This window comes from Artibeus jamaicensis, unplaced genomic scaffold, assembly GCF_021234435.1.
Source record: "Artibeus jamaicensis isolate MK-2021 breed Jamaican fruit bat unplaced genomic scaffold, CSHL_Jam_final contig_469, whole genome shotgun sequence".
Lineage (NCBI taxonomy): Eukaryota > Metazoa > Chordata > Mammalia > Chiroptera > Phyllostomidae > Artibeus > Artibeus jamaicensis.
Window position 1 is genome coordinate 1,344,216 of NW_026521847.1, and position 272,063 is coordinate 1,616,278.

The following is a 272,063-nucleotide window of genomic DNA, read 5'->3' on the forward strand; positions in this document are numbered from 1 at the left end:
AGCAGAGGGGTCGCCATTTCCCCGCTCTGACCACGCCCCCACATACAGCGTCACAACCCAGCGACCTGGGAGTCCAAGGCACAGCTTCTCACACTTAAAGGGCCAGAACAGACCAAAAATGTCGCAAGAAGATCTCAAATCCCCAGAGCCCATAGATCTAAGCGATGAAGAAATAGCAAAACTCTCAGACGCACAGTTTAAAACACTGGTCATCAGGATCCTTACAGAACTGGTTGATTATACCGACAAATTAGACAAATATATAAAGGCGAAACTAACTGAAATGAATGGAATTGCACAGGACACCAATAGCAATGAAAAGGAAACTGGGACTCAAATCAATGGAGTGGACCAGAAGAAAGCAAATAACGACCAAACAGAAAAGAGTCAAGAAGCAAGAATTCAAAGAAATGAGGAGATACCAGAAGGGGGAAAGGCACAGCCACCAGTGGAAAACTTATTTGAACAAATAATAAAGGAGAATTTCCCCAATCTGGCAAAGGAAATAGACTTCCAGGAGATCCAGGAAGCTCAGAGAGTACCAAAGAAGTTGGACCCAAGAAGGAACACACCAAGGCACATCATAATTACATTAGCCAAGATTCAAATGAAGGAGAGAATCCTAGAAGCAGCAAGAGCTAAGGGGACAGTCACCTAGAAAGGAGTCCCCATCAGACTGTCAGCAGATTTCTCAAAAGAGACCTTCCAGGCAAGAAGGGGCTGGAAAGAGGTATTCCAAGTCATGAAATCCAAAAACCTACAACCAAGATTGCTCTATCCAGCAAAACTTTCATTTAGAATGGAAGGACAGATAAGGTGCTTCTCAGATAAGGTCAAGTTCAAGGAGTTCATCATCACCAAGCCCTTATTATATGAAATGTTAAAGGGACTTATCTAAGAAAAAGAAGTTAAAGAAACATGAACAGTGAAAGGACAACAAACTCACAGTTATTAACAACCACACCTAAAACGAAAGCAAACTAAAAGGACAGCTAGATCAGGAGTAGAAACATAGAAATGAAGATCTCAAGGAGGGTTAGCAATAGGGGAGTGGGAGGAGGAGAAGGGGAGAGAAGGTACAGAAAATAAGTAGCATAGACAGTAGATAGAAAATAGATGGGGGGGCAAGAATAGCATGGGAAATATAGAATCTAAAGGAATTGAGACACATGGTCATAAACTAAAGGGGGGATAATGGTGGGGATGGGGGTTGGGTGGAGGGGAATGAAGGGGGGAATAGAACAACTGTAACAGCATAATCAATAAAAAATTTAAAATTAAAAAAAAGAAAAATTTTATTTATTTTTAGAGAGGGAAAGGGAGGAAGAAAGAGAGGGAGAGAAACATCAGTGTGTTGTTGCCTCCTGCACAACTCCTATTGGGCCCTGGCCTGCAATCCAGGCATGTGCCCTGACTAGGAATCAAGCAGGTGACCCTTTGGTTCACAGGCCAGCATTCAATCCACTAAGCCACACTAGCCAGAGCTAGACTCTCTATTCTGTTCCATTGGTCTATGTGTCTGTTTGATATCATACATTGTGATCCCTCCAAGTTTTTTCTTCTTTCTCAAGATTTCTGAGGCTATTCAGGGTCTTTTTTTGGTTCCATATAAATTTTTGAAATATTTCTTCTAAATCTGTAAAATATACCATTGGTATTTTAATAGGAATTGCATTAATCTATAGATTGCTTTGGGTAGTATTGCCATTTTTATTATGTTAATTCTTTCTATCCAGTAACATAGTATACACTGCCATTTATTTGTATCTTCCTTATTTTTTCTTCAGTGTTCTAGAGTTTTCTGCATATAGGTCTTTTACCTCCTTAATTACATTTATTCCTAAGTACTTTTTTTTTATTGCTGGAGTACATGGGATTTTGTAGGGAGCTGTTTGGCATGGTGTGGAAATATAGCTCAGTTCTCATGTGGAAAACCAGTGGGAAGTGAGTCAGCACACAGGACCATGCCCACAGAGAAGTTTTCCCATGGCAGGTCAGGCCTGCATTGTACCTAGGCTGCTATGAGACTTGCTTTTGCTGAAACTCCCTCACCCTGAATTGATGCAGAAAGTGCTTATCGTAACTTCCTAAAGTCTGTGCTAAACCTGCCAAATATGGAGTGTAACCAGTTCAACCACTTTTTCCCCTAATCTGCAACATCCTTCTCTTTGAAGTAATTAGTAACATTCTTTCCTTTGCTATCTGTAAAAGGTAATCACCTGCAGTGAACCTGTGCATAGTAAATGAGGACCATCCTCAATGTAATGTACCCAGAGAAGCAATGAAGCCTTTCCAGGCAGGGGTTGGGGCCCTCTCTCTCTTTCTCTCTCAGAGAGTGGCCATGCTGTACCTTTTCTCCACAGGACTTCTGTTGTCCATGTGTATTTGTTCATAACAACCACAACACACAGATCATGCAGGCCAGGATCCGCTTCATCTGGTGCTCAGGAACAGGGACCTAGAGGCTATAAACCACAGTTGTGGTCAACATACCAACTTGGTTGGAGTGCACGCATCAGCTCAGGTAAGGGCAGATGACACCGAGTGCTTTTTGGGAAGGTTGTAGGGTGTGTTGGATTTCAGAGGAAAAGGGATTTATTCCAAGGTTGCCCTCTCTGTGACCACTTTATATCTCTACCTTCTTTAGTAAGCAGGAGCCTTGCTCTCTATCCCAAACATCTGCTGCAATCTCATGGGCATGGGTTGAGCAGTTAAAAGCCACAGGGGCACATGACACTAGAGGTCATCTGTGGGAGGATTAGCTTATATGTGGACTGGGTCAGAATACTAGGTTTCTCGCCAGCCACAAGCAAAAGTCCATGCAATGAGACACACACTGTAAAAACACTCACAAGCCCATCCCTGCGGCACAACCCCCAATAAGTCTAGGCTTGGGAGAAAGAGCAAAGATTTTCCCTTTAATCAGCTTCAAAAATAGCACCTGGTTACAGGGATATTTTTAAAGCATTTTGGAAAATTCTTTCTTTCAAGCCATCTCTTGCAGTCCTTTCAATTTTGCCTTTTCCCTCTGTCCACCTGCAAAAGGAAAAGCAGATAGTGAATAAATGTTTTGGTTTCAACTGAACTCTGAAGATTGCTTTCTGGAAGAATTTAGTGTTAGTCACAGGTTTTATATGAGAGCGTTTGGCATTTGCCAAGCTCCGAAGACAAAAGGCACTTCCTCCCCTTGGTCCCAGAAATCGGGTGTTCCCATGTGAGTTGGAGCCTTGTGAGGGTGTCAGGAATCAATTCCTGAGGTGTGTAGGGGCCTTATAGGGACCTCCAACACCACTTAATCTAACTTCTGGCTCATCCAGGGAAGCGCAATATAAAGGTTGGTCACCTAGGACTTTGAGCTCCCCCCTCGCAGTCATAAATGCTTGGAGAGGACCCAAAACCCATAAGTGGGGTTAGAGTACTTGGAAAATCTGGTACCACTCTCCCTGACTATCTGTCACCAACAGCATTTTCTGACCCACTCACTATACTCTCCTCACCAGCAAGAAGTAGGATTTAAAGGTGCAGATGGAGAAAAAGCAAAATGAACTGGTTTTATAATTGCTATGCTTGCAGTGGGAGGAATTTCAGAAAAGGTTCTTTTATTTGTTAAAAAAATTCTGTAAAGGTTTCTACAAATCCTGTACCATGGGGAAGAGGCTCTCTAAGGAACAGGAGCAATGTTTTTAGCTAATTCAACAGCCTTTTTAGGGCTGCTGGATGTCAACCAGATCAGGGATCTTTATATTTAGAAGTATGGAAGAGAAGGGACTGATGCACACCAGCTAGGCCCTTCTTGCGGTTTGCGCCAGCTGTGGTGAGCCTCTTGGCTCTGCCTGATGAGCTCAGCCACTGCACAGGTATGCGTGCCCTCGCAGCAAGGTTGGGGCACTGGTGCATGTATGCTTGCAGCGAGTCAGGGTGGGTCTCTCTGCTGGGACAAGCAGTGGTGGAGGGGGGATTGGTCTCCCTTGCCTTCCCTCCTTTCTGGTGTGCGCTGAGAGCAACCTTTCCCCATGACCAGCCAGGTCCACCGTGGGGCCATGGTCCCATGACATTTCACCTCCGTGGGCACCCAGCAGCAGAGAACTGGTGCAGGCAGCAAGAAAAGGAATTCCAGCCAGACCTCCCTGAACTATTCTTCTCATGATATACTCCTTAAGTCAAATGTTTGGCCATCTAATCAGCCTTACGTTTTAAAAGACTTGTTATGTTTATTTTGGAATATTATGTGAATTATGTTTGTTGTAGAAAGTTCAAGTAAGTTGTAGATAGTCTGTAAGGAAGGAATTAAAAAAGTGAAAATGAAAAGGAAATAAGAGGAATAGTAAGCAACTAAGTCTTTGAAACATTACAAATCCTAGACCTAGGAACTATCAGGTCTTGATAATAATAGGGTAATTAACTTGCTGCTAATACTCATTGCAGCTTGCAGCAATGGAAGGGGGCCTATCTTTCCAAGCATACTCTAACTCAGGTGCTCTATAGGCCCCTCCCCTCCCTGGGGAATCAGCAAAGAATGTTAGAGCTTGAGGCCTTCAGCCACTGAGGCCATCCCTCACTGACTCTTCCTGACCTGTCCTGGGCTCCTTCCAACACCTCCTACTCTACCCCCAGCAGGTGGCCTGCCTCCTACATCACAGAGGAAAATAGCTTCTTGGCTTCCTGTATCAAGTTCCACTGGGCAGAAGTGGGCCTGGCCTCCCACTGCTTGTGCTCTGGCTCCTCTACTCCCTGCCCCCCCTTCAGTGCTTTGCACTGACCTCCATCCACTTTCCCCTGTTTACTTCCCTTCACCTCCCTCTCTGTTGATTCATCCTTTCACCAAATAAGAATGCTCAGGTTTTGTTACACCTAGCCCCTTCCTCACCCCTATAATCTACTTTGGGATCTGTGTCCATGTCGTCATCTTTCTCACTCCACTCCAGCGGTACAGCTTCTCCTCCACCCGCCCCCAGCACACTGTCACTGAACTCGCCTTTTCTCCTAATGCATCTGTGCCCAGTGGGTGTGTGCAGTGTAGTAGACTGCTCTGCCTAGTTTTAGGAATTGTATCTTTACCCCTTGTGGCTAAGGGCGAGAGACGACCTTTGGAATGCTAGCCACAGGAGACAAAGCCTGTCTCTGGTAGCAAATGCTGCCTCAGTTCCTCTCCCTGCCCCCAGAGCTTGGTCAGAAGTCAATGACAGGTAAGACCCCTCACAGTGGGGGGCAACCTAAACCAGACTCGATCACCTGGGAGGCCTTCATGGAAGGACTGGTGGGGGGGCTGCAACAAAGAGCAATGAACTCTCGCCCCCCCCCCGCCCCGCTTTGACAAAGCCCGAGTCCCCACGTCTCCTGGGAGAAGTGCTTCCTGGCTCTAATCCCCTTAAGCTTGAATACCCAATGGGAAGAGGTGCAACTCCTTGCCTTGCCAGAGTGTGCCCTGGGGAAACATCTGGCATCACAAAGACTTGCTGATATACCTGTGAAATCTTCTCTGCTAAGAGTGCTTTCATTCATATGATAGGGTCTGAGAGGAAATGAGTATGTCTCCCAAAGTTTCTGCAACTCTTTTCCTGACAGACACTGATTCAGACTCTGAAGCCCTCAGATTTCTTTGTAATGTTCTTTACTGTTTGATCCTTGCCACCCTGTATTCCTGTGTATTACAACCCAATAAAAGGCTATGGAAGAGGGTGCTTGGGGCCTTTTCTCCTCAGAGAAACTGGCCGCTGCTGGCCTTTGTCTCCCTGGAGAAACTGGCCACAGCCCACTCCTCCTCCCCAAATGGATCCAGCATGTCTCGGCTATATGTACTCATTCACGCATAAGAAGGTAATAGAAGCAGGACTCTCATCCCTGGCGGTCAGGGGGACTCACAGAATAGTTGCTCCCACAGTGCAGGTCTGGTCTTGCAATTCCTTAGTCATTTGACTTTATTGACTGCTGTCTTCTAGAAGGTCTGTCCTCTGTTGTTTTTTTTTTTAATTAAAAATATTTCTGTTACAGTTGACATCCAATATTATATTAAGTTCAGGTGAACCGCATAATGTTAGACATTTATGTAACTTATGAAGTGACCATCCTCCAGTAAGTCTTGCACCCACCTGGCATGACACAGTTATCACAATATTATAGACTGTGTTCCCTATGCTGTCCTTTACATCCTTGGGACTTTCTATAGCTGCGAGTTTGTACTTCTTAATCCCTTCACTTTTTTCACTCAGGCTCTCAACTCTACCCACCCCAGCAAAATCTGGCAAACATCAGTTTGTTCTCTGTATCTATAAGTTTCCCTCTTGTTTGTTCACTTGTTTTTTGTTTAGATTCTACATATAAGTAAAATAATATGGTATGTCTTTTTGTCTGACTTGCTGTTGCAGATGGTAAGATTTCATTCTTTTTTTATCACTGAGTAATATTCCACTGCATTTTTTATGTACATTTTCTCTTTGTCTATTTGTGTCTTGGTTGGAGCATTCAATTCATTTACATTTCATAGATATGTAGTTATTGCCATTTTCTTGAATGTTTTCTTTATTTTAGATTATTTATTTATTTTTAGAGAGAAAGGGAGGGAGAAAAAGGGAGAGAAAGATCAATGTGTGGTTGCCTCTTGGCTGCCCCCAGGGGACCTCACCTGCAACCCAGACATGTGCTCTGACTGGGAATCGAACCAGCGACCCTTTGGTTCACAGGCCGGCACTCAAACCACTGAACCACATCAGCCAGAGCTTGAATGTTTTCTGATTGTAGTTCTCTTCAGTTTCTTTCTATGCTCTTGCTCTCTTCTCTTGCCTGTTAATGAGTTTCTGTAGTGTTGTGTTTGAATTCCTTTCCCTTTATTTCCTGTATATCTCTTGCAGATTTTTGGTTTGTGATTACCATGTGTTTCATACATACCAAGCTATGTTTATAATAGTCTATTTTAAGCTGATGGTTGCTTAAGTGCAAACACATTCTCAAATCACTACCATTTTCACTCACCCCCTTCACATTTATGTTTTTGTCATTGTTTTTTAGTTTCTGTGTGTTTGTATATCCCTTAACTGTTGTAATTACACATCATCTTTCTACTTGTGCCTTTCAGTCTTTGCCATAGCTTTAGTGTTGGTTGATCTACTGCTTTTATTATGTGTTTGTCAGTGAGAATTTTTTTGTACAATATTTTCATATTCTTTAAATTTTTTCCCCTTATTCTTAAAGAAGTCCTTTTAACATTTCCTGTAATACTGGTTTGGTGATGGTAAACTACTTTAGCTTTTTCTTGTCTGGGAAACTCTTTATCTGTCCTTCCATTCTAAATGATAGCAATGCTGAGTAGAGTAATCTTAGTTGTAGGTCTTTGATTTTCATTTCTTTGAATATTTCTTGCCAGTACCTTCAGGTCAGCAAAGTTTCTGTTGAGAAACAGCTGACAAATTTCATGGGACCTCCCTTGTAGGTAACTAACTGCTTTTCTCTTCCTGCTTTTAAGATTCTCTCTGTCTTTAAACTTTGCCATTTTAAATATGATGTGCCTTGGAGTGGGCCTCTTTGGGTTTATCTTGTCAGGGACTCTGTGCTTCCTGAACTTCTATGTTTATTTCATTTGCCACGTTAGGGGAATTTTTTTTGGTCACTGTTTCTTCAAAGAGGTTTTCAATCTTTTGTTGCCTCACTTCTCCTTCTGGTCCCCCTACAATGTGAATGTTGTTACACTTAATGTTATCCTAGAGGCCCCTTAAACTATCCTAAATTTTTAAAAGATTTTATTTATTTATCTTTAGAGGGGAGGGAAGGAGAGAGGGAGAGCAGTATCAATGTATGGTTGCCTCTCATGGGTTCCCTGCTAGGACCTGGCCTGCAACCTAGGCATGTGCCCTGACTGGGAATTGAACCATGATCCTCTGGCAAACAGGCCCATGCTCAATCCACTGAGCTACACCAGCCAGGTGTACATGTTTACTGAATAGCAAATATTGTACCATCCTTGCCTCCTCAGGGTAAATTCCACTTGATCATTGTGTATGATCTTTTGAATATATTGCTGGATCCAGATTGCCAATATTTTGTTGAGGATCTTAGCATCTATATTCATCAGACATATTGGCCCATAATTTTCTTCCTTTGTTGTGTCTTTACCTGCTCTTGGCAATAAAATAATACTGGCCTAATAAAAAAAGTTTGGGAACTTTTTGCAATAGTTTGAGAAGGATAGGAATTAGTTCTTTTTTTTTGGATGTTTTGTAAGAGTATATGGTTTGTAATGTGTTTGAAAGAGTAATGACAGAAAACTTTCCTAAGTTGATGAGAGAAAAAGTCACATAAGGTCAATAAGCACAGAGGGTCCCAATCAATGAGTGCAAGGAGGCCCACTACAAGACACATCATAGGAAAAATTCAACGACGAAGAGAGAATCTTAAAGGCATCAAGGGAGAAAAGTAAGTAACATACAAGGGCGCTCTGATAAGGCTATCAGTGATTACTCAACAGAAACACTACAAACCAGAAGTGAATGGCAACAAATATTCCAAGTAATGAAAAGCAAAGGCCTACAACCAAGACTACTCCACCTAGCAAGGCTGTCATTTAAAATGGAAGGTGAAGTAAGGAGTTCCCCAGACAAAAGAAGACTCAAAGTATACACCTCTACCAAAACAGCACTGCACAATATGCTAAAGAGATTGCTTTAAGAAGATGATGAAAAAGAGTGAGAGAGAGAGGAACACAGGTACAAGAGGGAAAACGAAATGAATAAATACCTATAAAAAATAACCTTAAATAGAAAGAAATTAGTTTTGGAAGATGGGGGCATAGGTAGATACACTCTGCTTCTTTGCACAACCAAAAAAAGGACAATAACAAATTTTAAAACAAAAAATAACTAGAACTGCCAGAATATTAAACTGTATGCAAGTTGAACAGTCAAGAAATTAAAGAAGAAACATTCATCTAGACCAGTACGAGGAGCAGAGATGGGCAGCCAGGCAGAGAGGACTTGCAGCAAGGCAGCAGCTGGTGGCTGGAAGACTGGGTGGTCCTACATTTGTGTGTGGATAAGTTAGGAGGAACAACTGGGCAGTGAAACAGATCATGCAACCCAGGGTTCTAGTGCAGTGCAATAAAGCCTCAAAAACTTGAACTGAAAAAACCTGTGGGGGTTGCAGCAGTGGGAGAAACTCCCAGCCTCAAAGGAGAGTTCATTGGAGAGACCCACAGTGTCCTAGAATGTACACAAAACTACCCACCTGGGAATCAGGACCAGAAGGGCCCAATTTGCTTGTGGATAGCAAGGTTAGTAACTGAAAGCTGGCTGAGAGCCTAGCAAGGGGCACTGTTCCCTCTCTGAATTCTCCCTTACATATTGCACCACAACGCAGCAATATGGGTTGCCCCACCCTGGCCAATATCTCTGCCCTTACTACATAAAAGGTGGGATGAGACAAAAAATATGGACCAAATGAAAAACAGATCAAAGCTCCAGAAAAAAATACAACTAAGCAATGAAGAGATAGCCAAACTACAAGATGCACAGTTCAAAACACTAATAATCAGGATGCTCACAGAAATGATTGAGTATGGTCACAAAATAGAGGAAGAAGTGAAGGCTATGAAAAGTGAAATAAAGAAAAATATACAGGAACCAATAGTAAAGGGAAGGAAATCAGTACTCAAATCAATGGTGTGGAGCAGAAGGAAGAAATAAACATTCAATCACAACAGAATGAAGAAACAAGAATTCAAAAAAATGAAGAGAGGTTAGGAACCTGTGGGACAACTTTAAATGTTTCAACATGAGAACCATAAGGGTGCCATAAGGAGAAGAAGAGCAAGAAATTGAAAGCTTATTTGAAAAAATAATGAAGAAAAACTTCCCCAATCTGGCAAAGGAACTAGACACGTAAGTCCAGGACGCTCAGACAGCCAAAGAATTTGGATCCAAGAAGAAACACCCCAAGATACAACATAATTAAATTACCCAAGATTAAAGATAATGAGAGAATCTTAGAAGCAGCAGGAGGAAAGGAGAAAGTTACCTACAAAGGAGTTCCTATAAGACTTCCAGCTGATTTCTCAAAAGAAACCTTACAGGCAAGAAGGGGCTGGAAAGAACTATTCCAAGTCATGAAAGGCAAAGTCCTACACCCAAGATTGCTCTATCCAACAAAGCTTTCATTTAGAATGGAAGGGCAGATAAAGTGCTTCTCAGATAAGGTGAAGTTAAAGGAGTTCATCATCACGAAGCCATTATTATATGAAATGTTAAAGAGACTTATCTAAGAAAAAGAAGATAAAAAAATTGAACAGTAAAAGGACAACAAACTCACAACTATCAGCTGAACCTAAAAAACAAGAACAAACTAAGCAAACAACTAGAGCAGGAACAGAATCACAGAAATAGAGATCACATGGAGAGTTATCAGTTGGGAGGGGATGTGGGGAGAATGGTGGTAAAGGCACAGGGAATAAGAATCATAATTTGTAGGTACAAAACATACAAGGGGAGGTTAAGAATAGTATAGGAAATGGAGAAGCCAAAGAAATTACATGAACAACCCATGGACATAAACTAAGGGTAGGGAGGATGTTGGAGGGGGATACTGGGCAGAGGAGGGCACTGGGTGGAGGGGAATAAAGGGAGAAAATGAGACAACTGTAATAGCATAATCAATAAAATATACTAAAAAATAAAGCATTTAAAATGCAAAAAAGAAAGAAATACAGGGAATTAGAACTTTTTTGAAATTATAATTTTCCTGTAAATGCTTCTATTTTTATTAATGACAAGTACTGTAGGTTATTTTCCCTGGAGACAGGCTCACTTCATTAATTTTTAAAAGTAAATGTCTGTCAAAAAATCAAGCCAGAATAACCATAGTTTATGGTTATTCTGCTCATTCTTTGAAGTATGAAGAGTTTTCATAAACAAAACCACTAGTTTAGTTTGAAGCTCTGACAGTTGTACAGTGCCTTCCATGTAGACCACTCAGGCTTGCTGCACAGGTGCTTTATGCATACTTCTGCATGTGTCACACAAAATGTGAAAATGTACAAGGGTAAAGGCTTAATTCAATTCAGAATTTTAGCTGCTTCATGGAGGACATTCTTAAGTGGATCTTGCTCCCTCACCCTGGCCCTACCCTGTGTGTGGCAGTGAGGAATACAGATTGGTGCCACTGTCTTGATTCATCTTAAGGCACCGGTTTACCCACCAATGTGCAGGTCAGTACAGGGAAAATGTCAAAAAAATAACTTAGTGTAAGTGTGAAAATAAGATTTGGCACAACCTAGTAGTTCACCATTAACACTTCAAGAACTGCTGGTATAGCATATATGAAGTGATTCGTAGCTAACCAGTATCTACATTAGCCCTCTTATTTGTGGGGATTCCCCATATTATGAGTCCTATCCCAGTTTCTCCAAGAGAAGCCAGAATTTGCTTTTATAACCTTCCTGACACTAGAGTTCTAAATGATCTGAGGTCTGCCCAGGTCTACCCATGCTGGGCCTTGATTCCACAACTGTACTTAGGAAGATCTACCAGAATCTGCATTTGCTTCCCTTTTTTAAAAATTTAAATTAGGAACTTCCGCCAAGATGGAGGCATAGGTGGAGACTCTGTGCCTTCTCACACAACGAAGTTTAGAGACAATAAAATTTTAGCAACAGAAAAAACAGTAAAAACACAGAAAATTGAACTTTTTGGAAGTCTGATAACAATGAATTCTTCAGTTTGACCGGTAGGAGGGGCAAAGCCAGAAGCTGGCGGAGCAGGGTTGCACAGGAAAACTTGGTTAGTCGAACTCAGGCGCATGGATCCCAGGTGTAGGGTTGCAACGGGTGGACCCAGTGAGCCACAGGTGGACCCAGCGAGGGCACAAGGTGGCAGGCTGAACATGGTCACACATTCGCGCACAGATAGACCCACAAAAAAGTGAGCATTGAGACGGACTGAACAGGCCTCAGCAGCGGGAAGCAGCAGAGAGGACCACTATTGTCCCCCTCTGACCCCGCCCCCACATACATTGTCACAACCCAGAGACCTGGATGGCCCCTGCCCTAGTGAACATCTAAGGCTCCACTCCTCACCCAGAGGGAAGTAGCAGAGGGGACTGCTACTGCCCCGTTCTGACTCCGCTCCCATATACAGAATCACAACCCAGCGACCTGGGTGGCCCCGCCCTGGTGAACAACTAAGGCTCTGCTCCTCATACTTACAGGTGCGAACAGACCAAAAATGGCTCAAGAAGATCTCAAAGCCCCACAGCCCATAACTCTAAGTGACAAAGAAATAGCAAAACTTCGAGATGCACAGCTCAAAACACTGGTGATCAGGATGCTCACAGAACTGGTTGATTTTAGTCACAAATTAGAGGAACATATGAAGGATAAACTAATTGCAATGAGGGGAAATGCACAGGAAACCAATAGTGATGGAAAGGAAACTGGGACTCAAATCAAAGGAGTGGACCAGAAGGAGGAAAAAAATGACCAAACAGAAAAGAATGAAGAAACAAGAATTCAAAAAAAATCAGGAGAGGCTTAGGAACCTTCAGGACATCTTTAAACATTCCAACATCCGAATTATAGGGGTACCAGAAGGGGAAGAGGAACAGCCACCAGTGGAAAACTTATTTGAACAAATAATAAAGGAGAACTTCCCCCATCTTGCAAAGGAAATAGACTTCCAGGAAATCCAGGAAGCTCAGAGAGTACCAAAGAAGTTGGACCCAAGAAGGAACACACCAAGGCACATCATAATTATATTAGCCAAGATTAAAATGAAGGAGAGAATCCTAGAAGCAGCAAGAGATCAGGGGACTGTCACCTACAAAGGAGTTCCCATCAGACTGTCAGCAGATTTCTCAAAAGAGAACTTACAGGCAAGAAGGGGCTGGAAAGAACTATTCCAAGTCATGAAAGGCAAAGTCCTACACCCAAGATTGCTCTATCCAGCAAAGCTTTCATTTAGAATGGAAGGGCAGACAAAGTGTTTCTCAGATAAGATCAAATTTAAGGAGTTCATCATCACCAAGCCCTTATTATATGAAATGTTAAAGGGACTTACCTAAGAAAAAGAAGATAAAAAAGATGAACAGTGAAAGGACAGCAAACTCACAGTTATTAACAACCACACCTAAAACAAAAGGAAACTAAAAGGCCAGCTAGATTAGAAGTTGAAACATAGAAATGAAGATCTCATGGAGGGTTAGCAACAAGGGGGTGGGAGGAGGAGAAGGGGGGAGAAGGTACAGAAAATAAGTAGCATAGATGGTAGGTAAAAAATAGATAGGGGGGCCAGAATAGTATGGGAAATATAGAATCTAAAGAACTTGAGACACATGGTCATAAACTAAAGGGGGGAATGGTGGGGGCAAGGGGGTGCAGGGTGAAGGGGAATGAAGGGGGGAATAGAACAACTGTAATGGCATAATCAATAAAATAAAAAAATTAAATTATATTGTATTATTTATGCTATTACATTTGCCTCAATTTTTCCCCTTTCCACTCTAGCCAGATACCCCTCACTTCCTCAGGCAATTTCCACACTGCTGTCCATGTCCATGGGTCATGCATATATATATTCTTTGGCTAGTATATTCCCCATGCTGTAATATACATTTCCATTACTATTCTGTAACAACCAATTTGTATTCTTGATTCCTTCACCATTTTCACCCATCCCCCAGACCCCCCTCCCATACAGCAATCATCAAAATGTTCTCTGTTATCTATGACTCTGTTTCTGTTCTGCTAATTCATTTATTTATTTTTTTAGGTTTAATTTTTTAAAAGAGATTATTTATCCATTTTTAGATAGAGGGGAAGGGAGGAAGAAAGAGATGGAGAGAAACATTGGTGTGTGGTTGCCTCTCACGCACCCCCCACTGGAGAGACCTGGCCAGTAACCCAGGCATGTGCCCTGTCCACGAATTGAAATGGAAACCCCTTGGTTAGCAGGCCAGCACTCAGTCACTGAGCTACACCAGCTAGGGCTCAATTGTTGATTGATATGTATTTACTGCCATTTTATTGTTTATAATTTTGATAGACTTAAGAAGACCCTTTAACATTTTATATAATGGTTTGGTATTGATGAACTCCTTTGGCTTTCTTCTTGTCTGGGAAGTTCTTTATTTGACTTTTGATTATAAATGATAACTTCACTGGTTAGAGTAATCTTTGTTTTAGGTCCATGCCTTTCATTACTTTGAATATTTCTTGCCAATCCATTCTAGCCTGCAAAACTTCTTTTGAGAAATCAGCCTACAGTCTTATGGGAGCTCTCTTGTAGGTAACTCTTTTTCTCTTGCTTTTTTTTAAGATTCTTTCTTTGTCTTTAACGTTTGGCATTTTAATTATGATGTGTCTTGGAGTGGGCCTCTTTGCATCCATCTTGTTAGGGCTCTGGATTTCACCAACTTAGGGATGTTTTCTTTCATTATTTTTTCAAATAGGTTTTCAACTTCTTGCTCTCTCTTCTCCTTCTGGCACCCCTATGACATGAATGTTTGTATACTTGTAGTCCTGGGGACTCCTTACACTATCCTCAGTTTTGGGGGATTCTTTTTTCTTCTTGTTGTTCTGATTGGGTGCTTTTGCTTCCTTGTATTCTAAATAGCTGATCTGATTTTCAGCTTCATTTACTCTACTGTTGATTTCCTGTAAATTGTTCTTTATTTCAGTTAGTGTATCTGATGGAGGACTCAAGAGTTGGAAAATTTTAGTTTAATGTAATAGTTAATAAGCCTAGTAGTTAACGCATGTAAAAAAACTATTGTTTTAGGAACTGAAGGTATGACACTCCCTGAGTCCAGGAGACCACAAGTGATTCACCTTCGTGCTCCAGAAGAGACCATAAGCAATCAATGTGGTATCCAAGCCATTGTTTCAGGAAGACACAGTTCACCACCCAGGACACACATAAAGAAAATCACCAGTTAGTGGATGAAGGGATGTCAGGGAAATTGCCAGACTGCAGATTTTATCTGATTAACCTTTTTCCTGAATCCCAAATCCCTCACCTATATTTTTTACCCTTAAAAAAAAAAGCTGACTTGAAAGGAAATGTAAGACAGTTTGTTAGGGTATATACCCTCCATCTTCTCAGAAATCTGGCCATCTGAATAAAGCACCCATCAAGATTAAATCCTTGTCTCTGCTTATCGGGTCTGGTAGGTGACAGGCAGCATGAACACTGGCTTTTTTGGTTTCACATCTTTCATTTCTGACTCATTCTTTCTTATGGGTTCCATGTCTTTTTAAAAATGCTGTTGAAGTTGTAAGTTCACCGAGCTTAGAACTTCATCCTTATAATCAGTCACCCTTATTTGTAACCAGTATAAATACTGATCATCCTTATAACCAGTATTTTGAACTCTGCATCTGGTAGATTGCTTGTCTCCATTTCATTTCGTTCTTTTTCTGGAGTTTTGTTTTTCTTTATAATTTGGGCCATGCTTCTTTGTCTTTGTGTTTGTTTCTTTGTATTAGGCAGAGCTGCTACTACTCCCTGGCTTGGAAAAGTGGCCTAATGTAGTAAGTGTCCTGTAGGATCCAGTGGCACAGCCTCCCCTAACACCCAAGCTGGGCACTCAAGGTGAACCCATGCTGTAGGATGTGAAACCTTCCTCTCGTAGTTGAGCCTTGGTTGCTGTTGGCAGGTCAATGGGAGGGAATTACTCAAGCTGATCAGCTGCTAGGACTGGCTGTGATCACTGACCACCAACCTCTGAACACTGTAGAGAATCAGTTGTGCATGGATCCACTCCACAGAACAGGGCTTACTTCAATAGGGCTCTAGTGCCCCTTGAGTGTGTCTCTTGTGGAGACAGTTGAGTGGTGGTGCTCCTATGTGGTCTGTAGCTGTTCAATGGGTGTGCAGGCTCTGGGGCCTCCTGGAAGGTGCAGGCCAAAGTCAGCTACTGCCTGTGTTCATTCTGGGGCCACCAAGCATAAGCTACAAATGCAGTTGGCTGCTATTTGTGCTGGCTTAGATGTGCTCAAGCAGGTCCAAGCTTGAGCTGTGAACCAAGGCCAGCTTCTTCTTGTGCCAGGCCTCATGCACTTAAAAATGGGCACAGGGCATGCTCAGGCAAGATGCTGCTTGTATGAGAGAATTTAGCAAAATTTGAAGCATGCATCATGACAAGCCATCCATATGGAAAAGCCACTGGGAACACTTGGGTGGGCCTAAAGTTTGGGTGGGCAACAGGCTCAGGGAACCACCAGGGTGGGGTAAAATGTGTGAGCCAGGTTGATGAAGTCTTAGATACACTGTGAGCCTGCCTGCTTTGTTGGGGGAGGCTGAGGAAAGGAACACTGGCCTCTGCCAGCACTTCTGTTTGGGAGAAAGCTGTCTCCCAAGCTTTTGCCTTGATGCCAGACACTTCAGTTCCTTCCTGTATGCCTCTGGTGCCTTTCAATCTGTTGCTCCCATGCTGGAGCTTAGAGGCAATGAGTCTGAGTAAACCTGTGCACAGGCCCTTTAAGAGGAACTGCCTTAGCAGTTTGTCTTCCACAGCCTCATTCCCCACTAGTTTTTACAGCCAGAAGTTATGGGGACTTAACTTCTTGGTACTGGGACCCTTGGTCCTGGAACCCAGGATACCCCTCCCAATTTTTATCTGCCACATGTGGGTGTGGGACCAGCCCATTCTGGGTCTCCACACCTCCAACCAGTCTTGATGTGTTTTCTCCTTTAATTCTATCATAGGCCATCCCATTCAACTCTATTTCAGCATTGCTGAATAACAGTTGTCTGTCATTCAGTTGTAATTTCGATGTGGTCATGTGAGAATGTGAGCTGTATTTACATACACTACCATCTTGAATAAAAATTCACAACTTGCATTTGACAAAGGATTCAGCACTCATGTCCAGCATAGCAGCAGCCTGCTGTGTCTAGCCCCACAGAGATGACAGGGAAGGTGTCTCAGAGCTTCTCTGAGGTGCCTATCATTGTGTATATTACTTCTGTTTCAAGTCTCTATCAGAAGCCTTGCTATTTTCAGTGAGGAGTCTGGGGTATCTAGGTGACTATGGACCATGATGGGCAGGGGATTCTGATGCTCTGATTGCATGGGCCTGGATCACTTGTCCACTTCTAGAATCAAATTTGGAGTAAATCCAAGTAAAACACATTTCCCTCAAATGAGGGATAAGAAAAATAAAGATCATACATATTACCAATAGGTGGGGTATGATGCTGGGAACAAGAAGACATTAAATTTTACTGTGGGTAATTACTCTGAAAGTAAATCAGAAAAGAGTATGGATTATGTTGTCTTGCTTTAAACAAACATTTTCTTCTGCAGGTGGTTACTTCCCCTGTTGAACCTTAGTTTTTAGTTCTTTTTTAAAAATATATTTTATTAATTATGCCATTACAGTTGTTCTATTTGCCCCCTTCATTCCCCCCTCCACCACCCTGCACAACCCCTCCACCACCATTCCCCCTTTAGTTTATGACCACGTGTCTCAAGTTCTTTAGATTCTATATTTCCTATACTATTCTTGCCCTCCCCCCTATTTTCTACCTACCCTCTATGCTACTTATTTTCTGTACCTTCTCCCCACTTCTCCTTCTCCCACTCCCCTGTTGCTAACCCTCCATATTATCTTCATTTCTATGGTTTTGCCCATAGTTTAGCTGTCCTGTTAGTTTGCTTTTGTTTTAGGTGTCGTTCTTAATAACTGTGAGTTTGCTGTCCTTTCACTGTTCATCTTTTTTATCTTCTTTTTCTTAGGTAAGTCCCTTTAACATTTCATATAATAAGGGCTTGGTGATGATGAACTCCTTAAATTTGATCTTATCTGAGAAGCACTTTGTCTGCCCTTCCATTCTAAATGAAAGCTTTGCTGGATAGAGCAATCTTGGATGTAGGTCCTTGCCTTTAACAAGATGGATGCAAAGAGGCCCACTCCAAGACACATCATAATTAAAATGCCAAACGTTAAAGACAAAGAAAGAATCTTTAAAAAAGCAAGAGAAAAAGAGTTACCTACAAGAGAGCTCCCATAAGACTGTAGGCTGATTTCTCAAAAGAAGTTTTGCAGGCTAGAATGGATTGGCAAGAAATATTCAAAGTAATGAAAGGCATGGACCTAAAACAAAGATTACTCTAACCAGTGAAGTTATCATTTATAATCAAAAGTCAAATAAAGAACTTCCCAGACAAGAAGAAAGCCAAAGGAGTTCATCAATACCAAACCATTATATAAAATGTTAAAGGGTCTTCTTAAGTCTATCAAAATTATAAACAATAAAATGGCAGTAAATACATATCAATCAACAATTGAGCCCTAGCTGGTGTAGCTCAGTGACTGAGTGCTGGCCTGCTAACCAAGGGGTTTCCAGTTCAATTCCTGGTCAGGGCACATGCCTGGGTTACTGGCCAGGTCTCTCCAGTGGGGGGGGGGGGTGTGAGAGGCAACCACACACCAATGTTTCTCTCCATCTCTTTCTTCCTCCCTTCCCCTCTATCTAAAAATGGATAAATAATCTCTTTTAAAAAATTAAACCTAAAAAAATAAATAAATGAATTAGCAGAACAGAAACAGAGTCATAGATAACAGAGAACATTTTGATGATTGCTCTATGGGAGGGGGGTCTGTGGGATGGGTGAAAATGGTGAAGGAATCAAGAATACAAATTGGTTGTTACAGAATTGTAATGGAAATGTATATTACAGCATGGGGAATATACTAGCCAAAGAATATATATATGCATGACCTATGGACATGGACAGCAGTGTAGAAATTGCCTGAGGAAGTGAGGGGTATCTGGCTAGAGTGGAAAGGGGAAAAATTGAGGCAAATGTAATAGCATAAATAATACAATATAATTTTTTTTATTTTATTGATTATGCCATTACAGTTGTTCTATTCCCCCCCTTCATTCCCCTTCACCCTGCACCCCCTTGCCCCCACCATTCCCCCCTTTAGTTTATGACCATGTGTCTCAAGTTCTTTAGATTCTATATTTCCCATACTATTCTGGCCCCCCTATCTATTTTTTACCTACCATCTATGCTACTTATTTTCTGTACCTTCTCCCCCCTTCTCCTCCTCCCACTCCCCTGTTGTTAACCCTCCATGAGATCTTCATTTCTATGGTTCTGCTCCTGATCTTGCTGTACTTTAGTTTGCTTTTGTTTTAGATGTGGTTGTTAATAACTGTGAGTTTGCTGTCCTTTCACTGTTCATCTTTTTTATCTTCTTTTTCTTAGGTAAGTCCCTTTAACATTTCATATAATAAGGGCTTGGTGATGATGAACTCCTTAAATTTGATCTTATCTGAGAAACACTTTGTCTGCCCTTCCATTCTAAATGAAAGCTTTGCTGGATAGAGCAATCTTGGATGTAGGTCCTTGCCTTTCATGACTTGGAATAGTTCTTTCCAGCCCCTTCTTGCCTGGAAGGTCTCTTTTGAGAAATCTGCTGACAGTCTGATGGGAACTCCTTTGTAGGTGACTGTCCCCTGATCTCTTGCTGCTTCTAGGATTCTCTCCTTCATTTTAATCTTGGCTAATGTAATGATGATGTGCCTTGGTGTGTTCCTTCTTGGGTCCAACTTCTTTGGGACTCTCTGAGCTTCCTGGATTTCCTGGAAGTCTATTTCCTTTGCAAGATGGGGGAAGTTCTCCTTTATTATTTGTTCAAATAAGTTTTCCACTGGTGGCTGTTCCTCTTCCCCTTCTGGTACCCCTATAATTCGGATGTTGGAATGTTTAAAGATGTCCTGAAGGTTCCTAAGCCTCTCCTGATTTTTTTGAATTCTTGTTTCTTCATTCTTTTCTGTTTGGTCATTTTTTCCCTCCTTCTGGTCCACTCCATTGATTTGAGTCCCAGTTTCCTTTCCATCACTATTGGTTTCCTGTGCATTTCCCCTCATTTCAATTAGTTTATCCTTCATATGTTCCTCTAATTTGTGACTAAAATCAACCAGTTCTGTGAGCATCCTGATCACCAGTGTTTTGAACTGTGCATCTGAAAGCTTGGCTACTTCTTCATTGCTTAGATTTATCGGCTCTGGGGCTTTGAGTTGTTTCTGAGCCATATTTTGATCTGTTCATGCCTGTTACATATGAGGAGGGGAGCCTTAGTTGTTCACTAGGGCGGGCCCCCCAGTTGCTGGTTTGTGAGGCTTTATGTGGGGGCGGGGTCAGAGAGGGACAATGGCGGTTCTCTCTGCCGCTTTCCACTGCTGGGGTCTGCACGGTCCGTCTCCCCACCGCTAGCTTTTTCGCAGGTTTATCTGCACGTGAATGTGTGACCACAGTCTGCCCTCAGTCAGTCTGCAGCCTTGCACCCTCAGTGGGTCTGCCTGTTTCTCTACACCTGGGTTCCGCCCACAGCTGCTGGCACACCTGGGTCACGGGCCCGGGCAGGTCCGGTGGATCTTTCCTGCCTGACCCCGCTCTGCTGCTGGCTCTGCCCCTCTTACCGGTTTGGCTGAAGTTTTCGTTATTGTCAGACTTCCGTGTAGTTCAATTTTCTGTGGTTTGGCTGTGTTTTTGTTGCTAAAACTTTGTTGTTTTTAAGCTTGATTGTGTGAGAAGGGGAAGTGCTTCCAACTATGCCTCCATCTTGGTGGAAGTCCCTAGTTTTTAGTTCTTACTCAAGGGCATAGTCCTCATTCAAAGGTGGGGGGCTCTCTAGTGTCTCAGCTGAAGACTGCAGGTTTTCAGCTAGGTCTGTACTCTGCTGAGCTGTCTCTCAGAAGCATGGACCCTGACAACTCTGGTATTCTCAGTCCTGTAGCAGCACTCTCTGCTGGGCCCTGGGATCCAGGGTTAACTCCTACACAGCCTCTGTCAGCCCTGCCCCTTCACTGCTCTCATTTCTATATCCTGAATGTCCCAGCTACTTCCAAGTCCCCAAATCTGGTCTTGGCCTACTCAGTGCAGCAGAACCAGCTTGCACACTGCTCTCCCACCACCTGCCTTAGGTAGGAAATTGTCCCAAGGCAGATGGCTAGGGCACAGGTGGGACCCATCATATATTCTTTTTTTTTTTTAAATAAATTTATTTTTTTTGAATTGTTTATGCTGTTACAGTTGTTCTATTCCCCCCTTCATTCCCCTCCACCCTGCCCCCCAACCCCACCATCACCCCCCCTTTAGCTTATGACCATGTGTCTCAAGTTCTTTAGATTCTATATTTCCCATACTATTCTTGCCCCCCCATCTATTTTCTATCTACTGTCTATGCTACTTATTTTCTGTACCTTCTCTCCCCGTCTCCTCCTCCCACTCCCCTGTTGCTAACCCTCCTTGAGATCTTCATTTCTATGTTTCCACTCCTGATCTAGCTGTCCTTTTAGTTTGCTTTCGTTTTAGGTGTGGTTGTTAATAACTGTGAGTTTGTTGTCCTTTCACTGTTCATGTTTCTTTAACTTCTTTTTCTTAGATAAGTCCCTTTAACATTTCATATAATAAGGGCTTGGTGATGATGAACTCCTTGAATTTGGTCTTATCTGAGAAGCACCTTATCTGTCCTTCCGTTCCAAATGAAAGTTTTGCTGGATAGAGCAATCTTGGTTGTAGGTCTTCAGATTTCATGACTTGGAATATCTCTTTCCAGCCCCTTCTTGCCTGTAAGGTCTCTTTTGAGAAATCCGCTGACAGTCTGATGGGGACTCCTTTGTAGGTGACTGTCCCCTCAGCTCTTGCTGCTTCTAGGATTCTCTCCTTCATTTTAATCTTGGCTAATGTAATTATGATATGCCTTGGTGTGTTCCTTCTTGAGTCCAACTTTTTTGGGACTCTCTGGGCTTCCTGGATTTCCTGGAAGTCTATTTCCTTTGCCAGATTGGGGAAATTCTCTTTTATTATTTGTTCAAATAGTTTTTCCACTGGTGGCTGTGTCCTTTCCCCCTTCTGGTACCCCTATAATTCGGATATTGGAGCGTTTAAAGATGTCCTGGAGGTTCCTAAGCTTCTCCTCATTTTTCTGAATTCTTATATCTTCATTCCTTTCTGATTGATCATTTTTTTCTTCCTTCTGGTTCACTCCATTGATTTGAGTCCCAGTTTCCTTTTCATTGCTATTGGTGTCCTGTGCAATTCCATTCATTTCAATTAGTTTCACCTTCATATATTTGTCTAATTTGTCGGTATAATCAACCAGTTCTGTGAGGATCCTGATCACCAATGTTTTAAACTGTGCGTCTGTGAGTTTTGCTATTTCTTCATCGCTTAGATTTATTGGCTCTGGGGCTCTGAGATCCTCCTGCGCCATTCTTGGTCTGTTCGTGCCCTTTAAGTGTGAGAAGCCGGCGCCTTGGATTCCCAGGTCGCTGGGTTGTGACGCTGTATGTGGGGGCGTGGCCAGAGCGGGAAATGGTGACCCCCTCTGCCGCTTCTCACAGCTGGGTGCGGAGGAGCAGCGCCTTAGGTGGTTCACCTGGGCCGGGCCACTCAGAGTCGCTGGGTTATGACGCTGTATGTGGAGGTGGGGTCAGAGCAGGGAAATGGCGGCGCCCTCCACTGCCGCTTGCCGTGGGGACCTGCCGGCCCAGTCCAACCGCCTACTCCCTCGCCTGTCCACCCTCGCACAAATGCGCGACCTCAGTCAACACGCAGCCCCGGGCCCGGCTGTCTCCCCCGCGGTCGCTCGCCTGGTTGCTCGCTGGGTCGCTCACTAGGTCTGACCCTGCGCCTGGATTCCGCCGGCCTGAGTGTGTCTGGCCGAGTCCTCCTGTGCAACCCTGCTCCGCCAGCCGCTGGTTTCGCCCCTTACCGGTCAGGCTGAAGAATTTGTTGTTAACGGACTTCCGAAAAGTTCAATTTTCCGTGTTCTGGCTGTGTTTTCTGTTGCTAATATTTAGTTTTCTCTAATCTTGGTTGTGTGAGAAGGCACGGCACATCCACCTATGCCTCCATCTTGGCGGAAGTCGCCACTATCATTTCTGACAGGGATGGCTGCCACAGCCTTCTGTTTTCCTCTCTTCCAATCTTGTTCTCCTAGCCTACTCTTAAAAGAACAGATTTGACAAAATCTAGCATCCATTTACAATACAACTCTCATCAGAGAGGGAATAGAGGGAACATACTTTATTTTTTTAAAAAAATTTATTGATTATGCTGTTACAGTTGTTTTATTCCCCCCTTCATTCCCCTCCACCCTACCCCCCGTCCCCACCATTACCTCCCCTTTAGTTTATGTCCATGTGTCTCAAGTACTTTAGATTCTGTATTTCCCATGCTATTCTTGCCCCCCCATCTATTTTCTATCTACTGTCTATGCTACTTATTTTCTGTACCTTCTCCCCCCTTCTCCTCCTCCCACTCCCTTGTTGCTAACCCTCCTTAAGATCTTCATTTCTATGTTTCCACTCCTGATCTAGCTGTCCTTTTAGTTTGCTTTCGTTTTAGGTGTGGTTGTTAATAACTGTGAGTTTGTTGTCCTCTCACTGTTCATGTTTCTTTAACTTCTTTTTCTTTGATAAGTCCCTGTAACATTTCATATAATACGGGCTTGGTGATGATGAACTTCTTCAACTCGACCTTATCTGAGTAGCAATTTATCTGTCCTTCCATTCTAAATGAAAGTTTTGCTGGATAGAGCAATCTTGGTTGTAGGTCTTTGGATTTCATGACTTGAAATACCTCTTTCCAGCCCCTTCTTGCCTGTAAGGTCTCTTTTGAGAAATCTGCTGACAGTCTGATGGGGACTCCTTTGTAGGTGACTGTCCCCTTAGCTCTTGCTGCTTCTAGGATTCTCTCCTTCATTTTAATTTTGGCTAATGTAATGATGATGTGCCTTGGTGTGTTCCTTCTTGGGTCCAACTTCTTTGGTATTCTCTGAGCTTCCTGGATTTCCTGGAAGTCTATTTCCTTTGCCAGATTGGGGAAATTCTTCTTTATTATTTGTTCAAATAAGTTTTCCACTGGTGGCTGTTCCCTTCCCCCTTCTGGTACCCCTATAATTCAGATGTTGGAGTGTTTAAAGATGTCCTGGAGGTTCCTAAGACTCTCCTCATTTCTTTGAATTCTTGCTTCTTGACTCTTTTCTGTTTGGCTATTATTTGCTTTCTCCTGGTCCACTCCATTGATTTGAGTCCCAGTTTCCTTTTCATTGCTATTGGTTTCCTGTGCAATTCCATTCATTTCAATTAGTTTCGCCTTCATATATTTGTCTAATCTGTGGCTATAATCAACCAGTTCTGTGAGGATCCTGATGACCAGTGTTTTAAACTGTGCGTCTGAGAGTTTTGCTATTTCTTCATCGCTTAGATTTATAGGCTCTGGGGCTTTGAGATCTTCTTGAGCCATTTTTGGTCTGTTCGTTCCCTTTAAGTGTGAGGAGCGGAGCCTTGGACTACCAGGTCGCTGAGTTGTGACTCTATATGTGGGGGCGTGGTCAGAGCAGGGAAATGGCGGCACCCTCTGCTGTTTTGTGCCACTGGGTGAGGAGCAGAGGCTTAGGCGGTTCACTTGGGCCGGGCCACTCAGAGTCGCTGGGTTATGACGCTGTATGTGGAGGTGGGGTCAGAGCAGGAAAATGGCAGTGCCCTCCCTGCCACTTGCCTAGGGGACCCGCTGGGTCCTGGTCCAATCGCCCACTCCCTTGCTTGTCTATCTGCGCACCAATGAGCGACAGCAGTCAACCCGCAGCCCTGCTCCCTCGCTGTTTCCCTGTTTCCCTGCAGTTGCTCGCTTGGTCGCTAGCTCGGTCGCTAGCTCGGTCGCTCACTAGGTCCAACCCTGCGCCTGGATTCTGCATACCTGAGTCCGTCTGACCGAGTTTTCCTGTGCAACCTCGCTCCACCAGCTGCTGGTTTCGACCCTTACCGGTCAGGCTGAAGAATTTGTTGTTAACGGACTTCCGAAAAGTTCAATTTTCTGTGTTCTGGCTGTGTTTTCTATTGCTAATATTTAGTTGTCTCTAAACTTGGTTGTGTGAGAAGGCACGGATATCCACCTATGCCTCCATCTTGGCAGAAGTCGAGGGAACATACTTTAACATAATAAACGCCACGTATGAAAAACCCACAGTTATCATACCCAGTAGGGAAAACCTAAAAGCATTTCCTTAGATCAGAAACAAGCCAGGGATTCCACTTTCACCACTCTAATTCAACATAGTACTGGAAGTCCTAGCCACAGCAACAAGACAAGAAAAATAAATTAGAAGCATCCAAATTGGAAAGGAAGAAGTAAAATTGTACTTATATACAGATGACATAGTACTACATAGAGAGAATCCTAAATATTTCACCAAAGTATTAGAAATAATAATTCACTAGAGTAGCAGGATACAAAATTAATATTCAGAAATAAAATGCATTTTCATACACCAATAATGAACTATCAGAAAAGGAAGCCAAAAAAATCCCACTTACAATTGCATCAAAGAAAATAAAATACCTAGGAATAAATTTTTTAAAAGATTTTATTTATTTATTTTTAGATAAAGAAGAACAGAGAGAAACATCAATGTGGTTTCCTCCCACATGCCCCCAACTGGAGACCTGGTCCACAACCCAGGCATGTGCCCTGACTGGGAATCCAACTAGTGACCCCTCAGTTTGAAAGCTGGCACTCAATCCACTGAGCCACACCAGCCAGAGCCTAAAAAATTTATCTTAGGGAAGGGAAGAAAAAAAATATATTCCTTTTCTTCCTAGGAATAAATTTAACCAAAGACCCGTACTATGAAAATTAGAAGACATTGGAGAAAGAAAATTAAGAAGATACAAATAAATGAAGTGGTGTACTGTGTTCATAGATAGGAAGAATAACATAGTTAAAATTCCCATACTACCCGAAACAATCTATAGAATCAATGCAATTCCTATCAACATACCAATGGTGAAAATGGCAGCATAAGTTAATATACTTGTATCCTCTAACAACCACATCAAAAACAACTAAACTACAGAACAATTATCATTCAGAACCACCTGAATTCTAGTTAAAGAGAAGTTCTACAACTAAGGATATACAGAAGAAGCCACATCAAGACTGCACTGGTCCTCCACCCATGTGTAGTGGATAAAAATTGGGAGCAATATCTCAACTGCAGAGATCTCCCCTGAGGAATGAGGGGTCCCAGCCCCATACCAGACTCCCTGCTCAGGGTTCCAGTGTCAGGAAGATCAGTCCCCATAAATTCTGGCTGTAAAACCAGTGGGGATTGTGGTTGACTGAGACAGAGGCCATTTGGAGTCCCAGGTGTTCCTCTTAAAGGGCTTGAGCACAAACGTAATTCGGATTCAATGGCTCTGGATCCAGCATTGGGCCAACAGCTCAAAAGACACCAAGGACATGTAAGGAGGTACAGAAGTAGGACATATGGGGAGGAATGGAAGTGTCTGGCAACAGGGCAGGGGCTGGGGAGGGTAGCTTTCTCCCAGACAGAAATATTGGCAGAGGCTATTGTTTCTTTTCTGAGCCCTTCCTCCCCAGCACCAGAAGGCAGGAGTCATATCTAAGTCTCCATCAACCTGGCTCACACTATTAACCCTTCCCTGGTGATGCCCGGAGAACTGCCCCCACCCAACTTTAAGGCCCATCCATGCTGTTACCAGTGGCTTTTCCATAAGAACAGACTGTCTTGGCTCATGCTTCAGACTTCCCTAAAATCTTTTAAACAAGCAGCACCTGGCTTCAGCAGGCACCATATCTTTTGCTCAGTGGGCCCAGGCCTGTCATTACCAGCAGCCAGATTTAGTTCTCAGCTTGTCCTATCCTCGAAACATCCAGGTTAGTATGGGTGACAGCCATCTGAAGATCACTTTGTAGATCATGCCAGGTGGTTCAACCAGTGGACACTTCAGACCACATCTAAGCACCACACAATTACCTCCACAAGTGACACACTCAAGTAGTAAACAAAGTTGGCACCAGAATACTGCTGAAGTATATCCTGCTTTGTGGGGTGGTCACCTGCATGGCTGATGCTCCATAGTGGTTGCAGCCAGTTATTCCAACTAATGGGCCTGGTGTTAAATCCCTCCCATTGACATACCAACAGCAATCAAGTCTCAACTACAAGAAAGGGATGTACACATCCCACATGGGGGGTGGGTGATGCATCTGGAGCACCCAGTGTGGGTGATTTGGAGAGGCTGTGCCACTGGACCCAATAGGACAAATACTACATAAGACTAATACACCAACTCTGGGTAATGTAGCAGCTCTACGTAATACATACATTCAAACACAAAAAGGCTGCTAAACTAATGAGACAGAGAAATATGTCCCAAATAGTTCTTTGAAACTCTAGGAATAAAGCTAAACAAAATGGAGATAAGAAATCTACTAAATGCAGAGTTCAAAACACTGATTATAAGGATGCTCAATGAACTTAGGGGAAGAGTAGATGAATTTAGTGAGAACTTCAACTATTAAAAAAGAAGGACATGGAAACCATGAAAAAGAAGCAGTCAAATTACCTAAATGTAAATGGGCTGAATTTACCAATAAAGAAGCACAGAGTAGCAGACTGGATCAAAAAGCAAAACCCAACTAATACATTACCTTCAGAAGACACATATAAGCTGTAAAGACAAAGATAAGATTCAAAGCAAAAAGGTGAAAAATTATTCTGCAAATGAATAACATGCACAGAAAAGCAGGAATAGCCATACTTGTATTTGACAAAATATATTTCAAGACAGCAAAGGTAACAAGAAACAATGTTAGACATTTTCTAATGATAAAAGGAATGCTACATCAAGAAGACACAACTCTTCTTAATATATATGCACCAAATGGGGAGCACCAAAATATATAAATCAACTACAAATAGAACTCAAGGGAGAAGCAGACCAAAACATAATCATAGTTGGGAAAGTTAATACTCCATTGACAGCTTTAGATATATCATACAAACAGAAAATTAATAAACGACACATTAAACCAGATGGACATAACTAACATTTACAGAGCTTTTCCTCCCAGAACATCAGATTATACTATACATGCGTCTTCAGTGTACATGGAACATTCTCAAGGATAGACCATATGTTGGGTCATAAAACTAGCCTTAACAAATTCAGGAAAACATAAATTATACCAACCATATTCTCTGACCACAGTGTCTTGAAATCAGAAATTAACTGTAAAAAGGAAGTAAAGAGATCCACAAATATGTGGAGATTAATCAAGATATAACTAAAAAATGACAGGGTTAAAGAAGACAAAAAAGGTGAGGAATGAGAATACAACATATCAAAACTTCTGGGATGCAAAACACTGAATTTAATAATCTAACAATAGCCAGAGAGGAGGGGGTAGGGGACACTGGGTGGAGGGTTTTTAGGAACTACTATAAAGGATATATGGACAAAACCAAGAGGGAGGGTGGAAGCAAGTGAGGGAGGTGGGATTGGCTGGGGTGCAGGGGAGTGGTGGGGAGAAAATGCAGACAACTATAATTGAACAACAATAAAGTAATGGAAAAAAAAACCTTCTGAGATGCAGTGCAAGCAGTAATAAGAGGGAAGTTTATATTATTACAGGCCCATCTAAAGAAATAAGAGAAATCCTAAGTGAACAACCTGACATTATATCTTAAAGAATTACAAAAAGAACAAAAGCAACTCAAAGTCAGCAGAAGAAAGGAAATAATAGAAATTAGAGCAGAATTGAATAAAATAGTGAACAAAAATACTATATGAAAAATTAATACAACAAAGAACTGATTCTTTGAAAAGGTTAATAAAATTGACAAACCCATAACTAGACTTACTGAGGCAAAAAAAGGAGAGCCATATAAACAAAATCAGAAATTAAAGAGAAGATATTACCACAGACAGCACAGTTATATAAAGAATAACACTAGAATACTATGAAAGACTATATACCATCAAATTCAATAACGTGGAAGAAATGGGTAAGTTCTTAAGAATATATACACTCCCTAGAATGAATCATGAGGAACTGGGGAATCTGAATACACTGATCGGCAGAGAGGAGATTACAGCAACCATCAAAAACCTCCCCCAAAATAAAAGGCCAGGTCTAAATGGCTTCACCAGTGAATTCTACCAAACATTCAAGGAAGATTTGAAACCTATCCTTCTCAAACTCTTCCAAAAACCTGAGAAAGGGGCACTACTTCCTAACACATTTATGAGGACCACATGACACTGATACCAAAACCTGACAAGAATAACACAGAAAAAAAGACCACTGACCACCATCTCTGATGATTACAGATGTAAAAATCCTTAACAAAATACTAGTAAATTGAATACAACAATACATTAAAAAATAGGTCATTATCAAGTGGGATTCATCCCAGGTGCACAGGATGGTTCAACATATATAAATCAATCAATGCAATATACCACATTAACAAAAATAGGACTTCTGGCCAAGATGGAGGTGTAGGTGGAAATACTGTGCCTCCTCGCACAACCAAAATTAAGGACAACAAAGACTTAGAAACAAAAACACAACAAGAACAGACAGAAAATTGAACTGTACCAAAGTCTGACAATAACGAACCATTCATCCAGACCAGTAAGAGGGGCGGAGTCAGCAGCCAGACTAGAGGGGTCTCGGCAGGAAGCGCTGGTTGGCAGACAAGGGTGGGTGGAGGAAACGAGCAAACCCAGTGAAGCACAAAGGTGGTTGGCTGACCACAGACACACATTCGTAGATAAACCAGGCAAAAAATGGGCAGTGAGACAGACCACGCAACCCAGGGCCCCAGTGATGAGAAATAAAGCCTAAAAGCACTGACTGAAAAAACTTGCGGGGGTTGAGGTGCTGGAAGAGACTCCCAGCCTCACAGGAGAGTTACCTGGAGAGACCCATAAGGTCATAGAACATACACAAGCCCACCCACCCAGCAACCAGCACCAGAAGGGCCCAATTTGCTTGTGGGAAGTGGCAGAGGGGACCAAAATCTGAGAAAGAGTGGATGGAGCGAGTGCCATTATTCCCTCTCTGACTCTGCCCCCACATACAGAATCACAACCCAGTGACTGGGTTGCCCGACCCTGATGACACCTAAGGCTCTGCCCCTCATATGTAACAGGTGCAAACAGACCAAAACATTATGGCTCAAATGGAAGAACAAATCAAAGCCCCAGAACCAATACTTTCAAGTGACAAAGAGATAGCCAACTATCAGATGCACAGTTCAAAACATTGGTGATCAGGATGCTCACAGAACTGGTTGATTTTAGTCACAAATTAGAGGAACATATGAAGGCTAAACTAAGTGAAATGAAGGGAAATGCATAGGGAACCAACAGTGATGGAAAGGAAACTGGGACTCAAATCAAGAGAGTGGACCAGAAGGAAGGAAAAAATTACCAAACAGAAAAGAATGAAGAAACAAGAATTCAAAAAAAATCAGGAGAGGCTTAGGAACCTCCGGGACATTTTTTTTTTAAATATTTTATTTATTTATCTTTAGAGGGGAAAGGAAGGAGAGAGGGAGAGAAACATCAATGTATGGTTGCCTTTCATGGGTCCCCTGCTGGGAACTGTCCTGCAGGGAACCAGCCTGCAACCCCGGTATGTGCCCTGACTGGGAATCGAACCGCGATTGTCTGGTTCACAGGCCCGCGCTCAATCCACTGAGCTATACCAGCCAGGGCCGGGACATCTTTAAACATTCCAACATCCGAATTATAGGGGTACCAGAAGGGGAAGAGGAACAGCCACCAGTGGAAAACCTATTTGAACAAATAATAAAGGAGAACTTCCCCAATCTGGCAAAGGAAATAGACTTCCAGGAAGTCCAGGAAGCTCAGAGAGTCCCAAAGAAGTTGGATCCAAGGAGGAACTCACCAAAGCACATCATAATTACATTAGCCAAGATTAAAATGAAGGAGAGAATCCTAGAAGCAGCAAGAGATAAGGGGACAGTCACCTACAAAGGAGTTCCCATCAGACTGTCAGCTGATTTCTCAAACTACACCTTACAGGCAAGAAGGGGCTGGAAAGAACTATTCCAAGTCATGAAATCCAAAGACCTACATCCACGGTTGCTCTATCCAGCAAAGCTTTCATTTAGAATGGAAGGGCAGATAAAGTACTTTTCAGATAAGGTCGAGTTGAAGAAGTTCATCATCACCAAGCCCTTATATGAAATGTTAAAGGGACTTATCTAAGAAAAAAAAGATAAAAAACAGGAATAGTGAAAGGACAGTAAACTCACAGTTATTAACAACCACACCTAAAACAAAAGCAAACTGAGGACAGCTAGATCAGGAGCAGAGCCACAGAAATGGAGATCACATGGAGGGTTAGCAACAGGGGAGTGGGAGGAGGAGAGAGGGGGAGAAGGTACAGAGAATAAGTAGCATAGACGGTGGGGAGAAAACAGACAGGGGGAGGGCAAGAATAGTATGGGAAATGTAGAAGCTAAAGAACTTAAGACACATGGACATGAACTAAAGGGGGGGAAATGTAGGTGGGAAGGGGTGTGCAGGGTGAAGGGGAATGAAGGGGAGGAATGGGACAACTGTAATGGGATAATCAATAAAATGTATTTAAAAAAACCAAAAATAATCATATGACCTTACCAATAAATGCAAAAAAAAATTTGAGAGCATAAAACATCCATCCATTTATGATTTAAAAACTCAAGAAGATAGGTATAGGAGGAAAGTACCTCAGCATAATAAGGGCCATAGATGACAAAACCTCAGCATATATCATACTATATGGTGAAAAATGAAAAGCTTTTCCTCTAAATTCAGGAGCAAAACAAGGATGCTCAGTTTCACCACTATTATTCAATATAGTTCTGAAAGTCCCAGCAGAGTAATCAGGCAAGAGAAATAAATAGAAGAGAGCTAAATTGGGAAGGAAGAAGTAAAAGTGTCACCTTTTGCAGAGGAAATGGTTCTGAATAAGAAAACAATTTCTTTCACAACTGCAACTGAAAGAATAAAATACCTAGGAATAAACATAAGGCATTATTAAAAAAGGTTGAAAAAACCACAATAAAATGCAAATATATTCCAGGTTCATGGATTGGAAGAATCACATAATTAAAATGGCCATGTTATTTTTTAAAAGCAATATACAGATTTAATGTAATCCCCATCAAAATCCCAATGTCATTTTTTAAAGACATAGAAAAAATTTTATCAGATCTGTATGGAACCACAACAGACCCCAAAGAGCAAAAGCAATCCTGAGAAAAAAGAACAAAGCCAGAGGTATCATAGTACCTGAGTCCAAATTATACTACTATGGGGGCCACTAGCCCCCCATGGCAAAGCCCGGGGGCCAGGACCAGCTGGCAAGGCCGCTGCCCGTGGCACAGTTCCTCTCCACCTTGCTTGGCTCCCTGCCTAGAACCTGCTGTGGGTAGACAATAGGTTTCCCAAGAACTTATTAGCATAAGCTAGACAGCCTGTTTCCCTGTAGAAGGGTAGGTCATGCACTGGTGCTTGAAAAACAGGGAAGTTTTGATAGCACCCTGTGTTCCCCTGTTGTTCCATGGAGTAGCTTTGCAGAAAGGACAAAGAAACTGGCTTGGGTGCGGCCCCCTCCTGCTTATTCCCCATAATTGTAATAAAAGCCTTGAATAAACGGAGTTCGGGGCTCAGCGGGATGCTGAGACCTCTCCAACCTGACTCCCTGCGTCCTTGACTCATTTCCGCCCCCTCCCCTCTCCTGACGAGGCTGGTCCGCGGCAGGTGGCGCCCAAACGTGGGGCCCGAAGAGGTACGAGGGATTTGGTGAGAAACCCCCGGGGGGCCCGTAGCAAAAAGCGGGGGGATTTAATAGGAAGTGCCGTTATGGGTACTTCAGAATCAAAGGAGCGGAACATGTACGTGCAATTGCTGAAGATGTTGCTCCGTGGACGAGGGACCAAGGTTGGAGAGAAACAGTTGGAAAGGTTTTTCAAATTTGTAGAGGAGATATGTCCCTGGTTTCCCGAGGAGGGGACAGTCTCCCTACATACCTGGGAGCGAATAGGAGAAAGGCTCCGCGACGCTTATCTAGCCCGCGGACCCGAGAGGATTCCCATTGATGCCTTTTCCCTTTGGAACTTGGTCCGTGACAGCCTTGATCCAGTACAAGAGATTGAGAGAATGACCCGTAGTCTAGCAGTATCCACCAGAGAAGATCGGCTAGATACCCAGTCAGTGAAGTCTGAGCATTCTTATACCAAGCCCCCAGTGGATGCCACGTTGCTGGCCCCTCCAGGGCCCCCGCCTCCTCTGAGCCCTTTTGCCTCTGCTCCTCCTATAGACGAGGAGATGTTATCCCCCTCCGATCAAGAAGACTCAGAGGAAGCAGCAACAGCGTATGAGGTAGAAAGAGACCCTCAAGTGTTCCCTGTCTTAGGTGACCAGGTGGAGGTACTGCAGAAGAGGAGGAGGGGGAAGATGAGGATGCTATCTTGGATCCTAGAGCTTTTGCTAGACTGGCGGATACTCTGCAGTTGCTGAGGCAGCTGGCAGGTACTAAAGGGTTACGCCGCCAGCATTGAACGGAAGAGAAAACCCGGCGCCAACTCCAGAAGTTAGGAGAAGGGTGTCGGCCTGCCGCTGCTCCGGCTGTGGCGGCGGCGTTACGAGCAGGTCCCCGGCCGACTGTAAGCCCCCGTAATCGGGGAGCCCTTACCCCCTTGCAATTATCTTTGAGACAGGAGGCTATTGCGGGGGGAGATGTGAGAGATTTTGGCCCGCTAGCCTTCCCCGTGTTGGCTGAGTTAGATGACCAGGGGCAAGAGATAGGGAGGCGATGGCAACCAGTTCCTTTCAAAACTATTAAGGAGCTTAAGGTAGCCACTACCCAGTACGGGCCGACGGCGCCCTTTACCTTGGCCCTGCTGGAAACGCTGGCCAGTGGCGCGCTACCTCCCTATGACTGGTCACAACTTGCCAAGGCCTGCCTTTCTGGAGGAGACTACCTGTTGTGGAAATCTGAGTACCAAGACCGAGCCGCAGAGCAGGCGAGGCGGAACGAGCGAGACCATGTTTTAATTAATTTAGATATGCTCATGGGCTCTGGAGATTACTCCACCATAGATGCCCAAAAAACCCTAGATCCTGTGGCTTTCGTACAAATTAGTGCTATCGCCACTGGTGCATGGAAAAAATTGCCTGCCGGGGGAAGAAAGGCGGAGGATTTATCAAAGATCCGACAGGGGCCTGATGAGCCATTTCAAGACTTTGTGTCTCGATTGTTACAGGCTGTTAACCGCTTGGTTTCGGATACTGAGGCGGCCACCCTGTTAACTAAGCAGTTAGCTTACAAGAATGCCAACGTGGCATGCCAGCAAGCTATTCGGCCATGGAGAAAGAAAGGAGGCCTAAATGATTATATAAAACTTTGTGCTGATATTGGACCCTCGTATATGCAGGGGGTGGCCATAGCAGCAGCCCTTAAGGGAGCCACTTCATATTGTCCTCCCCCTCCGAAAGGACCTAGTGCAACGATTGTTCCAGAATGATGAAGACTGGGGGACGGCTCTCGCAGGATTCCCCGGCCAACTCACATATCATCTCCCCAAACATCCCTTACCTTTTGGACGGCTCATCCCTTTGTTTTCCCTAAGGTGTGCTCTCCACGCCCTCTCACCAACGCTTCACTGGCATTTACGGATGGCTCCAGCAACGGCACAGCCGCCTGGGTTATTGATAACATCCCTTATGTTTTGCAGACAGGAGAATCTTCTGCTCAACGCGTTGAACTCGCTGCAGTCATCAATGTCTTTGAACAACTATCTAACCGCCGCTTTAATTTATATTCTGACGCTCAATATATTGTATCTCTCTTTCCTCACCTGGAGACTGCTGTGTTGCCTGGACCGGAGGCTTCTCCCGTTATGCCTTCTCTTTTGCTTCCTTTTTTGTTTTCCAGCCCTCCTCCAATACTCCTGCAAACAGTGGCAATCCCTGCGGCTCCAACAGTTCAGATACCATCTAGAGGAGATGCGGGCGCCACAAGCCCCCTTGCAACAACGGGGGGCCACCCCAAGCCGGGGGCCAGGACCAGCTGGCAAGGCCGCTGCCCGTGGCACAGTTCCTCTCCACCTTGCTTGGCTCCCTGCCTGGAACCTGCTGTGGGTAGACAATAGGTTTCCCAAGAACTTATTAGCATAAGCTAGACAGCCTGTTTCCCTGTAGAAGGGTAGGTCATGCACCGGTGCTTGAAAAACAGGGAAGTTTTGATAGCACCCTGTGTTCCCCTGTTGTTCCGTGGAGTAGCTTTGCAGAAAGGACAAAGAAACTGGCTTGGGTGCGGCCCCCTCCTGCTTATTCCCCATAATTGTAATAAAAGCCTTGAATAAACGGAGTTCGGGGCTCAGCGGGATGCTGAGACCTCTCCAACCTGACTCCCTGCATCCTTGACTCATTTCCACCCCCTCCCCTCTCCTGGCGAGGCTGGTCCGCGGCATACTACAGAGATAGAATAATCAAAACAGTATGGAATTGGCAGAAAAAAGACAGATCAGTGAAACAAAACAGAGCCCAGAAATAAAAACACATGTATACAGGCAGATAATTTTCAACAAAGGAGCCAAAACACACAACAGAGAATCTCTTCAATAAATGGTGCTGGGAAAATTGGAAAGCCACATGCAAAAAATGAAAGTAGATAATAGTTTGTCCCCATGAATGAAAATGAATTCAAAATAGATCAAAGACCTAAATATAAGATCTGATACAATAAATTACATAGAAGAAAACATAAGTACTAAAATTATGGACCTTGGTCAAAGAGAATATTTTATGAATTTGACTCCAGAGACAAGGGAAGTAAAGGCAAAAAAATAAATGAATGGGATATTGAATAAGCAATTGGGCTCCTAAGGGGGTCAGTGTATTGCAAACAGTTCTGCAGAGCACCCTCAGTGGCTCTAGGGAGAAGCAACATGTTAAGGATACCTGTAAGAAGGGCCTTAGTAGGCCTTGCTACATCTAAAGAATATGTTCAAACAATTGCCACAGCAGCAAGCAATTTGATTGAAGTATTTGTTAATGGTTAACCTGTCATGGTGGAACTGGGAACTACTGTCCTTCAAGCTTGTGAAAAGGCTAGCGTGCAGATCTTTCAATTCTGTTATCATGAAAGGCTGTCAATTGCTGGAAACTGCAGGATGTGCCTTGTTGAAATTGAGAAGGCTCCTAAGGTTGTAGCTGCTTGTGCCATGCCAGTAATGAAAGGCTGGAATATCCCGACAAACTCAAGAGAAAACTAAGAAAGCCAAAGAAGGTGTGATGGAGTTATTAGCAAATCACCCACTGGAAATCCTATTTGCAATGCGGGAGGTGAATGTGATCTGCGGGACCAGTCCATGATGTTTGGAAGTGACAGGAACCCATTATTAGAGGGGAAATATGCTGTAGAGGACAAGAATATTGGGCCAATATTGGTAAAGACCATTATGACTAGATGTATACAATGTACTCACTGAATCAGGTTTGCAAGTGAGATTGCAGGAGTAGCTGTTTTGGGAACAATAGGCAGAGGAAATGATATGCAAGTTGGTACATACACTGAAAAGATGTTTAGGTCTGAAGTGTCTGGGAATGTCATTGATATCTGTCCTGTAGGTGCCCTGACCTCTAAGCCCTATGCCTTTACTGCTCAGCCTTGGGAAACAAGAAAGACAGAATCCACTGATGTAATGGATGTGGTTGGAAGTAGTATTGTGGTAAGCATAAGAACTGGGGAGGTGAGGAGGATTTTGCCGAGAATGCATGAGGACATCATGCATGAAGAGTGGATCTCCGATAGGACCAGATTTGCCTATTGGGCTAAAACATCAAAGACTGAGCCGATGGTCACAAACAAAAAGGGGCTTTTAACCCACACCTCCTGAAAAAATGCACTCTCTTGTGTAGCTGGAATATTGCAGAGTTTTCAAGGAAAGGATGTGGCAGAAATTGCAGGTGGCTTGGAGGATGCTGAAGCCCTAGTAGTTCTCAAAGATTTGCTTAAGAAAGTGGACACTGACACCCTGTGTACTGAAGAGATCTTCCCCACTGCAGGAGCTGGCACAGATTTGTGTTCCAATTATCTTCTTAATACTACAATTGCTGGTGTGGAAGAGGCAAATGTTCTTCCTGGACAGTACAAATCCACGTCTTGAGGCATTACTGTTTAATGCTAGAATTCAAAAGAGCTGGCTTCATAATGACTTAAAAGTGACCCTTATAGCCAGACAAGTGGATCTCACTTACAGGTTCAACCATCTGGGAGATCCCCCCCAAATTCTTCAGGATATTGCTTCCAGTAGCCATCTATTCAGCCAGGTCATAAAGGAAGCTAAAAAAACCAATGGTGGTTTTAGGCAGTTCTGCACTCCAAAGAAAAGATGGGACAGCAATTCTTGCAGCTGTCTCCAGCATTGCTCAGAAGGTTTGGATGAACAATGGTGTTGCTGGTGATTGGAAAGTTATGGATATCCTTCACAGGATTGCAAGCCAAGGAGCTGCTTTAGATCTTGGCTCTGAACCTGAGGTGGAAGCAATTCGAAAGAACCCTCCCAAAGTGCTATTTCTCCTAGGAGTGGATAGAGGTTGTATCACTTGACAGGATTTGCCAAAGAATTGTTTCATTATTTATCAAGGACATCATGGTGATGTTGGAGCTCCTGTAGCTGATGTTATTCTCCCAGGTGCTGCTTACATGGAGAAATCTGCTACTTATGTCAATACCGTGGGCCAAGCTCAGAAGACTAAAGTAGCAGTGACACCTCCCAGCGGCTTGAGAAGAGATGACTGGAAAATTATAAGAGCCCTCTTGGAGACTGCAGGTATAACTCTTGCATTCAATACTCTGGATCAAGTAAGGAACAAACTGGAAGAAGTCTCTCCTAATCTTGTTTGATATGATGATGTTGAAGGAGCTAATTATTTCCAGCAGGCAAGTGAGCTCTCTAAGCTAGTGAACCAGCAACTTCTTGCTAATCTCCTTGTTCTACCTCAGCTAACAATAAAAGACTTCTACATGACAGACTCAATCAGCAGAGCCTCACAGACAATGGCCAAAAATGTGTTAAAGTTGTCACAGAGGGCGCCTAGGTAGTAGAGGAACCATCCATATGCTGAAACAGCTAGGAACCCAGTTTTGTTGGATACTTAATGGCCAATTATGCTGGAGTGATCTCTTAGAGGTGTAGCTCTTTAAAAAATAATTGGAATGATGTAATATTTAAGATTCTACCATGCTAATTTGAAAACAATATTGAAATCATCAAAGAACTTTGAAGTTTCAAAAAATTTATTATTGTATGTAAACATTAAATAGTTTAATAAAACATGTATACAGGTGCTCTTTCATGTAAAAATATAAATGAATGGGACTATATTAAACTAAAAATCAAAAGAAAACAGCAACAAAACAAAAAGACAACACACTGAATGGGAGATGATATTTACAAACAACAGTTCTAACATAAGGTTAATATAAAGAACTTATGAAACTCAGCACCAAAAACCTAATTAAAAAACGGGCAAAGGATCTGACAAACATCTCTCCCAAGAACATATACAAACAGCCAACAAATATATGAAAAGATGTTCAACTTCACTAGCTATTAGGGAAATGCAAAACAAAATTACAACATTTGTAACCTTACACTTAATTGAATGGCTATTATCAACAAGACAGGTAATAACAAGTGTTGGAATGGTAAAGAAAAGGAAACCCTCATTGCTGGAATGTAGACTGTTAGAGCCAGTATGTAGAACAGTCTGGCAGTTCCTTAAAAAATTAAGAATAGCATTAGTATATGGCCCAGCTATACCTACCCCCCAAACTTGAAGGCATCTATTTGTAAAGATGGATGTATCTCCCATGCATTGCAGTGTTATTCACAGTGGCTAAGACCAAAATGTCCTGTAATAGAGGATTGGATAAAGACGACATGGTACATGTAAACACTAGAATATTATTCGGCCATAAGAAAAGATGAAATGCTGCCATTTGCAACAACATGGATGGACCTAAGTATATTATTCAGTGAAATAAGTCAGTGAGAAAAAGCTAAGAACCATATGATTTCATTCATATGTGGAATATAAAACTGAAACTCATGGACACAGATAGCTGTGTGGAGGCTACCTGAAGGAAGGGAGGTAGTGGGGGCTTAACACATGGTGACAAAAGATGGTTTGATTTGGGGTGGTGGGTATACAGTGCAGTGTACAGATCTTGTTTCACAGATGTATACGCTTGAAACATGTACACAATGGCCCTATTGATCAGTGTCACTCCAATAATGTAATACATTTTTTTTAAAGGACCAGTCACTCTTGCTGGTGTAGCTCAGTGGATTGAGTGTGAGCTGTGAACCAAATGGTGGCTGGTTTGATTACCAGTTAGGGCACATACCTGGGTTGCAGGTAAGGTCCCTGGTTGGGGGCATGAGAGAGGCAACCACACATTGATGTTTCTCTCCCTCTCTTTCTCCTTCCCTTCCCCCCTCTCTAAAAAGAAATAAAGAAAGAAATAAAAAAGGACCAGTCATAAATGAAGAATACATTAATTAAAATGAAGAATATCTTACAGGAATCGACAGTAGAGTAGATGAAGCAGAGAATGAAAGCAGAGATTTGGAAGATGAAGAAGCAGAAAATCCCCATTGAGAACAGCAAAAAGAAAAAAGTATTCAAAAAGTGAGGGTAGTATAAGGAGCTTCTGAGAAAACTTCACACATATTTGCATCGTGGAGATGCTGGAATGAGAAAAGAAAGAGCAAGGGATTGAAAACCAGGGAGAAAAAGTGAGAGAAAACTTCCCTAACCTGGTGAAGGAAATAAAGACATACAAGCCTAGGAAGCACAGAGAGTCCCAAACAAGATGAACCCAAGAGGCATACAACAAGACACAACATAATTAAAATGTCAAAGTTCAAAGACAAAGAGAGAATATTAAAAGCAGCAAGGGAAAAGCAGTTAGTTACTTACAAGGGAGCTCCCATAAGAATGTCAGCTGATTTCTCTACAGAAACCTTGCAGGTCAGAATGGACTGGCAAGAAATATTTAAAATGATGAAAAGCAAGGAACTAAAATGATTACTACACAACAAGCTATCATTTAGAACTGAAGGACATCTAAAGAGCTTCTCAGATAAGAAGAAGCTAAAGGAGTTCATCACCACCAAACCAATATTATAATAAATGTTAAAAGGTTTTCTTGAAGAAGAGGGAGAAAAATAACACATATGAATAATAAAATGGCAATAAATACATATATATCAACAATTGAATCTAACAAGCAAAATTAATGAACAAACATAAAGAAACAGATTCATAGATACAGAAACCAGTTTCATGGCTGCCAGATGGGTGATGCATCAAGGCAAGCAGAGGCCACTGTCCCTTTCCTAAACCCTCCATCACAGAGCAGGCAAGCTGGTGCCATATCAGAGACTCCATCAAATTAGCTAACACTGTTTGACCTGTCTTAGAAATCCCCAGAGACTCTGCCCCACCCAACTGACAGGCCCGCCCAAGCTCCTTTACCATATGGATGGTGGGTCTTGGCTCATGATTCATAACTTCCTAAATCCTCTCAAACAAGCAACAGCTGGCCTCAGTAAGCCCCAGACCTGGCACTAACAGAAGCCAGCCTAGATTCACAGCTTGGTTTCACCTAGGAATCTCCAAGCCCAGCACAAATAACAGTCATCTCAGATTGATTTACAGCTCACTCAGGGTGGCCCCATGTGGGGGAGCTTTGCCTGAAGAGCCTCCCGTTTCCCACAGATGAGAATAAGTCTACCAAGACATGATCTGCTTGGGGAGGAAAGGTAGCTGATCTCTCAAAGGAGAAGGACCTAGAGCCTTTTTCTAAATGACGTTTTATTAGGTTCATTTTGCACAGGAATACAGGTAAAGCTCATTAATCATTGTCGGGCAGTAAGGATCAAACAATAGACAACATACAAAGAACTACTAAGGCTTATTCTGAGTCAGGGTCTGTTAGTTAAAGGGCTACAAAACTTTGTGAAACAAAGTCATTTTCTGCTCAGACCCTTATTATTTAATTGAGAGCTTTCTAAACAAAGCAGGTTTCACAGGATTTTATACATTCTTTCTTAGGCCTGATCACCCAGGGAACCCGCCCTTTCCAGCACAGGGCTGCACCACCCTCTGTCATTGTTTCAGGCTTAAGCCAGACAGGGGAAGTAAGGCAGCCAAGAGATTAGGAGACTTCGCCCAGACAGAATGAGGACTTAGGCTATGTCAAAGCCGAGGGGTGAGGGTCCATCACCCCCTTTTGCTGTAGCCCCTCAAGTCCTTCCCTGGGGCCTCCCCGTGATCATGTTTGTCTTGGGTCACTCCTCCCTTGAGTAATCTTACCCATCATTGGCTAACCAATCAAGCACTGGGGGTCAGGCAGGGTGAAGAAAAAGAAGTGGCACCCCTGCCAGGGAAATAAGCTTTGTCTCCTTAGTGGCTTATGATCTGAAGGTCGCTCGCTCGGCCTTAGCCATGGGGTGTTACAGCTTCTGAAACCAGGCAGGGCGGTTCCCAACAGCCCCAGACAAAACACAGGTGGAGGATGACCTTGGCCTGAAAAACTCAGGTCAGTGCACACAGTGGACTGCTACAGGCAGCATTGGAGCACCACCACCCTCCTCCCATGTAACAGGGTACAGCCAAGAGGGGGGCCTCAAATAGGGATTTGGAATGAGGTCCAGACCTCGAGATGTCCAGGAAATATTAGAAAAATATATAGGATGTCCTCACCTGCTCCCCCCACCAACAGGTGTGAGTTGGGGGAAGGGACACATGGAGCAGGAACATGCAGAGCTGTGTTGTACAACAGCTTTGCAGCTAACCTCTGGAATGGTAATTTAACATATCTATAACCCTTAACTGGTTGCATAGATATGTTAAATAGCTGTGGCCATGCTTTGAGCCAGGGGGATGGAAGGGACTTCCACCCAAGACTTAACTGGGAGGCAACTCCCCCTGGTTACAGTGCCTGTGTGAGAGCTTGGAGATGATTGGTTCCATGACATGGGGCCATACCAGCTTGGACTTGGCATGCAGTGGAGTTACTCTAGGTGGTGCTGTTTGGAACAGAAGAACCACCCAGCCAAGCCCTCAGACAGCCTAAAAAATCATTGTTGATTTAAGCCACAACATTACAGAGTTTTGATGAAGTTGTTGATTTTAATGCAGCATAAGTGAAACACAGGATTTATAAGAAAACAGGAAGAATACTGCATTCTGGAAATAGTAAATTTTGTTTGTATATTTTTGTGGTAAACTGATTAGTTGGCACATAGCAATTCCAGAAATGCTGAAAAATACTGTTTTTGTTGTTTACTGATTCTCAAGAAAACCTTGAGGGTATAATTATGGAGCTTACTTGAATAATGTTTGCCAGTGTCCTTTTGATACCATCTTTGATCTTGTTAGTTGGGTTTGTACAGTTTCCCTTATTAGAATTTTAAAGAAGAAAACCTGGAGATTGGAAAAGACGATCTTGAGGGGACTGAGAGGATCTGAAGTCCTCCCTCCACAAAATTTCCTCCTCATTTAAAAACAGCAGTCTGTCTAGCTCTTCAGTCAGGAATGCCCCAAATACGGAACGCCCAAAGCAGGCTCAGCTCCTTTGCAGACAATCCTAGAGCCTGGTTCCGTTCATGGCCCTGCACTAGGAAGCAGGTGTGAAGGGGCACAAGGATCCTGGATATGTGAGCTGCTCGGTGGGGCCAAGTTGTCTACGGAGATTGGATCTCTCTGAATGGTGGGAGTAGGAGGATGATAAAGACAAAGGAGAAATTAGCTGGTGACAGAGAATACAGACAGAAACAGAAGATAATGAAATTAAGAGTTGAAATACTCACAGACTCTCCAAAGTGAAACAGAATTAAACTTTATTTATTTGGAAGATAGGGTGAATCCATCACTGGTTATTGGAACTCTGAGGCTGCACTTTCTCCTCAATAAGGTGGCTTGTGTTTGGCACGGACTGTGGTGGTTTGGAATCTGGACAATGAGCAGAGTTAAAGTTTTCTAAGGTTGTGACATCTCTCATGTCAACCCAGAACTCACCTATGTGTCCTCTTCAGCCCTCTGTCCCCCATCATCCCTATCTGCCTGGCATATCCCACATTTTTGTCCACTTCTTACCTGCCTGGCTCCCTAGATGGGCCTCAGGCTGGTCTCCCCAGAGCACATGCCCAGGATCATTGAGGAACCGTTGGCTGCGCTGGCATGTTAAGCAGGTCTGTACTGTCCAGCGCTGTCCCCTGCAGCCTGGTATGAAAGTGGGAAAATGGAACAGAGTGCCTTGGTTTAGGAGAAGTAAAGGTGTCGTGCACCCAGTTTTGTCTCCACTGTTTTCTAGTACGAATTCCACCTCTCCCCTACTTTGAATGCAAATCTGATAGTGTGAGATCCCTGCACAAACTATCAATTTCTTGGTACTCTTTTAAGAAGTCCAAACTTCTTTACAAGATTCTACAAGACCTGCCATTTCCTTTTCCAGCTTCACGTCATATGCACTTCACACTCCAGCCTCCTAAACTCTCATTTTCTTCTCAGCACCACAACCTCTCATCTTAAGGTCAACACACAAGGCTAGAATTTCCATCTGCTACTATCTCTTATCATGAATCTCACCACCACTGGCATAAGTAAGAGCACTTTACTCCCCAAATTAAAGCATTTTTCTACACTATTTTGTTGCTGTCTTAGCCTGTCCCATCACACTACACCTTCAATGAGAATAATGAATCAATTACAATGTTTGGCACATCTTAGAAAAAAATAGTTGTTGCATGAATGGTAACGAATCGTTCTCCACGATGCCAAATAACATCTATTCTTACACACGGGCGAGGTTGCCTCATCTGGCAACATCTTTCCCGTCCTGAGCGAGTTAACAACTTAATTCAAGACTGGGACAAAGTCGACTCCTGCTCCTGCGAATCCCACAGCCAACGTCCATCCAAAGCGAGGAAGAGTCACTTGCCCTCCAGTGTTCCCTACTTATCTCACCCCGATATGCGCACTCACTTCTCTGGCGCTGTGTGCAGGTCACGCCCGGGAGGAGGAGGGAAAAGCAGCCTCGACAGACTGTCCTTTTTACCGAGGGGTCCCTGCGGGAGGAGGGGAAGGTGGTCTGCACACCGGCCCTTGCGTTCTCTCTCCCCACCCACCCGGCCCGCAGGCCGCTGTGCTCTGTGCGTCTCACCGCCTCAAGACGAGCCGCCTGGCGATTGTCCTCTCTGTACGGCAATAGAACCTCGACAGTGCCTGGTTCTCGGGGTCCTGCGAGAGGACGCAGTGGGCAGCCTAGGGGAGGGGCGATTACTTGGTGGCTGGCGGCACCAGGGCCCTCCCTGAGCTACCCCTTCACGGACTCACCTGGTACAGGAAGCTGAGCCTCTGGAAAGCCTCCCGGTCCTTCACTGGCCCCGCCATTCAGGCCAGCAGGAGAGCCCTCCCCGAAGACCTGCAGGCCCCACCCCTCAGACTGACGTGCACCAGCAACAGCGCAAAGCCTGCTGGGAAGGCGCTCCACTCTGGTCCTTACTCTGGCGCCACCTTGCGGCCTCACAGATCCATCTGTTTCTAAGCCAGGGTCCATGTATGAATTCTAGCTCCCTTTCTAGTCTTATTCAAGCCCACGATCCGTTATATTAGGTAGACTGGAGCCCATGATCAGTTATACTAGGTAAAGATTGGAGAGGCCAGTAGAACAGGAGAGGATCTCAAACTGCTATACATCTTCAGGACAGAAGACAGGTCCTTTGGCAGCTAGGGTGGGGAGATGGTTCTGTGCAATTTATACCCAGACAGACCTTCTGCCCTACTCTCTGCAGCCAAAGGTGGATATCTGGAAGATCTACAGGTAGAAGGAACAGCAGTTACACATAAAAAAAAAACAAACACTGGTGTCACTGGGAGTGAAATTCTAAAGGATCATGAGGGTGGTGGAGTGAAGGAAGAGGGCTCCAGGCCCTCAGAGAACACAGCTCTTTTCCACTTAACCAAACAAACACATTTCCTGTTATGCAGTCCTAAACACACAGCAGGTGATCCTCACTAACTCCTAGTAACAGGTACTGGGACACAGAAACTTGACAGCAGTATCTCCTGCCCCTGACACTATACCCTACCCCCGACACAGACAGACATGGATCACAATCCCTCCCTCTGACCTTGCTGTGTCCCATTTGTTCTTTTTGGCATCCTATTTGCTTCTGCTTCATAGTTAAGGGCCTCCAATTCCTAAGATCAGAGTAGAGGGATATGAGCTGGAGGAGCAGAACATGAATGAACCCTGAGACAGGAAGAGGGCAGTTTACATCAGGGGAGGGTGAGGTCTTTCTTCCCTCTCAAACCCCATCAGGCTGGGTAGGGGACCAGGACTCCAGCTCAGCAGTGTCTGAAACCTTTTCAGGGATGAGTTTCACAAGTATTCCCAGAATCAAATGAAAGAAGTATGCTTAAAATGTAGGTGGACCACAGACCTTGAACAACACTAAGGGTGAGCCCAGGAACATGCATTTTTAACAGTGATTCTTATACATCAAGAGAAACAGTCGTCAAATTACCACACAACACAGAGATCACTTCAGTGGATCCTTTGTTCCATATTGTTTTACCAACCAAAGCATCTTGCCACAAAGAACCACAGTCAAGGCACAAAGGTAAGAGGAGAGTCTGAACAGAGTCCTGTTGAGGTGGTGGGAGGAACTGAAATGTCCTAAGCTGCAGTTTCTTATCCCAACCTTCTGTGAACCCCATTACCCAAGTAGCAGATAGTCCAAGTCATTTTAGTTTGGTTTGGCATGTATTACTTTACCTTTTTTGACAACATATGTACCCTAGAGATTGTTTATTTTGGCCTAACATTAAATGATTTACATTCTCTGATAGAGGAAATGGCAAATGGCGGAAGATGGCAGCAAACAAGCAGAAGACCGGCTCCTGTGAACACTAGTTCCAGGCCAGATGCACACAAGCACAAGGAAGTTGCCCATCTCGCCCTTCCTTATACACGCCACCCTCCTCTACCCTGTCCTCAGAGTGAGGAAGACTCCATTTCCTTTCTCCATTTCTGGCTTGGACACCTTAGCCAGGTAATAAGGCTAACAACTTGGGACTAACTAGTAACATTCTTTAAGGCCAGAGCTTTGGATAGAAATCTGTTTCTCTTTCTCTAATACCTGACTCTCTCCTTTCCAAGTTCCCCTGGGAAAGCAGTTAAAGGGTAAACTGTCTTACCGGATCTCTGGCACCTCACCCCTGAAGAGGAAGGTACCTGACTTCTTGGAGACAATCAACTATAAGGAGGCAAGCAATAAGCCACTTCTGAAGACTGAGATAGGGACCTAGGTTCTCCTCTTCTTTCTCACCCTCTCCTCTGGCCAATCTACTGACAATGGCAACCTCACTCTGGGTATAGAAGACCAAAGAAATCCTCTCCATTAGTCTCTAGCAATTTGCTCCTTTGGCTGCCTTCCCTAACCTTCTAAATTTTTGATGCCCAATCTCTGCTCTTGGAAAAACTCAACTTCTAGACCCGTGAAAGCAACTGTCATTTATTTTCATTTCAATCTAGAGGTATACACACCTCTGTGCTCTTCCTCAAGAAACACAACTATTCTGGATTAAAGAATCCCCGATGTATAGGGGGTCCTGTTTCCTCCTCTGGTCTGAGCATGTCAGACTCTCCCAGAGATTTTTTTGTTTCTGGAAAAGCCTCTCCTTCCTTCCCAACCTGTCCTGTGTAATAGAAAACCTGATGAACTTCAGGGAAGATGATCCCCTGGGAACTAGCTCCTCACTCAGGGAGGAGACGTAGCTGTGCTCTCATCCTAGACCAGTCCTACCTACTCCTCCACATAAAGCATTCTAGAAACCAAGGTGTCTCTCCCAGATGGTCCAGGACTGGAACCAGGCAGACATGAAGACATTCCAGCAGGTCACAGGAAGGAAGGCCCATTGCTCTTGGTCCTGCCTCATTCCAGTTATTCCCATGTCCCTACCTGTCACTCCCAGTCTGTTGGGGGCCTGATGGTAAGTGGTGCAGCATTCTTCCTTCCAGCCCGGATGCCCGGGTAGAAGAGGGGCCACAGTTTCTCAGTAAAAGTATCAGTGAAGGTGTAGATATGAGAGCGGTCTGTGACATTGTAAAAAGACAGTGTGCCAGCCTCATAGTCTAGGAATATGCCCACCCGCTTGGGTTTCACCTTGATGTGCAAAGGAGTAAAAGGCGTGGTGGTGGCTGCATATTTGTCCCCATTCCACAGTCGCACCCGCCAGTAGCCAGTCTCAGGTAGTGGGGTCAGCTCGCCCTTTCGGCTCACAGAATCCCGGCACACACCCACTGCCCAGTGGGTCTTGTCTCCCACCTCTACTTCCCAGTAATGTCGACCTGAGGTGAAACCCTCAGTAGCCAGGACACAAGGATAGAAGGTGAAACGTCGTGGTGTGTCAGGTAGATCCCGGAGTCTTGTTTCCACAAACTTGACGCTTTTACGATCTTCTGACAGAACTAGGTTAGGATGAGCAGTCTCAGGGTCCAGGGTCACATCCGCTGGCGGGAGAAGCCAGAGTGGGGAGCTAGATGAGGATGGGAATAGCTCAACACCCCTGCCTCACTCTTCCAGCCTGCCTTTCAGAGCCTGTTCTTTTAGGGGTCCCCCAAATGCAGTGGTTTGGTTAACTTTCTCAATCCATGGTGTCACTTGAGGGAGGGGAAGAAACACCAGCCTCACATTTCACCCCAGCCCTAAAATAAGCAAATAATGTGCTCTCCATTTTGTAAGGGCTAGTGATTTAGGCTCCTTATGCCTGGTCTTCCCTCCACGGTCCCTGACATCATCATCTCACTGCAGAGAAGCACCAGGCACAGTACAAGGGCAAGAATGGAAAATGTACATTGAGAAGGATACAGAGAAGACACCATCAGGGTTTAGGGATAGTCCTAAATGACTGTTTAGGTTTATGGCCATTTTCTGTGAATAAATTATTGACATTCTCTTTCACTTTCAAGAGCGAACAAATTTCAGGCGAATTATTTAACCTTTCTCAGTCCCTATTAAGAAAATGTGGGCCTAAAAGTAGAGGACAACTCTGGCTTTTCAGTTGGATTCTGTGATTCTGAGCGATCTAAAGCCAGGTAAAGGGGTGGGTGTGGGTGTGGGCATGGGAAACAACAAACAGGACAACTGAAGCCCGTATGAAGTAGGACCTAAACACTTTCTTCTCTCTGTGAATTTCCTCTCTTCCTTTCTTTTGGGAACAACTCACCAATTAGCTGTTTAAGGATTTTCCTTAGGGCAAAGTACTGTCGGGGGAAATTGCTGAAGTTCTTTTCAAGTTGTATGGATACTGAAGTCACCTCCATGGTCTTCACCTTTTCACATCTAGGAGGGACAGGGAGATAGGGGAAGAAAGGGCAGGGTCAGGGGAAGCTCCATCCTCCCACTTTCTCCCTCCTACCTGAGGACAAACACTTGCGTATTGCTTTCTTTGGCCAATCTACGGAGAGCCATATGGTCCCTTGGACAAATCCTTATCTTAAGAATGAGTCTTGGAACTTTCTGGGGATATTGTTATATTTCATGCAAATGGGTAATTACCCTCCCTTCTCCCAACCCCTTTCTCCTTCCATCTAGTTTGGACACAATTCCACACACAGGCACAGGGAGAATCTGGTTCTACGTTACCTTGATATCTTCCTTAACAAGAAAGTCCTGATGCTCAGCGGGAAAAAGGTAAGGGGCTATTATTCCCTATGATCACTCTCTAACTGGCTTAATTGATGTAATAAACCTTTCCCATATTCTACCCAGAAGCTGCCTGGCTTTTCCATCCTTATTCCCCCAACTCCTCACTGTATTCTAAGTCTCTAAGCCAAGACCTAACTCACTCAGAGAGATGCAGGAATCACTTACTTTTCCAGGGTACTTTTGACATCCTAGAGGGAAGGAGAAAAGAAAGCAATATTGGTGCTGGTAATTAAGGAGGGGGATCCTTTTGCCTGTCCCTACAAGCAAAAGGATCCCCCTCCACCCAAAAGTTCTAGATCTCTAAAATAGGAATAGGGTAAACTGAGGGTCACAATGAAAGGAGAAGAGTTTCCGAGGGATCTGAGTAGTACATCTCTCCCAACCTCATTCCCACTTACAACTTCTGGTCATCACGAAGCTTGGAAATTTACATCACTTCCAAATGGTTTCTTGTGTTTGTCTTTGTTCCTCAAGGACCCTGGGAGCTCAATGCAAGTGCAGGGATTGTGTCTGCTCTTCCCTCTGTCCCCCAAGTACCAACCACACACCTGTCTCCTTGAGGATCATTACAGATAGTTCCAGACTAGCAGTATAGGAATGGATCATACTTCCCACTATCGTTTGGCATCCCCTGTCTGGTACTGGTTAATAAACATTAAGAACTATGTGCCAATCCTGATTTGCAAATACTTGGGGTCCAGAAGACAAAGAAGACAAATCTCTGCCCCCAGGATTTCCCAGTTTAATGTGGAAGGCAGAACACACATACATGAAAGGACATAAGAATAAACACCAAGGAGTACATTAGCATGCAGATCAATGTACAATGGCACCTCACTGATTCAAATGCTGGTAGTTTGATTTCTAAGGTAAGAAACATATTTCCTACAGCCTTGCTAACACGATGCATCTGCTTAAAAGAACAAATGATTTCAAACATTTTAGAGGCATTTACATATCAAAAACAATATATTTTTTATACATAATTTCAAGTGTCTTTCAAACTAGTTTCTATTCTTTTTTAGCAGTAGGTAAATCAAGTTCTAGGACTTAAAAGTAATGGTAACTGCATTTACACAATTTTTAATGCATAGCTTTTTTCATGAATTCAGACTAGACTTCCCTCCTTTCAAAAGAGTGGATTTTTTCCTTTGGCATAAGCACATAATTATTGACAAGACATAAGAACACAGAAATGATTAGAAGGGGTTGGGAGAAATCAGAGAAGCCTCTCTGTAGAAATAGATGCTTTGAGTATGTCTAGAAGAAAGAACTGGGTTTAAAGAAGCAAAGCAGATAAGTGAGCATCCCGGGCTGACAGAACAGCCTGTGCAAAGCTATACTGTGCTCGACCTGAGGGACTACGCAGGGGCAAAGGTCGAACCTTAAGCATCTCGAAGCCTGACTGTAAGCACTTGCCCTCCACCTCGGCAGCCAAGTGGGCCAGGTCCCGGCGTTTGTCTCCTAGGTGAGCAGCATTTTCTCTGAGGCGCTGTAGAATGTCCTGTTCCTCCTCCTCTAGTCGTGAAAGCAACACCTGCTGCTCTTCATCCAGCCGCCTATGAAGCTCTTCAAATTCCTTTAAGATCTGCTGTCGGCGACTCTCCACTAGTCTCTGAAAAAAGAGGGAGGGTGCTATGTTTAGCAGAGCCAGTGGGGAACAGAGTCCCTTTCCCCACCTGCCATGTGTGTGAATTAATACAGATTCCAGTGTTGTTAAAAACAGTTTAACAGGACACTCATGTTTCTCTCCATTGCAATTTCCTTCTGTAAAGAATAGCTCTATCTCCATTGTCACCCCCACTGATGTCCTGGGAGTGAAGACCTCTGGGGAGATAAAAATCAATGTTTAAGAAAGTTTTAATTGTCTTTAATTAACTTTTAAAAAGCTGTATTTTTATGTTTTAGTAAAAATAATTCAAGACTTAAGAACTCAATAATATAATGACAAACCATTTCAATCATCAGAAATATTGGATATGTCTGATGATAAAGTTCTAGCCATTATAATTTGTTAAGAAAAAGAAAGTACAAATACCAGAAAGTGATGAGCTAGGATTGTCATCATTTGTATGTTGAAAATACCACATATAATCAACTGCAAAAGTATCAGAATCAGTAAAATTTTAGTAGTGGACTGTTCTAGGGGACCATTTTGCGTGGTGTGGGGAATGTAGCCCAGCCTCTGATTCAGACTGATTCAGAAAACTGACCGGAAGGTTGGCACACAGGACCCACACCCACTGACAGGTTCTCTGGTGGGGAATCAGGCCTACATTGTATCTAAGCTTTTTTGAGTCTTGCTTTTGCTAAAACTCCCTCACCCTGAATTGAGGCAAGCAAATGTTTACTGCATATCTTTAAAGTAACTTCCTAAAATCTATGCTAAACCTCCCAAGGACAAGTGTAACCAGTTTAACCACTTTTCCCTTTGCATTTGCAAATATCCTTCTTCTGTGATGTAATTAGCAATATCCTCTCCTTTGTTTTCTGTAAAAGGTAACCACCTAAAGCAAACCTGTGCACAGTAAATGAGAGCCATCCTCCATGTAATGTGCCCAGAAAGCAATAAAAGCCTGTCCAGGCAGGGGTTGGAGCCTTCTCTTACTCAGTGGCCATGCCATCCCTTTTCCTCCACAGGACTTTTGCAGTCTGTGTGATTTTTTTCATTGTATCCACAACATACTGAAGCTGCGGGCCTGGTCTGTATCAGATTGTTACAAATATAAATGTAGATTTCAGGGCTGAACCTGTTAAACAGTTTCAAGTCACTTCAGAGAATTGATAGTTGCCATCCTAGAAACAAGTTCCTAAGTTTTTTAAAATTTTTTTCAGTGTGTGGTTGCCTCTTGCACTCCCTCCTACTGGAGACCTGGGCTGCAACCCAGGCTTGTGCCCTACTGGGAATTGAACCAGTGACCCTTTGTTTGGCAGGCCCGTGCTCAATCCACAAGGCCACACCAACCAGGGCTCAAAGTTTCTTAGTAAATGAGTTGCTTGAAATTTGAAACATGCTTTCTCTTAGCCAGAACATGTAGTTGAACTTCTAACACTCCTGAAATTTGATAAGGACTCAAACAGCAGTCAGAACTATTTCTGGGGGTTATCAGCAAACTCATCTTCCTTCTGTACTCATACTGCAACAAGAAATGATCTCCCCAAAGGAGGATTCTCCAAGTGTGATGTCACTGATGGGTAGGAAGCAACCCAAGAGGGGAGCAAAGTGAGACACAGAGACTGGGATTGTGGAAGGAGAAAGTGGATAGGCACTGAAAGGCAGGACTGAGAGTGAATAAGGAGTGGCACCCCAAAGCAAGGATGGGTTGTATACGCCTGCTATTTCTGGATTTCAAGCTAGTTTCCAGGAGAGGCTGACTAGCTCCAGCTCCAGTGCTAGAGCAGCCGCTGCTCCCATTTTACTGTTGTCGTCTCAGGCCCACATTAAAACCAAATACATTTCCATTACATTTACCCTTACATAAAGCACAGCAGCCTGTGTGTGTGTTTAGGGTTGATAAATGGGTGGAATTCAGGATTCATAAATGTGGTAAAAAGGAAGCAAAATGGCTCTCCCTCGTACAACTCTATAATTCCTTCTCTTTTTTCACTCTATTTGTAGGGCAGTGGTTCTTAAGGAGGGTATTTTACCTCCCTCTAGGTGTATTTTAGAAACAGGTTGTGGTGCATTTTTTATTTATCATGATTGGGAGCACTCCTGGAAAAAATGCTAGTTACTCCACCAATATGTGAGGCAATCCTGCCTCACATATTGTTCAACCCTGATGAACTGTCCTTCACCATCTTTGTTCTGCTGCACATTCAAAGACATAGGCCTGAACTTTGGTGCCGTTTTATATATAAACACAGAGTATTTCTTCTACACTTTTAATATATCTGAATTCTTCAGGAATGGCTGAATAAGACTGTATATATTTTTTAAACTTTACCAGAGGTTACTTATCTTTTTGAAAATTATGTTACCACGAGCTAAGATGCTTGCGGTATTTGAGTCAACATTACTTCATAATAACTTCAGTTGAAATTTGTATTTGCTGCATTGTTGATGATGTCATGTGTAGGTGCAAGGATAAAACTCTGTAGTGTCTTTCAGAGTAGTCATGTTCAAATATTACACAGCATATTTTGTTACAAATTACTTTTCTTTTCATTATATTACACTATATTTGGACATGAAAGTCTCTTTGTAAAATCATATAGATAGAATATTTTTATCTACATAAAAATAATTACAAATTATTTTTATTTTATTTTATTTTTTTAAAAGATTTTATTTATTTATCTTTAGAGGGGAAGGGAAGCAGAGAGGGAAACATCAATGTATGGTTGCCTTTCGTGCGTCCCCTGCTGGGAACTGGCCTGCAGGGAACCAGCCTGCAACCCGGGCAGGTGCCCTGACTGGGAATCGAACCGTGACTGTCTGGTTCGCAGGCCCGCGCACAAATTATTTTTAAAAAGGGCATTGGGTCTGATTTTGGAGGTGGAGATGAGTGAAAAGGAGGGAGAATTCAAATGGTCACAAAAAGAAGGTTGGTGGTAACTTACATTTTTAAAAACACCACATCTCTGTTTAAGTATTTAGAGGGTTTTAAACATTTTTATTCCCCTTTCTAGCCCTTACCTTTAAGAAGGTGATAAACAGGAAGAGTAAAGTTGATGACTGGGAAGAAACACATTTTCATATTTTTAAGTTTCTCAGGAGCCCTCCAAAAGATCAAAGAACTTTTTTTAAAGTTCACCTTTGCAATCAAAATTAGTTGAATTAAAAAAATTCAGACTTCCGCCAAGATGGAGGCATAGGTGGATGTGCCGTGCCTTCTCACACAACCAAGTTTAGAGACAACTAAATATTAGCAACAGAAAACACAGCCAGAACACGGAAAATTGAACTTTTCGGAAGTCCATTAACAACAAATTCTTCAGCCTGACCGGTAAGGGGCGAAACCAGCGGCTGGTGAAGCGGGATTGCACAGGAGGTCTCGGTCAGCCGGACTCAGGCGCGGAATCCAGACGCGCGGAATCCAGGTACAGGGTTGGACCTAGTGAGCGACCGAGTGAGCCACCAGGCGAGCGACTGTGGGGGAGACAGCGGGGGGAGCGGTGCTGCGTGTTGACTGTGGTCGCGCATTTGTGCGCGAGCGGACAGGCGAGGGAGTGGGCGGTTGGACCCGAGCCCGGCGGGTCCCCGCAGCAAGCGGCAGTGGAGGGCGCCGCCATTTCCCTGCTCTGACCCCACCTCCACATACAGCGTCATAACCCAGCGACTCTGAGTGGCCCGGCCCAGGTGAACCACCTAAGACGCTAATCCTCACCCAGCTGTGAGAAACAGCAGAGGGGGTCGCCATTTCCCCACCTGACCATGCCCCCACATACAGCGTCACAACCCAGCGACCTGGGAGTCCAAGGCACCGCTTCTCACACTTAAAGGGCCAGAACAGACCAAAAATGTCGCGAGATCTCAAAGCCCCAGCGCCCATAAATCTAAGCGATGAAGAAATAGCAAAACTCACAGACGCACAGTTTAAAACACTGGTCATCAGGATCCTCACAGAACTGGTTGATTATACCGACAAATTAGACAAATATATGAAGGCGAAACTCATTGAAATGAATGGAATTGCACAGGACACCAATAGCAATGAAAAGGAAACTGGGACTCAAATCAATGGAGTGGACCAGAAGAAAGCAAATAATGGCCAAACAGAAAAGAGTCAAGAAGCAAGAATTCAAAGAAATGAGGAGAGTCTTAGGAACCTCCAGGACATCTTTAAACACTCCAACATCTGAATTATAGGGGTACCAGAAGGGGGAAAGGCACAGCCACCAGTGGAAAACTTATTTGAACAAATAATAAAGGAGAATTTCCCCAATCTAGCAAAGGAAATAGACTTCCAAGAAATCCAGGAAGCTCAGAGAGTCCCAAAGAAGTTGGACCCAAGAAGGAACACACCAAGGCACATCATCATTACATTAGCCAAAATTAAAATGAAGGAGAGAATCCTAGAAGCAGCAAGAGCTAAGGGGACAGTCACCTACAAAGGAGTCCCCATCAGACTGTCAGCAGATTTCTCAAAAGAGACCTTACAGGCAAGAAGGGGCTGGAAAGAGGTATTCCAAGTCATGAAATCCAAAGACCTACAACCAAGATTGCTCTATCCAGCAAAACTTTCATTTCAAATGGAAGGACAGATAAAGTGCTACTCAGATAAGGTCGAGTTGAAGAAGTTCATCATCACCAAGCCCGTATTATATGAAATGTTACAGGGACTTATCAAAGAAAAAGAAGTTAAAGAAACATGAACAGTGAAAGGACAACAAACTCACAGTTATTAACAACCACACCTAAAACAAAAGCAAACTAAAAGGACAGCTAGATCAGGAGTGGAAACATAGAAATGAAGATCTCAAGGAGTGTTAGCAACAGGGGAGTGGGAGGAGGAGAAGGGGGGAGAAGGTACAGAAAATAAGTAGCATAGACAGTAGATAGAAAATAGATGGGGGGGCAAGAATAGCATGGGAAATATAGAATCTAAAGGAATTGAGACACATGGTCATAAACTAAAGGGGGGGTAATGATGGGGGGGTAGGGTGGAGGGGAATGAAGAGGGGAATAGAACGACTGTAACAGCATAATCAATAAAAAAATTAAAAAAAATTCAAATGTTTGCTTTGTTAAAATGTATACAGAACTAAGGTAAAGCCCTTGCTTTCTGTTGAAATGTCATTGGTAAATAATTAGTGTTTCTACTATTTTCAAATGTGTTTAATTTCTGGGGAGCCCGAAATCTCAACATCAAAAGCTCATATTTCTTCTGGAATCCTTTAATGAAGTCCAATTTCTACGTTGTCTTGTGAACTTGCAAGTATGCTTTTTACGCCACATTATTATTTATTTTGTCTACTTGACTGTAAGCTCAAGGAGGGCAGGGGCTGAACTAGTATCCCCGGTTTTGCCACAAACTGCTTGTATGATCTTGAACTAGACCTGGACTATCCAGGTTCTGCTTCCACCTGTGTAAATTGGGGATAATAATACCTACCTTATAAGGTATCTAAGTTGCCAAAGACAGGGACCACAACACTTGCCAAAGATGACCTTACGACTTCCTTCCCTTTGTTATCTGGCTTCTTGTTATCTAGCCTGAACTTGTAAGTTCAGCTGGAGCAGAGCCCTAAGTCCTAATACAATGCTGTAAGTTTTGAATGTCATGAACACTCAATGAATTAATGCCCAGAATTCAATAAATATTGGTTATTGTTACTGTTATTATTAATATTTTTTCACTGTCCAACAGAAGAAATAAGAGAGATACCAGAACATCATGCTACAAATATGGTAATGCTATGAAAAAGATGCAAAACCATATGAAATTAAGAGAGCTAATTTCTGAAGGGTCAGGAAAAGCTGCATAGGAAGTGGCTTTCAAGTTGCCTAAAGGACAGATAGGATCTTACAGGTAGAGGACGGGGAGGGAAAGAACATTCTAGGAATATCACCTGGCATTGTTGAGCTTACTTAAGATAATGTGGTCCTAATGTCATTAGGCAGTTCTGGAAACTCTTGGTCAGTTCCTTCTTCCTTCCTGCCCAGTGAACCTTCCAAATTCTCCTCCCTTCAGTTGCTCTAAGAAACTCCTATGTCTGCACTCCTAGTGGAGCCTCCTTCCCTGCCATACAAAGAAAAGGAGACCAAGAGGCATGAACTTTCTCAACTCGCCAGATGTAAGACATTCTGTCTGTCCTTCACTTCTTTGATCCTTCTCCTCAACACTTAATTCATGACAAGTAATTTTAAGTACAATGTTTAATGACAATCAAACCTAAGAAAATACTATCATTTTTGAGAGAACAGCGTTTTTTTAATTAATCAGAACTGGTGGATTAAATAACATGTAGTTAATGTTTGGTTAATTTCCTGTTGTGAAGCCCAAATGGGACCTCTTGCCTTTACCTTGAGCTCTGCAGGCTTCTTCTCTTCAGAGGACTTACAGCGGGTGATCTCCTGCAGCTTCTGCTCCAGGGGCTCCAGGCACTTCTGCAGTTTTTCCTGAGGGGTTGGAAGTGGGAACGGTGGCATCTGGGGTTGACTGGTACAGCCTACATTCAGATGTTAACCCATTTGTTTTAAACTGCATCCTACCCATCTCACCACCAACTGCATATAGGTTCCTTTTCCTGCCACCAGCCTGTCCCTATCGCCTTCCTTGCTCACCAAAAGTTTCCTCTCACTGAATCTCAGTAGTTCAGCTGTCACCAACCCTATCCATCTCCTAACTCAAATAACTGCCTATAACTGTCAGTGACCTTCTGTACCCTAATGTCCTTCTTTAAACTTGTATCCCCACCCAAATCTAACCATCTGCAAATAAAATCTTAATTACTTATACTGTAAACTACTTTAAATCTTATATCCAAGATTTTAACATAATTAAACAAAGTACATGATGAAGTGCTAAGACATTAAAATCTCTAGATTCTGTTACTTAAACATTTACACTGTGTCCCCAAAATAATTTAAACCAGATGCCATGTAATTCATTATCTGGGGAAGAAGCAAACAAGACTGATTCACCTTCCTCTGGTGGTGATCAGTCTAGTGAAATGATGTTATTCCCATTACCAATGGGAAGAGAAGGGGTACTATGAGCAGAGGGACACAAGAAACTAGACCACCTTTCAGTTCTTCCTAACTTAGATCTTCTCCATGTGGTCTCATTTATTTATGCAAAATATGATACAGTCCAAGACCACTCATACTCAAACATGTTAGAAAAGTCAGAGAGAAATTTTGGGTATTCCTCGCCATTGCTCTTCTTCATGCTTGAGTACAATTAATCAGATGTACTATGTGTCCCCTGCATATGCAGCTCTGAGGGGACTAGAGTGAGGATCAGATACAATCTTGTCCTCAGGAGCTTACGAGGGGGGACCCAAAAAGACCCGGAATTTATGTATAAAATATTGTGTATTTATTCTTACATGTTTAAACTTCAGTCACCTTCAAAGTACTCTCCATTTGATGCAATACACCTATTGAGACATTTTTTCCACTGCTCAAAACAGTTTTTGAACTCGTCGATTTTGATGTCTTTTAGTGCTTCTGCAGTTTCTTGTTTCACCTCTTCCACATTGGCAAAATGTTTCCGTTTGAGGATTTTTTCATTTGGGGAAAAAAAAAAAAGTTGCTTGAGGCAAGATCAGTGAATAGGAAGGGTAGGGCATGGGAGTCATGGTGTATTTGGTCAAAAACTGCTGAACAACTCAGTGAGGTATGGGCAGGTGCGCTCATAAATCACCCATCATGAAATAGGCAAATGTGTTGACAGTCCTAAAAAAAATTCACTGAAGCCAAACACAGCCTCTCACAACAAGCCAGTTGGTACACTGACAAAGATGGGTGCCTAGAACAGTCACCTAGTGGGGGAAGCCTGTACTACAAGGGGCCCACCCTGGAGAAAATAATTCCGGTTTTTTTTGGGTCCCCCCTCATATGATGCTCTCCTCAGGGAACCCTCCCACCTCTGTGTTCCTCCTTTATGCCCCACATTGACATCATGTACTCTAGTTCCCCACCTTGTACTCCTGTGTGGCATCATCCAGTGGTGCGACATTGTGGGCCCGGTGGGTGTGGGAAATTGCACATATCAAACATACAGCTTCTTGGTCCTCATAGCAGAAGAGGCTGAGGGCCTCATGGTGCTGGGGGCAGAGGCTCTCATCCCGGATCTTCCGCTTGACAGCCTGGAGCTGCTTGGCAATTTCCACCATACTGCCTAGTTGACGATTAGGGCGAAGACTGCGGTAGCGAGAGGTCTTGCGACAGACAGGACAAGGAAAGTCCCTCTCTAGGTCCTCCCACCAGCGGGTGATGCAAGCTTTGCAGAAGTTATGCCCACACTCAATGATAACAGGCTCCTTCAGATACTCCAGGCACACAGAACAACTTGCTTCCACCTGTAAGTTCTCCAGAGCAGCAGCTGTGGAGGATGCAGAGGCTCCAGCCTCTAACAGACTTGTCTCTGCCATTATTTAACTTGGAAATAGGAAGAGGGCAGACAAAAATGTTAGATGGAGGTTTAATTTTTTTTTTTTTCATCCCTGTCCTGACATTTACCCACATGTAAAATCCTAACTCCAGATTCAGCCCCATGTTGGTATTTTACATTTTCTCTGTCACTAGATTCAACCTTTCATTTCTCCATTTCCAAAACTTGTGATTCCTGGCCATACATTTTTTTTCAACAGCAAACTGACACATGACCCCCCAATATCTTTTGTCTTTCATCTCTGCTTTCCCTTGTTAGAAACAGGTTTCCTTCAACTCTAGCTCTGCCTATTTCTCCTGATCCAGGTTTATTCCACTTGTATCCTAAAACCAATAGTTCTAGATCAATGTATCCCTAGTTCTGCATATTTTTTATAAAGCATTTTTTAAGTTTAATTATTGTTCAAGTACAGTTTTTTGTCTTTTACTCCCATCCCAGCCTACGTCCCCAGTGCTCCCCACTTCCCTCCCATTTCCACCCCAGTTTTGCATATTTTTCTAATAGATGAGAAAGGAGTTTGGGACAGTGCAGAGTGTCATAAAAGTCAAAGTATTAAGATTTAGTAAATTAGGTATATAAAGTTTAATGTTACAGAATACTTTTATCACAACAGTCCATTGGAACCTGAGCCTGATTCTCTGCCACTGTTCTCTCACTTTTTCCGATGGAATTAGTTATGCAAGGGTAACAACCTCCTCTTTTCAGGAAAGTTTTGGTATTATTCTTCCTTTTGTCAGACTAGCCTAGAGGAAGTGTGTCCTCTTCTTGGAATGAAATGATGCACACATCCCATTTTCATTTGTGCATTTGGACCTTTGAAACTGCTGAAATGATAAATTCATGGCAACAATACTAAAGAGTGTATTACTGAGCCCAGGCCAATAACTTCTTTAAAAGAGGGCTGAAAAGTCTATTTGAAATATTCAGCAGTCTCATGAAACAGCTATTGATAACTAACTCATTAGATGTACAGTGCCTCCAGTTAATAGGTTTTGGAGTGGTTGGGAGAGAAAAGTAAAGATGCAATCAAAATCTCTTTGAAGTGAAGCCTCAAAGGAATTGGAAATGCATCAGAGATTTAGAAAGCAGAAGTTGGTCCCCTACTCTATCCTTAAAACCTAATTTTTACCCATGAGATGGTTGATTTCCATATTGCCATGACCCCTCCTGTCCATCCTGACCCTCCCCTCCAAGGAACCCAACAGAAGGAAAGAACTTCAGTAGGTCTACGTGCTGAGAGAGAAGCGACCATATGATGAGCTGGGTTAACAATAATTGTTATTCCTGTATGCCTATTGATGGCACATGTGAAGCGTTTAATTTGGAGTGGTAACTGATTTGGAACTCAATTTGTTTCCTCAACCAGGAGAGAATGCTTAGTTAGATGATGTTTCCCCTCCTATGGAACCCCAATTTTGAGTAGTGACCTGGCCCTTTTCCCAGTCTTCTAGAAATTAGATGGCCTCCTCACCTGGGGCGAGTTGGATTGTATGCAGAATTAGGGAGCTGGCGTTAGGGATCTAGACTTGCAAAGTGTGGTGTGAAAACAATGGGGAAAATCTTGGGAAGCATGGAAAGGATTGGGGCTACAGCCACAGTGAGGCCTCGGGCGCATCTGGGTTGGTCATTTGTTTCCCTCTATTACTCGTATCTCTGTAGAAGGGCAAACTTCAGGCATGTTCTCGTTTTGTTTCTACCACTGTCCGGGGTCCCACCTTGCGACCCTCTCCTGAGCGTGGTCCACACGACTCGATCCCACCCCCGTCTCCATCTTCTACCGTCAGATCAGGTGCAGGGTACTGGAGAGAGGGAGAGGTTGGCAGAGAGGAAGGGATGCGTGTCCAGGTGAGGAGTGTGACGTGAAGGTGGGGTGCCTGCTGCTAGAAAGCAGCCCAGACCCGCGAAGACAGCGTCAGAGTTCCACCCGGGGAGGCGAGCAGCAGCGGGACAGGGGAACGCGGGGTAGCCAAGCAACGCCGGACGCGCTGACGTCGCCGGGTGGCAAAACGTCCGCCCGGGCCCGAGGCGGGCGGAGGCAGCTGTGGTTGCGTGCGGGCCGGTGGCGCAGTGGCGGGGCGCTGGGACGCGGCGTGTGGAGACGGGCGGTGGGGGCAGGCCCCGGAGCCCGGGCTCGGCGGCGGGACAGCACCTACCTTCCCGGCCTCGGGTCCGGCAGTGCGGGGCGCGGAGCCGCCGGAGCGCTGCCTCCCTCTTTCCTCCTCCCCCCTCCCTCGCCCGCAGCGCGACACACAATACTCGCCGGAAACGGAAGCCGCGCCGAGCGGCTTGTGTCAGTGGAAGCCGGGTATTACCGGGTGGCTGCGGGAGCGCTTAGCCGTACCTGCAGAAGACCGGAGGCCAGAGGTGAGAACGAGCTGAAGGAGTGAAGGGTGGGAAAGGACCCAGAGGGGCAGGTGGCTGAAGCGTGGTTGTCCAGGTGGTCCGTGGACTCCACTGGTGAATGGGCCGCGCATGCGCGTGGCTGAGCTCTGAAGCCCATTGCCCGCCAGGCGCCGCCGGGCGCGAGCTGCGAGGCTGTCCGGTCTGGTTTGGGCTTGGGCTCCGCTTGCTTCGGATGCTGCTGGGAGCCGCAGAGGCAGGGCGGGTGACGGACTTTGAGCTACAGTTATCCTCCGCCGGCCAGACCCGGGGGAAAGTGGCTAGTTGAGGAGGCTGCCACTTACGTGGCTGACCTGCTGGTCTCACCGAATACGTCACTTCCGACTACTTTAGCGTTATTTATTTACCTTAATGGGAGTAAGTTCTCGCAGCCTTGGGCTTCAGGTGCTCCTCGCCGTATCCCTGCTAGGTGGGCGTTGAGGAAATGATCGTCTCCGCTGGAGTGGGACCCGCGAGAGAGCTGGTACTGCGATTCTGCTGCTCACTTTTGTATACTCAGATCGTCGCTTCGCGTAACAGCAAGCGTCCTGAACGCCCTAAAGCTGCGTGCAAGCCCAGGCCGGTTCTTTTCACTGCTAGGGATGTGACTTGAGCTTCTCCACAGGAGTAGATAGTGCTTGTGTGGACTCCAATGCATTACACCGACCTTGCTGCTGGAAGCTTCTTAGGCCTGCGACTTTGGAGAAAGAGGGTGTGATGGGCGTCCGGAAGAGCTCGACCTACGAGTGTAGGACCCTTCTGGTTCAGAAGGCAGCTTGCCCAGCTTTCTCTACCCCAACACTTGGCATGTAAAATGCTGACTGAAAGAGATGAGCAAATTTCGGTGTACCCTCCCAGGGCAATGGTCAGTGGCTCAAAGTGTTTCTGTGTAACTTGCGATACTGTTACAAACAATGTGGTATTTATCCTCTCATCCTGTGAGCTACAAACTGTTTACTTGCAGAAAATATTCAAATTTCAAAGATTTCTGGTCACACATAGTAAATACAGTTGGTCTACTTTTTCGTTACTGTTCTTTTACTTTTTGTTCATTCTTTTCGGTAGCCAATGTTTGGAGAGGATTAAACTTAATTAAACTACATTTGTTAACTCCCCCACCCCCATTGCTATTGGGTCATTAGGGGTTGTCGCAGCAGTACTTGTTCTAGTTCACAAAACGCATCAGTGCTAAGGTGGGGTGACTGGGTAGTCAGCCTTTTTATCCTGGCTTTGGAGGGAGAGTGAGAGGTATTATAATGTTGATTTAAACCAAGGGATTTCCAACACAGTAATATGCAAAAGTGAATTATAATGATGAGACGATTCTTTAAATGAGATGACAATTTATAAACATACTTCTTTTTTCAAGTATATTTTATTGATTATGCTATTACAGTTGTGTCATTTTTTTTCTCCCCTTTTCCCCCTCTGCCCTGAACTCCTCCCTCCAGCATTCTCCCTCCTTAGTTCATGTCCATGGGTTGTACATGTAAGTTGTTTGGTTTCTCCATTTCCTATATTACTCTTAACTTCCGCCTGTCTATTTCCTGCCTGCCATCTATGCTACTTATTCTCTGTACCTTCCCCCTCCCCACTCCCCTGCTGATGACCTTCCATGTGATCTCCATTTCTGTGGTTCTGATCCTGTTCTAGTTGTTTGTTTCTTTGTTTTTTTTAAATAAAGTTAGTTTTTTTTTTAAGATTTTATTTACTTATCTTCAGAGGGGAAGGGAAGGAGAGAGAGAGAAATATCGATGTATGGTTGCCTTTTGTGCGTCTCCTGCTGGGAACTGGCCTGCAGGGAACCTGCCTGCAACCGAGGAATGTGCCCTGACTGGGAATCGAACCGCGATTGTCTGGTTCGCAAGTCTGCGCTCAATCCACTGAGCTACACCAGTCAGGATAGTTGTTTAGTTTGTTTTTGTTTGTTTAGGTTCAGTTGGTGATAGTTGTGAGTTTGTTATAATTTTACTGTTAATAGTTTTGTTCTTTTTCTTAGATAAGTCCCTTTAACATTTCATATAATAAGGGCTTGGTGATGATGACCTCCCTTTATGTGGGAAGTACTTAATCAGCCCTTCCATTCTAAATGATATTTTTGCCGGATAGAGTTATCTTGGATGTAGGTGCTTGTCTTTCATGACTTTGAATACTTTTTTCCAGCCCCTTCTTGCCTGCAAGGGTTCTTTTGAGAAATCAGCTGGCAATCTTATGGGAACTCCTTTGTAGGTAACTCTTTCCTTTGCTGCTTTTAACATTCTCTTCTTATTTTTAATCTTGGGTAATTTGGTTATGTTCTATCTTAGAGTGTTTCTTCTTGGATCCAAATTCTTTGGCTGTCTGAGTGTCCTGGACCTGCATGTCTAGTCCCTTTGCCAAACTAGGGAAGTTTTCCTTCATTATTTTTTCAAATAAGTTTTCAATTTCTTGCTGTTTCTTTTCTCCTTCTGGCACCACTATGATTTTGATGTTGAACGTTTAAAGATGTCCTGGAGGTTCCTAAGCCTCTCCTCATTTTTTAGCATTTTTGTTTCTTCTGTTCCAGTCGAATGTTTATTTCTTCCTTCTGGTCCAACTCTTTGATTTGAATCCCAGTTTCCTTCCTTTCATATTGGTTCCCTGTACATTTTCCTTTATTTCACTTTGTATAGGCTTCACTTATTCCTTTATTTTGCAGCCATATTCAATTATTTCTTTGAGCATCCTGATTCCCAGTGTTTTGAACTCTGCATCTGATAGGTTGTTTATCTCCTCATCACTTAATTCTTTTTCTGGAGTTTGGATCTGTTTTTTCTTTTTTAAAAACATTGCTTTTCCTTTTCTTAAAGATTTTATTTATTTATTTTTAGGGAGGGGAAGGGAGGGGAAAAGAGAGGGAGAGAAACATTGTGTAGTTGCCTCTTGCGTACTCTACTGGGTGATCCACCACCTAGGCATGTGCCCTGGTTGGCAACCCTTTTTGGTTTGCAGACTGACACTCAATCCACTGAGCCATAGCAGCCAGGGTGATCTGTTATTTCATTTGAGCCATTTTTCTTTTTCTCAGTGTACCTGTTGTGTTGTAAGGCAGGGGTGTCAAAGTCATTTTCATCAGGGGCCACATCAGCCTCGTGGTTGCCTTCGAAGGGCCGAAATAATTTTAGGACTGTATAAATGTAACTACTCCTTAACTGTTAAGTAGTTGAACTTACATTTGGCCCTTTAAAAGCAACTGTGAGGCTGATGTGGCCCCCAGTGAAAATGAGTTTGACACCCCTGTTATAAGGGTTGGAACCTTGGGTATTGCCAGGGCATGGCAACATACTTCCCTGCATTGTGGCACTGTATGTGGGGGCAGGGTCAGAGAGGGAGCAGTGCTGCTTGCTTGATTCTGAGTTACTTCCCATGCTACCCACAAGTGAATTGGACTCTTCTAGTGCTGATTCCTGGGTGGGTAGGTTTGTATATGTTCTAGGACTGCGCAGGTCCCTCTGACTGACTCTCCTTTGAGACTGAGAGTTTCTCCTGCTGCCACAACCCCCACACGTTTTTACAGCCAGAGGTTTTGAGGCATTATTTCCCTGTGCTGGAACCCTGGGTTGTATAGTCTGTCTCTTTCCCTAGATGTTCCTCCTGGTTTATCTGCAAACGAATATGGGACCACCTGGTCCACCAGCTGCCCCCTTGCTGTGGTCCTTTCTCCCCTGGCTGCTGGTCTCTGCCCCTCCTACCAGTCTAGATGAATGTTTCATCTTTAACTCCTTGGTTGGAGTTCCATACAGTTTGATTTTCTGGCAATTCTGGTTGTTTTTTTTAATTGATTGTTGTCCTTCTTTTGGTTGTGTGAGGAAGCAAAGCATATCTACCTATGCCTCCATCTTGGCCTGAAGTCCTATAAACATACATTTTTAATATTGTTTTTATATCAGGAAAGGAGAATAGAAGATGCCTTATAATTAATGACTCATATAGAGAAAATGGGTATATTAGCAGTACAGGTAGAAAACTGATAGAGGTCATGTATGGTGGATTGGGGTGGAGAGGGTTCAACTGTCCAGATTACTGAGATTCTTATTCATAAAAAGACAAGGCATCTATTCCCTCCACCCCGTTTATTTTATTTTTTAATTATGAGAAATATCAAAGAAAGACAGTCAACATTGTGTTAGTTTAAGGTATGCTATATGATGATTTAGTGTACTTGCCTATGTATATTTAGACTTTCATACCATATATTAGGACAGATTTCTGGAAGTTGGACTGCTGAGTGAAAAGGTATGGAAATTTAAATATTTAATAGAGTCTTCTAGCTTCTTTTCTATAAGGTTGTGGCTGTTTATGCCCATACCAGCATAGTATGAGGTAATCTGTTTCCCTGCCATGGAGCTAGTACTGACATTATGAAATAAAATAATTTTGGTGATATTTTTCATTTGACAATTTTAATGATTGCATAACTGGTTTTGTTCTGTAGGTACCACACTTTTTTCAACCTTCCGTCAGCAGAGGGACATTTATACTAAGTTTCCTATTGAATGTTACTTAGTTTCCTTTTTTTGCTGCTCCATAAACAGTGTTACAATGCAGATTCTTTGAACATATGCCAATACGTATAGTAGATTCATTACTGTGAGAAAGGTTCCCATGTTGAAGGATAGTATGTAATTCTAATTTTAATGGTTATTGCCATATTAGTTTTTCAGAAGTCTGTTATTCTTTACATTTACCTTGGCAGCGATACATGAGCTTGTCCCTTTCCCACATTCCTGGCAGAGGTATTATCTATGTTTTTATTTTTTTACACAGTGGAGATGTCTTAGTTACTTGAATTGGATTTTCTCTTCCTTAGTCATTTAGAGCAGTGGTCTCCAACCTTTTTGGCACCAGGGACCAATTTTGTAAAAGACAGTTTTTCCACAGACTGGGATGGGGGTGATTGTTTCAGGATCATTCAAGTGCATTACATTTATTGTGCTCTTTATTTTTTATTACATTGTAGCATATAGAGAAATAATTGTATAACTCACCATAATGTAGGACAGGAAGCAGAGCTTAGGCAGTAATGCAAGTATTGGGGAGTGGCTGTAACTACAGATGAAGCTTCGCTTGCCCACACACCATTCAACACCTGCTGTGCAGCCTAGATCTTAGTGGACCATGGACCATTACTGTGGTTTGGGGATGCCTGATTTAGAGTACCTTTTTGTTATTATTATTTCTCTTTCTGTGCATTTCTAGTCCTGCCCTTTGACCCTTTCTTCTGTTGGGTTGTTTGTCTTCTTATCAATTTCTACATACTCATATATGTGTGACATGTTCTTTTCATTAAGAGATCCATCTGATCCTCAGATTCTAATTTATATTCCTAGGTTCTCTTATAGTACTTTAAAAAAATCCTTACCTGAGGACATTTTTTCTTTTTCTTTTTCTTTTTCTTTTTTTTTTTTTTAGGGAGGGAGAATGGAGAGAGAGAAGGGAAAACATTTATGTGAGAGGGAAACTTTGATTGGTTGCCTCCCATATACAATCATATATGCCTGGACTGGACTAGGTTGCCTGGACAGGGCAACCTAGGTGTGTGCCCTGACCAGAAATTGAAACTGCAGCCTTTTGGTGTGTGGGATGACACTCCAACTAACTGAACCACACTGGCCAGGGCTCTCTTATAGTATTTTTAATTTAAGTTATCTCTATTTTTAAAAACATGTTGTAAAGGGGAGATCATTATTTTTCTCTAGAGCAGTGCTGCCCATCAGAAATAAAATGTAAACCACTTGTGTTAAGTCCTCTATTTGTGACTGCATTAAAAAAAAAAAGTAAAAAGAGGGAACATGTAGGCAGATGTGCTTTGCTTCCTTGCACAGCCAAAAAAAGGACAACAGCCAATTTAAAAACAAAAAACAACCACTATGGCCAGAAAATCAAACTGTAAGTCTGACAACCAAGGAGTTAAATGAGAAACATTCATCCAAACTAGTAGAAGAAACAGAGAGGACATGCGGCACCATGAGAGACCTGGTCGGGTGAGGCGGTAGCTGGCAGACCAAGTGGTCCCACATTCGTGTATGGATAAGCCAGAAGAACAACTGGGGAGCGAGATACACAACACAACCCAGGGTTCCAGCGTGGGAAACTAAAGCCTCAAAACCTCTGACTGTAGAAATCTGTGGGGGTTGCAGTGGTGGGAGAAACTCTGAGAGTTCGTTGGGGAGACCCACAGGGTCCTAGAACATACACAGGGCCACCCACCTGAAAATCAGAAGGGCCAGTTTGCCTGTGGATGGGAGGGAAGTGCATGAAAGCAGGGCAAGAGCCGAGGAATTGGCATTGTTACCTCTCTGATCCCTTCTCCATATACAGCGCCACAACTCAGCAAGTGGTTTGCCCCACCCTGGCGGATACTTGAGGCTCCACACCTTAAAATGTAAGGTGACAAAGAAATATGGCCTAAATGAAAGAACAGATCAAAATTCTAGAAAAAGAACTAAGTGACGAGGAGATAGCCAACCTATCAGATGCAGAGTTCAAAACACTGGGAATCAGAATGCTCACTAAAATGTTTTGAGTATGGATACAAAATAGAGGAAAAAGTGAAGGTTATGCAATGTGAAATAAAGGAAAATGTACAGGGAACCAAGAGCAAAGGGAAGGAAACTGGGAATCAAATCATAGATTTAGAGCAGAAGGAAGAAATAAACATTCAGTCGGAATGGAATGAAGAAATAAGAATTCAAAAAAACGAGGAGAAGCTTAGGAACTTATGAGACAACTTGAAACATCCCGACACATGAATTATAGGGGTGCCAGAAGAAGAAGAGGAAGAGCAAGAAATTAAAAATGTATTTGAGCCCTGGCTGGTGTTGCTCAGTGGATTGAGTGCTGGCCTGAGAACCACAGAGTGGCCGGTTTGATTCTGGTTCAGTTGTCAGTCAGGACACATGCCTGGGTTGCAGGTCAGGTCTGAAATAGGGGGTGCATGAGAGGCAACCACACATTGATGTTTCACTCCATCTCTCCCTCTTTACCCCCTGTGTCTAGAAATAAATATATACCTTTTAAAAATTCATTTGAATAAATAATGAAGAACTTCCCTAATCTGGTAAAGGAAATAGGCTTCCTTAGAGAGTCCCAAAGAAATTGGGCCCAAAGAGAAATACACCAAGACACATCATCAATTAAGTTTCCCAAGATCAAAGATAAGGAGAGTCTTTAAAGCAGCAAGAGAAAAGGAGAGAGTTAACTGCAAAGGAGTTCCCATAAGACTGTCAGCTGATTTCTCAAGAAGGGGTTGGAAAGCAGTGTTTAGAGTCAAGGGAGGCAAGGACCTACACCCAAGATTACTCTATCCAGCAAAGGTATCATTCAGAATTGAAGGGCAGATTAAGTGCTTCCCAGATAAGGTCAAGTTATAGGAGTTCATCATCATTAAGCCCTTATTGTATGAAGTACTGAAGGGACTGACCTAAGAAAAAGATGATCAAAAGTATGAACAGTAATATGATAACAAACTTACAACTATCAACAACTGAACCTAAAAAACAAAACCAGAAAATATACTAAGCAAACAACTAGAAATGGAGATCACATGGAGGGTTATCAGTGGGGAGTGAAAGGAGGGAGGGTGGGGGAAAAGGTACAGAGAATAAGAAGCATAATTGGTGGGTACAAAATAGATGGGGGAATTAAGAAGAGTATGGGAAATGGAGAAGCCAAAGACCTTTTATGTGTGACCCATGGACATGAACTAGGGGTGGAGAGAATGCTGGTGGGAGGAGTAGTACAGGGTGGAGGGGGATAAAGGAGAAAAAAATGGGGCAACTGTAATAGCATGGTCAATAAAATATACTTAAAAATAGCAAAATATAACCAGAGACACTGAAATTAAGAACAAACTGACAATAACCAGAGGGGAGGTGGGAGGGGATAATGGGGGGAGGAAGGGTGAAGGGTTTTCAAGAACAACTATAAAGGGCACATGGATAAAACCAAGGGTGGGTGGAATCCAGGGGAAGGAGGGGGGTGTGGCTGGGGTGCTGGGGACAGGAGAGGGAAAAGACAGACAACTGTACTTGGACCACAATAAAATAAAAAAATTAAAAAGAAACATGAAATTAAATTTTACCAACTTAATGATTATATTATTTTTACATGTAATTAATTTTAAATAATTGTTTTTAAAATATATTTTATTGATTATGTTATTACAGTTGTCCCATTCCCCCCCTTCATTCCCCTCCACCCTATACACCCTCTCTCACCCATATTCCCCCCTTTAGTTCATGTTCATGTGTCTTAAGTTCTTTAGCTTTTACATTTCCCATACTATTCTTGTTCTTCCCTTGTCTATTTTCTGCCTGCCATCCATGCTGCTTATTCTCTGTACCTTCCCCCCCCACACACACACACACACTCCCCTGTTGCTAACCCTGCATGTGATCTCCATTTCTGTGGTTCTGTTCCTGTTCTGGTTGTTTCTTAAGTTTGTTTTTATTTTAGGTGTGGTCGTTAGTAATTGTGAGTTTGCTGTCATTTTAGTATTCATGTTTTTTATCTTCCTTTTCTTAGATAAGTCCCTTTAACATTTCATAACATAAAGGCTTGGTGATGATGAACTTCTTCAACTTGACCTTATCTGAGAAGCACTTTATCTGTCCTTCCATTCTAAATGAAAGCTTTGCTGGATAGAGCAATCTTGGATGTAGGTCTTTGGATTTCATGACTTGAAATACTTCTTTCCAGCCCCTTCTTGCCTGTAAGGTCTCTTTTGAGAAATCCGTTGACAGTCTGATGGGGACTCCTTTGTAGGTGACTGTCTCCTTATCTCTTGCTGCTTGTAGGATTCTTTCCTTCCTTTTTATATTGGCTAATGTAATGATGATGTGCCTTGGTGTATTCCTCTTTGGGTCCAAATTGTTTGGAACTCTCTGAGCTTCCTGGATTTCTTGGAAGTCTATTTCCTTTGCCAGATGGGAGAAGTTCTCCTTTACTATTTGTTCAGATAACTTTTCCACTTGTTACTCTTCCTCTTGCCCTTCTGGTTCCCCTATAATTCGGATGTTGGAATGTTTAAAGATGTCCTGGAGGTTCCTAAGCCTCTCCTCATTTTTTTGAATTCTTGTTTCTTCCATTTCTGTTTGGTTGTTTCTTTCTTCCTTCTGGTCCACTTCGTTGATTTGAGACCCATTTTCCTTCCCATCACTGTTGGTTTCCTGTGCATTTCCCTCCATTTCAATTAGTTTAGCCTTCATGTGTTCCTCTAATTTGTGACTAAAATCAACCAGTTCTGTGAGCATCCTGATCACCAGCTCTTTGAACTGTGCATCTGATAGGTTGGCTATCTCTTGGTCATTTAGAAGTACTGGCTCTGGGGCTTTGAGCTCTTTTTCTGCTTGAGCCATAATGTTTTGGTCTGTGTGCACCTGTTACATATGAGGGGTAGAACCTTAGGTGTTCACCAGGGTGGGGCGACCCAGTCACTGGGTTGTGATGCTGTATGTGGGGGCAGGGTCAGAGAGGGTATAATGGTATTCGTTCTGCTCTCCCTCAGATTTTGGTCCCCTCTGCTCTTCCCGCAAGCAAATTGGGCCCTTCTGGTGTGTGGGCTTGTGCACCCTCCAGGACCCTGTGGGTCTCTCCAACAAATTCTTTGTGAGCCTGGGAGCCTCTCACAGCATCTCAACCCTGAGAGTTTTTCCAATTGGTGCTTTTAGGCTTTAATTCCCATCCCTGGGGCCCTAGACTGCGTGGTCTGCCTCACTACTCGCTCCTTTGCCTGGTTTATCTGCGCGCAAATGTGTGACCGCGGTCAGCCAGCCGTCTTGCGCCCTCAGTGGGTCTGCCCATTGCCACCCCACACCTGGGATCTGCCAACTACCACTTGAGTGCCTGGGTAGGTCCAGCCGATTTTTCCTGTGCGATCCCGCTCTGCCACCTGCTGGCTCCACCACCTGCTGGCTCCGCCCCTCTTACTAGTCCAACTGAATGGTTTGTTGTTGTTGGACTTCTGTACAGTTCAATTTTCTGTGTTTTGGTTGCGTTTTTGTTACTAAAACTTTGTTGTCTTTAAACTTGGTTCTGCGAGGAGGCACAGTGTTTCCACCTACGTCTCCATCTTGGTTGGTAGTCTCTCTTTGGGGAGTTTTATAGATTCTAGTTTTACATTCAAAACTTTGATCAATTCCAAGTTAATTTATGTTAATGGTATAAGATAGGGTTCTAGTTTCATTCTTTTACATGTGAATATCTAATTTTCCCAGCATCATTTATTTGAAGAGACTGTTTTTTTTCCATTGAATATTCTTGGCTCCCTTGTGAAATATTAGTTGGCTGTAGATGTATGGGTTTATTTCTGGGTTTTCTAATCTGTTCCATTGGTCTGTGTGTCTGTTTTTATGCCAGTACCTCACTGTTTTGGTTACTATAGTGTTACAGGTTGAAATCAATACATGTTCTTTCTCACAACTACTCTGCAGTGTCATAATTTCAATAATTACTTATCCATATTTACCCACATCTCTTTTTGTGCCAATACAATACTACCTCAATTACTGTAACTTTATTGTAAGTCTTGATAGCTAATAGGAAAAAGGTTTTCCACCTCCTTGTTCTGCAGTGAGTACACTCTGCTCTTGGAACATGTTACAAAGGAGCAGTGCATATAAGGAAGATGTAGTGGTGTTAACTTTGTAACGAAAAGGCATTATTAGACTTTACTGGACTATCGCAAAGAGGGAGAGGGCCTGCTCATGTGTAGGATACATTGTGAAGAAAATGTATACAAGCAGAAATAGGTTGAATGAGGAAGCTCTCAGTTTAGGTTGACTATATGTTATAGATGGAAGATGAGTGGCTTAAACAAATTAGAAATTTATTTTTTATGTAAAAAAGGTTTGGAGGTGGTCTTCCAGGGCCTATTTGATGGTTCATCAAAGTCCTGGGAACCAGTTTTCTTGTACCACTACAGTGTGACCCTCATTATTCTGTATTTATTATTTTTCATCTGTGAACAGGTAATACTAGAGTATCATAAAGGTGATTTTCTATAAAGGAACAGTTTAGTTAATGCTTGATTTATAATGTGAAAGTTGAATTATAGCCCTGGCTGGCGTAGCTCAGTGGATTGAGTGCGGGCCTGTGAACCAGGGTTCAATTCCCAGGGCACATGCCTGGGTTGCAGGCCAGTTCCCAGCAGGGGACGCACAAGAGGCAACCATACATTGATATTTCTCTCCCTGTCTCCTTCCCTTCCCCTCTAAAGATAAATAAATAAACTCTTTTAAAAAAAGTTGAATTATAAACAGTTTCATGCTGTTTTCTAAGATCTGTTACTTCATATGTTTATGTGTATTTTATTTCATTTAGACTAATTACAGCATTCAGGATGCCTGATGATGAAATTACCATTTAATTGTGTCTGCATTTCTTCTGGAAAAGAAGGCTTGAATACAAACAAATCTAGAATGAAGAGCCTCAACAAGTAGTTAACAAGATGGTTTCAGGCCTAAGATGATACATTTGGTGGATTTTAGAAGGCCACCCCTCCCTTTGAAGTTTTTCTATGTTGCTGTGCTGAGAATGCATCACTGTGTTAGGTCAGCTGCATGGTGCACATGGCGTTTGGATATTGTTGCCTGCTTTTGACTTCTGTAACACATTTACTCACCTGAGAACCGAGGAATTTTCTGGGGTTGATATTCTAATATGTACTTCATCAAGCTTGGATCTTCCACCTTCTGAGGATGATTTGTTGCAGTCTCTGGCTGCATGTACTTGTGGATGGAAGGTACTGATAATGTCAGAGAAGTCTGTTAGAGTTTTGTCTGCAAATTCAAGGATTGGCATTTTTGTCAGAACAGAATGCTTAGGTTTATTTGTTTGTTTGTTTGTTTGTTTGTTTATTTGTTGGGGATTGAAATAACAATTTTATTTTGTTTTTTAAAATATATTTTATTGATTATGCCATTACAGTTGTCTCATTCCCCCTTCATTCCCCTGCACACCTCCTCTCCTAGCCATGTGTCACAAGTTCTTTAGCTTTTACATTTCCCTTACTATTCTTGCCCTCCTCCTGTCTTTTACCTACCATCTATGCTACTTATTCTCTGTCCTTCTCCTGCCTTCTCCTCCTCCCACTCCCCTGTTGCTAACCCTCCATGTGATCTCCATTTCTGTGGCTCTGCTCCTGATTAAGCTGTCTGCTTAATTTGCTTTTGTTTTAGGTGTGGTTGTTAATAACTGTGAGTTTGCTGTCCTTTCACTGTTCATATTTTTATATCACATGTCACATCATTGGCAAATATGTTTTCCCATGTAGTTGGTTCTCTTATCATTTTAGTGCTGTTTTCTTTAGCCATTAAGAAGCTTTTTAATTTGCTGAGGTCCCATTTGTTTATTCTTTCCTTTATGTCCCTTGCTTAGGGGACATATCAGTGAAGATATTGCTGCATGGAATATCTGAGATTTTCCTGCTGATGTTTTCCTGTAGGATTTTTATGGTGTCATAATTTATATTTAAGTCTTTTATCCACCTGGAATTTTTGTGTAAGGTGTAAGTTGGTGATTGAGCTTCATTTTTTCTCATGTAGCTGTCCAGATCTCCTAACACCATTTGTTGAAGAGGCTGTTTTTACTCCATTTTATGCTTCTTACCCCTATGTCAAATATTAATTGACCATAGAGACTTGGGTCTATTCTGGGTTCTCTGTTCTGTTCCATTGGTTTATGTGTCTGTTCTTATGCCAGTACCAGGCTGTTTTGATTACAGTTTGTGGAGGACAGTGAAAGCTGGTGTCATACAGCCAGAACCTGGAGGGGTTAAGAAGGAGACAGTTAGTTAACCACAAGCTTCAGCTGAATGTGACTGTAACTTTCGTAGAAGAAATATTTATCATTTCTATAGCCTGGAAATGGAGTAATTATGCCTGCAGTTTTTCCCTGAGTCTTTGAAACATCCTTGAGCTTTATTGAACTAATTCGTATAAAATAAACACGGAGACCATGTTCAGGGTCATTGTCTCTCTATCAGAGGATGATGTCCCACCTGGTCCCTGCTTTTCCTTAAACTGTCTGTGTATTCTTAATCTCCTTTCACTCCTCCCCCATCCAGGGACCTCTTCCCAGTGCAGGTCATGGTATAGTGACCTTGTAATACAGTTTGATATCAGGTATTGTGATCCCTCCTACTTTGTTCTTCTTTCTCAAAATTGCTGTAGCTATTTGGGGTTGTTTATAGTTCCATATAAATTTATGAAATGTTTGTTCTATATCTGTAAAATATGTCAGTGGTACTTTAATAGGGATTGCATTGAATCTGTATGTTGCTTTGGGTAGTATGGACATTTTGATGATGTTAGTTCTTCCAATCTATGAGCATGGTACATGCTTCCATTTGTTTGTGTCTTCTTTAATTTCTTTCTTCAGTGCTGTGTAGTTTTCTGAGTACAGGTCTTTTACCTCCTTGGTTAGGTTTATTCCCATGTACTTTATTTTGATTTCTTCCTTAATATCATTCTTAACCCATTCATTGTTTAATAGTGTGCTATTCAATCTCTATGACTGTGAGTGTTTTTACAGTTTTTTTCCTGGAAGTTGGTTTCTAGCTTCAGTTTCTTGTGGTTGGAGAAAGTGCTTGATATGATTTCAATTTTCTTGAATTTCTTGAAGCTTGTTTTGTGTACTATCATGTGGTCTATCTTTGCACATGTTCCATGTGCATTTGAAAAGAATGCGCATTTTGCTACTTTGGGATGAAAGGCTCTATTTATATCAGTTAAGTACATTTGCTCTAGGGCATTGTTCATTGTCACAATATCTTTGTTGATACTGTGGTTGGCAGATCTACCCCCTTTTTTAAAAAAGATTTTATTTACTTATTTTTTACAGAGAAGTGGAGGGAGAGAGAAAGAGAGGGACAGAAACATCACCACATGGTTGCCTCTCATGTGACCCTCCACAGGGGGTCTGGTCTGCAACCCAGACATGTGTCCTGACCTGGAATTGAACCAGTGACCCCCTGGTTCGCAGGCCAGTACTCAGTCCACTGAGCCACACCAGCCTGGGCAGATCTATCCATTTTTGACCCCCTTAATACCCCATTTGTGGGGTATTAAGATACCCTAGTATAAGTTTGTTGCTGTCTATATCTTTTTTGAACTCCTCCAAAATTTTTCTTATATATTTTGGTGCTCCTATGTTGGTTGTATATATGTTTATAATGTTTAGGTCTTCTTGATGGATTCTTCCCTTGAGTATTATGAAGTGACCTTCTGGGTATCTTTTTATTGCCCTTGTTTTGAATTTTGTCTGAATGAGTATTGCTACCCTGGCTTTTTTTTTTTTAATCTTCTTTTTCTTAGATAAATTCCTTTAACATTTCATATAATAAGGGCTTGGTGATGATGAACTCCTTTAACTTGACCTTATCTGAGAAGCACTTTATCTGCCTTTCCATTCTAAATGAAAGCTTTGCTAGATAGAGCAATTTTGGATGTAGGTCCTTGCCTTTCATGACTTGGAATACTTCCTTCCAGCCCCTTTTTGCCTGGAAGGTCTCTTTTGAGAAGTCAGCTGAGAGTCTTATTGGAACTCCTTTGTATGTAACTGTCTCCTTTTCTCTTGGTGCTTCTAGGATTAGCTCCTTAATTTTAATCTTGGCTAATGTAATTATGATGTGCCTTGATGTGTTCCTCCTTGGATCCAACTTCTTTGGGACCCTCCAAGCTTCCTGGACTTCCTGGAAGTCTATTTCCTTTGCCATATGGGAGAAGTTCTCCTTTATTATTTGTTCATATAGCTTTTCTACTTGTTGCTCTTCCTCTTCTCCTTCTGATACCCCTATACTTGGGATGTTGGAACAATTAAAGATGTCCTGGAGGTTCCTAAGCCTTTGCTAAATTTTTTTTTGAATTCTTGTTTCTTTATTCTGTTCTGCTTGGATGTTTCCTTCTTCCTTTTGGTCCACTCCATTGATTTGAGTTCCAGTTTCCTTCCCATCACTATTGGTTCCCTGTACATTTTCCTTCATTTCACTTTGCATAGCCTTCATTTTTTCATCTAATTTGTGACCAAATTCAACAATTCTGTGAGCATCCTGATCACCAGGATTTTAAATTTTTTTAAAATTTATTTATCTTTATAGGGGAGGGGAAGGAGAGAGGAAGAGAAATATCAATGTATGGTTGGCTCTTGTGTGTCCTCTGCTGGGAACTGGCCTGCAACCCAGGCATGTGCCCTGACTGGGAATCGAACCATGGTCCTCTGGCCCACGCTCAATCCACTGAGCTACACTAGCCAGGGCTGATCACCAGTGTTTGGAACTGCGCATCTGATAGGTTGGCTATCTCTTCGGCACTTAGTTGTATTTTTTTCTGGAGCTTTGATCTGTTCTTTCATTTGGGCCATTTTTTTTTTTTTGTCTTGATGTGCCTATTATGTAGTGAGGGGCAGAGTCTTAGGTATGCACCTGTGTGGGGGAACCACGTTGCTGTGTTGTGATGCTGTATGTGGGGAAGGGGTCTGAGAGGGAACAGTGGTGCTTGCTGTGCTCTCTGCCAGGGTTCAGCCACTTTCCCCACTTCCTATGAACAAATTGGGCTCTTCTGGTGCTGATTCCCCAGGTGGGTTTGTGTACGTTCTAGGACCCTATGGGTCTCTCCAACGAACCCTCCTGTGAGGCTTGGAATTTCTCCTGCTGCCACCTGAACCCCCACAAGTTTTTTAATCAGTGGTTTGAGGTTTATTCCCCAATTATTCCTCCCAGTTTATCTGCACATGAATGTGGGACTGACCTCTCCACCATCAACACTGCAGTCTTGCCAGTCAGCTGCAGCTTTGTGTTCCCCACTCCACAATCTGGTGCTGGGTATGCCAGCTGATGCCTTGTCCACCCCTGTCCTCCAGCCACCACCTTGCCGTGAGTCCTCTCAGCACCCCCATTTCTACCCCTCCTACCAGTCTGGATGAGTGTGTCGTCTTTAACTCCTTGGTTGTCAGACTTCTATACAGTTCAATTTTCTGTCACTTCTGGTTGTTTTTGTTTTTTAAATTGTCCTTATTTTGGTTGTGTGAGGAGGCACAGTGTGTCTACCTACGCCTCCATCTTGGCCAAAAATCCTGTCCTGGCTTTTTTTTCCTGTCCATTTGCTTAAAGTATTTTTCCCCACTTTTCATTTTCAGTCTGTGGAGGTATTTTCGTCTGAGGTGGTCTCTTTTGGGCTGCATATGTGTGGGTCATGATTTCTTATCCATTCAGCTACTCTATGTCTTTGGATTGGAGCAGTTAATGCATTTATGTTTAAGGTTATTATTGATGGGTACTTATTCATTGTCATTTTACTTCCTTCATACTTGTGTTCTTCTGTCTTTCACTCTTTTCTTTTCTTACGGCAGTCCCTTTAGCATCTCTTGTAGAGCTGGTTTGGAGGAGGTGTATTCTTTCAGCCTTGGAGTTTTGCCATTTTAATGATGATGTGTCTTGAAGTGGGCCTCTTTGGGCTTCTCTTCACTGGGACTCTCTGTGTTTCCTGGATTTGTGTGATTTTTTCTGTCATCAAATTAGGGAAGTTTTCCATCATTCCTTTTTCAAACAGGGTTTCTATCCCTTGCTCTTTTTCTTTTCCTGGTATCCCTATTATATGGATATTATGTTTCATGTTGTTCTGCAGTTCCTTTAACATCTGTTTGTTCTTTGTGAGTCCCTTTTCCTTTTCTTGCTCTTTTTGGGAGTTTTTTCTACTTTGTCCTACAGCTTGCTTATTGGATCCTCTGCTGTATCTAGCCTCCTTTTGATTTCTTCAACTGTGTTCTTCAGTTTAGAAATTGTATTCTTCATTTCTTCTTGGCCCTTGTTGATAGTTTCTATTTCCTTTCTCATGTTGATGTAGTTTGCAATGAGTTCATTGTAGTTTCCCTGTAGTTTTTGGTAATTCTCTGTGAGTTCATTGAGCTTCCTTATAACCTTTGCTTTGAACTCAATATCTGATAGTTGACTTGCCTCTATTTCACTTTGCATTCTTTCTGAGTCTTTTGTCCTTTTGTTTGGGGTTTGGTTCTTTGTCTTCCCAGGATTTGTGAGACTCTTCTGGTTAACCTTTGCATTTCAAATTTTCTGTTCTGGTTCCCTGGATTTATGGTCTGAACTTTAATGGTAGAAGACCTGTAAGATTCAGTGATGTGGTCCCCTTGATCTCCTGAACTTTCTGCTCTTGGCATTTTGTTTATGTTGGCTCTCTGTATGTCTTTTGGTTTGAGTCTTTGTTGTTGGCTCTTTCTTTGGTGGGTCCTTCCCTGCTGCTGGTTGACTGAGGTTCACTCTGCCCACAGCGTCTTGTATGCTGTTGTACAGATGTGGACAGTTTGTGTTGAAGCTGGTTCTTTTCTCTGTCTGATGTTATGAGACTTCTGTCTTGCTATTCAGTTGTTTGTTCTAGATAATTTCTCCACCATTTAGTTGTAATTCTAGATTGGTCCTGTGTGAAGGCTAGTGTGGCTTTCATTCACTCCTCTGCCATCTTCTTTTATTATCTGTTGTGGTTCCTTTGTCGGTGGGTTCTCTCTTCCAGCAGGTATATTGGTGTTCACAGTTCCCATCTACTCTTTTATGTGATCAGTTGGAGGGGGAAAGCAAAATGGATTAAAACAGTGGGTGTGTATCCTATGGGATTTAAAGTACCAACTCATACAGAAGAGATAGGAGATTCTTTAGATAAGTATAGTGTTAAGTGTTATATTTCACCCAACTAGCCACTTTTAAGAAAGGGTTTAAAAGAGATAAGACTCTTGTTAGAAGGGAGAAAGACGGTGAGTTGAATCCAGAAAACAGAGAGCTTGTGGGAGGTCAGATTATGAGATATAGTGAGAGTGAAGGATAGAAAATAGACGTAGTGTATGAGAGAATAGAGTTAACCACAACAGTAACAAACTTCTGGAAGACAGTGAAATGGGCTAGGATCTGGGAGGGGTGCTGTGTAGTATTTACAATTGTAAGGAATAGCAATTATTTGCAGTAGTACTGGAACAACAATCTTACGACAGAAACTATGATGTAAACAAGAATAGGAAGTACACGACCTAGAGTAGTGTGCCATTGGAACACGAAGTGAAAGAAGGAAAATTAAATTATAATATGAAAGAGAGAACAAGGAAAACCATTCAAATAATGCAAGTAAACAAACAACCCAAAGAAAACAAAACAGAAGAGAAATTAAAAATACTAATAAAATAAAAGAAGTAAAAATTATGGAATAATAATAATATTAATACAAATAGACAATAACATACAAATTCTCTGGAATAGCAAAGTGATAATTTTCTCAGCTTTTCAGTTGTTGAAATTAGGCTTGTGATCCCTCTTTGGGTCTTTCTCTGGACCTTTCTCAGCTCCAGGTCTTATTCTCTCTCTCACTTGGGGAGAAAAAAGAAAAATAAAGAATAAAAAAAAAAGTCTCCTGGTGACTTTAAACTGGCCAAGTGAGTTCTGCTAGTCTTCCTGTATACTGCAGGCCCAGGGGGCTTGGGCTTTGATTTTCTCCCTTCCTATGGTTTTGGGAGATTAAAGGCCAGATCTGGGATGTGCTCTTCACAGTTGCCCATCCTCCAGCCCAGTTCCTCCTGCTGGGCCCCTACTGCTTGTACCAGGCTGGTGCCTTCAGTCCACCAGTTGTGCCATTTTTGAGGTGCACTAATTAGGGGCAACTCACATACCAGCGTCTCCCCACTTTCCTAAATGCTAGGCACTCTCGAAGTCTCTTCAGGGTAGTTCAGCTACCCCACTGAGTTAGTCTTTCTGTGCACTGCTAACTCCCTGAGTCCTGCTGCTCTCTTCTGAGGGGGGCATCTCCTCCTTCCTCTTAACAAGCGAGCCTACCCTCACAGGAGCAGGTGGCGCTGTGCTGCCAGGGCTGTGTCAGGGGTGGGTTCATGGCCGGACTGCCAGTGGACTCGGGGTGGAGCTGCAGCTGAGGTTGCGGCTGTGGTGGCAGAGTGAGGCTGGGGTGACGGGGGGGGCGGCTGTGGGAGAGTTCCCTAAAGTGCGACGGAGAGCCTTTTCTTCAATAAAATCCTCCTGTTCAAGCCTGCTGGTCCTAACAAGTTCCTGGCTTCTCCCACAGCCCAACTTTCCAGCCAGACTAGAGACTTTTTGGGTCAGGGTCCATCAGGGCCCAACTCTTCTCCCTTCTCCAGGTGTCACCCAGCTGGTGATGACTCAGCTGGCGTCCACGGTCTCAGAGGGTGAACACTGCCCCTGTGCATCTCCCACTTCATCTTTGTTCTCCCCAGCCACTTCAAGCATCCAGGTCCATCCTGGTGCCTCTCTGTCCTCCCTGTTAGGCAGGGGAGGGAGCTGTTGATTTGGTCCTGGTCCCAAGGATCTTACTGTCCCAAAGTAATCTCCTTATCATCTGTTTTCAACATCCTCTATAATTTTGACCTCTAACCTTCATATATGCTGGGATTGCATTGGCTGTTCCCTCTGTTCCTCGGAAGTTTGGCTAGGTGTTCCACCTGTGCTCAGGGGGAAGTGGGCTCTGCTCCCACCTACCTTGCCATCATCTTCTATTTTTAAATTATATTTTATTGATTATACTATCAGAGTTGCCCCATTTTTTCTCCCTTTCCCTCCTCCTCTTAGCTCACCCAACTATGTCAGGCAGTCCTGACACTATTTATTGTTCATGTCCATGGGTCATCCCTATAGGTTCTTTGGTTACTCTATTTTCTGTACTGTGCTTTATATCTCCATGGCTATTCTGTAACTACCAGTTTGTACTTCTTAATCCCCATACCTCTTCATCCATTTCCTCATACTTCCCCTCTATCTGGCAACCTTCAAAACACTCTCCATGACCATGATTCTCTGTTCTTTTAATTTGCTTAGTTTGTTTTTTAGATTGAATTGTTGATATGTATTTGTTACCACTTTATTGGTCATAGTATTGATCTTTTCTTGAATAAGTCCCTTTATAATATCATATAATAATGGTTTGGTGATGAACTCCTGTAGTATTATCTTATCTGGCAAGCTTTTTATCTGCTTTTTGATTATAAATGATAGCTTTGGTAGGTAGGTACAGCTTTGTTGGGAACCTTACACCTGGCTTCTAGCTAAAATCATTGCGTTGATTACAGGAACCTGTGCGCTCCACAAGCCAATCGGCTACAGGCACATGAGGTGTCCACGAGTACCAGTTGCACCCAAGTAACCAATAAGCGGGCCCTTCTTTGTCTCAAGCCAGCCAATAGCAAGCAACCTAATCTCTCCCTCCTCCCCTATATATATATATATATATACCCAGTTCAGAAAAATAAAGTTTGCAGCTTGATCAGAATCTTTTGTCTTGCTGCCATTCTTCGCGCCTCTTGTCCCCCCAACCCATTTGTTCTAGGTAGGTGGTCGAGCTCCAGTTGATTGCTCCGCGGGCTGGAGCAAGTGGTGCCCAATATGGGGGCCCGATAGCCGCCAGAACAAAGCGCTGTCCCCGCCAGTGACTTCCCCGCGCGGATCGCCGCGACTACTCGACCGCGAGACAGATCCAGGAGCCCCTCCCCTTGGCGGCGAACTGGGCCAGGTAAGGCCCAATCATGGGACAAGCATATTCACAAAATATTTTTATAAGTCAATTAAAGCAAACTCTCAAGGTGCGAGGAACTCGAGTTAAGAAAAAGGATTTAGTTTTATTTTTTGACTTTATATTCAAAATATGCCCCTGGTCCCCAAGAGGGGACGATTGACCCGCAGTGTTGGAACCGGGTGGGAGATTGCCTTAATGACTATTATCGAGTCTCTGGCCCCAAGACCGTCCCTATCACCGCCTTCAGTTTTTTTAATCTTATTAAAGAAATCTTAGTCACTCATGGGCATTCTCCAGATGTCCAGAGCCTCTGTAAAGAGGGACAAGAAGTTCTAAAAAATCAATCCGGTCCCCCTCGAGGGCCCCCTTCAGCCCAAAATCTCTGTAAAGAGGGACAAGAAATTTCAAAAAATCAATCTCGGCCCCCTTCGAGGGCCCCCTCAATTTCTATTAACATAGAGGAAGAGATTAAAAAACCCCTTAACCCTTCCCGTAATTCCTCAAATAACCATGTCGACCAATTAAACCCAGCAGAAGAGGCCGAACTCGAAAAAGAGGCAGCTTCTTACAATAACCTTGACTGGCCTCCTCTCTCTTCTGCCCCTTACTTAAAGATCTCCCAGCTTTTCGGCCGCCCCCCTATGCACCCTCAAACCTATTGCCCGCGGCCACCCATATTCTGGCCCCCATTCTAAACAACCCCGAGCCACCAACAACCCACCAAAAACCCCTTCTCCAAAAAACCTCCATTCAAGAAGCCTTAATTCTCATTCGAGAAAACAAGGCCGTGGCTAAAGAATTCACTGATTTGACCGTATCCACCCCCACTGAATTACTCGCTTTCCCCATCACCAGAAGTCAAAGTCAGGCCAATGGCCCCTCAAACAGCCAAGCCGATGTGCCCTCAAGTAGCCGAGCCCGTGAGACCGATGGCTCCCAACACCCTCTCCCAAGTAGTGAGGATGAACGAGATTCTAATGGCTCTAGCTCTGATGAGGAAGAGGCTTCTGCCTCCGATCCCTCATACTCCCACTCCTATAAGCGGCTCAGTTTAAAAACCTTAGAAAAAATCAAAACGGCCGTAGCCAACTATGGTCCCACTGCCCCCTTCACAATGGCCTTAATTGAAAACCTTAGTGAACGGTGGCTTACACCCAATGACTGGTTTTTTGTAGCCAGAGCTGCCCTAAGCGGAGGCGATTTCATACTTTGGAAAAGCGATTACGAAGAGACCTCCAAACAATTCGCTGAACGTAACGCCCGTAAAACCTCTTCCAAAAGGTGGACATTAAAGAAATTCCTAGGCACTAGCCCATATCAACACAATGAAAAACAGGCTCAATATCCCCCCGGACTTTTAACACAAATCCAGTCCGCCGGGTTGAAAGCCTGGAAGCGCCTCCCCCAAAAAGGGGCCGCTACCACTTCCCTAGCAAAAATTAGACAAGGTCCTGATGAACCCTACAGTGACTTTATTAGCCGCCTACAAGAGCTAGCAGAGCGCCTATTCGGCACAGGAGAAAGTGAAAGTGCTTTTGTAAAACATCTCGCCTTTGAAAATGCCAACCCTGCTTGCCAAGATGCCATCCGGCCTTATCACCAGGGGGAGCTCTGCGATTATGTTCGCCTTTGCTCAGGCATCGGCTCTGCTCATGCCCTCGGGCTTGCCATTGGGGCTGCCCTTCAAAATTATACTCCCCAGACACCCCGCAGCCCACTCTGCTATACATGCAAGCAACCTGGACATTTTTCCAAAACCTGTCCCTTACGTACTCAAGCTCCATCTACTCCTAATACCCCTCAAACCACTGCCGCCCCCACCGCTCCTACCCCAAGCCTTCCACCCTCAAAGTGCCCTCGATGTAAAAAAGGCTTTCACTGGGCCTCTGAATGCCGCTCCAAAATAGAACATCTCATAGACAGCCAATATCCAAAACTTGCCTACCACCCACTAGCTCTCCCCAAACTGCGGGGAGTAGACCTAGATACCAGACTACTGACATTTTAATAGCCACACATCAAGCTCTTAACATATCTAACCCTCACCTAGCCGAGGATTGCTGGTTATGTATGAGCCTAGGCACCCCCATGCCTTTAGCTATTCCTGTCAATATATCCACCCTTAATAAATCACAGCTACAATGTAACCCTAGTTTACCTTTTAGAGTCCAGCCTACAATATTCCCACCCTCCCCGTGCTTACAAGGCATAGCTCAAAATAATAACTTCGACATTCCTGTCGGCTTTATAGAATTTACTAGTTGTAGAAGCATAACCAATTATAGTAACCCCCTTTGCCCAGGTCATGGACAAATATTCGTTTGTGGAAACAACCTGGCTTTTTCAGCCTTGCCCGCTAACTGGACCGGGCTATGTGTCTTGGCTACCTTACTACCAGATATAGATGTTCTCCCCGGAGACGAGCCTGTCCCCATTCCCAGCTTAGACCATATTGCGGGGCAACAAAAAAGAGCATTAACATTCGTACCCTTATTAGTTGGATTAGGCGTCTCTGGAGCAGTTGCCACAGGGACTGCAGGATTGGGAGTCGCAGTCCATTCATACACAAAGCTCTCTAAACAACTAATTGATGATGTCCAGGCTCTGTCCAGTACCATTAGTGACATCCAAGACCAAGTAGACTCCCTAGCAGAAGTTGTCCTTCAAAACAGACGAGGTCTAGATTTATTTACTGCAGAACAGGGAGGTATCTGTTTGGCTTTACAGGAACACTGCTGCTTCTATGCCAATAAATCAGGCATCGTCCGAGACAAGATAAAACAGTTACAAGAAGACTTAGAAAAAAGAAGAAAAGAACTTTCCGAACACCCCCTTTGGGGTGGACTCAACGGAATTCTCCCCTATCTCCTTCCCATCTTAGGACCTTTAGTTTTTATCACCCTCATCCTCTCCTTTGCCCCCTGGATTCTTAGACGTGTAACCAACTTAGTCAAAGACCAACTTAACAGTGTACTAGGAAGACCTATTCAGGTGCACTATCAACAATTAGAAATGCTAGAACATGGAGCAGACTCTGAGCCACATGGAGCGGACTCTGAGCCGTACAGCCACTGGGATGCTAGCCCACGATTCCTGCCAGGTTCCCCTCCTGCAGGAGCAGCATAACCCTCGAAGATATGCTTCACAGCCAAGTAGCTGTGATAGACACCGCTGGGTGCAAGGCAAAGCACTGCAAGGAGAGGACTGCACATACGGCCACTTCGAGTCTCCTGAGAGGTAAGCTGACTTGCAAAGAGGTTGGTACCCAACTCCTCTCCTCCCAAAAGGTACCCTAAAGCTCAGAATGAGCCCAGGAGGAGTCAGGCCTCTGCCTCCCCCAGCCGGTTAAAGTCTACCCTACTTACATTCTCCTCACCCTCAAAGTAATAAAAAGGGGAGGAGATGTTGGGAACCTTACACCTGGCTTCTAGCTAAAAACATTGCGTTGATTACAGGAACCTGTGCGCTCCACAAGCCAATCGGCTACAGGCACATGAGGTGTCCACGAGTACCAGTTGCACCCAAGTAACCAATAAGCGGGCCCTTCTTTGTCTCAGGCTAGCCAATAGCAAGCAACCTAATCTCTCCCTCCTCCCCTATATATATATACCCAGTTCGGAAAAATAAAGTTTGCAGCTTGATCAGAATTTTTTGTCTTGCTGCCATTCTTCGCGCTCTTGTCCCCCCAACCCATTTGTTCTAGGTAGGTGGTCGAGCTCCAGTTGATTGCTCCGCGGGCCAGAGCACAGCTTTGGCTGTAGGTTCCTGCTTTTCATGACTTTGAGTATTTCTTGCCAATCCTTTCTAGCCTGCAAAGTTTCTTTTGAAGAATCAGCTGACAGTCTTATGGAAAACCTGAAGGTAACTAACTGCTTTTCTCTTGATGCTTTTAAGAGTCTCTTTTTATATTTAATCTTTGGCATTTTAATTATGATGTGCCCTGGAGTGGCCCTGTTTGCATCTATCTTGTTTGGGACTCTGTCCTTCCTGGACTTGCATGTCTATTTATTTCACCAAGTTAGGAAAGTTTTCTTTCATTATTTTTCAAATAAATTTCTCATTTCTTGCTTTTTCTCTTCAGCTTCTGTCAGCCCTATGATGTTAATGTTGGAACATTTGAGGTTGTTCCAGAGGCTGCTTACACTATCCTCATTTTTTTAAATTCTTGTTCCGATTGGTTGTTTTTCATTTCTTTATGTTCCAAATAATTCCTTCCCTATCACCCAAGCTGGGTACTTGAGGTGCACCTTCAGGTGGGCTGAGTACACCCTCCTCTTGCAGTTGAGCCTTGATTGCTCTTGGCAGATCAGTGGGAGGAATTTACCCTGGCCAGTCAGCTGCAAGGACTGGCTGTGACCACTGACCACCAACCTCCATGGAGTATCTAAGCTGTACAGGGGTCAGGTTTTGGTGCTCCAGCGTGGCCTGTAGCTGTCCACTGGGTGTGTAGGCTCTGGGGTTTCCTGGGTGGTATAAGCTAAGGTCAGCCCCAGTCCGTGTTCTGCCTCAGGCCTCCCTGCATGAGCTATTGTTATACCCAGCTAGGAAAATTACAGCTAGAGCATTACCCAACCCTAAATCTGCAGTTCCTGGAACAGGGTAATGAACAAACATCCGGGAACAATTGGGTTTAAAATTCTAGCCAAATAAGGTAACTAACCCAGCCCGCCAGAAAGTGCCCGCCAGCAGCAGCAGCACCCACCAATCAGGGACCCTCGCTGTTTTTAAATAAGCCAATAGCTAACTGCCACCTCTGCTTCTGTATGCCTTTGCTTGCTTGCTAGAAAATATAAATACCCAGTAGTCTGTAAGCCAGGCGCGACTTCCATTTTGTAGCTCTGAGTAGCTACGTGACTCCGGTCACAGTTGGGGAAGTTCGCCCCTGCGCAGGAAAATCTTTGGCCATTAAAATTTTTATCAATTCGGTTCCGGACTCCGAGAGTGTATATTTACCCGCCGATCGTCTACAACACTATAAAGCAATCTGGGATGGCTGCTACTTGTGCTGGACTTAGAGATTCCCAGGAGAAGCCAAGCTGTGAACCTAGGCTGGCTGCTGCTAGTGCTGGGCCTGGTGCTACTTAGCAAGAAGTATGAGGGCTGAGGGCTTACTGAGGCTAGCTGTTGCTCGTTTGATAGGATTTAGGAAGTTGTGATGAAGGAGCCAACACCAGCCATTCATATGGAAAAGTCACTGTTAACAGTTTGGGAAGGCCAGTAAGCTAGGTAGAACAGAGTCTCAGGGGACTTGCAGGGCAGGACAAACAGTGTTAGCCAGGTTGATGGTAGTCTCAGATATGGCAACTGCCTCCTGACTCTGTGGCTGTGTGGGGAAAGGGTACAGAAAAGGGACAAGGCCTCTGTCTGGATGAAAGGTGTTCTACAGCTCTTGCCTTGGTGCGAGACACTTCAGTTTCTCCCTGTTTGCCACTGGTGCCTTTCAAGCTGCTATGGTGGTGCTGGAGCTCAGAGAGAATGAGTCTGAGTAAATCTGTGTCTGGGTTCTTTAAGAGGAACTGTTTGGGACTACAGAAGCTTTTTCCACTGACTGAGTCCCCACTGGTTTTTGCAGCCAAAAGTTATGGGGACTTATCTTCCTGACACTGGAACCCTGGGCTGGGGGGGGCCTGTGGTATAGGGCTGTGACCCCTTGCTCCCAAGATATCCCTCCCAAATTTTTATTCACCACACTTGAATGTGGGACCCACCCATTCTACATATCTGCCTCTTTTACCAGTCTAGATGGGTGTGGTTTCTTTAATTCCGTAGTTGTCAGACTTCCATTCAAATTGATTTAATAGTTCTGAGTCATGGCGGTTCTATATTTTAGTTGTAAGTTTGATGTGGTTGTGTGAGGAAGTGAGCCATCTTTACCTATGTCACCATCTTTTATTTATTTATTTTTAAGATTTTATTGATGGGAAGGGAAGGAGAGAGGGAGAGAAATGTCAATGTATGGTTGCCTCTCACGCGTCCCCTGCTGGGAACTGGCCTGCAACCCAGTCATGTACCCTGACTGGGAATTGAACCGCGATCCTTTGGTTCGCAGGCCCACATTCAATCCACTGAGCTACGCCAGCCAGGTCCTATGTCACCGTCTTGACCAGAAGTTCCCTGCCTCTTGTGTATTCTTTTAGTTATTATAGTCTTCATTTCTGACTGTATCTCTTTAATGGTTTCTATGTCCCTTTTCATGCTGTTGAAGTTCTGAATTACATTTCTTGTGCATCCTTATAATCATTGATTTGAATTCTGTATCTAGTAGATTGTTTTTCTCCATTTCATTTGGGTCTTTTTCTGAGGAGTTCTCTTGTTTGGGATGTGTTTCTTCTTCTCCCCACTTTGGCTGCCTCTCTGTATTTGGTTCTGTATATTTGCTACATTTTCCAGTCTTGATAGAATGGTGTTTTTGAGGGGCTCAGTAGTGTAGTTTCTTTGATTACCCAAGTCAGATGCTCTAGCAAATTCCTTTGTGTGGATTATGTGTGCCCTCCTGTTGTAGTTGAGCCTTAATTTCTGTTGGCACATTAATGGGTGTTGACCCTCAGGTTGGCTGACTCTGAGGATCACCCTCAACCATAGTATGAGAGCTGCTGTGGTGAGGGGACACTGACCTCAGCACAGGTACCTGTTGATATCTCCTTTTGGGTTGCATAGCTTGTAGAGCTAATTGGCTGGTGCTTGGTAGTCTGAAGACAGCCATTGAATTTGTTAGTTCTGTGCTTTTGGGAGGGAATCTGGTGCATGTAAATGTCAGACACTGCCTGTGACTGGCCTTGGGCTGCCTGTTAGAAATTGCAAATCGATCCATCATTGGTAGCTGATTTTGCTGGATATCAGTTCATGTGAGAGAGGCCAAGCTCTGAATTGTGGCCAGCTGCCACCAGTACTGAATCTGGAGCAGGTCAGCAAAAGGCCCAAGGTATTCCAAGATCTGCTGCTGCCAGAACAGACCCTATTCCTTCCTTAGGTTAAACCATAGCTGTTCTGGAAACATACCTACTGTCAACCATATACACAGTTGGGCAGGTATTTCATTAGCAAAGATGATTTTTTGGGGGGATGGTGATGCAGACTCCGGCTCTCTGGAGTCTGTGTGTTGTGGATGTGGTACACAAATTCACATGGACTACCCAGTCCTGTGGAGAAAAAGGGATGGCACGTCACTCTCAAGAGGAGAGCACCCTGATCCTTGCCTAGACAGGCTTTTATTGCTTTCCAGTCATGTTACATCAAAGAAGGTGCTCATTATTTCTAGATTTAGTTAAGTGATCATTTCTTACAAATAACAAAAAAAAGAAAAAAGTTGCAAAAGCAAGGGAGTGATAAAAATTATTGATTCGGTTACATTTCATCCTTGGGCATCTTAGCACAGACTTTAGAGAGTTGCTTCAGAGATATACATTAAACATCTGCAGTCTTAACTCAGGGTGAGGGAGTTTTAGCAAAAGCAAGTCTCATAGCAGTGTAGGTACAATGCAAGCCTGATTCCCCATGGGAAAGCCGATCTGCACACCTGGCTCCTGTGTGCTGCCTTGCCTTGATCGGTTTTCCAGATCAATACTGGGCTACATTTGTCCAGGTTGGTCCCTTATAATCCACGCCCCCCCCCCCCTTGTTTTTAGTTAGGGCTGCTACAGAAGCGAGGCCTAGAAAGCTTGCTACTTGCTGGTTTCTCATATGACCCTGGGAAAATAATTTGTAAATGCGGTGATTATACAGAGCATTATTAGAATCAATAAGCAATCGGCAGCTCCAAGGGCCCACACTCTTAGGTTAAGTCCATCGAACCAATTTTGGGGGTTTAATCATTGAGATTATCACAGAGGGTTTGAAAAACCTCTTGCTTGATCAAGCATTGAATGTCCTGTGACTGCTAATGCAATTTTAGCTGCAATTTATCAATTTGTCCTTTTAAATTGGTAGAAGAAGCCTCCTTTAGGTGATGTTCAATATCACTCCAGGAGTACTGGCTGGAATTCTACTTCAGCTTGGAGAATCACAGGTCAGCTGCTGGCAGTCAGTAGTTCACCCTGGTGCTCGCCAATCTAGTCAAGTGCTGATTCAATCGTAGAGAGGCGAGTCAGGATCTCTTGATCAATCTGAGCCTGTTGAAGCATTTCTACAGTAGTATTGGTTAAGAGAACATCAGCAGTATGAGAAGTTTTAACTGAGTCAACGAAGGCAGCAATTGCCATGCGGCAATAGATATGACAACTATAGCAGAGACAATGAATGCAATTAGGGTGCTGATGAACTGTTGGACTCGTAAGGAGGACAGTGCATTGTTAAGCAGTATTATGTTATTAGGGTCCTCCCATTCTCTGGTTACATTAACTGGCACCCATATGTGAGTTTGTCTTCTAAATATGTAAGCCTTAGTGAGGTTTAACTGAGTAACATCGAGATGGGTAAGGCAGCTGGCATATATGGAACCTGCAGGGACAGGCAGAGAATAAACTTTTGCAGATTCATTATAAAAGACCTCAGCTGTCCCTGAAGTTGCTAAAAACAAGTAGGGGTGAATACAAACTGTGACCCAATTCTGTTCTGGAGGGTCAATTTGATAAAAACATCCTTGAACACCTTTAGAGTCACATACAATTCCTTGCATTGTATTAATAAAAGGCAAACCCATTTTCCAGGAATTATAATGCCATGAGCTAGTGTGGTTAGGAGAAACAATTCTGATAATAGCGCCGGACCCTCCCACCACATATTAGTGTGTATGAATAGAGGCAGAGCCAGAACTATTGTTTTATCGGGCTTAGCTTATATTCTCCAGTTAGCTCCCCAGTTCTTCACTACAAAAGAACTTTTGGGGAGATAAGCCATAGTGGCATTTGGTCCTCGGCATACAGATCAGAAGACTGAGTCCTTATGACTAGTGTCTAAGGTACAAGAAGGAACCAGAGGGGGATTGAAAGTATGGTAAATCCCCTCCTGGGTACATTGTAGAATGACCGTAGTTACCATGGAAAGCTGATAGTAATCACCGTACTGCCCTTTGCTTGCAGGGTAAAGTTGCTCCTTTAAAGGAAAGCAAAAAGTATCAGTAACAACAGAAAAACAAACTGGCAAATACTCAGCAACCTAAACCATATTTTTTGGCACTGACATTCAGTGCTTGTTTTCTTCTAGTGGGCCAGTGTCAGCTGGGCCACCTGGTCTGCTAGTTGATTGATTTTCATCTCTGGGTAGCAGAGCTTGATGCCTGTTTTGTTCATGTTAAGGCTTTGCCCTTGTAGCTGGTAAGTAGATAGGACCTGTAGGGATGGAAATATAAGCACACCCTCTTCTCCATGTTAAGAGATCTATAGGGCCCTGCCAAGAGCCATTTCCCAGCGGATCTTTATATAAAACCTGAGGGTAAGGGGCTTTGATTCTTTTGCCTAAAAACACTTCTCAATTGGAGTACAGAGTGATTCATCACAATTTAAAAAATTATAGGTGAACATGGCTAACATAATCAAATTTTGAGGGGGTGGACTCATGACTCCCCGTTTTTTGTTTTTAAGTAGATTTTTAAAGGTATGATGAGCTTGTTTTACAACTGCCTGACTGGTTGGGTTGTAAGGTATTCCTGTTTTATGCTGGATTTTTTTCTGGAGCAATTACTAATCCAGCAGAGGCCACAGAGTTTTTAAGAAAGGAGGTAGTTTTTGCCAGAATATCTTGTGAGGGAGCTGCAATCAGAATGTCATCCATGTAGTGATATATAATAGAATCAGGGAATTGACCTCTTACTGGCTGAGTGGCAGTGTGAAGGAAATGCCGGCAGATAGTTGGGCTGTTAAGCCTTCTCTGAGGCTGAGAGTTATTAATGGCTGGGAGGGAAAATGAAAAACGCTCCCGATCCGTTTCTGCTAAAGGAATTGTAAAGAAACCATCTTTTAGGTCAATAATGAAAAGTGGCCATCTACAAGCTCATTTGGGAATACATGCTGGATTAGGGACTCCTGGCTATATGGGGCTCATGGGCTGGAGGGATTCATCGATTTTTCTGAAATGGTGAATTAGCTTCCATTTGCCAGATTTCTTTGCTACAACAAAAATAGGAGTATTCCAGGGGCTGTTAGAGGGTTCAGTACGATCTGCTTCTAATTGTTGTTTAACTAAGAAGCAGGTCTGTTGAAGTCTCTCTCCTTCAAGTGGCCATTGATCAACCCATGCCAGTGTATTGGAAAGCCAGGTAAGCAGCAGGGGGTTTATAGGAGCAGTAGTCATTCGAGAAAAGGTGGCAGGGAGATTTGCATTCCCCACTGACTGAGGAGATCACGGCCCCAAATGTTAAGGGGCATAGGCAAGATATATGGTTGAATTCTCCCTACCTGATCTTCTGGTCCATAACATTTAAGAGACCATACGCTGACTCGTGGTTGAGAGACTCCCCCAATGCCTGTGACAGGCGTTCCGCTGTCCGTTAAAGGCCACTCTAGAGGCCAAAATTGCTTCAAGTTAACGGAGATGTCAGCTCCCGTATCTATGAAACTATGAAAAGTTTTATCTTTTATTTTTACTTATAAAATTGGTTTATTTAATTTGATTCTGTCCAAAAAACTGATTGATTGTCTGTACTGCCGAAGCTTCCTTCTCCCCTCATTGTATTTTGAATCTTTGAGACTACGTAGGAGAGTAGAAGTAGCTGGGCAATGCACCTTTGGGCAAGAATACTATGATAGCCAGATGCTTTAAGCATAATTTAAATTTCCCCTTGATAGTCTGAGTCATGACTCCTGTCTGAACAAAAATGACTTTCATAGTAATATTGGATCTCCCTAAAATTAGACCAACTGTTCCTGGGGGGAGAGGTCCCTAGACACCAGTGGGAGCTATAATCACTTGATGCTGTTCCTTTAAGATGAGCTCATTGGTGGTGACCAAGTCCAGCCCTGTGCTTCCATGGGTAGCTGCAGGAAGGTTGGAAACTGTGCATTTCTCTGCATTCTCTGATATTGATTGCTGTTCTGAAAGCTCTGGTTGGGGCTGGGGGCGCTGGAGCAGGCACCCCCCCTGGAAGTTTCCCTGAATGAGCTGGTCTTTTTTTTTCAAATTTAGAGTGGCATTCCTTTGCCCAGTGTTTGCCTTTGTCACAGCGTGGACAGTTCTTTAGGGGAAGCTTGTAATTACCTTTTCCCCCTCCCAGTGTATACAAACAGTCCTTGGGCAGGTGACCAGGCTTTCCACAATTGTAACATTTGGGATCCCCTTTAATTGCAGCAGCTAAGAGAGAGGCCTTATGCTGCTCTGTGCCAACATCTTGGCAAGCCTTGATAAACTCACTGATGTCTTCCGTGGTAGCTTGCAGGGGTCCTATAATGGCTCTGCAGTCCTTCTTAGCTTTTTCATAAGCTAGCTGGTACAGAAGAACTTTGGCTGCTCTGTCATTATCTATTTGCCTTTCAATAGCTTCTTGGAGGCGATCAATAAAGTCAGTGTATGCCTCTGTAGCACCCTGATGGATATTGGCGAAAGAAAAAGTTTCCCTGGTCTGAGCATTAGGCACAGCTATCATGGCTCTGAGAGCAACCTGAGCACTCTGACTATAAGCATGAGGGTCAAGCCTGGCTTGATTTGCAGTGGTAGCAAAATCACCAGATCCAAGCAGCGTAGGGAGGGTGACAGGATTATTTATTCGTGCATTTTCAGCTGCTTGGGTGCTGGCCCTTTGAGAGTATTCTGAATGCCAGACAGTAAATTGAGCAGGAGTCAAAACAGTTCTGGCGAGGGCAATCCAGTCACAAGGGGCCATTTTATAACTGTCAGTAATGGCTTGAAATAACCCATTAGTAAAAGGGGACTGAAGCCTATTTTCTTTAATGCTTTTCTTTAAATCTCTATAAAGAGAAAAGGGAACGGGCTCATGGACATTTCTTTGACCCTTCATTATAGTGGGGGAAGACGAAAGGGCATCTAAATCCCCAGGTTCTGCTGCCTGCCGAAGGCACTGCTACATATATCTGATAGGATATCTGTCTGTGTTTTCGTGTTTTCTTGCTTTCTTGGTGGTGTTGCACCCTATGAGGAGGAACACTTCCGACAAAGAGTGATGACTATACAGCAGATCCTCCTGCGGGACAGTAGGCAGGACTTCCGTGGCCTATTCTCCTGTTACATTATATATGACTTCCTCCTTTGAACTGGACTCCTTATCCTTTTCTATGACTAACTCTGGTTTTTTAGCCCATATAGGCATGACAGTAGTTCTGACTAGTCCCCAAGGTAATAAGTTTTGAGCTCTGATTGAAACACCACTGTTTTGTAAAGAGTTTAGCTTGTCTCCTGCCTTTTCCCAAATCTCAATATCTAAGGTTCCCTTATCAGGAAAAGCATGGTAATATTTCTTTATTGTTTATAAAAGCAGAATAAGATGCTATTTCTTCACTGTACATCCTGCTCCCCGGAGGAGCTGCTGTAACACATGCAGGTACTTCCTGCTCTTTAGATAAACCAGAGCCCGTTCTTGTTATTAAAGGGTCCCTTTTTACTTTCGATTTTGTCTTTTCAAACTCTGCCTCTTGAGCTGAATTCTAGCTAGCTAGGTGTTGGAGGATATAGTGTAGTGGGTCAAAAATGTGCTGTTGGTGAAAGGCTGTCAGGGAGGGCTGCTGAATATTCTGGGTACCTTAACCCCGCTTATGGGTCTCAGGTTCTCCCCCAAGTGTAAAACACTGCAAGGGGGGCTGGAAGTGCTAAGCGACCAACTTTTATATTGCGCTGCCCTGGATGAGCCAAGGGTTAAATTACTGTGATTGGAATTCCCTGTGAGGCACCTGCACATCTTGGGGATTGACCCCAGACACCTCTGCAAGGCCCCTACTCACGTAGGAACGCCTGACATCTCAAGCCAGAGGGAGGAATGCCTCTTATTCCTCCCTTGTAAGTGGAGGAGCTCAGCAAGAAGCTGAAACACTCATAAATAACCCTGTAACCAACACTGAATTCTAAAAGCAATCTTTGGAGTCTAGTTGAAACCGAAACACTCATTTACTATCTGCTTTTCCATTTACAGGCAGGCAGAGGGAAAAGGCAAAATCAAAAGGGCTGCGAGAAGCACCTTTTAAAGAAACAATGCACTGAGGCACTTGTATTATTAAAGCTAATTGAAATGAAAATTCATTGCTCTCTCTCCCAAGCCTAAAACCTGATTGAGGATTGTGCCATGGGGATGAGCTTGTGAGTGTTTTTACAGTGTGCCTCTCATTGTGTGGACTTTTGTTTGCAGTTGGCAGGAAACCTAGTGCTCTGTCCTGGTTCACGTCCAACTTAGCTTTTCACAGGTGACTTTCAGCGGCGGGTGCCCTTGTGGCTCTTAACTACCAGTGTTGTCGGCCCTTACTTGGGCTGGTGCATGCATACTTCAACCAAGTTGGTGTGTTGTCTACAACAACGGCTTGTAGCCTCTGGGTCCCTGGTCGGGCGCCAGATGATATAGACTCTGGCCCTCTGGAGTCTGTGTGGATGTGGTACACAAATTCACATGGACTACCCAGTCCTGTGGAGAAAAAGGGATGGCACATCACTCTCAAGAGGAGAGCACTCTGATCCTTGCCTGGACAGGCTTTTATTGCTTTCCAGTCATGTTACATCAAAGAAGGTGCTCATTATTTCTAGATTTAGTTAAGTGATCATTTCTTACAAATAACAAAAAAAGAAAAAAGTTGCAAAAGCAAGGGAATGATAAAAATGATTGATTCGGTTACATTTCATCCTTGGGCATCTTAGCACAGACTTTAGAGAGTTGCTTCAGAGATATACATTAAACATCTGCAGTCTTAACTCAGGGTGAGGGAGTTTTAGCAAAAGCAAGTCTCATAGCAGTGTAGGTACAATGCAGGCCTGATTCCCCATGGGAAAGCCGATCTGCACACCTGGCTCCTGTGTGCTGCCTTGCCTTGATCGGTTTTCCAGATCAATACTGGGCTATATTTGCCATTGCCATGCTGATCGGTTCCCTATAGGAGGGATGAAGCATATCAATCTGGTAATTGTAGTTATGGCAGGCTACATGGGTGTCATGAGAGCAAAAAGAAGGAAGTTCCTTTTCAGATGGGAAGAAGATGTGTATGAGAAGTGTTGTTACAACCACGGAGCTATGTTTTAAATAGGGTTGTTCCTGTAGGGCTTTCTGATGACATCGCATATGAAAGCTCCTCCCATAGGCCCTCCTGATTCCTGTCATAGTTAAAGTCTATTATAAATTTTCACAGTACTAAATCTTTTTGCTTCATTTAAGATCCTGATTCCCAGTATGAGTAATTATATCATACCCTTTGACCTAGTCAACACTTATTCAGTGTTTCTAAGACTTTGGAAGTATTCTCACTTAATTTTCACAATAGTTCTATGAAGTTGATATAATTATCATCTCTATTTTGCAGTGAAAATACCTGTGACACACAGAGGCTTAGCAACTGTCCAAAACCACACAGAAGTGGTAGAGTGGAGGATTCCAGCCCATGTCAAATCTAGCGGAGACCTGACTCCAAAGCCAACTTCCTAACCAGCACATATACTGCTCTGGGCTCCATCTGGTACAAATATCGGTCTGGAGAGCTAGAGGAAGGAATTTTGGCTCTGCTCTCAGAATCTTGGGGGCTAGTGCATCTGAGCCCCGAGTAGCTACAGGGATTACCACTGTGTGCTGCAATAGAACTTCCTGTGACTACAGAGCTTTTGTTAGGTTGGAGTTGCTTAAGAAACCAGACAGATGCAGCTCCCTAGCGAGCTAGGGAGCAGGGTTTATTAGCGGGGAATAAGAGGGAAAAGTGGAGCCAACCTAGGGAGGTTGGGGAGCTAACCAAGGGAGGTTAAGACTTGCTTGGTTGTTCTTAGGGCAGGGTTTTTAAGCACAAAAAACCACAAAGGGTAACTGGTTGGGGTGTCAGAGTCTGATTGGCTAGAGCTGGTTGCTGGGTGCCATTTCTGCTGAGCATTCTTATTTAAAAAAAATTTTTTTTATTTTATTGATTATGCCATTACAGCTGTTCTATTTCCCCCCTTCATTCCCCTTCACCCTGCCCCTCCTGCACCACGTGTCTCAAGTTCTTTAGATTCTATATTTCCCATGCTATTCTTGCCCCCCCATCTATTTTCTATCTACTGTCTATGCTACTTATTTTCTGTACCTTCTCCCCCCTCTCCTCCGCCCACTCCCCTGTTGCTAACCCTCCTTGAGATCTTCATTTCTATGTTTCCACTCCTGATCTAGCTGTCCTTTTAGTTTGCTTTTGTTTTAGGTGTGGTTGTTAATAACTGTGAGTTTGTTGTCCTTTCACTGTTCATGTTTCTTTAACTTCTTTTTCTTCGATAAGTCCCTTTAACATTTCATATAATAAGGGCTTGGTGATGATGAACTCCTTGAATTTGATCTTATCTGAGAAGCACCTTATCTGTCCTTCCATTCTAAATGAAAGTTTTGCTGGATAGAGCAATCTTGGATTGTAGGTCTTTGGATTTCATGACTTGGAATACCTCTTTGCAGCCCCTTCTTGCCTGTAAGGTCTCTTTTGAGAAATCTGCTGACAGTCTGATGGGGACTCCTTTGTAGGTGACTGTCCCCTTAGCTCTTGCTGCTTCTAGGATTCTCTCCTTCATTTTAATCTTGGCTAATGTAATGCTGATGTGCCTTGGTGTGTTCCTTCTTGGGTCCAACTTCTTTGGGACTCTCTGAGCTTCCTGGATTTCCTGGAAGTCTATTTCCTTTGCCAGATTGGGGAAATTCTCCTTTATTATTTGTTCAAATAAGTTTTCCACTGGTGGCTGTGCCTTTCCCCCTTCTGGTACCCCAATAAGTCGGATGTTGGAGCGTTTAAAGATGTCCTAGAGGTTCCTAAGTCTCTCCTGATTTTTTTGAATTCTTGTTTCTTCATTTTTCCTATTTGGTAATTTTTTTCTTCCTTCTGGTTCACTCCCTTGATTTGAGTCCCAGTTTCCTTTCCATCACTATTGGTTTCCTGTGCAATTCCCTTCATTTCAATTAGTTTAGCCTTCACGTGTTCCTCTAATTTGTGACTAAAATCAACCAGTTTTGTGAGCATCCTGATCACCAGTGTTTTGAACTGTACATCTGAAAGTTTTGCTATTTCTTCATCACTTAGAGTTATGGGCTCTGGGGCTTTGAGATCTTCTTGAGCCATTTTTGGTCTGTTCACGCCCATTAATTATGAGGAGGGGAGCCTTAGTTGTTCACCAGGGTAGGGTCACTCAGGTTGCTGGGTTGTGATGATGTATGTGGGGGTGGGGTCAGAGTGGGAAATGGCGGCCCCCTCTGCTGCCTCTCACCTCTGGGGCCTGCTGGGCCCTGTCTCACCACCCACTCCCTCACTGGTCTATCTGCACACAAATGCGCAGTCCACAGTCAACCCGCTGCCCTGCGCCCTCGCTGGGTCCGCAGGTCACTCACTGGGCCCCTCACTGGGTTGCTCACTGGGTCTGCCCGTTGCAACCCCACACCTGGGATCCTTGCACCTGAGTCTTTCTGACCGAGTTTTCCTGTGCAACCCCGCTCCACCAGCTGCTGGCTTTGTCCCTCTTACCAATCAGGCTGAAGAATTTGTTGTTACAGACTTCCAAAAAGTTCAGTTTTCTGTGTTCTGGCTGTGTTTTCTGTTGCTAATATTTTGTTGTCTCTAAACTTGGTTGTGTGAGAAAGCACGGTGTCTCTACCTATGCCTCCATCTTGGCAGAAGTCCCTGCTGACCATTATTCTTGATACATCTTGTCAGGCTCAAGTTAAAGTTGCATCCTGTTATGCTGGAGAGGCTGACCCCAGACCCCAGTCTTAGCCGGGTATCGTTTGTCCTGGGTATGGTCGGCAGGCAGTTTCCCAGGCAGGCATTTTCCCAGGCTACAGTTTCCCATGGTACAGTGTTCCTGCCTGGTGATTTTCCATTTCTCCCAGGCCTGCCTTAGTCTGTCAGTTTTGGAGTCCCCATTTCCAGGGCCCTTACTTGGACTTGAGAAACTGCATCAGTCAAGGTGTAGTGTTGAGGCAGGATAGAAAGAAGTTATGGGAAAATCCCAACAAGTAGAATGAAGAAGTAGGAGCATCATAGGCTGATAAGCTCCTAGGTCCCCCACCAGAACCCACACCTCCAAGCACGATCAAAGGGAAACCATTTATGTCAGGAAAACCCTGCAATGGTTGCAGAAGTCAACAACAGGAACTAGCTAAAGCCAGATCAGTCATTCCAACGTGGAGGAAAAAATAACCAGAAAGTGACCTCAGAGCTCCTTATACCATCATGATGAAAACCAACACTGGAGGGGGATAAAGGGCACCGGAGGGAGATGAATGCATGATACTTCTGGAAGGGACCATTAAAGGGATAATTGGACCCCTCCCAACCCAAAGATGGAGACTGAATTTGGTACCACAAACTTAAAGACCAGAAATCCTAAAATTCTGAGAACTGAACGACTGGGGTGCAGCTCACTCACCAGTTCTATTGAATCCAATTGGATGCACACTTAGCTTTTTCACATCCGTGCCCTGTGAGACTTGCAACCAAGGGATAACGGGCAGTGTCAGCCAGTCCCAGGCTAAACTTCTGATCTTGTCTCCACAAACTTATTTCCTAGCCTCTTTCTTTTTCTCTACCTAAATAAAACTTGCTTTTGTTCTCACTGTGACTCATTCTTAAAACATTTGCAGGGCAAGTCAAGAGCCTGGAGGTCGCCTGACACACACAAGGTCCTGGAGTGTGTCAGAGCAGGGCCAGATCTTGGCATGGAACCAGTCCAGTAACACTGTGGAGGGAGTTCCAGAAATTTTCTAGAAGAGCTCATTTATTTAACATACATTTTTTGACAGCCAGGTGCACAGAAAGCAGGCAATGTAGTCTCTATTCTCACATGGTTTACATTGCGGGGGGGGGCATGAAATAAACACATTAATAGAGAAATGAACAAGATTCTTTCAAATGATAACAAATGAATACAAAAAGTGAAACAATAGTACTTTATGGGGAACTGATTTAGAGGAGAGTGGAAGAAGCCCTAACTGAGATGCTAGTGGAACAAGACAGAGTTACCAGACCGGAGACCAGCTGAGAGCAGGTCTGCCTCAGGTGGACTGGTGGTGGGTGGGTTCTTGAGTTGGTGCGGGAAAGATTTCACAATACAAGTCCAAATGATTTTGAGAGTATGTTTATTAAAGCTGGGGACAGTGAAACAAAGAGGGGTTTAGGATAGGAGAAGCAACAGGAGAGAACCTAGGTGGGAATGCTTTGTCTCTCTAGAACTATTATAGGAAAGAAATGAGCTGAGGCTAAGCTGCTTTGGTTCACTGGGAAGTCAGAGAAAGGGGGGACTTGGAGAGAGATTCAGGGGGTTAGCCCAGGACAAGCTGATGCAGTCACTGGCAAGCATTGTGGCTGAGACAAGATGAATTCACATGGACTACTGAGTACTGTGGAGAAAAAAGGATGGCATGACCACTCTCAAGGGGAGAGTGAGTGCACTGACCCTTACCTTGACAAGCTTTTATTGGCTTTAATTTGCATAAGAATACAGGTCATATATGGAAGCTCATCAATCATTGTCAGGCAGTAATGATCAAATAGATAACATTCAGAGAACTCTGAGGGCTTATTTTGAGTCAGGGTCAGATAGCTAAAGGGCCATAAAAAAGTTTGTTTGGGGGAAACAAACTCATTTAATGCTTGGAACCTTATCATTTAAACTGAGGGTATTAGCAAAGCAGGTTTCACAGGATTTCATACATTCTTTCTTTGGCCTGATTGCCCCCCGGGGAATCCACCCTTTCCAGCACAGGGCCACACTCATCTCCCATATTGTTTCAGGCTTAGGTCAAGCAGGGGAAGTAAGGCAGCCAAGAGATTAGGAGACGTTTTGCAGACAGAATGAGGACTCAGGCTATGTCAAAGCTGAGGGGTGAGGGTCTATCACTCCCTTTCTCCATAGCACCCAAGTCCTTCCCTGAGGGCTCCCTCATGACCATGCCTGTCTTAGGTCATCCCTCCCTTGAGGAATCTTACCCATCATTGGCTAATCGGCCATGCACTGGGGGCCAAGCAGGGTGAAGTGGGCAGAGGTGGTGCTCCTGTGATGGATATATAAGCTTCGTCTCCTTAGTGGCTCAGGGTCTCAAGGTCTCTCACTCATCCTTATCCTTAGGGGGCTACAGTTTCTGAAACCAGGCAGGGCGGTTCCCAACATCAAGCTGCTGCTGCTCATTGCTCCCTTGGTTGCAAGTTTTGTGGGGACCCTTAAGAGTTTAAGGAGATTCACACCTGAAAGGAAAGAATGGTGTGGGCATGCTCCAGAGAGGCAGAGTGAGTTCTGGGACCTTCATTTTTTGAGGGTTTTTAAAGTCTGTGAGTTTAGGGGATGTTTTAGAGGAGGATCTCAATAGAATATCCACCATCCTTATGTTGATGTGCCAAAATGAGATTTACTCCCTTTAACTGCATCTGTTCTTGGATGCGGTTGTCACAAATGGCACTAATTGGATTTCTGCCATCTCCCAGAGTAGAGTGAGTTAAAGTACTTACTTTCTAGTTGGGGAGAAGTGTAAACCACTACTCCTAAGTGTCTTTGGTTAAGGAAGATAGGATTTCGAGATTTAGTAGATGACTGTAGACTCCTTGGCTGTTTACCTATCTGTCTCAGTTTCCCTATTCCACTTGTCCATGTTGAATCAGTAAACTGATTCAACATGACTGACAAGAAGGCACAGCCATTGCAAGGGTCTAGGACAGAGTGTTTCAAGACCAGAAGAGTTGAAGCACAGGGTTTGAGGAGGGGTGACAACAGGGAGGTCAGCCAGCTAAGCAAGGCAGTCATGTCAACCCCTCAGGCCCTGCACAAGTGTTTGGTCTCTTTAAAGTGGGCTGGGAAGAGAGAATTTTAAGTAAGGAAAGAGACCTCTACTGCTGAAGGATGTACAGCATGGCCTGTGGGTGGGGTAGGTACTACTAGAGGCTGGGAGAAAACAGATTAGTAGCAGAACGTCATTTAAGGGGCATATTAAACATGCTTTCTTCCACAGTACCAAGTGGAGGAGCAGGAAGCTTGTAGAATCTCGGGGGTGCTAACACAACATCCAGACCCCAGGCTGCCATACTCCTGCGAATAGGGTGAGGTCCAAATCTTTCCTGCCTAAAGAGGGACTGTGAGAGTTACACCCTGGACAAGAGAGTTAAGACTATAGGGCCGGGGTAAAGACCAGGGTGTAAAACATGGCCATGGGTTTCTTCTGATTACCTCACCCTCTTTACCATCATACAGTAAGCACTGAGTATTCACTTCAAATTCCTCTGCCCCTGTGGGGGAGGAGTGGAAGCCAGGTGGGGTTTAGGTGAGCCCATCCAGTTACAAAGAGACCCCCCCCAGCCCCAATATGTGCAATTTACCTCCTTAACCCCACGTAGGAGAGTGACATCAGCCAGAAGGTGGATCTCCCCTCCAATAACCTAGAGGCTGGGAACTGGCAGAGCGGACAACCTTCACCTCCTCTTCCCCCAGCTCAGCGAAGAGGGTAAACACTGAGAGCCCTGCCAGCCTGGGGAGATGCGGGTATTTTAATGCGGCGGTGCCTGGAACACAGCAACGGCTGCCAAGGGGATTGTATGCCACCTGACTGCATGCAGTGGCTGCAAGCAAAGAAGGAAGAGAACGCAGGTTGGCCAGCCGTGGAACTTCTGTATGGTTACTTTTATTCCAGGGGCTTTGGGGATGCAGGAGCCTCCGGAAACCTTCCCTAGAACCCTGGGAACCAGAGTCCCGGCCTGCTTTGCAGGTTCGGCGATCTCTGAATGCCGAGCTGAGAAGGCATCTCTCCCACTAAGCCATACTCAGGCCCCTAAGTTGTTGGAACCTCAGTTTTCCTTCTTTCCAATGGGGACATTAATGTGGGCCTGGTTTAAGGATTGTTTACGTAAAGCCCCTTACTCATCGTAGGTGCTTCAGAAATGATGATTTTTGCAAATAGTCCACTGAGAATATTTGCTTGCTAAGATCCTGCTTACACTGGGAAGCAAATTTAGGCCATGTAGGGGCAGGGAGTCCTATTTTATGGAGCATCTGGGGGGCACCACTTAGCCACAAAGCGTAGTCCATCGACCCTGATGGGGGGGGCGGTGTGGAGAATTGGGAGGTGCAGGGTCACGGCCAGAGGAAAGGAGGCTCTGGTATCCCAGAGTCCCACAAAAGGGCTCATTAGGCCTCAAAACTTGACTTTTCTACGTGGTAACATTGTGGCTCGCGACTGTGGCTCGGACTGGGATTCCGGCTGTGAGAAAGCCTGATTTCGGTTTCCTTTTCTCGAGCTTGCTGTCCCACCCCTGGCAATGGCCGAGAGACTTGCTGAATGATCAGTAACGTAGAAGAGTCTGAGGTTCCCATTGGCAGGCGGAGTTCAGCAGGGGCCAATCCAGGCGCTGGTCCGGCAGAAATCTCTGGAAGGCTCAGAAGAACTGGAAGGTTACTGGGAGGTTACCCTCACAACTCGGGTCCAACCACCTTGGGAGACAATGTAGGCCAGCCTTGGACTCGCCGCACGGAGCTCTGCACCGGTGAGTAGGGGTGTAGGATGAGAAACGCAGCAAAGCAGCCGTTACTTGCGCGCCGGGTCAGGAAGGCTCGGGAGAGGGTGAGGTCTGCTGCGTCCTCCCAGCCTAACCTGCCTGCGTGTCTTCATTGCTGTCAAGTGCCTAACGCAGACTCCTTGTAGCCAGAGCCAGAAGAAAGCAGAGCCAGAAGAAAGCTTGGTTGCTTGGAGCCAAGCAGATCGTCTGTCCCTCACCATGACCACAGTTATGTTTCCTTTCATTTCCCTTTTCCCCTCCTTTTGGTCTGAATAAACTGGTTTAGTCACATGTACTTGGAGCTATGTATCTCCTCCCTCTTTCAGCCTATTAGCACATTAGTATTTTTCCTAACGTTTTTTTCCTCCCAATTTTGGAGCAGATGGGTGGCAAACACTTCCAAATTCTCAATACATTTCAGTTTTGATACCACAACAATTTGTCTTTCTTCAGATGATGGTAGAAGGACAGTCAGTCCTTCATACATGCAACAAATATCAGGGCCCCTGTGGAGCCTTCTGTTTAACTGTTAGTCAAATTCATAATCCCTGGAATGTATTTCCCCAAGTTTAATCAGTTTTTTAAAAAGTAGACTTTATTTTTTAGAACAGTTGTAGATTTACAGAAAAATTGTGTGGCGAGTACAGTGTCCCCTTATACCCGAAATCTTTCCCCCTTTTATTAACATCTTACATTATAGCAGGGCACAAATGTTACAATTAATGAACCAATATTGGTACATTATTATTGACTAAAGTCCATAATATTCAAGTTTCCTTAGTTTTTACTTAAGTACTTTTTCTGTTCCAGAATCCCATCTAGGATACCACATCACATTTAATTCTCACTTCTCCTTATGCTCCTCTTGGCTGTGGCAGTTTCACAGACTTTCCTTGTTTTTGATGACCTTGGCAGTTTTGAGGAATACTGGTCATGTATATTATAGGATGCTCCTCTACTGGAATTTGTCTGTTTTTCTCCTAAGAGTAGGCTTATGGGTTATTGGCATCCCAGAGCTAATAGGTACTTTGTCATTTTCATCACTTCACATTTTATCAAAGGTACAAATTATCAGCTTAATTTATGACTTGATGGTTATCTTGACCACTTGGCTGAGATACTGATTGTCAGGTTTGTCTGTGAAGTTACTCCATGTTCTCCACCCTCCCCCACCCCCATATTATACTCTTTGGAAAATAGTCTAACTATGTCCAGTAGTCCAATAGCCCATACCTAAGGCGTGGAAAGTATATTTCCCCTTCTTAAGGGCATGTATGGTCATTATTATTTGAAGTTCTTTTGCATTGGAAATTTGTCTCTATCTTCTGCTATATTAACTTATTCAAGGAAGGACTTCAGAAATGAGGGGGCATACCTGATGAGCTGGGACTGAGAAAAGAACATGTACAAGGACAAGGCGTGGGGATCGAGGGCTGTGAGGGAGGGCCTGTGTTCCTGGTTCACTGTATGTAGCAAGCGGGTTGTAGGCTGGATGATTAACTGGGGGGCCAGATGATGAGGAGCCTGTGTGCTCTGCTGTGCAGCTTTGAGCTCATGAAGGAGTTTTGAAGCACTAGAGTAATGCAGTGAGACCTGTGTGTTACCTAACCCTGGCAGCACATTTCACCAAATCTAAGATGCCATCAATTATTTAATATCTTGCCAAACTATGACATGCCATTGATCACACTGATTTCAGAGATGGATAATGTAACATAGATATCAAATTTGATGAAAAATGGCAACTCCATGTCTCATGGCTTAGATCAGACATGGAGTTGTCAGACTCATTTTTGCCAGGGGCCACATCAGCCTCGAGGTTGCCTTCAAAGGGCTGAAATAATTTTAGGATTGTATAAATGTAACTACTCCTTAATTGTTAAGGAGTTGAAATTACATTTGGTCCTTTGACCAAGTGTAATTAGATCCTTCCTTCATGGAGTGAATGGTTAGACTAGTGCCAACTCACCTGTGCTGAGTTCACTGACTCCGTTTATGATCTTGAGAAAACTAATTTGATAGAACTGGCTTTTTTTTTTTTGCTTGATAGCCAAATTGTCAAACATCAGAACAATAAAACATTGTACCTGACTCAAAGATTTTGGCTATGTTTAGTGTACTCTGATTGTACTCAATAATAACACTGACTTTATGTTGTTCATTAAATATGCCTGTGCACTTGTCAGACCTTTATTTCAGTTTGTCCTGTTGTGATAGAAAAACTCAGTCCAACACTTACTAACATTTACCAGTTTATTTAAAGATATGATAAGGATTCAGATGAACAGCCAGATGAAGGGTTATATAGGGGAAGGTCTAGGAGGATCCTGAGTATAGGAGCTTTTGTCCCTGTGAAGTTGGAGTGCATCATATTCCCTCTTTAGATGTGTGCACCCACCTGAAAGCTCCCTGAACCCTGTACGATGGGGAGTTTAAGGAGGCTTAAGGAGGCATGATTGATTATAACTTCATTTATAGTCCCTTTCCCTTTGTTGAAATAGGGAGATGGGGCTGAAAATTCCAAGCTTCTAATCATAGCTTGGTCTTTTTAAAAAAAAAGTCCTCACCTGAGGACATGTTTTCCTGTTACTGTTTAGAGAGAGAGGAAGCGAGAGGGAGAGAGAGAGAAACATCAATGAGAGAGAAATATTAATCAGTTGTACCTTGTTATGTGCCCCTTGGGTATGTGCCCTGACCAGGAATTGAACCTGTGACCTTTTGCTTTATGAAGGACACTCCAACTGAGCCACACTGACCGGGGCTGGTTTTGGTCTTTTGGGTGATCAGGACCCACCCAGGAATCTACTCAGAGTTGCCTCAAAAGAACAAAATCTGCTCTTAGTGCTCTTACCACCTAGGAAATGATAACGCTTTCAGGAGCTCTGTGTCAGGAACAAAGGCAGAGGCCAGTATATATTTTTCTATTATTTCACACTTGTGAATGGCCTGGGTATTCCCTCCCACATCTTCATGGTGATATTGTGACCCAGAAAGGTCAAGAAATCTAGTCCCAGGCTGAATAGCAGAGTTGTGGAGGGTGAAACTCCAGATTTTAGTCCTAACACAGAACTCTTCACTTTAGGGTTTGGTTAGAATGACAGCTGGGGTGGGAAAAGATTCTGCTTGTGCTTCATCACTCAGAATTTCTATGAGCTGTGGGGAGGGCGCATGGTGGCTGAGAGCATTTGGGGATCTGTCAAAGCCCGGGAGGTTGTAGTCTTCAGGTGAGTGCCAGAGAGAGATCTGTCAATTGGTATCTGCCTTTTTACAAGACTGTTGTATAGGTAAATAGGCTCATTTTTCTGTACAAGTTCTTTGTATATTCTAGCTTAGTAACCTTCAATAACTTTCTCAGGATTCTTTTTTCTTTTTCTTTTCAGATGACAGATGAACCAAGCTGGCTGTGCAAAGAGGATATTTATTGGTTCATGTGACAGAAAAGTTCAACGGTAGGGTAGCTTCAGGCACAGCTTAATACATGATGGACCTGGTATCTTTCACTTCACCCCTGGGTTGGCCTCATTCTCAAACAGGCTAACCCTCTGGTTAATAAAATTGCTCTAGCAGCTGCTAACCATATGACATCAGCTCTTGCATGCTCTTGAGAAAGCAAAAGAATCTTTTTTCCCCCTGTAGCTCAACTAGGTCCCCTTGTGACTGGCTGTAATGAGTCATGTTCTCATCCCTGAAGCAAGCACTGTAGCTCGGGGGGCTTAAGACTATTTCTCTTGCTCCACTCTTGAACTGAGGAAGAGCTTTGCCTACAGCATATGATCCCAAGAAAGGGATTGGAAGAATGGAGGCCGGCTGGACCCCTCTTCCCAAAAAATAAACATTTACAGCACTTCCTAGTTGGATCAAGCAGCACCGGCTTATAGGATTCCATTGCCTATTACTGGGCCTTTCTTGTGTGATTTCTTTCTCTTTCCTTTTTTTTTTTTTCTTTAAGTGTTACACATATACACAGTGGGATTCTATTTCCCATTGCACTAGATTGGCAGAAACGTAAAAGATGACAATATCAGATGTGGGTATGGCTGTGGAGCAGTGTGAGTGCTCCTTGCCTGCTGGTGGGAATGTGCACTGGTACAGACAGTTTGGAAACAGCTCATCCTGAGCTAGTCAAGGCTGCATATACTTGCCTGTGTGTACTAGGCAGAAATGAGCAGTGTTTGTAATTGTCCCAAACTGGAAGCAACCCAAATGGCCATCAGAAATAGATTATGCCAGAAGTAGAATTCTATAGTCATAAAGCAATGAAAATGAACAAAAGCAACTCACAAAGGTTTGTGACTGAACCTCACAAACATGATGTTGTTAGTCCCCCTCCAAAAATGCAATGTTTTTTTGTTAAGATTTTTATTTTATTTATTTTTAGAGAGGGGAGGAGAGGGAGAAAAGTCGGGAGAGAACCATTGATGTGCAAGAGAAATGTGATCAGTTACCTCTCACACCCCCAACCGGGGCCTGGCCTTGCAACTTGGACTGGAAATTGAACTGGTAACCTTATGGTCTACGGGACAATGCCCAACCCCCTGAATCACACCAGTCAGGACTTAAGTTGCAATGTGATTCCATTCTGAAGCTTAAAATGAGGCAGGTGAACTCTTTGCATACGTAGGTATAAAACTGAAGGAGAGGGAAGAGTGATTATCACACTACTCTGGTATATATCACAGCAGCCATTTCCTCCTCCCCTGCTTTCTTTCTGTTCCTGGAGCCAAACCTTGGGTTCTGTCACTGGTGGTGACTGCTCTTGCTGCTGTGGGGAGTATGAAGAAATGAAGAAATCACCTCTCTAGTTGGTTACCACCTTGCCAGAGAGAAAGGACACATGGCTGAGACTATTTGCACAGCTTCTCGGACACTAGGGAACCATTTTGTTGGTCATCTGTGCCTGGGCTTCACCCACTTTCCCCACATCCTCAGCCCATTCCTTTCTGTAGCACTGCACTAGATTCTGGGTAAGGCAGACATAGTCTCTGTGGCTTGGGAAAAGCTGGCATTAAATGAGTTAAGGCTTGATGCAGAGAAGTACACTGTGCAGTATGGAGTGCTCTCTGGCTGTAAAAGAAAGATTTGTCAGAGGAGGTAGCTTTCAGCTGAGACTTCAAGCTGGAAAAGGGGTTTGCTAAGCAGAAAAGGAACAGTGCTCTCTACAGAGGTTATAGCATTTGTGAAGGGCTCAGGAAGGAAAGAGTGTGGTGCATTTTGAGGCTTGGAGTTGGGTTTGGTTTTCCTGTGGGGTGGAGTTTGAGGTGGGAAGTAGCAGAAAATGTGCCTGGGACAAAGGCTAGGCCTTGAGGATCTGGGGCCTCACAAGGCTTGAGAAGGAGATTTGACTATATCCTTGGAGTAATGGTGTGCCATTGAGGGATTTTAAGCAGGGTGGTTACCTGAGCATACTTGCATTTTTTTAAAAAGATTTTATTTATTTATCTTTCAAGGGGAAGGGAAGGAGAGAAATATCAATGTATGGTTGGCTCTCGTGCATCCCCTGCTGGGAACTGGCCTGCAAGCCAGGCATGTGCCCTGCCTGGGAATCAAACTGTGATCCTTTGGTTCTCACGCCTGTGCTCACTCCACTGAACTACACTAGCCAGGATGCATACTTGCATTTTAACACATGGAAGGGTCTGTTTGAAGGACCAAAGGAAGGCACTAAGCAATGGAGAGAGGAGGTTTAAGTAGATTGGAGACTCTTGAAGGTAGCATAATTCCTACAATTAGCTCTGGTTTCAGCTTCTAAAGAAAAGTTTACTCAATTATGTCCCTAAATTTAAGCTCTAGGAGGATGGGGACTTTTCCATATTTTTTTCCCTGCTGTATTTTCAGTGCCTGGCACATAGTAGGCACCCAGTACGTACCTAGTAACCTGTTGGGTGAGTTATGCCACCCTTCTACCTCAGACCCTCAGTGGCATCTTTTTTTTCCCTCTTTTTTATTTTATTTTGTTAACATAATTAGAAATTTTTTCTCTATTTTTTAAAAATATATTTTATTAATTATGCCATTACAGTTGTTCTATTTCACCCCTCATTCCTCTCTACCCTGCATACCCCTCCCCCACCACTCCCCCCCTTTAGTTTATGACCACGTGTCTCAAGTTCTTTAGATTCTATATTTCCCATACTATTCTTGCCCTCCCCCTTATTTATTTTCTACCTACCATCTATGCTACTTACTCTCTGTACCTTCTCCCCCCTTCTCCTCCTCCCACTCCCCTGTGGATAACCCTCCATGTGATCTTCATTTCTATGGTTCTGCTCCTGATCTAGCTGTCCTCTTAGTTTGCTTTTGTTTTAGGTGTGGTTCTTAATAACTGTGAGTTTGCTGTCCTTTCACTGTTCATCTTTTTTATCTTCTTTTTCCTAGATAAGTCCCTTTAACCTTTCATATAATAAGGGCTTGGTGATGATGAACTCCTTGAATTTGATCTTATCTGAGAAGCACTTTATCTGCCCTTCCATTCTAAATGAAAGTTTTGCTGGATAGATGATCTTGGTTGTAGGTCTTTAGATTTCATGACTTGGAGTACCTCTTTCCAGCCCCTTCTTGCCTGTAAGGTCTCTTTTGAGAAATCCGCTGACAGTCTGATGGGGACTCCTTTGTAGGTGACTGTCCCCTTAGCTCTTGCTGCTTCTAGGATTCTCTCCTTCATTTTAACCTCGGCTAATATAATGATGATGTGCCTTGGTGGTTCCTTCTTGGGTCCAACTTCTTTGGATCTCTCTGAGCTTCCTGGATTTCCTGGAAGTCTATTTCCTTTGCCAGATTGGGGTATTTCTCCTTTATTATTTGTTCAAATAAGTTTTCCACTGGTGGCTGTTCCTTTCCCCCTTCTGGTACTCTTATAATTCGGAAGTTGGAACGTTTAAAGATATCCTGAAGGTTCTTAAGCCTCTCCTCATTTTTTTGAATTCTTGTTTCTTCATCCTTTTCTGTTTGGTCATTTTTTTCCTCCTTCTGGTCCACTCCCTTGATTTGAGTCCCAGTTTCCTTTCCATTACTATTGGTTTCCTGTGTATTTCCCTTCATTTCAGTTAGTTTAGCCTTCATATGTTCCTCTAATTTGTGACTAAAATCAACCAGTTCTGTGAGCATCCTGATCACCAGTGTTTTGAACTGTGCTTCTGAAAGTTTGGTTATTTCTTCATTGCTTAGATTTATCGGCTCTGGGGCTCTGAGTTCTTGAGTCATGTTTTGATCTGCTCGTGCTTGTTACGTATGAGGAGCAGAGCCTTAGTTGTTCACCAGGGTAGGGCCACCCAGGTCGCTGGTTTGTGAGGCTTTATGTGGGGGCGGGGTCAGAGAGGGGCAATGGAGGTTCCCTCTGCTGCTTCCCGTCGCTGGGGCCTGCACGGTCTGTCTCACTGCTCTCTCCTTCACCGGTTTATCTGCGTGCAAATGTGTGACTGTGATCAGTCCTCAGTGGATTCGCCTGCTTCTCCACACCTGGGATCCGCCCATGGCTGCTGGCACACCTGGGTCTCGTGCCCAGTGGGTCCGGTGGATCTTTCCTGCCTGACCCTGCTCTGCTGCTGGCTCTGCCCCTCTTACTGGTTTGGCTGAAGGTTTCGTTGTTGTCAGACTTCCGTGTAGTTCAATTTCCTGTCGTTTGGCTGCATTTTTGTTGCTAAAACTTTGTTGTTTTTAAACTTAGTTGTGCGAGAAGGTGAAGTGCTTCTACCTACACCTCTATCTTGGCAGAAGTCCTCCCTCAGTGGCATCTTAAAACCATGTCCCATCTACCTCCGTTCCCTGGTGACTGTTGCCTCTACACACCTCTTTGAGCCTGGTGGGGATTGCCATTGGGCAAAGTATGCCTCAGCCTGCTCTATGCTTCAGAGTACCAATTGTGCTCAGCCCTGTGGGGAAGAGTAACCAACCACGTGTGATCTCAGCAATGCACTGTTCATAAAACTGGCATCTCCTTAGATGACCTCATGCCCAGCCCACAGCCACAGCCATGGTTTAAAGCCTGGGGAGTCCAGGCCTTTGGTGTTGACAGGAGGGGTGTGCCTGCCTCCTGCAGTGTCCAGATCCAGATCGTTTTTTGGTTGTCTCGAATTCTGTCCTCTGCAGGTTTGTTAGATGTATTTCACAGAAGTTCACTTTTAGGGGAATTTGTTTAGGTTAAGAAATGGAGCTTAACTGGGGGCTCTGAGAGAGCTTTTTAAATGGGGTTTCTATGGGCATAGAGCTCTCAGCCTAGTGCTTTGGGATTACAAGGAATAAAGGGCTCTTGTTTGGAACCGCAGAATGGGCTTGAGAAGCACCCTGGAGGCTGGGATGCAAATACAGGCCTTCCACTCAATTCTGTGTGCCTTGGAGTCCATGACTGGGATCTAGTGTCTTCTAGGGTTCCTTTCTGTGGTGTGTAGGAGCCCAAGGCATCAGGAGGCAGGGAGGAAGGTGTGGGATGGCAGAGACCACAGACAGTTAAGGGAGAGTATAGCAACTGCTAGGGCAGAAGTTGGCAGCTGTTAAGAAGTAAGGGACCACAGTTCTGATTCTTTCCTTCTGGAATTTGTCCTGGCAGGAGTGAGGTGTGAAGTGTAGTCGTCTACCCACAGGTGTGGGCTTTCCTGGCCATGTTTCCCTCTGCTTGTTTGCAGCTCACAGTGGTTCTCATAGCTGCAAATTGTGCATGGCACCCACATCCTGAAATGTGCTACAGGAAATTACAGTGTCCCCTCAGCCATTCTTTTGACAGGTCCCCAGGAGGTATATATGAGATCCAGGACTCCAGGGGAGAGGGGAACTCAGAAGGGTAGGGAGTGTCTCCAGTTCTGCCTGGTTCTGCCTAGTCGCAGCCAGCTTCTGGTTTATTGAACGGAATGGAAGACCTGCTGCCCTGGAGCCAGGAATTTCAGAATTCTCATTTGGGTAAAAGGAGTGGAATGGACGGCATCCTCTCTGAGGCTTTTTTCCAGCTCTGGCTTTTGTGATTTCTGTCTGCCCAAGAGCCAGGAGTGGAGAGAATCATAGTTTTACCCATTATTGTGGAAACTCATTGAGATAATCCAAATATACTGAAGGCATAAATGATGGGCACAATCATTGGGAAATGTGCTTAGTTGGGGAAGTTTTTGTAGAGGGTCAGTTTTACATTGGACCTGAAAGGACTGGGTATGGGGTGATGAACCTCTATTCTGATCTGCCATGTCTGCTGCACTCTAATCCTGTTTCCTATCATTTGAGATGAAGTGCTTAGGTCAGTGTCAGCAGTAACATGTGCCCCTTTACTGTTGTCAGCACTCTGCAGCTTACAGAGCCCTTCCATATAGGTGACATCCAAGCTTCGACAGTTCACCTGGGTTAGGAGCAGAGTCCTGGATGGCCAAGGCATCAGCACCAGACACCGCTTCCTAGCCATTTGCTCTTGAGCAAGTTTCTTATCCCACGGATCCTCAGCTTCCTTAGGAAGAGCATCCTGAGCACTGAATAACATAAGATGTATAAATAGCAGTAAGGTGGGTCCCAAATAAATGCTGTCTCGAAGAAGTTGTTAGTCACCTGGTTTTTGGGTTGCAGAGCCTAAACTTGAACCTGAATTGCCCACCCAGAGATTGATACCTAGGTCTAATATATTTTCAGCAATGCACTAAGTCATCTTTCAGTGTATGCTATAACATGTTCAAGGTGGAATCTGTATAGCCCAGTGATGGTCTTGAGCGTAAAAATGGTAACACATTTTGTTCATCTTTTTTGTCTGGTTATTGTAGACTCTTAGATGGTGCTGTGCAGGTAGCTTTGTCTTCAGTTCTTCTGAATCCATTCATGGCTTCACACATATGCCTTGAGCTTTTACAAGTTGTCAAGTACCATGGTCTCTCTATTAGTGATTTTCAACATCTTTGGTAGTTACAGACCCTTGATAGAAAACTGTAGCCGCCCCCCCTCCTCTGAACCTTTTTCTAACTTGTTGTTTTTGTTAAACCATAGAAGTTGTAGTCATGCAGCCCTAAGTATTGCAGCATGCATTGCCTAAACATGAACATTCTCAGTCTTAATAAATACTATTTAAATTATTTATGTATTGGGTTTTCTTAAATTTAGTTTTTTAAACATAGCATGAGAAAGGTGTTAAGACTGGTTTAATAGCTCAATTGAATAAGTATTCCAGATTTTGGGGAAGGATGTAGAGGGAAATATTCAGACCCTTCACCACAATCTCCCCAACTTGATCATAGCAGGTTAATGATGTGTTTTGTGGATGTGCTTAGTCAATGAGACCAGCCTGATGGATCTTGCTTCCTTCACCAGGTCCCATTGAATTATCTGGTCCCTTTGGCTAACGAACCATTGGGTGAGGAGCAGCGATATCATCATGGTGATGTTCTTCAAGCGATTGACCAACCTATCAGCTTGCAGAGCTGCCATTTTAAATATAAACAATAATTTTATAATATGATATAATATCTAGACCTTTGTCAAATTTCCTTAATTGTTCAAAAACTATTTTTATAGCTTAAAAAAAAAAGAGCCAATCAGAGTTTTTGCATTTGGCTGTTACATTTCTTTAGTCTTTCTAAATCAATAAAAGTCCTTTGTTATTTTTTATGACATTGACTTTTTTAAAAGACCAGGCCAGTTATCTTGTGGGATGTCCTGTTTTCTGCATTTATCTGATTGTTTCTTCATGGTGTGGTGTAGCTCATTCCTCTTTTCCTCATATTTTCTGTAAACTGGAAGTTAGGTCCAACGGCTTGATTTGATGCATTTAAGTCAAACATTTGTGGCAGGACCACTTCAAAGGTGATGTGTAATTCATATGGTTCCATATCAGGGAAGCATATACTAGGTTGTCCCTCTATCAGCAATGCTGGGTTTGATTGCTGGTTATGGTGATCACAGATCTCTCCCTTATCAAGGTACATTAGAAAGTAACCCAAGGGGAGGTACTTTGGTTCCATGGGACTATCCTCAACACCTTCACCACAGGTTTTAGAATTCATTGAAATTGTTTGTCTCATAATGAAATTGCAAGATAGTGTTTTTCTAATCTATTGTCCCCCACTGCACTTATTTATTAGTGTTCTTCTGTGATCCCTACACAATTTTATTTTTTGATTACATGTGCAGTCATACAGTTTCAGGTGTTTAAAGATGCATCAGAGCCCAGCATGGCTCCTGGGTTTAGAATTCCTGCTCTAAAAGAGGAAAGCACCTGACTGTCAGGTTTGTGTGGATGGGAGCTATGGATGAGCTCTTCCTAGTCCTTTTGTCCCTCTGGGTAGTTGCAGAAGAATGAAATTTCCCAGCCCCCAATGATAGCTCATGCCATCCCCAACAACAGAGAAAACAACTTAAGCTTTTAACCTTCTAAGCCCTCAACACAGTTACTTGGTGATGGACTCCAAAGCCTGAGGAGTCCCCTCTTTCCAGCCCTTTGTGTTTGTTACAGCTCATTCCCTCAATAGGCAAACCAGGGAGCTGGCCCAGGCAATTCCTCAGATTTTTACCAGCCTCAGTATCCTTCTAAGTATTTATTACTTCATATGCCAGTTAAATTACTCAACCTCCGACCTGTTCATTTGAACTTTGTTTTCCACACTCATTACATCTTAAAAATCACAGTTTTCTAACTCCATCAGAGCATCTAGTGGAGTTTATTGTTGGCAGTATGATAGTCCCTTACATTGGTGCAGTACTTTTACTTTATAATGCATTTTTAAAATATATTACTTTATTAGATCCTCAAGAAGTAGACAACATTTCTGCTTTGTTTTTCCTTTGGGTCTTTAGAGCCTGGGGGTTATTTTTAGCTTATTCTTGTCACTACGGTGAAAGAGCATGAAGGCCACTGAGCTCTGTTGCAATGGATATTCACTGGACACAATCCTTAATAGCATTGACTTCTTCTGGCTCCAGGTGCTTCGTTCCAGCCTTAAAGTGGTCCATGTGCCCTGCTGTTGCCTGTCTTCCTGGCAACTACTCTGGTTGCCTTCAGGATCCACAGCGGAGCAAATTCTCCATCCTGATCTTTGAGGAGTGTGTGTGTCACCATGGCTGATCTCCTCGCTTCCTTTCTTGCTTCCACTTAACATCTCCACTTTGCATCAGGTGCTTTGAATACTCCTGGATTTGGAAACCGTGTGTTCTGGGTTCTTTCCTAGATTTGTTTCTGTGTACTGTGCTTATGCATAGTACTTTCAACATAATTCTTTCACTCAACCCACTTAGAAAACCTTGAAGGTAAGTGTCACTTCCCCATTTTATGTAAGGCTTAGAGTATTTAAAAGAGTTCTATTGTCACAAAGAACCAGGACTGGGAGGCAGCTGCTGAGTCAGGAAGTGGGCCAGGGTGGCAAAGGTAGAGAGATGCATTAAAGTTCTCTCTGCTCATTATCTGTGCTCCCTCTGGGGGCCAAGCCTCAGGAACATATTGTAGTCACAGCCAGCTGAGTGTTCCTGCACATTGGTTTCTTTGTAAGCGCAGCTGGGACAGTGCACCATTGTTGATAGCAGAGTGGCCAGGCCAGCTACATGGCCAGCTTGTGCTAGGCCAGCCGGCTGCCCTGGAGCCAGGAGCTGTCCTGGGGACAGCTCTGTCTTGGTAGCTGTCCTGGGGACTTGAACCAAACCCAAAGCACAGCACAGGCCAAGAAAACATCTATGAAGTGAAATACCAAAACTCGTACTGTGGGTGCTTCTTGAGTCTTGGTAAAGAACCTCAATACTCTTAGTCTTTGAAACCTGGAGGATTAAACAGAAGGAGTCTCCTTACTGGGGATGTGAATAGCTGTGCAGCCTGTGCCCTGCATATCTGAGAGCTTTGCTCCATGGTTGACACTGTAGATGTGTGTATTTATTATCATAGTTGGTACATCAGTTGATCGAAGGAAAAGCCCTTGAGGCAGGACTGCTTTCCCAACCCCACAGCCTGGGCTCAAGACATCTTTCCCTGCCACTCTACCAAGCCACACACTCCACGCCCCAGTTTCCTCATCTATAAAATGAGGGGGTTGGACTGTGTGGTCAGTAAGGTGCTTTTACTCTGCTAATACGTGAGCCTTGTAAGAGCTGGTCAGTGTTTGCTGATTGCTGGGCCACAGTGCTCTGTGTGAGGTTGCCACCTCTGCGCTCTGCTGTGCCTGTTCTTGACTCCCATGTCTGGTCTCCAAAAAGCATAAGCCATCACCAGTGAATAGAAACCCATCTGAGCTAAGGACACCATGGCCATATCAGCATCACTGTAAAATCTGGAGGAGGAGGTGATCTGCTTCATCTGCCTTGATTACCTGTGGGACCCTGTGACCATCGACTGTGGCCATGTCTTCTGCCACAGCTGCACCACTGACATCCACCCTATTTCAGGGGGGCGGCCTATCTGCCCCCTCTGCAAGAAGCCTTTTAAGAAGGAGAACATCCGCCCTGTGTGGCAGCTGGCCAGCCTGGTAGAGAACATCGAGCAGCTGAAGGTGGACAAAGACAGGCAGTGGGCAGATGCAACCCAGGAGCAGCAGGACGTGAAGCTGTGTGAGTGGCACTGGGAGAAGCTGCACTATTTTTGTGAGATTGCTGCTGTGTGTGCTATGCAGGGAGTCCCAGGAACATCAGCCCCACAAAGCTATTCTGCTGGAGAAGGCTGCCCAGCCCCACAGGGTAAGTAAGGCCCCTTCAACCCCAAGAGGCTCTGCTTTGCACCCATGTGGAGGCCAGACCAGGCCTGGCCAAGACCCTGCTGAAGGCTTCTAGCTGGCCAGGGACTCATCTTGAGTCTACTCTGTTGCCCCAGCTCAGAGCGTGCGCCTGTCCCCACTACTTGTCTTTCCATAGGAACAAATTCTGAACTACCTGAGCACTCTAAGGAGAGACAGAGACAGAATTCAGGGCTGTCAGACGAAGGGAGAAGCTGACTTCCTGTCTGCACTGGTAAGTGAGGCTTTTAAGGGGGAGCCTGGAGACAACGGGCTGGTGCAGCAGGACATCCTGGGCTTGCAGAGATGCAGTAGAAGGCCTGTGTATGGCTCAGCCCTGTCAGCCTGAGCTCTGTGGCTTTGACCTGTGCCCTGGTCTGACAAATGAGTGGGTTGCCTAGGTTTCCGCTAAGGTCCCTCCTTCTCTGTAACTCACCTCAGCTGCAGGGCCAACTCTGTGAGGAAGTCAAGGTGAGGGGAACTAAGGAAGGCCTGGCTCCATTCTTACTTTCAAAGAGGAGAAAGACATGATTCCTATGAGAGTAGGTAGCCAGAGGGCTTAGAAGGAGGGTACTGGTTCCAGGATAAGAACTGAGGGTATGGATGAGGATGCTGTCTGGGCCCTGTACTTATGGCTGGATGCCCATTTTTGGGAACAGATAGTGTTATACCCAGCTAGGAAAATTACAGCTAGGGCATTACCCAACCCTAAATCTGCAGTTCCTGGAACAGGGTAATGAACAAACATCTGGGAACAATTGGGTTTAAAATTCTAGCCAAATAAGGTAACTAACCCGGGCCCGGCAGAAAGTGCCTGCCAGCAGCAGCACCCACCAATCAGGGGCCCTCGCCGTTTTTAAATAAGCCAATAGCTAACCGCCACCTCTGCTTCTGTATGCCTTTGCTTGCTTGCTAGAAAATATAAATACCCAGTAGTCTGTAAGCCAGGTGCGACTTCCATTTTGTAGCTCTGAGTAGCTACGTGACTCCGGTCACAGTTGGGGAAGTTCACCCCTGCGCAGGAAAATCTTTGGCCATTAAAATTTTTATCAATTCAGTTCCGGACTCCGAGAGTGTGTATTTACCCGCCGATCATCTACAACATTTGGGGGCTCCTCCGGGATCTACATACACTCGGAAGACCATCAACCACCGGGCCCAGTAAGTTTCGGCAGAACTGGGGTACCCTGATCTTGGAAACGGTCTAGACCTCTTGAGCCCCGAGGGGGTAGGTGGGACGCTACCGGCAGTCCCCCGGGGGATTTCCAAGGAGAGGACGCTCTCGGGAATCGGAGCTGGGCTCCCGCGACTGGGTCGCAATTGGTTTTGGTTTTCGCGCCGCCTTGCACAGCGATATTGTGCTTGCGTGAAAGGATTTGTGTCTGTGTGGGCGCCTTTTGTTGTTTGTCCAGAAATTGTGTCTAAAATTATATGTGTTCCCTCTAGGCTTAACAACTCTTTTAGTAGCCCTAGGACTCTGGGAGATCACCGAGGTCTCCCGCCGCAATTCCAAGATGGGACAGGGAGGATCTACGCCCAAGACCGTGCTTGAATGCCTCCTAAATAATTTTTCTGATTTTCAGAAGCGCGCCCGGGGTTATGGGGGCCCACCGCCCGACCCTGAGGTACTGCGAACCTTCAGTGAACTAGAATGGCCCACCTTCAACATAGGGTGGCCCACTGAGGGGACCTTCTATCTTCCCATCTTATATGCAGTACAGAGAGTAGTATACCAGGTACCTCATCCGGACCAGATGGTATACATCGACGTTTGGGTGGACATAGCCACCGAGCATCCAGGTTACATCCGGCCATGCCAGCCTGACCAGAGGAGGATGCAGCGCAGTGTCTGTGTTGCGGCGAGGGGGGTAGTAGAGCCTGCCGCCCGAGGGGACAGGGAACCCCGGTCCCGGGTTCAGCTAAGGAAAAGCCTCGTTTATACCCAGTTCTCTCCGAAGCCCCGGAGGACCCCCTGATCGAGCCTACTGCGGCGCCACCCTACAATCCTCCGCAACCAGATTCCACCACGGGAGGTGACCTCAGGAGCCCGCCCCATACCAGGGGCCGGACACCATATGGGTTGCCTCAGCAGGGAGGCGCCGCCATTCTACCTCTCCGTGAGGTGCCGCCTGGCCCAGATGCACCAGCACAGGCACCACCTCGACTAGTCTATGTTCCTTTTTCAACCAGTGACCTGTATAATTGGAAACTCCAGAATCCTCCTTTTTCTGAAAAACCCCAAGGCCTCATTTCCCTTTTAGAAACCATTTTCAGGACCCACCAGCCAACCTGGGATGACTGCCAGCAGATACTCCAGACCCTTTTCACCTCTGAGGAAAGGGACCGAATTATGAGAGAAGCAGCCAAGGCTGTGACGGGAGAAGAGAGGGGTACCGCAGAAGGGAGGAGGGAGGTAGAGGATGTCCTTCCCAGTCAACCCCCAGATTGGGATCCTAATTCGAGCGGGGGGGGGGGGGGGGGGGGGGCGCTACTCCAGTATCGCCGGGCTCTACTACGGGGGCTCAAGGCAGCAGCTAAGAAGCCTACTAATTTTAGTAAAGTTAGTGAAGTAATCCAAGGTAGGGAGGAATTGCAAGCCGCCTTCCTAGAGAGGCTTATTGAAGCCTACCGGTTATACCCCACTAGACCCTCAGGCACCCGAGAACAGGAGACTACTCAATATAGCCTTTGTAACTCAGGCAGCTTCAGATATTAGGAAGAAGTTACAGAAAATAGAAGGATTTGAAGGGGAGAATATTAGCAAATTATTAGAGATAGCGCAAAAGGTTTTCATCAATAGGGATGATCCTGAGATTGGTAGGGCAAAGGAAGTAGCCAAGATCTTAATTGCCGCCCAGAACCCAGCCCCGAAGGGTGGAGGGAAAACGGAGTCAGGACTAGGACAGCGACGGGCGCCAATAGGCAAGAACCAGAGCGCTTTCTGCAAGAAGAATGGACATTGGAAGCGTGAGTGCCCAGAGTTGCAAGCCAAGGTAGCTCAGCAAAGGACGGGGGCTCCTGTCCTTCTCCAGACTCTAGACTGACGGGGCCGGGGCTCCATCCCAGTTGGCTCCCAGGAGCCCATGGTCACCCTACAGGTCGAAGGGAAACCTGTCAATTTCCTAATAGACACGGGAGCCACCTTTTCAGTTTTAAAGCAACCCAAAGGACAACTCCAGAAGGCAACTACAAAAACTGTAGGGGCAACAGGCAAAGAGGAGGCATACCCTTGGACCACAGCTCGAGTAACCGATTTGGGGTTGGGCACCATCACGCACTCATTCCTAGTAATTCCAGACTGTCCGTCTGTATCCGCTGCTCGGGAGAGACTTGTTGCGGAAGCTACAGGCCACCATCACCTTTAGGCGAGATTCGGAGCAGGAGAGTAATGAGGCCTCTCAAGAAGGAATGAGGCTAGAAGTCACTGTGCCCTTGTCGGAAGAATACCTACTTGTCGCCCTCCAGGAAGGTAAGGCAGAGGGCGGGGTCCCTGAGGACTTACTAGCTGAGGTTCTGGGGGTCTGGGCGGAGACTAATCCCCTGGAACTAGCTGTTCATCAGCCACCAGTAGTAGTCCAGCTGAAGGCCACAGCTACCCCCATTCGGGTCCGACAATACCCGGTGCCAGCGCGCGCTAAGCAGGGTATTGCTCAGCACCTGAAGCGCCTCCTGTCGGCGGGCATCCTGCGAGAATGCCAGTCTACGTGGAACACTCCTTTGCTGCCCGTCCAGAAGCCGGGGACCCAGGATTACCGCCCTGTCCAGGACCTGAGGGAAGTAAACTCACGGGTAGAAACTATCCACCCGACTGTGCCTAACCCTTACACCTTACTCAGTTCGTTGCCTCCAACGTACACTTTTTACTCCGTACTAGACTTAAAGGATGCCTTTTTCTGCATTCCCTTAGTCCCGCAGAGTCAGGATATGTTTGCCTTTGAGTGGAACGACCCGGAAAACGGCCTATTAGGCCAGTATACCTGGACGCGTCTACCACAAGGGTTCAAAAACTCACCTACCCTTTTTAGTGAAGCCCTAGGCCGAGACTTGCAGCCCTTCCGTACCAGCCATCCTACCATCGTGCTCCTGCAGTATGTAGATGACCTCCTGATTGCCACAACAGACCACCAGGAATGCCGTGCCGCTACCAAGGAGCTACTACAGGAACTAGAAGGAATAGGGTATCGCGTCTCTGCCAAAAAGACCCAAATTGTTCAACAAACCGTAAGTTACCTAGGGTATGACTTGCGTAAAGGTCAGAGGGCTCTCTCTGATCAACCCATCCAAACAGTCCTCCAGATCCCCGAGCCCACATCGAAAAGGCAAGTACGGGAATTCCTAGGGGCAGTAGGATACTGTCGGCTCTGGATCCTAGGATTCGCAGAACTAGCCAGGCCCCTCCACGAAATAATGAGAGGGAGCGAGGAGACGTTTACTTGGACTAACAAGGAAAGACAGGCCTTCCAGGCCTTAAAGGAGGCCTTAACTACTGCCCCCGCTCTTGCTCTCCCAGACGCCACTAAGCCATTCCAGCTCTTTATAGCTGAGAAGAAGGGGGTAGCCCTAGGAGTACTAAGTCAAGAATTAGGCCCCTGGAGAAGACCCGTGGCCTACCTCTCCAGGAAATTAGACCCTGTAGCCTCCGGCTGGCCGGCGTGCCTGCGGGCACTAGCAGCCACCTCCTTGCTAGTCAAGGAAGCTACCAAATTGACTTTAGGGCAAGATATCCAAGTTATTGGAGAGCATTATTTAGAACAAATTTTGCGGGCTCCCCCAGATAGGTGGCTCTCTAATGCGAGGCTAACTCAATATCAGGCCCAACTGCTGAATCCTCCAGCTGTCCAGTTCCTAAAGACGACTGCCTTAAACCCGGCGACCCTGCTACCTGTACCCGACTCCTCAATTGTCCATAACTGTTCTCAGGTATTAGAGACTATAACTGGCTCACGCCCCGACCTGCGTGACCAGGCCTATGAAAAGCCTGACTTAGTCCTCTTTACTGATGGAAGCAGCTATGTCCTAAATGGTGAGAGGTTAGCAGGGGCCGTAGTAACCACAGAGGAAGAAATAGTCTGGCAAAAGGCTTTGCCGGCAGGGACATCAGCTCAGCGAGCAGAGCTAATTGGCCTCACTGAGGCCCTCAGACTGGCAAAAGGGAAAACGGTCAACATCTATACTGACAGCTGGTATGCCTTCGCCACCACGCACGTCCACGGAGCCATCTACAAGGAAAGGGGCCTCCTCACTTCTGGAGGTAAAGAAATTAAGAATAAACAAGAGATCCTGGACTTGCTAGACTCCATTTGGCTACCTAGCAAGGTAGCAATTATCCACTGCAAAGGGCATCAGAAAGGTGAGTCCTCCATCATTCGGGGAAACAACCTAGCTGATGCGGCAGCTTGGGAAGCTGCCGTCAAGACAGAGAAGGTACTTCCAATAGTGCCCAAGCCAGAGCTACCATCCAAACCCAGATACACCCCTGACGAGGAGCAAGCAGGCCTTCAAGCTGGAGGGGTTAAGGACTCTGCTGGATGGATAATATTACCTGACTCCAAGATCCATCTACCTCTAGGGGTACTACGGGCGGTAGTACAAGATCTCCATTCTAGCACCCATTTAGGTCAGACTCGATTAGAACAATTGATAAGAAAATATTACTCAGGATCAAAGATAAGAGAAATCCTTCATTCAGTTACTACTAGGTGTCAGATCTGTGCTAAGGTCAATGCACAGAACAAGAAATTCCCCCCCTTAGTTAGATATAGAGGAAAAAGCCCAGGTGAGCTATGGGAAATAGATTTTACAGAAATGGTAAGAGGAAAATCTGGGTATAAGTATCTCTTAGTACTAGTAGACACCTATTCAGGATGGGTGGAGGCTTTCCCCACAAAAGGGGAAACCGCCTCCACTGTGTGCAAACTCTTACTGAGAGAAATTATCCCCAGATACGGACTTCCATTAGCCGTGGGATCAGACAACGGCCCAGCTTTCGTTTTGAAGGTATCTCAAGAGCTAGCCGCTAGGTTAAAGATAGAATGGAAGCTCCACTGTATTTATAGGCCTCAGAGCTCAGGCCAAGTAGAAAGGATGAATAGAACTCTAAAGGAAACCATAATAAAACTAAAAGAGGAGACCAGCGACAACTGGGTAGAGCTACTCCCTTTCGCCCTTTTTAGAGTGAGATGCACCCCTTATACTGGATCCTGGACCCCTTATGAGATAATGTTTGGACAACCTGTCCCCATTATCCCCAGACTTTCCAGTGAAGAAATAGCCAGCACAAATCATAACTTCCTTAAGTCCCTCCAGGCTTTGCAACAGGTGCGACAGGAGATACGAGTCCTACACCACCAGCCTCCAGCTGAGACAACCCGATGGCAAGCTCCACCTGAACCAGGACAATGGATCTGGGTCCTTAACCATCGCCGGGGAAGCCTAGAGCCGAGGTGGATTGGGCCCTTCCAGGTCCTGCTCAGCACCCTCTCTGCAGTACGAGTAGCAGAGAAGCCCTACTGGATTCATCTATCACACACGAAGCCAGCCCAGCCCCCAGAGGACCACCAAGGAACATGGCGGATCAGCAAAGATCCCGAGCAACTGCTAAGACTGAAATTTCTCAAACAGTAAGACTTTTCCTGCTTGTAGTAACTCTGCCCCTAACCCGTGGAGGATTCCAAGCTAGCCCCAAGGACCTCCACGCAGCCCTTTTTGGACCACCCTGTGAGTGTAGAGGAGGAACTCATACTGACTATGCCATACCCTCCTCCTATACACGGACCACGGATTGTGGAGCTACTGTAGCTTACCTAGCCTATTCTAGAACCTCCACAGGAGTCAGCCAGCCCGAATGGGTATGTGTACCAAAGCCTACATGGTTTCCTCCCTCTCTTACTCCCCTTGCTAGGGCCTTTACTAACAGTAATATTAATTTTAACAATAGGACCCATAATATTAAACAAAGTGTTTGCATTCATCAAAGACAGAATAGATGCTGTCAAGTTAATGGTCCTATCCCAACCCTACACCATCTTACTCCAAGAAGATGAGTCAATGGTTTGACCACCTCCCCACAGAAAAGGGGGGAGTGTTATACCCAGCTAGGAAAATTACAGCTAGGGCATTACCCAACCCTAAATCTGCAGCTCCTGGAACAGGGTAATGAACAAACATCCGGGAACAATTGGGTTTAAAATTCTAGCCAAATAAGGTAACTAACCCGGGCCTGCCAGAAAGTGCCCGCCAGCAGCAGCACTCACCAATCAGGGACCCTTGCCGTTTTTAAATAAGCCAATAGCTAACCGCCACCTCTGCTTCTGTATGCCTTTGCTTGCTTGCTAGAAAATATAAATACCCAGTAGTCTGTAAGCCAGGCGCAACTTCCATTTTGTAGCTCTGAGTAGCTACGTGACTCCAGTCACAGTTGGGGAAGTTCGCCCCTGCGCAGGAAAATCTTTGGCCATTAAAATTTTTATCAATTTGGTTCCAGACGCCGAGAGTGTGTATTTACCCGCTATTTGTCTACAACAATAGCACCTTATGTGCTTCTGTAGAAATAGAATCAGGATGGAAAACTGAAAAGCAGATTTCAGTTTTCTTTGGGAAGTGGGCATTGCAGTGATATTGGGACCAGGCCTGGCCTTGAGTGATTGGACCCTGGGAGAGGGAGAAAGTGAAGCAGGAGAGAGCTCAAGTTCAAGGAGTGTCTCTAGTCCCTCAGTATGTGTGGATGTAGCCCAACCTCAGTCAACCTGGACGCCAAGGGCACTGACTAGATCTCAGCCTGGACTTGGCAGTGAAATTAGAGACAGGAAGGGTCATGGTCCCTGAGCACAAACCTTGCACAGTCTCAGTAAGGGAGCAAGATACAGCTCTATGTGCCAGGGATGGGATACACAGATACTTTGTATGTGGTGGGGTGCTGAAAAGATAAAAGTAAGCTTCCTACAAGAGGTGACATAAAGAGATTGGTGTTCAGGAAGGAAAAATGTGTTAGCTCGCAGTTCTTCAAAGAGCCCCGGAACATAGTGGTTTACCTAGAACAGATAAATGTGCTGTTTATCTGCACATGTGCTGCACATGTGTTTATCTGTAATGTACTGACCAGTCTGTGGAGTTAAGGTCACAGTCTTGCAGTGGCTGGTTGAACTGAACTGACTCATGGACTTTCTTCCTCAAGGAGGGTAGGTTGGCCCAGGAATGCTTGAAAGCACCCTGCCTTCCAGCCTGAACTCTATAGAATATGTGAGTGGGGGTAGCCATAGGAGAAGAGCCAGCCTTGTGCATCACTAACATCAGGTCCTGGAGGGATTTCCCACCACAAGGCAGAGGCATCAGCCACTTCCCACTTCCCACCTGCAGAAGCAGCTCCAGGAGCAGAGACAGCACATCATGGCTGAGTTTGAGCAGGGCTACCAGTTCCTGAAGGAGTGGGAGCAGCATCCGCTAGGCCAACTGGTGAGGCTGGAACAGGAACTCACAGAGGGCCAGGAGAAGCACAACAGCAGGGGCATCTTGGAGCTTTCTCGGCTGGCAGGGCTCATCTCTGAGCTGGAGGGCAAGGTGCAGCAGCCAGCAGCAGAGCTCATGAAGGTGAGAGACCTTCCTGGGCAGGGAGCCCCTCCCTGTCACTGTAGGACTATAGGACCTCAAGACAGTCATTTTCTTTGGGGGCCTCTATTTCTCATCTGAAACATGGGACTGATAATTCTGCTCCTCCCACTGATATTCTGTTGGTTTCTTGAGCATAAAATGAGATGACTGGCATGGTGTCACTTTCAAAAAATTTTTTTCTACAAAAGTTCAAAAATATTAAAATGGAAGGGAAGGTTATTATGATCTTCATTATTATCTTCTATCCTCATCACTGTCATCATGAGCCTGTCTTCTAACAAGTCACTGGGTGAGACCTGCCCAATGGAAGCTCTTGATGGTTCTGGAGATGCAGCTGTAGAAGTTGGGGGTGGCTAAGGGAGGGCCGATTGGCAGTTTCTCTTGGGGACCCATAGGGTCAGTCAGATGGCGAGGTTGTCTTTGGTACTGTGGAATTACCCTCAGGGGAATGGGAAGCAGGTGAGTTGCCTCTGGAATGCTTCTGATGGAGACAACTTTGATGCTTAGAAAGGGAAAGTCTTGGACTGGAGAACAGGTCTTCAAATTGAAGTGACCCCACAAGTCTGTCCTCCTGAAGCCTCCTGGAAGGGTCTCACCATGCTGCACAGGGCTCAGCAGCCTGTGGAGGAGCCTGCTCAGTTCCTGTTCTCCTCCACTTGTATGATTGGGGTGCCTGGGCCTGTCCGTAGCATAAATGCTACCCCATCCAGTGGCACAGCAAGTCAGTAGCTGGCAGAGAGTTGGCAGAGCTCATTCTCCAAGGTTCTGTGCCAGCCTAGACCTCACAGGTGACTTCCTCCTGCCTCTCCATCATTGTGCATTCAGACTTAGGAGTAGCAGGGATTTTAAAATGCTTGCAGTGCAGTACCACACTGATGAAGTCACTGAAGGCCAGAGAGTTGAAGGGGTCTGTCCTAGGCCATGGGGCAGGTCAGGAGTCAGTCAAAGCTCCAGCCCTGTGTGCTCACTCCCAGGCCTCTGTATTCTTACTCTTACTCTTTTTTCTCACTTTATATAGTGTGTTTTTGTAGTTCCATCTTTCCTGCAGATGTATTCTGTTCCTTCAAATCTCTCAGACTCTGACTGGGTCACTTGCTGTCCCTCCCTTTCCCTACCTCCTCTTCTCCTCCGTGCAGGGACAGGCATCCTTACTTTCCTCCAGCCACCACTGGCGGATGTGCACTTGTGTGTGGAGCAGAGGGATGTGGCGGGGTGCTGCTGGGCTGACATACAGTTGTGTGTGCCCTGAGGTGAGCCTCTCACCACCATTCCACTTAAAGGAGCTTCGTGGGCCAGTGGAGGCCCAGCCTTCAATGCCTATAAGACTACTCAGATTGAAGACTTCCCTGGGGTAGGTGTCAGAGAAGAGAGAGAGTTGGGTGTCTGCTTAAAACTAACACGTGAAATGTTGTGCTGGTGGGTTTTGTCTGTTTGTTTTGATTTTGCTGCAAGGGAACTAGACAGCTAATTCCTTAATTGTCATTAATATTTTTTCCAGAGATTATTTGAATGTCAATGGACAATAAGAATGAGATCCTATTGAGATGGGGGCTCTGATCCAAAAATCTAGTAGAGAAATATAGGTGAGTGGGAAGCAGCTGGACAAAAATATGTAAAATAGACCCTTTGACAAAAGGAATGGAAAAGGAAAGGAAGATCTCTGGACCGGGAATTGTGAGGATATTAAGGGGACAGGCAGATAGGAGTGGCCAAAGAGACACTGACATCCTCTCCAGTTCAGCCCTAGACAGACCTTGCAGGGTTGGGTGGCTGCTCACACCTCTGCCTTTCCCACTGTTGGTTGCCTCCTTGCCTATGAAGAGCCCCTTCATGAGTGCTCTTTGTTAGTGCCCAGGTGTTTGCCCACCCAAGAGTGCCATGTTTGTTTCCTGTTACACGGCAGCCCCAGAAGCCTGGGTGGAGGCCTGTGTGTGGCTTCAGGTTGCCTTGGATTCCCCAGGCTCCCCCTTCTGTGTCCTTTGGAAGAAGGGTTCCTGCACTGGTCTCTGGGTCCCTCTCTCTCTGGGTCACTGAACCCCTTTTTCCCTTAGACAGTTCTCACTGCCCATTTATTTGCTCTTTTATACCACTGCAGGCTGTATCTCTGCAGGCTGGTTGGCACACACTGCCTCACGCTTGTCCCCCAGTCCTCAAGCTGGCTTGGACTTAACTTGTTTTGAGGGACAGATCAGAAGAATTTGCTAGAAACTCAAACACCTTTGGGCAGTTTCTTCCTAGTAGGAGCAGGATGCAGCTCTGCAGCAAAACCCACCTCTTCCTGAGACTTTTTTCTGAAACAGTCGTCAGCAGCCACAACTTGGCAATTCCATTTGATTCCCCAATCTCACCCCTACCCTGTTCCCCTTAACTCTCCTCTTTCTTCTTCCTGTAACCCTCAGGTATTTCTATAGTATAATATATTTGTTTTGTTGACGGTTTGCTGACTGCTTCCCCTACTACAAGGTCAGCTCTAACAAGGGTAGAGATTTGTATTGGGCTAGCCAAAAAATGTGTTAACTTTTCTTTTTGGGAAATAAAAGGCACATTTTTCATTATCATTAATAACTTTATTTATTTGAATATTTTGAGTATGTCGGCTATCTCCCACATGGTGTAATGTGGATTGTTCTCAATGAATGTCTCAGTTTGACCACTATCAACTTCAACTGGTCTACCCAACTGTGGAGCATCATCCAGTGAGAAATTTCCAGCATGAAACATTGCAAACCACTTTTGACATATTCAGTCAGTCACAGCACCTTCTCCAAACACTGCACAAATCTTTTTTTAAAAAGATTTTTATTTATTTTTGGAGAAGGGAAGGAAGGGAGAAAGAGGGACAGAAACATCAGTGTGTGGTTGCCTCTTGCATGACCTCCCACTGGGGACCTGGTCTGCAACCAGGCATGTGCCCCAACTGGGAATCAAACTGACAACCCCTTAGTTCTCAGGCCAGCACTCAATCCACTAAGCCACACCAGCCAGACTGCACAAATCTTTTTTATTTGCATTTTAGTTGTGTTTTTGTCTTTCTTGAAACAATAAAGCATGATATGGCAAAAATGTTGTATATTTTCTTTCATCTTCAATATTAAAGTGGCTACACAAAAATTTACAAATTGTGATTTTTTAATGCACACTCTTATGATAGCTGTTACAGTACAATCTAACAAAATTGCTTCAAATGAAATTAAAGACATCTAAGCACTACTAGAGCCATCTTACAGAGAAAATGAACTTTTTGGCCAACCCAATTATCTTTTTTTCTTAACTGCTATCTATATTCCAGGCTTCTAGAGCAATGCCTGGTATGTAGGAAGCAATATTTGTGAATGAGTGAAAGGAAAGCAAAACTTGATATAGAGTGTTATGGAGCCTTTAGACTCACAAGAGGGAAATAACTAGCATCTCACAAGAACCCCCTCTCCATTCTATTATGTCCCCATCACACACATGGTAGCACTGGTTTCCCTTCAACTCAAGCCATGGCTCATCCTTTATTATCCTTCATGGCTGTGTCCAGTCAGGTATGTCTCAAGCATACCTGGTTCTCTGTCTCTATTGCTGCTGCAGCTCCAGGCCATTTTCATTCTTTACCTGGTCCACGGCAGCAGCCTGCAGACTGGCCCCCATGTTCACATCGCCTCCCTCAACTGATGCTCTCAAGAACAGCCAAGTGATTGATCACTCAGGATTTGGGCCAGCTGCTCAAGTACAGTGACCCAAACAAAACAAGATGGTTTGTCTTTCAGTAAATCAGAGTTGGGGAGTCTGGAGCTATCAGGGCAGCTGTCTGTGAGGTCAGCAGAGAACCAGGTTACTTCTAACCAGTTTCACTAACTTTGAGGGATATTGTCATCAGCTGTGTAGTCAAAGTTGGGCTCACCACCACCACATCTAAAATTCAGCCAAGGAGCCCTGGCTGGTGTGACTCCATGGATTGTGTGCCAGCCTGTGAACAAAAGGGTCGCTGGTTTGATTCCTAGTCAGGGCGCATGCCTGGGTTGCAGGCCAGTTTCCAGCAGGGGATGCATGAGAGGCAACCACACGTTGATGTTTCTTTCCTTCTCTCCTTCCCTTCTCCTCTAAAGATAAATAAATAAAATCTTTAAAAACAAAAACAAACAAAAAAAACCTGTTAAAAAATCAGCGAAGGAAAAAGATGAAGTAGGAAGCAATTTTCTGTTTTTAAAGGACAGGGCCCCCAAATTGTAGTCAATGCTTCCTTTTATATCCCATTGGTTAGAGCTTAGTCCATGACCAGACCTGGTTACAAGTGAATCTGGGAAATGTAGTGTTTTGCGGAGTTCTGTTACTAAAAGGAAGGAAGGGGATGCTGGAAGTCACAGCCACATGAAAGCCACCCTTTGGTGCTTTACTGCTACATATTGAATGAAGTTTCACGTCCCTGCTGTTCCTGTTCAGCATTGCATGACCTGGCCTTGCCTCCTTTGCCAAGCTCTTTTCCACCTTCTCATTCTTCACTTGGCCAGCACTTTTTTCTTTCAACTCTAAGCACAATGTCATCATGGAGAAGTTGGCCCTATCGTCTGTGCCCTGTATCCTCCCACACAGTTGCTGTGTCATATTTTTGCTGATGTTGTTACTCTTTTATCCAAAGCTGTCACTAGAACATTAGCTGCATAAGGAAGGGACTGTTTCCCTGACTCTGATACAGTGTTGCTGTAGGTGAATGAAGTCTGATTCACATTGATCCTTGTGCTTTCTTCCCTTCTAGGACACCAGAGACTTCTTGAACAGGTAAAAGAGCTTCCTCTTTGGACTGTGCCACACTCATTCTCCTGTGTCTGTGTCCTTTCCATTTTTCTTGACCGTGATCCATTTTAATTACTGGGGAGAAATGGTGCCAAAGGTGTACTCAGACCATGGTTCCTCCTGGGAAACAAGAACACAGTCTTGAACTGGAGATTTGCTGTCCACTGAAGCAAGTTCTTTGAAGCAAGTTCTTACTCCTTGGCTTGCCCTCCTTGTCTGAGGTGGGACAGGTGGAGAGGGCAGAAAGGTGGCTCAGTAAACTAAAGTGTGCTGGAGGTTGAGCCTGCTGATGGTTGTAGTTCACTTAGTGTCTTTGGACCCATTTCTTTGTCTGATGGGGGACAATCACGCTTTTCCCTCTCCCCTTCATATTTGTCATGAGGACTAAGAGAAATGCAAAAGGAACTAAGGTTATGTCTGCCATCTTCTCAGATATTCACAGAAGTAGTTCTGGCTTGGGGAACCCATTGCTTGAGTGGTTAAAAAAAGGACAGGAGAATTCTCAGAGAAACTCCTGTGTCTGCAGCGAAGCCTGAGAGAATTTCAGGGTAAGGGTTGGCGAAAACCTTGGGGTGTGGCCACGGAGTGGAACTGGCACTCTGAGGAAGGGTCCCATTCTCCTACTTTGGTCCTCTGAGAGTCTCTTTATGTGAGAAATTAGCCTGTACATTTGCTGGGCTTGAGGGTCATTGCTTTTCTTTTTTTCTCCCTAGGGAAGCTGCTGAGAGACTTGGAATATAGAACAGGTGAGTATCCAAAAGGTTGTTTCTGGATTTGCCTCAAATAAAGAATACTCTTCTCACAATAAAGAGATTGTGATTGTCCCCTGGTCCCCCAGGGAGTCCCTTCTCTTACGCCACAAGGAGAATTTTCCAGCTGCTAACCTCAAGGCCCCCCTTGCATTTTCCGACCAACTCTTCAAGCTGCAGGAGAGACTGCCATGTGGTAGTCTGGCCCTTCTTGCCCTGTGTTTGGTTATTCTTGCCTCATAGGTCCTACAACCGGTCCCTTCATGGTGACTTACTTTCTTCTTATCTGCCTGATCACATGCCTCCTGAGGCCAGTCCCTCTTGGCCCTGTCATCAGGTTGTATCCTACATGCTCCGAGGGGCCCTGTGCAAGTGGACCAAGACGTGAGTGGCCCCCTGGGATTGTGCAGTGTGGCAGCCCTGCCATGGACACTATGGAGACTGGTGGCCCCTTCAGTGCCCTAGTGACACTGTTACCTTTTTTGTTCCCACAGTGAGTGTAACCCTGGACCCACAGTCGGCTAGTGGGTACCTGCAGCTGTCAGAGGATTGGGAGTGTGTGACCTACAACAGTGGCTCGTACCAGAGTGCTTACCTGCACCCCCAGCAGTTTGACTGTGCAAGGTCTACTGGGAAGTGGAGGTGGACAGGGAGAGGTGGTCAGAGGATGATTGGGAAGAGGAGGAAGAGGAAGAGGACGCTGTCTATGGGGATGGATATGATGATTGGGAAAGGGATGAAGATGAGGAGTCCTCCTTGGAGGATGAAGAGGAAGAAGAGGAGGAAGTTCTGGAAAGCTGCATGGTGGGTGTGGCTAGCGACTCAATGAAGAAGAAGGGAGAGCTCTCCCAATGGGGTATGGGCCCTACGCCTCTCCTCTGTGGGCATCTGGGCCAATACCAACACTGAGGCTGAGCTCTTCCTGTCAGTGCAGCCCCAGAGAGTGGGCATTGCCCTGGATTATGAAGGGGGCACCGTGACTTTCACCAATGCAGAGTTGCAAGAACTTATCTACACCTTTACTACCACATTCACCCAGCGCCTGGTCCCCTTCCTGTGGCCGAAGTGGCCTGGAACACGTCTCCTGTTGAGACCCCGAGTGCCCTGCCTGATGCTTCTCTCTGGCCCCCACTGCTTTTGGAATTCCAGGACTGAAGGGGGAAGGAGGTGCCTGAATCAAGGAAGAGAAGGCACCCTGAGTCCTCTGCTGGTCCCTTCCCAGTGAGCGTGGTCCCTGAGACCTCACTCAGTGCTGCTGTTCCACCCACATTTCCTTGGCCTGCTCTTCTAGGGGTCCTGTGCAAACTTCTATCCCTGAGGTCCACATGGGCTCCTCCCTTCCTCCTGCCCACTGCCTTTGACCTAGCCCTGCATTCTCTTTGTTGAGTAAAGGCCAGGCAGCATTTTCTTGCCCAGTGTAGCACCCCATGTCAGATGTCCTTGGAAAAAATTAGTGGACTGTTTCACCCTAGCCATTTTGCTGTCCCCAAATCCATAGCTTCTCTCTCACACAAATCCACTGTGCTATCTTCCCTGGTACTTAAAACAGCTCTCCCAGCTCAGTGAAACGTATGAATAGGCTGAAAATGAACCGAATGAAAACCTAGTGAGGCTTCCCTGGCACTTGAGTGAAGCACCTAGAGTCCAATGGAAGTTGTCTTCTAATAGTCCAGAGCAGAGGTTATGCTCTTCTGAGATTAGGACTGTGTATGTGAAGTTCCAGGTCCTAGAAGGCGGGGCTCCTTGCAGCAGTCTGTGGTCTTGGGAATGGTCTAAAAATATGTGGCTTTGGATGACAGTTATAATCAGTCCTTGTGAGGAGAGTTGTTTTTTTTTTTTTTAAAGAATCCAGAATATCTTGTTCTTTTTAGTCCATCTAAAAACACCAGGGCAGATACCCAGTCAAGCAAAACCTCTCCTGCTTTGGAAGCTCTGACAATTTTCTTCAGCAGGGTCTCTAGACACTGGCCCTATCATTTTCCTAGTAGAGGGTCTAGGGAGGGCAAGACAGGCTGTGGGAGAGGAAAGGAAGGCAGCAGGAGTCCACGAGTCTGCCAGGGCTTCATGTCAAGAGAGGAATTAAAGTAAATCTGCCCATAGGCCCAGCCTGAATACCAGCCTCTGTCCAGCCCCTAGTGTCCCCAGGTTAACACACCTCCCTGTTCCAGCCAGACCACCTTGCAGCCACTCCCCACCCTGCCTAAGGGACTGCTCCCAGCTGCTATGGATCATCACACTGCTTTCGTGGCTAGCATGCTACCCAAGTCACGAACATCTGACTTCTGTCTCTAGTTCTGTAAGCTCTTTGAGGGTGGGTATCATATATGGTATTTTTCCTGTATCTCTATGGCACTTAGTGCACTGCTGGGTGCAGAACAGATGCTCAATAAAATCTTGTTGACAGCCTAGATTTATGTATATTTTATTATGACTCAGTTATCACCAGACCTTCTCGATCTGTGATTACAAAATCCCATTGGCAGCAGTAGCCCAGGGCCTTTCTTCTGGGTCCTTCAGAACTCTGTGACTTTACTTTCTGTCCTTCATACATGCTGTCATTGTTGGAAACCCCCCAAACACCCCACATGGGACTTAGGCCAGCCAACATCAAGGTCTGGCATTTGTCTGTGATGGAGCTCTGGTGGAAGGGTGTTATCTACCATAGCATTCCCAAAATCCTTTTTTGGGAAATAAGCAGTACCCCAAAGGAAATACAGCCTAGAAATTCAGTCTGTCTCCTGACACCACTCTCTGACTATTTCTTGTTGGTTTTGATATTTTTGTTTTGTTGCCCTGTTAAAGACAGAAAAAAGGGGTTACACAATGTACCTCTGAGATTCACTACACAAGCAGCACACTTCTTCCCTGGACTCTCATTTGTGATTCATTCATATTTCACCTTCTTGTTTCTTTTCTAAATACATGTATGCAGAATATGTGTCAGTTATTAGAAATAATACATGTATTATCAATTATAATGCCCATTAATCTACATCTGAATACTGATAGACAGTAATTACTAGCATATTTTTTATTGTTCAGTTATAGTTACCCCATTTTTTACCCACCCTCACCACCTCCTTCATTCAATCCTTTCCTTCATTGTCTATGTCCATGGGACTTTTATGCACATTCCTTGACTCAACCCTTCCCCTTTTCTCTCCCACTATCCACCTCCCCCATGCCTTCTGGTCACTGTTAGGGTGTTCTTTATTTCCATGTCTCTGGTTATATTTTGCTCCCTTGTTTCTTTTGTTGATTAGGTTCCATTTATAGGTGAGATCATATGGTATTTGTCTTTCACTGCCTGACTTATTTCACTTAGCATAATGCTCTCCAGTGCCATCTGTGCTGTCCCAAAGGGTAGGAGCTCCTTTTTTCTTTCTGCTGCATAGTATTCCATTATGTAGATATACCACAGTTTTTTTGATCCACTGATTTACTGATGGACCCTTAGACTGTTTCCAGCATTTGGCCATTGTAAATAATGCTGCTATGAACATGGTGGCACATAGATTCTTTTGGGTTGGTGTTTCAGGATACTTAGAGTACAATCCCAGCAGTGGAATTGTCAGGACAAAAAGCAGTTCCATTTTTAGTTTTCTGAGGAAATGCCATACTGTTTTACACAGTGGCTGCACCAGTCTGCATGCCCATCAACAGTATATTAGGGTTCTCTTTTCTCCATAGCCTGGCCAGCACTTGTTTGTTGATTTGTTTATGATGGTCATTCTGACAGCTGTGAAGTGGTATCTCATTCTGGTTTTAATTTGCATCTTTATGATGGCTAGTGACGCTGAGAATCCTTCCTATATGTCTCTGGGCCTTCCGTATGTCCTCCTTGGAGAAGTGTCTGTTCAAGTCCTCTGCCCATTTTTTAACTGGGTTGTTTGTTTTCCTGGAGTGGAGTCATGTGAGTTCTTTATATATTTTGGAGATCAAACCCTGGTCAAAGTTATCATTGGCAAATATATTTTTCCATAGAGTTGGTTTTCTTTTCATTTTGCTGATGTTTTCTTCAGCCATGCAGAAGATTTTTAATTAGATGTAGGCCCATTTGTTTATTCTGTCCTTTATATTCCTTGCTCTAGGGGACATCAGTGAAAATATTGCTCTGTAGATTTTCTGTGGAATATCAGATTTTCCTGTCTATGTCCTCCTCTAGGACTTTTATGGTGTCGTGACTTATATTTAAGTTTTTTATCCATCTTGAGTTCATTTTTGTATATGGTGTAACTTGGTGGTTGAGTTTCAATTTTTTTTTTGCCTTACCTATCCAAATTTCGAAACCCCCTTGTTGAAGAGGCAAAAAGAAAACTCCATTTCATGCATCTACCCCCTTTGTCTGATATTAATTGACTGTATTGACACACATTTATTTCTGGGCTCTCTATTCTGTTCCATTGATTTATGACTGCTCTTACACCAGGACCAGACTGTTGTGGTTACAGTAGGCATGTAATATAGTTTGATATTAGATATTTTGATTCCTCCTATTTTGTTCTTCTTTCCCAAAATTGCTGAGACTATTTGGGGTCATTTATGGTTCCATATAAATTTTTGAAATATTTGTCCTATGAAATATGTCATTGGTATTTCAGTAGGGATTGCATTGAATCTAAAAATTGCTTTGGGTAGTGTGGACATAGTGATGATGTTAATTCTTCCAATACATGAACACAGTATGTATTTCCATTTATTTGTGTCTTCTTTAATTTCTTTCTTCAGTGTTGTGTATTTTTCTGAGTACAGGTCTTTTACCTCCTTGGTTAGGTTTATTTCTAGGTACTTTATTTTTCTTGTTGCCATAGTAAATTGAATTCTTTTCCTAATTTGTGCTTCTGACATTTCATTTTGATGTACAAAAATGCCTCGGATTCCTGAATACTGACTTTGTATCCTGCTGTTTTGCCTAATTCACTTATTAGGTCAATAGTTTTTTGGTAGAGTCTATAGGATTTTCTATGTACACTATTATGTCATCTACAAACAGTGACAGTTTTCCTTCCTCCTTTCCAATTGGATGCCTTTTATTTCTTTTTTTTTTTAGGTCTGGTCACTGGGGCTAGGTCTTCCAATATTATGTTGACTAGAACGGTGAGAGTGGATACCCTTGTCTTGTTCCTGATCTTAATGGGAAAACGTTATTTTTTGTCCATTGAGTATGATATTGGCTGTAGGTTCTCATATATGGCCTTTATCATGTTGAGGAATGCTCGTTCTCCTATTTTGTTGAAAGTTGTTATTATAAATGGTGCTGTACCTTATCAAATGCTTTTTCTGCATCTATTGATATGATCATGTGATTTTTATCTTTCCTTTTGTTTATGGGATATATTATGTTCATTGATTTGCAACTGTTGTACCATCCTTGCGTCCCTGGGATGAATCACACTTGATCAGGGTGTTTGCTTTTCTTAATGTATTATTGGACACGGTTTGCCAATATTTTGTTGAGGATTTTAGTGTCTATGTTCATTAGCGATATTGGCCTGTAGTTTTCTTTCTTTGTTGTGTCTCTATCTGGTTTTCAAATTAAGATGATGCTGGCCTCATAAAGAGTATTTGGAGTCTCCACTCTTCTTGGAGTTTTGGAATAGCCTGAGAAGGATAGGGTTTAGCTCTTTCTTAAATTTTTGTGAAATTCTCCTGTGAAAGTGTCCCAACCAGGGCTTTTTTGTGCCAGTAATGTTTTGATATTGCTTCTATTTCACTGGATGTTATCGGTCTGTTTAGGCTTTCTGCTTCTTCTTTATTCAGCTTTGGAAGATTATGTTTCTAGAAATTTGTCCATTTCACCTAGGTTTTCAAATTTCTTGGCATATATTTGTTCGTAGTAATTACTTCCAATCCTTTGTATTTCTGTGGTGTCAGTTGTAATCTCTTCTCTTTCATTTCCGATTGTATTTATTTGGGTCCTCTCTCTTATCTTCTTGATGTGTCTGCTTAAAGGCTTGTCAATTTTGTTTATCTTTTCAAAGAACCAGCTCCTGTATTTATTGATCCTTTAAAATTGTACTTTTAGTCTCTATGTTTTTTAATTCTGCTCTGAAATTGGTAATATCCTTTCTTTTACTCACTCTGGGCTTTGTTTGTTGTTATTCCTGCAGTTCTTATAAATGTAGGCTTAGGTTGTTTATTTGAAATGTTTCTATCTTTTTGAGGTAGGTCTGCATTGCAATGAATTTGCCTCTCAGGACTGCTTCGCTGTGTCCCATAGGTTTTGGACTGTCGTGTGTTCATTTTCATTTGTTTCTGGGAACTTTTTTAATTTCTTCTTTGATCTCATTCTTCGCCCATTCATTGTTTAATAGCATGCTATTGAGTCTTCATGAATTTGAATATTTTTGTATTTTTCCTTGAGGTTGGTTTCTAATTTCAAGTCTCTATGGTCTGAGAAAATGCTTGGTATGATTTCAATTTTCTTGAATTTGTTGAGGCTTATTTTGTGTCCTATCATGTGGTTTATCTTTGAAAATATTCCATGTACATTTGAAAAGAATGTGTATTTGACTTCTTTGGAATGAAAAGTTCTGAATGTATCTGTTAAGTTGACTTGATCTAGTGTGACATTCAGTGCCACAATATCCTTGTTTTTATTTTGTTTGGATCATCTATCCATTGTTGACAGTGGGGTGTTAAAATCCCCTAATGTAATTGTGTTGCTGCCTATATCTTTCTTGAAGTCCTCTAAGATTTTCCTTATATGTTTGGGTGCTCCTATGTTGGTTGCTTATATTTATAATGTTTATGTCTTCTTGATGTATTCTTCCCTTGGGTATTATGAAGTGTCCTTCAATGTCTCTTTTTATGGTCTTTGTTCTGAAGTCTGTTTTGTCTGATATGAGTATTACTACCCTGGCTTTTTTTCCTGTCCATTTGCTTGGATTTTTTTCCCTATCTCTTCACTTTCAGACTGTGTGGGGCTTTTGTTCTGAGGTCAGTCGTTGTAAGCAGCATATGTATGGGTCGTGTTTTTTATCCACCAACTACCCTATGTGTTTTCATTGGAGCATGTAATCCATTTATATTTAAGGCTATTATTGATAGGTACTTATTCATTGCCATTTTCTCCTTTGTACCTGTATTCCTCTTTCTCTCACTCTTTTTCTTCACCTCTGAAAGCAATCCCTGTAGCATGTCCTGCAATGCTAGTTTGGTCTATTCTTTTAATTTTCTCCTGTCTGGGAATCTCCTTATTTCACCTTCCATTTTAAATGAGAGCCTTGCTGGGTAAAGTAGTCTTAATTGCAAGCCTTTGCTTTTTATTCTTTGGAAAATTTCTTGCCATTCTTTTTGGATTGTCATGTTTCTGTTGAGAAGTTAGCTGCTAGCCTTATCAAAGCTCCCTTTTATATTACATCCTGTTATTCCCTTGCTGTTTTTAAGATTCCCTTTTTGTCTTTGAATATTGCCCTTTTAATTATGATGTGTCTTGGAGTGGGCCTCTTTGGATTCATCTTGATTGGGACCCTGTGTATTTCTTGGACTTGGGTGACTTTTTCTCTCATCACATTGGGGTAGTTTTCCATCATTATTTTTTCAAACAGGTGTTCTATTCCTTGCTCTTTTTCTTCTTCTGGTATCCCTATTATATCGATATTATTTCATTTCATTTTGTCCTGCAGCTCACTTAACACCTCTTCATTCTTTTTGAGTCTTTTTCTTTTATTGTCTTTCTGAGAATTTTTTTCTGTCTTGTCCTCTGGCTTGCTTATTCGATCCTCTGCTTCATGTAGCCTTCTTTTAATTTCTTCTGTGTTCTTCAATGTAGAAATTGTATTCTTCATATCCTCCTGGCTGTTATTGATAGTTTCTGTGTCCTTTTTCCTGCTGATGTAGTTCATAGTAAGTTCCTTGTAGCTTCCCTGTACTTTCTAAGTCTCACTGAGCTCATTGAGCTTCCTTATAACCATTGTTTTGAACTTAATATGTGTTAGTTTATTTGCTTGTATTTCATTTCGCACTCTTGCTAGGGCTTCCTCCTTTGCTTCTGATTGCGTTTGTTTCTTTGACTCTCCATTTTAGAGGAGATTCTTCTTGTTTGCCTCTGCTTCTTAAATTGATATGCTTTGACTCTCTGTCTTTGTGGTGTGAATTCCTATGGTAGGAGATCTGTGTGACTCAGTGGTGCAGGCTCCTTTATCTCCTGAACTTGATGCTCTTGGGATACCCTTTATGCCATTTATGTTGGCTTTCTGGATGTAACTGGGCTTCGGTTGTTGTTGGGTCATTTTTTGGTGAGTTGTTCCTTCTACCTGGTTGACTGAGGGCCACTCTGCCAACCACTTCTTGTATGCTCTTGTGCAGGTGCTACCAGAACAAAACTATAAAGCCCAGGAGACAAACCCAGACCTGCAAAAATAACCCCCACTGGGAATTCTACTATCAAAAGCAAGTGGACTATTATTAATAATGGTGGTAAATATTAATAATGGTAAAGAGTTTAAGAGTATTATAAGAAAGGAGTGCAAATATGAGATGACCTACTGATATAAAAATAAATTTGAGATGGTAGAGGGAGGAGCACTATTAAGAATTGGGAATCAGAGCTATGCAAACAGAGATAGTAAAATTTACATAATAAAAAGGAATGAATAAGGTAGAATGGAGTAAGAGAAGGGAATCATGTAGTATCAGATTTAATGAGAAATTAAATACAGTGAGAGAAATGAAAAATAAAAAGTAAATAAAAAATAGGAACTAAATTGGAGAATAAGATCCAACACAGCACTATCAACAACAAATGAGCTAAAATTAATATAAGTAGTATGGGAATAAGGGAAAAACAAAAGAACGAAAAGCTTAAGAGATGTCTAGAGGAAAGGGAAGTGATTTTGAGATGACAGAGGAAGAAGGAATACTAAGTGAGGAAGGAAAACCAGGCTAAGATGGAAAAATTAAAATCTGAGATGAAGGGGGGGGGGGGAAGCCAGGATGGAAAAGAAAAAAACAGGCTAAAATGGAAAAATTAAAATTTGAGACTAAAAAAAGAGTAGTAGAGGGGAACATTAAAATTTGACATTTGAAATACAAAAATAGTGAAGATCTAGAGATAAAATTGAAAAAATACAACAACTATCCCATTCACAACCAATGAGCAAAGATTGCTAAAGGTGGAGAGAGAATGTGGGTATTTTGAGAAATAAGAGCAGAAAAAGAATGTGAGATGACCATTGACAAGAAAATTGCTTTTGAGAGTCTGAACAGGGGAGAAATAGTAAGAGTATGGAATGGAAACAAGTGGTAGCAAGAAAGAAAACAAAATTTAAAATGAGAACAAGAGGAAAGAAGAAGGTAAAATGGAGTAAGGGAGGAGCAAAATAAGTTAATACCTTTTTATTTTTTCCATACTCTTATTTTTTAATATATTCTATTGATATATGCAATTATAGTTGTCTCATTTTCCCCCCTTTATTCCCCTCCACCCTGCATACTACCTCCCATCCACATCCCCTGCTTTAGTTCATGTCCATGGGTCATACATATAAGTTCTTTGGCTTCTACATTTCCTATACTATTCTTAACCTCCCCCTGTCTATTTTGTACATAACATTTATTCTACTTATTCCCTGTACCTTTTGCCTTTCTCTCCCTTTCTGACTCTTCCGCTGATAACCCTCCATATGATCTCCACTTCTATGATTCTGTTATTGCTCTAGTTGTTTGCATAGTTTTTTTTTCAGGTTTGGTTGTTAATAGTTGTGAGTTGCTTGTCATTTCACTGATCATATTTTTTATCTTCTTTTTCTTAGATAAGCCCCTTTAATGTTCCATATAATAAGGGCTTGGTGATGATGAACTTTAACTTGACCTTATTTAGGAAGCATTTTATCTGCCCTTCCATTTTAAATGACAGCTTCGTTGGCTAGAGTAATCTTAGATCTAGGTCCTTGTTTTTCATGACTTTGAATACTTTTCTCCAGCCCCTTTTTGCCCGCAAGGTTTCTTTTGAGAAATCAGCTGGAAGTCTATGGGAACTCCTTTGTGGGTAACTGTCTCCTTTTCTCTTGCTGCTTTTAAGATTTTCTCTTTATCTTTAATTTTGGGTAACTTAATGATGGCATGCCTTGGTGTGTTCCTCTTTGGGTCTAACTTCTTTGGGACTCTCTGAGTTTCCAGGACTTCCTGGAAATCTATTTCCTTTTTCAGATTGGGGAAGTTCTCCATTATTTGTTCAAATAAGTTTTGAATTTCTTGCATTTGTTCTTCTCCTACTGGCACCCCTGTGATTCAGATGTTGGGATATTTAAAGTTGTCCCAGAAGTTCCTAAGCCTTTCCTCATTTTTTTCAATTCTTGTTTCTTCATTCTGTTTCCATAGAATGTTTATTTCCTCTTTCTGGCCCAAATTGTTGATTTGAGTCCTGGTTTCCTTCCCATCATGGTTGGTTCCCTATACATTTTGCTTTATTGCACTTTTTATAGCCTTCACTTTTTCCTCTATTTTGTGACCATACTCAACTATTTCTGTAAGCATCCTGATACCCAGTGTTTTGAACTCTGCATGTGATAGGTTGTTTATCTCTTCATTGCTTAGCTGTATTTTTTCTGGAACTTTTATCTGTTCTTTCATTTGGGCATTTTTGTTTGTTTGTTTCAGCATAACTGTTATGCTGTAAGGTGGGGAGCCTTAGGTATTTTCCAGGGTGGGGCAACCCATGTCATCATATGTGGTGGAGAGGTCCAAGAGGAAACAGTGGCATTTGCTCAACTCTTGGCCAGATTTCAGTCACTTCCCTTTCCCCACTATCCACAAGCAAATTGGACCATTCTGGTGCCAATTTCCAGGTGGGTGGGTTTGTGTGCATTCTAAGACCCTGTGGATCTCTCCAATGAACTCTCCTGTGAGGATGGGAGTTTCTCCCACCTCTGCAACCCCTACAGGTTTTTAGAGTCAGAGGTTTTGAGGCTTTATTTCCCTGTATTGGAACCCTGGCTTGTGTGCTCTGTCTTGCTCCCCAGTTGTTCCTCCCAATTTATCAACATGGAAATGTGGGACTGCCCAGTCTGCCAGCCCCCACTGTGCCTTCCTGGTCCTCTCCACCCTGGCTGCCTGTCTCCACTCCTCCTACCAGTCTGAGTGAATGTTTCTTCTTTTACTCTTTGGTCATTGAACTTCCGTACAGTTTGATTTTCTGGCAGTTCTAGTTATTTTTGTATTTATTTATTTTCTAAGATTTTAGAGGGGAAGAGAAGGAGAGAGGGAGAGAAATATCAATATATGGTTGCCTCTCGTGTGTCTCCTGCTGGGAACTGGCCTGGAACCCAGGCATGCGCCCTGGCTGGGAATTGAACTGTGGTCCTCTGGTTCACAGGCCCATGCTCAATCCACTGAGCTACACCAGCCAGGGCTATTTTTGTTTTTAAATTTGTTGTTGTCTTTCTTTTGGTGTGCCAGGAGACAAAATGTATCTATTTATGCCTCAATCATGGCTGGTCTATCATTTCATTGATTTGCTCAGTTCTGTTGATTTCATTATTTTATATCTATGTTCACAAAAGATTTTTCTTTTCTTTTTTTATTGTTGTTCAAGCACATTTGTCTCCATTATTTCCCATCATCCTCCCCTGCCCTACCCACCCCTACCTCCCACCTTCAATCCAATCTCCCTTTGGCTTTGTCAATGGGTCCTTTATACATATTCCTTCATGACCCTTTTCTTTACCCCTCTACCTGCTCCCCCCCTCCATCTGCATACTGTCAGTTTATTCTTTATTTCAGTGTCTCTGGTTGTATTTTTCTTTTTCTTTTTAAAAAAATATATTTTACTGATTATGCCATTACAGTTGTTCTGTTTCCCCCTTCATTCCCCTCTACCCTGCACACCCACTCCCCCACTATTCCCCCCTTTCGTTTATGACCACGTGTCTCAAGTTCTAGATTCTGTATTTCCCATACTATTCTTGCCCTACCTCCATCTATTTTCTACCTACCCTCTATGCTACTTATTTTTTGTACCTTCTTCCCCCTTCTCCTTCTCCCACTCCCCTGTTGCTAACCCTCCATGTGATCTTCGTTTCTATGCTTCTGCTTCTGATATAGCTGTCCTGTTAGTTTGCTTTTGTTTTAGGTGTGGTTGTTAATAACTGTGATTTTGCTGTCCTTTCACTGTTCATGTGTTTTTAACTTCTTTTTCTTAGATAAGTCCCTTTAACATTTCATATAATAAGGGCTTGGTGATGATGAACTCCTTGAATTTGATCTTATCTGAGAAGCACTTTCTCTGTCCTTCCATTCTAAATGAAAGCTTTGCTGGATAGATCAATCTTGGATGTAGGTCTTTGGATTTCATGACTTGGAATACTTCTTTCCAGCCCCTTCTTGCCTGTAAGGTCTCTTTTGAGAAATCCACTGACAGTCTGATGGGAACTCCTTTCTAGGTGACTGTCCCCTTATCTCTTGCTGCTTCTAGGATTCTCTCCTTCACTTTAATCTTGGCTAATGTAATTATGATGTACCTTAGTGTGTTTCTTCTTGGGTCCAACTTCTTTGGGACTCTGAGCTTCCTGGATTTCCTGGAAGTCTATTTTCTTTGCCAGAATGGGGAAGTTCTCTTTTATTATTTGTTCAAATAAGTTTTCTACTGGTGGCTGTTCCTTTTCCCCTTCTGGTATAATTCGGATGTTGGAATGTTTAAAGATGTCCTGGAGGTTCCTAAGTCTCTTCTCATTTTTTTTGAATTCTTGTTTCTTCATCCTTTTCTGTTTGGTCATTTTTTTTCCTCTGTCTGGTCCACTCCTTTGATTTGAGTCCCAGTTTCTTTTCCATTACTGTTGGTTTCCTGCGAATTTCCATTCATTTCAATTAGTTTAGCCTTTATGTGTTCCTCTAATTTGTGACTAAAATCAACCAGTTCTGTGAGCATCCTGATCACCAGTGTTTTGAACTGTGCATCTGAAAGTTTGGCTATTGCTTCTTTGCTTAGATTTATTGGCTCTGGGGCTCTGAGTTGTTCTTGAGTCATGTTTTGATCTGCTCAGGCCTGTTACGTATGAGGAGCAGAGCCTTAGCTGTTCACCAGGGCGGGGCCACTCAGGTCGCTAGTTTGTGAGGCTGTATGTGGGGGCGTGGTCAGAGAGGGGCCACCCAGGTCTCTGGTTTGTGATGCTGTATTTGGGGGCATGGTCAGAGAGGGGCCACCCAGGTTTCTGATTTGTGATGCTGTATGTGGGGGCGGGGTCAGAGAGGGACAATAGCAGTTCCCTCTGCCGCTTCCTGCCGCTGGGGCCTGCATGGTCTGTCTCACCACTCGCTCCTTCACCAGTTTATCTGTGCGCAAATTTGTGACCGTGGTCAACCCTCAGTGAGTCCACCACCTTGTGCCCTCAGTGGGTCCACCCGCTACTCCACACCTGGGATCTGCCCACAGCTGCCGGCGTGCCAGGGTCGTGTGCCCGGGCCGTTCAGTGGATCTTTCCTGCCCGACCCTGCTCTGCTGCTGGCTCTGCCCCTCTTACCAGTTTGGCTGAAGGTTTCGTTGTTGTCAGACTTCTGTATAGTTCAATTTTTCTGTGGTTTGGCTGCATTTTTGTTGCTAAAACTTTGTTGATTTGAAACTTGGTTGTGCGAGAAGATACAGTGCTTCCACCTCCGCCTCTATCTTGGCGGAAGTCCTCTGTTGTATTTTTGTTTGTTTTATTGATTAAGTGCCACTAATAGGTGAGATCATATGCTTTTTGTCTTTCATCTCATGGCTTATTTCACTTAGCATAATGCTTTTCACATTCTCCATGCTGTTGTTGTAGGGTAGGGGGCTCCTTCTTTATTTCTGCTGCATAGAATTCCATTGTGTAAAGTACCACAATTTTTTGATCAATTCATTTACCGATGGGCACTTAGGGCACTGCTACTAGCATTTGGCTATTGTAAATTGTGCTGCTGTGAACACAGGGGTGAATAGGTTCTTTTGGATTGGTGTTTCAGGATTCTTAGGATATAATCCCAGCAGTGGAATGGCCAGGTCAAAAGTCAGTTCTATTTTTGGTTTTCTGAGGAAATTCCATACTGTTGTCCACAGTGGCTGCACCAGTCTGCATTCCTACCAACAGTGTATTAGGGGTTCCCTTTCTCCACAGCATCACCAGCACTTGTTGTTCATTGATTTGTTTGTGATGGCCAATTTCACTAGTGTTTAGTGGTATCTCATTTTGGTTTTGTTTTGCTTCGCTTCCCTCTGATGGCTCGTGATGCTGAGCATCCTTTCAAATGTCTCTGGGCCCTGTGTATGTCCTCCTTGGAGAAGTATCTCTTCAGGTTCTTTACCCATTTTTTAATAGGATTGTTTGTCTTCCTGGTGTAGAGTCATATGAGTTTTTTTAATATATATTGGAGATCAAACCCTGATCTGAAGTATCATTGGCAAATATAGTTTCCCATACTTTTGGTTCCCTTTTCATTTTTGCTAATGTTTTCTTTAGCCTTGCAGAAGCTTTTATTTTGATGAAGTCCCATTTGTTTATTCTGTCTTTTATATTCCTTGCTCTAGGGGACATATTGGTGAAAATATTGCTTCATGGAATATCTGAGATTTCCCTGCCTGTGTTTTACTCTAGAACTTTTGTGGTGTTACAACTTATATTTGAGTCTTCTATCAATTTTTTGATAAAAGATCAATATTTTTTATACATCTAATTATAAAAAACCAAGTGCCCCTATTATATTTTGTTGTTGTTGGAAGAGTATGAGCAAAGGCTTAACACTGTAATTTTTAATTTGGTTTAATTGTTACAGATTTATTTAGGTTTTCCTTGTCATCATGAGTCAGTTTTGGTTAAGTTATATTTTATATAAAATTGTTCATTATGTTTCTGTTTTCAAAGCTAGTGACATAAAGGTCACTAACTTGTCCTATTTTATATTTCTAATATTATTTATCATTTTTTGATATTGCTGAAGATTTTCTATTTTAGTAGTCTTTTCAAACAACAAGTTCTCAGTATTATTGAAAAAAATTTAATTTCTTTCATTTCTATTTCATTTTTGCTCTTATCTCCCTTTCTTTAGTCTTACTCTATTTTTTAAATTACCGAGTTAGACATAGTTTAATTTCACTATTTTTCTCTAATATACCCCTAAGACTATAAATTTGCTTGTAATACTATGGTAGACTTAAAGTTATGTCTAACTTTAAATTTTGTGACTTTAGGTCACAAAATTTCTTTGTGCTCTGCCATTTAGGAAGCAGAGCTTAATTCCCCTTGAGCATGGGTTGGATTTAGAGAGTTACTCAGAACAAATAGAGCACTGTGGAGGTGATGGTGTGTGAACTTGGGATTGGATGGTCCAATTTCAGACAATGCAGCTCCCCCTGTATCTTTAAATTTTTTTTATTTTAATTGTTGTTCAAGTACAGTTTTTTGTCTCTTACTCCCATCCCACCCCCCTGTATCTTGAATGTAACTTGGTGAGAGATTCTGAGCCAGAGCTGCCCAGTTAGGTGTTCCCACATTCCTGACTCACAGAAACTATGAGATAATAAATGTTTGCTGTCATAAGCTGCTAAATTTGGGAGTAATTTGTTATTATGTAGCAATAGCTAATTAACAAAACTGCTTTAGTTACATCCAAACACTTGTGATGTATTCACTGTCTTTGGTTTTAAATACTTAAAATTTTTGTTATGGTTTCAGTTTGGATTCATGAATAATTTAGAAGCATGTTTTGTGAATGTATACTCCAGGGAGTTGGGATGGGAGTAAGAGACAAAAAACTGTACTTGACAACAATTAAAATAAAAAAAAAATTAAGGATACAGGGGGAGCTGCATTGTCTGAAATTGGACCATCCAATCCCAAGTTCACACACCATCACCTCCACAGTGCTCTATTTGTTCTGAGTAACTCTCTAAATCTAAATTTCAAGTAGCTTTGAAAGCTATCTTGTTTTTAAATTTATTACATTGTGGTCAAAGATCTTCATCAGCATGGATGACAAATGAAAATCACTCAGACACATTGTTTTAAGACGAGATTTGTCACTCTATCGTGCATGGAGGGAGATAAGCAGTTTTCAATGCTTAATAAAATAATAATAAGTTTCACAAGCATTTAAACCTTTATAAAAACATGTTTATTCAACTATTATTACCAGAGCAACTATTACCAAGACAGTTTAGAGACTTAAGTTTTATTGGTTTCTACATAACATCTTAGTATCCGTAGTTCAGGGATCTTGAAAGAATCTTTTGTTACAAATAATATTTGCAAGAACATTTGTATGATGACAGAAAACTGAATAGGGTGGTTATAGTTAGGAGTTGCCACAAAACTGTGCCCAGAACTGTGATATTCTTGATGCCGTTTGCTGGACACCTTATCAGAACAAGCAGGAAAAAGCGGCACTCCCTGTGGCTGTCTGATAGTCCTTCCGCCAGCAGCTGCCCTTTAGGAGAGCCAACATCCATCCCCAAGACTAAATACAGGAATGTGTGGGTTAACCGTAGAAGAGAGTAGGATGAGAAGCTTAACAACTTACACATGGAAGAAGAAAATGGAAGAAAATTTTAAACAAATAGAAGAGGGAACATGTAATGTTTTGCTTTGAGGGTAATATTGATGCCCTGCTTTTACACCTAGGTCTTGGGCTTTTTTTTTTTGTCTACTTAAAAAAAAAAAAAAACACTTGTTCCATGAATGCTCAAAAAGACTATGTTTTCACTAAACTCCAGGTTTTCTGTAGGCCCACTAAATGAATTTTATTTTGTTATTCAAATATGCTATGTCTTTATTAGAAGAACCATATTTTGTGGTTCAAATATACTATATCCTTCCAAATATTTTATCTTTAAGTATCAATAACAGAGAGAATCTGCTACTGTGATTCTTGGTTTATCAAGGTAACTGACAATGAATTGTTGTTACATGTGGTACAGCTTAGCATTATTACAGTTTCCAATAAATTGTTCCTGTTGCCAGTATATAATGTCCTTCCTTCTCTAAGCTAATAATATGTTGTGCACTAATGTATGTCTTTTGTGATACTGATATAGTTATATCAACTCTCCCTTTGTTATCATTGCCTGGTATATCATGTTCAATCTTTTCTTATCATTGTTTTATTAGTTTTTTTTTTAATCCTGACCTGAGGATATGTTTATTTAAAATTTTAAAATATATATATTTTATTGATTATGCTATTACAATTGTCCCATTTCCCTGCCTTCATTCCCTCCACCTTGCACACCCCCTCCCACCCTCTTTCCCCCCACTTTAGTTCATGTCCATGTGTCTTAAGTTCTTTAGCTTCTACATTTCCCATACTATTCTTGCCCTCCCCCTGTCTATTTTCTACCTACCATCTATGCTACTTATTCTCTGTACCTTTCCCCCCTCTCTCCTCCTCCCACTCCCCTGTTGCTAACCCTCCATGTGGTCTACATTCTGTGGCTCTGTTCCTGTTCTAGTTGTTTCCTTAGTTTGCTTTTGTTTTAGGTGTGGTTGTTAATAACTGTGAGTTTGCTGTACTTTCACTGTTCATCTTTTTTATCTTCTTTTTCTTAGATAAGTCCCTTTAACATATGATAATGGCTTGGTGATGATGAACTCTTTGAAGTTGACCTTATCTGAGAAGCGCTTTATCTGTCCTTCCATTCTAAATGAAAGCTTTGCTGGATAGATCAATCTTGGTTGTAGGTCTTTGGATTTCATGACTTGGAATACTTCTTTCCAGCCCCTTCTTGCCTGTAAGGTCTCTTTTGAGAAATCAGCTGACAGTCTGATGGGCAGTCCTTTGTAGGTGACTGTCCCCTTAGCTCTTGCTGCTTCTAGGATTCTCTCCTTCATTTTAGTCTTGGGTAATGTAATTATGATGTGCCTTGGTGTGTTCCTTCTTGGGTCCAACTTCTTTGGGACTCTGAGCTTCCTGGATTTCCTGGAAGTCTATTTCCTTAGCCAGAATGGGGAAGTTCTTCTTTATTATTTGCTCAAATAAGTTTTCCACTGGTTGTTCTTCCTCTTCCCCTTTCCCTTCTGGTACCCTGTAATTTGGATGTTGGAACATTTAAAGATGCCCTGGAGGCTCCTAAGCCTCTCCTCATTCTTTTGAATTCTTGTTTCTTCATCCTTTTTTGTTTGGTTGTTTCTTTCTTCCTTCTGTTCCACTCCATTAATTTTAGTTCCAGTTTGGTTCCCTGTGCATTTTCCTTCATTTCATGTAGTGTAGCCTTCATTTGTTCCTCTGATTTGTGACCAAAACCAACCAGTTCTGTGAGCATCCTGATCACCAGTGTTTTGAACTGTGCATCTGATAGGTTGGCTATCTCTTAGTTGCTTAGAAGTATTGGCTCTGGGGCTTTGATCAGTTCTTCTGTTTGAGCCTTTTTTGTTTTTGTTTTTTGGTCTGGTCACTCCTGTTATGTAGTAAGGGGTGGAGCCTTAGGTGTTCACCAGGGTGGGTAACCCACATCACTGGGTTGTGACACAGTATGTGGGGGTAGGGTTAGAGAGGGAATAATGGTGCTTGCTCTGCTCTCTCTCAGATTTCAGTCCCCTCTGCTGCTTCCCGTAAGCAAATTGGGCCCTTCTGGTGCTGGTTCCCAGGTGGGTGGGCTTGTGTACATTCTAGGACCCTGTGGATCTCACCAGCGAATTCTCCTGTGAGGCTGGGAGTCTCTCCCAGCACCTCAATGCCCACAGATGTTTTCAGTCAGAGCTTTTAGGTTTTATTTCCTGACACTGAGGCCCTGAGTTGTGTGGTCTGTCTTGCTGCCCATTTTCACCAGGTTTATATGTGCATGAATGTGTGACCGAGGTCAGCCAGCTGCCTTTTATGCCTCACTGGGTCTGCTTGTTGCTATCCTGTGCCCAGAGTTTGCCAACTGCCATCTGTGCACCCGGGTCCACCAGCCACCGCTTTTTCCTGCCAACACCACTCTCCACCAGCCACCGACTCTGCCTCTCTTACCGGTCTGGATGAGTGGTGTCAGACTTCTGTACAGTTTAATTTTCTGTCAGTTCTGGGTGCTTTTTTGTTTCTAAATTTTTGTTCCTAATTTGGTTGTGCGAGGGGTCACAGTGTGTCTACCTATGCCACCATCTTGGCTGGAAGAGGATATGTTTATTGATTGACAAGAGATAGAGAAGAAATATCAATGTGGAAACATTGATCAGTTGCCTCCCCTATGTGCCTGAACTAGGGATCGAACCTGCAACCTAGATATATGCCCTGACCAGGGATTGAACCCACAACATTTTGGTGTGTGGGAAGAAGATCCAACCAAACCAATTGGCTAGGTCTTACTAGTTCTTTTGCAAACAATATTACTAGACTATTTTCCCGGTTTAGAGGCCTGTATTTTGGCTAATATGAGTTATCTATTTACATTTATTTTGATTACTTATTGATCAATACATTTTTATCACATTATTTTTGTCATTTCTGTTTATCATTCTTTTTCTATGCCTTTAAAAATTTCCTCTTTGTTGGATTGATTAAGTTTTTTCTATTCCATTGTTTCTCCTCTCCTGGTTTGGCGGTTACCTATTCTCTCTGTTTACCCATAAAAATTTACATGCATACTTGCATTAACAACAACAAAAAATAATAAAGTTTATCACTGTCCCTCCATCTTCCCAAGCAATACAAGACCAGGGAATGCTTTAACTTGCAGACCTCTTCATCTGTGTGATAGTGTTTATAGCTTTGTCCCATGTTTGTGTTGTTTCTGGTGTTTTGCTGTTACAGCAATGCTACTAGGAGTATCTCTCGTCTTAGGGTGCATGAACAGTTTCTCCATGGTGTGCATGTGTATGAACTAGTGGGCTATAGGATGACATATTTTCAGCTTTATCAGGTAATGCCAAGCTGTTTTTTAAATTTTAATTGTTCAAGTACAGTTTTCTGTCTTTTACTCCCATCCCAGCCCTCCCCACCTCCCTCCCATTTCTACCCCTGCCTAGTTATGGACCATGTGCCCTTTATACTTCTTCTTGTAAGCCCTTCCACTTTCCCCCTGAAATTCCCTCCCCTCTCCCTTCTGATCACTGTCAGCCTGTTCTCTATTTCAGTATCTTTGGTTATATTTTGCTTGCTTTGTTTTGTTGTTTAGGTTCCTGTTAAAGGTGAGATCATATGGTATTTGTCTTTCACCACCTGGCTTATTTCGCTTAGCATAATGCTTTCTAGTTCCATCCATGCTGTCACAAAGGCTAGGAGCTCTTTTTTTCTTTCTGCTGCATAGAATTCCATTGTGTCAATGTACCATAGTTTTGTGATCCATTCATTTACTGATGGGCATCTAGGTTGCTTCCAACACTTAGGGGTCAAAAGGCAGATCCATTTTTAGTTTTCTGAGGAAATTCCATAGTGTTTTTCATAGTGGTTGTACCAATCTGCAAAACCACCAACAGTGTACTAGGATCCCCTTTTCTCCACAACCTCTCCAACACTTGTTGTTTGTTGCTTTGTTTATGATGGCCATTCTGACTGGTGTGAAGTAGTATCTCATTGCAGTTTTAATTTGCATCTCTCTGATAGCTAGTGATACTGAGCATCTTTTCATGTGTCTCTGGACCCTCTGTATGTCCTCCTTGGAGAAGTGTCTATTTAAGTCCTTGGGTTGCTTGTCTTCTTAAAGTGGAGTCATGTAAACTCTTTATATATTTTGGAGATTAAACCTTTGTCTGAGGTATCATTGGCAAATATGTTTTCCCATACAGTTGGTTCTCTTTTTGTTTTAATACTGTTTTCTTCAGCCATGCAGAAGCTTTTTATTTTTATGAGATCCCATTTGTTTATTTTTTCCTTTATGTCCCTTGCTCTAGGAGACATATCAGTGATAATATTGCTGCGTGAAATATCTGAGATTTTCCTGCCTATATTCTCCTCTAGGACTTTAATGGTGTCATGGCTTATATTTAAATATTTTATCCACCTTGAATTTATTTTTGTGTTTTGGTGTAAGTTGGTGCTCGAATTTCATTTTTTTGCATGTAGCTGTCCAGTTCTGCCAACACCATTTGTTGAAGAGGGTATTTTTACTCCATTTTATGTTGCTGCCCCCTTTGTCTAATAATAATTGACCATAGAGACTTGGGTTTATTTCTGGGCTCTCTGTTCTGTTTCATTGGTCCATGTGTCTGTTCTTGTGCTAGTACCAGGCTGTTTTGATTACAGTGGCCTTGTAATACAGTTTGGTATCAGATATTGTGATCCCTCCTACTTTGCTCTTCTTTCTCAAAATTGCAGCAGCTATGCGGGGTCATTTATGGTTCCAATGAATTTTTGAAGTGTTTGTTCTATATCTGTGAAATATGCCATTGGCATTGTAGTAGGTATTACATTGAGTCTATAAATTGCTTTAGATTTATAGACAGTGGTAGTATGGACATTTTGATGATGTTAATTCTTCCAATCCATGAACATGGTATATGTTTCCATTTGTTTGTGTCTTCCTTGATTTCTTTCTTCAGTGTTGTGTAGTTTTCTGAGTACAGGTGTTTTACTTCTTTGGTTAGGTTTATTCCTAGGTATTTTATTTTTATTTTTGCTCTATCAAATGGGATTTTTCCCCTGATTTCTGCTTCTGATGTTTCATTATTAGTGTACAAAAATGCCTTTGATTTCTGGATATTGACTTTGTATCCTGCTGTTTTGCCAAATTTATTTATTAGGTTGAGCAGTTTTTTGGTTGATCCATAGGATTTTCTATGTATACTATCATGTCATCTGCAAATAATGACAAGTTTTGTTTCTTCCTTTCCAATTTGGATGCCTTCATTTCCTTTCCTTTTCTAATCAGTGTGGCTAAAATTTCCAATACTATGTTGAATAGAAGTGGTGAAAGTGGGCAACCTTGTCTTGATCTGATAATAGTGGGAAAGCTTTTAGTTTTTGCTCATTGAGTATAATGTTGGCTGTAGGTGTCTCATATATGGCCTTTACTATGTTGAGAAGTGCTCCTACTTTGCTGAATATTTTTTTATCATAAATGGGTGCTGTACTTTATCAAATGCTTTTTCCGCATCTATTGATATGATCATGTGATTTATTTCTTTGCTTTCTTTATGTGATGTATTATGTTTATTGATTTGTGAATATTGTACTATCCTTGCATCCCTGGGATGAATCCCACTTGGTCATGTTGTATGACCTTTTTAATGTATTGCTGAATTTGGTTTGCCAATATTTTGTTGAGGAGGTTAGCGTCTATGTTCATCAGTGATATTGGCCTGAAGTTTTCTTTCTTTGTTATGTCTTTATTTGGTGTTTGGATCAGGGTGATCCTTCTATTATTTTGGATTTTTTTAAATAGTCTGTGAAGGATAGGGATTAGCACTTCCTTAAATATTTTGTAGAATTCTATGAAACCATCCTTTCAGGGCTTTTGGGAGTTTTTTGATTACTGCTTCAATTTCATCTACTGTTACTGGTCTGTTCAGGCTTTCTGCTTCTTCTCCTTTGAGTTTTGGAAGGTTATATTTTTCTAGAAATTTGTCCATTTCACTTAGGTTTTCAAATTTATTGGCATACAGTTCTTCATAGTAATTTCTTACAATCCTTTCTATTTCTGTGGTATCAAGTTGTAATCTCTCCTCTTTCATTTCTGATTGTATTTATTTGTGTCCTCTCTCTTCTTCTCTTGATGAGCCTACTTAAGGGCTCGTCTGTTTTGTTTATCTTTTCAAAGAACCAACTCCCGGATTCATTGATCCTTAGAATTGTGCTTTTAGTCTCTATGTCATTTAGTTTTGCTCTGATCTTGGTTATTTCCTTCCTTCTGCTTGCTCTGGGCTGCTTTTGTTGTTGTTCCTCGAGTTCTTGCAGGCGTAGAGGAAGGTTGTTTGTTTGAGTTGTTTCTATCTTCTTTAGGTAGGCCTGTATTGCTATAAACTTCCCTCTCAGGACTGCCTTCACTGTGTCCCATAAGTTTTGGGTTGTTGTGAGTTTGTTTTCATTTGTTTCCAGAAACTTTCTGATTTCTTCCCTAATTTCATTCTTGACCCATTCATTGTTTAATAGCATACCATTCAGTCTCCATGATTTTGGGTGTTTTGGGTTTTTTCCTTTGGGATTGTTTTCCAATTTCAGTCCCTGTGGTCAGAGAAAATGCTGGGTATGATTTCAATTCTTGAATTTGTTGAGGCTTGTTTTGTGTCCTATCATGTGGTCTATCTTTGAGAATGTTCCATGTGCATTTGAAAAGAATGTGTATTTAGCTTCTTTGGGATGAAAGGTTCTGTATATATTAGTTAAGTGCATTTCACCTAGGGCATTTCACTGTCACAATATCTTTGTCAATATCTTGTTTGCAATCTGTCCATTTTTGACAGTGGTGTATTAAAATCCCCTGTTATAATTGTGTTGTTGTCAATATCTTTCTTGAAATCCTGCAAGATTTTCTTTATGTATTTGGGTGCTCCTATGTTGGGTGCATATATATTTATGATGTTAATGTCTTCTTGGTGGATTCTTCCCTTAGTATTATGAAGTGTCCTTCTGGGTCTCTCTTTATTGCCCTTTTGTGAAGTCCATTTTGTCTGATATGAGTATTAACTACCCTAGCTCTTTTTTCCTGTTCACTTGCTTGGAAAATTTGTTTCCAGCCCTTCACTTTCAGTCTGTGTAGGTCTTTTGTTCTGAGGTGAGTCTCTTGTAGGCAGCATATGTGTGGATCATGCTTTCTTATCCATTCAGCTATTCTATGTCTTTTGATTGGAGCATTTAATCCATTTATGTTTAAGGTTATTATTTATAAGTACTTATTCATTGCCATTTTTGTACCTGTGTTCCTCTCTGTCTGTCTCTTTTCCTTCCTTTCCTTAAAGCAGTCCTTTTAGTATTTCTTGTAGGGCTGGTTTGGTGGAGGCATATTCTTTTAGACTTCTTTTGTCTTGGAAGCTCTTTGTTTGGCCTTCTACCTTGATTGAGAGTCTTTCTGGATAAAGTAGCCTTGGTTGTAGGTCTCTGGTTCTCATTACTTGGAATATTTCTTGCCATTCTCTTCTTGCTTGGAGTGTTTTCATTGAGAAGTCAGTAGCTAACCTTATTGGGGCTCCCTTGTATGTTACTTCCTTTTTCGCCCTTGCTGCCTTTAAGATTCTCTCTTTGTCTTGGAATTTTGTCATTTTAATTATTATGTGTCTTGAAGTGGGCCTTTTTCAGTTCTTCTTGATTGGAACTCTGTGTCTTCTGTATTTATGTGACTTTTTCTCTCATCAAATTAGGGAAGTTTTCCATCATTACTTTTTCAAACAGGTTGTCTATTCCTGCTCCTCTTCTTCTGGTATTCCTACTATACAGAATCACTATGTTTCATGTTGTCCTGCATTTCTCTTAGTTCCTCTTCATTCTTTCTGAGATTTCTTTTTTTTTTCTTGCTCTTTTTGGGTGTTTTTTTCTACCTTGACCTCCAGCTCTCTGATCTGATCCTCTGCTTCATCGATCCTGCTTTTGATTTCTTCTACTGTGTTCTTCAGTTCAGAACTTGTATTCTTAATTTCATCTTGACCCTTGTTGATAGTTTCTATTTCCTTTTTCATGTTGATATAGTCTGCAGTAAGTTCATTGTAGTTTCCATGTAGTTTCTGGTAATTCTCTGTGAGCTCTTGAGCTGCCTGATAACTATTGCTTTGAACTCAATATCTCATAGTTGACCTGCCCTTGTTTTATTTAGCATTTTTTCTGAGGCTTCCTCCTTTTCTTTCATTTGGGGATTTTTTTTCTTTGTCTTCCCATGATTTGTGAGAATCTTGTTGTTAGCCTGTGCTTCTTTTTTTAATAATTTATTTATTTTTTATTGATTACGCCATTGCAGTTGTTCTATTCCCCCCTTCATTCCCCTCCACCCTACCCCCCATCCCCACCAAACCTCCCCTTTAGTTTATGACCATGTGTCTCAAGTTCTTTAGATTCTATATTTCCCATACTATTCTTGCCCCCCCATCTATTTTCTATCTACTGTCTATGCTACTTATTTTCTGTACCTTCTCCCCCCTTCTCCTCCTCCCACTCCCCCTGTTGCTAACCCTCCTTGAGATCTTCATTTCTATGTTTCCACTCCTGATCTAGCTGTCCTTTTAGTTTGCTTTTGTTTTAGGTGTGGTTGTTAGTAACTGTGAGTTTGCTGTCCTTTCACTGTTCATGTGTTTTTAACTTCTTTTTCTTCAATAAGTCCCTTTAACATTTCATATAATAAGGGCTTGGTGATGATGAACTCCTTGAATTTGATCTTATCTGAGAAGCTCTTTCTCTGTCCTTCCATTCTAAATGGAGGTTTTGCTAGATGGAGCAATCTTGGTTGTAGGTCTTTGGATTTCATGACTTGGAGTACCGCTTTCCAGCTCCTTCTTGCCTGTCAGGTCTCTTTTGAGAAATCCACTGACAGTCTGATGGGAACTCCTTTGTAGGTGACTGTCCCCTTATCTCTTGCTGCTTCTAGGATTCTCTTCTTTAGCCTGTGCTTCTTAAAATAATCTGTTGTAGAGACTTCTGCCAAGATGGAGGCATAGGTGGAGACGCCGTGCTTTCTCCCACAACCGAGTTTAGAGACAACAAAATATTAGCAATAGAAAACACAGCCAGAACACAGAAAATTGAACTTTTCGGAAGTCTGATAACAACAAATTCTTCAGCCTGACCGGTAAGAAGTGGCGGAGTGGGGTTGCACAGGAAAACTTGGTCAGAGGGTCTCAGGCGCGCGGATCCCAGGCGTGGGGTTGCAACAGGCAGACCCAGTGAGCGACCCAGTGAGTGACCGTTGTACCCAGCGAGGGTGCAGGGCGGCTGGTTGACTGTGGTCCCGCCATCATGCACGGATAGACCAGCGAGGGAGTGGGCGGTGAGACGATGGGACTGAGCAGGCCCCAGTGGCCAGAGGCAGCAGAGGGGGCCACCATTTCCCCACTCTGACCCCGCCCCCACATACAGCATCACAACTCAGCGACCTCAGCAGCCCTGCCCTAAGACTCCACTCCTCACCCAGCGGCGGGAAATAGCAGAGGGGGCCGCCATTTTTCCCGCTCTGATCCCATCCCTGCATACGGCATTACAACCCAGCGACCTGGGCAACCCCACCCTGGTAAACACCTAAGGCTCCCCTCCTCATAATTAATGGGAGCGAAGAGACCAAAAATGGCTCAAGAAGATCTTAAAGCCCCAGAGCCCATAAATCTAAGCGATGAAGAAATAGAAAAACTTCCAGATGCACAGTTCAAAACACTGGTGATCACGATCCTCACAGAACTGCTTGATTTTAGTCACAAATTAGAGGAACATATGAAGGCTAAACCAATGGAAATGAAGGGAATTGCACAGGAAACCAATAGTGATGAAGAGGAAACTGGGACTCAAATCAAGGGAGTGAACCAGAAGGAAGAAAAAAATTACCAAATAGGAAAATATGAAGAAACAAGAATTCAGAAAAACCAGGAGAGACTTAGGAACCTCCAGGACATCTTTAAACGCTCCAACATTCAAATTATAGGGGTACCAGAAGGGGAAGAGGAACAGCCACCAGTGGAAACCTTATTTGCACAAATAATAAAGGAGAACTTCCCCAATCTGGCAAAGGAAATAGACTTCCAGGAAATCCAGGAAGCTCAGAGTCCCAAAGAAGTTGGACCCGTGAAGGAACATACCAAGGCACATCATAATTACATTAGCCAAGATTAAAATGAAGGAGAGAATCCTAGAAGCAGCAAGAGATAAGGGGACAGTCACCTACAAAGGAGTTCCCATCAGACTGTCAGTGGATTTCTCAAAAGAGACCCTATAGGCAAGAAGGGGCTGGAAAGAGGTATTCCAAGTCATGAAATCCAAAGACCTACAACCAAGATTGCTCTATCCAGCAAAACTTTCATTTAGAATGGAAGGGCAGATAAAGTGCTTCTCAGAGAAGATTAAATTCAAGGAGTTCATCATCACCAAGCCCTCATTATATGAAATGTTAAAGGGACTTACCTAAGAAAAAAGAAGATAAAAAAGATGAACAGTGAAAGGACAGCAAAATCACAGTTACTAACAACCACACCTAAAACAAAAGGAAACTAAAAGGACAGCTAGATCAGGAGCAGAAGCATAGAAATGAAGATATCAAGGAGGATTAGCAATAGGGGAGTGGGAGGAGGAGAAGAGGGGATAAGGTACAGAAAATAAGTAGCATAGATGGCAGGTAGAAAATAAATAAGGGGGAGGGCAAGAATAGTATGGGAAATATAGAATCTAAGGAACTTGAGACACATGGTCATAAACTAAAGGGGGGGAATGGTGGGGGTGGGGTGTGCAGGATGGGGGGAATAGAACAACTGTAATGGCATAATCAATAAAAGAAAAAAAGGTCAAAAAAAAAAAGAGAAGGGATTAGAACACAGACACACACACACACAGAAAAAAACATGTGAAGACCTAGGGAGAAGATGGCCATCTACAAATCAAAGAGAAAGGCCTCTGAATGAAATCAAACTTGTTGACATCTTGATCCCAGACTTCTAGATTCCATAATTGTGAGAAGATAAATTTCTCTTTGTGTAAGCCATCCAGTCTCTGGTACTTTGTTATGACAGCCATAGCAAATAAATACATGGTTTTTTATTATTTTGAGGTAATGTCCTTGTATTTTTAATTTTTAGCTGTTTTTAATGAAAAAAGTGCTAAATTTTGTCAAGTGGTTTATGCATTAATTGAAATGATTGTGTGGTTTGTCTCCCTTAATTCTGTTAATGTATTCTATTACACTGAAAAAACAAAAGATCTGTTGTGACTCCCTGAGTTTATGGTGTGAACTTCTATGGTAGAAGATCTGTGAGATTCAGTGGTGCAGTCTCCTTGGTCTCCTGAGCTTGCTGGGCTAGGGTTTTCATTTATGTTGGCTCTCTGTATGTCTTTGTGTTTGGTTGTTGTTGGGTCTTTCTTTGGTGGTCCTTCCCTCTATCTGGTTATCTGAGGGTCATTCTATCTACCACATCTTGTATTCTGTTGTGCATGTGTGGAGAGGTTGTGTTGAAGCTGGTTCTTCTGTGTGTACAAGATTTTGAGGCTTCTCTCTTGGTTTTGTTCAGTTGTTTGTTGTGGGTAATTTCTCCACCATTTAGTTGTATTTCCTGATCAGTCCTGGATTGAGGTTAGTGTGGCTTCCACTCCCTCCCTTCACCTCCTTCTGCTGTTATCTGTTAGTGGTTCCTTTGTGGGTGGGTTTCCTCTTCCAGCAGGTGTACCAGTGCTCAGAGCTCCCACCTTACAAGTTCTCTGGAGTAGCAAAGTGAAATTTGTCCCACTGTCTCTGTTGTTGGGATGAGTCCTGTTTGGGTCTAAGTCTAGTCTTCTCTTCTCTGCTCTTGGTATTATTGTCTCACCTGTGGGAAAAGAAGGAAAAAAGGAATGAAGGAAGGAAGGAAAAAGAAAAAAAGGAGATGAAGGAAGGAAGAAGGAGAAAAGAAAAAATGGGAGAGATGGAAAGGAAGATGGAATTTTAAAAAAAGAAGGAATTTTTTAAAGTTTAAAAAATTAAAAAAAGGACTTCCGCCAAGATGGAGACGTAGGTGGAGGAACCACCTTGCCTCTGTGCACAACCAAATCTAGGAACAACTATTTTTAACAAAAATCACAACCAAGCCACACGGAAAATCAAAAATACAGAGTCCAAAGACAACTAAATACTCAGCTAAACCGGTAAGAGAAGCGAAACCAGCGGCGGAGCAGGTTGACAAGAAAAAATCCCCGAACAGGTGGTGCGCGGCGCTGATTGCAGGCTGGCTACCGGAGCGCACAGGGAAGAGGCACGGGGGGCTGTCTCGGTCGGTCGAGCGCATCTGCGTGCGGAGAAACCAGTGAGAAGGGAAGCCTGCGCGGGGCAGCAGGCTCGCACAATTCTGATTGGATAAACAAGCCCAGGGCGAGTAGTGTGACTGGACGGGCTGGACTAGCGGAGAGGACCGCCATTGCTCCCTCTCTGACCCCGCCCCCACATATAGCGTCACAAACCCACAAACTGGGTCGCCCCATCCTGGTAAACAACTAAGGCTTCGCTCCGATTACTTAACGGCGGGAATAGACCAAAAATGGCTCTAGGACAACTCAGAGCCCCAGAACCAATAGATCTAAGCGATGAAGAAATAGCCAGTCTTTCAGATGCACAGTTCAAAACACTGGTTATCAGGATCCTTACAGAACTGGTTGATTTTAGTCACAAATTAGAGAAACATATGGAAGCTAAACTAATTGAAATGAATGGTAATACAAGGGAAACCAATAATAATGGAATGAAAATTGGGACTCAAATCAAGGGAGTGGACCACAAGGAAGGAAAAAATGATCAAAAGAAAAGAATGAAGAAATAAGAATTCAGAAAAATGAGGAAAAGCTTAGGAACCTCCAGGACATCTTTAAACATTCCAACATCCAAATTATAGGGGTACCAGAAGGGGGAAAGGCACAGCCACCAGTGGAAAACTTATTTGAACAAATAATAAAGGAAAATTTCCCCAAACTGGCAAAGGAAATAGACTTCCAGGATATCCAGGAAGCTCAGAGAGTCCCAAAGAAGTTGGACCCAAGAAGGAACACACCAAGGCACATCATCATTACATTAGCCAAGATTAAAATGAAGGAGAGAATCCTAGAAGCAGCAAGAGCTAAGGGGACAGTCACCTACAAAGGAGTTCCCATCAGACTGTCAGTGCATTTCTCAAAAGAGACCTTCCAGGCAAGAAGGGGCTGCAAAGAGGTATTCCAAGTCATGAAATCCAAAGACCTACAACCAAGATTGCTCTACCCAGCAAAGTTTTCATTTAGAATGGAAGGACAGATAAAGTGCTTCTCAGATAAGACCAAATTCAAGGAGTTCATCAGCACCAAGCCCTTATTATATGAAATGTTAAAGGGACTTACCTAAGAAAAAGAAGATAAAAAGATGAACAGTGAAAGGACAGCAAACTCACAGTTACTAACAACCACACCTAAAACAAAAGCAAACTAAGAGGACAGCTAGATCAGGAGCAGAACCATAGAAATGAAGATCTCATGGAGGGTTAGCAACAGGGGAGTGGGAGGAGGAGAACGGGGGAGAAGGTACAGAAAATAAGTAGCATAGACAGTAGATAGAAAATAGATAGGGGGAGGGTAAGAATAGTAGGGGAAATACAGAATCTAAAGAATTTGAGACACATGTTCATGAACTAAAGGGGGAAATGGTGGGGGAGGGGCATGCAGGGTGGAGGGGAATGGAGGGGGGGAATAGAGCAATTGTAATGGCATAATCAATAAAAAAAAAAAGTTTCCAGGGTGCTTGGAAACCATCTGCAATTTGCAATTTGGGAGTATAGTGAAGTACTTATGAACACAGAAAGCCATTTGCTTCTCATGTTATTTATATTTTTACTATTTTTTCTGGGCTTTATTAGTCCTGAAACAATCTGAATAATAGAGGTTTGTTAAATCTCCTATTATGAGTATTAATTTGTGTATTTTTTTATGTAGCTATGTTCTGTGTAACTTTGAGTTTATGTTATTCAGTGAATAAAAATTTGGGACTAAAAAAATAAAATAAAATAAAATAAATTAAAAAAAGAAGGAACAAGGAATAAAAAACAAAAGGAAGGAAGAAGGAATAAAAATAAAAGAAAGAAGGACAGAAAGGAAGAGGAATTTTTTTAAAAAGCCTTCTGCTGGCTTTAAACCAGTCAGGCCAGTTCTGCTGGTGTTCCTGGCTATGTCAGACTGAGGAGGGAGTCAGACTGAGGAGGGATTCCTTTCCCTTTTCTCCCTTCCTGAGCCACACTCTTCACTGCTGTCCAGCCTCCAGCCCAGTTCCTCAGTGCCCTTCTGGGCCCAGCCTAGGCATTTAGTCCACCAGTTGTGCTGTCCTTGAGGTGCACCAATTAGGGGTAACTCACACACCACCTTCGTGCTCTTTGCTGTCCCTAGATGCTAGGGACTCTCAGCATCCCTACAGGGTAGTTCAACCCCCCAGTGAATCAAGTCTTTCCAGAAACTGCAGCTCCCATCTTCTAGAGAAGAAGAAGATGGGAGCTGCAGTTCTCCTAGAGAGCCAGTTGGCCCTGCAGGGCTCGGCGCAGGGGCCAGGTGGGAGGCTCTCCGACCCTCGTGCCTGTGGTGTGAGCATAGAGGGGCAGCTGCAGACTGTGGACCCGGTGTGCACCATCCCCAGTGCTTCTGGAGAGGGCACAGGTGGGCACTGCTGACCACCAGTGTGGTGCAATGCAACCTTGGTACTTCGGGCATGGCTGCAGATCAGGTGCTCACCGACCCTGGGACTGGGTATGGTGGCGCAGGAGGTGGGCCACTGCTAAGAATTCCCCAAACAGCCAGAGTGCCTCTTTTTTTTCTTTGAAAAATTCTTCCTACTCAAGCCCCCCTGTCCAAACAAGCACCTGGCCTCTCACACAGCCCAGCCTGTCTCTCCCAAGAAAGTTGCAACAGACCCTGTGGGAGCCAGGCCTGGGGCTGCAGCCACCCTGGTCCCTGCACTGGTCCCTGCACTGGTCCCAGGGTCCTTATTGTCCTTAAGTACTCTCCTTACCATCTGATTTTTTCAATGTCCTCTACGATTTTGGCCTCCAATTTTCATATATTCTGGAATACTATTGGCTGTTCGTTCTGTTCCTCAGATCAGGTAGGTGTTTCACCTGTGCACAGGGGGAAGTGGACTCTGCTTCCACCTACCTCGCCACCATCTTCTCTCTAGTCCAAAACATGATTATTATTTATAACTTCATTTCTAGGGGAAAAATGTGTCTCCAATACCAAACAGCCAGCTTAAAAATGAACCTTTAGAATGCACAACTTTAAGTCTGGGCTGTTTATGTGTGAGTGAATAAGACACTGCATCTGGTATCTGTGCTTTTTGTGTGTCCCTCCCTTTCAGTCTCCAAGTACAGTATACAGGAGAGGGCCCGACCTGCTCTGGTTGGCTCTGATGTCCTACAAAAGAAAAAGAACACGCACTTAGTTCTCACACATACTTTCCATATGTATAGTCTTTCTTCTTTTGCATATTAACTCAAAACTTTCTTTGTCCTAAGAGTTGTATCTGTCTGATTACCTACTCATGAGATTGATTGCTCTTGCACATCATACTTCCTTACTAACTGAACTTGTTACTGGTCTCAGCCTTATTCTGGGGATGTGTCCTGCCTTTGACAATTAAGAGATGGAGAAGGGCAGGGAGTTGGCCTTGTGAGTTATCAGCTAGATCTGATGTACACTAGGATAATAGAACCAATAATCACAACCAGCAAGGTTTAATGAATTCTTTCTGTGAGCCTGGGATCATGCTAAGCATTCTGCATGAATTATTTATCTTTGCAGCAACCCTATGAGGGGGGTACAATTATTTTCTCCATGTTTAGAGAGGTTAAAAGACTTGCCAAAGTGGTAGAGCCAACACTCAAACCCAAGACCATCTGACTCCAAAGCCTGTCATGAGTATAATGCTTGGGCAAGGCATCCAGCATTTTGGGGTCTGCATCTCTGTAACCTCTCTGGGAAAATATAACCTGATAACTATCAGTTCCTCCCAGAACAAGTAATCTCCACTTCCCTTTTCCTCCCTCTCTCCAGCATCTTCCAGCCCACAGCATGTCCCTTCCTGTGGAGTCTTTCTCTTATTTGAGGTAGTGGGCTGTCTCTCACTTGTGTAAGTTTGCTTGGTGGTTGCTGACATTTCTCCTGCAGCTCCTTGACCTGAGTTTCAAGCCAGGCAACCTCCTCAGTGACCTTTGTCTCTCTCCTTCCAGATTTGCTGCTCTAGTTCACTCATCCTGGTCAGTAGGAGACACTGCTGATTCCCCCCTAGCTCCTGCTGCAACCTCTCAAAAGCTGCTTCTACCTGCTGCTTCTTGCTTTCAATCTGAGTTTGTGAGTGGTAGAGATAGGCATGGTTAGGAAGAAGCTCACAGAGCTGGCTTCCAGGACAATCATCTATATGCTTGCTATTGATTAAGAGGAATAGACAGTAACTAGTTCAAAGACTCATTCTCCCCCAAAACACTATGGTAGAAGTAGGTGGGTCTCAGGATAAACTTACCAACAATGAGGGCTATGTTCTTGTTTTACTTAGAGATTCTGATAATAATGACATGTTATGCTCTCAGAGCCATGCTGAACTGTTCAAAAATTTTTCTACATCTATGATACCATCCTAACTCAATGATATATTCCTTAGTGGCAGGTGGAAATGCATATAGTCATTTTTAGAGAACATTTGAAACAGGAGGAAGCTGTAATTAGAGTTACAACTTACTGGAAGAGTGTGTGATATTGGCCTTAGCCATTGAGGTTACCACCTACAGGGAATATTTTGATGGGAATTAAGGGGTTCTGGAGAGATCTTTCTGTCCCAAAATTTTGTCTCCTTGGTCAAGGTACCAGAAATTCTCATACTGCAAATTTTCTCCTGGATAACATTGTAACACATAATATGTTGGAAAGAGCCAGATATAGTCACATCATTGCCCACTGTCCTGAGGTCAGCCTGATGGTTAGAACTAGAATGCAGACACTAACATACATCTTTTGGTCCTAAATATCTCATTAGAAAGCAATATCTTCAGTCAGACAGACATACTGCAATGGTAACAGCAATGGACTTGGGTGAAGAGACTTAGGTTCTAGCTATTTCATCATAAACTTGGGCTTTGCATTGTGGCCTTGGGAGCATTACTTTACTGGACTTCAATTTTTTGCTTGTAAAAATATGACTGATGAAGTGGGTCTTGGATTAGATGTCAAAAACCACTTCCAGCTCTGATATTCTGAGATTCCATACTCTCAACTCCAAAATGCCCTTGTACAGAGTGAGAGAGGTGAATAAGAACAGTTTTCTAGTTTTTTATTTTATTATTATTTTTTTTTTTTTGCCAGGCAATAGACAGCAAGCTCCCAGGGTCTATTATGAAAACCCCAGAGTAGAAAATGGCTAATGATGTGGACTCTACCAGAAACACACGGGGCTTCTGGTCCTCCCAACTCTTTCTGTCCTCAATCTCATCTCTCTCCATGGTCAGGGCTTCCAACTGACTCCTGAGATTGTCCTGTGGGGAGAAAAGAGGTGGTTTAATTCATAATTTGACTCACAGATATTAAGTGTCTACCATGTTCTTGGCACACCATTGAGTGCTGAGGAATTCAAAGATGAGAGGTCCAGTTGTTCTTAAAGAGATCACCACCTAGGGAAAGAGTCAGTCATGAATGGATAAAATACATATAGACAAATGCAACAATTAAGGTGGGCACTCAGCAAGATGGGAACACAAAGAAGGGAACAATTCTGTCTGTAGGGACAAGGGAAGGGTTTTAGAAAGCAAAAAAACATTTATAGTAGGCCTTGAAAGATAAATTTCCAGTTGGATGAGAAAGGGAGGAGAGGACTTAATGCCACAGAACTCTACATTTAACAATTGTTAAAAAAAAAAAAGTGAGGCTCTAGAGAGAATATTCTAGGAGGAAGTTACTGCATGTGAAAATTATTAGAAACAAGAAAGAGTAAAACAATTCAGAAAACAACAGGTACATACAGGTCAATCTGGCTGGATACATTGTGCCTTGGGAAGGGCAGCTGAGATGAGACTCCACAAGTAAGCATGATCCCCACTGCAAATGGCCTTGGATGCCTTGCTACAGATACTGGGCCTTCTTTGGGAATTAGGGATCCGTGGAGAGATTGTGTGTAGGGGAGCAAAACATGATCTTCTTTGGGTTTGAGAAAGATCTACCTCATAGCAATTTGGAGAGTGGTTGGAAGGGTGACAGTGAAGACAGGGAATGCATTGGAGACCATGCAAAGTCTAGGTAACAGGGAAAACCTGGATTTGCTAGTTGTTGTGGGGATAATGAAAAATTAAAGACCTGAGAGATACTTCTGAGGAGACCACTCCCAGACCTGAGAGGCAGACAGGAAGGGATGATGTCCCTGAAACCAGATGGGCTACTGCCACATTGCCTTTCCTCAAAAAGAAGAGCAGTGCCAGCAGGGTGCTCCTCCTGTCCCTCTTCCCTCTGAGCCTGTAGTCAGGGCCTTGGTAAATCAATCCCATATCCAGTCTGGATCCTGGGCAACCAGGTCCACTCACTACTCACCTTTCAGGAGATCCTACTCTTTATTAAGGCTCTCTTTCCTTCCACAGAGATAAAGACATGGCTATAATTCTTTTTGATTCATCACCGTAGGATCCTCTGAGGGCTGGAGCTGAAGCCCTGCCCTCCATGCCCCTCAACTGTGAACAACTATACATCCAGTGGAACCATGTCCCCAAGTCTGGGAGTGCTCCAGTGTTCCAACAGCCTTGGAGTACCTGATGTGGAGCCATGGCCCTTCACTCAGATTCTTATTCCCTTCACCAAGACACTACACTGTTCTGCCCCAACAGGCCCATGCTAAAGCCACACTACTTATCTGGTAGGGCTGGATGGCCTCATTGAGGAAGCCCACGGTGTGGGCCTGATGGAAGGGGTCTTCTCAGCACAGCATTCAGTGGAACTCAGTATCATTCTCACAGAAGAAAATGTTCTTGTCATGCTTCCTGCAGTAAGTCTCCCTCAGAGGGCCCAGAGACATAGGGACCGCAAGGGTCTCTGTCTTTCTTGCAGAGAGGACAGAGCAAGACTCTGCTGGAAGACTGGAACCTGTGTGGAAGGATGAGGGAATTACCACAGGCAGAAGATATATATATCCTCAGGTGGCAGTCACTGCATCCTCCAGGGGCTCCTGGCAGGCAGGACAGGAGGCTTCTTCCCAGGAGGAGGTTGAGGGCATCAAGGTGCCTTCCCTAGGCCATCCACTCAGACCTCTGCCTCAGGCCCCACAAATTCTTTTCCTTCTGTAATTGAGTAACTTTTGCATGAGTCATAGAAGGAAAGGATGTTAGGAAAACCACCTGGTTCTACCTCTGCTGCTTCCCAGAGCCTTGGTTAGTGTCCAAAGAGTTGGTCCAAACTCCAAGGTGTCTCAGGTTACCAAGCACTCCCAGCAGTGGCCTGGCCAGCCTCTCCCCCACTTCTGACTTTTCCAGTAGGCCCCCGGAGAGGGGAGCACTGCATGTCATGAGGTCACAGAGAAATGGAGTTTCCTGGAATTCCTCCGTTGACCACTGTGGGGTAGGAAGAATTGGGTAGATGTCTCCTGCTTTATTGTGCAGGTGAGAGCCATAAACTTCTGGCTTGCCTACAGCATGCAAAGTCCAGCCTCAATTTAGGTGACTAACTCCAGGACCCACCCTGTTTAGATGCCCAGGTCCTCCAGGTGCCTGATGCTCATGGGTCCTCTCCTCTTCCCTCCTCTCCTTGCCTTGCCTCACCTCATTTGCCCAGGCTGGTGTCTCTCAGAGTCCTCACGCCCTCTACCCCTAGCACCAGTGTCCCAGGGGTTCCAGTAATATTGTACTTCAATTTTAACTTTCGATTGCAGGTGGGAGAAGGCAAGATCCCATAATACACATGATTCATGTTGATAAAATTTAAAAAGTTTATTCAGTGAGATAAATATACTCAGCCATATTTATATAACAACTATATTTCATATTATTATATCCAGTCTGATGGGAACGCTTGTGGGAATGTATGATTACCTTCATTTTACAAGGAAGGAAATGTACACTGAGAAGCTAAATGACCTTCCCTGTGTGGAAGAGCTACACAGACGCAGAGGTGAGGTCAATCTAAGTTTGCCAACTTTCAGCCTGTGCTCTTCTGAGACTCCCAGCCAAGACAATGATCAAACAGCCACAGTTCTTCATCCACTCACCTGTACCTGTAACTAAAACCAAGGAAAAACTCCTTCAACTTTCCCATTGCTGATTAGCCTCACCCTGTTTCACTGCCTTTGCACGTCAGTTGTTTTATGCATCACCTTTCTTCCACCCTACCTGCCTACCAGCGGAGCATGCCCCCCTGGGAGCTGTGTTGTCACAGCAATTCCTCAGCCACATGTGGCTACAGAAATGGAGAGGTGGCCAGTACCAAGTGACATGCATTGTCTGTGTAAATATGCCCCAGATTTCAAAGAATACCTTAATACTGATTTTATATTGATTATATGTTAAAATGATAGATTTGAGGCTAAATAAAATAGTAAAATTATTTTCACTTTTTACATTTTATATTATGGCTATAAGAAAAGTTTAGATGGCATATGTGGCTCACATTGTATTTTTACCAGACAGCATGACTTTGACACACACAGATCTGAGTGCAAATTATGGCCACCCATAAAAATAGCCTGGGTTAGCCTAGATCATATTCTAATAGCAGTATAGCAGGTGGGAGTTAAAAATAAGATCCTATGTTTCAGTGTGAGGAATGTAGTCATCATAAAGGCTGTTGCTGTTATCTTTCTCTTCCCCCACAGAGATACCTCTCTGGAAGCCTATAGCAGGCCAGTCAGGGCATCACTGGTAAAGTAGCCTGAGTGTGTTCTCTGGGCACAGCCGCCTTATCTGGGTCCCCATACTCCCCTGGGTTGGCTGATATGTCTCATCTGCCTGGAGACAGCTGGCCATGGGCAAGGAGACTGGGGTGGCATCAGGTTCTCCCTGCTGTTGTGACAAGAAGAATGATCCTTTTCTACTGTGAACAGTTGAGATACCACCACTTCTGCTGTGAGTGTCTCTGCATGGGCAGAAGGAACTCCCTGTCCTAAGTCATGTGTGCTTGTCCAGAGAGAACTGAAGTTATCTCTGCAATGCTGTGACCCCTTCTCCTCCACCACTACTGCTATTTCTCTACTCTGCTGTTGGAAGGTGTGTGTCTGTTCCTTTGGGAGGAGGACAGCAGAACTCTGGCCACCAGAAATGCAAGTGGGTGCCTTGCCCTTGTGTGTGTGTATGACCATGAGGGTGTCAATGTGTACTTAAGATGTGTCTGTTCCTGGCTGTGTGCAGATGTGTGTGTGAATGTATGTTCTCACTGTTCTCCTAGTCCTTCTTCCTCAGCCAAGCAGAGAGGGTGATTTTGAGGAGGTCCCAGACACAGCAGCACCATGGCCTCTGCCACCTCTGTGACCAGCCTGGAAGATGAAGTCAATTGCCCCATCTGCCAAGGCTCCCTGAGGGAGCCAGTCACCATCGACTGTGGCCACAACTTCTGCCGTGGCTGCCTCACTCGTTACTGTGAGATCCCAGGCCCAGACCCCGAGGAACCCCTCACTTGTCCACTCTGCAAGGATCCTTTCCGCCCAGGGAGCTTCCGGCCCAACTGGCAGCTGGCCAGTGTGGTAGAGAATATCGAGCGCCTCAAACTGGTGTCCAGGCCGAGCGCAGAGGACAATGTCTGCCAGGAGCATGGGGAGAAGGTCTACTTCTTCTGTGAGGATGATGAGATGCAGTTGTGCGTGGTGTGCCGGGAAGCTGAGGAGCACCGAGCCCATACTGTGCGCTTCCTGGAGGAGGCAGCAAGGCCCTATAGGGTAGGAGAGGGCTAACTGGGGCCTTTCCAGGGTGGGTCTGGACTAAGAATCAGAGCAGAGCTCTGGATTAGTTGGGCCACTATGGAGCCAAATTCTATCTCCTGACCCCTGTCATTACCCAAGCAATAGACCCTGGCATGGAAGACCTTGTGTTTGTGTTTGAAGCATACATAGTGTATGTTATTCACTTATGGCCAATACAAAAGAGGAGCTCAGTACATACTTGTTGAAAGGATGTGTGACCAAAATGTGAGTGTGTGTGTGTCTGAGCATGTGTGAATTTGTATTTGAGGCAATGATGGCACATATGGTATGGGTAGGTATTAATGTTTGCATGTTTACCAGTGTGTGCACTGTGTTTGGGCTGAATATTTGAGTGTGTAAATGTTACTGTTTGAGTGCTTATGTTTGTGAATGAATTGGTATTTGTATATAAGAAGGCAAAATATATGTGGTATATAATTTTATCCGTCATTAAATGAGTGTGTGCTAGTTTTAGTTGTTTGTATATTGTATTTTTAGTATAAGTGGATATATATGTCAATTAATTAGTATTTGATGTTGAGAGTTCTATATGTATTTTTAAATTTACCTATGCAAACATTTACATGTGTGTACCTGTTCCTAACTCTATTCTACAGCAAGCAATTTTAAAACAGTTCACTGATTATCTTTGTATTGTCTAAGTCTCTTCTCCCCTTTAGAATCATACACCAAAAAATCAATTCCATTCACAAGAGGGGGTTGTTTGGGTGTGCTCCTTTTGGGACATGTGAGAAAATTGAAATAATTTCAAAGAAGGGCTCATCAAGCTCAGGACAGATCCCAGATTCCACTTACTAAAGGCAAAATAAATCAATGTTTTACCTGAAGAAAGAAAGGTTCAAGTGGGAATACCAAGTTGCAGCCTGTGTTGACACAGGATAAAGGGCCAAAGCCCTGATCAAAATTCTTGGATGATAAAAGCCAGAGGAAAATGACCCAAAGAAAGTAAGCTGTGAAGGACAATTAAGGCCCAGGCATTGTCGGCTGAGGGATTGGCTCCTTCCCTTGGACCATTCCTTCTCTGGAAGCAGAGGGTTGGACAAGATGACAACCCTTAGCAAACCATGTTTCCATCTTAAATATTTTATGTTCCTTCTTTCCAGGAACAGATACAGAAATGTCTTGAGTGTCTAAGAAAAGAGAGAGAGGAGATTCAAGAGATTCATTCAAGAGAAAATCAAAGGATACAAGTCCTACTGGTAGGACATCATTCCCTACATGGCCTCTCCTCTTTCTCTGGGGCCAGTGCCTCTCTGAACCCAAGACAGCACAGCATATAGGGCTTTGATGTCATTCTGAATTTGAATCCGGACTCTGACACTAACTAGCTCAATGACTTCTAGCAACTCTCTATTTCTATTTTTCTGTGAAGTGGAGATTAAAAAATTTCACTACCTTGTGGCATTTCTATAAGGACTGAAATGGGATTGTGCCTGCAATGCAACTCAGTGTTATGCACATAATGTGCAGTTTGCAAAAGGCAGGAGGTAGGATGTCCCCAGAGCCTCTTCTCTGTCTCCTCTGAGGCAACGCTGGATAGTCTAGTTCCCAGAAGTAGTGTGGCAGGTGGAAAGGAAGTATGCTGCCCTTCCAAGTCTGCCTGGGGACCTGGGTGGGTGGGGGACTCTGATATTACCAATGAACCTTGGAGGATGTGGATCTGGGCCAGGAGGGAGATGGGAATGAACTAAGGAAAAAAAGGAAGAAGAGGAAAAGGAGGAGGAGGAATAACTTCATGTTGGCCTTTCCTCTGGTCCCCTCAGACTCAGGTGTCCACCAAGAGACAAAGAGTGATCTCTGAGTTTGCACACCTGAGCCAGGTCCTGGAGCAGCAGCACAGTGTCCTCTTAGCCCAGCTGGAGAGACTGGATGGGGACATCCTGAAGCAACAGGATGAGTTTGATGTCCTGGTCAATAGGGAGATGTGCCGGTTTAGTGCGCTGATTGCAGAACTGGAGGAGAAGAAGGAGAAGCCAGCCACAGAGCTCCTGACGGTGAGACCTGCCCCTGCTCTGCCCATCTGGTCTCCCTATAGTCAGTGGAAGATGGGTCACAGGACCAGAAGTTCTGAGTTCTAGTCCTTGCTTCCCTGGTCTGTGTCTCTCCATGCTATCATCTATCAAATAGGAAGACATTTTCTTTTTCTACCTCACAGGGGTTTTGTGAGGACCCAGCAGTAAATGCAAATGAAAGCAGCCTTTGAAACACATCAAGTACTATGCAAATGTCAGCTGCTACTTCCAAGGCAAACTATTCTCTGTGCCACTGCCCACCAGTTAGGAAGTTCTTCCTGCTCTGTTTCATTTCCTCCCACTGCAGGAGAGATATTGGGGTGTCAACAAGATATCTGAAAGGAGCATGATTTAGGGGGAGACACTCAGACCAACAATCAGGAGACGTTGAGTGATTCTTGCCTTTGCCTCTGACAGCAGGGGCAGTTCATTTCACCGTCTGGATCTATAAACTAAAGGGGTTGGGCTCTATGATCCTGGAAGCCTCAGAAAGCCTAAAATGCTGTGACTCTGGATTTGGTGTCCTTTTTCTACCCAGAGCTAAGAATATGGTTATAAGAAAAGTGGGAGGAGGGACAAATACCATATGATCTCACCTTTGACAGGAAGCTAAAGAATAAAACAAACAAGCAAACAGAATAAAAACAAAGACGCTGAAATAGAGAACAAGTGGGCAGCGACCAGAGGGGAGAGGGAAGGGAACTTAAGGGGAAAAAGGGGGAGGGATTTTGAGGAACAAGTATGAAAGACACAGAGATGAGGACTGGGGGGGGGGAATGGGAAGGAGGGGGGAGACCGGACGGGGGGTGGGGGTGGGGGTGGGGTGGGATGGGAGAAATAGATTTAAAAAAAAAGTACTTGAAAAGTAACTAAATAAAATTTAATATTAAAAAAAAGAACAAAATAAAAAAGAGTGTAAATATACCAAGAGCTTAAAAAAAAAAAAAAAGAAAAGTGGGAGGAGGAAGATGGAAACTGAAACCTTGCGCTCTCTCTCTCTCTCTCTCTCTCCTTCCAGAATATCAGAAGCACTCTAATAAGGTAAGTGATGTAGTTTTCCTTTCCCACATAAGCACATGCATACACTCATGCACCACAAGCCCAGTTAGTATCATACAAATTTATGACAGTCTCATATTTAGGATAAAATTTTTAGGTACATTTTCACTTACTCAAATGCATTCCCATATACAGTGGTAGATACACATGCCAGCATAGTATTGCCCAAGAGCAGGCAATGGGGTCCATCCTGTTGGAACTGGAACCTTCATGCCCAGTTAGAATAAGGTGACTGGTTGAGCCTGGAGGTATCACAAAGGAGGAAAATGCCCAACTCTGTCATTCTGTGCTCCTAGATGTGAAACTAGAAAGTGCCGGAAACCAGAGGCTGTATCCCCTGAGCTGGGCCAGAGGATTCGTGACTTCCCCTATCAGGTCTTCCCGCTGCAAAGGGAGATGAAGCTGTTTCTGGGTAAGCGCTTCCCAGGCCTGCACATACCACAGGGCATGAAACCTGGCTGTAGGTGCAGCCCTATACTCTGCTGCCCAGCACTGGCACTTCCAAAAGGCTTGTACCCTCCAGTGCCTTGGTCTCCTTATTTGCAGATCTTTATAAAATCTGCTTATTGGGATGATGTGACAATGAAAATAAATAATAAAGGTGAAGATTTATAGAAAAAAACTGAGTGTAAAAACACTCAGTTAAACACAACAGTTTGTGTTGAAAAACACACAAATCTGATTGATTGGCATTAAGCAATAAGAACAATAATGATTAATAAAATCTATTATTCTCAATAACTTTAAAATCCACAGAAGCATTTGTAGTACATGATAAGTTTTTGATGATGAACACTGTTAATTAATAATCAGCAACACTATTTCCTTTTGCCTTGTGGTAAAAAAAATGCTGACCTTCCTCTCTCCTCTTTGCCTCATTTCCCTGTTACTCTGGTTCTCAGAGCCAGACTACCCTGTGGGGACTGTGCCCCTTTTCTGGAACAGGGAGTGGTTGGAGATGGTGTGGAGGACTTGACATGAAAGTCAGGAATGTCGTTCTTTGCCAGCAGCTACTTGTGACACATATGACATCATGAATGATACCACCTATTTCTAAAAGACCCACCCACAAAAGTGTCCCCCTAGAAGCACTCTCTCCACAAGTTCACTTCCTGCAAGCATTCCCAGTGACCTGGTAGTGAGAGATTTTATTCTAATAGAGGACTGTCCTTTGACTATCTCAAAAATTTCCAAGCAGAAGAAATAACCTAGCCCATGTATCCATTCATTAAATAGGTACTTTTTTTTAGCATTTACTATGTCCTTGGCTCTGTGGGAAGCACTGAGGACACAGGTGAGCAAGACAGGGCACCACCTGCTTAGGGTTAGGGGAATGGGTTTCAAAGTGGGCTCCCAGCTAGCAGCAGCAGCAGCCCCTGTGGGCTTGTTACACATGCAAATGCTCAGTTTGATCCAGGTCAACTGAGTCAGAAACCAGTGTTGTCTTAAACTTAAACCTGCTCAAGTTTAGGGCATTGGCCTGGAGGGTTCCAGCTCTCATTATTCTCTGTCCCTTCTCTTCTCTGGGACTCAGTTTCTTCATCACTAACTGTTCTATGATTTCGTGAGACTAGTGAAATCTCATCCTGCTTTATTTCCTCTGTACAGAAAAACTCTGCTTTGAGTTGGACTATGAACCAGGTAAGCAGTCTATATCTGGATGGGAGGGAGAGAGGAATCTAAAATTGAAAGGGTTATACACACACATATGTACACACATTCCCACATAAATACATACATATTATTACCTTTGCAAGGCTTGCCAGAGAACAAAGGACAGGTACACACACTTTCCACACAGCTGGCTCCTGTTCTGATCTACACATGATGAGGGGGTAGAAAGATTAAATCAAAATGGGACAAGGTGTATCTGGAAAGATGTCCTGGATGACAGAAGCTTTGATCTGGGTTTTGAATCACACTCTTAGAACCATGGTCAGCTGCCCCTACTCCCTCAAAGTTGTCAGAAGGAGGGCAGCTGGTGTGGAAAGAAATGAACAGAGTAGACCCCACTCAAGGCTGTTGTTCACTATCAGCCAAAGACCCTGAGAAGCCACAGAGCTGTTGGAAGGAACTCTCCGAACCAAGCACATATCTGAATTTATCACTTTGTCTCAATGTATGGGTACTAAAAGTCACAATGTGCAGGGGTTTGCAGAAGTTTTTGTTGTTAGAAAGTGGCCCTCAGACCCTGAAGGTTTTTGATTTACTGAGGCAGAAAGAATAACCTGTGGTGAGCCAGGAGCAGAGTCTGAATGACCGTAGGTGTGGACAGAAAAAGGAGCATCTATGTCCCCCAAGTACCAGATACAGAAGAGGGGCAGAAGTGTCAGCAGCATGAGGTTGGAGGAGGCAGCCGAGCTGTGGGCATCAATCCTCCTCCAGATGACAGAACGGCAGAATGAAGGAGCAAAAACACCAGGGCTGACTCATCCTTGGGGGCAGGCTTCTCGGGCTTTCACATGCACACCCATCACCTGAAGACCTCATTAAAGATACCGATTCCAGTTCAGGTGATATGCATGAAGCCTGATAGCCCAGTTCTAATAAGTTCCCAGGTGCTGGTTTGCTTAGGCACGTTGTTGGTAATAATAGCACTAACAGGTGGGTGCCAGGGGGACTTTTTAGGCTTTTCTTGAAGGAGATAACATGTCTGCTAACATCTGTGTTCCTTTTGGTTTCCCTACAGCTCATATCTCTCTAGACCCCAAGACTTCCCACCCCAAGCTCCTCTTGTCTGATGACCACCAGCAGGCTCGGTTCTCCTACAAATGGCAGAACTCGCCAGACAACCCTCAGCGTTTTGACCGGGTCACCTGTGTCCTGGCCCACGATGGTTTCACAGGGGGAAGACACACATGGGTGGTGAATGTAGACTTGGCTCATGGTGGCAGCTGCACCATAGGTGTGGTCAGTGAGGACGTGCAGCGGAAGGGAGAGCTTCGGCTGAGGCCAGAGGAGGGGGTGTGGGCCATGAGGCTGGCATGGGGCTTCGTCTCAGCCCTTGGCTCCTTTCCCACGCGGCTTGCCCTGAAGGAGCAGCCCAGACAGGTGAGGGTGTCTCTTGACTATGAAGTGGGCTGGGTAACCTTTCTCAATGATGTTACCCGGGAACCCATCTACACTTTCACTACCTCCTTCACCCAGAAGGTGTTCCCCTTCTTTGGACTCTGGGGCCGAGGGTCCAGTTTCTTCCTGAGCTCCTAAGATTGTGAAGTTAGCTTCCTCTAGGTACAAGACTTAAAGAAATGACTGTATGGACTGGGTCACCTGGTAGACTTGAAACAGATATCATGGCTTTAGATGATATAATGGAGTCAGGACTTCAGCAAGGACAAACTGGGATGACCTTCAATCTACAGATCAAGCCATTTGCTCACTGCTCAGTAGATGGTCTAGAGACTTGTACCACTACCAGCTATTCTACCCCCACCCCCACCAGTGCAGAAGGAGCTGTGTAAAAGAAGGAATACGAAATGCGTAGCTAGAAGACATGGGTTTTAGTCCCAGCCTTGTAACCAACCAATCCTGCAATCTTAAGTAGGGTATCTCACCTCTCTTCATCTTATTTTCATCCCAAAATAATAGGGTTTATTTACTCATATCCTCAAGACACATTTATTCTGTGCTAATTATGAACCAAGCAGCATGGTAGCCACTGGTGACATGAAAATGAAGAAAAAAAAACTTTTCCCTTGTTTGTAGGAGCTCATAGGAAGAGACAGAGACAAGAACAGGAAATTATACTATTACGTGATGAGTGCTGTGATAGGGGTGTGACCTGAGTGTAAGGGAAGCTCAGATGAGGGAGCATAATCCATCTTGGAGAGCAGAAGGTGAGTTGGGCATGGCTTTTTGGAAAAAGTGAGTCTAAAAGATGAGTGTGATGAATGAGGAAAAGTGGGGAGGAAGCATCTTAGGAAGAAGGAATGACAGAACCTGCAGGATCTATAACCTACAGGACGCTGGGTCATATCCATTGTCCTCATGAACAGACATGCTGCCATCCCTATCCCTGACCAGACTCAATGCCTCTCTCCTCCCAGTGGTGTCACTTCTGGTTGAGAGGAAGATGTAGGACCTCAGTGGGAGGGAGACAAAGGAGGCATGGCCATAAACCATAACCCAAGGATGACATTCCACCCTTGGGGAAAATCCTTTTCCTTACCTGTTGATCACCACCTGAGATCACGGGATGAAATGAAAGGAATGAGATGGGAAAAAATGGGTCTCATACAGCTCAGCTGTGGGAACAGAAATAGCACCATCTTAACCCTTGTGCTGGGTGGAGGCAGGGGGATGAATTTGACCTGTGACCTTTAACCCAAAGAACAGAGGCTCCTCTAGGGCTGGACAAGAAGTGGCATTTGAGGGGTGAGATGGGAGAAAGAAGAGAATTGGGATTCGGAGATGTATGCATTTGAGTGAAGAGCTGTAGGAGAGATAGGAAGCCAGGTGGTATTGGGAGAGGTTGTAACTGACCACATGTGGTGTGAAGAAACTAATGAGTACTGGTGACTCCAGAAATCCCTTTGCCTGGTGCTGATTCTGGGACAGGGATGAGCACTAATACATGGCTGCCTAAAATTTGGAACATGATTTTATTTGTCCCAAGGTGGGATTTTAAATCTTATGCACAATAAAAATATTGTCATAACACATTTTATTTTCTAACTCTTGTTGGTATTGTCTTTTATTTTGCTTAAACATCTTCACAGACAATCTCTTTAAAATTATCTGTTTGTTCTGATCAGAAATAAACTGAAGTGTTCTGTCATCTCTCTCCTGAGGCTCCTGGGAGGAGTGAACCACCCAAGGAGCAACTTCAAGGGAGAGGGCACAGCATTCTGAGGCCCAGACTTAGAGGTCATTTGGGAAGTTCTATTCTTCATCCTCAGTTTGGCAGGTAGAAAAGATGTGAAGATCAGGAGCCAGAATTAGAGGGGGCCTAAATTGCTTTTCCTGGGTGTGCTCAATATTTCATATAAATGTTTTATATAAAAAACCTAGATTCTTACACACCCCTATATAATGATGAAACATATTCAAAGCCCTCAAATCTCAGATATCACCAAAAAGTGGATTGTATCTTTGTTTATTCTTATTGGGTTTTGCTGGGTCCTTTAAAATGACCAGCTGGAAGACTTTACACACATTATGTCACCCAATGTAGGTAACTGTATGAGGTAGCTTCTATTATTACCCCCATTTTAAAGTTAAGAAAGCTGACACCTAGTGAGTTGGGATTTTTGCTCAGCCAAGATCATGCAACCAGGATTTTAACCCATGTCTACCTTGAGCTTTTTTTTTTAGATTTTTATTTATTTATCTTTAGAGAGGAAGGGAAGGAGAGAAGGAGAGAAATAGCAATGTATGGTTGCCTCTCTTGAGTCTCCTGCTGGGAACTGGCCTGCAACCCAGGTATGTGCTCTGACTAGGAATCGAACCGCAGTCCTGTGGTTTGCAGGCCCGGGCTCAATCCACTGAGCTACACCAGCCAGGGCTACCCTGAGCTTTTTACCATGATGCTGCACTGCTGTGTTCCTGGTGGGTCCTAGTGAGTCTTGGTGAATATTGTAATGCTGGCCACATTCTATGAGTGACTTGGATTCAGAAAGACAATTTATATTTCTTACACTCAGAAAATAGTCATGTTAGCTCATCAGCACCTGCTCCTTTCATAGGATAATTTTATTTGAAGTTTACCTGTTTTGGAGTGTGGAGTCAGCTCATGGGAAGTGGATGGATCCCCAAACATGATGGCCTCAAGAAAAGGCAGCTCAGCCTGTCACAGAGTCTGGACTCAGGCTCCCTCCCAAGGGAAATGCTGTAGTCTAGAGGCCCCATGCTCCCAATCACCCTCTCCAAGATTCCAAAGCAGTGGTGCATACTTGTGACAGCCACAAGTTTATACGTAAGATTTTTCCACAGCTTACATTGTAGAAGCTCTTTCTAGTACAAAGGACGGAGACTCACTCAAGCTAGTTCAAGTAATAGAAAATAGAGCAGACATGTAAATAAGGAAAATGAAATTTTCCATCATTAGCCTGACCTTGTGGGCAGTTATAGTTGAGGTGGTCAGAATGTTGAAGGGACATAAACAGGTTTCAAAGTGAGAACTGGAGATTTTAAAATGCTAAAAACAATAAACACATCTAGAGCTCAGTTTGGCCAGTCAGTGCAGTAAATATTTTACATTTTAACTCATTTAATCCTCACAACAACCTTAGGAGGCAGGTACTATCATTAGGATCCTCATTTTATACATGAGAGAACTGAGACATGGATGTGGACTAACGTCCTCAGCCAGGAAGCAGTGACTAGCACAGCAGTAACACATGATATACATTGAAACAGTAACAGACACTGGAATTCAGATGGTCTGGCTCTCAAGTCTGTGTTCATTATCATTATGTAACAGTGCTTCTGTATGGTCAAGACCTAGTAGAGAGGGGAACTTTGGTCCAAGGAGCATAGGGGCTGGACTATCCTGTAGCCATGTACAACCCAGGTCAGAGACTTTTGCTCCTCTCCGTGGCCACGTGGGCAGGTCTAACCCTTCTGATGCTGATACCCTCTGCCCCTTGATTGACACTGGTGTGTTCACTACAGAGCCATTCTGAGTTTTTGAGAGACGTTGATGTTCAGTGATTATTATTGTCCCTCTGATAAGATCTTTCTCAGAGATGATGGCAGTGAAGTAGGTGGGAGCTGAGCTCTCTTGCTTGTGCATCCAGCAAGAACACTTATCTGATCTTCTGAAGGACAAAGTGATCAGCCAACAGAATTTTAACTGATATGAAGTTTGGAAGCCAAAGTGTGCAGAGGGTGCTTCAAAATGTGTGGTAAGGAGGTTTCATAGGCAGATGGGGACAGGGAAATTCCCTGGATGTGTTGCCAGAAAACAGGCTGCTGCAGGGAAATCATGGGAAGAGAGCTACATCAGTGATAGTTAGCATAGCAGCTCCCTTCACTCTGACAGCTGGTAAATGGCAGACTCACCACAGGAGAGACTTGAAGGTGCAAAGTTGCAGGATATAAAAAAGCTGGCAGTGCACCCAGGCCAGGTTGTAAGTTGCCAGCTGGCTGGGACAGTGCCAGAGGTGGGGTGGAAATCCTAGCGGCACCTGGAGCTGGGAGAAGAGGTAGACCATGACTGGCCATGTCTGAGACAGACTCTGAACTTGCCAGAGAGTTGGAGTGTGTGGAAAGTCAGGCAGTGGAGGAGTGCCAGTGGTGCCTAAAAAGACTTTTCAAATGGGAAACTGAAGCCAAAGAGACTACTTTCAAAAGGGGAACTGAGGTGCAGTGATTGGGGACCATGCACACAGCTGTCTGGCCATCAAAGAAAGAGGACTGTGGTCAGTGCAATTTGCTCCCACTCAGTGCACCTTACTGAAGGATCAAAGGGATGCAAAGTGAGGTGGTCTTTTGACACAAATCCAGCACAACGGCACAGAGTGGAGAGTGCAGGTCATACAGTGCTCTGAGGACATGGGCTGGAAACTGAGCACTTGTGATTGTTTAATGCAGACTGAGCCCACTTCCTTGCCAAACCACTGGAGAAATGGAGCCTAACCCCTAACTACCAACAGGAGCTGGGAAGATCTGCAAAACCAGCTGTGCAGGCTTAACAACCACCAATGGGTTTTTAATTTTTCCCTGAACCCCCTCAAGAGTAAGACAGTATGACCTGGAGCAGTGACAAAACCAGAGACAGATCCAGAAAGAAGTCAGAAGGTGAACACCAACAGTGGAGACAAATTTTACCTTGAGAGGGGCTTTCAAGATGGCGATGGACTAGGACGGAGCAGATACCAGTTCCTACTACAAAAGGGAGAGAAACCTGTCCGATCAGAGGAGGTGAAACCAGCAAGCCAGCAGTTTCCAAGCATATATGAAAATAAGAGACCAGAAACCTCAACGGTCATGGAGGAACCAGACGGTAGGGAGACAGCAGTGGTACAGTAGGCTCTGGGATGGAGCAAAGAGAAACAGCAGAGATCTCCACCAGTGCATTGTAGGGGAACCAGCGCCCAGTGGCGAGAGCCCAATGGCCCCTGGGACAGCGTTCAGCGCCCAGAAGGCTCCCTCCCTGGGATTTTTCCGCTGGGCAGGCCAAGTGGCCCAGGCAAAGAGGTGTGGAAGGAATTTCAGCCTGAGCGCAATTTGGGGAACTAGTCGCCTGACACGCAGTGTATCTGGGCAAGTGCCTGAGGGCGCCTAGGCCAATGTTCAGTGCCCAGAAAGCTCCCTTCCTAGGATTTTTGGGCCTGGACCTGCCAAGAGACCCAACCAGAGGGGAGCAGAAGAGATTTCAGCCTGCACACAGTTCTGGGTTCAGCGCCCTGCATGGTGCTGCTCCATCCCTAGGTTTTTTTGCAGAGGTTGGCCAGGGGACCCAGACCAACACAGGAGCAGAAGGGATACACACCATGCAGCATGCCATGACCTGCGCACAGAGTTTCTAGATCAGCGCCCAGTCCTCAGGTGGATCCTGGCTTCCAGTCCACCCCCCTCAGACTATCTGGAAGTCCCGGGTGCTGAGGGGTCCTGGGGAAAGAGCTGAGACCCTCAACCCTCTCCCTTTCTGGCCAAGCAAGGTGGGGTGCCAGGAGAGACTTGTTTGATAGAGTTTGCAGAGAGGGTGCGGAGGACAAAGGGCCCCAACCAAGGACTCTGTGGTTGCCAGCCCAGGAGAACTGAGAGGTACAGCGTGGGGCTCTGAATCCAAGACACAACAGCCTGGTCTGCTTCACACCCAGCTTGGCAGCAAACCCAAGATTGGGCAGAGGGCCTAGAGCTTCCCCACAGAATGGGGCAGGTCTGTGCTCAATCCCGAAGGAACCAGGCAACTAGGCCGGTGCAGGTGCCTGCAAAAACAGCAAACCAGTCCATGGCAGTAACCCCTGGGAGGGGAGCGCTGTGAGGAAGTCCTAGTTCCCCATTGTAGGGAGCTGGGGAGAGGTGCCAAGTGTCTGGATCCTGAGAGGGGCTGGGTGAAAAAACCACAACAATCGACCCTCACCCAACTGCACCCAGAAAAACCGGTTCGGCTAGTTTGAAGCCAACAAGTGACATTTCCTTTTCTGATGTTGTTTTTGGGGGACTCTTTTTGTTTGTGTGTTTTTTGTTTTTTGTTTCTTGTTTTTTTTTTAACTTTACTTTATTTTATTTTTATTATTTCTTTTTTTTTTTACTTTTCTTCCTTCTCCATTCCTTTTCTTTATCTTTTTGCTTTTTTTAAAATAATCTGTTATTTCATTTATATTTTACTACTGTTTCATCTTCCATACCTTTGTCCTCTTTTCCTGGATTTTCTGTTTTATTTCTTCTTCTTTTCTTTCTAAACTTATTGCTCTTTCTTCCATTCCCCTACCATTTTTTCTTTCTTCTTTTATTTCTTTCCTTGTCATTTCTTTCTTTTACTCACAAGAGTCACAATCAAATTGAAAATATGAAAAGACCATAGCTGGACCCATAGAAGAGACCTCCCAATAGTAGAGTCAGAGAGACAAATTGCACATTGCTGTAGGAAAGAAGCCAAAAGTTGCTGCATATTTGAGTAGGTGGAAGCAGAGAACGACAGGATAACCAAAAGAGACTGCACCGCTGAAATTCACAGGCATTCCACCACAAAAGTTCACACCATAAACCCAGGGTGTCAAAACAGATTAATCTAAGAAGCTGAGGCTAACAAGAAGACTCTCACAAACAATGGGAAGACAAAGAAACAATCCCCAAATGAATGGAAAGAAGGAACCCTCAGAAAGAATGTTAGATGAAATAGAGGCAAGTCAACTATCAGAGACTGAATTCAAAGCACTGGTTATCAGGAAGTTCAAAGAGCTCACAATGAGCTACCAGAAACTACAGGGAAGCTACAATGATCTCACTGTGAACTATATCAACATGAAAAAGGAAATGGAAATTATTAGCAAGGGCCAAGAGGAAATGAAGAATACAATTTCTGAATTAAAAAACACAGTAGAAAACATTAAAAATAGGGTAGATGAAACAGAAGATCGGATTAGTGAATTGGAGGACAAAGTAGAAAGCATCTCACAGAAAGAACAGGAAAGGGAAAAGAGACTCAGAAAGAATGAAGAGGGATTAAGAGAAATGCAAGACAATATGAAACGTAATAATATCCAAATAATAGGAATACCAGAAGGAGAAGAAGAAGAACAAGGGATAGAAAACATATTTGAAAGAGTAATGAGAGAAAATTTCCCTAATTTGATAAAAGAAAAAGTCACACAAATCCAGGAATTGCACAGAGTCCCAATCAAGAGGAACCCAAGGAGGCCCACTTCAAGACACATCATCATTAAAATGGCAAAATTCCAAGACAAAGAGAGAATCTTAAAGGCAGCAAGGGAGAAAAAAGAAATAACATACAAGGGAGCCCCAATAAGGTTAGCTACTGACTTCTTATTGGAAACACTCCAAGCAAGAAGAGAATGGCAAGAAATATTCCAAGTAATGAGAAACAGAGGCCTACAACCAAGGCTACTTTACCTAGCAAGGCTCTCAATCAAGATAGAAGGCCAAATAAAGAGCTTCCAAGACAAAAGAAGTCTAAAAGAATTTGCTGCCACCAAGCCAGCTCTACAAGAAATACTAAAAGGACTGCTTTAAGGAAAGGAAGGAAAAGAGACAGACAGAGAGGAACACAGGTACAAAAATGGCAATGAATAAGTACCTATCAATAATAACCTTAAGCGTAAATGGATTAAATGCTCTAATCAAAAGACACAGAATAGCTGCATGGATAAGAAAGCATGACCCTCACATATGCTGCCTACAAGAGACCCACCTCAGGATAAAAGACCATCACAGACTAAAAGTGAAAGGCTGGAAACAAATTTTCCAAGCAAATGGACAAGAAAAAAAAGCTGGGGTAGCAATTCTTATATCAGACAAAATAGACTTCAAAAAAAGAGCCATAAAGAGTGACCCAGAGGTCACTTCATAATACTCAAGGGAAGAATCCACCAAGAAGACATTAACATCATAAATATATATGCACCCAACATAGGAGAACCAAAATATATAAAGAAAATCTTAGAGGACTTCAAGAAATATATAGACAGCAACACAATTATAGTGGGGGATTTTAACACCCCACTATCAAAAATGGACAGATCTTCCAAACAAAATATCAACAAAGACATTGTGGCATTAAACAACACCCTTGATGAAATGGACCTAACTGATGTATACAGAGCTCTTCACCCCAAAGAAGCTAAATACACATTCTTTTCAAATGCACATGGAACATTCTCAAAGATAGACCACATGATAGGACACAAAACAAGCCTCAACAAATTCAAGAAAAGTGAAATCATACCAAGCATTTTCTCTGACCACAAGGGACTGAAACTGGAAACCAACCCCAAAGGAAAAAACCCAAAACACCCAAAATCATGGAGACTGAATGGTATGCTATTAAACAATGAATGGGTCAAGAATGAAATTAGGGAAGAAATCAGAAAGTTTCTGGAAACAAATGAAAACGAACTCACAACAACCCAAAACTTATGGGACACAGTGAAGGCAGTCCTGAGAGGGAAGTTTATAGCAATACAGGCCTACCTAAAGAAGATAGAAACAACTCAAACAAACAACCTTACTCTACGCCTGCAAGAACTCAAGGAACAAAAACAAAAACAGCCCAAAGCAAGCAGAAGGAAGGAAATAACCAAGATCAGAGCAGAACTAAATGACATAGAGACTAAAAGCACAATTCTAAGGATCAATGAATCCAGGAGTTGGTTCTTTGAAAAAATAAACCAAATAGACAAGCCTTTAAGTAGGCTCATCAAGAAAAGAAGGGAACGGACACAAATAAACACAATCAGAAATGAAACAGGAGAGATTACAACTGATACCACAGAAGTAGAAAAGTATGTAAGAAATTACTATGAAGAACTGTATGCCAAGAAATTTGAGAACCTAGGGGAAATGGACACATTTATAGAAAAATATAATCTCCCAAAACTCAATGAAAAAGAAGTAGAAAATCTGAATAGACCAATAACAGCAAAATAAATTGAAGCAGTAATCAAAAAACTCCCATCACACAAAGCCCTGGACCAGATGGGTTCACAGGAGAATTCTACAAAGCATTTAAGGAAGATTTAGCCCCTATTCTTAACAGACTATTCCAAAAAATCCACAAGGATGAAAAACTCCCAAACTCCTTTTATGAAGCCAGCATCATCCTGATTCCAAAACCAGATAGATACAACAAAGAAAGAAAACTTCAGGCCAATATCGCTGGTGAACATAGACGCTAAAATCCTCAACAAAATATTGGCAAATTGCATCCAACAATATATCCAAAAGATTATACACCATGACCAATTGGGATTTATCCCAGGGATGCAAGGATGGTTCAATATTCGCAAATCAGCAAATGTAATATATCACATAAACAAAAGCAAAGACAAAAACCACATGATCATATCAATAGATGCAGAAAAAGCTTTTGATAAGGTACAACACCCATTTATGATAAAAAAAACACTCAGCAGAGTGGGAATAGAGGGAGCATTCCTCAGTATAATAAAAAGGCCATATATGAGAGACCTACAGCCAACATCATACTCAATGGGCAAAAACTAAAAGCTTTTCCACTAAGATCAGGAACAAGACAAGGATGTCCACATTCACCACTTCTATTTGATATAATATTAGAAGTTTTGGCCACAGCGATAAGGCAGGAAAAGGAAATAAAAGGCATCAAAATAGGAAAGGAGGAAACAAAATTGTCACTGTTTGCAGATGACATGATAGTGTACATGGAAAATCCTACAGACCCTACCAAACTGCTCAACCTAATAAATGAATTTGGCAAAACAGCAGGATACAAAGTCAATATCCAGAAATCAAAGGCATTTTTGTATACGAACAATGAATCAGCAGAAGCAGAAATCAAGGAAAAAAATCCCATTCGATATCGCAAAAAGAAAAATAAAATATCTGGGAATAAACCTAACCAAGGAGGTAAAAGACCTGTATGCAGAAAACTACACAGCACTGAAGAAAGAAATCAGGGAAGACACAAACAAATGGAAACATATACCTTGTTCATGGATTGGAAGAATTAACATCATCAAAATGTCCATACTACCCAAAGAAATATACAGATTCAATGCAATACCTGTTAAAGTACCAATGGCGTATTTCACAGACATAGAACAAACACTTCAAAAATTTATATGGAATCATAAACGAGCCTGAATAGCAGCTGCTCTTTTGAGAAAGAAGAACAAAGTAGGAGGGATCACAATACCTGATATCAAACTGTATTACAAAGTCACTGTAATCAAAACAGCCTGGTACTGGCATAAAAACAGGCACATAGACCAATGGAACAGAACAGAGAGCCCAGAAATCAACCCAACTCTCTACAGTCAATTAATAGTTGACAAAGGAGGCAGTAACATAAAATGGAGTAAAGATTGTCTCTTCAACAAATGGTGTTGGGAGAACTGGACAGCTACATGCAAAAAAATGAAACTTGAGCACCAACTTACACCATACATCAAAATAAATTCAAGGTGGATAAAAGACTTAAATATAAGCCGTGACACCGTTAAAGTTCTAGAGAAGAAGATTGGCAAGAAAATCTCAGATATTCCACGCAGCAACATTTTTACCAGTACGTCCCCTAGAGCAAGGAATATAAAGGAAAGAATAAACAAATGGGATCTCATCAAAATAAAAAGCTTCTGCATGCTAAAGAAAACAGTATTAAAACAAAAAGACAACCAACTGTATGGGAAAACATATTTGCCAATGATACCTCAGACAAAGGTTTAATCTCGAAAATATACAAAGAACTTACATGACTCCATTCTAGGAAGACATCTAACCCAATTAAAAAGTGGGAAAAGGGGGACTTCCGCCAAGGTGGAGGCATAGGTGGATGTGCCGTGCCTTCTCACACAACCAAGTTTAGAGACAACTAAATATTAGCAATAGAAAACACAGCCAGAACACGGAAAATTGAACTTTTCGGAAGTCTGTTAACAACAAATTCTTCAGCCTGACCGGTAAGGGGCGAAACCAGCGGCTGGTGAAGCGGGATTGCACAGGAGGTCTCGGTCAGCCGGACTCAGGCACGGAATCCAGACACGCGGAATCCAGACGGGCGGAATCCAGGCGCAGGGTTGGACCTAGTGAGCGACCGCGGGGGAGACAGCGGGGGACCGGGGCTGCGTGCTGACTGTGGTCGCGCATTTGTGCGCAGGCAGACAGGCGAGGGAGTGGGCGGTTGGACCCGGGCCCGGCGGGTCCCCGCGGCCGGCGGCAGTGGAGGGCGCCGCCATTTCCCTGCTCTGACCCCACCTCCACATACAGTGTCATAACCCAGCGACTCTGAGTGGCCCAGCCCAGGTGAACCACCTAAGACGCTAATCCTCACCCAGCTATGAGAAACAGCAGAGGGGGTCGCCATTTCCCCGCTCTGACCATGCCCCCACATACAGCGTCACAACCCAGCGACCTGGTAGTCCAAGGCACCGCTTCTCACACTTAAAGGGCCAGAACAGACCAAAAATGTTGCAAGATCTCAAAGCTCCAGAGCCCATAGATCTAAGTGATGAAGAAATAGCAAAACTCTCAGACGCACAGTTTAAAACACTGGTCATCAGGATCCTCACAGAACTGGTTGATTATACCGACAAATTAGACAAATATATGAAGGCAAAACTAATTGAAATGAATGGAATTGCACAGGACACCAATAGCAATGAAAAGGAAACTGGGACTCAAATCAAGGGAGTGGACCAGAAGAAAGCAAATAATGGCCAAACAGAAAAGGATGAAGAAACAAGAATTCAAAAAAATGAGGAGAGTCTTAGGAACCTCCAGGACATCTTTAAATGTTCCAACATCTGAATTATAGGGGTACCAGAAGGGGGAAAGGAACAGCCACCAGTGGAAAACTTATTTGAACAAATAATAAAGGAGAATTTCCCCAATCTGGCAAAGGAAATAGACTTCCAAGAAATCCAAGAAGCTCAGAGAGTCCCAAAGAAGTTGGACCCAAGAAGGAACACACCAAGGCACATCATCATTACATTATCCAAAATTAAAATGAAGGAGAGAATCCTAGAAGCAGCAAGGAATAAGGGGATAGTCACCTACAAAGGAGTCCCCATCAGACTGTCAGCTGAGTTCTCAAAGGAGACCTTACAGGCAAGAAGGGGCTGGAAAGAGGTATTCCAAGTCATGAAATCCAAAGACCTACAACCAAGATTGCTCTATTCAGCAAAACTTTCATTTAGAATGGAAGGACAGATAAAGTGCTTCTCAGATAAGATCAAATTCAAGGAGTTCATCATCACCAAGTCCTTATTATATAAAATGTTAAAGGGACTTATCTAAGAAAAAGAAGATAAAGAAACATGAACAGAGAAAGGACAGCAAACTCACAGTTATTAACAACCACACCTAAAACAAAAGCAAACTAAAAGGACAGCTAGATCAGGAGTGGAAACATAGAAATGAAGATCTCAAGGAGGGTTAGCAACAGGGGAGTGGGAGGAGGAGAAGGGGGGAGAAGGTAGAGAAAATAAGTAGCATAGACAGTAGATAGAAAATAGATGGGGGGCAAGAATAGCATGGGAAATATGGAATCTAAAGGAATTGAGACACATGGTCATAAACTAAAGGGGGGGGTAACGGTGGGGATGGGGGGTAGGGTGGAGGGGAATGAAGGGGGGAATAGAACAACTGTAACAGCATAATCAATAAAATAAATAAATAAATAAATAAAAAAAGTGGAAAACGAACTTGAACAGACACTTCTCCAAAGAGGACATACAGAATATCCAGAGACACATGAAGAGATGCTCAATATCGTTAGCTATCAGAAAGATGCAAATTAAAACCACAATGAGATACCACTTTACACCAGTCAGGATGGCTATCATAAACAAAGCAACAAACAACAAATGTTGGAGAGAGTGTGGGGAAAAAGGGTCCTTAGTTCACTGTTGGTGGGATTGCAGACTGGTACAACCATTATGGAAAACAGTATGGAATTTTCTCAGAAAAATAAAAATTGACCTGCTTTTTGACCCAGCAATTCCACTGCTGGGATTATATTCTAAGAATCCTAAAACATCTATTTCAAAGAACCTATGCACCACAATGTTCATAGCAGCACAATTTACAATAGCCAAGAGTTGGAAGCAACCTAGGTGCCCATCAGTAAATGAATGCATCAAAAAATTGTGGTTCATATACACAATGGAATTCTATGCAGCAGAGAGAAAGAAGGAGCTACTACCCTTTGCAACAACATGGATGGAACTGGAAAGCATTATGCTGAGTGAAATAGGCCAGGCATTGAAGGATAAATACCATATGATCTCACCTTTAACAGGAAGCTAAATAACAAAACAAACAAGCAAATAGAATAAAAATAAAGACACTGAAATAGAGATCAAGTGGCCAGTGACCAGAGGGGAGAGGGAAGGGAATTTAAGGGGAAAAATGGGGAGGGATTTTGAGGAACAAGTATGAAAGACACAGGGATGAGGACTGGGGCAGGGGAGGAAATGGGAGGGAGGTGGGGAGACGGGGCGGGGGGGGCTGGGATGGGAGAAATAGACAAAAAACTGTACTTGAAAAATAACTAAATAAAAATTTAAAAAATTTTTTACCTTGTGCTTCATCACAACTTGCATGTAAAACCAAAAATCTTTATTCTTTTCATTCATTTAGGGTTTTCTTTGTTTATTTCATTCTTCTGTCCTTCATATTGAATTTTAATTTTTCTTCTTTCATTTCACTTGTATTTCAAATAACTCACTACTCTTGGCCTTTTATTTGTTTTACTCAGAGTATGTATTTTTATCATACTATTGTTATTCCAAATCCCACACAGCACCCTACCCTGGGCTAAATCCATTTTGCCAACCTCCCGAGCTTTATCACTGTTGTGGTAAACTTCATTTTATCTCATACTACTCTGTGTTCCTATTCCTTAGTGTCACTATTTCTCCTTCAGCTAGCATAAGCACTTATTTCTTAAGTCAGTTCACATTCTTTTTCCTTCTTATAAGACTCTTAGTTCTTTCCCCCCTTTTATAAACAGTGGCTAGTTGTATTAAATACCCTGGTTATTTCTGCACTTCTCCAAAGGAACTCCTATTGTTCACTATTTGTTTGTACTTTAAATCCCATAGAATACTCTCCCCCATCTTACTCCATTTTGCCTTCCCCATTGCCCCTGATCAGTCGAGTGAGGTATTTTATTTCATTTTTTTCTTTTTCTTTTTTCCCCTTTACTCTCAACCTAGGCTTTACTTCTTATTCTTATTAGTTTGCTTCCCCTATCCCCTGAAAATAATTTTTCTTTGTGGTAGACATCTCATATTCACTTTTCACTTTTGTACAATATTCTTATTCCTGTTCCACCTTTACTAAAATCTATTTAGCAGTCGTGCTATCGATTCTGCTGTGGTTTTTCTGCAATTTTGCTCTCATTGGTCTAATTACTTTTTTATTTTACTTCAGAGCTCATAATATACTTTTCTGTTTTCTTACCCCATTGTTCCCATCGCCCTTCTGTGTTTTACTTGCATTTTAAATTTTGTTCTCTCCCTTTCTTTGCCTTGGTTCTATCTCTAGACCTATCAGTTCTCTCCTCTCTACACACTCAATAACATTTTCCTTCTTTTAGTCATCTCATGTTCCCTTTGTCATATATTATATCTATAATCTCTCTTCACCTTTATTAATCTTTGCTCAACTGTGGTTGAGATTGCTGATGTGGCAGGGGGTTCTTTTTGCTGACATAGGTTTGGTTGTTTGGTAATACTACCTTGTTAACCAACACTGAAACAACAGCATACAAGACAAAGTGGGAGTTGTGACTACCTGTAAGCCTGCTGGATAAGAGAACCCACCAACAACTAAAGCCCAGGTATAACAAGAGAGCCAACACAAATGGAATAAAGAGCAACCGTAGAGCATCCAGACAAAGAGATCAAAGAGATCACACAACTGAGTTCCACAGAACTCCTATCACAGAAATCTACCTCACAAAGACAGCTGACAAAGCAGAGCATTCTGAGACATGGAAACAAAAAAATAAAAGTCACCTAAAATAAGGAGAAAAAGAAAGAATCTCCAATTGAAAGACATGGGAGAATCCCTCATAAATGAGCTAATGAAATTGAGGCAAGCACACTAAGAGACATAGAATTTGAAAAAAATAATTATAAGGATGCTCAAGGAACTGATTGGAATCTATAACAGCATGAAAAATGAAATAGAAACTATTAATAAGAACCAAGAAAAAAGGAAGACTACAATATTTGAAATAAAAATACACTAGAAGAAATTACAAGAATGCTAAATGAAGCCAAGGAATGAATTAGTGTGCTGGAAGACATAGCAGAAAGAAACACCCATGTAGAACAGCTGCATGTAAAAACATAAAAAAGTATGAAGATAGCTTAAGAGAACTTCAGGACAACATGAAACACAACAATATTGGAGTCATAGGAATACCAAAAGGTTTTCTTCCCCTGGAGCAAGGGACAGAAAACCTGTTTGAAAAATAATGACAGAAAATTCCCTAACCTGGGGAGGGGAAAGCAATGCATGTTCAGGAAGTACAAAGGGTCCCATCAAAATGAAACCAAAGAGGCCTACTCTAAGACACATCATAATTAAAATGCCAAATTTTAAACACAAAGAGAGAATCATAAAAGCAGCAAGGCAGAAACAAAAGGTAACATACAAGGGATCCCTGACAAGGCTAGCAGCTAATTTCTCAACAGAAATGCTACAAGCCAGAAGTGAGTGGAAAGAAATAGTCCAAGTAATGAAAAGCAAAGGCCTGCAACGAAGAAGGCTCTACCCAGCAAGGCTCTCATTTAAAATGGAAGGTAAAATTAGAAGTTTCCCAGACAAAAGAAGGCTGCAAGAATATATCTCCACCAAACCAGCACTGCAAGATATGCAAAAGGAACTGCTTTAAGATGAACAAAAAGATGAGAGAGAAAAACAAACACAGGTACAAAGGGGGAAATGGCAATGAATAATTACCTATCAATAATAACCTTAATGTGAATGGATCAAATGCTCCAATCAAAAGACAGGCTAGCTGACTGGATAATAAACATGACTTGTGCATGTGCTGCCTACAAAAGACCCACCTCAGAACAAAAGACTTACACAGACTAAAGTGAAGGGTTAGAAAAAAAATATTCCAAGCAAATGGACAAGGAAAAAAAAGCCAGGGTAACAATACTTCTACCAGAAAAAATAGACTTCAAAACAAATGCCATAAAAAGAGACACTGAAAGACACTTCATAATACTTAAGGGAAGAATCCATCAAGAACACATAAACATATCTGCACCCAACATAAGAGCACCCGAATACATAAGGAAAATCTTGGAGGACTTTAAGAAAGATACAGGCAGCAACACACTTATACTAAGGGATTTTAACACCACCCCCCAGTCAACAATGACAGATGTTCCAAGCAAAATGTCAAAAAGGATACTGTGGCACTGAATGATACACTAGATCAAGTGGACTTAACTGATATATACATATAAAAGCTCTCCTCTCAAAGAAGGAAAATACAAATTATTTTCCAATGCACATGGAACGTTTTCAAAGATAGACCACATGATAGGACACAAAACAAACCTCAACAAATTCAAGAAAATTGAAATCATATCAAGCATTTTCTCCAGCCACAAGGGAGTGAAACTAGAAACCAATCTCAAGAAAAAAAACTCAAAAACACTCATGCTAATGGAGATTGGATAGCACACTATTAAACAATGAATGGGTTCAGTATGAGATCAAGTAAGAAATAAAAAAAAGTTTCTGGAAACTAGTGAAATTGAACTCACAACAATCCAAACTTATGGTACACAGAGAAGGCAGTCCTGAGAGGGAAGTTCATAGTGATACAGGCCTACCTAGAAAAGAGAAACATTTCAAATAAACAATCTACCCTATACCTACAAGAAGTGGAGGAACAACAACAAAGACAGCCCAGAGCAAGTAGAAGGAAGGAAATAACCAAGATCAGAGCAAACATATGTTAAACAACATAGACACTAGAAGCACAACTCTAAGAATCAATAAATCCAGCAGCTGGTGCATTGAAAAGATAAATGAAATCAACAAACCATAAAGCAGACTCATCAAGAAAAAAAGAGAGGAACCAAATAAACACAATCAGAAATGAAAGAGGAGAGATTACAACTGATACCACAGACATACAAAGGATTGTAAGATATTACTATGAAGAACTATATGCCAACAAGCTTGAAAACCTAGGTGAAATGGACAAGTTTCTAGAAAAAAATTTTCCAAAGCTGAATTAAGAAGAAGCAGAAAGCCTTAATAGACCAATAACAGATGACAAAATTGAAGCAGTAATCAAAAAACTCCCAACACACAAAAGCCCTGAACCAGATATGGTTTCACAGGAGAATTCTATAAAGCATAAGGAAGAGCTAACCCCTATCCTTCACAGACTATTCCAAATTTATATGGAACTCTAAATGACCCTCAATAGTTGCAGCAATTTTGAGAAGGAAGAACAAAGTAGGAGGGATCACAGTACCTGATATCAAACTGTATTACACGGCCACTGTAATCAAAACAGCCTAGTACTGGTGTAACAACAGACACATCAACCAATGGAACAGGTTAGAGAGCCCAGAAATAAACTGAAGTCTCCGTATTCAATTAATATTTGACAAAGGGGGCAAGAACATAAAATGGAGTACAAATAACCTCTTCAACAAATGGTGTTGGGATTGCTGGAGAGATACATGCAAAAAAAATGAAACTTGACCACCAACTTACACCATAAGCAAAAATAAATTCAAGGTGGATAAAAGACTTAAATATAAGTCTTGACACCATAAAAGTCCTTCAGGAGAACATAGGCAGAAAAATCTCAGATATTCCATGCAGCAATATTTTCACTGGTATGTCCCATAGAGCAAGGGATATAAAGGAAAGAGTAAACAAATGGGACTGCATCAAATTAAGAACTTCTCCATGGCTAAAGAAAACATCAGCAAAATGGAGAGGGACCCAAAATTATGAGAAAATGTATTTGCCAATGATACCTCAGACAAGGATTTGATCTCCAAACTATATAAAGAACTCACAATACTCAATACCAGGAAGACAAACAACCCAATTAAAAAATTAGCAAAGGACTTGGACAGACACTTCTCCAAGGGGGACGCATAGAGGGCCCAGAGAAGTATGAAAGGATGCTCAGCATCACTAGGCCTCAAAGAGATGCAAATTAAAACCACAATGAGTCACCACTTCACACCAGTCAGGCTGGCCATCATAAACAAATCAACAAACCACAAGTGCTGGCAAGGTTGTGGATAAAAGGGAACCCTAATACACTGTTCATGGGAATGCAGACTGGTGCAGCCACTGTGGAAAACAGTATGAAATTTCCTCAGAAAACTAAAAATGGGATTGCCTTTTGACCTGGCAATTCCACTTCTGGGATTATACCCTAAGAAGCCTGAAACACCAATTTTAAAGAACTGGTGCCCCTCAGTGTTCATAGTGATGCTATTTACGATAGCCAAGTGCTGGAAACAGCCTAAGTGCCCATTGGTAAATGAGGGAATCAAAAAACTATGGCACATTTACACAATGGAATACTACGCAGCAGAAAGAAAAGGAAGTCCTACCCTCAAGATGGCATAGATGGACTGGAGAGCATTATGCTGAGTGTAATAAGTCAGGTGGCAAAAGACAAATACCATATGATCTCACATATGAGTGGAACCTAATAAACAAAACAAACAAGTGGGAAAAATAGAAGCAGAGACATGGAAATAAAGAGGAATCTGACAGTAATCAGAGGGGAGTGGAGAGGATGATAATGGGGTATGAAGGGGGAGGGTGAAGTCAAGGAACATGTCTAAAGGACCCATGGACAAAGCCAAAGTGGAGTAGGATTGAGGGTGGGAGGTGGGGCATAGGTAATGCCAGGGAGAATAATGGAGGGGGGGAATGAGGACATTATAATTAAAAAACAGTAAATTTTTTTAAATAAAAAGAAATTGTTAATATTCTTAAAAAGAAAAACTCTTTCTCAGCAGGCCACTTGATAGGCCTGATTGGCCAACCACCTGCTGGTCAGATATCCACAGGAGCCCATTCAACTTTAGTCACATCAGAAGAGGACAGAAGGGCTGCCAGGCACCTGCAGGATAAGTGGTTCAGGTGGTGACAGAGTCTTGGAAGTTGTCAGCCTCCTCCCACTCCTGGTGGGAACCTTCTGGATAGATTGTCTGTGTAATGTTAACTCCATCTAGGATGCAACTGTCACCTCCAGGGCCATCTTTGCTCGGCTATCATCTTGTTATATTTGGGGTTTCATGTTTCCAGCTTCCTGCTTAGTACATCTACATCTTTGTTTCTCACTCATTCTCCATCTTCTCATCTCCCTGCCCCCAAGCCATCTGGCACCAAGAGTCCAAATTGATTTTTCTGAAACGTCACTTGTTCACTCCTAACCCAAAACCTATGATGGCTGTCTATCTTGGTGTTATTCATCTAATGCTCTGCTTGACTCCGGTCTTCCCCATTCCTGAATATTCCAGATAAAACAGTCTCCTCATATTCTTGCAGCTGTGCCATGACCTTTTCCCTAGCTTTCCAGACCAGTGTGATCTCATCTTTCTCTCCCAGTATTCAGTCCCATCTCCCTCACAAAGCTGACCCTGACTTTCTCATCCTCACTTGTGTCTTCTCCTCTGAATCCCCATAGCACTTAGCAACTGGAATATTTAATTTAACCTTTCACACACTCCCTTGTTAGTATATATGTGTTTGCCCTGGTTTCATAGCTAGATTATAAGCTTCTGGATGGAGGAAAAGAATAAGAAGATAGAATTACCATATCGGAATGTTTATAGCATGTTAGGACTGCAGCATACACAATAACATTTAATTCTCCAACAATCCAAAAGCCACATGTACTATTATCTTAATTTTAGAGGGGGTGATACTGAGGTTCAGACAGGTAGAGTAACTTGCCCAGGGTTGCAGAGGTGTTAGGTGTAAGGACTGGGATTAAATTTAAGTCAAATTTTTACTTTTTGCACTACAGTGCAGCATTTCCTTGTGGCCATGTTTTATTCTTTATATCCATCAGTGCCCAGCATGATGGATATAAAGAGTGTTGACTCTTTCAGCAAGGCCTCAATACATACAAGTCAGAGTCTCCTGCTGTTAAACATCGAGTGTCAGAAAAAAAAATGGCCCTTATATTTTCTATTAATTCATTCATGTATCTACTTAATAAATTTCATGGGAATAAACTATGAACCATACACTATCTTAAACACTGGGGGTACACAAAATTCTGTCCTTATTCACCCAAAGAAGGATGCACAATTACTGTACAAATGCACTACTTATCCATTGCTTTGTAAAAATTACTACAAATTTAATGTCATAAAACAACGTACACTTATTATATCACAGGTTATGTGACACTTATATCAGTTTCTGTGAGTCATAAATTTGGGTCCTCTGTTTAGGGTCTTACTAGGCTGTAGTCAAGGTGTCAGCTGGACTGGGTTCCTACCTGGAGACTCCACTAGGGAAAAATCCACTTCCAAGTTCACTTAGGCAGTTGGCAGAATTCATTTTCTTGCAGCTGCAAGACGAAGGGCCCTGCTTCTTTTGGGCTAAAAGCTGGAGGCTGCTCTCAGCTTCTAGAGGCAATTTGCTGGTCACAGGGCCACTCATTTTATCAATTCCACAAGGAAAGTCTCAAAAGTAAGTCACTGAAATGACATCCCATTCCCTTTGCTATATAACATAACTTAATCTTGAAAGTGACATTTGATCACCTTACCATATGCCACTGTTAGAAGCAACTCACAGGTCCTGCTTGCACCCAAGGGGAAGGGATCATACCAAGGGCATGAACACCAAGTGGGGAGGATCATGCGGGCCACCCTAGGGTCTGTCCATCACAGAAATACAAAGTGCCAGGTGAGTGGTCCAGACAAAAGGTTCTAAAGGAGCTCAGAAGAAATATTCCTTGCAATAGAACTGAGATCTCCAAGTACAGAGGTGGCCTCACCACATGTGAGCATATGCCACCTAGGTGCCAAGATACTCTTATTTTAATATGAGATTATGAGAGATAGGCACCTGTCACTTCACAGGCAAGTGGAAATCTTGCATCCTGACCTCTACAGTGGAAGCCACAAGCACGAGGAACAAACTGTGACTATAGTCCAAGAGTCAGAGGGTCAGGGATCAGGTCATGGCTGTGGGGGTGACGAAACGGGGTCAAGTTCAGGAGATGGCGGGTCTGAAGATACACTGGGTAGAACTAATGGGAGGTCGGACAGGTTGGAGGAAGGACATTGAGGAGGATGAGGTGAGTCTGAGATAAGGTGTGGGGGCGACTTTTCCCAAATATCCCCCCGTCTGCCATGGATGAAAGTAAACAGTACCAAGACATGATCTGCTTGGGGAGGAGAGGTGGCTGATCCCTCAAAAGGGAAGGGCCTCGAGCCCCTTCCTTCAGGGGATTTTATTGGGTTATAATACACAGGAATACAGGGCAGGAAGGATCAAACAGTAGATAACATTTCAAAGAAATCTGAGGGCTTAGTCTGAGTCAGTGTCTGTCAGAAAGGGGGTTTGCAGAAAATTTAGGGTTTCCTGCTCAGACCCTTAACATATAAATGAAAACACTCTTAGCAGAGTAGGTTTCACAGGTTTTTTAGGAATTCTGTGTGATGCCAGATTTTCCCCCAGGATCCGCTCTAGCAAGGCAAGGAGCTGCACCCCTCCCCATCAGGTATTCAGGCTTAAGTGGATTAGAGCCAGGAAGCGCTTCTCCCAGAGGACATGGGGACTTGGGCTACGTCACATAGCAAGGGTCCATTGCTCACTCCTTGTTGCAGCCCCCTGAGTCCTTCCATGATGGCCTCCCAAGTGATCATGTGTGGCTTAGTTTGCTCCTCGCTGTGAAGAGTCTTACCTGTTAACAACATTGACCATGCTTTGGGGGCAGGGAGGAAACTGAGGCAGCATTTGCTACCAGAAACAAGCTTTGTCTCCTGTTGCTTTCATTCTGGAGGTCACTAGTTAATCCTTAGCCATGGGAGGTAGTTACAATTCCTGAAACCAGGCAGAGAGGTCCCCAACAATGAGAAGGCCTGAGGATAAACAGGTCAGAGTTGCTAAGGATGGCTCAAGAAGTGATTTGTTGACTCTTCTGTGTAACTTGGGATAAATAGCTTCTAATTTTTGTGGAGCACTCCTAGAAACAAAGAAATCCTTCAGTAGATTTTGTTACATCTTCTACTTGTTACATGCATAAAGATACAAAAGTTAACAGAGCAGTGGATATCCTTGACTTTGATAAAGCCATGTGCAAGTGTGTGCTTATATGTGGGCTTGTATGTATAAGTACATGTGTAGAGCAGAGAAGGCAACTCATACTTGGTCATTAAGTCACTGGCATTCTAGAAGAGAGATGAAAAGAGTGAGAATCATGATTCTCAAGTTCCTGTCACCCCCATCCAATTCCCTCCCAAACCCACTATTGGATGCCATTCGTGGTGACCCCTTGAGAACTGGAGGGAATGGCACCTCTCCTCTGCAACTCACTTTGCTTTAGCAGCATTGTGTCCCATGCCATCCCTTGTGGAAAACCACATCCTTGGGTAGGGCCTTGGGGTGCGCCTTCAGCATGCTGGCATGCACATCTTTGGCCATCCTCTCCAGATCAGCCATTGGGCTGCTGAGCTGTGTGATTGTCCTGCACACATCTGCTGGCATGGGCTCCAGATGCTCTGGCTGCTGTTGGGGTAGGGCATCCAGTTGTCTCTGAAATTGGCACTGGCTCCCCAGCTGTGCCTCTAACTGGTGGGGCTCACTATCCACCTGAAACTACAGAGAAGAAACTCCCTAAGATTCACTTGTCAACTGGTTTCTTTCCGCCCTTCAGTCTCTGAGCATCTGAGTGAGAAAGCTGATTCCTCAGTCCTCTTTCTCTCATAGCATTGTCCGAATAATGAGTAATTTCCATTCTGGCTGGCATGGTTCAGTGGGTTGAGCACCAGCCTGAGAACTGAAAGGTCACTGGTTTGATCCCCAGTCAGGGCACATGCCTGGGTTCTAGCCAAGTCTCCTGTTGAGGGCATGTGAGAGGCAACCAATCAATGTTTCTTTTTCTCTCTTTCTCCCCCACTTCCCTTCTCTCTAAGAAATAAATACATAAATAAAATCTTTAAAAAAGAAATAAATGATTTTCATTTCTAAAAACATTGCTTTTGAGTTTTTGATAAACTATAAAGGAAGCAAAAGTAAACAGAGCTGATATTGATGTCAACATAGGTCTCTAATGAATGAAAGTAGAAGAAAGGGAGGGGGCATCAACAAAAAGTCCAGAAGCATTCTTCTTATAACTCCTTCTTTTTTTTAAATTTTTTTATTGATTATGCCATTACGGTTGTTCTATTCCCCCCTTCATTCCCCTCCACCCTACCCTCCCATCCCCACCATTACCCCCCCTTTAGTTTATGACCATGTGTCTCAAGTTCTTTAGATTCTATATTTCCCATACTGTTCTTGCCTCCCATCTATTTTCTATCTACTGTCTATGCTACTTATTTTCTCTACCTTCTCCCCCCTTCTCCTCCTCCCACTCCCCTGTTGCTAACACTCCTTGAGATCTTCATTTCTATGTTTCCACTCCTGATCTAGCTGTCCTTTTAGTTTGCTTTTGTTTTAGGTGTGGTTGTTAATAACTGTGAGTTTGCTGTCCTTTCACTGTTCATGTTTTTTTAACTTCTTTTTCTTAGGTAAGTCCCTTTAATATTTCATATAATAAGAGCTTGGTGATGATGAACTCCTTGAATTTGATCTTATCTGAGAAGCACTTCATCTGTCCTTCCATTCTAAATGAAAGTTTTGCTGAATAGAGCAATCTTGGTGGTAGGTCTTTGGATTTCATGACTTGGAATACCTCTTTCCAGCCCCTTCTTGCCTGTAAGGTCTCTTTTGAGAAATCAGCTGACAGTCTGATGGGAACTCCTTTGTAGGTGACTGTCCCCTTATTCCTTGCTGCTTCTAGGATTCTCTCCTTCATTTTAATCTTGGCTAATATAATTATGATGTGCCTTGGTGTGTTTCCTCTTGGATCCAACTTCTTTGGGACTCTCTGAGCTTCCTGGATTTCCTGGAAGTCTATTTCCTTTGCCAGATTGGGGAAATTTTCCTTTATTATTTGTTCAGATAAGTTTTCCCCTGGTGGCTGTTTCTTTCCCCCTTCTGGTACCCCTATAATTCGGATGTTGGAACATTTAAAGATGTCCTGGAGTTTCCTAAGACTCTCCTCATTTCTTTGAATCTTGCTTCTTGACTCTTTTCTGTTTGGCCATTATTTGCTTTCTTCTGGTCCACTCCCTTGATTTGAGTCCCGGTTTTCCTTTTCACTGCTATTGGTTTCCTGTGCAATTCCATTCATTTCAATTAGTTTCGCCTTCATATATTTGTCTAATTTGTCGGTATAATCAACCAGTTCTGTGAGGATCCTGATGACCAGTGTTTTAAACTGTGCGTCTGGAGTTTTGCTATTTCTTCATCGCTTAGATTTATAGGCTCTGGGGCTTTGAGACCTTCTTGAGCCATTTTTGGTCTGTTTGCGCTCGTTAGTATGAGGAGTGGAGCCTTGGACTACCAGGTCGCTGGGTTGTGATGCAGTATGTGAGAGCATGGTCAGAGCGGGGGAAATGGCGGGCCCCCTTTGCTGTTTTGTGCTGCTGGGTGAGGAGCAGAGCCTTAGGTGGTTCACTAGTGCTGGGCCACTCAGAGTCGCTGGGTTATGACGCTGTATGTGGAGGCGGGGTCAGAGCGGGAAATGGCGGCCTCGGCTGCCGCTCGCCACGGGGACCCACTGGGTCCTGGTCCAATCGCCCACTCCCTCGCTTGTCTATCCAGCATGAATGCGTGACCACAGTCAACCCGCAGCCTTGCTCCCTCGCTGTTTCCCCGAGGCCGCTCGCTGGGTCTCTCACTGGGTCCAACCCTGCGCCTGACTTCTGCATGCCTGAGTCTGTCTGACTGAGTTTTCCTGTGCTACCCCACTCCGCCATCTGCTGGTTTCGCCCCTCTTACCAGTCAGGCTGAAGAATTTGTTGTTAACAGACTTCCAAAAAGTTCAATTTTCTGTGTTCTGGCTGTGTTTTCTGTTGCTAATATTTAGTTGTCTCTAAACTTGGTTGTGTGAGAAGGCACGACACATCCACCTATGCCTCCATCTTGGCGGAAGTCTTATAACTCCTTCTTAGATTAGTTCCAAAACATGTTTGCCCCACCAGACAAGTGGGTGTGGCATGATGCAGGAGAAAACAGGGACTGAGGGGAGAGACTGCTAGGGAACAGGCCACATTCACAAGGGAATTTGAAAAAAAAAGTAGTACATAAATCCAGACAAGAAGAAACAGAATCGATAGAAGATGCTGTTGAAGAAAATGGCTTATGATATTTGAGAAAAATAAAGCTGATTCTTACTTAGAACCATATGTGAAGGTAGATGATATAAAAAAATTAACAGCCTATGTGTGAAAAGTGAAAATATAAAGTTAATAGGAAATAATGTTAGAACAGAAATTTGTGACCTAGGAATAGTAAAAAAATGTTTTAAGTAGACCTCCAAAAGCATAAACTATAAAGGAGTTATTTAATTTGGCTTCTTTAAAATTAAATATTACTGTTCAATGACATCACCATGGGCAACATTGACAAAGAAATGACAGAATAGGAGATGATATATGCAGTGTCTAAAACCAACAAGAGACTCAAATGTAACACAAAGGAAAGCCTACAAACAAATCAGGCAGAAACCCAAGAAAAAATTTTGCGAAGAATATGAATAGTTAATTCACTGAACAGGGAATGCAAAATACTAATGTGTGTGTGAACCATGCTCAGAGCTCACCAGTGATTACAGAAATATAAATTCACACAATCAAAGACTATTAAGCACTCTTTAGATCAATAAAAATTAGATAACTAGATAACACCTAGGGGCTGGGAAATGTATGTGGTTGTGAGGATGCTCCTACAGGTGGGTGAGGGTCCTGGCAACTAAGCATGCTTTCCACTATGATCCAGGGGTCCTGTTTCTGGGTAAATATCCCAGACAACTTCTCATTTAGGTCCTAAGAGGATGTGTACACTACGCATTGTCTGTGGTAACAGAGAGATGCCTGCTATGGAATACTGTGAAGCTAGCAGTAACAATGCACTATGGGCTTTTGACTCATGATTGTGAATCTACATATGTGGAGGGATGGCAATTCAAGTTATATGGGATTTTTGACTGCATGGTAGGTCAGTATCCCCAACCCCTGCAAAACATATGTGCCATATACAGTTCATTTTAAAAAACATGATAGAGTGGAAAAAGCAAGAAATAGAATAAGGCCTATAATTTTGTTAATTCAATATACAAGTATGCAATACAGCAATATGTGCTTAACCAAGTCATCTACAAATAAAAATACAACAAACACTTTAAATAATTGTCCAGGGAAAAGGAGGAATGGTGGTTAAATGCAACCATCAGTTAAAACAGAAAAAGGATTTGTGGACTAAATATAAGGATGTGTTATTAACCAAAGACTGTGTGTTTCATTAACTAAATCTTATCTCAGATCAAAAATATTGTAGGAGATTTTGTTGTTGGCTGTTTATGGAGAATATTTTTGTCATTTTTGCCTTGTTCTTCTCATAGACTCTTAAAAATATATTACTTCAGAAAAAGAAGAATCCCACATCACTGAAAATGTATAGGTAGAGGTTTGGGTTGGAGAACATGACTTTGAAAGTTCTGACCCTGAGACTGTGTGAATAAAAACAAGGTTAAGGCCTTAGCCAGTTACCTCGGTTAGAGCATTGTCCCAGTATGTCAAGGTTGCGGGTTCAGTCTCTGGTCAGGGAACATACAAGAAACAACAAATGAATGCATAAGTAAGTGAAACAACAAATCAGTGTCTCTTTCTCTCTCTTCCTCTTTCTCTCTGAAAATTTTAAAAAATCAAGTTCAAGGGACTATGGGTGAGAGATCAGCAATAACATTCAGGTAATCAAAGACTTCAGTAAGCACAGGAGGCAATGATGTCACCAAGAAGTTATTAAAAAATTGCCACATGACAGGGTGTTACCTTCAGGCATTTCCCAGCAGAGAAGGAACAAAGTCCTAAGGGAAGGGGTGGTGAGGTATCTTTCACTCATGGGTCCCCAGGTGATGGTGGAGGCTGGGGTAGTACTGGGGAATTGCTGTGTGAGCACAAAAGTTGAAGTCTGACAAACCTCAGATAATCTTCACCTTGCTACCTCATCAATCTACTCTCTATCCCATCATTACAAATGAACTTTCTAAATGAGTCTGGTTTAGCTGACTTCAAGTCCTTATGGCCTCTGGCTCTCCAGCCACCTCTTTTGCTTCTTATCACTATTTTGAAACTTCTTTCTCTAGCATCACCAGTGATCTCTAGTAAACAAATCCAAAATTGCCTTTCAAGCTTCCTCTTCATTGATGTAATTTTCACCTCATGTCCCACCCCACTCTTGCTTCAACCCCCTGTGCTTCCTTGACCTTTCTGAGGCTGTTTCCTTAGTCCTTTTCTGTCTCTAAACTGTGTCCTTATCTATCCATTCTGGACACTTAGATGTTATAATTCCAAAACCAGATCTTTTCCTTAATAGTCAATCCTATACTTTCAACTGAGTGCTACGAATCCCTAACTGCCCTATTGACATCTTAAAATCAATCAGGAGAAATCAAATTTATCATCCCCTTCACCACCCTCTTCTGCAAACCACTCCTCTTTGGAGATCAACAGAAATGATCTCCATATTTCTGTCATTGGTTCCACATTCTGTCTGCCATCTAGCTTGAAATCACCATCATATTTCATCTTTTACCTGTTTTACTACTCTTTTCAAAATGGCTTCTCATTAACCAAAGCTAAGCCCAAACCCTAACCCAATATTCAAGGCTCTTTATGACCTAACCCTGAAATACATTTCCACTGTTACCTCTCCCTACTCCCTCCATTCTCTTCACACTAGCCAAACAGTATTGCCTGGAATTTCCTGAACACACCTGGTTTACCTTTCAATTGCATCAGGTTTATCTCTCACTTTCCTCTGCCAGAAATGCTATCTGCTTCTGTCTGTCAAAATCAGACCTATTTCTACTGTCTAGTCCAAAAAGTCAGTTATATCTTCTGGTGTAATTTAGTGATTTTCAACATTTATTTCATTTCACAGCACACATAAACTAATTACTAGAATTCTGCAGCACATCTAAAATATCTTTTGCCAATCTAACAAAAAATTGGTATAATTTTGTTTTATTCATACCAGATAGCTATTGTTGTGTTGGTTATTGTCATCTTTTTTTATCCTCACCCTAGGACATTTTCTCATTGCTTTTACAGAGAGAAGAATAGAAGAAGAGGGAGGAGGGGAGAGGAGGCGTGGGGGGAGAGGAGAGGGAGGTGAGAAGGAGAGAAGAGAAAGAGGGAAGAAGGATAAAGTGAGAGAGATCAATGTGAGAGAGAAACACTGATCAATTGTCTCTCGTTTACATGCTGACCAAACCTACAATCTGGATATATGCCCTGACCAGGAACTAAAACCATGAATGTTGTTTATGAAATGACACTCCAACCAAGTGAGCCACACCAGTCAGGGTTGTTGTTGTCATTTTTTAATTTGACAATTTAAGAAAAAGATTCCAGTTCCCATAACTAAATATTCATGTACTGCATATTTTGAAATCCAGCACACCAGTTGAAAATCACTGGTGTAGTTTACAATTACTTAGAGTTTATAGTTAACTACAAATACTGTATAAATGAAAAAGGAAGCAAAGATAACAATACAGATAAATGCACAAAATAATCAGAGAAATACAGATCTATCATTTACAACATACAAAATATAAGGTAAAGCTCCCTTTGGAAAAAATATTCATGCTTTCTTGCAATAAAATAATACTTAGTGGGTGGATGTCATGTGAATAAGGCATTCATTAGAATTAAAATACAAGGAGCAGCAATATGGCAGAGGAGTGAGCAAAAGCCACACTAACCTCCTCCCAGGACCAATCTAGAATTACAACTAAATTATGGAGAAATTACCCAGAACAAAAAACTGAACTATAGTGAAAGAGAAGCCTTATAACATTGAACAGACAGAAGAACATCTTCAACATGCCCTGTCTGCACCTGCACAACAGCATATGAGATGTGGTAGGAAGAGTGAAACTAAGTCAATGAGTGGCAGGGAAGGACCCAAAAAAGGAAGACCCAACAACAACAAAAATCTAAAAACATCCAGAGAGCCAACATAAATTGGCCCAAGAGCAGCAAGTTCAGGGGATCAAGGATATTGCACCACTGAACTCATAGGTCTCCTACCATAGAAGTTCACACCACAAACTCAGGGAGTCAGAACAGATCAATATAAGAAGCAGAGGCAAATAAGATGAGTCTCACAAACAATGGGAAGACAAAGAAACAAATCCCAAGTGAAAGGACAGAAGAAAAGCTAACAAACAATGCTAAATGAAATACAGGCAAGTCAACTCTCAGATATTGAGTTTAAAGCAATGGTTATGAGGAAGCTCAACAAGCTCACAGTGAATTACCAAAAACTACAGGGAAACTATGCTGAACTCACTGCAAACAATATCAACATGAAAAATGAAATAGAAACTATCAACAAGAGTTAAGAAGAAATGAAGAATACAATTTCTGAATTGAAGAACACAACAGAAGGAATCAAAAGCAGGCTAGGTGAAGCAGAGGATTGAATCAGTGAGCTGGAGGACAAGGTAGGAAAAAACTCCCAAAAAGAGCAAAAAAAGGAAAAAAGACTCAGAAAGGATGAAGAGATGTTAAGGGAATAGCAAGACAACATGAAACATAATAATATCTGTATAATAGGGATACCAGAAGGAGAAGGAGAGCAAGGGATGGAAAACCTGTTTGGAAAAGTAATGTTCAAAAACTTTCTTAATTTGATGGGAGAAAAAGTCACACAAATCTAGGAAAAACAGAGAGTCCCAATCAAGAGGAACCCAAAGAAGCCCACTTCAAGACACATCATCATTAAAATGGCAAAATTCTATGACAAAAAAAGAGTCTTAAAGGCAGCAAGGGAGAAACAGGAAGTAACATACAAGGGAGCCCTGATAAGACTAGCAGCTGACTTCTGAATGGAAATGCTGCAAGCCAAAAGAAAATGGTAAGAAATATTCCAAGTGATGAAAAACACAGCCCTCAATCAAGATTACTCTATCCAGCAAGGCCCTCAATTAAAATGGAAGGTGCAATAAGGAATTTCCCAGACAAAAAAATGCTCAAAGAATACATTTCCACCAAACCAGTATTACAAGATGTGCTAAAGGGACTGCTTTAAGAAAAGGAAGAAAAAGAGTGAGAGACAGAAGAACACAGGTACGAAGGAAGTAAAATGTCAATGAATAAGTACCTATCAATAATAACCTTAAACATAAATGGATTAAATGCTCCAATCAGAAGACATTGAGTAGCTGAATAAATAAGAAAACATGACTCACACATATACTGCCTACAAGAGACCCACCTCAGAACAAAAGACCTACACAGACGGAAAGTGAAGGGTTGGAAAATAGATTCCAAGCAAATGGAAAGGAAAAAAAGCCAGATATAACAACTTATATCAGGCAAAATAGACTTCAAAACAAGGACTATAAAAAAGACCAAGAAGGATACTTCATAATACTCAAGGGAAGAATCCATGAAGGAGACATAAACATTGTAAATATATATGCACCCAACATAGGAGCACCCAAATGTATAAGAAAAATCTTGGAGGACTTTAAGAAAGATATTGAAAGCAACACAATTATATTAGGGGATTTTGACACTCCACTGTCAAAAATGGATAGATCTTCCAAACAAAATATCAACAAAGATATAGTAGCATTGCACAATGTCCTAGATCAAATGGACTTAACTGATATATACAGAACCTTTCATCCCAAAGAAGCAAAATACACATTCTTTTCAAATGCACATGGAACATTTTCAAAGATAGACCACATGATAGGATGCAAAACAAGCCTCAACAAATTCAAGAAAATTGAAATCATATCAAGCACTTTCTCTGACCACATGGGACTGAAACTAGAAACCAACCTCAAGAAAAAAACATAAAAACTCTCAAAACCATGGAGATTGAATAGCATGCTATTAAACAATGAATGAGTTAAATATGAGATCAAGGAAGAAATAAAAAATTTTCTGGAAACTAATGAAAACAAACTCACAACAATCCAAAACTTATGGGACACAGCGAAGGCAGTCCTGAGAGGAAAGTTCATAGCAATACAGGCCTACCTAAAAAAGAGAGAAACATTTCAAATGGACAACCTACCCCACATGTACAGGAACCGGAGGAAGAACAGCAAAGACAGCCCAGAGCAAGTAGAAGGAAGGAAATAACCAAGATCAGAGCAGAATTGAATGATATGGTGACTAAAGGAACAGTTCTAAGGATCAATAAATATAAGGAATGTATTGGACTGGCATGTCGAATATAGCCCAGCCCTATTGGAAAACTGACAGGTGCAGTTGGGACACAAGAGCCAAGCCCATGGATTGGCTTTCTCATAGAAAACCAGGCCTGCATTATACCTAGGCTGCTTTGAGTGTTGTTCTTTCAAAAACTCCCTCACCCCTGAGTTGAAGCAGCAAATGCTTACTGAATATCTTTAAAGTAACTTCCTAAGTTTTGTGCTAATTCTCCCAAGGACAGAGTGTAACCAGAGTGCAGTCATTCTTATTGTTCCCTTGCATTTGCAACGTTTTTCTTTGTTAATCTATAAGAAGTAATCAGTAACATCCTTTCCGCTGTTATCTGTAAAAAGAAAATCACCTAAAGCAAATCTGAGCATAATGAATGAGAACCTTCCTTGATGTATACTATTAGAAAGCAATAAAAGCCTGTCCAGGTAAGGGTTGAAGCTCACTCTCTCTCAGAGAGTGGTCATGCCACTCCATTTTCTCCACACGACATAGGAAGTCTATGTGAATTTGTTTGTTGCATCCGCAACACTGCAGACACCACTAGCCAGAATCCATATCAAATTAATCCTGGAGCTGTTTTTTTGAAAAGATAAATGAAATAAACAAACCATAAAGCAGACTCATCAAGAAAAAAAGAGAGGAACCAAATAAACACAATCAGAAATGAAAGAGGAGAGATTACAACTGATACCACAGACATACAAAGGATTGTAAGATGAAGAACTATATGCCAAGAAGTTTGAAAACCTGGGTGAAATGGCCAAATTTCTAGAACTACATAATCTTCCAAAACTGAATAAAGAAGAAACAGAAAGCCTGAACAGACCAATAACAGATGACAAAATTGAAGCAGTAATAAAAACACTCCAGGCACACAAAACCCCTGGACTGGATGGTTTCACAGGATAATTTTACAAAACATTTAAGGAAGAGTTAAACCCTATTATTCACAGACTATTCCAAAAAAATCTAAGAAAATGGAAGACTGCCAAACTCTTTTTATGAAGCCAGCATCATCCTAATCCCAAAACCAAAGACACAACAAAGAAAGAAAACTACAGGCCAATGTTGCTGATGAACATAGATGCTAATAACCTCAACAAAATATTGGCAAATTGCATCCAGCAATACATTAAAAAAATCATACACCATGAGCAAGTGGGATTCATCCCAGGGATGCAAGAATGGTACAATATTCATAAATCAATAAATGTAATACATCGCATAAACAAAGACAAAAATCACATGATCATATCAATAGATGCAGAAAAAAACATTTGATAAGGCACAGCACCCATTTATAATAAAAAACACTCTGAAAAGTGGGAGTAGAGGGAGCATTCCTCAACGTATTAAAGGCCATATATGAGAGATCTACAGCCAACATCATACTCAATGGGTAAAAACTAAAAGTCTTTCCCACTAAGATCAGCAACAAGACAAGGATGTCTGTTTTCACCACTTCTATTCAATGTAGTATTGGAAGTCCTAGCCACAGAAATCAGACAAGAAAAAAATATATAAGGCATTCATATTGGAAAGGAGGAAACAAAACTGTCATTGTTTGCAGATGACATTATAGTGTACATAGAGAATCTTATAGATTCTACCAAAAATTCTAGTCAATATTCTAAAATCAAAGGTATTGTTTTTGTACACCAAGAATGAAATATCAGAAGCAGAAACCAGGAAAAAGATCCAATTTGATATACCAACATGAAAACTAAAAAAACCTAGGAATAAATCTAACCAAGGAGATAAAAGATTGGTGTTGAGAAAACTACACAACACTGAAGAAAGAAATTAAGGAAGACACAAAGAAATGGAAGCATGTACCATGTTCATGGATTGGAAGAATTAACATCATCAAAATGTCCATACTACCCAAAGTATTTTATAGATTCAATGAAATCCCTATTAAAGTACCAATGACATAGGACTTCCAGCCAAGATGGAGGCGTAGGTGGAGACACTATACCTTCTCGCACAACCAAGTTTAAAGACAACAACGTTTTAGTATCAAAAATGCAACCAAAACACAGCAAATTGAACTGCACAAAAGTCTGACAACAATGAACCATTCATCCAGACCAGTAAGAAGGGCAGAGTCAACGGCTGGTGGAGTGGGGTCAGGCAGGAAAAAGTGGCCAACCCAGGTGTACAGGCAGCAATTGGCAGATCCCAGGTGTGGGTTGGCAATGGGCAGACCCAGTGAGGGCACAAGATGGCTGGCTGACCATGGTCACACATTCAAGTGCAGATAAACCAGGTGAAGGAGTGAGCAGTGGGACAGACCACACAGGCTAGGGCCCCAGTGATGGGAATGAAAACCTAAAAGCACCAATTGGAAAGACTTTCGGGGTCCAGGTGCTGGAAGAAGCTCCCAGGCTCACAGAGAGTTTGTTGGAGAGACCCATAGGGTCCTGGAGGGTGCACAGGCCCACACACCCAGGAACCATCCCCAGAAGAGATCAATTTGCTTGCAGAAAGCAGCAGAGGGGACTGAAATCTGAGAGAGAGCAGAACAAATGCCATTGCCCCTCTCTGATCCCACCCCCACATACAGCATCACAACCCAGTGACTGGGTCACCCCACCCTGGTGAACACCTAAGGTTCTGCCCCTCATATGTAACAGGTGCACACAGACCAAAACATTATGGCTCAAGCCGAAAAAGAGCTCAAAGCCCCAGAGCCAGTACTCCTAAATGACCAAGAGATAGCCAACCTATCAGATGCACAGCTGAAAACACTGGTAATCAGGATGCTCACAGAACTGGTTGATTTTAGTCACAAATTAGAGGAACATATGAAGGCTAAACTAAGTGAAATAAATGGAAATGCACAGGAAACCAATAGTGATGGAAAGGAAACTGGGACTCAAATAAATGTTGTGGACCAGAAGAAAGAAAAAAATGACCAAACAGAAAAGAATGAAGAAACAAGAATTCAAAACAAATGAGGAGAGGCTTAGGAATCTCCAGGACATCTTTAAACATTCCAACATCTGAATTATAGGGATACCAGAAGGGCAAGAGGAAGAACAACAAGTGGAAAAGTTATCTGAACAAATAATAAAGGAGAACTTCCCAAATCTGGCAAAGGAAATAGACTTCCAGGAAATCCAGAAAGCTCAGAGAGTCCCAAAGAAGTTGGATCCAAGAAGGAATACACTAAGGCACATCATAATTATATTAGCCAAGATTAAAATGAAGGAGAGAATCCTAGAAGCAGCAAGAGATAAAGGGACAATCACCTATAAAGGAGTTCCCATCAAACTGTCAGGTCATTTCTCAAAAGAGACCTTACAAGCAAGAAAGGGCTAGAAAAAAGTCATGAAAAGCAAGGACCTACATCCAAGATTGCTCTCTCCAGCAAAGCTTTCATTTAGAATGAAAGGGCAGATAAAGTTCTTCTCAGATAAGGTCAAATGAAGGAGTTCATCATCACCAAGCCCTTATTATATGAAATGTTAAAGGGACGTAGCTAAGAAAGAGAGCCCTGGCTAGTGTAGCTCAGTGGATTGAGCACGGGCCTGTGAAGCAAAGGGTCACCAGTTTGGTTTCCAGTCAGGGCACATGCCTGGGTTGCAGACCAGGTCCTCAGTAGGAGACACACCAACCACACATTGATGTTTCTCTCCCACTCTTTCTCCTTCCCTTCTCCTCTCTCTAAAAATAAACAACTAAAATATTTTTTAAAAAAGAATAAGAAGATAAAAAACATGAACAGTGAAAGGACAGCAAACTCACAGTTATTAACAACCACACCTAAAACAAAAGCAAACTAAGAGGACAGCCAGATCAGGAGCAGAACCATAGAAATGAAGATCAAATGGAGGGTTAGCAATAGGGGAGTGGGAGGAGGAGAAGGGGGGAGAAGGTACAGAGAATAAGCAGCATAAGTGGTAGGTAGAAAATAGATAGGGGGTAGAGCAAGAATAGTATGGGAAACATAGAATCTAAAGAACTTGTGACACGTAGACATAAACTAAAGGGGGGAATAGTGGGGGACAGGATGTGCAGGGTGGAAGGAAATGAAGGGGGGAAATGGGACAACTTTAATGGCATAATCAATAATAATCAATAAAATATGTTAAAAAGAAAAAATAAAGTACCAATGACATATTTCACAGATATAGAACAAACACTTCAAAAATGTATGTGGGGCAGAGACTTCTGCCAAGATGGAGGCATAGGTGGATGTGTCGTGCCTTCTCACACAACCAAGTTTAGAGACAACTAAATATTAGCAACAGAAAACACAGCCAGAACACAGAAAATTGAACTTTTTGGAAGTCTGTTAACAACAAATTCTTCAGCCTGACTGGTAAGAGGGGCGAAACCAGCAGATGGCGGAGTGGGGTAGCACAGGAAAACTCAGTCAGACAGACTCAGGCATGCAGAAGTCAGGCGCAGGGTTGGACCCAGTGAGAGACCCAGCGAGCGGCCTCGGGGAAACAGCGAGGGAGCAAGGCTGCGGGTTGACTGTGGTCACGCATTCATGCTGGATAGACAAGCGAGGGAGTGGGCGATTGGACCAGGACCCAGTGGGTCCCCGTGGCGAGCGGCAGCCGAGGCCGCCATTTCCCGCTCTGACCCCGCCTCCACATACAGCGTCATAACCCAGCGACTCTGAGTGGCCCAGCACTAGTGAACCACCTAAGGCTCTGCTCCTCACCCAGCAGCGCAAAACAGCAAAGGGGGCCCGCCATTTCCCCCGCTCTGACCATGCTCTCACATACTGCATCACAACCCAGCGACCTGGTAGTCCAAGGCTCCACTCCTCATACTAACGAGCGCAAACAGACCAAAAATGGCTCAAGAAGGTCTCAAAGCCCCAGAGCCTATAAATCTAAGCGATGAAGAAATAGCAAAACTCCAGACGCACAGTTTAAAACACTGGTCATCAGGATCCTCACAGAACTGGTTGATTATACCGACAAATTAGACAAATATATGAAGGCGAAACTAATTGAAATGAATGGAATTGCACAGGAAACCAATAGCAGTGAAAAGGAAACCGGGACTCAAATCAAGGGAGTGGACCAGAAGAAAGCAAATAATGGCCAAACAGAAAAGAGTCAAGAAGCAAGATTCAAAGAAATGAGGAGAGTCTTAGGAAACTCCAGGACATCTTTAAATGTTCCAACATCCGAATTATAGGGGTACCAGAAGGGGGGAAAGAAACAGCCACCAGGGGAAAACTTATCTGAACAAATAATAAAGGAAAATTTCCCCAATCTGGCAAAGGGAAATAGACTTCCAGGAAATCCAGGAAGCTCAGAGAGTCCCAAAGAAGTTGGATCCAAGAGGAAACACACCAAGGCACATCATAATTATATTAGCCAAGATTAAAATGAAGGAGAGAATCCTAGAAGCAGCAAGGAATAAGGGGACAGTCACCTACAAAGGAGTTCCCATCAGACTGTCAGCAGATTTCTCAAAAGAGACCTTACAGGCAAGAAGGGGCTGGAAAGAGGTATTCCAAGTCATGAAATCCAAAGACCTACAACCAAGATTGCTCTATCCAGCAAAACTTTCATTTAGAATGGAAGGACAGATAAAGTGCTTCTCAGATAAGATCAAATTCAAGGAGTTCATCATCACCAAGCTCTTATTATATGAAATGTTAAAGGGACTTACCTAAGGAAAAGAAGATAAAAAAAACATGAACAGTGAAAGGACAGCAAACTCACAGTTATTAACAACCACCTAAAACAAAAGCAAACTAAAAGGACAGCTAGATCAGGAGCAGAACCATAGAAATGAAGATCTCAAGGAGGGTTAGCAACAGGGGAGTGGGAGGAGGGGAAGGGGGGAGAAGGTACAGAAAATAAGTAGCATAGACAGTAGATAGAAAATAGAAGGGTGGGCAAGAATAGTATGGGAAATATAGAATCTAAAGAACTTGAGACACATGGACATAAACTAAAGGGGGGTAATGGTGGGCACGGGGGGGTAGGGTGGAGGGGAATGAAGGGGGGAATAGAACAACTGTAACAGCATAATCAATAAATAAAATAAAATAAAAAAAATAAATGTATGTGGAACCATAAATGACCCCAAACAGCCACAGCAACTTTGAGAAAAAAGAACAAACAAGGAGGGATCACAATACCTGATACCAAACTGTATTACAAGGCCGCTGTAATTGAAACAGCCTGGTACTGGCATAAAAACAGACAGATAGACCAATGGAACAGATTAAAGAGCCTGGAAATAAACCCAAGTCTCTATGGTCAATTAGTATTCGACAAAGGGGGAAACAGCATAGAATGAAGTAAAAACAGTCTCTTCAACAAATGGTGTTGGGATTGCTGGAGAGATACATACAAAAAAAATGACACTTGATCATCAACTTACATGATACACAAAAATAACTTCAAGGTGGATAAAATACTTAAATATAAGTCAAGACACCCTTAAAGTCCTGGAGAAGAACATAGGCAAGAAAATCTCAGATATTCCATGCAGCAGTATTTTCACTGATATGTCCCATAGAGCAAGGGACATAAAGAAAAAATGAATAAGTGGGACCTTATCAAAGTAAAAAGCTTCCGCAAAGCTAAAGAAAACATCATTAAATGAAAAGAAACCCCAAGTACATGGGAAAACATACTTGCCAATGATACCTCACACAAGGTTTTGACTTCCAAAATATATGAGGAACTCGCATGACTCCACTATATGAAGACGAACAACCCACTTAAAAAACGGGCAAAGGACTTGAAGAGACACTTCTCCAAGGAGGACATAATACAGAGGGTCCAGAGATATATAGAAAGGATGCTCAGCATCACTAGCCTTCAGAGAGATGTAAATTAAAACCACAATGAGATACCACTTCTCACCTGTGCAGGACAGTGAAGGCTGACATCAAAAGCTCAGGTTGACTTCCAGGCAAGATGGAGGCATAGGTGGGAACACTGTGCCTCCTCGCACAACCAAGTTTAAAGACAAAAAATTTTAGTAAAAAAACACAGCCAAAACACAGAAAATTGAACAGTTATTAACAACCACACCTGAAACAAAAGCAAACAAACAGACAGCTAGATCATGAGTGAAACCATAGAAATGGAGATCACATGGAGGGTTAGCAACAGGGGAGTGGGAGGAAGAGAAGAGGGGAGAAGGTATAGAGAATAAGTAGTATAGACGGTAGGTAGAAAATAGACAGGGGGGAGAGCAAGAGCAGTGCGGGAAACGTAGAAGCTAAAGAACTAGTGACACATGGACATGAACTAAAGAACTTGTGCACCATGGCTGGGGGACAGGGTGTGCAGGATGGAGGGGAATGAAGGAGGGGGGGAACGGGACAACTGTAATGGCATAATCAATAAAATATATTTTTTAAAAAGCTCAGGTTGAGTGTTGGCAAAGCACACTTGATTGCTTGCATCTGCAAAGCAGAGCAAGCCATCAGCTGATGATGGCCGGAACTCATGGGGATTAAGAAGGGAATAGATAACCACAAGTTTCAGCTGAATATGACTGTAACCTTTGCAGAAGACATATTTATCATTTAGATAGGCTGGGAACAGAACAATCTTTGCCCACAGCCTTGAGCTTTATCTACCAACCCCTATAAAATAAACTCAGAGACCATGTTCAGAGTCATTCTCTCTCCATCAGAGGAGAAACCCCCACCTGCCCCCTGCTTTTCCTTAAACTGTGTTATGACTTTCTTAATCTCCCATTGCCCCCACTCAGGGACCTCCACCCCACACTGGTAGAAGCACTCACTAGTCAGAATGGCCATCATAAACAAATCAATAAACAAGTGCTGGCCAGGTTGTAGAGAAAAGGGAACCCTAGTACACTGTTGGTGGAAATGCAGACTGGTGCAGCCACAGTGGAAACAGTATGGAATTTCCTCAGAAAACTAAAAATGGAACTGCTGTTTGACCTGGCCATTCCACTGCTGGGACTATACCCTAAGAATCCTGAAACCCCAGTTCAAAAGAACTTATGCACCCCAGTGTTCATAGCAGCACAATTCACAGTAGCCAAGTGCTGAGAGCAACCTAAGTGCCCATCGGTAAATGAGTGGATCAAAAAAGAATGGTACATTTACATGATGAAATACTATGCAGCAGAAAGAAAGGAGCTCCTACCCTTTGTGACAGTGTGGATGGAACTACAGAGCATTATGCTAAGTAAAAGAAGTCAGGCAGTGAAAGACAATACCATATGATCTCACCTTTACGTAGAACCTAATCAACAAAACAAGGGAGCAAAATATAACCAGAGACATTGAAATTAAGAACAAACTGACAGTAACTAGAGGGGATGTGGGAGGGGATAATGCGGGGAAAATGGGAGAAGCATTTTCAGGAACAACTATAAAGGACACATGGACAAAACTAAAGGAGGGTAGGATCGAGGATGGGAGGTGGGAATAGATGAGGTAGAGGGTATGGTGGTAGGTAGGATAGAGACAACTGCACCTGAACAACAATAAAAAATAAAAATATAAGTAAAAAATAAAATAACCTCTCTCTCTCTCTCTCTCTCTCTCTCTCTCTCACACACACACACACACAGAATTAAAACACAAAACTTTTACAAATTATTTTCCTAAAATATTCTCCATGGGGAAAATGACAAATTAAATTCCAAGAAATACTGCAAGCCCTGCTTTGTCTTAATAAAACATTTTAAAAGTTTCTGATCATATTAAACATCAGGTAGAGTGTGATTTCTCAGCAGAAAACATTGACTGAAAAGGACACTAAATAGTAATGAAACATGAGAACATAGCAACAGTGAAATTATTTCTCAAATGGCTTCCTAACGAGATACAGAAAAGAAAAAGTGAATAATAGATAAAAAGTAACTTTCCCTGACACAGTGCACCCCCCTCTTCACAAATTAACCAACTTTCATAAAAAGTGTTACTTACAGGACCAAAATTATCCCCAAGTATGGACAAGAATGCTATCAATCATTACATGTTATAAAGAAAAATAATTCTGTGATGAGTAAACCTGACAATGTCCAAGTGATCATGTATCTAGAAAATGTCAGAAAATTAACTTACAGATTATCTCAGGAAAGACTCTCATTTGAACCTACAAGTGCCAATTGCAAAAGAAAAAGAACCTTATAAAATATAGCTACCCTCAGTATGAGGTTCAAATAAAGATAATTTAACATTTGATTCAGAAACATAAAGACAAATGCTTAGCAACATACTCTATTAGCCAACAAGAAAAAATAAACCCCAAAGCCACATTTAAAAAATATTTTATTTTATTTTTGTCTATAGAGATAGGGGAATAAAGGGACAGAGAGGACAAGAAACATCTATATGAGCGAGAAATATTGATCACAGTTGCCTTCTGTATACTCTCCAGGGGGCCAAACCTAGGACCCAGGCATGTGCCCTGACTGGGATTCAAACCAGTGATCTTTTTGTTCACAGTACAATGCCCAACCAACTGAGGCCAAAGTCACAATTGTTAATGTAGTCAACAAATTCAATGAAACACCATTTAATATCTGAGAGAATCCTCTATAGAACTTGGAAGCATTGCATAAGAAAATTCCTAGGGGAAAAGATATTTCATGCAAATGAAAAGAAAAAAAAAAGCTGGTGTACCAATACTTATAGCCCCCAAAAAAGAGACTTTAAAACCAAGGCTATAGTAAGAGACAAAGAAGAACACTACATGAAGAACACTATGTAATGATAAAGGGAACAATCCAACAAGAGGATATAACCCTAGTAAACATTTATGTACCCAATAGAGGAGCATCTAAATATGTAAGACAAATCCTGATGGACATAAAGGTAGAGATTGGCAGAAATACAGTCACATTTGGGGATTTTTACACCCCATTCATTTCAATGAATTATTTTCCAGACAGAAAATGAAAAATGAGACAGTGGCCTTAAATTACACACTAGATCAGATGGATTTAATTGATATCTACAGAGCATTACACCCCAAAGCCCCAGAATATAAATTCTTTTCAAGTGCTTATGGGATGTTTTCTAAGATAAATCATATATTAGAACAGAAAACAAGTCTCGATAAATTTAATAAGATCAAAATCATATCAAGCATCCTCTCTGACCATGATATGACATTAGAAATTAATCACATGAAGAAATCTGAAAAATACACAAAGACATGGAAGCTAAATAATATGTTATTAAGTAATGAATGGGCCAACAATGAGATCAATAAAGAAATCAAATACCTTGAAATAAATGAAAATGAGGACACAACAATCCAAAATCTGTGGGACATTGGGAAAGCCATCCTAAGAGGGAAATTCATAGGATTACAGGCTTATCTCAAATAACAAGGAAAGCTCAAATAAACAATCTAACCTTATACTTAAAAGAACTTGGAAAAAGAACGATCAACAAGGCTGAAAGGGAGTAGAAGGAAGGAAGTAATAAAGATCAGAGCAGAAATAAGTGAAATAGAGTCTAAAAAAATACAAAAGATCAGTGAACCCAAGAGCTGGTTTTTTAAAAAGATAAACAAGATAGACAAAACTTTAACCATCAAGAAAAAAAGAGAGAGGACCCAAATAAATAAGATGAGAAATAAAAGAGAAGAAACAGCAACTGACACCAAAGACATACAAAGGATTATAAGAAAATATTATGAACTATATGCCAGCAAATAGGACAACCTGGATGAAATGGATAAATTCCTAGAAATATACAATATTCCAAAACAAAACCAGGAAGAATCAGAGAATCTGAATAGACACCTAGTGAAACTGAAGCAGTAATTAAATAACTCCCAACAAACAAAAGGTCTGGACCAGGTGGCCTCACATGTAGATTTTACCAAACATTCTGAGAAGAATTAACACCTCTCCTTCTCAAACTATGTCAAAAGAAATTAAAGAGAAGAGAAAAGTCTTAAGCTCATTTGACAAGTCCAGCATTATCCTAATTCCAGAATAAGATAAAAACACTACAAAAAAGTTATAGGCCAATATCCATGAAGAACATAGATGCTAAAATTCTCAACAAAATGTTAGCAAACCAAATACAGCAATACATCAAAAAGACCACACGATGTGATCAAGAGGGATTTATTCTGGGAATGCCAGGTTGGTATTTGCAAATCAATAACTGTAATATACTGCATAAACAAAATAAAAACCACATGATCATATCAATACATGAAGAAAAAGCACTTGATAAAATCCAGCACTTACTTACGATAAAAACTTTCAGCAAAGTGGGAATAGAAGGAACATACTTAAACATAATAAAGGTCCTATACAACAAACCAAGTGCCAGCATCATACTCAACAGGCAAAACCTACAAGCATTCCCCTTAAGATTGGGAGAAAGACAGGGATGTCCATTTTCACCTTTCTTATTCAACATAGTACTGGAAGTTCTAGCTATAGCAATAAGGCAAGAAGAAGAAATAAAAGGCACCCAGATGACATGATAATATAGATAGAGAACCCTAAAAATTCCACCCTAAAATTACTAGAACTGAAAAATGGATTCAGTAGAGTAGCAAGATACAAAATTAATATTTAGAAATCAGTTGCATTTTTATATGCCAATAATGAATATGAGAAAGAAAAATTAAGAAAACAATCCCATTCACAATTGCTTCAAAAAAATCCTAGGGATAAATCTAACCAAAGATATAAAAGACCTATACTCAAATAATTATAAGACGCTGAAGAAAAAAACTAAAAAAACCCTAAAACTAATTGGAAGCACAACTGCATTCATGGTTGGGACAAATTAACATCATTAAAATGTCCATACTACCCTAAGGAATTCACAAATTCAATGTAATTCTTATTAATATACCAATGGCCTATTTCACAGAACTAGAAAAAACATTCCAAAAAAGTACATGGAACCACAAAAGACTTCAAATAGCCACCACAATCTTGAGAAAGAAGAATAAGTTTGGAGGAATCATGCTACCTAACATCAAAATATACTATCAGGCTATAGTAATCAAAATAGCATTGTACTGGCATAAAAACAGACACATAGATCAGTAGAACAGAATAGAGAACCCAGAAATAAACTCATACCTTTATAGTCAATTAATATTTGACAGAAGAACTAGCACATACAATGGGCTAAAGATAATTTATTCAATAAATGGTGCTGGGAAAACTGGACAGATACATGCAGAAAAATGAAACTAGACAATCATCTTGCATCATGAACAAAAAATAAAATAAAAATGGATCGAAGACTTAAATGTTAGACCTGAAACCATAAAAATCCTAGAAAAAACATAGGCAGTAAAATCTCAGAAATTGTTCATGGCAATATTTTTTCAGATATATCTCTTCAGGCAAGAGAAACAAACAAACAAAAATAACAAATGGAACTACATCAAACTAAAAAGTTTTTGCACAGCAAAAAAATTATAAACAAAGTAAAAAGACAATGCATAGAATGGGAGAACATATTACCCAATACATTTGATAAGGGGTTAATATCCAAAGTTTATAAAGAACTTAGAAAACTTAACACCAAAAGAAATCTGATTAATGAATGGTCAAAAGACCTGAATAGACACTTCTACAAAGAGGACATACAGATGGCCAATAAACATATGAAAAGATGCTCAACATCACTAATCATGAGAGAAATGTCAATTAAAGTCAAAATGAGATATTACCTCACACTGGTTAGAATGGCTATCAACAATAAATAGACAGACAACAAGTGTTGGTGAGGATGTGGAGACAGGGAAACCTTGATGTACTGCTGGTGGGAATGTAGATTGGTGCAGCCACTGAGGAAAGCAGAATGGATATAACTAAAAAAATTAAAAATAAAACTGTTTTGTGACCCAGTAATTCTACTTCTGGCAATTTATCTGAGGAAATCCAAAACATTAATTTGAAAGAATATATGCACCCTTATGTTCACTGCAGCATTATTTACAACAGCTAATATATGGAAGCAGCCTGAGTGTCCATCAGTAGATGAGTGGATAAAACAACTATACGATATTTACACAATGAAATACTACTTGGCCATATAAAAGAAGAAAGTTTTTCCCTTTGTGACAGCATGGATGGACTTAGAGACCATTATGCTAAATGAAACAAGCCAGTCAGAGAAAGACAAATAGCATACAATTTCACACATTATTAGAATCTAATGAACAAACTGATCTCATATGCAAAATAGACAGAAGCTCAGAGAGCAGACTGAGAGCTCTGGGTGGGGGAGGTTAGGGAGTGGAGAGATTGAGCAAAGAGCAAAAGGACTTATGAACATGGACAACAATATGGTGATTGTGGAGCAGAGAAGGATATAAGGGTAACAGATGGTAATGGAAAATATAAAGTAAAAATGAATTAAAAGAAAATTCCTCTGGAAGACAGTGAGAACATCAGGCTTTGAAAAATATTATATAACGAAGATACTGGTAGATTTTTTTAAACATATAAAGTAGCAGCATGAAGACAATGTGACAACTTTAGAACAAAAAATAATCAATGAGTAGAGTAAAACATCTGCTGTTAAAAATGTAATTAATGACAAAACATAATCAATATCTAGATGTGGAAAGAACTCAGAAATTTTGAGGGACAATTGGATATGAGAATAAAAAAAACTAACATGGAGTAGTTCTTCATACAACACAGTATATAAAATTTCAAATAAGATGGGAATTATTATTCCTTTTAAAAATATATTTTATTGATTATGCTATTAAATTTGTCCCATTTTTTTATTCCCTTTATTCTCCTCCACCCTGTACCACACCTCCCATCATCATTTCCCAACTTTAGTTCATGTCCAGGGGTAATACATATAAGTTCTTTGGCTTCTCCATTTCCTATACTATTCTTAACACACCCTTCCATCTATTTTGTACCCACAATTTATGCTTCTTATTCCCTGTACCTTTCCCCCCATTCTCTACCTTCCCCCTCCCCACTGATAACCCTCCAAGTGATCTCCATTTCTGTGATTCTGTTCCTGTCCTAGTTGTTTGCTTAGATTGCTTTTTTTTTTTTTTAGGTTCAGTTGTTGATAGTTGTGACTTTATTGTCATTCTACTATTCATAGTTTTAATCATTTTCTTTTTTTCTTAGATAAGTCTCTTTAACATTTCATGTAATAAGGGCTTGGTGATGAGGAACTCCTTTAACTTGACCACATCTGGGAAGCATTTTATCTGCTTTTCCATTCTAAATGAAAGCTTTGCTGGATAGAGCAATCTTGGATATAGGTCCTTGTCTTTCATGACTTGGAATACTCTTTCTGGCCCCTTCTTGTCTACAAGGTTTCTTTTGAGAAATCAGCTGAGCATCTTATGGGAACTCCTTTATAGGTAACTGTCTCCTTTTCTCTTGCTGCTTTTAAGATTCTCTCCTTATCTTTACTCTTGGGTAATGTAATTATGATGTGCCTTGCTGTGTGCTTCCTTGGGCCCAACTTTTTTGGGACTTTCTGAGCTTCCTAGACTTCCTGGAAGTCTGTTGCCTTTGCCAGATTGGGGAATTTCACCTTCATTATTTTTTTCAAATAAATTTTTCACTTCTTGCTGTTCCTCTTCTCCTTATAGCACCCCTATCATTTGGATGTTGAAATGTTTAAAGTTGTCCCAGGGGTTTCTAAGACTCTCCTCATATTTTTTCATTGTGTTTCTTCATTCTATTCTGGTTGAATGTTTATTTCTTCCTTCTAGTCCAAACTGTGGATTTGAGTCCCAGTTTTTTCTTTTCATTGTTCGTTCCCTGTACATTTTCCTTTATTTCACTTTTTATAGCCTTCACTCTTTCCTCTACTTTGTGACAATATTCAACTCTTTCTGTGAGCATCCTGATTACCAGTGTTTCAAACTCTGCATCTGATAGATTGGCTATCTCTTCATCACTTAGTTGTATTTTCTGAAGCTTTGATCTGTTCTTTCATTTGGGCCATTATTTTTTTTTGGTCTGGACATGCCTGTTACATTGCAAGGGATGGAGCCTCAGGTATTCACCAGGGTGGGACAACCCATGTCACTGTATTGCAGTGCTGTGTGAGGGGGAGGAGTCCAAGAAGGAGCAATATCACTTGCTCAGTTCTCTGATGGCTTTCAATAACTTCCTGTTACCCACAAGCAAATTGGACACTTCCAGTGCTGATCCTGGGTAGGTGGGTTTGTATATATTCTAGGACCCTGTGGGTCTCTCCAAAGACCGCTCCTGTGAGGCTGGGAGTTTCTTCTAGCACTGCAACTTCCACATGTTTTTTTAGTCAGAGGTTTTGAAGTGAGGCGGCTGATTGCAGACTGGGGGGTCCCACATTCTCTTACAGATAAACCATGAGAAACTGAGGAGCAGGATGGACTGCACAACCCAGGGCCCCAGCATGGGGAAATGAAGCCCCAAACCACTGATAAAAACACCTGTGGGGGTTGAGGCAGCAGGAGAAACTCCCAGCCCCACAGGAGAGTTCCTTAGAGAAACTCACAGGGTCCTAGAACGTACACAAGCCCACACACCCGGGAACCAGCACCAGAAGGGCCCAATTTGCTTGTGGGAAGCAGCAAAGGGGACCAAAATTAGAGAGAATGGAGCAAGTGCCATTATTCCCTCTCTGACTCTGCCCCCACATACAGCATCACAACCCAGTGAATGGGTTGCCCCACCCTGGTGGACACCTAAGGCTCTGCCCCTCATACAAAACAGGCATGAACAAACCAAAAATGGCTCAATCAGAAGAACAAATTAAAGCCCCAGAGTCAATAATTTTAAGTGACCAAGAGATAGCCAACCTATCAGATACACAATTCAAAACACTGCTTGCTGATCAGGGTGCTCACAGAACTGGTTGATTTTGGTTGCAAATTAGACGAAAAAAATGAAGGCTACACTAAGTGAAATGAAGGAAAATGTACAGGAAACCAATAGTGATGGGAAGGAAACTGGGACTCAAATAAACACTGTGGACCAGAAGGAAAAAAAAATGACCAAACAGAAAAGAATGAAGAAACAAGAATTCAAAAAAAAAAAAAAAAAAAACGAGGAGAGGCTTAGGAACCTCCAGGACACCTTTAAACATTCCAACATCTGAATTATAGGGGTACCAGAAGGGGAAGAGGAGAGAATCCTAGAAGCAGCAAGAGATAAGGAGACAGTAACCTACAAAGGAGTTCCCATCAGACTGTCAGCTGATTTCTCAAAAGAGACCTTACTGGCAAGAAGGGGCTGGAAAGAAGTATTCCAAGTCATGAAAGGCAAGGACCTACATCCAAGATCGCTCAGTCCAGCAAAACTTTCATTTAGAATGGAAGGGCAGATAAAGTGCTTCTCAGACAAGGTCAACTTCAAGGAGTTCATCATCACCAAGCCCTTATTATATGAAATGTTAAAGGGATTTATCTAAGAAAAAGATAAAAAATGTGAACAGTAAAATGACAGCAAACTCACAATCATTAACAAGCACACCTAAAACAAAAACAAAAGCAAACTAAGCAGACAACTAGATCAGGAGCAGAGCCACAGAAATGGAGATCACATGGAGGGTTATTAACAGGAGAGTGGGAGGGGGAGAGAGGGGGTAAAGGTACAGAGAATAAGTAGCATAGACGGTGGGAAGAAAATAGACAGAGGGAGGGCAAGAGTAGTATGGGAAATGTAGAAGCTAAAGAACTTAAGACACATCGACATGAACTAAAGGGGGGCAATGTGGGGGGAGGGGATGTGCAGGGTGGAGGGGAATGAGGGGGGGAAATGGGACAACTGTAATGGCATAATCAATAAAATATATTAAAAATAAAGAAAGAAAAAAGCACATTTTAAAATAAAAAAAGAGAAGTACAAATTGATAGGTAAGGAATTAACAAGGGGATATTAAGAACAGTATAGGAATTGGAGTAGCCAAAGAACTTACATGCATGACCCATGGACATAAACTAAGCAGGCAGGGGACATTTCTGGAGAGATAGGGGTTACCTTGTGGAGGGGAGCAAAGGGGAACATATTGGGGCAACTGTAGTAGCATAATTAATGAAATATATTTTAAAACAATAACGAAATAACACAGTGTCTGCCAATTTATGACACATTCACAAAATTGAATACCATGCAGTTGTTGAAAAAAATTTATATTTAAATAAACTGACAGGAGAATGTGAAGTTGTCTAAGATGTATATTTAGATCATAAATGAGCTACAGAAAAAATTATAAAGAGAATCTGTATGTGTGTGTTAAGGAGTGCATTCACATGCAGAGAATTTTCTGTAAGAATGATACACAAAACTTCACAATGGTCACCTGTGGTGAATTAGAAGGAGGAAATGTTTTTAGTTTTGACTTTATATCACCACATTGTCTTGATGCATCACTAAGAACATGTAATTTATATGATAAAAATTTTAAATAAAATAGGATACAAATATCATACAGGAAGGAAAGAAAAGACAAAGCAAGAGGACAGAGAAAGAGAGAGAAAACCATGCACTGATTTCAAGGTTTCAATATATTTGCAGAATAATTATTAGTATTAATTATTAGAAGATTACATTTCTAGTCAAATTTCTAGTGCTATCAATCAGGGGAACTACATGGTCTTAATACCAAAGGAGTTGTGCATTATCTAGTCCAACTCCATTCTACAGATGAGCAAAGTGAGAGTAGCTCATGCTTCCTGGAATGTTATCACAGTGACAGTGTGTTCTCTTAGACTTGTATTTATACACTGACACATTAACATTAGCAGCAAAATATACATGGAAAAGCAAAGACTAGGGTCCAAAATAAGATGAAGCTGAAGAAACAAAGAAGAGTGTCAATAATTAAACCTCTATGATGCCAGGCATAATGGGCAGTGGGTAGAAAGGAGTAACTCAGGGAGGTGGTGACTTAGCCTTACCTTGTAGTGACTGATGGCATCTTCAATGGCCAGCTCACAATGAGACTTGTGTTCAGGAGGCACTAGTTATTCCATACACAGAAGAAGTCAGCTCTCCTCACAGAACCTGCACAACTTTTTTTGGTGGCTGTGGCAGATATTGCCTGTCCCTAGAACCAGGGCTTCTGGCAGAGGGGACAGCAGAAAAGTCCAAAAGCTGAGACCTTCTCCACATACTGGGCCAGGCACACTTGGCAGAAAATGTGTCCATAGTCAGTGCTCACTGCCTCTGTCAGGCTCTCCTGGCAGATGGAGCAGATGCCCTCTTCCTGACTGTTCCTTTGCAGAGAGACCATGGCCTCTACCCCACACTCCCAGCCTCCTGTCTACAAGGCCTCCTTCCCCACTGGGGCTTTGGAAGCCCTCCCATACACAGTCCCTGAAGGGTGGCCCCGGTGGAAAGAGGCAGGTTTGAAGCAGCCTAGAGGATGTGACTTGGGCCTCCAGCTTCAGGCAACTGCTCACTCTCCATCAGTGGAGCCTAGCATGGAGCACATGCACCACAGTTCTGCACCAGTTACAGAAACATCTCATCAGCTTTGACATGTACCCTCTAGTTCCCTCGTAGTAACAAAACTTGTAATCACTCCTTATTTTTCATACCATACCCCTGGAGAAAATAGGTGATTCAAAACCAATTCTCTTTTTTTTTTCTCTGAGTTTTCTACAAATAACTTTTACGGTTCAAAGTTAAAAGGCTAGAGTGTCATGACCACAAGCCAGAGCATCATAAACTGAAAAGTTGAAAGTTTTCTCCAATTCTGTCTTCTCAGTTGACAGAATTTGGAAGGAGTTTGGAGTGCTCTCCAACATTGGGATACTAGAGGGCTTGTAGTCACACTAAAAAAATCCAGCCACTGCTATTGATCACTATTACCAACCATTTGCCTCAGTATCTCTGTCAGCTGGTTATTCTTTCAACCAGCACCCTTTCCAGGGCTCTATATATTCCATAATGAAAGAAAAGAGAACAGGGCTTAGAGCATACCTGTGTAATGCTTGAAGGTACTTTTCCTTCCTTTCAGACAACTTCCAAAGATGACCCAGAGAAGGAAGAACTCCCCCATCACTACTTCCCTTAAATACTGTGCATTCACTCTCACTTCCTCATCCCCAACTTCTTGCTTAGTTCTCCTCCCAAAAAGCTTTCTTAGTATCCTACTTCAATTTCTTCTGCTATAAATTTGGGTCATTTTCTCAGCCTTCAGATCCGAGGAGATTGCCAGTAGGCGAATGGTTCTTTAAAGCATGTCAATTATATATGTTCATATGACAAAAAAAAACAAAAAACAAAAAACTGCGGAAGAAGTGAAGAGGCCCATTCTCTGCTGGAAACTCTGAGTTACCAGGAAAATCAAATTCTTTAAGGCTGAGTGACTGACCTGAGGTAGCTGAAAGGTAAGATGGACTTTTTGACTGGTGCAAGTTATAGTTTGTTTGCTCATGGGGAAGGTGAAAGTCTTGGAGCTTTCAGTGTAATGACAAACCGAGAGTCAACTCACAGAATGATTACCCATTTGCCAGAACATTCACTTATGGTATACTGGGAATGAAGTGTTACAGAACCATGGCGTCTAGTCACAACACTGGCCACCCCACAGTCTTCCAGCTTTCAGTCCTTGTTCTCAACCTTGACACTGGGGAAGTTTACAAGAAGTCTGTTAATAAGGGCTGCCAGTTGAGGCTTTCAAAACTCTGAGATTGTTTTCAAACCTCACTTCATAACCCCATTTGGCCAGTCTACTGTGGGTTGCTACTAAAAACTTACTTTCCCTAAAGTTACTTGGCCTTCTTCTCCTCAAAAGAGATGTCCCTCTCAAATCTCAGGGTTACAGATGGCATGTGTGTCTTCCTTACTCCATTCCACCAGCACCCGAGCATGACTTCCCTAGAGCCACATGAAAATACCTGCTTGTGGAGCTCTGGTTGTTCACACTCTTCCTTTCTGCCCTCCTTAGATTCATTTTCCTGATTTATTGAGGATATATGTGTGAGGCCCATGGCTTGTCCCTACCCTATGTTCTGCCATCATACTGGGTAATTTCAAAGACTATGTAGAAGACCATCCAACACAGAGGCCCTTCAGCACCTTGAGTGGCTCAGTCCATTGACCTTTACTTTTTGTCCCCAACCTAATGAATTCAGATTTTGCCACCTGGAATCACAAATCCAGGATTTGTCTTATAGCTCTCTCCCTAAGCTATATACTACATCCGTTCTCCAATCTCTAGTCCTTGACCCTTCCATATTTGACACTTCTGCCATATGTCATGGTATATGAGAATCAAAAATGTAGGGAGATGAAACAATCTGCCCAAGGGCACAGAAGTATAAACAGAATGCTGGAATTCAGATCTGGATGTCTATCATCTTACCCACATACTTCATCACCACAAGATGTCCTTTGTCTCCCAGAAAGAGTTTAGTGAAGGATGGTTAAATGGATCAATAACTGGATTCTGGACAGACAAATGAAGAAATTATACTCTGAACCACCTTGAAGCAGTGACCACAGGTAACATACTACAGGTATTATGTATTTCTCTTGATATTCCTATTGATTTATTGAGCAACTTGAAGGCAGGGACCCACTGTATTTAACACCATATTAAGAATGATTCAAGCATAGAAGTCATAAAAGGAAAGACAGATAAATTCAACCACATTTAAAAAGATCTTTATGAGAAAAAAGCTGCAAAGCAATGCCAAGAGACAAATGAGAAAAATGGAAATGTTAAAAGAAAACATATTTACAATGACCATGAAAATGAAAGGACTAATTTCCTGAATGCACAGGAAACTCTTGCAAATAAGAAATTATTAACTACCAAGTAGAAAATCGGTCGGAGGAAGTGAATAGACCCTTCATATGAAAAAATTACAAAATATCTCTAAAACATATGAAAAGATGCTCACTCTCACATGAAGGAAATGCAAATTAAGACAGCACTGATATTAAGACATTAGATGTCTGGATGCCTGAATAATGGGTGGGAAAGACATTCCCCTGTGTTCCCACTGTGCTTTCTAAGTTTGGAACCAAGTCAGTGTATCATCAATTTAAACAATTACTTAAATTTATAAATGTTTAAGTAGAAATATCAGAATCTAGAATGAAAGGAATTCTAAACTAGTCAAAAGATTGGGATTATGGTCCTATTTCTAGAGATTTGGAGCTTCATGTTCTGGGACAGCCACAACCCCAGCCTCCTTCCCAGGAAGGTGTATCAAACATCCTAAATGATACATAGTTGTTAGGGCTTAGCTCCTTGCACATAGCAGGTGCTCAATAATTGTTTGAATGAGTGATCTTTCCTAATTTTACCTACTTTAAAATAGTGGTGCTCATGATAACAAACTCACAACTATCAACAACTGAACCTGAAAAAAAAACAAAAACAAACTAAGCAAACGACTAGAACAAGGACTAGGATCGTAGAAATGGAAATCACATGGAGAGTTATCAGTGGGAAAGGGGAGAGTGGAGAATAGGGGAAAATGTACAAGAAAAAAAGCATAATTGGCAGGTACAAAATAGACAGGGAAGTTAAGAATAGCACAGGAAATGGAGAAGCCAAAGAACTTATATGTATGACCCATGGACATGAACTAAGGGGTGAGGAAAATTCAGGAGAGAATGAGGGTACTGGGCAGAGTGGGGGAAAGAGGAGAAAAAATGGGACAACTGTAATAACATAATCAATAAAATATACTTAAAAAAGAAAAAATAAAATAGTGGTGCCAAGAGTAAGGTGATTCACATCTTTTATTTTCATCAATTCTTTCCTATCTCTGCTGTGTGGGTTCTCAGCAGAGGGCAACTCCTACTTCTTCCTTGCAGCTGCTCTAAAGTCTTGACATCAGTTTAAACCCAGCTCATGTCCTGCACAAAAACTTACTAACTACTCAGTGTTCATTTTTCCAAGGCCTCCACTGTTGGGCAGGTTGTTCACTGAACAGGAGCAACCAGCAGTGTATGAGCCGGGGTTGAGATCCTGCTGTAGAGCAGTGCTGGTAGAGGAAGGAAGCAGGGAGGGGCACATTCCACTTTACACTGAAGTGTCAGAGGGGGTTGGGGGGTCTATATGCATCTCTTCCTTACCTGAACCACCATTTAATTTTTGCCAACTTCCCTGACTTTGCCTCATGCTTAGCTCCATAGGGATGGGACTGCGTCTTCCCCTATTTGCATACCTTCTAAGTCCTAACCCAGTGCTGGGGATCTAAGCTACTCTTTCAAAGTCTCCAAATAAATCCTAAATTGAAATCCTACTGATGTTTTCTCAGCCTGCATCCAAACTGACAACTCTAAAATATTAGATCATCAGCAGTCCTTTCCTCGAACTTCTCTTATCCTCTAGCTCCTGGGATCTCTTTTTCCTTTCTGACCAAAAGGAACCCCGCCCCCTCCTGCCCGCGCCCCCCCCCCCCCCCCCCCCCCGCCCCGCCTTAATTCAGAGGTGGAGCTACGTGAACTTCCAAGACACGCCAGATTCCATTCTCCAATCTGCCATTTCCTGGTTAATCTTATGCAGGTACCCCAACCTCCCTGAGTCCCAATGTCATCCAGATACTTAGACTTGGTCTTGCTTCCCTTACTGAGTTTAAATTCCTGTGCAACCGTGGATGTCTCATCAGCACCTCAAATTCAGTGTGTCTTCTAAAATTATTCTTACTTGAATTACCTGCCATCAGCCCAGAAGGCAATGGAGTGGGTCCTTCAGCTGTGTTCCAATGCTGCCTCTCAGTGGGCAGAAGGTGGCGCCATCCTAAGACAGGACAGCTTCATTTCCGCCCAGCTTTCGGGAAGAGACAATGCTGCCAAGACCAGGGCACTGGGATATTTCACTGAAAAATAGTATCTTAAAAAATGGCAATGTAATTCCTCAGTGTAAGAAATATCTAGCTGTGGAAAATTAGCAAAGAAATGTTTAGGTTTGCGCCCTGGCTGGTGTAGCTTAGTGGATTGAGCGCGGGCCTAAGAACCAATCGCGGTTCGATTCCCAGTCAGGGCACATGCCTGGGTTGCAGACCAGTTCCCTGCAGGCCAGTTCCCAGCAGGGGATGCACAAAAGGCAACCATACATTGATGTTTCTCTCCCTCTCTCCTTCCCTTCCCCTCTAAAGATAAATAAATAAAATATTTAAAAAATAAAAATTAAAAAAAAGAGAAATGTTTAGGTTTGGGAGGGAGAAAGAAGTAGGAGGGGATAAAACTGTGTGAGAGGAAGAGGGGTTTCCCCAAAGTTAATAATCTTGAGAATTGACATTATTACCAATAATGATTGTGAATTGAAAGTAACTTTTTAAAGCTTTCAATTAAAAAAATTTGTGTTAGCCATACTAGAGGAAATAAATTATTCATTCTAACCAGAGAAAATGTATACAACTGTTGTCAAAGAGGAAATAAAAATGTATAAAGGTAAACACATAGGGGAAATATAGCCATGGTCAGGCAGTTAATTAAAAGTATACTTATGGATTTTTTAAGTTTGTGGTCAGCTTTGTAAAATTTGTAATTTGTTCTCCTTGAAAGTGAATATTAACTTATGTTCTTAAGTTTGCATTTCTAGTTCTGTATCCTTTTGCTTGGAGAGGACCCAAAAATGTGAGCTTCAAGCCCCACAACCTGGCCCTCTTACTCCCACAGCCCCACCCAGGAGAGTCTAGGGCAGTGCAAGTGTGCCACAGATGGGCCACAGAGGAGGCCGTTTTCCATCAAGAAGCTTTAAAGGACGGTTGACAGGAAAAGAAGTTTCTTGAAAGCACTGGCTGGTGAGGCTCAACAGATCAAGTGATAAGTGAGAAACAGAGTGCACCTGGCCTAATGAGTGTGACCAGCAGCCACTCAGGAGTCTGCCCAATGTTTCTTACAGTCCCAGGGCTGCGGTCCACATGCTCTAGCTGTGTCCCCACCTTTGCAGCAGCTCCGGCCTTGCAGATGCCAGGCTTGCACATGTGGTTTGCAGAAAAACTTCAAACAGTACAGTGTGGGCCCTTAGGTGCTTCCAGTCCCATCTCACTGACTTTGTGGCTTTCATGATAGAATGTGTACTTTGAAAACACACACACAAAACATAAAATACCACCTCAACTGAAAGTAGGTTGGAATAATCAGGATCACACCTAATTTGGTTGCTTTTTAAACCTGGGGCCCCTGATCATCCCTGAGTATGCTCACTGGGTTTCTGCCCAACCATTCTAAAGGTCCCCACTGGCAACCAGGCCCACCCTCTCTGCACTCCAGCCGCAGCCAAGGACAACTAACCCTCTTCCCACCATCTTCTTCTGGCCCTTCTTCACCTGGTTGATTTCAGGATTCCAGAGCTCCACCTGGGTCCTGAGTGCCTGGGACTTGAGTGCCTGGGGCCTCAAGCAGAGGTCAGTTCTACAGATGGAGAAACCTAGGCCCAAAGATCCCTGAGAATGGTTACCAAAAGCAAGTACTGTAACTGACTCCATGAAGATGAACACTCAATTTCCTACAACACAGGTCCAGCCCTGCGGGACCCTCAATCCTTCAGGTCAACCCCTACCAACTCATTTAGCAAGAGCCCTAGAACCAGTTCACCCCAGACCAATGGAATGAAAAAGTTTTGTTTAGAAATAGGAACAGGAAAAAAACTGGGACAACTGTAATAGTATAAACAATAAAATATGATTAAAAATTAAAAAAAACAACAACAAGTGAGGTCTGTGGAAGTCTTAATGGGCTTACAAGTTTTTAATGCATCATTAGCACTTCTGAGTGATTTCTGTATGGCTTCTCTTTTTGCCTCTAGAGCTGGTTGAAGCTCTAACCTACTTGTCACATCCTAGTCTGCAAACTGAGACCTATGAGGGGCTGGAGTGCACTAAAACTAGAATTCTCTCCACAGAGAGCAGGTGTACTACATTTTGAAGGCCCCTAAATATAAGCAGAATCAGATCCTTTGTTTCTGGGCCTGGTAAGGAGGACTGCTCTGACTCTATCTCTTCTAGAATATCGAGTATGTAGAATGCAAAATTCTATTCCAGCCCTAACTGGGGGTAGGGGCGGGGGGCAGAGTGTGTGTGTGCATGCAAAGTTCATGTAGACTTTGCTGCTAAAGGAAAATGAAGGAAAAAAATTGCCTGAAGTCTAAGGTCAAGAGAATAAATCACAGAAAATACTGAGGCCTAAATCAGAAAGGTTTCTGCTGCCATTAGTGGACTGGGTAATACAGACCAACCAAGTCTGAGTAATTCAGATCGCCTCCATTTGAAGACAACTAAAAAAGCTGGATAAAATATTTTTAAAGTATCTAAAAAATTTAAAGGGCTACTGAGAAATTAATTGTTGGGCCAAAATTTAAAAAGGAAAGGAATCTGTAGTGGTGAGCCTGTCACTTCTTTCTAGTGATGTTTGCTGAGATTCTACAGGTTACTGAAATCCAAGCTACATTTCTGGCATCCTTTAAAGGTGTAAGGAACTAGAAAATGGAGTCTCAGTTCCCCACATCTCAAATGTTCAACTTGTGTAATGTGACTTGGACTGCTAGTGTCAAGAATGGAAATCTTTTTAGGAAGAATCCAACATCATCCTAGGCCTTGCATTATTTGTACAGATACTTTTTCAAATATATCTAACACAACCAAAAAGCAGCAGGCATCAGAGAGACATGAAAATACTAGTAAAAGAAAACAAAAACAACAGAAAACAGAAAATCAGACCCACACATGAGGTGTTCAGACACTGGGATTATTGGACACAGATTGTGCAACAACTATGCATATGGTCTGTTCAAGGAAATAAAAGCCGAGGTTAGAAGAAATGACAAATTAAAAATTATAATAAGGAGATCCAATATAGCAGAAAGCTACACTAGCCTCCTCCCAGGACCAATCTGGAATTACAACCAAATTGTGGAGAAATCATCTTGAAAAAACAACTGAACAGTAGCTGGAGAAAAGCTTTATAACCATGGACAGACAGAAGAAAACACTTACTCACAATATGACTGGTAGAGAGTGTGGAGGAGACACAAGAGGTCTGGCTTTGCTCCCATGGGCATAAGCTGAAGTGCCAGAGGGATATTTCAGGGGCCAGGGGATTCCCCCTGAGAAGTGTGGGGTCTAAACCCCAAGCTGGGATCCCCAGCCTACAGTACCAGAACTGGAAAGGAACCCAGATAACATCCAGCTGTGGAAATCAGTAGGGGTTCTGTTGACCAGGGAGAGAAGGCTGGAGATGCAGAAAGCCTTTTTGTTTGCATCCATTTACCCTGGGTACAGGCAAAGGGAGGGCAGAGTGGACTAGAGATGCTTGAGGAGAGTCTGGGGTTGGTGGTTATGGGGAGAGAACAGCTACCAGGATCCCTGTTTTGAGTCATTCCCCATACTAAAGAAGACATCCATCTCAGGCAGAGCACTCCTCTGAGTGGCATCAGCCTGAGAGGAAGCAATAGCCATGCCCACAGGAATTACTCTGCCTTATCCTGTGATGCTTCAGCCTGACTGCTGATTACAGATTGATTAGATTAACAACTGATCATTTAAATAGCTGATTAATTAAACATCTATGGCAGAAAATACAAAGAAGCAGTCAATAAGGAAGACAAAGAAACAGACCCCAATGAAAGAAGAGAATTTTCCAGAAGAACTAGATGAAATGGAATTAAGCAATTTATCAGATAGAGAGTATACAGTAATGATATAAGGATACTTAGCAGCATGAAAAAAGACATAGAAACCAGGGGACTTCTGGCCAAGATGGAGGCGTAGACATGCTGTGCCTCCTTGCACAACCAAAATAGGGACAACAAAAAAATAGAAACACACACACACACACAAAACCAGTACAGACAGAAAATTGAACTGTATGAAAGTATGACAACCAAGTTAAAATAGACACATTCATCCAGACCAGTAGGAGGGGCAGAGTTGGGCAGCTGGGCAGAGAGGGGTCGAGACAAAAAAAGTGGTGGCTGGTGAACCCTGGGCACACAGGCAGCAGCTGGCAGACCCAGCGAGGTGGCAGATTGCGGAGGGCTGTGGCCCATAAGGCTGCTGGCTGACTGGGTGGTCCCACATTCACATGCAGATAAACCAGGCAAAACTGGGGAGTGAGACAGACTACACAACCCAGGGCTCCAGCACAGGGAAGCAAAGCCTCAAAACACTGATTGAAAACACCTGAGGGGGTTGAGGCACCGAACACTCCCAGCCTCACAGGAGAGTTCACTGGAGAGACCCACAGGGTCCTAGAACATACACAAGCCCACCTCCCTGGGAATCAGCACCAGAAGGGCCCAGTTTGCTTGTGGGAAGCAGCAGAAGGGACTGAAAGCTGGCAGAGAGCAGAGCAAGCACCATTGTTCCCTCTCTGACCCCTGCCCCACATACAGCATCACAACCCAGTGACTGGGTTGCCCTGCACTGGTGAATACCTAAGGCTCCGCCCCTCACTATGTAACAGGCATGTCAAGACAAAAAAAAAAAAAAAAAAAAGGCCCGAATAATAGAACAGATCAAAGCTCCAGAAAAAATACAACTAAGAAATGAAGAGATAGCAGCCAAGCTATCAGATGCACAGTTCAGAGCACTGGTAATCAGGATGCTCACAGAATTGGTTGAATTTGGTCACAAATAAGATTAAAAAAATGAAGGCTATGCTAAGTGAAATAAAGGAAAATGTACAGGGAACCAACATCGATGGGAAAGAAACTGGAACTCAAATAAATGCTGTGGACCAGAAGAAAGAAAGAAACATCCAACCAGAAAAGAATGAAGAAACAAGAATTCAAAAAAATGAGGAGAGGCTTAGGAACCTCCAGGACATCTTTAAATGTTCCAACATCTTCCCCCATCTTGCAAAGGAAATAGATTTCAGGAAGTCCAGGAAGCTCAGGGAGTCCCAAAGAAGTTGGACCCAAGGAGAAACACACCAAGGTACATCATAATTACATTAGCCAGGATTAAAATGAGGAGAGAATCCTAGAAGCAGCAAGAGATAAGGAGACAGTTACCTACAAAGGAGTTCCCATCAGATTGTCAGCTGATTTCTCAGACTACACCTTCCAGGCAAGAAGGGGCTAGAAAGAAGTATTCCAAGTCATGAAAGGCAAGGACTACATCCAAGATTGCTCTATCCAGCAAAGCTTTCATATAGAGTGGAAGGACAGATAAAGTTCTTCTCAGATGAGGTCATGTTCACGGAGTTCATCACCACTAAGCCCTTATATGAAATGTTAAAGGGTCTTATCAAAGAAAAAGAAGTTAAAGAAACATGAACAGTGAAAGGACAGCAAACTCACAGTTATTAACAACCATACCTAAAACAAAAACAAAAACAAAAACAAAAACAAAAACAAATTAAGCAAACAACTAGAACAGAAACAGAAGCACAGAAATGGAGGATTAGCAACAGGGGAATGGAAGGAGGAAAGAGGGGGGTAAAGGTACAGAGAATAAATAGCATAAATGGTAAGTAGAAAATAGATAGGAGAGGGCAAGAACAGTATGGGAAATGTAGAAGCTAAAAAACTTATAAGTATGACACATGGACATGAACTAAAGGGGGGGAATGTGGATAGAAGTGGGTGTGCAGGGTGGAGGGAAATGAAGGGAGGAAAATGGGATAACTGTAATAGCATAATTAATAAAATATATTTTGAAAAGATCCTAAGAACCCTAAAACACCAATCCAAAAGAACATATGCACCCCAATGTTCATAGCAGCACAATTTACAATAGCCAAGAGCTGGAAGCAACCTAGCTCCCTGTCAGTAAATGGATGGATAAAAAAATCATGGTACATATACACAATGGAATTCTATGCAGCAGAAAGAAAGAAGGAGCTCCTACCCTTTGCAACAGCAGGGATGGAACTGGAAAGCATTATGCTGAGTGAAATAAGCCAGCCATTGAAAGACAAATACCATATGGTCTCACCTTTAACAGGAAGCTAAACAACAAAACAAACAAGCAAGCAAGCAAAATAAAAACAATAACACTGAAATAGATAACAGGGGGACAGCGACCAGAAGGGAGAGGGGAGGAAATTTCAGGGGAAAAAGGGGAAGGATTTACAGGAACTAGTATAAAGGACACATGGACAACAAGGGGGTGGAAATGGGAGGGAGGTGGGGGGCATGGGGTGGTGGGCTGGGCTGGGAGTAAAAGACAGAATACTGTAGTTGAAAAATAATTAAATTTTAAAAAAAGACATGGAAAACATAAAAAAGGATCAGTCAGAAATAAAGAATACAATACTTGAGATAAGTAATACACTGGAAGAATAAGCAGTAGGTTACATGAAGCAGAAATCAGTGTTTTGAAGACAAGGAAAAAGAAATCAGGCAGAGCAGCAAAAAGAAAAAAGAATTTATAAAAATGAGGAGAGCTTAAGAAATATCTTGGACAACATGATTCAGATAATAACATCCGAATCATGGGAATACCAGAAGAAGAAAGTGAGCAAGGGGTCAAGAACCTATTTGAAGAAATAATGACTGAAAACTTCCCTAATCTGGTGAAGGAAAAAGTTTCACAAGTCCAGGAAACTCAGAGAGTCCCAAACAAGTTGGACCCAAACAGGTATACACCAAGACACATCATAATTAAAATGACAAGGCTTAAAGACAAGGAAAGAATTCTAAAAGCCACACGAGAAAAGCAAAAAGTTACCTATAAGGGAGCACCAATTAGACCGTCATCTGATTACTCATAAGAAACATTTCAGTCCAGAAGGGAGTGTGTGAAATATTCAAAGCGATGAAAAGCAAGCACCTACAATGAAGGCTACTTTACCTAGCAAGGCTATCATTTAAAATTTAAGGAGAAATAAAGGAGTTTTCTAACACCAAACCAGTATGGCAACAAATGTTACTTTAAGAAGAAAAAGAGAAAGCCAGGGGGAAACAGAGGAAAACAGTCTAACAATAAAATGGCACTACACATATATCTATCAATAGTCACATTAAAAGGCTTAAATGCTCCAACCAAAATACAGAGGGTAGCTGAATGGATAAGAAAACAAGACCCATATATATATATGCTGTCTTGGAGAGAGACCCATCTCAGATCGAAAGACACACAGTAAAAGTAAAGAGTTAGAAAAGATATTTGATGCAAATGGAAAAGAAAAGAAAAGCTGGGGTAGCAGTAATTACATTTGACAAAATATACTTTAAAGTCAAAGCTATAGTAAGAGACAAAGAAAGACACTACATGAAGATAAGGAACAGTCCAACAAGAGGATATAACCCTGGCAAACGTTTATGCACCCATCATAGGAACACCTAAATATGTAAAGCAAATTTTAATGGACATAAAAGGAGAAATACAGTCACGTTTGGGGATTTTAACACTCCATTGACTTTAATGGATAGATCGTCCATGCAGAAAAATCAACAAGGAGACAGTGGCCCTAAATGACAAGTTAGATCAAATGGATTTAATTGACAGCTTCAGAGTGTTTCATGCCAAAGTGGTAGAATATACATACTTTTCAAGCATACATGGAATGTTTTTTAGGATAGCCCACATGCTGGGACATAAAACAAGTCTCAATAAATTTAAGATGATTGGAATTATATCAGGCATTTTCTCTGACCATGTTACGAGACTAGAAAACAATCATAAGAAAAACACTGAAAAATACACAAAGACATGGAAGCTAAGTAACATGTTATTAAACAATGAATTGGTCAACAATGAGATCAAGAATGACATCAAAAGATACTTTGAAACAAATGAAAATGAGGACACAACAATCCAAAATCTGTGGGACACTGGGAAAGCAATCCTAAGAGGGAAGTCCATAGCATTACAGGCCTCTGTCAAAAACAAAAAACAAAAAACAAAAAAACAAGAAACAGCTCAAATAAACAATCTAACATCACACTTAAAGAAACTAGAAAAAGAACAACAAACAAAGCCCAAAGTGAGTAGAAGAAAGAAAATAATAAAGATCAGAGCAGAAATAAATGAAATAGAGGCTATAAAAAAACATACAAAAGATCAAGAATTCATGAACTACTTCTTTGGAAAGATAAACAAGATTGACAAACCTTTAACCAGACTCATCAAGACAAAAAGAGAAAGTACCCAAATAAATAAATCCAGAAATGAGAGAGAAGAAATAACAAGTGACAGCAAAGAAATACAAAAGATTGTAAGAAAATATTATAAACAATTATATGCCAATGAACTGGGCAACCTGAATGAAAAGGATAAATTTCTAGAAACATACAAACTTCCAAAGATAAATAAAAAGAATCAGAGAATCTGAATAGATTACACTTAATGAAATTGAAACAGTAATTAAAAAAACCTCCCAACAAACAAAAGCCCTGGACCAGATGGCTTCACAGGTGAATTTTACTAAGCATTCCAAGAACTAATACCTGTCATTCTAGACCATTTCATAAAATGTAAGAGGAGGGAAGGCTCCCAAACTCATTTTACAAGGCCAGCATTATTCTGATTCCAAAACCAGATAAGGACACTACACAGAAAGGAAATTATAGGCCAATATTACTGATGAACATAGATGCTAAAATCCTGAAATAAATATTAGCAAACTAAATACAACAATGCATCAAAAAAATCATACACCATGATCAAGTGGAACTTAGTTTGGGAATGCAAGGATGGTACAATAGTCACAAATCAATAAATGTGATTAACCACATAAATAAAATAAAGGATAAAAAATAAATACACCACACACAAAAATAAATTCAAAATGGATCAGAGACTTAAATGTTAGACCAGAAACTATAAAAACCTAGAAGAAAACATAGGCAGCAAAATCTTAGACATTGCTTGCAGAAATTTTGTATCAGATGTATTTCTCCAGGCAATGGAATCAAAAGAAAAAAATAAACAAGTGGAACTTCATCAAAGTAAAAATTTATTGCGCAGCGAATGAAATCATCAACAGAATAAAAAGACAACCCACAGAATGGGAGAACATATTTGCCAATACATTTGATAAGGAGTTAATATCCAAAATTTGTAAAACACATACAAAACTTAACAGAAAAAAAAACAACAAATAAATAATAGGCAAAAGTCCTGAATAGACACTTGAATGGCTATGATTGGAACCCTTTTGCATTTTTGGTGGGGATGCAGACTGGTGCAGCCACTGTGGAAAGCACTATGGACATACCTCAAAAAATTAAAAATGGATTTGCCTTTTGACCCAGTGATCCCACTTCTGGGGATATAGTCAAAGGAACCCAAAACACTAATTTGAAAGAGCATAAGCACCCCTATGTTCATTGCAGCATTATTTACAATCACCAACATATGGAAGCAGCCTACGTATCCATCAATAGATGAGTGGATAAAACAACTATGGGACATTTACACAATGGAGTTCTAGTCAGCTGTAAAAAAAGAAGAAAATTTTACCCTTGCAACAGTATGGATGGACCTGGACATTATGCTAAGTGAAATAAGCCAGTTAAGGAAAAAATAGTATATGATTTCACTCAGATGTGGAATTTAATGACAAATTGAACTAACAAGCAAAACAGAGACAGACCCAATGATGGAGAACAGATAACAATAGTAGGAGGGATAAGGGAGAGGGATTGAGCAAAAAGGAAAAAGGACTATGGACATGAAAAACAGTGTGGTGATTGCTGGGGGAGGGAAGTATAAGGGGACTAAATGGTAACAGAAAAAGAGATAATAAAGATAAAAAAGGAAATAACAAAAAATGAAATCATCAACACACAAAGTGGCATAAATTTTGTTTTTAAAAGGAACTTTTAAACTGAGTATGGTGGCCTTCTTGGTTCACCTGTGAGTCCAGGAAGAAAGATCAGAGAGATCTGGAAAGAGTAACTTCCTATTCCCAGTTCAGGTTTTTGCCATGATAAAATTATATAACCAAAAATAATAAAATATATAATTTAATTTTCAAAGGGTTGTACATTCACTTGGCTTGAAAATTAATATATGAACACATACATCAGTTCAAGGAGTTCATCATCACCAAGCCCTCATTATATGAAATGTTAAAGGGACTTATCTAAGAAAAAGAAGATAAAAAAAATATGAACAGTGAAAGGACAGCAAACTCACAGTTATCAACAACCACACCTAAAACAAAAGCAAATTAAGAGGACAGCTAGATCAGGAGTGAACCATAGAAATGAAGATCACATGGAGGGTTAGCAACAGGGGAGTGGGAGGAGGAGAAGAGGGGAGAAGGTACAGAAAATAAGTAGCATAGATGGTAGGTAGAAAATAGACAGGGAGGAGGGCAAGAATAGTATGGGAAATATAGAATCTAAAGAACTTGTGACACATGGTCATAAACTAAAGGGGGAGGAATGGTGGGAGAGGTGGTGTGCAGGGTGGAGGAGAATGAAGGGGGGAATAGAATAACTGTAATGGCATAATCAATAAAATATATTTTTTAAAATCTCTCTGCCTAGTTTTAGGAACTGTATCTCCACCCCTTGTGGCTAAGGGTGAGAGACGACCTTTGGAATGCCAGCCACAGGAGACAAAGCCTGTCTCTGGTAGCAAATGCTGCCTCAGTTCCTCTCCCTGCCCCCAAAGTTTGGTCAGAAGTCAATTACGGGTAAGGCCCCTCACAACCGGGGCGGGGCAACCTAAGACAGACTCGATCACCTGGGAGGCCTTCATGGAAGGACTGGGGGGAGGGAGGCTGCAACAAAGAGCAATGGACTCTCGCCCCCCTGCTTCGTCAAAGCCCGAGTCCCTGTGTTCTCTGGGAGAAGCGCTTCCTGGCTCTAATCCCCTTAAGCCTGAATACCTGATGGGGAGAGGGTGCAGCTCCTTGCCTTGCCAGAGCGTGCCCTGGGGGGAAATCTGGCACCACAAAGACTTCCTGATAAACCTGTGAAATCTGCTCTACTAAGAGTGCTTTCATTCATATGATAAGGGTCTGAGAGGAAATGAGTACTCTCCCAAAGTCTCCGCAACTCTCTTCCTGACAGATATTGACTCAGACTCTAAAGCTCTCAGATCTCTTTGAAATGTTATCTACTGTTTGATTCTTGCCACCCTGTATTCCTGTGTATTACAACCCAATAAAAGGCTATGGAGAAAGGCACTCGGGGCCTTTTTATCCTCAGAGAAACCGGCTGCTGCAAGCCTTTGTCTCCCCTGAGAAATTGGCTGCAGCCCACTCCTCCTACCCTAAGCAGATCTCATCATGTCTCGGCCATATATTTATTCATTCACACGTGTCTGTGGCACCGGGGGGGACTTGAGAGAGAAGTTGCCCCCACAAACCACAGCTAAAACAAAAGCAAACTAAGAGGACAGCTAGATCAGGAGCAGAACGATAGAAATGAAGATCACATGGAGGGTTAGCAACAGGGGAGTGGGAGGAGGAGAAGTGGGGAGAAGGTACAGAAAATAAGTAGCATAAATGGTAGGTAGAAAATAGATAGGGGGGAGGGCAAGAATAGTATGGGAAACATAGAATCTAAAGAACTTGAGACACGTGGTCATAAACTAAAGGGGGGAATGGAGGGGGAGGGGGTGTGCAGGGTGGAGGACAATGAAGGGGGGAAATGGGACAACTGTAATGGCATAATCAATAAAATATATTTAAAAAACATGTACATCAGGAAGATGTGCAACTACCCCATCTATTTATCCCATCTGCCACTACTTCCATCCCTGCCCAAAAGTCAACATTTTTTGATTTTTCATTTTCCTGTGTATCCTTTCAATCTTTATGTAAGAATACAAGTGTGTGTATGTGTGTGTGTCTTTTTCTCCTTTTTAAAGCAAAATGTTTAAAGCCAAGAGCATGCAGGTGCACAGCTACAGATGAATCTAGTGGTACAGGCCACAGTCAGGAGATAGAGCAGCTGCTGGGTTCTTGGTTATTGATGTAAACTTGTGTGGCCACAGGATTGTGCCACAGGTGTGCACATGACAATAGAGGCTGGTAATAGGCATCAGGCCAGCAGTATTAAGTGCACAGCTGGAGGGGCTATCCCTGAGCACATGCACAACAGTGAAGGTCAGCTGTGAACGTGTATGTTGATGCCTTGTATTCATGCAGCTACAGTGGCCTGAGCTGGCTGCTGGTGCAGGGCAAGACTCAGCATGGGGGTGGGAAACAGACTTAACAACCTGAAGGTCAGCTAATGTAAATACCTGTGGGGTGAAAGATAGTGAAATCCATAAGGGGTCCAGAGCAGCTATACTAGCTGTTGATTTGGTGGTGAAAACTGTTAGGATTGTCCGTAGAGCAGGTCCACTAAGAGCCCTGGTCAGTCCTGCTTTGTGGCTGATACTGGTAACCCCTGCTTTTCTTCCTTTTTCCTAGCCATTTCCATATGTCTCAGGTTTGTTAGGCTCTGGGTGGGGTGAAATCAAAGCAGGTCCTTCATGCAGTGCCATGAAAGGCTGGAAAAGCTGGTAGCTCATGCAGTTGTTTCTTTCCCAGCTTGGAGAACTCTTTCTAGGCAGGAGTTTCGTCTTGGCACCAGGCAAGGCCAGCTTGCAGAAAGATAATGTAGGCAGAATGAAATTGTTACTCCCTCCCTTCCTGTGTGGTTATTCTCAAGTAGTTGTCCCACTACATTGCTGAAGCTTCTTTTTTAAATTTTTAAAAATATATTTTATTGATTATGCCATTACAGTTGTTCTATTCCCCCCCTTCATTCTCCTCCACCCTGCACACCACCTCTCCCACCATTCCTCCCCCTTTAGTTTATGACCATGTGTCACAAGTTCTTTAGATTCTATATTTCCCATACTATTCTTGCTCTCCCCCCAACTATTTTCTACCTACCATTTATGCTACTTATTCTCTGTACCTTCTCCCCACTTTCCTCCTCCCACTCCCCTGTTGTTAACCCTCCATGTCATTTCCATTTCTATGGTTCTGCTCCTGCTCTAGCTGTCCTCTTAGTTTGCATTTGTTTTAGGTGTGGTTGCTAATGATTGTGAGTTTGCTGTGATTCTACTGTTCACATTTTTTATCTCTTTTTCTTAGATAAATCCCTTTAACATTTCATATAATAAGGGCTTGGTGATGATGAACTCCTTGAACTTGACCTTGTCTGAGAAGCACTTTATCTGCCCTTCCATTCTAAATGACAGCTTTGCTGGACTGAGGGATCTTGGATGTAGATCCTTGCCTTTCATGACTTGGAATACTTCTTTCCAGCCCCTTCTTGCCTGTAATGTTTCTTTTGAGAAGTCAGCTGAGAGTCTAACGGGAACTCCTTTGTAGGTAACTTTTTCCTTTCCTCTTGCAGCTTTTAAGATTCTCTCTTTATCTTTAATCTTGAGTAACTTAATGATGATGTGCCTTGGTGTGTTCCTCTTTGAGTTCAATTTCTTTGGGACTCTCTGAGCTTCCTGGACTTCCTAGAAGTGTATATCTTTCACCAGATTGGGGAAGTTCTTCATTATTTGTTCAAACAAGTTTTCAATTCCTTGCTCTTGTTCTTCTCCTTCTGGTACCCCTATAATTCAGATATTGGAATGTTTCAGGTTGTCCCAGAGATTTTTCAGCCTCTTTTATAGGGGGAGGGATTCTTATTTCTTCATTCCGTTCTGGTTGGATTTTTTTTCTTTCTTTATTCCAAATTGTTGATTTGAACCCCGGCTTCCTTCCTTTCACTGTTGGTTCCTTGTTTAATTTCCTTTATTTCTTTTTGGGTAGCCTTCATTTGTGCCTTCATTTTGCAACTGAGCTAAATCAATTCTGTGAGCATCCTGATCACCAGTGTTTTGAACTCTGCATCAGATAGGTTGTCTATCTCCCCATCGCTTAGCTCTTTTTTCTGGAGTTTTTATTTGTTTTTTCATTTGAGCCATATTTCTTTGTCTCGGTGCACCTGTTATGTTGTAAGGGGTCAGAGCCTTAGGTATTCACTGGGGCGAGGCAACCCTCTTTGCTGCACTGGGGTGCCATCTTTAGGGGAGGGGTCAGAGAGAACAATGTTGCTCACTTGCTGGCCTCTAGCCCCACTTTCCAATGAACTTTTGAACTCTTGCGTGAGACTGGGAGTTTCTCCCACCATGGTAACCCACACTGTAGTTTACAGCTAGCTTTGAGTCTTAGTTTCCCTTTTATCTAGCCCCGCCTCACTGCATGGTCTGCTGCCTTGCCAGCGGGTTCTCTCCACCCACCCAGCTGCCTGTCTCCCTCCTATGTATCTGATTAAATGTTTCTTTAATCCCTTGGGTGTTGGAGTTCCATGCAGTTTTATTTTCTGGCACTTCTGGTAGTTTATTGTTTTTAGATTGGTTATTATCCTCCTTTTGGTTGTGCAAGGAAGCAAAGGGTTTCCACCTATGCCTCCAGCTTGGCCAGAACTCCTCCAGTTGCATTTTTAAAAATAAACCAATACAAACTACCAGAAAAAAAATTTAAAAACAATCCTATTTACATTTGCATCAGAAAATACCAAGGAATAAAGACTTCTGCCAGGATGGAGGCATAGGTGGAAACACTGTACCTTCTCGCACAACCAAGTTTAAAAACAACAAAATTTTAGCAACAAAAAATGGAAGTTCGACAACAATGACCCCTTCAGCCAGACCGGTAAGAGGGGTGGAGCCAGCAGCAGAGCTGGTTGGGCAAAAAAGATTCCCGGACCCAGGCAAACAGCTGAGGGCGGATCCCAGGTGTGGAGTAGCATCAGGTGGACCCAGTGAACGTACAAGGCGGCAGGCTGACCACACTCACACATTTGCGCACATATAAACCAGTGAAGGAGTGAGCAGTGAGACAGACCGCAAAGGCTCCAGCAGTAGGAAGCAGCAGAGGGGACTGCTATTGCTCCCTCTCTGACCCCGCCTCCACATACAGCCTCACAAACCAGCAACCTCGGTGGCCCCACCCTGGTGAACACCTAAGGCCCCCCTCCTTGTACATAACAGGCTCGAACAGACCAAAACATGGCTAAAGAACAACTCAACCCCCCAGAGCTGATAACTCTAAGCAACCAAGAAATTGCCAACCTATCAGATGCACAGTTCAAAACACTGGTGATCAGGATGCTCACAGAACTGGTTGATTTTAGTCCCAAATTAGATGAACAAATGAAGGCTAAACTTATTGAAATGAAGGGAAATGCACAGGAAACCAATAGTGATGGAAAGGAAACTGGGACTCAAATCAAGGGAGTGGACCAGAAGGAAGAAAAAAATGACCAAACAGAAAAGAATGAAGAAACAAGAACTCAAAAAAAAAATGAGGAGAGGCTTAGGAACCTCCAGGACATCTTTAAATGCTCCAACATTCAAATTATAGGGGTACCATAAGGGGAAGAGGAACAGCCACCAGTGGAAAACTTATTTGAACAAATAATAAAAGAGAACTTCCCCATTCTGGCAAAGGAAATAGACTTCCAGGAAATCCAGGAAGCTCAGAGAGTACCAAAGAAGTTGGACCCAAGAAGGAACACACCAAGGCACATCATAATTATATTAGCCAAGATTAAAATGAAGGAGAGAATGCTAGAAGCAGCAAGAGATAAAAGGACATCACCTACAAAGAAGTCACCATCAGATTGTCAGCTGATTTCTCAAACTACACCTTCCAGGCAAGAAGGGGCTGGAAAGAAGTATTCCAAGTCATGAAATCCAAAGACCTACAACCAAGATTGCTCTATCCAACAAAGCTTTCATTTAGAATGGAAGGGCACATAAAGTGCTTCTCAGATAAGATCAAATTCAAGGAGTTCACCATCACCAAGCCCTTATTATATGGAGTTTTAAAGGGACTTATCTAAGAAAAAGAAGATAAAAATATATGAACAGTGAAAGGACAGCAAACTCACAGTTATCAACAACCACACCTAAAACAAAAGCAAATTAAGAGGACAGCTAGATCAGGAGCGAACCATAGAAATGAAGATCACATGGAGGGTTAGCAACAGGGGAGTGGGAGGAGGAGAAGTGGGGAGAAGGTACAGAAAATAAGTAGCATAGATGGTAGGTAGAAAATAGACAGGGAGGAGGGCAAGAATAGTATGGGAAATATAGAATCTAAAGAACTTGTGACACATGGTCATAAACTAAAGGGGGAGGAATGGTGGGAGAGGTGGTGTGCAGGGTGGAGGAGAATGAAGGGGGGGAATAGAACAACTGTAATGGCATAATCAATAAAATATATTTTTAAAAAATAAAATAAAATAAAAAGAAAATACCTAGGAATAAATTTAAACAAGGAGGTAAAAGACTTGTACTAGAGAAACTGTAAGACATTGAAGAAGATACAAATAAATGAAAGCATACACTGTGCTTATGGATGGAAAGAATTAACATTATCAAGCTGTAGATTCCATGAAAGGCCTATGAAAATGTTAACAGCATTTTTCACAGAACTAAAAAAAGAGAAATAATCTTAAAATTTTATATGGAACCACAAAAGATCCTGAATAGCCACAGCAATCATGAGAAAGAATAACAAAGTTGGAGGAATCATACTACCTAATAGCAAACTATCCTACAAGGCTGTAGTAATCAAAACGGTATAATACTGGCATAAAAACAGACATATAAATCAATGGAACGGAACAGACAGCCTAGAAATAAAACCATGCCTATATGGCCAATTAATACTTTATGAAGGAGGAAAGAATACAAAATGGAGCAAAGACAGTGTATTCAATAAATTGTGTAAGGGCCCTGGCCAGTTGCTCAGTTAGCTAGAACATTATCCTTGTATACCAAGGTTACCAATCAGGGCACATAGAAGAATCAACCAATGAATGCATAAATAAGTAGAACAACAAATCAGTGTTTCTCTGTCATTTCCTCTCTCTTTCTAAAATCAGTAAATAAAAATTTAAAAGTAAGCATTAATCTTTAAAAATAAATAATGTTAGGAAAATTGGACAGATACATGTAAAATGATACTACACCACCTTTTTACACCATATACAAGTATGTACTCAAAATGAATGAAAGACTTCAATGTGAGGCACAAAATAATAAAACTTCTAGAAGAAAATATAGGCAGTAAACTCTCTGATATTGCCCTTAGTAGTATTTTTCTGATGTATCTCCTTAGCCAAGGAAAACAAAAAAAACCCAAATGGAATTGCACCAAAATAAAAAATATTTACACAACAAAGGAAATCCTCAGCAAAACAAAAAGGTGACCTATTGAATGGGAGAAGGTATTTGCCAATAATACATCCAGTAAGGTGTTAATATCCAAAATTTAATTAAAAACTCATACAAATACAACAATCCAATTTAAAAAAATGGACAGAGGACTTGAATAGACAAATCTCCAAAAAGAACATGCAGATGGCCATGAGACATACGAAAAGTTGTTCAATATCACTAATCAGAAAACTGTAAATTAAAACCACAATGAGATATCACCTTGCATTTGTAAGAATGGCTACCATCAAATCAACAAACAAATGTGGTGAGAATGTGAAAAAAAAAGGGAACCCTCATACACTGTTGGTGGGAATACAAACTGGTGCGGCCACTGTGGAAAACAGTATGGTGGGTCTTTTTTTTTTTTTTTTTTTACAATTTTTTAAATTTAATTATTTTTCTAGTACAGTTTTCTGTTTTTTACTCCCATCCCAGCCCACCCCCTGTGCTCCCCACCTCCCTCCCATTTCCACCACCCCCCCTTAGTTGTTATCCATGTGTCCTTTATACTAGTTCCTGTAAATCCTTCCTCTTTTCCCCCTGAAATTCCCTCCCCTCTCCCTTCTGGTTGCTGTCCCCCTGTTCCCTATTTCAGTGTCATTGTTTTTATTTTGCTTGCTTGTTTGTTTTGTTGTTTAGCTTCCTGTTAAAGGTGAGACCATATGGTATTTGTCTTTCAATGGCTGGCTTATTTCACTCAGCATAATGCTTTCCAGTTCCATCCCTGCTGTTGCAAAGGGTAGGAGCTCCTTCTTTCTTTCTGCTGCATAGAATTCCATTGTGTATATGTACCACAATTTTTTGATCCATCCATTTACTGACAGGGAGCTAGGTTGCTTCCAGCTCTTGGCTATTGTAAATTGTGCTGCTATGAACATTGGGGTGCATATGTTCTTTTGGATTGGTGTTTTATGGTTCTTAGGATATAATCCCAGCAGTGAAATTGCTGGGTCAAAAGACAGGTCCATTTTTAGTTTTCTTAGAAAATTCCATACAGTTTTCCATAATGATTGTACCAGTCTGCAATCCCACCAACAGTGAACTAGGGACCCCTTTTCCCCACAACCTCTCCAACATTTGTTGTTTGTTGCTTTATTTATGATAGCCATTCTGACTGGTGTAAAGTGGTATCTCATTGTGGTTTTAATTTGCATCTCTCTGATAGCTAGCGATATTGAGCATCTTTTCATGTGTCTCTGGATCCTCTGTATGTGCTCCTTGGAGAAGTGTCTGTTCAAGTCCTTTTCCCATTTTTTAATTGGGTTAGTTGTCTTTGTATATTTTGGAGATTAAACAATTGTCTGAGGTATCATTGGCAAATATCGTTTCCCATACAGTTGGTTGTCTTTTTATTTTAATACTGTTTTCTTTAGCCGTGCAGAAGCTTTTTGTTTTGATGAGATCCCATTTGTTTATTCTTTCCTTTATATTCCTTGCTCTAGGGGACATATCAGTAAGAATATTGCTGTGTGAAATATCTGAGATTTTCTTGCCAATGTTCTCCTCTAGGACTTTAACGGTTTCACAGCTTATATTTAAGTCTTTTAAAAGAACCTATGCACCACAATGTTCATAGCAGCACAATTTACAATAGCCAACAGTTGGAAGCAACCTAGGTGCCCATCAGTAAACAAATGGATCAAAAAATTGTGGTACATATACACAATGGAATTCTATGCTGCAGAGACAAAGAAGGAGCTACTACCTTTTGCAACAACATGGATGGAACTGGAAAGCATTATGCTGAGTGAAATAGGCCAGGTGCTGAAAGACAAATACCATATGATCTCACCTTTAACAGGAAGCTAAACAACAAAACAAACAAGCAAGCAGAAAAAAAAAAAAACAAAGACACCGAAATAAGAGAACAAGGGGACAGTGACTAGAGGGGAGAAGGAAGAGAAGTTAAGGGGAAAAAGGGGGAGGGATTTGGAGGAACAAATAGGAAGGACACAGGGACGAGAACTAAAGGGGGTGGAAATGGGAGGGAGGTGGAGAGTAAGGGGCGGGGGAGGCTGGGATGGGAGAAATAGACAAAAAACTGTACTTGAAAAATAACTAAATAAAATTAATTTTAAAAAAAGAAAGAAAGAAAAGTCTTTTATCCACCTTGAAGTTATTTTGGTGTATGGTGTAAGTCGGTACTCAAGTTTCATTTTTTTGCACATAACTGTCCAGTTCTCCCACAGCATTTGTTGAAGAGGCTATTTTTACTCCATTTTATGTTACTGTCCCCTTTGTCCAATATTAATTGATCATAGAGACTTGGGTTTATTTCTGGGATCTCTGTTCTGTTCCATTGGTCTAAGTGCCTGTTTTTATGCCAGTACCAGGCTGTTTTGATTACAGTGGCCTTGTAATACAAGTTTGATATCAGGTATTGTGATCCCTCCTACTTTGTTCTTCTTTCTCAAAATTGCAGCTGCGATTTGGGGTAGTTTATGGTTCCATATAAATTTTTGAAGTGTTTGTTCTATGTCTGTGAAATGTGCCATTAGTACTTTAATAGGTATTGTATTGAATCTGTAAATTGCTTTGGGTAGTATGGACATTTTGATAAGGTTAATTCTTCAAATCCATGAACACATGTTTGTGTGTTCCTTGATTTCTTTCTTCAGTGTTGTGTAGTTTTCTGCATACAGGTCTTTTACCTCCTTGGTTAGGTTTATTCCCAAATATTTTATTTTTCTTTTTGCTATATCAAATGGGATTTTTTCTTAATTTCTGCTCCTGCTGATTTATTGTTAGTATACAAAAATGCCTTTGATTTCTGGATATTGACTTTGTAACCCACTGTTTTGCCAAATTCATTTATTAGTTCAAGCAGCTTTTGAGTAGAGTCTATAGGATTTTTTTTGTATACTATCATGTCATCTGCAAACAATGAGAGCTTTGTTTCCTCCTTTCCAATTTGGATGCCTTTTATTTCCTTTTCTTGTCTGATCGCTGTGGCTAAAACCTCCAATACTATATTGAATAGAAGTGGTGAAAGTGGACAACTTTGTCTTGTTCCTGATCTTAGTGGAAAAAATTTTAGTTTTTGCTCATTGAGTATGATGTTGGCTGTAGGTCTCTCATATATGGCCTTTATTTTATTGAGGAATGCTCCCTCTATTCCCACTTTGCTGAGTGTTTTTTACCATAAATGGGTGTTGTACCTTATCAAAAGCTTTTTCCGCGTCTATTGATATGATCATGTGGTTTTTGTCTTTGCTTTTGTTTATGTGATGTATTACATTTACTGATTTGTGAATATTGAACCATCCTTGCATCCCTGGGATGAATCCCACTTGGTCATGGTGTATGATCTTTTTAATGTATTGTTGGATATGGTTTGCCAATATTTTGTTGAGGATTTTAAGCATCTATGTTCATCAGCAATATTGGTCTGAAGTTTTCTTTCTTTGTTGTGTCTGTATTTGGTTTTGAAATTAGGATGATGCTGGATTCATAAAAAGAGTTTGGGAGTCTTCCATCATTTTGGATTTTTGGGAATAGTCTGAAGAATAGAGGTTAGCTCTTCCTTAAATACTTTGTGGAATTCTCCTGTGAAACCATCTGGACCAGGGCTTTTGTGTGATGGGATTTTTTTGATTACTGCTCTAATTTCATCTGCTGTTATTGGTCTGTTCAAGTTTTCTGCTTCTTCATTGAGTTTTGAAAGATTATATTTTTCTAGAAATTTGTCCATTTCACCTAGGTTTTCAAATTTCTTGGCATACAGTTCTTCATGGTAATTTCTTACAATCCCTTCTATTTCTGTGGTATCAGTTGTAATCTCTCCTCTTTCATTTCTGATTGTGTTTATTTGTGTCCTCTCTCTTCTTTTTTTTAAAATCAGATTTAAAAAAATTTTTTTATTGATTATGCTGTTACAGTTGTTCTGTTCCCCCCTTCATTCCCCTGTACCCTACCTCCCCGTCCCCACCATTACCCCCCTTTAGTTTATGATCGTGTGTCTCAAGTTCTTTAGATTCTATATTTCCCATACTATTCTTGCCCCCCATCTATTTTCTATCTACTGTCTATGCTACTTATTTTCTGTACCTTCTCCCCCCTTCTCCTCCTCCAACTCCCCTGTTGCTAACCCTCCTTGAGATCTTCATTTCTATGTTTCCACTCCTGATCTAGCTGTCCTTTTAGTTTGCTTTTGTTTTAGGTGTGGTTGTTAATAACTGTGAGTTTGTTGTCCTTTCACTGTTCATGTTTCTTTAACTTCTTTTTCTTAGATAAGTCCCTTTAACATTTCATATAATAAGGGCTTGGTGATAACGAACTCCTTGAATTTGATCTTATCTGAGAAATGCTTTATCTGCCCTTCCATTCTAAATGAAAGTTTTGCTGGATAGAGCAATCTTGGTTGTAGGTCTTTGGATTTCATGACTTGGAATACCTCTTTCCAGCCCCTTCTTGCCTGTAAGGTCTCTTTTGAGAAATCCGCTGACAGTCTGATGGGGACTCCTTTGTAGGTGACTGTCCCCTTAGCTCTTGCTGCTTCTAGGATTCTCTCCTTCATTTTAATTTTGGCTAATGTAATTATGATGTGCCTTGGTGTGTTCCTTCTTGGGTCCAACTTCTTTGGTACTCTCTGAGCTTCCTGGATTTCCTGGAAGTCTATTTCCTTTGCCAGATTGGGGAAATTCTCCTTTATTATTTGTTCAAATAAGTTTTCCACTGGTGGCTGTGCCTTTACCCCTTCTGGTACCCCTATAATTCGGATGTTGGGGCGTTTAAAGATGTCCTGGAGGTTCCTAAGCCTCTCCTCATTTCTTTGAATTCTTGTTTCTTCATTCTTTTCTGTTTGGCCATTATTTGCCTTCTTCTGGTCCACTCCATTGATTTGAGTCCCAGTTTCCTTTTCATCGCTATTGGTGTCCTGTGCAATTCCATTCATTTCAATTAGTTTCGCCTTCATATATTTGTCTAATTTGTGGCTATAATCAACCAGTTCTGTGAGGATCCTGATCACCAGTGTTTTAAACTGTGCGTCTGAGAGTTTTGCTATTTCTTCATCGCTTAGATTTATAGGCTCTGGGGCTTTGAGATCTTCTTGAGCCATTTTTGGTCTGTTCGCACCCTTTAAGTGTGAGGAGCGGAGCCTTGGACTCCCAGGTCGCTGGGGTGTGACGCTGTATGTGAGGGTGTGGTCAGAGCGAGGAAATGGCGGCACCCTCTGCTGTTTCTCACAGCTGGGTGAGGAGCAGCGCCTTAGGTGGTTCACCAGGGCCGGGCCACTCAGAGTCACTGGGTTATGACACTGTATGTGGAGGTGGGGTCAGAGCAGGGAAATGGCAGCGCTGTCCCTGCCGCTCGCCACCGGGACCGGCTGGGTCCCAGTCCAATCACCCACTCCCTCGCTTGTCTATCCTCGCACAAATGCACGACCACAGTCAACCCGCAGCCCTACTCCCTCGCTGTTTCTCCGTGGTTGCTCGCTTGGTCGCTCGCTCGGTTGCTCACTAGGTCCAACCCTGCGCCTGGATTCCGCAGGCCTGACTGTCTGACCGAGTTTTCCTGTGCAACCTTGCTTCACCAGCTGCTGGTTTCGCCCCTTACTGGTCAGACTGAAGAATTTGTTGTTAACAGACTTCCGAAAAGTTCAATTTTCTGTGTTCTGGCTGTGTTTTCTGTTGCTAATATTTAGTTGTTCTCTAAACTTGGTTGTGTGAGAAGGCACAGATATCCACCTATGCCTCCATCTTGGCAGAAGTCCTCTCTCTTCTTTTCTTGATGAGCATACTTAAAGGCTTTTCTATTTTGTTTATCTTTTCAAAAAAACAGCTCCTGGATTCATTGATTGTAAGAATTGTGCTTTTAGTCTCTACGTCATTTAATTCTGCTGTGATGTTTGTTATTTCCTTCCTTCTACTTGCTTTGGGCTATCTTTGTTGTTGTTCCTCAAGTTCTTGCAGGCATAAGGTTAGGTTGTTTGTTTGAGCTGTTTCTATCTTCTTTAGGTAAGCCTGTATTGCTATGAACTTCCCTCTCAGGACTGCCTTCGCTGTGTCCCATAAGTTTTGGGTTGTTGTGAGTTCATTTTTCATTTGTTTCCAGAAACTTTTTGATTTCTTCCCTGATTTCATTCTTGACCCATTCATTGTTTAATAGCATGTCATTCAATCTCCATGATTTTGAGTGTTTTGGTTTTTTTCCTTTGGGGTTGGTTTCCAGTTTCAGTCCCTTGTGGTCAGAGAAAATGCTTGGTATGATTTCACTTTTCTTGAATTTGTTGAAGCTTGTTTTGCATTCTATCATGTGGTCTGTCTTTGAGAATATTCCATGTGCATTTGAAAAGAATGTGTATTTAGCTTCTTTGGGATGAAAGGTTCTGTATATATTAGTTAAGTGCATTTCACCTAGGGCATCGTTCACTGTCACAATATCTTTATCAATATCTTGTTTGCAATCTGTCCATTTTTGACAGTGGTGTATTAAAATCCCCTGTTATAATTGTGTTGCTGTCAATATCTTTCTTGAAATCCTGCAAGATTTTTTTTATGTATTTGGGTGCTCCTATGTTGGGTGCATATATATTTACGATGTTAATGTCTTCTTGGTGGATTCTTCCCTTGAGTATTATGAAGTGACTTTCTGGGTCTCTCTTTACGGCCCTTTGTTTGAAGTCTATTTTGTCTGATATGAGAATTGCTACCCCAGCTTTTTTTTCCCCCTGGCTGTTTGCTTGGAAGATTTGTTTCTAGCCCTTTACTTTTAGCCTGTGTAGGTCTTTTGTCCTGAGGTGGGTCTCTTGTAGGCAGCATATGTGTAGGTCATGCTTTCTTATCCATTCAGCTATTTTATGTCTTTTAATTGGAGCATTTAATCCATTTAAGGTTATTATTGATAAGTACTTATTCATTGCCATTTTTGTACCTGTGTTCCTCTCTGTCTCTCTCTTTTCCTTCCTTTCCTTAAAGCAGTCCTTTTAGTAGTTCTTGTAGAGCTGGTTTGTTAGAGGTGTATTTTTCTAGGCTTCTTATGTCTGGCAGCTCTTTATTTGACCTTCTATGTTGATCGAGAGCCTTATTGGGTAAAATAGTCTTGGCTGTAGGCCTCTGGTTCTCATTACTTGGAATATTTCTTGCCATTCTCTTCTTGATTGGAGTGCTTCTGTTAGAAGTTAGTAGGTAACCTTATTGGGGCTTCCTTGTATGTTACTTCCTTGTTCTCCCTTGCTGCCTTTAAGATTCTTTCTTGGTCTTGGAATTTTGCCATTTTAATTATGATGTGTCTTGAAGTGGGTCTCTTTGGGTTCCTCTTGATTGGGACTCTCTGCGATTCCTGGATTTGTGTGATTTTTTTTACTCTCATCAAATTAGGTAAGTTTTCCCTCATTACTTTTTCAAATAGGTTTTCTATCCCTTGTTCTTATTCTCCTTCTGGTATCCCTATTATTCGGATATTATTACGTTTCATATTGTCTTTCATTTCTCTTAATCCGTCTTCATTCTTTCTGAGCCTCTTTTCCTTTTCTTGCTCTCTCTGGGAGTCTTTTTCTACCTTGTCCTCCAACTCGGTGATTCGATCTTCTGCTTCATTGATCCTTCTTTTGGTTCCATCAACTGTGTTCTTCAATTCAGAAATTGTATTCTTCATTTCCTCTGGTCTCTTGTTGATAGTTTCTATTTCCTTTTTCATGTTGATATAGTTTGCAGTGAGTTCATTGTAGCTCCCCTGTAGTTTCTGCTAGCTCATTGTGAGCTCTTTGAACTTCCTGATAACCAGTGCTTTGAATTCAGTATCTGATAGTTGACTTGCCTCTATTTCATTTAACATTCTTTCTGAGGCTTCCTTTTTTCCTTTCATTTAGGGATTGTTTTTTGTCTTTGCATTGTCTGTGAGATTCCTCTTGTTACCCTCAGCTTCTTAAATTGATCTCTTCTGAGTCCCTGGGTTAATGGTGCTAACTTCTGTGGTGGAATGCCTGTGAAATTCAGTGTAGCAGCCTCTTTCGGTTATCCTGGTGTTCTCTGCTTCCACCTACTCAGTCTAGAGAGCTCACTCCACAAGACAGGAATCTGAGGGTATTTCCAGGGCTGGCTTCTGACCTCAGCAGGACCAGGATACACATTTGATGAAGTACTTGATGCCATCTGCTGTGTAAGCTTCCTCCCACCTGTAAGGTAGACCTTTGCTGAGTGCCTACCACCCCAGGCTTGGTCAGAAGGGCCTCAGATCTGAACAGCCCCGGGTGTGCGTGTGTGCAGCCAGCATTCCGGAGGTTGTTGCTGACTCTGGTGGATCTTAAAAAAATTAAAAACAGAACTACCTTATGACCCAGATATTTCACTTCTGGAAATATATTTGAAGAAATCCAAAACACTAATTCAAAAATATATATGCAACCCTATGTTTATTGTAACATTATTAATAATAGTTAAAATATGTCCCTGACCAGTATAGCTCAGTTGGTTGGCTGTCGACCCATAGACCAAAAGGTTGTCAGTTTGATTCCCAGTCAAGGCACATGTGTGGGTTGTGGGGTTTGGTCCCTGGTAGGTGTGCATGTGAGAAGCAGCTAATCAATGTTTCTCTGTCACATTGATGTTTCTCTCCCTCTCTTTCTCCCTTCCTTCCCCTCTCTCTACAAATAAATAAATAAAATATTAAAAAAACAATAGTTAAGGTATAGAAGTAATAGAGGATTGGATAAAGCAGAGGTGGTACAGATATACAATGGAATGTTACTCAGGCATAAAAAAGAATAGAATCTTAGACCATATATACCAGTGGGTATTATGCTAAGTGAAATAAATCAAACAGAGAAAGACCAATACCAATAGATTTAATTTTTATGTGGAGTATAAAGAACAAAATAAACAACAAACAAAAACAGAAACTGACTCATCCATAGAGAGAAAAGACTGATCATTTCCAGATGGGATGGGGATTGGAGCTATGGGTGGAAAAGGTGAAGGGATTAAAAAGTACAAATTGGTAGTTATAGAATAGTCATGGGGATGCAAAGTACAGCATAGTGAACATTCTCAATACTACTGTAATAACTGTATGGAGCCAAGTGGGTACTGAACTTATTGGGGGAATCACATCATAAATTACATAAGTGTCTATTCACTGTGCTATACACCTGAAACTAATATAAATAATAGTGAATATAAACTATAACTTAAAAATTAAAAAATTTAAAAACATACTATAGTCACATCAGGACTTATTGAACTTTCAATAGGTTTCCAATGATGCCCACTTGCACTAAATGGTAAAGCCTAAACTGTATGATTCATAAATGTCTTCAGCCTGACCCCTCCCCTAACCTGCCTCCTATTTTTCAGTCTAATAAGATCACAACTGCAAGTAAAATTCTCTGCTTACCATCTCATTTACCATCTCCCTGGCCTGCTCTTGTTGTCCATTCTCATGAGATTGCCCTTAGCCCGCAGGGCCTCAAGTACCTCCTTTCCCAGAAAGCCTTTCTTAATATGCTATCTCTGCTACCACTACCTCCATTACCACTGTAGTCTAAATGTAACAGTGCCAAGGCACACCTCAGTCCTTGCACTTACCTCCACAAGTCACAGTGATTTGTTCAGGTATCTACCTATTCCTGCTGCTGACTGAGAGCTTCTTGATAATCATAGGTCCTGCTTTATTTGTCTATTGTCACTGGTACCTAGAACAATCTGTGGCACAGGGGGGTGCCCAATAAATATTTGTTGAGTGAATGTGTGACTATTTTTATCTCTTCTGGCAGCACCTCTTGCCTTTGTATCATCTTTACCACACAACCTGGCTCCGGACTCTCAATGCAGATCCCAGAGTGTAGGAATAAAAAAGAAAACCCCACTGGATGTTATCAATGTCCTCCAGCCAAAGGCCCCCAGAAACACACTTGCAGTAAATAAGTTGAGTTTACTTCTCTTTGCAGAAAAAGTGGATACATACTACAAGGAACTGTGGGACATTTCAGTAAGAGAATGTTGGGGGAAAAACTGTTAGAAGATTTTGGCTTTGGTTTGGTGATTTGGGGAAGGGTCTAAGGAGGTAGGGATTTGCTCTAGATTGAATATTGTCAAAAAGCAGAGAACATTCTATGACTGGATACCTCAGTTAATCTTATCTGTAGGCAGGGAAAACTACAATGAGAATAAAGCTATAATTGATTTTTTTTAAAGTAGCACTCCTTCCTCTTGGCTAACAGAAAGATATTTGCTATGTTTTGGGTGGCAAATTGACCTTGTTTTTGTCTCTGTCCACATAGAATTATGAATTAGACTTACTTTGTCTCATTTTATTATGGTCTCAGAGTAAAGTTACCTGAGGTTGGTGTTCCGAAATGTACTTTATGCCTAACAGAAGAATGACATGGTTTAGATCTTTAGTGTCAGGCCAGCTGCTGACTGTCCAAGGCTGCTCTTCTTTTACTTTCTCATTGTTTAGGGGGGGAATGAGGGAAAGGGTAAACTGGTAGGGTTGGGGTGTGTAAGTGTATCTGTATAGAGGTCTCAAGTTTACCTTGTGTTCAACCCCCAACCTAGTCATATAATCTCAGGTTACAGGACCGAGGCTTTCAGAACTAATAGTCACCACCACCATGGCCATGGGAGGGGACAGGTGACCCTGAGCGCTGATGCAGCTGACTTGTGATTAGGGAGGAACCAGCTGTCTTGGGCGGCCTTGTCTGTGACTTCTCCCAGCCCACTCTTCTCCAGGCAGCCCTATTCTCTCAGGGCAGAGACTGCAGCTTGTTTGCTTGGTTGGGCTGTTTTTGTGAGTCATCCTGCTGGTATCACAGCCTCCCAGTGACTCCCATACATACTCATTTGGGCCCTGAGGAAAACCTATTAGACATGAATTCTTTTTGGTTTTGTGAGTGGCCTGAGACCAGAAGGGTTAAGTTCCCTGGATCTTAAGAGCCTTGTTGTCTCTGCTCACTGCCTTTTGGGGTGGTGATCTCATTCTTGGCCATCCGTTTCTGGGATTCAGTGACTCACTGCTGGCATCTGCGCTCACTGGGGATGCTCTCTAAGGACCATGACATTTTCTCTTTCAGTTCATTGCTTCTGACTGTTACTGAATTCCTTCCCTCCACAGAGCTGTTAAATTTCCTTCAAACCAACAGCTCTACTGTTGTTGTTACTGTTTTCTGCCTCTGCCTTCTTTATCCCTTTCTGCCAAAGTTGGCAGCCCTCCTGTTAAATGTTCCTCATCACCCCTACTATCCCATAATTCCTGGCTTTCTTTTCCACTTCCTTTCGTCCTGCTCCACTTGCTTGCCCCTTCTCTTCCTTTAGGTTCAAATCTGATTTTTACCAGCTGTTTTTGCTTGCTGTAAGATCTTTAACAAATCACTTAAGTCTCTGGGCTTCAGTTTTTGCATCTGTAAACTGTGGGTAATGATAATTATCATTTTTTGTATTGTTGTGTGGATTCATTTTGTTTCTATTACACAAATGATTAATGTACATTCATTTGTAAAGACTTTAAACCAGACACACAGAATGAAATTCTCCTTCAGCCACCCCCTGAATCCTAGTTTGTTGTCATTCTTCAGGACACTTTCCTGTGCATTTACATACATATTTATGTACACAGAGAAATATATGTGTGGTGTGTGTATATGTTCTCTTGAAATAACTATAAAGTGAGGATGGTGGGGATGGCAAGATTATCTGTTTATGAACCAAGTGAGACTGGTGGTTTTAAAAATGTATCTTTCATAAAAGCAAATTATTACATTATGCCTAAAATTGATAAAAACAACCATGCAGTAACCATATAATCCTGGTGTTTACAGCAATGGAGACAAACACCAAAAAAGCAAATCAGCTAAAAGAGTTGCAAGTGGTGAGGATGGCAGTGTGGCCACCAATTTTTCTCATTAACTCATCTATTTGACTTTTCATATATATGTATAACTTAAATTACAATCCTGAAAAATAATCTGTGTTTTGTGTTCATCCCCCACCCCATCAGCCATGTGGAGATGTGCTACCCACTTACTCCCTCAGACCATTTCATATACTCCTTTCTCCTCCTCTCCATTCTTACATGACTCAGCCTTGTGTAGCACTTGGGGTCTTCCTTCCCCTTCAACCATTCTTCACCTACAGACAGAACTATCTCTGTAACATGTTTAATCAGAATGTGTGTCTTCCCAGTTAAAAGTGCTCTGGAGTTCACCTAGGAGAACAGGGTTGACCTTTAAGCCCATAGCATGGCAAGCTCCACATCTCTGTCAGATGCAGCCTAGACACAACCTACCATCCTTTGCACACACTGAATCCCCATCCAGGTGGACTACCTGCCATTCTGCTGACACACTTCATTCTCTCTGGCTTGCCTGGCTCTGTACTCCCTGATCCCTACAACCAAGCACTTCTTCATATGTTTCTTTAATATGGATTGTAACTCATAGTTCAAAATACTCTACACTTACTTTTTCTTTCAACCACTGGTCTTAGAGATCTTTTCATGTCTGTCCAAACAGGTCTTCCTTGTTCTTTTCAGCTGCCACCTGAATTAAACTACATTGTGTATATGGAAACACTTTGCGTGCTATCTGGTACATAGAAATGCTCAGTGAATGTTCCTTTACTTCACTTAACTTCCTCACCCCCACCTAAGGGAGAAACACCCTTATTATCTTGTAACATTATAGTTGTAAGATCCCTCCTCAACCCTACTACAATTATGCAGTGTTTTTCAATAGGTCATGAGTTAAATGTGGCTGCTCTCCATTCAGTCCCTTCATACCCTCATTTGTCTTCATAGTCCTCCCATACCCAACACACTCTGCTTGCTGAGTCTGTAAAATGGGGTCAGGATCTCTACTTCAAATGATGTAATAAATTAAAATATATGAAGATGCTCCAAAATGTAAAAACTGTTATCACCCCTCCTCCAAACTCATTTCGAACTTTACTTTAGTTCTGACAAAATCTTCTCCCAAGTCCTGACACTTTTGTGAGGTTGTCTTTCTCCTCCCCATCTCTGTTCCCATTCATTTCTGGTGTTTCACCCTTCCTTTCCTTTCATCTAATTTGGGGAGGGGGCCTGCCTGCTCTCCCCTAATTCCTCCTGTGACTGTATATCTACAGCCTTCTTTCTCCTCCCAAGTGTCGAGTTTCCTCAGGGCTCCCCTCTCCCCACTCCCTCCCAACGCCTGTCACATACCCTCAAGGGTGGGGAAGGGCACCAGGCATGGACTTAGAGGCCTCTACCCAACACGGGCTTGAAGGACATTTGCAAAGGTACTTAGAGATGACAGATGAAAGGGTGCAAGAGGCTGGGCTCAGCTCGAGGAAGGGCTGGAAGGAGAGAGCCTTCAGTCAGACAGGTCTCAGGGCCAGTTTTCCTCCTAGAGACGCAGGGCGGGACATGACAGGATGAAGGAGTGTGCTAGGGGCAGTACATCTGAGGCTCAGGCACACAGGGAGAGGCCTCTAAACTAATTAGCAGGCTGGATGCCAGCAGCATGCCAGTAATGTTTTGGTGATAGGTCACCTGGGAAGAGGAAGAAAGGGAAGTTCAATTTGTCTCGTGGGTGAGGCCCACAGGGCTCCTCTCAGCTGGTTCTGCAGCTCATTAAGCTTTTCTAGGTCACTCCCTGTGTTGCTGTCTCCTTTATGGGTCCCCCTTCTCTGTCTCCTGCTTCTTTTCATGTTTCTGACTTGATTTCTCTGACTCATACTCCATATCCCTGGTTCTCTTTGTATCTCTGGTCCCTGGGAGTCAGGAGTCAGGGTTCTAACACTATGTGGAGAAAAAACACTTGAGTCCCAGCCCTGACTTTGCCCCTTGCAGCCTTTGACCTTGCACCAGGTAGCATGGGCCCAGTTTCTTCTCTGTAATGATGATATACATTCTCCTGGAGTAGTTACTGACCTATTCTTGTTCCTTTTATGCTACCACTCACTGTGGTATGCTTGTAGAGGGCTGCACAGTTCACTAAGCTATTGGATATCTGACAGGCAACTCAGCTGTACATGTCCATGCTCTAACTCCCAACTTCTCACCCAAACCCACTGGCACAGTCCTCCACACCTCAGTCACTGGCACTCTGGTCCTCCTAAGGGCTGGAGCCAAACCCTTGGAGCTTCCTGACTGCCCTCACATTCCACATCCAATTCACCAGCAAACCCTGCCAACTCTCCATCAATTCCTACCCAGAAGTCAGCCCCTTCTTGCCACCTCCATCCCCAGTAGGCTCACCTCACTTAGCATGAAATAAAGTTCCACAATGGCCTCCAGATCTTTCTCAGTCAGCCCATTGCTTCTCTAACTTCCTACCACTCTCTCCCCTACTCTCTTTCTCCAGCAACATGACCTTCTTGTTAAATCTCACATATAAGCAGCTTCTGCCTTGGGGCCTGTGCCTTGTCTTTCCCTCAAACTGGACCACTCTTCCTCTAAAATTGGTTAATTCTTTCACTTTCTTCAAATCCTTGCTCAAATATTACCTACTACAATTATAATCCTGCCCACTCTATCCAGTACCAGTATCTTCCTTCACAGTTTTATGTTGCTTTATGGCATCTATCCTACATTTCACTTATTTATTAAATATCTATTTTCCTCATTAGAATGTCATTCCCATGAGGGCAGATTTCTGTCTGCTTTGTTCTTTGCTGAATACCCAGTTCCCAGCACAGTACCTGGTACATAGCAGATGCTTAAAAAACATTCATTGAGTAAATAAATATATTATTTCCTTGATCCTTAAAACAATTCTTCTATATAAGTATAATTGTTCCCACTTTATAGTCACAAAACTAACAAGAGTTGAGTCAAATCTTGAAAACTCCAGTTTCCAAGTGGGGTATATATTCTTCATACTGTGCAGGTTCTTACCTTGTTTAGTCAGAATGGTCTAAGGCCTCAGTTTTTTCAGTTGTAAAATGAGGAGTTTGGACTAGTTGATTTCCTCTCTGATAGAAGGTGATACCTCCTCAGCTGCTTCTGTCTTAAGCCTTCTACAGCCTCCCCATCTCTGGGTCTGGGAAAGAGATGCTAAATGGTTTGCCAGGTCCACTAGGAAACTATGGACCACAGAATCATGGCAACCATTTCCATTTCTAGCTGCTTATACTCCATTCATCTCATTGTCTGAGCCTCTGATTCTGCCCAGGAAATGGAATGGCAGCAGAGCAAAACAAACAAACAAACAAGAGAAGAAAGAGAAAGATGGAGGATAAAGAAGGCTGGGAGGAGAGAGGGAAGGAGCAGCAGGTGAGTAAATGTCAAGAAGTGTTCTGCAGAGAGAGGCAGTGGTCATGCCCTGCTGTACAGCTGAAATAAGACACCTTATCACTTTGCCTTTCTTCTCTGTCACCCCACCTCAATGCTCAAAGCTCAGTAAAAGAGCTCTTCCCACTTCTGTAATAGCACTTGCATCAACCCATTCCAGGCACTAGGGATTCCTTCTTGATTTTCCTTACCCTCTCCTCCTGAGGGCCATTCCAATGCATCTGTCAGTTCTATCTACCAAATATATTTCACATTGGCCTGCTCATTTCCAGCTTCACCAGCTCCTACCTGACTTAAGCCATCATTATCTCTCACCTAAATCACTGGAGTAATTTTCTGTCTTCAGAATGACCATCTCGCACAAATCTGGGGAATGACATTTAGCCCATAGTGGCCCTGGGTCTCTCCCATTTTATACTTGTCTTATTCCACTACTCAAAATTTAAGACCCTGCATTATCTGTTCTCTGCTTAAGTCTTCATCCACACTGTACCACTTTTACCCCCAGCTCACCATGTACTAGCTTTGTTTAAATTAGCCAAAATTACTCTTGACTCATTCTTTGCAAAGATGTTCCCTCTGCTTGGAATGAAGGCCCTTCCCTCTTCTCTGTGCTTGATGAACTCTTACTCATCTCTCAGTTTACCCCAATCTAACTTAGGGAACCCTACTATTAATTAGTCTCTGTGCTAGATTTTCATAGGGTTGCCAAATTTAGCAAATAAAAACACAGGACACGTATTTAAATTTGAATTTCAAATAAATAATGAATTATTTTTTGTATAATTATGCTCCATACAATTTTGGGCAGATACTTTTACTAAAAAAAATTATTGTGTATCTAAAATTCAAATTTAACTGGACTTCTGTATTTTTTAATTTTATTTATTTATTGTTAAGTCATATTGGGATTTTACTGAAAAACTAAAAAAAGATTCAGTAATAGTATCTACTAATAAAGAGAATTTTCCATATAGACTATTTTATTAAAACTTGTTATTTTAAAGGTTTTTTGTTTTGTTTTAAATATATTTTATTGATTATGCCATTACAGTTGTGTTATTTTCCCCCCTTCATACCCCTCTGTTCTGCACACCCCCTCCCACCCACATTCCCCTGCTTTAGTTCATGTCCATGGCTCATACATATAAGTTCTTTGGCTTCTGCATTTCCCATACTATTCTTAACCTCACCCTTTCTATTTTCTACCTACCATTTATGCTACTTATTCTTTGTACATTCCCCCTCTATTCCCCTCCCATTCCCCTGTTGATAATTCTCCATGTTATCTCCATTTCTGTGGATCTGTTCCTGTTCTAGTTGTTTGCCTAGTTTGTTTTTGTTTTTGTTTTAGGTGTGGTTGTTAATGATTGTGAGTTTGCTGTCATTTTACTGTTCACATTTTTTATCTTTTTCTTAGATAAATCCCTTTAACATTTCATATAATAAGGGCTTGGTGATGATGAACTCCTTGAACTTGACCTTGTCTGACCTTCCATTCTAAATGACAGCTTTGCTGGACTGAGGGATCTTGGATGTAGGTCCTTGCCTTTCATGACTTGGAATACTTCTTTCCAGCCCCTTCTTGCCTGTAATGTCTCTTTTGAGAAATTACCTGACAGTTTGATGGGAACTCCTTTGTAGGTAACCATCTCCTTTTCTTGTGCTTCTTCTGGGATTCTCTCCTTCATTTTAATCTTGGCTAATGTAATTATGATGTGCCTTGGTGTATTCCTCCTTGGGTCCACCTTCTTTGGGACTCTCTGAGTTTTCTGGACTTCCTGGAAGCCTATTTCCTTTGCCAGATTGGGGAAGTTCTCCTTTATTATTTGTTCAAATAAGTTTTCCACTCGTGGCTGTTCCTCTTTCCCTTCTGGTACCCCTATAATTCGGATGATGGAATGTTTAAAGATGTCCTGGAGGTTCCTAAGCCTCTCCTCATTTTTTTTGAATTTTTGTTTCTTTATTCTTTTCTGTTTTATCATTTTTTTCTTCCTTCTGGTCCACTCCCATGATTTGAGTCCCATTTTCCTTCCCATCACTATTGGTTCCCTGTATATTTTCCTTTATTTCACTTAGCATAACCTTCATTTTTTCATCTAATTTGCAACCAAATTCAACTAATTCTGTGAGCATCCTGATTACCAGTGTTTTGAACTGTGTATCTGATAGGTTGGCTATCTCTTCATTTCTTAGTTGTATTTTTTCTGAAGCTTTGATCTGTTCTTTTGTTTGGGCCATTTTTTTTTTGTCTTGACACACCTGTTACGTAGTGAGGGGCAGAGCCTTAGGTATTCAGTAGGGCAGAGCATCTTATGTCTGTGTTGTGGTACTGCATGTGGGGGAGGGGTCTGAGAAGGAGCAATGGCACTTGTTCTGCTCTCTGCCAGCTTTCAGTCACTTCCCACAAGTAAATTGGGCCTTTCTGGTGCTGATTCCCAGGTGGGTTGGCTTGTGTATGTTCTAGGACCATGTGGGTCTCTCCAATGATCTCTCCTGTAAGGCTGGGAGTTTCTCCTGCTGCCTCAACTCTCACAGGTATTTACAGTCAGAGGTTTGAGGCTTTATTCCCCTATACTGGGGCCCTGGGTTGTGCAGTCCATGCTGCTCCCAAATTGTTTCTCCTGGTTTATCTGCACTCAAATGTGGGACTGCCTAGTCTGCACTCCACCGCCTTGCCTGGTCCACCAGCCACCACCTTGCCAGGAGTTCTCTCTGTCCAGCTGCCCATCTCTGCTCCTATGGTTCTGGATGAATGTTTCTTCTTTAACTCTTTGGTTGTTGGACTTCTATACAGTTCCATTTTCTGGCAGTTCTGGTTGTTTTTTATTTTTATATTGTTCTTGTCCTTCTTTTGGTTGTGTGAGGAGGTACAGGTATCTACCTATGCCTTTATTTTAGCCAGAAGTCAGTTAATACTTTTTAAAATTGAAGTAAGTGTTTAAGAGACAAGATACAACCTGTTCCTGCATTCCCTAGAGGTAAAGAACAGAAAGACTCTTCCACTTAACATGTAAGTTGTTGCCCTGCTTTGGTGGCTCGGTAGGTTGGAACATCATCCTGTGCACCAAAAGATCGTGGATTCAATGCCTGGTCAGGGCACATACCTAGGTTGCAGTTTCAACCCCTGGTAAGGTACATGTACAGGAGGCACCAATTAATGTTTCTCTCTCACATCAACGTTTCTCTTTCTTCCCCTTTCTCTCTAAAATAAAAATATCTTTGTATGAGGAAAAAACATTCAAATCATCTTCAGAAGCTAGATCACCATTTTGGGCCTCAATTTCATAATGTAAGGATTAGATTACACATCATTAATGTCCCTTTCAACTCTATTTACAAATCTTATGCTTCTAACTCACTAATAGAGATGGGAACCAGAATCAAGTTAGCCATATTTGACTATTAAATGTGCAGGTTAAAAAGCAATTTATTTGGAAGACTCATTCTGTCCCATGGGAAAGTGGCATAGAAATGGGATGCTCATTTTGAAAGTAAATATGCAAAGGAAGACAAGAGTTAGAAAAATATAGAGAAAAGAAACTAAGACAAAGTGAATGTCTAAATACATAAATTGGACCATGTTTTTCAGTGGTCTTAGGACAAAACTCAACTCCTTATCCTGGTTCCTAAGGGCCTGCCCAGCCTGACCCTTAATATTTCTCCAATCTCATATTGAAGCACTGTCATCACACCTTGTGCTTTATCAAGGTCTTTCCCATTTCGAGGTCTTTGCACCTGCTTTTCCTACTGCCTGAAACACTGTCCCCTAGTTCTTATCACTGCTGACTCCCTCTAATCAGTCAGGGCTCAGCTCAAAAGTCATCTCCTCAGAGAAGCTTTTTCTAACACCCTATTACATGTAGTGCATACCTCCTCTAGTAATTCCTCTTATATAATCCCCTTTATATTCTTCAAAGTATTTGTCACATCTATAATTATCTTGTTAATTTATTTGTCTACCTGGTAATTGTTAGTCTGTCCCAATAGAATCTAAATTGCTAAAGGATAAGAGACCATGGCTGGCATTTTCATCACTGTACCCTAACTCCTGGAACAGTGCTTGACACATGGTAGGTGCTTCATAAATAGTTGTTGAGTGAGTGAGTGAGTGACTGACTGACTGAATGCACAACTCCTAAAGAAACACTGCTAAGGTGGTGAGGAATACAAAGGTCTAGGGAACACTAAGAAAAGAATGATTAGTAAATGTTTAAAGGGGAACTTAAAGGGTGGAGAGCCTTTCTGCACTAGCTAGAGAGGGGACCACATGGTGTTGTTCTCATTCTCATGTAACTTAAGGTGAAACTTTTACAATGTCCTGTGCCCTTGATGTTCTGCAAATGGAGGAGTATGTTCTCAAAGTTTTTGCAGCAGGAACCCACTTAGGTGGCACCAACCTTGACTTCCAAATGGAACTGTACATCTAACAAGAGGAAAAGTCATGCATTGTAAATCTGTCCGGGAATACTAGCCAGTGAGCTGTGCTGAAGTTTGCTGCTACCTCTGTAGCCACTCCTGTTGCTTTACTTCTGGAAGGTTCAATAACTAGATCCAGGCAGCCTTCTGGAAGCCCAGACTTGGTCCCAGGGCTGACCACAGAAGCATCCTGTGTTAACCTGTCTATCATTGTTCTGTGTAACAGAGACTCTCCTCTGCATTATGTGGACATTGCCATCCCTGGCAACAGCAAGGGGGCTCACTTGATGCAGTGGATGCTGGCCTGAGAAGTTCTGCATTTGGGTGGCACCATTTCCTGTGACCACCCATGGGAGGTTCTGCCTAATCTCTGCTTCTACAGAGATCCTGAAGAGATTGAAATGTAAAAAGGCTGTGATCAAAGAGGCATACAGCTCTTGCGTTCACTGCTATGCAACCTGAGGTTGAGGACTGATGTGAAGGAGTCCTGGTGTCCTCCTGGCTAGGCTTCAACTTCCTACTGAAGCCTGGGGTGCTTTACAGCCCCCACTGCTTTGATGAACAAATGGGTAGGAAAAACCACTAAGTGGTCTTAAGCTGTTCTTCCACAAACTCTTAAAAAAATGGAAATGAGGTTGATAGAAACAGTTTCTAAAATAAAAAGTAAAAAAATAAAGGGTGAATAAAAAATAAGTGACATTATTAGGGAGTGTTCAGAAGGAAAGAGAACAAATGAGCATGCAGGATAAACTTGATAGAAACTAGTCCTTAAGCAGGGCTTTAAAACTAAAGGGATGAAGGCTTCTGGGAGGGACAAGAGGAAAGAAAAAAAGTAAAGTCTCAGAAGAGAGGAAGTCACATTTAAGGAAAAGAGCACCAAACTTGCAGGCAGTAGATCTGAATTTCAACTCTGGCTCTTCCTCTAACCTGCTGTTTGAGCCTGGGCAGACCCCTGACCATGTGGGAATCTCAGAGTCCTCACTATAAATGGCCGGACTCTCAGTCCCATGGCTGTTATAGTGTTAAACAAGAGACCAGGATGTGAAGATGACATTACTATGACCTGGGCCATGTCTTTTTTTTTAAAACACTAAAAGGTACACTTTATTTTTTAAAGATTTTCTTTCTTCATTTTTAAAGAGAGAGGAAGGGAGGGAAAAAGAAAGGGAGAGAAACATTTATATGCAAGAGATATATCAGTTGATCGGCTCTCACAGGCTCCGAGGGGGGGACCTGGCTCAAAATCCATGCATGTGGCCAGGCTAGGAATTGAACTGGCAACCTTTCAGTTCACAGGCCAGTGCTCCATCCACTGAGCAACACCAGCCAGGGATATCTTTTCTTTTAAATAATGAATTTATTGGGGTGACACTGGTTAATTAAATTATGTAGGGTTCAGGTATACAATTCTATATCATCTGCATATTGTATTGTGTGTTTACCACCCCAAGTCAAGTCTCTTCCCATCACCATTTATTCCCCATTCACCCTCTTCTATCTCTCTCCATTCGCACTTCCTTTCCTTCTGGCAATCACCATACTATTGTCTGAGTTCATGAGTCTTTTTTTTTTTTCTTTGCTTAATCCAGTCACCCTTCTCACCAGCCTCCAACCCCTGCCCTCTCTGACAGCTATCAGCCTGTTTTCTGTATTCATGAGTTCTGTCTCTGTTAATTCATTTTGTTCATTAGATTCCACATATAAATGAAATCATATGGTACTTGTGTTTCTCTCATTGGCTTATTTCACTTAGCATAATAGTCTCCAGGTCCATCCATGCAGTCACAAAAGGTAAGAGTTCCTTCTTTGTTTTACAGCCAAAAAGTATTCCATTGTGTAAATGTACCACAGCTGTTATATCCACTCATCTACTAATGGGCACTTGGGCTACTTCCAAATATTGGCTATTGTAAGTAATGCTGCAATAAATATAGGGGTGCATATATTATTTCAAATTAGTGCTTCATCTTTCTCTGGATATATTCCCAGAAGTGAAATTGTGGGGTCATAAGGCAATTCCATTTTTAAAATTTTTTTAGGTAACTTCATTCTGCTTTCCACACTGACTACACCAGTCTGCATTCCCGCCAGCAGGGAACTAGGGTTCCCTTTTGTCCACCTCTTTGTGAGCACCTGTTGTTTGTTGATTTATTGATGATAGCCATTCTGACAGGTGTAAGGTGATATCTCATTTTTGTTTTAACTTGCATTTCTCCAATGATTAGTGATGATGAGCATCCTTTCCTATGTCTATTGGTCATCTGTATGTCTTCTGTGGAGAAGTGTGTTAATCAGGTCCTTTGCCCATTTCTTAAGCAAATTGGTTGGTTTTTTTCCCTTCTCATTTGTATAAGTTCCTTATAAATTTTGGATATTAACCCCTTATCAGATGTATCATAGATGAATATGTTCTCTCATTCAGTGGTTTTTTTTCCCACTTTTGTTGATGGTTTCTTTTGCTGTGCAAAAACTTTTTAGTATGATGTAATTTCATTTGTTCATTTTTTCTTTTGCTTCCCTTGCCCAAGGTATATCAGGAAAAAATATTTTTATAAAAAATGGTCAAGATCTCACTGCCTACATTTTTTTTCTAGAATTGTTATGGTTTTGAGTCTAACATTTAAGTCTTAAATTCATTTTTAGCTTATTCTTGTGTATGGTGTAAGAAGGCAATCTATTTCCTTTTCTTTTTCTTTTTTGCATTTATCTGTCCAATTTCCCAACATCATTTATTGAATAGACCATTTTTACCTTATTGTATGATTTTATCTCCTTTGTCAAATACTAATTGACTATAAAAGCATTGGTTTATTTCTGGGCTCTCTATTCTGTTCCATTGATCTATATGTCTGTTTTTATGCCAGTATGATGCTGTTTTGATTACTATGGCCTTAGAGTATAGTTTGATATCAGGTAGTGTGATTTCTCCAACTTTGTTTTTTTTTTTTTCTGAGAATTGCTCAGGGTTTACTGTGGTTCCATATAAATTTTTGGAACCATTTAAATTTGTGGTTCCATATAAATATTTGTTCTAGTTCTGTGAAATATACCATTAGTATCTTGATAGGAAGTGCATTGAATCTATAGATTGTTTTGGGTAGTATGGACATTTTAATGATGTTAATTCTTCTTATTCATAAACACAGTATATTCTTCCACTTATCTATATCTTCTTCAATTTCTTTTTTCAGTGTCTTATAATTTTCTGAGTACATCCTTGGTTAAATTTATTCCTAAATATTTTTGAAGCAATTGTAAACAGAATTGTTTTCTTAGTTTCCCTTTCTGATAGTTCATTATTGGCGTATAAAAGTGTAACTGATTTCTGGATATTTATTTTGTATCCTGTTACTTTGCTGAATTCATTTATTAGTTCTAGTAGTTTTTGGAGGAATCTTTAGGATTCTCTATATACAGTGTCATGTCATCTGCAAATAATGACACTTTTACTTCTTCCTTTCCAATTTGAATGCCTTTTATGTCTTCTTGTCTGCTTGCTATGGCTGGAACTTCCAGTACTATGTTGAATAAAAGTCGTGAAAGCAAACATCCCTGTCTTGTTCTTGATCTTAAGGGAAACACTTTTAATTTTTTCCCTTGGGTCATTTCTTGTGGCATCAGGATTGTTTGGTTAATCTGGTTGAGTGTCTAAATACTGAAAAGTGCACAGATTTACACACAGGTACATTCGCATAATGTAAACATCACAGAGATACCCAAATAGTCTCATACACATTGAATATCATAGAAACAAACATTGGGTATTATTCAGGGATAAACATTCTCAAAGAAAACATGCAGAGAGACAGAGGAATTTCCCCAATAATATAGGCCTGGATCCAAAAAGAACCCACAGTCTAAGAGACCTTGACATAGGGATGGAGCCAAGAAAACAAATGCAAATAAAAAAAGACAAAAAATGATGGACAAGAAGGTCAAGAATGGCAGAGAAATCAGACTAATAGGAAGGGGCAAAAACGTGCAGACAATCTCCAAGAGCTCTTACAGTTCTGGAGGTCAGAAGTCTGAAATGGTTGTTACAGTCTAAAATCAAGGTGTCAGCAGGGCCTATGTTCTTTTAGAGAATTCATTTCCTTGTTCTTTGCAGTGTCTGGAGGCCACCCACTTTCTTTGTGCTCTCTTCCTTTCTCAGTCTTCAAAGCCAGCAACATCAGCCAATTACTTTGCATACTTCCCTCTGGTTGTCCTCTTCTGTTTTTGTTCTCCACTTTGAAGGACCCTTGAGATTATATTAGACCCACTTGGGTAATCTGGAATAATCTCCCTACTTTAAACTCCACTGATTAGCAACTTTAATCCCATATGAAAACTTAATTCTGCTTTGCCATATAAGGTCACATATTCACATGTTCCAGGAATTTAGGATATGAACATCTTTAGGGGACCATTATTCCACTGTCAGAACATAGAAGCCCATCTTTTACATAATAGATTTGGTCATATCTGAAGTCTTTACTTGGGAATCTGTGTTTTTTATGAGCATTGAGCTGGGAGATTTGTTTTAAGATGATTATACATGTCTTTATTTGTGTTAGTTTATCAGGGTGTCATATTTGAATGTCTCCCTATAACTATGCAGGGGCAGAAGGATACCTGGAGGGGATGCCTAATATAGTGCTATGGCTCCATAAAGATATATTGCTGTTGTATTTTTGTTCTTGTTGATAATAAAACTAATGACAGAGGGTCTCTGCATGTTTTCTTTGAATATATCTATCTGTCCCTAAATAATACCTGGTATTGTCTGTATGGTATTCGGTGTGTATGACACTCTTTGGGCATCTCTGTGATGTTTGCATTGTGTAAATGTACCTGTCTGTAAGTCTGTGCACTTTGGGGCATTTAGACATTGATGAGTGTGCATGCATGTTTATACAACAGTGTGTATGATCATAGTAGTAGACATCTGAATGCTTAGTTATTCACAAACCCCCAAGAGTATCCAGACAAAAAGACCCAGCTAGAGACAGGTGGAGAAGCTAGGAAGACAAGGGAGCAGAGAGGAAGGTAGGAAAGATGAGTAGAGGAGGGTAAAGGAAGGAGGAGACAGAGATGGAGGTGAGGAAAGGGCACAAGGAGAGATGGGGGGGGGATCAGAAAGCAGAAAGGAGTTCTAGGGATCTGAAATGAAAAAGAGACTGGTGGAGCCACAGAAAGGACGCAGATTAGAAGACATGGGTATGGCTCCACTTCTGGTCATTCGCTTGCTGTGTGACCTTGGCAATGCCAACTCTCTGGCCTCAGTTTACCAAGAAATTTGAAATAATAACCCTTGGGTACATTCCAAAAAAGGAGAGAGAAAAAAAGTGGAAATAGAATCATACAGAGGGAAAAACAGAAAGAAAGAACTAGAAAAAGAGACACAG

The 272,063-nt window shown here is 42.5% G+C and overlaps 5 protein-coding genes and 1 pseudogene across 15 annotated transcripts; 3 read left to right on the forward strand and 3 right to left on the reverse strand.

Annotated features, from left to right (window-relative positions):
• Positions 1-2,898: 2,898 nt before the first annotated feature.
• On the reverse strand, positions 2,899-44,632 carry RPP21 (ribonuclease P/MRP subunit p21). 4 transcript variants are annotated; one of them, XM_037141316.2, is made up of 5 exons: positions 44,244-44,359; positions 44,071-44,171; positions 43,893-43,975; positions 43,005-43,130; positions 2,899-3,036 (listed from the first exon to the last, which is right to left on the reverse strand). In XM_037141316.2, exons 1-5 carry the CDS (start codon positions 44,298-44,300, stop codon positions 2,987-2,989), a joined length of 417 nt encoding a protein of 138 aa, XP_036997211.2. In that variant the 5' UTR covers positions 44,301-44,359; the 3' UTR covers positions 2,899-2,986. The 4 variants fall into 4 exon arrangements, with proteins under 4 accessions (XP_036997211.2, XP_036997210.2, XP_036997208.2 ...); XM_037141315.2 differs by lacking the exon at positions 2,899-3,036 and adding an exon at positions 42,732-42,860 and having other exon boundaries at positions 44,071-44,147; positions 44,244-44,357; XM_037141313.2 differs by lacking the exon at positions 2,899-3,036 and adding an exon at positions 42,732-42,860 and having other exon boundaries at positions 44,244-44,354.
• LOC119046328 (NADH-ubiquinone oxidoreductase 75 kDa subunit, mitochondrial-like) lies at positions 35,767-37,961 on the forward strand (annotated as a pseudogene).
• Positions 44,633-45,451: 819 nt separating the features above from the next.
• On the reverse strand, positions 45,452-61,929 carry TRIM39 (tripartite motif containing 39). Of its 5 annotated transcripts, XM_037141309.2 has the most exons (8): positions 60,840-60,890; positions 60,402-60,485; positions 58,214-58,673; positions 56,592-56,687; positions 50,007-50,237; positions 48,788-48,810; positions 48,141-48,256; positions 45,452-47,424 (listed from the first exon to the last, which is right to left on the reverse strand). In XM_037141309.2, the coding sequence occupies exons 3-8, from the start codon at positions 58,664-58,666 to the stop codon at positions 46,877-46,879; spliced, it is 1,467 nt and encodes a 488-aa protein (XP_036997204.1). In that variant the 5' UTR covers positions 58,667-58,673; positions 60,402-60,485; positions 60,840-60,890; the 3' UTR covers positions 45,452-46,876. The 5 variants fall into 5 exon arrangements, with proteins under 5 accessions (XP_036997204.1, XP_036997205.1, XP_036997202.1 ...); XM_037141310.2 differs by lacking the exons at positions 60,402-60,485; positions 60,840-60,890 and adding an exon at positions 61,028-61,929; XM_037141307.2 differs by lacking the exon at positions 60,402-60,485 and having other exon boundaries at positions 60,840-60,939.
• TRIM26 (tripartite motif containing 26) lies at positions 60,981-132,165 on the forward strand. Its single transcript, XM_053667439.1, is given in 13 exon segments — positions 60,981-61,050; positions 81,426-84,848; positions 101,626-103,150; positions 106,543-116,684; positions 116,686-116,773; positions 116,948-117,043; positions 125,164-125,394; positions 130,154-130,176; positions 130,624-130,739; positions 130,905-130,937; positions 131,435-131,557; positions 131,560-131,788; positions 131,790-132,165. Coding segments are annotated over 10 exon segments (1,656 nt in total). The 5' UTR covers positions 60,981-61,050; positions 81,426-84,848; positions 101,626-103,150; positions 106,543-116,343.
• Positions 132,166-168,401: 36,236 nt separating this feature from the next.
• Positions 168,402-177,072, forward strand: LOC119046327 (tripartite motif-containing protein 10). Of its 4 annotated transcripts, none has more exons than XM_053667403.1 (8): positions 168,402-168,487; positions 168,807-169,293; positions 170,442-170,537; positions 171,102-171,332; positions 172,369-172,391; positions 172,706-172,821; positions 174,018-174,050; positions 175,099-177,072. In XM_053667403.1, exons 2-8 carry the CDS (start codon positions 168,868-168,870, stop codon positions 175,614-175,616), a joined length of 1,443 nt encoding a protein of 480 aa, XP_053523378.1. In that variant the 5' UTR covers positions 168,402-168,487; positions 168,807-168,867; the 3' UTR covers positions 175,617-177,072. The 4 variants fall into 4 exon arrangements, with proteins under 4 accessions (XP_053523378.1, XP_053523377.1, XP_036997200.2 ...); XM_053667402.1 differs by having other exon boundaries at positions 168,427-168,628; XM_037141305.2 differs by having other exon boundaries at positions 168,428-168,685.
• Positions 177,073-194,585: 17,513 nt separating this feature from the next.
• On the reverse strand, positions 194,586-225,245 carry TRIM40 (tripartite motif containing 40). The gene is given in 7 exon segments (XM_053667440.1): positions 194,586-194,652; positions 197,605-197,739; positions 198,118-198,365; positions 199,272-199,293; positions 221,496-221,515; positions 224,851-225,068; positions 225,071-225,245. Coding segments are annotated over 7 exon segments (885 nt in total).
• Positions 225,246-272,063: the final 46,818 nt, after the last annotated feature.

Excerpts from the sequence above, each read along its gene's own strand:
- RPP21 (XM_037141313.2), bottom strand. The coding sequence starts at position 44,300 with ATGGCGGGGCCAGTGAAGGACCGGGAGGCTTTCCAGAGGCTCAGCTTC. Across the intron at positions 44,172-44,243 it reads GGCTCAGCTTCCTGTACCAG|GCTGCCCACTGCGTCCTCTC; the intron begins GTGAGTCCGTGA and ends CCCCTCCCCTAG. Across the intron at positions 42,861-43,004 it reads CCATCTAGGGAGCCAGGCAG|ATTCCAAACCACCACAGTCC; the intron begins GTAAGAAGTGGA and ends CTCATTGTCCAG.
- TRIM39 (XM_037141310.2), bottom strand. The coding sequence starts at position 58,666 with ATGGCAGAGACAAGTCTGTTAGAGGCTGGAGCCTCTGCATCCTCCACA. Across the intron at positions 56,688-58,213 it reads ATGCCACACAGGAGTACAAG|GAAAAACTGCAGAAGTGCCT; the intron begins GTGGGGAACTAG and ends CCAACCCCTCAG. Across the intron at positions 48,811-50,006 it reads CAGGCTTCGAGATGCTTAAG|GATGTCAAAAGTACCCTGGA; the intron begins GTTCGACCTTTG and ends CCTTCCCTCTAG.
- LOC119046327 (XM_053667403.1), top strand. The coding sequence starts at position 168,868 with ATGGCCTCTGCCACCTCTGTGACCAGCCTGGAAGATGAAGTCAATTGC. Across the intron at positions 172,822-174,017 it reads GGAGATGAAGCTGTTTCTGG|AAAAACTCTGCTTTGAGTTG; the intron begins GTAAGCGCTTCC and ends TCCTCTGTACAG. Across the intron at positions 174,051-175,098 it reads TGAGTTGGACTATGAACCAG|CTCATATCTCTCTAGACCCC; the intron begins GTAAGCAGTCTA and ends GTTTCCCTACAG.